The sequence below is a fragment of the Oryzias latipes genome, chromosome 16 (genome assembly GCF_002234675.1).
Source record: "Oryzias latipes chromosome 16, ASM223467v1".
In the NCBI taxonomy this organism is placed as follows: Eukaryota; Metazoa; Chordata; class Actinopteri; order Beloniformes; family Adrianichthyidae; genus Oryzias; species Oryzias latipes.
Genome location: NC_019874.2, coordinates 30,961,584 through 31,245,570, shown reverse-complemented (window position 1 = coordinate 31,245,570; position 283,987 = coordinate 30,961,584). Strand labels below are relative to the sequence as shown.

The window sequence follows — 283,987 nt, the reverse complement described above, 5'->3', positions numbered from 1 at the left end:
CAGAGACGTCTCTCGTTTGCTCTCCGTCGTTGGGATCTGGAGTCTCCTTCGGATGGTTCTGGAACATTCCTGAGATGAGAAGCCAAAGGTCCGCGAACATCTCCTGCTGTTCCAGTTTTTTTTTCAATGTTTTCTGCAGGGATTCAGCTTCTGAGAGAAGCGGGGAAGACCGCCGGAGGCCAGAGGAGCTCCGTCCTCGTGTTCTTCCCCTGATCCGGGCGTGAGCGCCACAGGTGATACGGTTACCTGGAGCTGTCGCCTCCAGTTCAGCAGGGCAAAGATGGAACAAAGAAAAGCTTAAACCTGAAGGAATAAAAAGTAGATGCAGGACAATTGAGTGAAAAAGGCTCCCTTAGCTCATATTTTTGATTATAGTGACACCTACTGGACTAAATCTGTCAAACAAAATGTTTTATTTTTTACCTTTTAGAAAAATCACTTTTTGAATGTTTTTGAGGCCTTAAATATAGCTTTAAAATATTGACATTGATTCAATTATAATGGAATTTTATTTTACTTTATACAAGAAAACATAAAAGTGACTTTCAAAATAAAAGAAGCCCCTATGTTAAAAAAAAGATCCTGCTGATTTACTTAAACATGCAAGAAAGTCAAACATGTTTTCTGTCATTTATGGCTTTGGTTTGTCATCATTATTTTACTTATTTGGAATTTTTTTTAGAAAAATGTTGCCTCTAAACAACAACTGCATTCTGTGGTGCTTTCAGTTTATTCTAAAGACAAAGATTCCAACCACAGACCCTGTGGGGCACAGCAGCTGAATGCAGCTTCTCCATGTTTGGACTCTAGGAACCCACAACTGACCGGGTCCAGATCAGCAGAGAGTTCTGGTTGGTACATTCTGGGTCAGGAGGTCAATCGTGTCTTTTGGTGCTAAACCATTCAAAGCTTTGGGGGAGGGGCCTCTGCTGTCCATGTGTTCTGTATCTGTGCATCATCTGCTAACTAATAAATATAAATATAAATTCAGATGTTTTTGTTTTTTATGTATTTAAATTTTCTCCATTTGTAGTGTATTATGACATTTCACATCAATGTATGGTAAAAATATTTCACTGTAAGGTTATTTATAAAGTATAAAACACAACAAATCACAGATTATCTGCAGATCAAATACAAAAACTTCAGTCTGGATCAGTAGTTTTTCTCTAACGTTACAGAAGTTTTAAACAAAGTTCTATTTGAGAAATCAACAAAAATGAAAATATACAAAATAAGTCAAATATAACTATAGTATTTTATAAGCTATAATTAAAGATTTAATAAATATTTAAAATTCAATTATATTTATTTACTTATTTATAAAAACAATAAATAAAGGAATACTAAATCGGACGAACGAACGGATGGACAGACAAATCTATTTTGTTATCACTGATCCACTGACATTTAAAGTGGCCTTTAGATTTCTGCAATGTTTATAAAATAAAATAAATAAAATACACAATAAAAAATCATAAAAATACAACTTGAAAACAGTTTATTCCATCAAAACCAAAGTATAAGTTGTTTCTGTTGGTTCTGTTCTATTAGAAGGTCTGAAAAAGGTTCTGATTGGACGGTTCAGAGTAACCTAATATCTTTTCAACCCGATGGTAGAAAGTTTCTTCCAGGAACGGCGTCCTGTGGCGTCCTGTGGCGTCCTGTGGCGTCCTCGCTCTGTGCTTCTTCTGTAACTCCGGGGTTATTGGTGCTGGCAGATGCTTCAAAGCCGCCCGCTGCCCTAGACGAAAACCAGAGCCCAGCCGTCAACGGCGCCGCCACCTGCACTGCTGAGAGTGAGACCAGAACCAGGTCTGCTGCTTCAGGTCCGGCTTTACGACTCGACACAGACTCTGCTGTAACTGTGAAACTTTCACAGACTGACGGGACACCTGGAATCTGAAGCTTTATCCCAACAGCTTCATCCCAACAGCAGCTTCATCCCAGCAGCTTCATCCCAGCAGCTTCATCCCAGCAGCAGCTTCATCCCAGCAGCTTCATCCCAGCAGCTTCATCCCAACAGCAGCTTCATCCCAGCAGCAGCTTCATCCCAACAGCTTCATCCCAGCAGCTTCATCCCAACAGCAGCTTCATCCCAACAGCTTCATCCCAGCAGCTTCATCCCAGCAGCAGCTTCATCCCAACAGCTTCATCCCAGCAGCTTCATCCCAGCAGCAGCTTCATCCCAACAGCTTCATCCCAACAGCAGCTTCATCCCAACAGCTTCATCCCAGCAGCTTCATCCCAGCAGCTTCATCCCAGCAGCTTCATCCCAGCAGCAGCTTCATCCCAACAGCTTCATCCCAACAGCAGCTTCATCCCAACAGCTTCATCCCAGCAGCAGCTTCATCCCAGCAGCAGCTTCATCCCAACAGCTTCATCCCAACAGCTTCATCCCAGCAGCTTCATCCCAGCAGCAGCTTCATCCCAACAGCTTCATCCCAACAGCTTCATCCCAACAGCAGCTTCATCCCAACAGCTTCATCCCAGCAGCTTCATCCCAGCAGCAGCTTCATCCCAACAGCTTCATCCCAACAGCAGCTTCATCCCAACAGCTTCATCCCAGCAGCTTCATCCCAGCAGCTTCATCCCAGCAGCTTCATCCCAGCAGCAGCTTCATCCCAGCAGCTTCATCCCAGCAGCTTCATCCCAACAGCAGCTTCATCCCAGCAGCAGCTTCATCCCAACAGCTTCATCCCAGCAGCTTCATCCCAACAGCAGCTTCATCCCAGCAGCAGCTTCATCCCAACAGCTTCATCCCAGCAGCAGCTTCATCCCAGCAGCAGCTTCATCCCAGCAGCTTCATCCCAACAGCAGCTTCATCCCAACAGCTTCATCCCAGCAGCAGCTTCATCCCAACAGCTTCATCCCAACAGCAGCTTCATCCCAGCAGCTTCATCCCAGCAGCTTCATCCCAACAGCAGCTTCATCCCAGCAGCAGCTTCATCCCAACAGCTTCATCCCAGCAGCTTCATCCCAACAGCAGCTTCATCCCAGCAGCAGCTTCATCCCAACAGCTTCATCCCAGCAGCAGCTTCATCCCAGCAGCAGCTTCATCCCAACAGCAGCTTCATCCCAACAGCTTCATCCCAGCAGCAGCTTCATCCCAACAGCTTCATCCCAACAGCTTCATCCCAACAGCAGCTTCATCCCAACAGCTTCATCCCAACAGCAGCTTCATCCCAACAGCAGCTTCATCCCAGCAGCTTCATCCCAGCAGCTTCATCCCAACAGCTTCATCCCAGCAGCAGCTTCATCCCAACAGCTTCATCCCAACAGTTTCATCCCAACAGCTTCATCCCAACAGCTTCATCCCAACAGCAGCTTCATCCCAGCAGCTTCATCCCAACAGCTTCATCCCAACAGCAGCTTCATCCCAACAGCAGCTTCATCCCAGCAGCTTCATCCCAACAGCTTCATCCCAGCAGCAGCTTCATCCCAACAGCTTCATCCCAACAGCAGCTTCATCCCAGCAGCAGCTTCATCCCAACAGCTTCATCCCAACAGCTTCATCCCAACAGCAGCGTCATCCCAACAGCAGCTTCATCCCAACAGTTTCATCCCAACAGTTTCATCCCAACAGCTTCATCCCAGCAGCAGCTTCATCCCAACAGCAGCTTCATCCCAACAGCAGCTTCATCCCAACAGCAGCTTCATCCCAACAGCTTCATCCCAGCAGCTTCATCCCAGCAGCAGCTTCATCCCAACAGCAGCGTCATCCCAACAGCAGCTTCATCCCAACAGCTTCATCCCAGCAGCAGCTTCATCCCAACAGCAGCGTCATCCCAACAGCAGCTTCATCCCAACAGTTTCATCCCAACAGTTTCATCCCAACAGCTTCATCCCAACAGCAGCTTCATCCCAACAGCTTCATCCCAGCAGCTTCATCCCAGCAGCAGCTTCATCCCAACAGCTTCATCCCAACAGCAGCTTCATCCCAACAGTTTCATCCCAACAGCTTCATCCCAACAGCAGCTTCATCCCAACAGCTTCATCCCAAAGCTTCATCCCAGCAGCAGCTTCATCCCAGCAACAGCTTCATCCCAACAGCTTCATCCCAGCAGCAGCTTCATCCCAACAGCAGCTTCATCCCAACAGTTTCATCCCAGCATCTTCATCCCAACAGCAGCTTCATCCCAACAGCTTATGAGGTGAGGACAGACCAACACAGCCGAAAAAACCCAGCAGGTTCTGCAAAGAAGCTCGGAGATTTCCATTTTTGTCTCTTCAACATCTGTGGACAGCAGCGCCATCTGCAGGACACCTGAACTGAAGCAGGACCAGCCTCACCACTGAAGATGTTAAGATGTCCTTCAAGAAGCATTTGATAACGAGAAGAATCAGAAAAGCAGAGGGACCTTCAGGCTGACACCTGACCGTCTGTCTGCATGTTCAGGTTTGTTTCCTGGCGGCAGACGGTAAGAAGGAAAATGTACCAAAAAGCCATCAGACTGACAACAAGCAAACACTGTCTGTCAACAGGAGCAACCAGGATGAAAGATGAAGCATTACAATAACTGTTACAAGTTAAAAAAAAACTCACTAAACGTGTAATCTAAGATTTTATTTTATTTTAAATCCAACAAAATGTTTATTCCATTTAAAAAAACTGCATCTTGATCTCCCGTCCTTCAATGAACATTAGCGCGATGTGGCACATTACCAGTAGGGGGCGCTGCAGGCTGGGAGCTTTCTGGCTTCTTGTTTTCCAGATTTTTGTGTATTTATTCACCAGAATCCGATTTAAACGAGAAATCAGATTAATTTTTATGATGGATTAGGAATAAAAAAAAATAAATATAAAGGATTTCTGAATCAAATAAAAGTAATAAAAGTGAAAATGAAGTCTGGCAGAAAATAGTCTGTCTGAACATATTTATCAGCCTAAGTTTCCATTATTCTTAATCACACTAGTTTACAACCAATTATCATAATCGCATTTCTGTTGCCATTTATTCTGACATCAGAAACTGTTATTAAACTGTTAGACATGGAAAGAATAGCAGTGGGTTCAGATAAGCAGCTGCAGCGAAGACAAAAGGACATTTTCCCATCAATAATCACTCATGAGGCGTTCACTGACTCTGTGAAAGCAGCACCTTGTGAAAATGCCACGAGGCGTTCACAGTCCTGCTCAAACACTAGAAAATTTAGTTTAATAAAACAGAAGTTTGTAGAAATATCAATAAAATGAAATATGAAGTTGAGTCACAGTAACTTCAATGAAATGTTTCGCTGCTGACAACTTCAAGATGAATGAGACCTTCACTGACATCATGTTAGATTTTTAAAACCTTCACATTAAGAAATAGTGAAGAAAAAATGACTTTTTAGAGCAAATAAAACTGAAAGACGTGGATTTAAACTTTTTAGAGAGTGAGCCGACTGGAAGAAACGAGTCCAGTTTGTGGGTTTGACCTCAAAAACTCTTTTAATTAATTTAACTCTGACTTTCTGTGAAGAAACTTAGATCACAAAACAAATTAAAGGGTCCAGAACTAAAAACAGTCAAAGAAACTTTTTATTTTTTCAGTATTAAGACACAGCTGAGTCACTTTACATTAAAGTCTTTAGACCGCAGTGATTTATGACTCTTTGCATTAATTGCTTTAATTATTTAAGCTGGAAAAACAGGCATCAGAAAACACTGAGAATCATTCACCACATCAACAAAACAAGAAAACATTCCTGCAAAAAATACAAAATAAAAGCCCACAGCGCTTTTTGATGTTCTCATTAAAATAAAAGAAACTCTGAAGGAAACATAAACTTACTATAAATTAGTTCACTTCAGGAGTTTTTTTTTAAATAAAAAAGCTGCCTAATATTTTAATTTGAATACAACCTTTTATTTCAGATTTCTTGTCTTCCACTTTAAAGGCATATTAGCACGAATAATTAAAAAACAGTTTTATGGAGAGATCCTTTATTTAAAAATTAATTTTCGGTCAGTGCATCATTCTTTTATTAAAAACGAGAATTTACCACAAAATAATTTATGACAAAAGAGATAAAAAGTGCCTCATCAAGTCAATAAAAACAAGAAGTTACAACAAATTTATTTATAGCTAAATAAAAATGGCTTTGGTCATTAAAAAACACAATCTACAGTCAATAGGAATTTTAAAAAGGTTAAAACCAGAATAAATAACAATAAATATGTCTTATTTTGAAAAGTTCTCAAAGGGAATCCAGAAATAAGCTACTGTGGGTTTTTTGTTTTTTCACTGTTTTCTTTTGTTGAATAATTAACTTTTTAACTCTGCATATAATTACTTCACAGAAGAAAGTGACATTTCACTTAAATCATGTTTGAAAACCTTAAACATGAAATATGTCAGGTATCATTTTATTTCTTTACATTCAAACTTTTCTCAAATATTAAACGCTTTTGCTCTGAGATGCTGAACACGAGAAACTGACGACAGGAACCAACAAGTTGGAGACTTTCTGATGTTAAGTGACCTCAACAGCAGAATCCAGCAGATCTTTAACGTCAGGATTTGATTTTCTTCATCTGTTTGGTCCCTCGTTCTGCTCCTGGAGGCCAAACGATTTCCAGATTTCTCCACGTCTGATCTGCTCCACAGGCCTTCAGAGATTCTGCCGGCGGGACGCTCGCATGCCTCGCTGACTGCTTCGTCTGCTGAGGCCGTTCGGGAGGACCGGCCCCGGGGCCCACGGCGGTCCGGCCCCGGGGCCCACGGCGGTCCGGCCCCGGGGCCCACGGCGGTCCGGCCCCGGGGCCCACGGCGGTCCGGTGGGGAACCACAGCTGTAGGTTAGCTCCTGAGTCAATCAGCAAGATTTAATGTAATTTCTTTAAATTCTGCAGTGTTATTTAAAGCTATTACTAAAACTCGCACACAAAAATGCAAATTAACAAGAACTTAACTTGGATTCATTTAAAAATTGTATATTTTAAAAAATTAAATGAGACAATCTCACATCTGGAATGTCAGATTCTCTGTTTTTGTCTCAGTTCCTGACAAATTTCTCATTTCCTAAATATTTTGGAGCCACTTTGACTTTTGTCACAACTGTTTGCAGCAAGAGCAGCATTTTAAAGGCAGCAGCTGATGAGAGGAAGACTCCTCTCTCAGTCAAAGGAAGAGCGGCAGGGCGGTCCACGCCATGCAGCTCCGCAGCAGCCGGAGCTGCAAGCAGCGGGTTTCAAACCTGCAAAGTTGGGCCCCACAGCTCACCACCAACCAGATGGTTGGAGATAATCCTGCATGGAATATCTTGAAAAGTTCAAGGATTTGAAGGACCAACAGTCAGAGCTGGAAAAACTGAATTTGAATAGTTGAATGGTTAAAATAGCTGAATAATTGTAGAAGTGGCAAAAACAAAAAATGCCAGAAGATAGTACAATAAAGAAAAAGGAGAAACAGGAATACGTTATAGCATTTCCTGCGTGTCAAAAGGCCTGAGCTGCTCATGACATCCCAGTTTTGACGCTGATCCTGTGTGTTAAACTCAGAAATGTATTTCTACCCACAAGCAACAAACTTTATTGGTGTAAAAACATTGAATGAAAACCTTGTTGGTATTATCAAATCATTTTAAAGTAGTTTATGAGGGAAACTAGAAAGCGTATTTGACATCAAAAAACACCTTTTATTTACATTTTTCTTAAGATCATAAATAAATACGACATTTTACAATCAGACAATCAACCAGGAAATATCTCAAAACATATTTAAAAAAAAGATTTAAAAAAATGAGAAAAACCTGCACAGAAAATTTAAATTTGACATTTTTACTAAATAAATTTAATTCTGATTTCAAACCTGCTTATTGTTTTATAACAGCATTTTAAATATTCTTTTTATCATCACGTTGATCATTATTATTATGGTTTTATGTCTTTTTTTTTTTTTTGCAGAGCCCCATTTTCAAAGCATTTTCCAAAGTATTTGTTTTTTATTTCACATTATTAGTATTCAGAAGGACTTATTTATGTCTGTCAATCAAACCAGAAAAGGCCGAGACTCTTTTGTGATTGGCTACTCCTTTATCAGGAAGAAGCGAATCGCAGCCAAAAGTTGTGAAAACATAAACTTAAAACTGAAAAATTGGTGTTTAAATTCAAAATAAAGAAAAACAAAAACAGACTTTGAAAAAGTGAAAGATTTTCTCTTCATACGTTTTTTTTTCTTCAACTTTTTGGCTCCTTTCTGGTGTGTGGGGGCGGAGCTTAGATAAAGGACATTGAGAAAGATGAGGCAGGGAGCTTCAGCCTTGATGCATTCACTGACAGTGGGAATTTGGATAATTAATACCAGAAAATTAAAACACTAACTATTCAAGCGGTCGTTGTGAACAAATAGACACATATTCACCCTTTAAAAGTCATTCAAACTGTGTTATTCAATAGTAAATGACCACATCTTTAAATTAGTCTGGATTTGTGTCTGAAAGTGTCTAAAATCAAGTTCCTTGGAGTAATTCTGGACGATAAAATAAGCTGGAAACCACAAATAAAGTGGGACAGAGCTAAAATTGCTAAAAGGATAGCAATGTTGGGAAAAAACGCGCCATACTCTCACAGAGCACGTTTACTACTATATTCATCCTTAATACTACCATATAGATAGATAGACAACTTTATTTATCCATTTGGGAGGTTCCCGCATGGAAATTGACAAAATATTGTAATATAAAAATACTGTAAATATTGACATATTTACAGTACAGTGTAGACGTTTGCGGAAATACTTATAAAACAAACCTGCAGTGTTTATATATCTTACAAAAAAAAGCTGTTTGAATTGTTCATGGAGTGGATTATGGGTCACATACAAATATTCTATTTTTAAAGTCGGGTTTATTGAAAATATGGGATCTAGTGAAACTGAAAACAGCTCTTGTCATGTACAAAGAAAGATACAACTTACTTCCAATAAATTTACAGCAAACGTTCAAAGTTACAATCTAAGAAAACAACTGAATTTCAAAAAACAGTGCATTCCCACTACAAAAAAGAAAATGTGTTCATCTAACTGTGGTGTAGATTTATGGAATGGATTGGATGAAGGTTTAAAACAAACCAAAAGTCTACATGCATTCAAAGAAACCTACAAGAAGTCACTAATAGAACTGTATAAGGCCAGAAACGATTAATTAAACAAAAAAATGTCACTTTAGCACAGTTGCCATGCAGAATTGTGCCTTGAATGTTTTGTACCTATCTGAAAATAGCAATAAGCGTATCAGATACGTGCATCATCAGGTTTTGTAAAAAGGGGTGGGAGCAGACGAGATTTCTCTTCAAGCCACTCCTTTTCAAGCACACTGTATTATTTTATGTCTTTTTTAAACCACTGTGTGTTGACTTTTTCATTTGTTTTGTGTTTGAAATAAACTAAACTAACTCTTCTTAAAAACATCTTTTTTATTATCAAATAGCTGATCTAAACCATTGTCTGGGGTGTGTAGGGGGATCATTTTCAACATAACACCGAACTTTCCCTTTAAAAAATGTTCTAAAATTTTATTCATAAACAACATATTAAAAACTAAAGTGTAAAGGCCAAGTGGATTAAAAAAACGGACGTTCTTTTCTGGCTGTTTTTTATATGCCGCATGAAGGCGTGGCTATCTGGACTTCAAAGGGATTGGTCCCGCGTGAGCGGCTGGTCACGTGATCGACGCACCTGCTGCTAAATGTGATTGAATGCCGGTGTGTTGGTTTGGCTCAGGTCTCCGGGATCCAGCGGCGGATGTTCAGGTCAGTGGTTCTTCATTCTGCCAGGTTTGTTTGGGAAAATGTTGCTTTTAAACCAGAATTTGGAGTAAGATGTGATGTTTTATGGATCTGCTCTCCTGCTGTGCGGATGTTGGAGGTTCCTGAGCGAGACACACAGGAAGGTTTAGACCGAAGGCCCTTTTCTGTAGAGGAAACATAGTCACTTTTGCTCAAAACATTTCCATAGAAGTTTATTTTTTTCTTTTTAAATCGTTACTTAATGATTCCAATAATACACCTGTATATTTAGACATGTTGTAGCAATGTAAGTTACGTTTATTGTTACAGATTTATCCTCAATATTATTCTAAACAAAATTAAATTGTATTCAAATCTTTCAGTAGGGTGAGTTTTACTGTTTTTTTAAAGCATATTCTTAGTTTTTTTTCTCCTTTTTTTCAAATACAGAGCATTTGTTGGCCATAGTTACAAACAGATTCCTATGATGGGAAGGAAGTTAGGATTTTTCTTGCTGAAGCAGAGCTTAATTGTGACTGTATTCTGATTTCTTTCCCGGGATTCCTTGCTGAAAGTGCGGCACATGACCAGGGAAAGGAAAGTGGGCCTAAATCACATAAAGAACAGGACAAAGAAGTTTCTCTTATAGCACTACGTTCAGTCAGAAACCTGAAAGATGTCTGACCATGGAGGCTTCAGCTCTTCATAACTACTTAAAGATGATCTTCAACCTGTAAGTCCTTCATTTCTTGGTTTGGCTGCTGTGCTGATCTTCTTTTCTTACAGCTTGCAGGTGAGCTTCCACTGATTGGATGTTTGGTTTAGTGCAGCAGTAAATGCTCTGCCTTGTTTTGATGGGTCACTATGAGGTTAAAACTTATTGTTTTAGTGCCTTTTCAGCTGAAAGGTGCACTAACTTTTCCTCCTGCAGGTCTTCTAGATCAGGGACCTGTTTCAGAAAGGAGGTTAAGTGTAAACTCTGAGTGCGTTAACCCTGAAATCAGGGAAACCCTGGGTTTTCCGTTTCAGAATGGGAGGTTTGTTAAACCAGAGTAAACAGAGTAAGTCAAACCCGTTTCTGAAAGAGAGGTAACTTATACTCGGAGTCAGTGTCCATGGTTACTTATGCTGTGAACCTAACCTGGTCGGGAGCAGGTTTTATTCTCTAAACTCAAAGTTTCTGCCGGTCCCCTCCCCTTTTTAAAGCGGTATTTTTCGCTTTAACCTTCATTGCCCACATTTCTGTCACACAGAGACAAGTGACAAGAATGGCTTGTCCTTTTTTGGAGGACCCAATAGACGAGGAGGCTGCATTAATTCATAGAGAATTATATTTACGTCGTGCGAGGATTTTGAGACCTAGACTCGATTTCTTGTCATTTCTCCATACGTTTTTGTTTGAGCGTTAACGTTTTTCGTTGCAGTCAATTACATATATAGAGGAGGGTCTCGCCCGGGGAGTAATTCAGGGTAGAACCGCCACTGCTTTAGGTGAACAAAATTAGGTTTGGTTAGGTAATGCAACCACAAGGAGCACAGGCCAGTCCCAAGTCCGGGTAAATGCAGAGGGTTGTTGGTTATCCGACGTAAAACAGGAACCAAATCTAGTGTGGTCAGTTAGAAATGGTAAATGACTGCGGTGGTCCAGAAGCGACCACTTCATATCAGGATTTCTATTTTTAAATATGCAACAAAAGTTGTTAAAAGTGAAATCTAAACAAAAGCTTAAATCACGTTTAAAATACGTTTCAGAAGCCAGAGATGGAGAATTCCCATCCGCAGGTTGTTTTCCAAATGTTTGTCACCGTTAAAATCTAACTACAGCTTTCACTCTTTTGGTTTTTAACATAAAAGAGAAGAAGAAAAAAAGTTTGATCTTTCGGCCCAACAGGATCGCAGTCCTGGATCGGCCATCGCTTCCTCTCCAGGATCTGTTTACAGCTGCCATGTTTCAGCCTCATCGGTGTCAATAACTCGTTTTTACGCGTCTCTGAGCAAGTTTTTAGGTCAGTCTTCTGTCTTTATGTTCAAAACACACAGTGATCGCTTATTGATGGTTGAACCAGTTTTTATGGCTGGTATGGATGGCGTCCTTTTTAATTCACGCATGTTCCAACTATTTGAAAAGTGATCATGATGGAGAAATGAATAGTTTATGGCAGACTGGTTTCATGATGTCTTCCCTCTGCCTGGCCACGTCCCGCAGCTGAAGGCTTTATAGCGTTTAATCCATTAGTGACAGAAGTAAAACGTAGAAATGAGAAAACCAGCAAAGAGAAATGACTTCAGGAGAAAAAGGAAGAAAAGAATGAATCCTGTTTGTAAAGAAATCACCTCCAGAAAAGAGCAAAAAATAAACCAAAGTAAGGAGAGAATAAACTATTTAATGGTTAAATAATGAAAAGTGAAACAGCAAAGACGTTGAAGCTGCTACTGAACCTCCTGACGATGGAGGTTCACATCACATGTCCTAAATCCCCAAACCTTTCTTTGTACTTCAGTGTCTTTGGGGGAGAACAGAGCTAGTTGGAAGCAGCTGAGCGTTTGGGCCGAGGACTAACCCCCCCCCCACCCCCACCCCCCCGCTCCGGCAGCATCTCCATCACGCCGACAGGACCAGACCATGAAAACGCCGACGGGGTTGGGCTTCTCCTCCCAGCATCCATGTGCGGCGGCTCAGTCAGGCCCGCCGCCAGACGGCCCCTCCGTCCATAACGGACTGCGCCCACATGAGCATGGGAACACGGAGAACGCGTTCATCACGTTAAGCCCCGCCCCGCTCTGCTCTGCACAGCTTCTCCATTAGCTGACCTCCTTTTTCGTGGCGCTCTGTTCTTCAACGTTTCTGTGCTGCAGAGCAGATTTAGTTTGGAGCTTCACCAAAACTCATGTGGACCCAGTTTGCATCACTGGTTCTATAAGACGGGATAAAGTGAAGGGTTTGAGGCACAATTCTTTTATTTTTTTTAGGTTGTCTGGGTCTGTAGAGGGAGAGGAGTGGCTGCATTTTAACAGTTGCGTCTGCAGCTGCGCATACGGCCTCCTTAAGGGACGCCATGAGAATGAAAAGCCCCATTGTCGTTCATGTGGGAAGTGGATCATGAAGTTTCCAAAATTAAGGGCACTTAAATGTTTGGATTTAGTTGATCTTAGTAAAGGACTTTTTATGTTTAAAGTTAAACAATGTGTACTAAGGTAACACAGCAGTCAGAACTAATGCAATAAAGAATAGTATTTTTGTTCAGGGGGGTCAACATGTGGAATTTAATGTGACGATCTGATCAAAAATATCTTCTGGACTGAGAGACTCGGTACATAAGTGCCTGTTGGACACAAACTACACTCTGGTTGATTTCCTCCTTTCTAACAGTCGCGCTGCAGCGAGGAGCGTGCACGGATCACGTGAACTGCACTAACGGGCTCCTTGTTCAGTCTGCAGGATTGGGAGGGGTTGGAAAACATGAAAAACCTGTACGACCCGCCTGTGTGTCACCTACTTCATCGTACGCTACGACCTGTGGCCCTCTTTACGGTTCACCTGTGTGTCCCGTCCAGGGTGGACCATCTTTACCAGCCCGTCTCCACCCGTTGAGACAAAGTTATCACCACGGCTTTAAGTACAACATCAGTTGTTTCTGGGCCTTTTGGATGACTTTAACTGAAGCAGGTCTGCATTTTTTTGTCTTCAGTCGTCAAGTTTGTGAACTTTTCCCCGAAACTCTCCAGGCCAATCGGGTAAAAGAGGACGAACCTCACGGCTGTTTTTGAAAGAACCGCATAAAGCAACAGAAAAGCGGTCCATGTCCTCTCTGAAGGGGGTTTGCTGCTGCAGGACAGAACCTTAAGTCCACGTCTGATCAGCCTGTTGTCCCTTTAAAGCTTTCGGCGCTGCATAGCTGCATCTCATTGCGTCGGTGGACAGGAACGGCTACAGCACAGATCGGTCAGCCATGAACCCCTCCAGATGATGTAAAGACAAATGCAGGTCAGAGGGATTTAAAGTTCACCTTCAAATCCAGACGTTTTCCATTTTATTACATGTCCACTTTTTTAACTTCTCAACTCAGAAGCAACAATTCTAGAGGTGAAGACTTTCAAAATAAGAGCAGAATCCTGAAGTTCGGTTTGAACTGATGTCAAATGACCCGTTTATGATATAAAGTTATTTCAGTCCAGTTGGACTTCTAAAGATCCACTCTGATCCTATTTAGATCTATTTTGCTTAAGTTTGAATTATGATTACGCTATTTTTAGCCAAAATCCAAAAGCCTGTGTCCTTATAGGACAAATCACCCCCCTGCTCCCAAACTACTAAAAATCCATGGATATGTTGCTGGACAGTCTAGTGCCCTGGATTTTAAGGGATTCAGACTCAATGATCACTTTTGTTTTCTTTAAACGTTGAATATGACTGATGTAGTCGATGTGGTTGTTTAACTGCAAACCATCTCATAGGTGTTAGTATTTCTTTCCTATTTTTCTTTCCTATTTCCCATCATCTGTTTATGCTTTCCTGCTAGCTTACAGCCCCCCCCCCCCCAAGCTAACATTAGCAGTGCTAAAAAGATCTTCAACAATTTCGGAATTCAAAGACGTGCATGAATCTATTTGTCTGCAGGTGGATGCATCAGAATGGAGCAGAGCGGGGAGGTTTTGGCCCCGCCCAGCGGATGTTTTGCGTCCCAAATATGATCCTTTTCATTTTTTTCATCTGCTCCTGATTCACAACAAATAAAGAAATACTCAGAAATGCTGTTTTGATCCTGATGTTTTTACAAATGTCCATCAGAACACCCCTTTCCTCAGAGTGGTCCTCCACGTTCCTTCACGGCTGCCCTGAAACCGTTCAGGCGGGACAGGAAGCGCCTCTCCGTCCCCCCGCCAGTTCCTACATCCGCTTCCTCCCCCGGATTCAAACAAACCTCAAACCCAACCGCGGACCTGCCATCTCTGTGGTCTGATGTCTTGATTTGCTCCATAAGTTGCGCTCTGCGCCGCTCGCCGCTCTTTCAGCGGCGCCCGGAGGCGGATCCACTCAGCAGCTGGAGGACACTCCTGGACCTTTTCACCAAAATGATTCATGAGACCCAATCATTCACAGCGCTCCCCAACTTCCTGTCTGTACAAACGCAGGCCCCCTCCTCAGCTTTGTACCGTCACGTCCCGTCTGTGGAATTAAGTGCATCCGTCTTGTCCGCACACGTGTTTCCCAGCGGGAACCGATGTTCCGTTTGACCGTCCTCCTTCAGATTGGACAGCTTTTTCACTTTTTTATGCGCACACTCACTGCGTGTTCTTTCATATTTCCTTATTCTGGCAGAGACGGAGGCGTTCCTGCTGACAGATATACAGCGTCATGTAAGACTCTCAGGCTCCGAAGTTTAAGCCTTGGCCTGGAATCTGGCGTCGCTGTTTTTATTTTTTAACTGCCTTCTGAAAATGCTCTTGTCTGACACAGATGCAGAAAACGTCTGCAGCGGGATCCACTCTGAAACGACGAGACAACAAAGGACTCTTCCTCGCTCTACTGGAATTCATCGACACGCCGTTTCCAGAACCGACCCGGATGGCCTTTTAGCGGCCCTCCCAAAATGGGTGCTCAACCGCAACCTTCAGGTCACGAGCGCGGCTGTAAATCCTTCTGGTTTGCCGCTCTCTAACGTCTTCATCACGCCAGCCGTTTTGTCAGCACACGGTTGGGTGTAACAGAATACCAGACCGACCCACATTTAGGTCATTTCCTCCTCCACACAGCAGATATTGCTCTGCCGCAGAAGGTAGCCGTGTTGCCAGATTGGAGCTCTGGGTTTGCTAGATTGGGGACCCGGCTAATCTAATTAGAGAGTAAAGGAAAGAGGCCCGTGGGGCCCGCAGGGTCCGGGACCGTGGTGGAGCCAGGACCGGTTCCCCCTTTGGAGAAACTGCACACCGCAGAATACGATGTGGTGAGGTCTGCGGGCCTAATTCTTCCGGACGGGCGGGAAAGAACCGGACTCTGTGCTGCAGACGGCCACGTCGCTGGCTCCGGAGAGAGGAGGATGATTTACGTCCTGCTGTGCGAGCGCAGAAATAAATCCTCAGACCCAAAACAGATGGGGGTGGGGGGGCTAAAAAGAACTGGATCAATTCAGAACTGGTTTCCATTTTTAAAAAGCCAATAGCTTTGTTTCCTGTCATCAGGCCTTTTATGATGGTGCTGTGACTCCTGGTGTGTGTGTGTGGGGGGGGGGTCTTCTGGTCCCGACGTCTTTGGGTCTCCTGGGCTCGGCGGCGGTGCTGACGGCTGCGTGGGGGGCCCTTAGAAAGGCGCCTCTCTTTGAGTTGTGGATGTTATGGGGGGGTTTTAAAGCCGTGCGCCTCACCTCCAGCTCGCAGCGATGCGTGGACCCCCCCCCTTGTGGGTGTCGGGTTTTCCTGCACGAACACCCACACGTGCACCTCAGGGAGCCGCACATGGATTTCACACTCACTCTGCTGCCATCAGCTTTTACGAGGGAGGGGCGGGATCCGCTTTCCACCGCCCCGATGCTGACCAGTAAAACGATCGCCACGCTCAGGCGTGACCCTTGAACCCTGCCGCAGGTTGGACATCTGAGGAACCTTCACCGTGCCATGAAAGCATCACGCAGAAGTATGATTCTAGATCTGCAGGTTTTCTCTTCTATGCTGTAAAGAGACGACATGAAGAAAAGAGATCAAATATCCAGAAATAAAGGAGTTTGTTGCATTTATTGCAACTTTCTGATGCTTCTCAAAAACGACGTGGAGTTTAACTGTTCAAACATTTTAATAACAGGACGCAATAAAATACAGAAAAGCTAATCTTTTAATGTCAAAACAGTTGTTTTCTAGGACGTTGTTTCTGCAGAGAAGTTCACATCTGGTAAGCAGGACTGTTAAAGCAGAGCGAACCTGCCCCCCCCTTTCCTGTCACCATAACACTCTCTCCCTCTAGTTTACAGCCCCTCACACCCCAACCCAACCTTAGCGGTGCAGCAAAAATGGCAGCAACATCGTAGCCGTCCAGTTTAGATCCAGATTCCAGCTCAGAACGACGTTGATTCAAATGAATTCAATTTAATTTTATTTGTAAAGCCCAAAATCACAACAGTCGTCTCGATGGGCTTCGAAGTGAAACATGAACTCAAAAGGATCATGAATACAAAGAGTTCAATAGTAAAATACTAAAATGAACTAACAAACTGACTAAGCTATACTGGCATCTCTGCCCTTAGACCCCCCTTCGCGGTAAAGAAAAACTCCTAAAAAAACGGATTCTGGAAAAAACGAAGAAACCTCAGGGGTGTCCACATGAAGGAGGGATCCTCCCCCAGGACGGACAGGCGATTTACCAGGGGGGTATTCCAGGAAGCATATTTAAACTAGCCTGACTTTGAGCCTGAACTCTGGCTGAAATCCGCCTGAACTTGCTTACTCTGGGTATGTCGGTTCCAAAAGACCGGATATGAGTTGGCGTAATTACGCTCGACTTGGTAACCCTGGGTTAACGCACGGTACATAAAGACATTCTCAATAGATCGCCGATTTCTGGAGTCACCATGGAAACGCGTGGAGAAAAAAAAAGCGCGACACTTGAGACGGAAGTGAGACGGAGTCTGAGATTTTAATGACGGGGGATAGAAATTATAAGTCCATCAAAAAAGTAACACGGCTGAAAGATAATTTAGTTAAATTTATTCAAACTCAATAATTGTTTATACAACTCAAATTTACGTATTTATCTAACTAAATGTCACATTACTTCATCAATCTTTTTTCCATCTTAATTACTTATATTTCTTGAACTTTCATATGTCTAAGTTTGAGCCGGCAGATATGCTCTTTTTTATAACAATAAAAAGAACGGAAAAAAATGCACGGGGTGCAAAAGTTTATCACAGAATATTCCATCACTGTCATGACAGGTTTGGGTAGTAGAGGTGCTAAATAAACTCATCATCCTCTACTTTACTCTCACTCATGGTGCAGAGACGTAAGCATAGTAGGACAAAATAGCTCAGCCAAACACGGTGAAACACGGTAAAACGGCTAAACAACTAAACACATTTGGTCAAAAAGCCACACTTAAACCCAAATCCGTCCATACAGGCAAAGGGAATGATATCCCAGAATCCCTTGCGGTGCCGATCTAACAGCAGCATCAAAGTTACACCTACTTAATTGAATTAATTTGAATAAAAGGAAAATAATTGTCTGAAAACTAAGTGTTATTTTTAAGGTGACCTAACAAAAAAGAATTGATTTATCTTAACTGAAACAAATAATGAAGTTAGATCAAAGTAAAAAAGTTTATCTTTTCAACATCCATATGTGATCTTATCACCCTCTCACTGTGGAAAAAGTATCATCTGAGCTTCTTCATCCACTAAATCATCTTCAAATGGACACGCCATGCTGCTTCACCTCTCTGTAAACAAACTAATCTTCAACTAAACCTGCTCCAGACCAGGTTATGTTCAGAGCATGAGTTGCCATGGCAACTTGACCTACCCTGAAACATACCTCCATTTCTGGAACCGAAAGCTGAGGTTATCAACTTCCTTAGCCTCAAACTTATCGTGGGAGCTAGCATAACCTGCTTTCTGGAATACCCCCCAGAACTCTTAGAGAAGAGTTTACTTATCTAAATCTACAACTACATATTTAAAGTCCAGCAGACGAGCTTCATCCAGCCGTGGTTGGGGGGACAGTCAAAGGCGCGAGTCGAGCCGGAGACAGGAACCACAGCCAGGTGTAGGAGCAGGAGCAAAGGCGAGGTACTCGGTCAGGAACTGGAGCACGGATGAGCCAACTGGAGTCTGGAAGCACTCCCACTCCCCAGGAGGGGAGAGGAAAAGAGGGACAATACATGAATCACTGCACCAAACAGAGGCATGGAGAACTAAATGATGAATAATGATCAAGAATAAAGAAGAGAAGAAGGCTACAAGTAGATGAGAAAAGAGGACAGAACCCCAGAGCACCATAGTTACCCCAGCTTCAACTTCTAGCAGCCTTTTAAAACAAACAGTTATTATTAAGTTTAATTTAAACACATTAACATTAAGTTAATGTGTTTAAATTGATGGATCTGTTTGTCTGACAGAGGATGATCAGAATGGAGCAGAGCAGGGAGACCTTTTTTAATCTGCTCCTGATTTAAATTAAGAAATACTCAGAAATCCTCTTTCTATATGTCCTCCATTAGAAAACTTCCACAAGAACATGTTAAAAAATAAACCTAAAACATTTTTTTTATTCAACCTTTATTTAACCAGAAAGTCCCATTGAGATTTTTTTTTTGTCCCTCTGAGATTAAAAACCTCTTTTCCAAGGGAGTCCTGGCCCAGAGGCAGCACATTTCATTACAAAAAATACATAAAAACAAATATCATTAAAACCACATACTTCATAAAAAGCAGTTGCACATCATTGTTCATTCAGTCTCTGATGCTTTGAGCTTGTTCTTAAAACATTGAAAGATACCAGTTCAGTCAGTTTCCAGTCTTTCTGCAGCATTTTCCAAGCAAAAGCAGCAGAGTGGACAAAGCCCCCCCCCCCCCCCCCCCCAACTCTGTGCAGCGACTGGAACAGATGGTTTTCATGGGAGTGGGTCTTTAAAAAATAGACTTTCTCCCAAACTGCTCCAGTCAGTTACATCCGCTGACAGTCTGCGGATGGAAACCTTTAAGCCAGAAGTGCAGAAATCCGTTTCATTTTCCTTTTTATTCAAAAGAAATATTCAAAAAAAGAATGAAAAGGATCTGTATTTTGAGAATTCGTCCAAAGCCGGCATTAATTTTGCCTCTGAAGTTTAAAAATTAAAAGCTAAAAGAAAATGAGGATTTTTTTTTTAAAAAAACAGCAAATACATGAACCAAATAGTCAAGCAAAACAAGCTAAATACAAAGCTTTCTTTAACTTGTATTTGCTTTCAAATTAAGAATGGTGCTGAAACTAATACTAGCTAGAAAGACGCCTTGACTAGTAACATTTATAGGAGTAAAGCAAAAGAATCGCTTGTTTGTCAATAGACAAAGGTTCCATTATTTTTTTGCTCTCAAACAGAAAATTGGCAAAAAAAACTGAGCTGATATTTTAAATTGGAACAGAAAGCAACTTATTTAATTTTTCCTTGATTAATTGGAAAATGTAAGTATTAAACAGTTAAGGAAGTCAAACATTTGCCTAAAGAACTTTTGAATCGCATGTATATAGTTTTATGTCACCATAGGGTTAACTAACAGTCATGCAATCTTCTCACTAAATGCTTTGTTTACCCTAATTGTTAACACGACTCCGCCAATTATTTCCCCATATTCAGCATCTTTCATGTTTACGTTTCCCACCACGGAAAGAGAAACACATACACGTTTAAAAGCGTCTCACAAACACAACTGATGAATGGAACACAACTTTTTTTTTACATCTGAAAATCATAATCTATTCATCTGAGTTATAACTTCACCTTGAGCAGGCTGGAGCCAATCCTAGCCAGGCTGGAGGCGGGTAAATTCTGGACATTTATACCTGCAGACGGTGCAGAAATGTATGAATGTTTAGTTTACACTAAAGCAGAAGACCTTCACCACCTGCAAATGAATATAAATATTTAGTATTTTAACTTTAGTTTAAATAAATCCTTTTAGTGTGATTGGAAAACACAAAAGTACATTTAAATTTAAGATAAATGTTTTATTTCAACCAAATTTGCACTATTTGCTCCGCCCCTTTTTATTTACCATTGGATGATATAGTTGACTGTATTTAGGGTCAGGGTTAGGGTTAACCCTAACCCTTAGTTATTACTGTAATTTATTATCAGTATTCTTATAGTTGAATGATTTTGTTGTTTATTTTTCTACAACTTTGCACAGAGGTTTGAGAGGACGGTCATTAGGTTAAATATCAGTGCTACAGTGGCCCTGAAGGCACAATCGCAACTAATCACGTGACGTAAAAACATGTTAAAGATCATGATGAACATTTAAGAAAATCTAAACTCAAAATGAAAAAACGTCACAGAAATAAAAATTCCAAAAACCAAAATGTAACAAACTTTTTTTTTCATTTTCTTCTATGATGGCTTGATCTTTATATCTGAGTTTTACAGCCTTTAAATATCTGTCATCAAACTTCACCTGTCGGGTTATTTTTAGAACGTAGTGGGGGAACACTGTTCTGCACATTTGACAATAGATAAATCTTAGTCACCTGACTTTAAGGAGAAAACGTCGTTTTTATGGATCTGGGAAAGAACGACCCGTCCCGCCTTCTTTCTCTCTGGCATTGACTAATCAGGCAGGAGTCAGATTAAAGTGACCAGATGCAGAACCCAGTAAACCCGCCGCTTGGTTTCTGCGTCGCCTCTTTCTTGTGGAGAACGGCAGGAACGCCGGCCATGTTCCCATCAGCGCGGGACGCCTCAACAAGCTGACTTGAAAAGGCTGTTTACACTGAAACGTTACGCTGATGTGGGATAGATTTATTACTTATTTACTCTCCGGCTTGGCTCCACTGGCTGCTGGTTCCATTCCTGATCACTTTCGATGCCTGGTGCCAGACCGCGAAGTGATGGCGGCATGTAAACAGTGGGCGCCGCAGCCCTGGAATGTGTGTGTTTGTGTGGGTGTGAGAATAGAGCAGGAAAGCTCTGCAGTCACGCCCACGCGTGGACGCGTGTTTGCATCCACACGCAGTGGGTGATTCCGCGTGCACGTGCCCATCTGCAGGGTTTTACTTAGTATCTGTGCGTGTTTTTGCCTCCCACCCAGCTTTGTGTAATTACTTGTAAAATCAGCGCCTTATAAAAGATCAATCAGGTGGAAGATAAACACGCTCTGCTTGTGGGATACACTTCATTAGGAGGGAAAATGGGGCTGTGTGATCACAGAACGCCGTTTTCACACGGGCAGAATCTGACGCCATGTTAGTCCTCTGATTATCGCGGACTCCAGGTGGATTTACACATCCTCAGATATACTTTTATCTGGTTATAAGTGGAACTTTTGCTTTGCAGGTTGGCGGGAAAACCAACAGAAACATGAAAGGATGTGCAAACCAAGATTTAGTATGAATACATGACCTAGATCTGGATGCAAAACGATGATTCTTCCTGTAAAACATGAAGTTAAAGCAGGAAGTTGGTTTTGGAAACTGTCAGAGGTGTTTAGAGCAGCAATTCTAACTTTTTGATATGTGTGGTTTGTAACTTCTATAATACAGTGGAGTAACTAAGTATTTGATCCCTTGTTGATGTTGTAGGTTTGCCCACTAAAAAAAAGAAATGAACCACCTGTCATCCTAAAGGAAGGTTCATTTGAACAGTGAGAAATTAGAAAATAAAAACATCAACTTTAACGAAATTATGCAAATGGAAACTATTTGATGTCTGTCAGGTTTTGAGTGAACTGGACCCAAAGCAGATGGGGATTAGGTTGGAAGTAGTGCAGTTTATTAAACTTAGAAACGTGGAGGGCAGATCTCTGCTAACTCCCCGTTTACATTATTGTAACTCCCTCCTCTTTGGTCTCCCTCGAAAGACCCTCTATAAGCTTCAGTTGGTCCAGAACCCAGCGGCCCGCATCATCTCCAGAACCCCCCCCCCCCCATCAGTCACCCCAGTTCTCCACCGGCTGCACTGGTTCCCCAGAACCTCCAGAATTAAATTCAAACTCCTCCTTTTTACCTTTTAAGGCCCTCCATAACCTGGCTCCTCTGACTCTTTCCGACCTTCTTCAAATCAAAACCTCCTCTCCGGCCCAACCCGTCACCATGGGAACCAGAGCCTTCAGCTGCTCGACTCCCAAACTCTGGAATTCCTGACCTCCGTAACAGAGACTCTGTACAAACTTTCAAATCATAACTGAAAACTCATCTGTTTATTTCTGCCTACTCCTCTTGATTTTCTGTCCATTTCTACTTATTGTGCTTTAAATGATCATTTTTGATCTTTGTTTTGTTTTGTACAGAGTCCTTGGGTTCCTTGAAAGGTGCTTTTAAATAAAATGGGTTATTAGTAAATCTAGTAAAGTGCTCTCTTCCCCTCTGCCTGTAGAACGGCGGTGGCGAGGCCCTTCTGAAGAAGAGTCATCTAGATCCAGGTACTCTGGATAACTCTACACCTGCATCCAAATAACCGTTTATTATTGGGAAATGTGTCGTTATTCAGCCACAGGACAAACCAGAGAACAGACAGATGGTGGATGATCTTAAGCTTTAGACTCACAGAAACGTTGTGTTCTTGTGCTGCTGGAACCTAGTGACAAATTCCTAGTTTTGGCTTTTTTTCACTCCCCGTATTGCCGTTTTGGAGAGAAGACGTTGCAAAAGCACGTATCATACAACGATTTCAATATTGTCTGTGACTGGAAACACAAATTTGTTTAAAACTACACACGCCAAAAAACGGTTGTGGAACACCGCGGACCAAAGCTGTCGTGTGATGTCTGGTGTGTTTTTAAAAAGCCGTGGAGTCTTGTTCAAACTGGCTGTGGATACTTTTTTTTTGGGCCGGTTTGAGGAAAGGAAACAAACGGACGTCAACCAGACGTAATTATATGCAGATGTTGTTTGCATGCTTGGCAAGAGCCCAAAAATATGCAACGGAACATCAAAAATGACATTCAGTGAGCATTCTTTCTCTTTCTCAAAGCGGTGCAGAATGAAACGGAAAATGAAGAAGTAAATCAAAGGCCATTTGGGATTCCGGAGACAGTTTTCCCAAACTCCTTCCTGAGTGAGTCTGTTGCTGCAGACGGACAACATCTCTATTGTTTTCTGCAGAATGATGGACTGCAGCGGCACAAGTGCCAAACCCCAGGTGTTGCTCTCTGCTTCACGAAGCAAAGCCGGTTCACTTTGAACGGTTCCGTGTCCACATTTTTCACAACCGGCAACATCTTGTGTCAGAAAGCGACTGCAGACAGTTGTTGCAGTCGCTTGTCATCGCTGCTGACTAATGGATTTCTTCATTGTTGATGTTTTTGGCCCATTCCCTGCTTGGGGAGAAAGCAGAACCGAGATGCTTTCCAGTTGGCCCACAAGCTTTGTATAACCCAGTTGTCATGCCTGATAGTGACGGACATTGAAACGTGCGACGTGTGAGTGACTTTGGCTTCTCCAAGTTACCCAAAACATTTTGAAAGTAAAGTTCAACAAGCACAGCTCCAAATTCACCAGGAGCAAAGCGTTGCAGTGAAAGCTACGACTCCGGCTGTTTCCACAGTCAATGAAGAGTTTCAGAAGAGTTTAGTTCTGACGGAATCATCAAGGCACAACAATCTCATTTCAAGATGTCATCCTTAAAGCTGTGCTCTTATGTCTGTCATTGTTATCTAAGCGGGAGTCGGCGTTCACGGTAAAAAGATCTTTAAGACCTCTTGTTGGGATTCTAACGGCGGTCCACGTTGCTCCACCAGTGAACAACAGAGTGAATGTAAACGCCTCATCACAAAGCACTGCTATGACGGTTGTGTTTTCCAAGTACAAAATAAAACGGCGTGCAGCCCGGTGAACTGCGGGAGCTCGCTAAGCAAACAATAGCACGGACATGTAAACATGTAAACACGCCCGTCGAAATACTCCGCCCCGATCAGACTCAGTCAGGTCAAAATTTCTTTCCTATCAAGATAGGTGGGTTATGATGATTGTTGATCCGACCGTGGATCACTTCTGCCCTGGTTTTACGTCATGCATAGACGGTGTGGAGCGCTAACAGGACCGCCCGGCTGCCGGACTCGTAGCTTCATGTCTGCGAGCGGGGGAGGGGGCTTTGTTACGACGTACGCTCCAGAGGAGACTTCGCACCGCAGTCCGTGAGCGAGCTGCCAAACTCAGAAGCGTGCTTCCGAGCAGAGGAGCGGCTTTGTGACGGTGTGCGAACTGGCGGAGGCGGCTTTTCAGTGCAGAAATGGTGTTTCCTGAGAAACCGTGTAAGCAATCATGTGAATTTGTGTTACCAGTCATGTCCACACAATACAGGCTGATGTTATTCAGCCTGTAGATGCACAGATGCACATTGCAGCCTTGGCTGCATGGAATTAATCCACAGCTAAACTTTGTTGGCATGAAAGCCTTCCGCCGGCTCCATGCAGCCAAGAATTAAACACTGGCCGCACAGATTTAGAAAATTATCAGCGAACAGGCACTTAATGATGATCATGACAATATTAAAAACACCTTTAGAAAATCACAGAACTCCCTTGAGGTTCGTATGACCACCTGGAAGACACACCTGCCCTTCAGATGCTGCCGCTCCTCCATAGACTCACCTGTACAGGTGCATGTGACCAACATTTGTAGAAGACTGTGAAGAGGCGCCTGAAGAGATCAAGACATTTGCACCAGAAAACATCTGTTTTCATTTACTTCACCTGTTGGTCACTGTTTAAGTTATTGAGTTTATACCGGAGGTGAGTGTGAAAACACATGTAAGTTGTTTGTCTAATTGATCCTCCTGTTGATTAAAAGAGCTCCGAGCTAATAGGAGGTCATTGCTCATGATATGTCTCTCCACTGCATGAAGGAGAACAGCCAAATCCAGCATTTGGAGCTGCAGTCCTCGTGAAACGCTGCAGTTCCTGTGTGGTCATGGCCGCTCTGTTGCTCTCCAGCAGGAAGTTCCGCCTCCTCCTTTTGTTTTAATGAAACCCCTGGGATGCTCTGGAAAGCCCTGGAACCGAGCGCGCTCCATCCCGTCCAAGCCGTCGCCCCCTGCTTTCAGTCCCGGACCCTGCTCTGCCTCCTGCCGGCCCGTCCGGTCTCTGTGGGGACTGGACGGGGGTCCTGCTAGCAAACCGGTCTATGGTTTCAGCAGATGTGGCAGCAGAACAGGCTCCACTTTGGTCAGTTTGCAGCCTGACTGCATGGAAATATTGGGAGGGAAACACGTTTTATAGATTATAGCGGGGTTCCTTCATGCAGCCGCGGTTATCATACTTAAACGCTGGGATGACCTCAGCTGGCTTAAAAGTGTCACTAAATAAAATTCAGGAAATGGCCACTTTATGGTGTAACGGCATATGTCATCCCAGCAGTATGCAGCCCTTTATGGAAAAGCCTTTGTATCCTCCCATTGTCCTGCCCATGCGTCATGTCCACACGGCTGCGGCCAGCGGCTCTGCTCTCCTGATTGGCCTCCGCCTTGGGACTGTTCTGCGTCCCAGTCCAGGGAAAATGCTTGGGAACTCCACTCCCCAGCGTGAGAGGAGACAGAGAGCAGAACAGCTCCCGGGAGGCTCGGCCCGTGACCTCCGCCAGTGCAAAGTATGCGAGAGGTCAGTGGGTTTCTGCGGCGCGGGGGGGGGGCGTTGGGTCCATCTCACTGACAACCATAACCCCTGACTCCATAACTGCTGGTGAGACGGCGTTCATTTAGACTCAGACACACGGTTCTGTACCTTTGAGCAAAAAAAAACCTGCTGAAAACAGGTGGGAGGAGCAATTTCTGCTCCGCATGAGGAATGAAGAAGGAAATGTGCGTCTCATCGGTCTGCTGGGAAAGCTGATGAACAGTTTGCATGTCCACAGAGACCAGAACACAGAAAATCTGCACATTTTAGCATTTATGTCTTCAGTTCAGGCCAAATTATGCAAATGATATTCTGACCTCATACAGCAAGGATTATTTCATTTCTATGACAAACTGAGTTGTTTAAAGGCATTTTAACAATGATTCAAAAGAAAAGTGCTGCTGTAATAGTTTAATGATATTTTTAGGGAGGTTTAGACTCTGACGTTTGTTTGTTTTTTACCCTTTTTCCTTCTCTTTCTCAAGCGTTTTGTAAAAAAACAAAAAAGGAATATTGGTCGTAACCTGCCTGGATAAATAGATAAATAAAGGTTAAATAAGAACAATTCTAAAAACGTTTTCATAGATCCTGACTAAACTGCTTTCTGATCAGGTGCTGTTGCCCATTTTTGATTTTCGTTCCCACAGTCGCGGCTTCATCTTTAAGAGGAGCACAGCAGGTTTTCATTTGGCGGGTAGAAAGCGTGCCTCGAGTCTTCGGCGCCTCTGCTCTGGCGAACAAAAACTGCTGCAGCTAAACACTGACGAGGCGTCTCTGCAAACTAATCATTGGGTGTTTAGACACACATTCACAATCCTCTCTGAAAATCAGCAGAAGGTGCAAAGAGACGTTTGTGGAGAGAGCCGTGAGAGGAGGACGTCTGCTCAGGATTCCTGAGGAGTTTGTGTTTGGGAAGAACAAATGGAGGATGAGCACCAAACCTTTCACTGGTCCTAGATCAGACTGGAATATCTTGCAGAAGTATTTACCCACATTAAAATGATCAAAAAATCTTTAAAAGAACACGTGGGATACACCAGAGTAGATGCAAAACGTCCTTTAGCAGAAGTTTTTTCTTTCCTTTGGTAGAAAAAATTGATGCAAAGTAAAAAGTAAGAATGGGTTGTGTTGATGTTGGCAACAACAACTGATTGGAGAAGGTTTGTTTCATTTTAGACACATTGGAGAGTTTAACGCTCTAACAGAGGAACTGTAGTGACTCTTCAGCCGTTTGAGTGATCGACGTGAATCAGCTGACTGTCGCAGAGCAAAACAGTGATGTGCTGCATGTCGGTGAAAAGCTGCCTTTCTTCCCGTCAGAATCAGCGGATTTACGCTGATTGCTCAAACAAAGGATTATAATTTGTCAAAGAGTTTGTGTTTTTAGGTCATCGGCAACATTGTCCGGTGTAACAGGGTTAAAGGTCGAGTAGAAAAAGCTTCCCCTGATCACATTATAAAATGGGACTAAAACAGAAACGTTAGTTTGTCGCTTGGATCCTTGTTCTGTCCAGAGCTCAGATGTTCTTTGGCCTGAGGCATGGACTGTATCTGAAAACTGGACTGAGTGACTCCTCCCCCTGGCGTTCCAACAGGAAGTGGCTCCAAGAAGCCAAAATCACAGACTTCCATAGAGAAATAAACAGCTGTTATTCTTTTGGTCAAAATAAACATTCTGGCTCCGATACCTGTTTGTTTTTTATTAAACATCTTCTTGATAATCCTCTTTTTTTTCTTTTTTTCTTTATAACAAGTTATCTAAGTTATAAACTGACCAATCAGATGCCTCAGTAAAAGCATGTGGTTCCCACTAGCCCCCACCTGAAACGTTTAAAAAGTTCTTTTACGAGCCCGCTTTCAGTGGAAGGGGGTGTGGCCTTTGAACAAGCTCACTCCTGATTGGTGACAGCAGTCGCCATAGAAACGTTGACACGGACGATTCTGACCAATCACGGTCGTCTGGCTCCAACATGGCTGCGCCCGTATCACGGAAAAACAGCGAATGGATCGGCCTCATTTTGCTGAGGCACTTTCTAAGGGTGACGTCACAGCCGCTTTGTCCAGTTCTATATACAGTCAACAAACGGATGGAGGACATTCTCCTTCAGGACGGTCTGGTACAGTTCCACATTTTTGGTTAAATTAATTCAAACTTTACCTTCTAATCCAGTCCAACCCAATCCGATCTGTTAAATTTCTAAGTCACAAAGCAACCCCACACCAACATACTACTGCCTCCATGCTTGGTTCTTGTTATCTTTTCCTGTTTGACTTGGGGAAACTTCTTTTGAGAAAGCGATTCTTCTGATCTCTCAGAATGTTTTGACTAAAAATGTTTTTTTCCAATTTTGTGTTTTTTCTAAAATATTCTGACTGAAACCAGGAAGGAGGGAAATCCTCTGTTCACACAACAAAGTAAGGATTTTGCCTTTTGCCTTTTCTTCTGTTAACTCCAGCAGCTGTTTAAAACTACTCATCTGCAGCGTTTTTATTGCTTTGACTCCCGAATCTCTCAGATTCAGTAGCTGAGACTAAAATCCCTTCTAGTCCCTTTTAGGGTGAAGCTTTAAGCAGAACATGTTACCGTGGGCTTTTTTTCTGTAAAAAGATGAGTAGATGATTCCTAATGGAAGGAACGGCTCTGACCAGCAGGTTGCTGTGTTCTGGAGCCACATGTGGGGAGAAGCACAGCATCTTCCTCTGGAGGGCGCTGTTCTCCTGGACTCAGGGTCTCTTCAGGTCGCTGGGTCACAGTGTGGACACTGCAGAAAAAGCAGGGCGGATGCTGAGTGCAGGAGAAACAGAAGCAAACCCTCCACAAAAACTGTTTCACAAACCTAAATATTTATTAATTTGATCAGTTTTCACCAAATAAATCTGAAAAATGTTCAATACATTCTTTCAGTTTTGGTTTAAATCATCGATGTTCGTCTCTGCCGGTGACATAGAATAACATTTTTTTGTTCCCCCTTATCAGACATTTTAAAATAAAAAATACATTTAATACGTTTACATTAAACATTGTAAGGAAGACGGGTACATCCAGGTAAAGAAATGAAAGACAAAACACAAATATTTAATCACAAATGACTTTTATTTTGAAAGGCCGTTCATGCGTTTTATTAACGTCCAAATATCAAAACAAAAACCTTTTGCTCTTTTTTTTTGGTGTTTCACTGCCAGATTTTCTTCATTGTTGCATCATTACATCCAGATTTTAAGATAACTGACTTTAAAATATAAATGTAGTCATTTTAATACAAACACCAAAAAATTAACAGCTGCTCAGACGGGCGAGAAGAGGTGTGGAGATTTTAATTCACCTCGACATTTCCCATCACGTGTTCTCTGGATGAACATCCGTGTATTTCTACACACCTTCGCTTTTCTTCTTCTGTTTGGTCTGCTGGACGGTTCAATGGCTGAGGTCGCTCTCACGCCAAGATGATGCCTTCGTGGTCACAGCTTCATGCTGGGTGCTAACGTAGCTAACAGCAACGCACGCAGTTTGTCTGAACTCACTCACGCATTTGGTTTATGACCGTGGGAAATGGTGCAATCACCCTCCTATTTCCTTAACGCCCCCCCTTTCTCCCTTTTCTGTTACCCCCCCCCCTCCCCTCTTCGTCCGGTCCAACAAAAAACTGATACAAACATAATCAATATATACATAGTTTAGCCTTTACAAAAGGGGTTAATTCAAATATACACCTTGCGTGTCAGAAGATCCAGAACCGCCTGTGTCAACACGAGAGGCCTTCAGTTCTCATCGGTTTGCTCAGCTGTTGGACAGAACAAGTTATAAAATAGTTTTAAAAAGTGAGCGTTTGTCTGAACTTCATTAATGACCCTCTTTGGTGTTTTCAACGTGTTCTTGTAGCATTTCTCTGAGGATTAGGAGTAGGGTTGGGGGGTTTCTCTATTCAGCTTGTTGTGAATCAGAAGCATATTCACCACAACTCTGAGGTGAATTTCTGATAAACTCCTGGCGCTCTGCAGAAACTATGTCCTAGAAAACGGCACAGATTTGAAAACAGATCAAAGGATGATGGGAGTGGGACATGAGGTGACCAGATCATCCGACCATCCAAACTATGTGCAGAACCAGACTCAGGTGCAGACCACTTCCTGTCAATCAGCAAAATACTGAGAGACAACTTCAGTTCTGATCGGAGCCAAAAACAACAAGCAGACATTTGGTTTGCATCAGAGATGTTCATTTGCAGCTCAAATGCTGACTCTGCAAAAGTTTAGGCCTACATTTTGTCAGCTGTTGTGATGTCGTTCTGTTTTTGTTTTTCATTTTTTATGTCAATTATTTACATATTTATAGTTTATATATTGATGTACGTGACTTTAGCCTGAACCAGATGTTCTCGGGACTAATCTAAAGTTGCACAGTTTCATATTTTTTTGATGAACCGTCTCCCGACAGATCGATTCTCTACGTTTTAGGAGCTCCTAACGTGTATTTTCTGATTATGTTAATGAAAACCGTTTCCTTTGGGAGCCTCAGGAAGTACGGCTGCATTGAGGTTGTTGCTAGGAGACGGCGTATAATGATGTAAGAAAGCAGAAATGCCCCTGATGGCAGGGAGTCAAATTAGGTGCTAATGAGATTCACCAGTCGGAGAACAGGCTGATCGCCGTTTACCAACCCCAGTGGAACAAATGCTTTGGAAGTTCTCCAGAACTCCCCAGGAACCAAAAGAGATGGAAGCGTGGAGGATGAAACGTTGACTTCATTTTCTTATTGGAACAGCATGTGGAAGCTGAGCCTGCACCGGACTGATGCAGCGTGGCGGGGCTCTTCGCCGCGACTCGCAGGGCAGGAAGCTGAGGCTTTTGGTTGGGAGGTGGGCCATTCCGAGCCAACAAATAAAAGGCACTAATGGTCTGGAGCTGGTCTCCGCCTGGCACCTTTCCCCAGCCGCTTGATGGAGCCGAGGAGGACGAAGGAGGGCCTGGGAGGCAACCAGCCTCCGTGGAGTCGCTGCTGCTGTCGGGTTTTTTTTGGACCGACTCCAGACTCAAACGGAGGTTTGAGCGCGGCGACCCCGGGCTGTTTGAGGTGCGGTCTGTGTGTGCGAGGGCCCTGCACAGCTTCACGCACGTCTACGAGGACTGGCGCTCTCGGGCCGAGAACCAAAGCCCCAAGCAGGTCCAACCGCCCCCCCATTATAGATGATGACATCACCTCAGCCGTCTGCGGCTTTTACGCGACTATAAGCAGCAAGTGTGCCTAGTAACACCTTTCAAACAGCAAAACAGAGTCAGGAGACGCTCGCCTTCATCACTCAACTGAGTTTTAGATATCTGACACATAAATAATATATTTCTATAAATGTATCTTATAATTGAAATTGGACTTTTGCGTTCGGAAGATTTAGGCTTTTTTTTTTTTTTTGCGGAAATAAATAAAAATTACATTTTATCTTCTGCCATAAATTCTGGCAGCAGAAAAATCTTTGTAGTTTAAGCATAAATAGAAAAAAAATCTCTTAAAGGTTTTAGAGCAGTTTGGTTTTGGTGAAATGGGAGGTTTGAAGAGAATGTTTAAATGAATTTAAAATGAGAATAAAGAGAGTTAAAAATATATGCAATAACATTAATATAAGGTTTGTTTAAAAATGGATTTTGAATTTCCTAAGACTGTAAGCATCAGTGATTACAGTATTTTATTTTATTTTTATTCAAAGTAGGAACACATATTCTGTTTGAGGCCAGGACATGAATGTATTTTCACTGCGGAGAGTTTTGTGATCCACACAGACGCTCTAGACGCTCTGAAGGCGGTTTGTTGTGGACCGCCGTGTGAAGAGCCCGCCTCTGCATGGAGCGCATTTTTCCGTCCACGTCATCCATCACTGCCGCTCGCCTCTTCATCTGCTGCTCAACAGGAAGCGAGGAGGAGAAGCGGCGGCGGCGTCGTCACCCCAGAGTCATCCTCAAAGCTGAAAATCCTCCAATGTTTTAGACGAGCATCAGTCTGGAATCTCATCAGTTTTGTTTTTAACAGGCAGAAATACAGTTGCTCAGTTTGTTTCATCCAGTTAAGGACGTTTCAGCTTCATAGCTGCTCCAGAATGAACCGATTCTTTTTGAACTAAAGGATGTACTATAGGAGTAAACCTAGAACGGCGTACGCTCTGAGTGTTTCCAGAGGGAGAAAACTTCTTATGTTCCAAAAAACTGCATCAAAGACTTTTTAAAAATCTTTTTAGTAAATTATAATGTTAATTCCTCACCCCCAAAGTGGTTTTTTAATCTGTTCATGTATTTCTGAGGATTCCTCTAAAAATATCCTGTGAGCACCAGCCCCTCCCAATCCACAGAAGGACGTGGGTTCTCACATTGTGATGTCACAAAGTGGGGAACCGCCCCTTTGAGGGGTTCCATTTCTGAGCCCGGTGTCCACGCAGCATTAGACCTATTCAATTTAAAGTCCTACATATAGGACACGTTTCTCCAAATCCAGAAAAATCAATCAAACAAAATGTCAAATGTACCCAAAGGGAGAGGACGAGTGCGACAAGTGTCGGAGCTCGCCGTGTCATCGCAGTCCATTTACCCTGAGGGGAAGAATTGTTGGTCTGGTTACTGGTTTATCCATTTGTTGCGGCTGATCGCCATCCAGTGTTTCCTCGTTTATCGCGTGAGTTACGTTCTAAAAAGATCCCGCGATAAGTGAAATCTGCAGTCTTGGTCTTTTATTTATTTATTTATTTATTTATTTGTTTACAATAATCCTAGATGTTTGAAGGCAGTAAAACTCCTCACTTCACACTTTTTGCACTCTCAAAGTTCGTAGAATGTCAACAGAGACCTGATCCCGATCAAAGATTTATGCCGGATCAAGAGAATTCAGTACAGGAGACGCAACACAGAGGAGACTGACTGACAATCAACAGCCAATCAAAACACAGAACACAACGGGCTGCAAAAAACGATCCGTGAGTGGGTGAGGGTCTACCTGACCCTCACGAAAGGACTTGATTCACATTATTTTTCTGGAAGACTCTGAAATCTCTCGCTCTACTTCTCAGACGTTCAGAGATTTCACGTTGCTTCTAAAGCCTTAACGCAGCGGTTCCCACCCTTTTTAACGCCACGGACCGGTATGACATCACAACACTTTCACGGACCGGTCTTTCAATTGTTGGCGGATGATTATTAAAGCAATATTACGATAAAGGAGGAACAGAGGCGTGGCTAGACGACCCCTAAGCTTTGTTTTTGACACGCGTGACATCATACATGACACAGGTGTGATCATCCTCTCCCCTTCCCTCACTCATGGTGCTAAAAAAACGTACCGTCTATTAAATGTAGCTTTCTTTATTTAGGAGTGGAAGGCTCCTCTTCTGTCTCCTGGCTGGGCCAAAGAAACTTTCCAAAGACCTTTGTTTTCTACTCATTTTGCTAGCTCCTGGGTTTTATTTTAGCGGTGTCCTATCACGTGACAGAGAAGAACGTCTTGGCCTGCGTCAAGAGTGACAGATGGATGGAGCAGAGAAACGGGCAATTTTTCAAAATTAGTCATGTAAGTTAATTTTTCTGTCTGTGCGGCCCGGTACCAAATACCAACGGGGGTTGGGGACCGCTGTTCTAAATGATACGTTAAGCACAAATGTTACAACAAAATCAATTTTTTATTCATTTTTTTATTCATTGTTCTTCAAGTGTGCGTTTAGGACTTTTGCATCGCCAGTATCTATGGCCCTAATGTTGACGACTCTTCCTTCTTTCACAGATTCTTCACCTCACTCTCAGTTCACTCTGACTCCACAATCATTATAGGAGGAGACTTCAACCTTGTTTTGGACCCTGAACTTGACAGACTCAGCACAGCAGCAAATCAGCGTACATGGCGGTCTGCAAGTATTCTAAAGCAGTACATGAATGATCTGGGTCTCTGCGACGCTTGGCGCTCATGTCATCCAAGCACTAAGGGGTTCACCTTTTTTTCTCCAGTTCACCATTCACAATCTCGTTTAGATTATTTATTAGTCAGTAACTCCCTTTTGAAAGAAATTAAAAGTTCCAACATTCATCCAATTATTATCAGTGACCATGCACCAGTTTCTGTTACTATTTCAAGGGAAGTACCCAGACCCTCGGGTTCAACCTGGAGGTTTAATACATCTCTGTTAAAAGACCAGGAATTTATTGAATTCTTTAAAAAAGAGTGGGCAACCTTCTTAGAATTCAACAATACTTCTGAAATAACTCTTTGCATTGCTAAAAAAACTATTTTAATAAATTGGAAAAGCAAAAAAAATATAAATATAAGTCAACACAGAAATCTGCTGCTTGATCATATCAGCTTGGAAAAAATGTCAGCCCAAAGTTCAAGTAACTTCGAAAGAATTCGGTCTCTCTGGTCTCCTATAGCTAACTCCGTGACTTAGGGGGTGGGGGGGGCCTGGTCGTCGCTGCTCCTTGCCCTTCTGCCGTGGGCCGGGGTGGGGGTCGGGGCCTCCGGTGCCTGGCGGGGGTTGTTGGGGGCTCCGTTGGTCGGGGGATCGGGTCCGGCGCCTGGGTGGGGCGGGCTGGGGCGCTGCGTGGTCCTTTGGGCTTGGGTGTGGGGGTGCGTGGTGGGGGGGTGGGGTGGTGGTCTGGCCTGGCTTGGGGGGGTGGTCCCTTTGCCTGTGCTGGGGGGGGTCGGCGGGGGGCGCTGCTCGGGGGGGGGGGGCCCAGCGGCGCTGGATGGGCTTCCCATCTACGCCTGGGGCTGGGATCGGCCCTTCCCTGGCTCTGGGGCGGGACGGGACAACCCTCTTGGGGCCCCCGGTCGCTCTGGGTGTCCTCCGCTTCGGCTGCGGGGTCTGGGGTGGGGGTGGGGTGGGGGGTCTTGTCGGCCCTGACCTGTGGGGGGGCATTCTGGGGGAGGGGGGGGGGTCCACTATTGGTACGGGGCAGGGGGGGTTGACGGGTCGGGGTCTCCGCTGAGGCCATCGGCGGTTTCCCCGGCCGGTTGGCTGCCTCGGTCCCGTCGAGGCCTGACCAGAGCTCTTCTAGGGCCGGCGTTTGGGGGTGGGGGCCTGGGCTTGCTCCGGGGGGGGCCGGCGCTTTCTGGCTCCTCTCTCTCTGTGTGGGGGGGGGTGGTGCTGGGCCTGGGGTGTCGGCGCCTCCGGGGGTGGGGCCCCTGGGCTGGGTGGGCCTGGCCCCCTTGCTGGGGGGGGGGGGGGGGGACAGCTGTTTGACCACCGGGGGACAGTCTATCAGCTGTCCCCAACTTACCCCCTTCCTCATATAACCTCATAATAGGGTGAGGGGGTGGGGGGCTTAGCCTGCGATGAGCCTTGGGGGGGGGTTTACTAGGCAGTGGCCCCCCTCCTATGGTTGCCGTATGGAGTGGGCCCCCCCTCTTTCGGTTTTATTTGCACCTTAGACATGTAGGGCCCTTGGTAGGGGGGGTGCTTGGACATCACTGCCAGCAAGCAGCGGATGTCCTCCTAGCACCCTACCCGCCAATTTTAACCGCACCTTAGACATTTAGGTCCCCTTGGTGGGGAGGGTGAGGGGACGTCACTGTGAGTAATCAGGAGATGTCCCCTTAGTGCCCTACCCGCCAATTTTAACTGCACCCCCCTTAGTACACACACCCCTCCCCCCTCAATATATACATCCCAACATAAACACACACACATGCACACACACACCATCTCAAACACACATACACGCACACACAATTTGCAAGGAAGGTGGGACCTGGGTCCATCTGTCCCCTGCCTCTTCCCTGGTGGGGGGTGCGGGCCCCCCTTTGCAACGGCGGCCGTGTCCCCGGGGTGCCGGCTTCCTGGGCCCGGCGGTGCTCTCTCCGCGCGGTGGGGGAGTTCACATTACATCTGAGCCGGGGGTGTCTGGTCCCTGGGGGGTGGGTTCTGGTCCTTGCTCCTGAGTGCTGGGCCCCGCCAAATTTCCAACTGTGGCCGAGCCTGGTCGGGCCATATTTATAACACCCCTTGTGGGCCCTCTTTTTTTTCCCCGGGGTTCCCCCCTCCTGGGCGGGGGCGGCGGGCCCCCTGCCTCGCTCCTCCCTGGACCAACCGTGGGCCGGGCGGATGGCTGCCTGGAGTGCGGAGCGGGTCTCCCTTGGGGGGTCCTGGCTCGTACCTGGGGTTGGGGCGGGGGGATGCCCGGAACTCCTGGGTGGTGGTGGGGTGCTCGTTTGGGGCTGTGGGCGTCCTTCTCCGGTGGGGCTCTGCGTTGGGTTCTCCCGGCGCGGCGGGGGGGGCTGCTCTCCTGGTTGGGCTGGGGCGGCGCTCTCTTTCCCTCCGTGCTTCCCTGCTCTCTGGCTCTGGGGGCCTTGCGGCGGCCCTGCTGGCCCTGGCCTGGGTGGCGGGCTTGGTCGCCCGGGCGGCGGCTGTTCCCTGCCGGTTCCCGTGTGGCGTTGGGGGGATTCCGGCTGCCGCTGCGGTGGGGGTCTTGGGGTGGGGATGGCTGGGCACTCTCCCTCCTTCTTTTCACGTTCCACCATCCATTTTAGAAGAACATAAAACCTTACCTGAGCACTGGTGTTAGCTCACCTTTGCACTAATAGCTTGCATGACTGAATGACTGAAATATTTCACACTAGTTGGTTTAAAGGCATAAGTATGCGTGTGAACACTATCTGTTTTGTGTACATGTCGACAGGTGGACATTTTTGCAGCTAGCAGGTGTGTTTATAACATTTGAGTGTGTGTGTGGACGGGCCCCGCCCTTTTTGTACTGCATTTGAACCTTACCGTAATGATTAACAACCAGTAAACTTGTTGCTGTATGCTGCTTCATGGTCTTATCCCCCTTCCCCTCCTGTTATCACCCCCTACCCCCCCCTCTCTCTAGCGTCCCTCTCTCTTCTTCCCCTCTTTCCTTTTCCGTCCGGTCCAACACCAAAGATTTTCAGACATGATTGAAATTAATAAAGTTTGGCCTCAATTACAAAAGGGGTTTATTCAGACATACCTTTGGTTTGTCAGAAGATTAATAACCCCTCTTGTTAAAGCAAAATATGTCCAACACAAGAGGCCCTCAGCTCTCGTCTGTCTGCCCAGCTGTTGGACAGGACAAGTTAAAAAAAAAAAGTGTGCGTTTGTGCCAGATGACGTGGGTTTGATCATCATTTGTCGATGATGTTTTTGTTCTCCATTGTTGGATGTTTTTCCTTGAGAAAGGGGTGGGGCTTCTGTTGTTTGAGTTGATTGGTTTTTGTCTAATATCTTTGTCTATTCATATATCTATACATCATACATATGTTATTTTAGAAAAAACAGACAACAGAAAAATGTATCTTTACCTTCGATCATTGAACAATATTTGTCAATAACAAAGTTAAAAAAAAGTCTTATTTTATGGTTCGTTTCCCTCACATATTTAGGTTAAATAAACTTTTATGTGTTTATTTTAAAACACCGACAGTTGAACTGAAGCTCCGTTTTCTTAGAAGGGTCTGCAGAGCTGCCGCACGCCGCGCTCGCCGCCACCCCTCCCACCCGTGTGAGTGACAGCCACAGGTTTTAGCAGCAGGTCCACCTATAAGGTCATCATCACATGCCCTCCTTCACCTCCCCTGTGCTCCGGTCCTTACCCCCGTGGCCCCCTGTGTCATTTCACGTGTCGTCACGCGAGGAGCTGGAAAAACAAATGGCGTCGGGGGCCATCGGGGGTCGTCTGACGGTTGTGTCGCTGCAGTCGAAGCCACTTTTCAAAGAATGCATTGAGGTGATTTCAAAGAGTAAAACCTGGTGGACGTGTCCACGTTCACACGCCGAAACCTTTCAGGCTTTGGTGCAGCGTCTGTAAGGCGGGTGCAGCCCACAGCCCGGACGGATTGAAAACACGTGTGCGGCCATACCTGCTCAGTCCAGGCAGATATACGACCCGCACTAACCCGCTAATAGCCTTTATTTGTAAGATAAACAGTAGAAGAGTTTGACGCTCACTCAGTGAAGGTGCCTTTCCTCCGCTGCCTTCAGAAGGCCTGGGGGGGCGCGGGGAGCAGAGTTACCGCCTGTCTCCGCTGAGCTATCTGTTAAAGTCATTTTCTCTCAAAGAGGAATTAATTTCCTTTCTCAGGCTGTGGGCCGGCCAAGTCCTTCCCCAGAGCGGGCAGTTATTGTGAGCGCTCCCCCCGTAAAACGTCTCGGAGCTGCGAGTTCTCTGAAACCGCCATCAATTTTATTTGTTTTCTATCTATTCTTTGAGGCTAATCTGTAAAGTAAATGCCTTTGATTTACGCAGAGCGCTGAGAGGAAGGGCGGAGAGTTTGGTTCACAGGAAGGATTTTTCTGTTTCTGTCATTTCTGATCCAACGGCAGCTCCGGTTGGTTTCTGTTCTGCCCGGACTTTCAGGACAAAACTAACGTCTCACAAAGTTTTATTTTTTTTATTTCTCAAAGAATTGACAACAGTAGTTCTGAGAAGGAACTTTAATTTTCCAAAAGCTAACACGACTTTTAATAAAAACAAACAAAGCCATATTTAGAATTGGTCTGGTTCATTGTTTTCCCTCCTTGTCTTCTTCTTTGGAAGTCAAAAACATTATTAAGTCAAACGTTTTTGACTTAAAAATGCCTAAAACGGCTTTATGAGCAGCAGATCCTTAGCGAAGTCTTTTACTAAAAGATATTTTTATTAAAATATTTGGAAAAATGTCAGCAGCAGAAGATGTAAAAATTATTTGAGAAAAACAGTCCCCCCCCCCCAACTGGGTTTGTTAAAGACATCATAAAGGCAGAACAAACATTCAAACTATTAACATTTACAAATTTGGTTTTATTTATTAAACCATAATAGGCGTTTCATAAGAAAAACAGGGAAAACTCAACAGCATCGAGTCGTTTTTTTGAATACAACCACAAAAAAAGAACCAACTAGAAAACAAAAACCACGGAAATGTTTCGGGACATTTTGGAACCAACAGCATGGCATTACAGGAGCGTTGAGGAGTCTAAAGTCTGAATTCAGTTTTTCTATGAACCACCTCTGTGATTTCTGACTCTGGGTCGTCCGAGACGCAGCACTTCAGTCTGAAATTTAAAAAAACAAAAACCGAAGTGAGTTAAGCGTTTTCTAACGTTCTCCATGGATAAACGCTGATGTGGAGCACAGATTGACGTCGAAAGTAATAAAAGAATAACACCCGTTTCTCCATATGGTTTTCTATAAATTTAATTTAAAAGATTGGAAATTTACAGCTTTGTTTTCATAAAAGTAACTGAAGGGCAGGGGAAGATAGAAGATAAAAATATATCTCAGCATCATCTGCATATGTGGACTTTTTCTTTTTGTTATTTTGAAATGTTAATAAAACAGTGAAACCGGAAGAGGACCTGCATCCGGATTGTTGAGGCGCACCACAGGTCACGGATGCTGACCTGAAACAGGTCCATGCTTAGAAACAGGGATCCATCTGTCAGATAAGTCCTCAGCCGGGTTTAAGGGTGGCGCTTTGCGTACAGACGCCCCACCCCGGCTGGTAGACAGGACTTTGGCGACTTTGCTTTATGAAAAGCAGCTGTGAGGAAACGGCTGGTTCGAGTCCGGAGTCAACAGTCAGAGAGGCCGCTCTAAATCCAGATTCAGTCCTGTCAGATTCACCCCTGAACTTTTTGAATCTGTTTTGTTTCTAACGGAAAACTCCCAGACTGAACTCTCAAGAGATTTCAATAAAAGTGGTACTTCAAGACTTTTAGTTTGTAAAAGCTCAAGATAAATTCATGCACTGGAAAAAATGTTCTTCTAGAAAGAAACTAGAAAACTTTGTTCTTAGTAGGTTGGGTTGTTCTGCCTTAGAGACTACATTAGGCCTGAAATGATCTATAAACACTAAATTTGATGTGTTGTCTTTGTTATGAGAGCAAAATACATTTTAAGCTAACTTTGTCTTGACAAATGTGTGTTTTATGAGTCAAATGAGACTTTCCAGTTTTCTTTAAATCAAGCAAATAGTAAAAACTTAATTTCATTAGATATGTTTTCTGGAGACTCAAGATATTCGGGTTTTATTGTATTTAAATAAATTGTTACAGGAAAGTTACTAGTTAGTTAGTTTTGTCTTGAATTGAGCGTACACTAAACTTAAAGCCGTGTTTTGTGGTTTTGCTGTAGTTCGTGGAGTTTTTGTGCTGCTGTTCTGACCGGGACCGACCCATTTTCCTCCCCGGGTCGGGATGCAGCAGACGTGGATGTCGGGGGTTTGATCCAAAGCAGAAGTTCTGAATGTTTTTGAAACATACTTCATCTCAAAAACTTTTTTTTTTTTTAATCAAAGCCGAACTTTTCTGGTGTTTCAGGTGCAGCAGGTCATGACTTAAATGTTGCAGCTTCCTTTCGGGACGGCGCTGGACGTGTTTGGCACGCCAGGCCCGCTCCGGACTCCATCGTCCCTCAGAACAATGCTCGCAGGAAGCGGCTAATGGAGACAACAAGCATCTCCGCCAGCATCCACACAGTTCTTTTTTAAAGAGGTCAAACCTGACAAACAGAGGGGGGCGGGGCAAATTAACCCTTGACACCTCCCAACCTCTGCATGGTGTCCCACTTTCCCCCCGTGTGACCTCCTGCCAGCTCCGCCCACGAACCATCAGGATCTCAAAGAACGCCGAGAGGCCAGCGGAGGTCAGGTCCAAAGTGAAGCGCCGTCTTTCCGTCCTCGGCCGCTTTAACGCCACACGTTTATTGTGCTTTGCGTTTTGGAGGGTGATGGCGTGTATGTGGTCAGGAGCGCGTTTGCAGTCTAGGACCCAGCCTCCCTCTCACGTTACACCCTATTTATAACATCCCCTCAGCCGGCTCCCCTCGTTCTGCAGTTCCTCCGAACCTCCTCGTGCTTCCAGGCTGGAGCTCCAGCCCCCTGCTCCTCCTGACATCTGAGAGGCTCAGCTGCAGCCCGTCCCGGGATAACTGTTTACCCTGTGAAGCCTGGCAAGCGGCCGCACGCTCCGGATTACCGCAGGACGCCACATTTCAGAGCTTTGACTGCAGGAGAAGTTTGGGGAGAGTACGGGGAAAAGGAGCAGCATCTGGGATTTACGTTTGTTTTTCCTCTGGCTGGTTGAGCTCCTTCACGTCCAACCCCCCTCTGTCTCCTCTGGTGGGGCGCCATGGATCACGCTCTGTTCAGCTGCCTGCGGAGCCCCCACGCCCCGCCGCAGGCCCTCCATTCCGCCTTCACCCAGTCTCCCCTGACTCTGCACGGACGCTCGGACCACATCTCCTACCCCGACCTGGCCTCCTCGTCTTCCTCCTCCTCCACCTCCTCACCTTCGCCGTGCGTCATCTCCAGCTACCCGGCCGACGACGGCCTATTTCACGGGCAGCACCCCCACCACCCCCACCGTGGCCACCTGACCCCCCAGCAGCAGCATCACCCCCCGCCTCAGCACCACACCTCGTGGCACGTCCCGCCGATGCCGTCGCCTGGCGGCGGCGCGCGCCACGGCCTCTGCCACCCGCATTCACACGCACCCCACGACAGCGGGCCCGCGCCCTCTGACCTGGGCCATCCGGGTGCGCCCAGTTTGTGCGCCAGCACCCCCAGTTTGGGTGGCGGCAGCACCCCCTCGGGGGCCTCCTGTGCGCCGGCGGACTTTGGCAGGCAGACTCTGTCGCCCGCCGAGGCGGAGAAGAGGAACGGCAAGAGGAAGAGTGACAGTTCAGGTAAGACGAGACTGTTCCGGCAAAAGCCTCCGTCCTGGAAAAATAAGCCTCTGAGTGGAAAAACCTGGAGCCGAATTCTCCGCAGGTCCGTCTGCTAAACACGTTCTGCTCAAATAAACAGGCAGAGCCAAGAGCCACATCTGCACTCGTCACCTCCAAAGGGCCGTCAGCTGACGCGGCGCCCGGCTGCAAGCGTGAAGCAGACGGCCACATGATAACAATGAGGGCTCATCTGACTGCCGGCGTGATCGAAAACCCCATCCCAGGAATGACTTCCTGTCACGGACCGTAAACAGGAAACGCCCCCAAAAAAACCTGAAAACAACTGAAGGAGAGATTTCAAAATAATGAACTGAGGTTTGGGATAAATTTAAGAGATGACTAAATATTAGATATTAAATAAATAAAAATTATATTTTCAAAAAGTTCACTCTGAATTATTTCAGGCTAAAAATCATTTTTAATTAAAACATTAAAAAAAATTTGTTTTTTTTAACTAAAAACTACTTCAGACTAATTTCTTCTTTGCAACTCAAAATGAGTATATAAGATAATTAGGATAAAATATAAAGATTACTTTGTGATCAACCAAAAAATAAACAAGAGAAATGTTTAACTCCTGAATTTGTGGGTCAGAGCTTCGTCTCTTTGGGCTCAGAGAACCTCTGTGGGGATCAGCTGAGCGGTTCCGCTGTAGTCGCAGACAGAACCGGAGCGGATTCATGTCAGGGTGTTTAGGGATGTTTTTTCCGCTGGTCTTCGTGGTCCTGAAGCTTTGCAGACGACACGTTTCTTTGATTCTTTCAACCTTCATTGGTCACTACAAAGGTTCTGATTTTCTGTGAGCATCCAGACTGAAACCACTGGACATTTCATCCAGAAGAGTATAATCAAAGCTTTTCACTGTGCCTGCTGTCAAAGAGGCTTTTTAAAGACAAATCCATGGATCTCCTGTAACCACTTTATTTTTTATTGACACCGTAAATGTTTGTGACTGAGATCTTTGTTCCTGAATGTAGTAGAAGTTAACTCACAACTGTTGACAGCAGTGGAAGTAATCTGGTTTCTATCCTATACCATCATTTATTCTGCAGGAAGTCCAGATGAAAGTCAGAAGGAGCCGGCATGACAGTTTTTTTGTGTTTAGTCTTCAATCGCTTTGAGTGTTGCGATCCCGTTTATGGGTCGGCCTTCCTGATCCCTTTTCCAGTTCTACGGGCTCTGAATCCCACCGCCGCGCTTCTCCCCACGCCGATGGTCAGAGCGGGCTGCTGACTCAGGCAGCTGTCTAAATATCAGAACCCTTCGCACGAGACCCTGCTCACATCGGGTTTCACCGTCCGGGCCAGAAACCGGAGTGAAACCTGAATTTAGATGCAGCAGAACCTGAGAAGTCCCTTCACGTTGAACCCATTTCACCCGTTTGTTGGTGTTTCCTGCCGTGAAGCGGCGGCGTGAGCGGATGAGTCGGTGGTATTTAGTTTCAGGGAAACTGCCCCTCTTTCCCCCTTTTTTTGGGGGGGGGGGCTCGGGCCTCGCAGAGGGAGGGCAGCTCAGCCAAGTTTATGGAGCTGTCAAGGGAGTGGTGGCGCTTTTAAAAAGTTACCAGATTTTTTTGTGGAACAATAAAAGGTGCTTGAAGTCTTACTTTGCGGAGGCATCGTCGTAAAAGAGCAGCAGGAAAGTGTCCGATGCCTGAAAAAACAAGTCTGAGAAGAAAAGCCGTTTGTCCTGGAAAAAGCAGGAGAAAAGCTCGGAGTCGTGTGTGAAGAGCTTCCCTCACGTCCCCAAACGGCATGCCCCGTCTGGGTTTCCTATGTTTTTCTCAAATTATTCCGGCTTTTTTTGTGGCAAGATGAAAGTTGGAGCAGGGACCTAATTGCTGTGGTGTAGCGGCTGCGCCATAAAAACCTTCTGCTGGTTGTAACTCCAGCCCTGCTCGGCGGCTGCGTTACGCTCCGGATTTTCCTTATTTTTTTTTTTTTTTGGTCTTTTGAGGTGGTGTCTGAGGGAATCGGGGAGAGCAGAAGTTTCAGAGATGGAGTCAAGGTCAAAGGTCACCAGAATGCCAGCGGCAGGCCGGGAAGTCACGTGTCTAGTGTCGGAACATCTCAGGAGGAGGACTGCATCTCAGAGACAGCAGAGAAGCTGCAGGTCCGACGGCAGGAGTAACGCACAGAACCGGACCGCAGATGAATTAGCCGGCAGTTGCTGCTGCCATCCACCACCGTCTGCACTTGAAGCTCATCCAGCAGACAAACCGCAGCTCACAACTGGAAGGTTCTGGAAGCCAAACGTGTTTTCTTTGGAAAGTTGTGGGAAATATCCACAACACAAAGCGTTTCTGCAGAGCTGGAGGGACCGCGACTCTCCAGCCTGAGTTGTGCACTTTTGTTGTTTGAAACGATTCCGCCTCCTGAAGGAGGATTTTCCTGACAACCAGTGAGTTTAATGAAATGAAAGCTGCAGATTCTTCAAATCAAATCCCTGTTGGGAGTGAGGGCCCGCCTGCAGCCGGGGGCCTCGCCGCAGGCCGCCGCCGCATGTGCTGCTGTCGCCCAGCCGCTGAAAGAATTCGGAAACACTGACAGGCCGCTCTCCCCGGTGCTTTTAGTTTGCCCCACTGTCCTGCACCTGCCCCCCAGCTCTGTAAATCTGCTCCCATACCAACTCGACCCTTTTCTGCTTTCAGAGTCCCAGGACGGGAACTACAAGTCTGACGGCAGCGGCAAACCCAGGAAGGAGCGGACGGCCTTCACCAAGGAGCAGATCCGCGAGCTGGAGGCCGAGTTCGCCCACCACAACTACCTAACCAGACTAAGGCGCTACGAGATCGCCGTCAACCTGGACCTGACTGAGAGACAAGTAAGTCGCAGCTTGGTCCCCCCGGGTTTCCCTCCATTAGCACATTAATGCCGTGTTGTGAAAACAGAGCTGGCCTCAGGACGACGACTGGCTCTCTGTAGCTCCGTCTGGGGGCTCCAGATGTGGCCACGGGACGGGGGCTCTCATGTTCCAGATGTTCCCTCGGGCGGAGGGAAGTTCTGTGGAGCTCGCACTTCCCAACACCAGAGCAGCAGACAATCGCTTCAGGGAAGGAAGCGGCCCACTACCTGTTGTTGTCGGGAAACCTTCTGCAGGAAAGGCAGAGGAAAATCCACTGCTCCCCAAAATATCACTTGAGCTTTTTTATGCTGCTTTTCAAATCCCAACCACTTTTGTGTTTTTATCCGATTTACTCTTAAAACATCCACAAAGAAAATGTCCCAAAATGGACTTAATTTGTGTTCTTAGATGTTTCTAACCTTTTTCTTCTCCTCTTTGTTGGCAGCAAACAAACATCAGAGACATTTTTCCTCCAAAGTAGATCCTTGAATCAAATTCTTCTATCGTTCCCAAAACTGCAGTTAACAGTCAAAACAAGCAGGTTGTGATGATTTTATCGGCATTTGTTTCCTGGAAACGGATCCAAGTCGACGCCGTTCTGACGGGTCTGTTATTTATGAATCTTTAGCTTCATTCATCAGAAACGCTTTAAGGATTATTTGAAGAATGAAGGTAAATTTGAGCTTTATATGATTTGAGATCATTTACACTTTTTAAAATTTCTCTTCTGGGTGAAATAACCCAGTGATTTTACTGAAAAATGTTGAATATTTTTATAAAATAAATTCAACTTAATGTTTTAAATATTTGATATTTTCACTCAGACCAGACGTCCGTCTTCTAAACCCAAACAAACAACATTAAACGACAATGAGCTTTATTTCTATGTGTAGAGTAGTCGGATTACTTACAAACATATTTAAGTACAAAACATTTAACCAACTTTATTAACACCTAGTAGTCTAGAATCTGTTTTAGATTTTATTTCTACTTTACAATTTGCTCTAATAGTAATCTTTAAAACTGTTTTTTTTTATCGATCTACAGTTTTTTAAAATATATTTTTGATTATATTAAACAATATTTCTTCAATTAACCTAATAATGGCCAAATAACAATTTTCAAATGTTACATTTCTCTCTTTTTTTTAACTGCAAAAATGACTCAATTAAGATCAAACCCCTTTTGTGTAAATCTAAAGACAAAACAGTCAAAAAATGAGGAAAATGTCTAAATAAAACAGATGAAGTTTCACAAAACTGTGTCCAATGTTCCAAAGAGGATCAGTATTTTGTGTCATAACTTTTGGTCTGTTTGTTTTCAACCACAACTTTACAAACTAAAAACATCCTGAAGCGTCACATAAAATTTTGAATGAAAGCTGCACTCAATGGGGGGGGGTCAAAGTCATTCCTGCATCAATGTAAAGTGACAAAGGGATCAGAAAACTCAGCAGTGAGTTCAGAGACACATCCAAAGAAATCCTTTAACACTGCAGACTCCTGCTAAACTCTTCTTCATGACATGTAAAAATGTAAAGAAACATATATGTATATATATATAGCAAACTTAATGTTCATAAAGAGCCACAGAGTTTGAGCTGAAACAGGTTTGATATTCTCCCTCAGAGTGAACTGGAACACTTTTGGTTCACATTTCTGAGGAAAACCTGCCGCCTCGTTTTTGAAAAGAGTGGAGAAATGTTCAGACCGCCTTAAAGAGATTCAGATGTTCGTTTGAAAAAAAGGCCCACAGGTGTGCTTTCAAAGTAACGCAGCTCCTCGGCCTGAAAGCACCTGTAAACCACGGCTTGAAACATGTCAAACGCTCCATAAAGCCTCTGAGTGCAGCTCCGCCTTTTGGTTTCAATTACAGACGTGCACATGGCCACCAAGAGCACCGTCTGCCACCTTAAATCTACTCACAGACTCCAATCAATCTCTCTGCGGCCTCAGCGTGTGCGTAAAGGGCCGGCGGCTCCGGCGGCGCACACGTGTGACCTCGGTTTGTCAGCAAAAATATACAGCAGGCTATTGTGAGGTAAATATTGCCCACATCACGTCTGGCAGCGGTGGAGGATGTGTGAGCAGCAGAAGAAACGGCAGGGGGGCAGAAACCTCTCCTGTTCAGGGTTTAAACTGGTTCAAAGGGAAACGCTGGTTTATGTCTCTGAAGCATTTATGTCTGAGGAACAGTGAAGGTTTAGGAGGTCAAATCTGCATAAATGGTCTGAAATCCAGAATCATTTAGAAATGTATTTAAAAACATCAGAATGGGATTTTTTTTTCATCTGCTCCTGATTCAAAATGAACTAGGAGCTGCTTTTCCAGAAGAAAATGCAGGGTTGAAGGTTGTATTGCTGAATGAAAATGAAACTTAAAGGAGAATAATTGGCACACACAAAAAAAGAAATGATCAAAGTGGACCATAAATAAAGTGAAAACAGCACAATAACAAAAAAGATATGTTTGTGAAAAATACCAGCGAGTTTCTGCACCAAGGATTCCCCATTTATTTAAATGGAGGCAGAAATCCTGGAATATCTAGAAAAGTTCACGGATTTGAAGGACCAAAAGTCAGAGCTGGAAAAAGCTGAAAGAGCTGAACATTTGAATAGTTGAATGGTTGAAATAGATGAACCATTGTTGAAGGAGTTAAGCTGCAAAAAAATGGTGGAAGATCCTCGAATAACCCTTGTGCTATCCTAGGCACTTTAACATTGGGAGTGGGGTCATCTGGACCCCACAAGACAATGCGGCGAACAAGCTACCAGCTGTCATGCCGGGTCTAGATGACCCCACTCCCAGCGTTAACGTGCCTCTAAGCCACGTCAACGTAGGGAGTTGGGTCATTTAGACCCACTAGACAGTGCTCTGAACCTTTTTTCTTCAATGATTTGTGATCTTCACTGGTGTCCATGGATTACATGATATCTTTCCACCTTTATCCACCTTTGTCATGGTAGGGAGAACACCTCAATGGAAGGGGGGGGGGGTCATCTGGACCCCATAGGATAGCACAAGGGTTAAAGAAAGAAAAACAGGAAATGCTTTATAGCATTCAATCCATAAATACTCAAATGCAATTTTAATCTTAATTTTCTTTGCATGTGTCCTTCATCTTCACAAAACTGCCACAATTATGTTAGAAACACCATTTTCATGGGCTTGTGTCTTTATGGACCTCAGGAGTTTAAACTGAAGCTTTTATTTCTTTAGATTCTGTTTTTTAGACCGTTTGCATTTTCCTTTTGAAGCCTCAGTTTAAGGTGGTGGTGGTGGTGGTGGTGGGGGGGGTCAAACAGAAACCTGTTTGGGTTGAAAATCAGCTCCAGAACATTTCACTTCATGGGTCTCAGAATGACACCCTCCCAAAATAACGCCCCCCCCCCCTATTAGAGGGTCTCTGCTGCCACTTGAGACGGACTAACCGCTCGATCATCAGTCCGAGGCGTTACTGAATCTGTTGAGTCGACATGCATGGGGGGTCAGGTTCCAGATGTGGCAGCACCTTTCCAAACGTGTCTCTGCTTGTTTGACCCCCCCACAGGTGAAGGTGTGGTTCCAGAACCGGAGGATGAAGTGGAAGAGGGTGAAGGGCGGCCAGCAGGGGGCGGCAGCGCGCGAGAAGGAACTGGTGAACGTGAAAAAGGGGACCCTGCTGCCGTCGGAGTTCTCTGGCATCGCGGCGCTGCACCACTCCACGGACTCCTTAGCCAACGAGGACAGTCAGGACAGCGACCAGAGCTCCGAACACGCCCACTTATGATGCACTCACCCCACCCCAACCAGGAGAGGACCCTCCTCACCAGGGCTGCTGTTTGCTGCCATCGTCGCACAGCGATGCTAAACAAGTGTACAGTCGAGAACATTGACAAAAGAAAAAAGCTTGTCGTAAATACTAACGTGTCAAATGCATTATGGGTAATCCTGTTAACATTCCATGCTGTGTTTGGAGAAGCAGCTTTGATTTGCACTGTTGACCCACAGTCTGCAGCTCCGATGGCTTTCTGCTGTACAAAGGGTCAAATATTAGCGGGATAGACGGAATCGAACCCGCCCCTTCAATGGTAGCGATCTGTACATATTTCTCAGCCTTACGTTGGTGATTCGATGCCTTCCTGTTTGGTTCCTGCATCAATAAACGGCGACAGCTCTTCGGCTGACACCTTTCTGCCCCCTGAAAGCTGGACTCTCTTCGGTCCTACAGAGCCGCTGCAGACCGAGGGGACCGGCTCTCGGTGGGAAACACCTGCAGATCCAGGTCGTAAAGGCGTCCCGCTCAGCCTGGTGCTGAAGTGGAAGGGGACCGGGGGGAGCCAACAAAGGATTCATTTACAACAGCCGGTAAAAAAAATCCTCTGGCGGTTTGACCTTCCTCTGCCGTGCGATGGGCTCTGTGCACGTATTGCTTCTGCGTCGGACGGCAGGTTTGGATGGTGTTTACATGAAAATGTCATTGTTCCCCAGATGTCTGTCAAAATCTGGCTCCTCGGGTGGACTTATCAGTGTCAAGGACATATTTGTTGCTGCAGTGTTTCCGTCAGCCACTGTGACAGAACCAAACGTGTCTAGACTCCAACAACAGACAGCAACGCTGCATCTTGTAGCAGCTGTAACTTATTAAATACCGTCTTGAAAAGCTCAGCATCTCTGTAAAGGCACACATTATGTACTTAACTGTGTTTCGGTTGCATGGCTCCGTTGGTGTAGGACTGGCACGTGGCGAACCAGGGTCCGATTCCCAGCGTGGGTCCTTCGCGGCACTGCCTTACTATGTAGCCACAATGGGGTCCGGGTCTTGGTCTCCCTGTGCCGGTCCACAGACCAGATAAAATACAGGGTTGTATCAGGAAGGTCATCCGGCGTAGAACCGTCTGCCATACCACCTGTGGCGACCCCCCCCCCCCCCCCCCCCGACATGCTGAAAGGCGAACAACAATGTACCTAATTACTGCGATTCTCACACCTAGACTGTTTTCTGCTCATCTTTGCCATTAGCGCTTAGCATTAGCACAGTGTGCTAATGCTAAGCGCTAATGATTTGTGTTTCTGTATAATGAAACATTATAGCTAACCTTGTATTAAACCTGATGACATCATCAGAGTGGTCTTAATTTACCTGGAGATACGGTTCCGTGCACAGAGCCCATTTGTGCATTTTTAATTGGTCGAGGCGGCTCCTCAGTCCTCACTGCTCCCCCAGAGGTGAGGAAAACAACTGCAACCCACTGCAATACAGCCACTACACAGTCATTCCTTAACCCTTGTGCTATCCTATGGGGTCAAGATGACCATTGACGTGTTCTCCCCACCATGACAAATGTGGATAAAGGTGGAAAGATTTCATGTAATCCATGGACACCAGTGAAGATCACAAATCATTGAAGAAAAAGGTTCAGAGCACTGTCTAGTGGGTCTAGATGACCCAACTCCCAATGTTAAAGTGCCTAGGATAGAACAAGGGTTAAACCTGAGCATAGAAGACCCGTATCGTTTGCAGAAGCTTTCCAGAAACAACTGGAAAGGTTTTGTTTCTTCAAAGGTCACCGTGTCAGAGCACGCCGTCCGTTGGCATAAAAGCTAAGAGCACGAGTTTGATTCTGAATAATAGCTTTTAACTTTGGCCTGGAAATTTCTTTTTACTCATATAATTGAGTGACAAATAATTTTTTTCTGTAGAAAACCCAAACTTAAATTTCTTGATATTTTTGATTGAGAAAGTTAAAGAAAAATTTATTAAAATTGTTTGACTTTTAGAAATGGCGGCTCCGCCAAAATAAAGCGTAATTTTAGCTTTAATGTGAGTAAAGTATTTGGTTCTTCGGTTATACTTTTAACTTGAAGTTGGTCTCACAAATAGGGTTGAAAATCCCTCTTCAGAGACGAGATGTTCGGTTACCCATAAGTCACTTTGAAGGTTGGATCTAAATGAAAATTGTGTTTGGTAACTTTTTAACCGACCATAATGAAAACAACAGATGTGATGCACACTGGAGGGTCACATGACCTTGCGTGTGAATCTACAGTTGTCAGGCTCATCTTTAGGCTGAATGTAACTTTGCGTGTCGGACGCTCCCCCCGTGGCATCAGCAGGGAGCCCACAAAGAAACAGATTGAATCTTGAACCCGACGAGGTCGAGTCGGGCCTTTAAGCTGCACAGAGGGGAAATTCCCCACATGTAACAGCAGGACAGTACAGACAGTACACTGGCAAAACACACACTCTACGGTGTAACCCTTGTGCTATCTTATGGGGTCCAAATGACCCGATCCTTACTTTGACGTGTTCTCCCTACCATGACAAAGGTGGATAAAGGTGAAGAGGATTTCATGTAATCCATGGACACCAGTGAAGATCACAAATCATTGAAGAAAAAAGGTTCAGAGCACTGTCTAGTGGGTCTAGATGACCCAACTCCCAATGTTAAAGTGCCTAGGATAGCACAAGGGTTACACATCATTGTGGAGGGAGATGACATTCTGGAAATATTGATGTAAAGTTCACAGAAGTCGGTAAAAGACGCCCAATTCCAAGAATCTGAAACCTGAATGACTTAATATGAGAGCGACAGGTAAATGTTTAAAGGACGCAAGGTGTGAACAACCAGAAAACCTACAACCAACGGAAACATGTGAAACATCCAAGTCAAACATTTAACCGTATACTGTATTTGTAGATTTGCCTGAAAGTTTGAGAACTTTAAATGGTTTAACAGCGTAACTTGAGAGATTAGTCACAAGAAAAGTCTATCTTATCCGATTTTAGGGGGGGAGGGGGGTCAGTTATAAACTAAAAATGTAAATCCTATAACTGAGAATATTTAAACGACATACATTAAAATGTTTTTCAGAGTGATCATAGTTATAAAGGATCCAAATTGAACTTTTTCTGCCGTGTTCCTGCATATAATGCCCTAAAGGTCTGCATTCATTCATTATGAAGGAAAGTATTGAAGACTTTGAACTTCACACATAGGATCCTTAAAGAATTAACAAACTACAACATGAGGCTAAAGGTCAGGTTAACAGTATTCCCTGTGTCGTCAAGTTAGATAAGCAAAAATAGAGCGACTCTTGAGTTTAGCCATTAAATTTAGGCCTGAAGCCAAAAGACAGTTAGTTAGGAGGCCAGAGGAGACAGCTGTTTGACATTTGCACTTGGATTACGACACCAACCGGGCCTTCCAGGTAAAAAAAAACAGAAGCTTGAGGGCAAAGATTGGGTCTTATGTAACTGCAGATATTCCAGGCAATCTAATGAAATAAAAAAAAATAGGAAACTGAAAAATAAGTGCACTGAGCAATGTAAAATGTCTGCAGCAGTGTAAAAATGCATGCAAAAAATCACAAAACCACAGCAAAATTGCAATATTTTAGATATTTACAATCCAGCACAACATGCAGAACATTCGTCAAATGTACACAATGATCTAGAATGCAGCTGAAAACACCTTCAAGGGATTTAAAAAAGTAGTTCTGTATTTATTTGCAATATTTTATTTTTACTAAAGTGCACTAAAGTTAAAAATTCGGCACAAAAACTGTCATAAGTTTATCATCTTTGCTTAAAGTTGAGTATGGTCTTTTCAAGGTTATTTATCCAGTAAAAATCTTTACCAATCAATTTTTTGCATTACAGTTCATTTTTACTGCCCCTGTTTAAGTAAAAAAAAACATTATGTGGGAGTTTTTTTATTACACGAAATGCATCAAAACTGAGGCCAAACATGTGAAAATAACCCAGCTTTTTATCAGCCTTCACTTATGAAGATACAAACAAACCACAAGATCTCGCGAGATAAAACGGGACCTTGGCGCCGTGGTCAAAGGTAAACTGTCGTCCTGAAGCTCAGGAATGGTTGAAGTAAATGTTCGCAGTGTGGAGCCCATGTGGACGCTTTCAGTCGAGACCAATTGGCTTTTCTGCTCGTCACGAGTTTGCTCATCTGCTGAGTCACGCTCCGCCTCGCAGCTGACCTACTTTCCCGACAAAATAAAACTCCGGGACTTTGAAAAGTTGGCAGAACACTCGGCTCGCCCGCTCCACTTCCCGCCACCACAGGAGAGCCCACAACACCTGCGCAGGTCGAGCGGCGGACACCGAGGTGCTGACTGCAGACATGGGGTCCCGTTCGGTGTCTGTTGGCCTCCGAGCCATGTTTTCAATGCTAACACCAAACGAGTCGTCGTTTGAGAGAGTGGAAGAAGTCCCGCCGTACGTGCAACAGGTGCGAGCCTCCTTTCATTAACGTCTATTGGTACGCTCCGTGAGGTATGGAAAGCCGTTTGTGCCAAAAAAAAAATACAAAACAGACATGAAGAATAACCTTTCCTGCAAAAACAAATTATGGCATATTATACATTAAACACTGCTATAAACAGTTTAAAAAGTTAAATATAAGCTACTTAAAGTAAAAGTCAGATATTAATTGTAAAATATTATTTAACAAGTCTGCTAAAATGACATGTATTGCTGTCGAATCCTTAGCAAGTCTGCTAATAATATTGAAGTGTAGTAATAAGAACACAAAAGGGAGAAATAAGTTAAATTCATCCTGATGGTCAGAAAACAGAACTATTAAACAGATGTTAATAAATGAGTGTATTCTTAATTGGTAAAGCAATTTTCTTAGCTCATAAATAGGGGAATAAATAAAAACAAAAACATAATTGGAACAGAGTCAAATGCTTGAAAAACAACTTCTGATATCAAGAAGAATAGAAAGTTGAAGAGTTTGCAAATATGAATGGTTCACAATAGAATGTGAAGACTTTCAAAGCACCCCCCCCCCCCCCCAAAAAAAAAAAAATTGAATAAAATATAAAATGTAGTTTGGCTTCCAAAACAACTTTTACTTTAGCAAAATACATTTCCAAAATAAATTATTTATATTTATGTGCTTTGCCCAATACGTAGAGCTATATGGGTGTTTTATACCAAAATGGTTTTGATATCATCTGGAAGAACATGCTGAACATGTGTTTGTAAATACATTCATGTTTTTTAGGAATTGTGGAAATCAGTTTGTACATATGTTGAACTAAATGTATGTGTTTCTTACATAAACTTTAAACAATTTTGCATTTCAGAAATACCGTTTTGTGTCAGTGATGCACACAATAACACATTTGTTTATTAGTTCTTGGTTCTTCCAATGCTGCATTTTCTTAAAGAACAAATTAAATGACTTGATTGACCCGATAGAAGCAAAAGCAGTTTTTCTCAGTGTGAAAAACTTGATAACAGTTTATATTGACCGTAGATGAGTTGAACCCGAGCAGGGAAATGTCTGCCATCTCTTTGCTTATGTATCCGAGTAAAGTCCCGACTTTAAATCTGGAAATTCAGAATTCTCCTGACTGTTGTGGATGAGGTTTTTCTGGATCAAAGCGGTCTAAAGCTCTCACTTAGTGTCAACTGATAAATCCTTTCATTTTCAGTTAAAGCGTCTGCGGTGGAGGCAGTGGAAGCTAATTGATACACCGTATCCATGAAGTTTTGCTTTTTAGAGTTTTTTTTTGTGCTTATCCCTTATTAAATAATTCATGCATTTTTTTTCACTTTTTCCGCTCTTTGAACTGCCGGGACTCCATTTAAGCAACATCATTTCAACAGATTCTGACGCGAAGAAAAGCAGCTCTGCGCCGTTATGCCACTCTTTCGGTTAGTGTACATTCATTACGTAACCGCTTCCCCACTGCAAAGTGCTGTTTGTCAGCACCAAGCTGCTCTCCTCCTCTTCAGATCATTTTAGAATGACGTAAATTGCGTAAACGATTAATATGGCAATGGAAAGTAGCTAAACAGAAGCTAAAGCTGGAGTGTTAAAAGGGTAAACGACCTGAGGCCCCCCGTTGGGCCCTCTGGAGCTTTCACTCTCTGGCCCCCTATGCCTCCCTGCTCTCTGGCATGGGGGGGGGGCATGTGGTGGTTTAAATTTAAACGACTTTCTTCCAAAATGAACATGATGATGAGTAATCATGACTCTCTCATATCAAAGTAACCATTTATTCTTTTTGGTAGTTTTTGAGACAGGTTTCTTTTTTTTTTTCTTGGAATCCCTTTTTTGTGGAGCTTGCACTTTGTAGACGGTCCCTTGGCTGCGGTCTCACTTCCGCTTCTCTTTTGGCAGCACAGACAGCTCATTCGCTTTAAGAGCGAGAAAAAAATGCCATCTTTTTTCCTTTGACATGAATTTGTAGGTCGCTGTTTGCATTAAGACACTTTTAAACATTTCTATGAAGAGTTCTTGATCCTGGAAGTCTGAATCTGTGAATATCTTGTTAACTGTGTCGTACTCTGCCGCCCTTTACGATAGTAAAACATCGCCATGCAGTCATGCAATGCAGACCTGTAGAAGAGGATTTATATGTAATAACGGGGTGTTGAGATATACTGCTGATCATAATAATGAGAATAAAACAAATATCCGAACCCTGATTGCGATGAAAATTTCAACGGGGTCTGAAACGGCGGGATGGGCTGGATTTCTGATCACATGGTCGGAGGGGGCTGCAGAAAAACGTTTGTTTCATTGGCATGAATGATGGTGACGAGCTTTAGGTTTAGGGAAAACTCTGATGTGACGCTGATGGTGCAGTCCACCTGCTGATTGAACGTACTTCAGTTTAAATCACTGCTCATAGAAGCCCCCCCCCCCCTAACAGCTGTCCCTTTCCAGTGTCTCAATTACATTTTATTACAGCAGATGTCTGCAGCAGGTTTACCCACACGTGTTTGTTATGAGCTTTTATGGCACTTGGGGAGAGAAAACCAGTTGCCCCCCCAGCAGGCGTCCATGTCATCCAGCAGCAGTCGCCACCAAGTCAATTAGTTTTTGCCGCCGGCTGGTTGGCGGTGAAAGTTTGGGCGTGCCTGAGTGGCTTAGTGACTCTGCTGTGTTTACAGTTTGTTGGTAGTTCTGCGCTGCTGCCGTTCTCCAACCCACTTGTGTTTCTTTTTGGAAAAACCAGAACTTTTGAACCTGTCAGGAACCGTTCGGGACTTCTGGGTTTTTCCCCGGATCTCTCATCCATCGATTAAAAACAGAGTTTTTTTTTCCTCAGACGGCAGTGATAAAAGTGAGCTGTCGGCCTACACTTTCAGCCAACATCAGTCATCTGTGACCTTATAAAGAAGAAGCTGCTTGGGAAAACATCTGCGCTGCAAATGTCATGCTCCATGTGTGGCTGAGTTCTGGGATAAATAAAATGCTGTTTTGGAGCACCGGCGCATTGGAAGGCTTTAGCTTCAGCAGACGAAGGCTCAGAAATCAGAACGAGGCGTCTGAGTGAACGTGAGGGACGACCACAGGTCAGGGGTCCCCAAACAACGGCCCGCGGGCCGCACCCGGCCCGCCCACCCATTTGACCCGGCCCCCTGAACGATACCAGAGGGGGGTCTAAGGGCAGGGATGCCAGTTTAGCTTAGTCAGTTTGTTAGTTAATTTTAGTATTTTCCAATTGAACTCTTTGTATTCATGATCCTTTTGAGTTCATGTTTCACTTCGAAGCCCATCGAGACGACTGTTGTTGTGATTTTGGGCTATACAAATAAAATTGAATAAAATTGAATTGAATTGAATTGAGAGACCCTTTTTTTTCTGCATTATTACGGGGGAGGAGTCAGACCTGAAACTGGATGGTATTGTGTACTTAGGCTACGTTTACACTGCAGGGCTTAGTGCTCGATTCCGATTTTCTTTGAAAAAATCCGATTCTTTTTTTTTTTTTTACAACGCCGTTCACATTTCCAATTAAATGTGAACTTTTATGATCTCCTGTGTGACCGTGAAATGACCCAGAAGTGACCTGCATGCGCAGAAGAGTACCCACTGGTGAACGACGTCACTGTTGTTTGTGGAAGTAGCTAACGTTAACAATGGATGTCAACAACAGTGTTGTCAACAGCGGAGCTCTTTTTGCATTATTACATTTATTTTCTCAAAGGAGCAGCACAATTACAATCTTCTCATTTTAAGAAGGCATTGAAGCCAGGGTCGTCTGGACCCACTGTTGTGGAATGGGGATGTTTATGTGCTGCAGCCGCGAGCGCGTGTGTGTAAGAGAGAGAAGATGGGGGGGGGGGGGGGGGGGGGGGGGGGGGCAGTGGGAGTGTGCATATTGTGTGTTACGGAGGAAGGAGTACGATAATAAAAGAAGGTTTACCCCAGAATAAATGCTATTGACTCTTTATTAACCCGCTCTGGAGAATCTGAGGGTCCGAACTGGGAAGTGAATCCCAGAGGAGGATCCGCCTTCGGTCCCCCGCGCTTCTGACCACGGTGGGAAAGGGGAAAAAAGTAATAGTGGGAAAGGTTCAACACCACGCTCGGACATTTAGCTGGAAATATTTTCAAAAACCGCCCGGTTGCGATCAGAGCCCTGGAGTTTGGCCTGAATAGAGCTGTCACCCCAAATATGAATCCAATCTGTGACCTCACTTCCCTTCCACTGACTGGTCTCAGCAGCATCGTCCACCATGGTTGATGTTTATGTTCTAGTTCCCGCCTATTTCAACGCAGAATGATGACTTTTGTAGCGTATCGATGACGTACGGGTCGGATTCATGTGGCCTGGCCGTTTAGACGGAGGTCGCATTTGAAAAGATCGGATACGTATCGGATTCAGGACCACATACCCAAGTGGCCTGGCCTGGGAACAGATCAGATCTGTGTCGTCCAGACTGTCATGAAAAGATCAGATACAGGTCGCACAGGGGCAAAAAAATCGGAATTGGGTCGTGTCAGCCTGCGGCGTGAACGTAGCCTTAGCCTACATGGGAACAGATCAGATCTGTGTCGTCCAGACTGTCATGAAAAGATCAGATACAGGTCGCACAGGGGCAAAAAAATCGGAATTGGGTCGTGTCAGCCTGCGGCGTGAACGTAGCCTTAGCCTACATTGTTTCGGGTCGTTAGGAGTCCTTTGTCCTCAGGTGGGGTTGGGGAGCCAGTGACTCCCTCCCCAACCTGGTCATCTCGTTCAGCTGCTAACCACCTAGGTGGAACTGGTTCGGTTCGTTTGGGTTTCAGAACACTGCTGTAGATGCAGTTTCAGGTCTGACTCCTCCTTCATAGACAAAGCTAATTTGAATTGAAATGTGAGCCAAGCTAAAATGTTGCTACTGCAACCTCACTTTGCCCCTGTCACAGAAACGTGAACGTGTCCCGCCCCGCCATCAGAATGGAAAAGTGACAAAAAGGTTAGGTAAGGGAAACATTGATCCAGCATGCAGGTATTGATCAGAGAGAAAACAGTGGCGTCTATAGGTCAGCCTCCTGAAAACCTCCAAACCTGGATTATAAGGAAAGAAGACAAAAGCCTAACCCAACCCTAACCCTAACCCTAACCCAGAGACTGTGAGTCATTCAAGAGATTCTGCTCTACAACTGAAGTTGAACATCTACCTAAGAGTGTGCATGGACAACAGAAGCTTTATTTCTGTGAACAACCCACAGAGAGTTATGTGGTTATTTAAAGGCTCTTATTATATATATTTTTTGGTGAAGAACCCAGAGAGGATTATTTGATATCAGATTGGGTTTTTAATATTCGTTTATGTGTGGCTTTTAGTTTACATTTCGGCCTCCCTGCGATCGTCACACTTTTTCTGTTTCAAACTGACCCTGGCCCCCCATCACAGAATGGAAACGTCATGTGGCCCTCACTGGGAAAAGCTTGGGGACTCCTGCCATAGGTGCTCGGGCCCCGTTCAATAACTTTGTTCCCAGCTGTGGCGCCGGGGCTGCAGAGAGGAGGAAGAAAAGGAGGGAAAGTTTCAGCCTCACAACCCCCCCCCCCCCCCCCCCCTCTCCCTCTGCGGGTTTGGAGGAGGCCTCCAGATGTTGGACGGTTGCGTGTGATGGCGGGTCTTTGGAGCCGCTAACGCCTCTGCTTGCACACACACCTGTACATTCATTCACAGGGGGATATGCGCTTGCATGCATGCATGCACCCCCCCCCCCCCATCCACTCCCACCACCTGGACATGTGCTCCTCTGCGGTCTCAGCTGGCGGGGGCCGGGCGTCCCACGCCGTTCTTTGGTTAAGAGAACCGGCGGTGCTGCCACGCTGCCTAAAGTCGCAGTTGTGACCCCTTTGGCTGACCCCCCTCCCTCACTAATTAGTTCCATGTTTGACAGACCCGTTAAGAGGTTATTAGGCATTTCCAGAACGCTCAGGAGTAAAGGCCCGTCAGTGACCGCTGGCGTTTCGCCCCCATTCGCTTTGTCAGAACTGGTTAGCAGAAGAAATCTGTCAGTTTTTCAGTCGTTCCTGCAAAAGCTCAACGTTTGAACACGTATTATGTACCTTTAAAGTCCCACTCCCATCATCTTTTCATCTATTTTCAAGGCGTTCCCAGGGGTCTTTTCATTATGAGGATGCCATTTCTTAGAAATTCACTTCTAAGTTGTGGGCAGGACTGTCGTAGCTACCCACCGTCCAGTTCTGATCCGGATTCCAGCTCAGACGAGGAAAACAAAAACGTTCATGGATCTGTCTGTCTGTCAGTGGACGCATCAGAATGAAGCAGAGCAGGGAGACGTACTTTCAACGTCGATCTTTTTCAAACTGCCTTTGTGCAGTTTTTCATCTGCTCCTGGTTCACAACAATTTGAATAAAGAAATACTCAGAAATTCAATCTTAAGCGTAATTTTCTTCATAAATGTTGGACAAGAACGTGTTAAAAAACCCAAAACACCATTTTCATTGACCTTTTCTACACTAGTTGCTGTAATAAGTGTTTGGTTTCCGAAATCAGAAAAGTAATCTTTGGGATCCTCCTTAAACTGAACCTGCTGACGTGGCACAAACCCAAGTTTACGTTTCTGAATCTGACAGGAAACGTTTCCATACATTTGTTTGCCTCTTGAGTTTTGCTCAAATAAACAATATGCTTTTCCTGGCGATCATTTACTGGACGCCGTCGTCTTCAGTTGATGTGTTCAAAGATGTGAAATGAGAGAAAATGAAGAAAAGCAACTTTTGAACTTTTACAGAGGACAAAAAGTAAATAATCTTTACAATATTTGTCTTTGTAGACTTGTTTTATGAATAAGAATTGGAATAATCCTTGGTGAGCTGCTCTGATCTGAGGAACCGAAAGGGAGTGGCGTCCTCAGGTGGAGCGATCTGGAATCTAATGCTGTCTCACGGGAATCGAACCGTGTTCTGCTTTCAAATACAGACGAACACAGACCCCCAACATTCAGCCTCCGGAGGCAGGGAGCGCTTTTCCGGTCACACCGATGTCCCGTTTCACATCCACTAATGTCGCTTCCTGAAGCAGACATGCTTGAGTAAACGTGCCCGATGGATCATCTTTGCCGGAATAATGAAATAATCCGGAAAAACCACGAGTCCTTCCAAAGAAATGGGAACAAACGTAAAATGGGATCTGAACAGCTGTGATAAAGAAAGTCCTTCGGTTCAGTCTGATGTTTGTTTTTGGTGTCATCAGAGACGGGCGGCGGCTGTGGATCAAATCTCAAACGCCCGATAGCCGTAGTCGAACCCTTGCTGTGAAAAGCAGCTTTGTGCTCAAATACAGCACTTCACGGTAGTAAAGTGCTCCCATTTCACTGTAGGCGCGTGTGATGTGTTTAGTGACAATAAAGGCATTCTATTCTATTCTATTCTAAAATGTTTCAAAAATAACTGAAACTTCATGTTCCTGAAAGACCCGAACGCGCCCGTCCTCCCTGACCTGAACGTGACCCGGTCGGGCCCCCAACTCTTGACGAATGTGCAGAAACGAGGCGGGTCGGTGTCTTCTTCCTTTCTCTGTGAGGCAGCTGACCTCGACATCGTCGGCACACCTCACTACTCAGGTGCTGACAGCGCCTTTAAGCCCTTCAGACGGGAGACCTGAACCTTCCTGAAGGTCACAGGAGGGACCCCTGGTTTCATCACGGTGACGGATTAGGTCAGGCTTGCACACCGGCTCCAGTGTCTGTGGTTCATCCGGTCTGGAGAGCAAAGCCAGAAGGCTTTGAAGGCATTCCGCCTTCAATTTTGAACCTGGAAGTCTGAGGTGATGGATTCAGTTTGTTATTGAGTTCCAATTTGAAATATGCATGACGACTTAGGATGCTTAAGTTCAGAGTTTGTCTATTTTTAAATGACACTAACAACAACAAAAGAATAGAAAGTGATTTTTGTGAAGCCTTACAATAAAAGACCCAGACTTGTCTGCAAATTTGTAACCAAATAAATTTAAATCGATCACTTTATTAATACAATTGATTAAAAAACAATAAGCAAAATATTGTAAAAGGATAAAAAAAAATTGATTTACAACATTTGTTTTTGCTAAAACAAAAAATGTTCAACCATCTGTTTATGGCAATTAAAACATGTCACTAAAAGAAGGTCTAAAATGCATCATGTGCAGTTTAAAGTCATGTTATTAAATTGTGTGTATTTCTCATGGCTACGAATAAATGATACCAATCTGTTCCAAAGAACTATCAGGACAAAAGTCGCTCATTAGCCTGAAAGATAGATAGATAGATAGATAGATAGATATTTAAAGTCATTTTTTGTCATGAAATAAATGTGAAACCCAAAGTTGCCAGATTTGGTCTGAAATTCCCTTAATGTTGACTTAAGTGTGGGGTTGCCATTTCTTCCAAATACAAACTCTAGAAGGTTTCCTGATGAATCTGAAAAGCTGCTAGTCTCACGCCTGTTCTCATTTAGGCAGCTTTCCGTTTCCAGGTAAAGCGCCCCGGTTGCCCTTGTCGCTGTGCGCTGAGGTCATTTCCGTCCGCGCTGTTCAAGCAAACATTTGTGTTTTCCAATCTGCCAAATCTCTGGCCTGGTATGCCGACGCAAACGTCAAGGACCACTAAACATGAAAGTCCTGCAAACCCTCAGCTCATCTGCCAAAGCAAACGTGCAACAAGCCCGGCGAGGAGGAGGAGGAGGCGCTGCAGCGCGGGCATGACACTGTCACGGTTTTTTGTGTCTGCAGGCCACGCCTTTCTTTGTGGGGCTGATGGTGCTGGAGCTGGCGGTGGGCCTTCTGAAGACGGGGCGCTCTGTGGTCACCATCAGTGACGGAGTCACCTCCATAGCAGCTGGAATGGTTTCCAGACTCCCACTGTGAGTCAGGACTCTGCATGCTTTCACTCTCCTGGAGGCAGAAAACATTTAGCTAACCAAAAACTGCAGCAATTCTGCCGTTTCAGCGACAAACCTCCAGTTTCTGGAAGAAAGACACTGAAATCAATGTTTTTATGTGCATCAGGTAGTTTGTTCCTATGTGACTCGGTTACCTTTAGCTAATCTTTATGAACATCTGGTGTTTTAACAGCCCTGTTTGTGTTTATGAGCCTCAAATGACAGCAGTGAAGAACTTACCTGTGTGACACACCTGTCATGTACCACACATCCAGCAGAGACTCCTGTGATTCAGAACATTACAGAAATGATGAGATAGATGATATAAAGATCACTTCAGACACAAACTTTGGATCTTAAATTGAAAAATGTGCAAAAACTGCCTGAAACTTGGTGAAAAACGACGTTTCCCCCTTTATTAAAGTAGATTATCTTGATTTCTGGATCTAGATCTGAGAGCTGTCAGGTCTGGGAAATCCAGAAATCTCCCGTTTCATGAAGTGAAGAAGCTGGCTGGATTTCAAGGAAATTTAAAAACAGACCAGGAACAAAGTATTTGACGTGTTTCCATCTGAGAGGATCACAAAGACGTTCCTGCAGTTCTTAGACTCCAGAGAACCTCATAGAGATCTACCTCTCACACATGGAGAACAAACATCTGGGACTGTGACATACGAGTCCACTACCAGGAGTCATCCAGGACGCCGTCAGAGGAGCAGGTTATGGATGAGAAGGTCCGACCTCACTGGACTCAGTTCAGGCCAGAAAGAAACCTTTGGACAAACGTGAAGCCATGGAGAGTTCCAGGAGAAAGACGCTCCTGAGAAGCTAGAACATCTGGATGATCCACTAAACGTCTGGACTGATGTTCTGAAGAGCAAAAAGGAGAGTAAAGCACGGCGGAAGTGCTTTTAGCAAAGGGAGCTCAGTCTTCCATCAGATCCTGACATCGCTCTCTAAATGACAAAAATGATCTAAACACAGTAAATCCAAATGGATCAGAGGAGAAACATGGCGGTTAGGAGTCAGAACCGGGACGTGAATCTGATGTAGATGGTCTTTGATGGCTTCTGATGAAAAGGATGCTACGTCACTGCCAAATCCTTATTGGTCAAAGTTCAAACTGGTTTTTAATTGCTGTGCATTCTGAAAAAGGACTTGGAAGCCCGATACTCATATACATGCACTTAAAAGTGGGTGGAGCCTGCTGGCCCCCACATCAGTGGCGGTTTTTGATATGGGCGATGTGGGCGGTCGCCCAGGGCGGCACTTAATGGGGGGCGGCATTTGCCGTGCCTGAGGCGTTGCACCTAATGTGCTACATACTATATTCAAAGAGGAAGCTTGGAGCTTTTAATTTGAAATTGCTTCAGCAGCCGACACTTAATGCTTTTAGTTTGACACATCAGACTGTTAAGAATGTCTTCCTCCTATTTCCTCTTCACACTTATGGTGCAAAAAAAAAAAAAAAAAAAAAAAAAAAAAAAAAAGAATACCTCAGAGTGAAACAACGTAAAACAGGCACATGAAAAGGAATTAGGCAGAACAAACATCCGTGCTCAACCCAATTTCGAAAAAAGCAGGCAATGGAGATTATTTCCCACAATTCTTTGCTCCGACACAGCAGACCCGATGCGCACGTGACCACCGCCCTCTGCTGCAAGACGCTTGCGGCCACACCTCTTTGCGGTAGTCTTTGGAACATAAGTCAAAAAACTCGAGAGGGGAGCGCAACTCGCCGGTGGCTGGCTGAATCACACTAACAGGTGATTGGGAGTCTTTTTCTATCTGACAATCAACTCTGAGCCGCAGCTGCGCCTCCCGTCATAGAGACGGAGCCGCGTGTGTGAGAGGGAAGGGGAGGGGGGGGGGGGGTGGTGGGCGCAGACCATTTTATTAGGATTGAGTTTTTTTGGAGGATTTCTACTGTTGGTGTTGCACAAATTTAGGGAAATGCCAAATATTTTTGGAGTAATCCCACAGATGAGTTCTAAGATTTAGTCTTAAATGTTTTATAAGACCTAAACATATTAATCACAATAAGTTTTTTTTAGATCTAATCCCTCTGATACGTTTCACAAAGACACACACAGGACGTCACACATTAAGAAATTATTGCTAAAAATGAAGCAGGAGTCCAGCTCTAAAAAAAATGCTCTAAAAAATGATGAAAGAGCAAAAAAATGGAATTATTTGATATGTAATTTCTTATTAATATTTCCAGGCTTTCTTTGCTTTTTGTCCTGCAGCATGTTCATATTTGTATAATTTTGACAGAATATATTTATATGGAGAACAAAATATTACAACTTATTTAAGGTTTAACTTGTGTTCCTGTTTTTATTCATATTTATGTTCAAAAAGTTCAGTTTAAAAGGTTTAAAAGTTTAGCTTTAGTGTGTTCAGTAAACATTTATCTTCTTCGGCCCAAAAGCGTGTTTTTAACTTAGGCCCCTGTGTGACTGAGTTTGACCCCCCTGTAATACAAGTCTAGAAAATTAATGCATTTTTTGAGTAAAATGGCTAAATAGAAGATAGGGAACACAGCAGGATGTTGTCAAATTTTGTATGTGTGTGTGTGTGGGGGGGGGGGGGGGGGGCGCTGGTGGGGTTACTCGCCCAGGGAGTAAGTTAGTGTAGAACCGCCACTGCCCCACATCCAATGTTCAAAACGTTTGAAAGATTTCTTGTAGCCTGCTTTCAAATGCTAGGGGTGTGGCCTTCAAACAAGTTCACTCCTGATTGGCCAGAGTGGTTGGGTTGTTAAAATCACTGATCAATTTTCAATCCATAAAAGTAGAGATTGATCTTTTTTATTGTTCCTCTTGCAGTGACCTAACACATAACAGCAGTAAAGCGAAAGTCCGCTAGCTTGATGCTAATGTATAATGGAATTTTTCATAGGACGGCTAATGCTAACACTTGGTAGACCTAAACACACATGGCTAACTAAATGTACAGCTTTATATCCTCACAGGCAGGAATTCTCCAAACTCTTTTACGGACTTTTATTTTTAAAGTAGCTATTTGTGTCTAAAGCAAAGTTTTTTACTCTAATCTTCTGGAATAAAGTGTGATGTTGTAGCTTGAGCGCCACCTAGTGGCCAAACTGAAACGCCTCCTAGAGAGGCAGAACGAAATGATCTGTACATTTTTGTTGGAGCTTCTGGTTACATAACACTGTATGGAAATAACAATCTCACTGGTTTATTTCACTAATAATTTTTACAATACGTGACCGGTATCAGAGTAATATGAATGTCTTCAGCACATAAATAGGTTATTGTTGTATTTCTATACAAATATGTCTAAATGCTCGTAAAAACAATCGAATTGACACGATCAAAAGAATTAAAAAAAATCGTGAAATTAATCGTTTCTGGAAATCATTGGTAATAAACCCCGCCCTGCTTACTGACCATGTTTGGCTCCAACATGGCAGCCTCTGTATCGTGAAAATATGGCGATAAAATTGACTTTTTTCGGCTGGAGCCGGAAATAAAGCCTTTCCTATGGGTGAAGTCACACTCACTCGGTCCAGTCCTCACATACAGTCGCTGGTCAGAACACAAGTTGGTCTGGAGACCAACGAGACTGAGGGTCTGTGAATGCATCAAATGTCGGTGCAGCCTGCTTCATTGCTAAGGGATCATGTTGAAAGGTTGTTGCACCCTGTGAGCTGAACCCTGGTTGTGTTCTTCAGGCTGCTGCTGAGAGGCTGCGAGCTGTCCGCCTACATGTACGTCTGGGAGCATTTCCGCCTGCTGGAGCTGCCCTGGGACTCTGCCTGGACCTGGTGGTTCACCCTCATCGGGGTCGACTTTGGCTACTACTGGGTCCACCGCTTTGCTCATGGTACGGACGCTCCTAAGTTACTGCATGAAGACCAGAAACGTTCAAACCCTAAACACTCTTATGAGGCAGTTCAGCACATTTAAAACTGTTGGTCCTTTTCTTCAAGGACGTGTGTGTGTTGCCAATAACAGCCAGCCACCCGCCTGCATCAAACCAGCCATCTTCAGCGTGCAACAGTACAAACAGAGACTACAAAGTTAGCCGATGATAAATGACTCTGAAATGTTGATTTAGTTTCCGTCCCTGCTGGGCGGAGTTGTGAACATGGCACTCACATCATGTTTTCCTGGACACTGCAGAGGAAGCAATTATTTTTGAGTTACATCCAGCTGCTTTGGAGCCGTGCAGATGTGAGGGGCCTCGCTCTGCGGAGGGCTGTGGTCTAAGCTCGCCGCTGCCACGGCAACGGCCGCTACACACCAGAGCTGCTGCAGCATCTCTGACCGAGAGGGGCGGGCTGGTGGGGGGACGGTCTCCGTCTGTTTTGGTTCAGTGATGGACCTTCCGAGGTGTTTGTCTGCAGAGATGTTTATTTGTGTCAGGGGCAACCCCCCCCCCCCCCCCCCCCCCGCTTCCATAGCTCTGGATTAAAGTCCACTCCGCTGTGTTGATGTTAGAATTTAACTAAACAGAAGCTGAGCCCCAGCTTTGGAGGTGAGAACATCTCTGTGGAATGCAGTTGGACATTTTTACCTTCACTTTGATTTCAAAGTAAAAGCTCTGCAGTCTTTTTTTTTTTTTTTTGCTCACTCACCTGCACAGTGGATGACTAAGGCTTTCACACCCGGCTGTTTGGATCACACTAGGTTGGTACAAAAAAAAAAGTCATCTGAACTTTGGTCCAAACAAGCAAACTGTAGTCCATCTGAAAAGAGGGGGTCTCTGTGAACGCAGACAAACTATAGAAAAGACAGAACAGTGGGGAAAAACAAACGGCGTTGTGCATAAGAGAAAAAAGTGAGGATGTAGTGAGAAGGTGAGGAAGCTTGCTGATGTTCAGCAGTCCAAATATGACAGGAATGGCCAGTTTTCTTCACTTGTTGCACTTTCTTTTTTTACTTCCTGCTCAGCGCTCACATCTGTGTGATGTGTTCCAGTGGTCTGCTTCAGTTTTTAACACTGAAAATAGTAATTGTTCCCCCTTTGTGAAGCATTTAAACTGCTGAGAACAGAACCATAATATTACAAATAAAATGGTGGCTTTTTACACTGAAACTGTTGGAGTCATTAAAAAATTGGAGAACATCTTTTTGTTTGAGATAAAGAAACTTAGGTTTACGCTAGCTATCCGCAGCTTCTGCTACGCATCACTATGTGGTTATTTGTGTTTATCTCTGGTCTAAAGTTATTTTAGAGCAATATTTTCCCAACACCAAACCCTCCCGACATGCTTGTTTGACAAGTTCTGAGTCGCCTTTCTTCAACAGACTTCTGACCAGTTTCCTTATTTCAGGGACAGCTTTGTGCAGAATGCAACTTCCTACTAAAAGGAGCTGAAACAATCAAACCTTTGCAGCCATTTGCTAAAAAAATTAATAATAATACTAACAGAAGAACTTGAAGTAACACAAACTGAATAAATCATCTAAAGAATTAATTAGAAACACATTAGAATGAATTTTGTTGCAATGGCGACTCAGCAGAGACCCCATATTAACATTGTGGCAACCAGCCCTCCTCTGCCCCCTAGTGGCCTGCTTGGCTTGTCCCTGATGGAGATTTTGTGCCATCAGAGGCTCTTAATGACCACTGGGAGAAATGTGGCAAATGGAAACAAGGTTATATTAGGAGCATGGGTTAAGCAGAAACTGATGTTATGCTCATAAAATTCTAACAGTTTGACTTAAACCAGTAGCCCTTTAACACCTGAGCTGTCAGCGGCGACGGCAAAATAACACACGCCCTTTAAATGTACGTAACTCTCAAAGTGTTTACGCAATTGACGTAATTCCAACGGATTCCACCGTGGAGAAATGCGTCTTTGTGCCAATATGCAACGCATTATGCTAGTTGTGCTAGTTACTCCGATGTGCTGACGTAAAGTGTTGCAAATTGTCCCAAATCGACGGTTGAGTTGCGGTAAATCAAAGAACGTCAACACTGGAGCTGAAGCTCTGGTGTTAAAGGGTTAAATCGTTTTGTTGCTATCCTAACATGTAAGATTGAACCTGATTGGTTCAGTTTCATCTTAGGCTTCGCGTCATGAATCCTAATGTTGTACGAGAAGATCGATGCTTTGAGGCTGCGGTTCATTTCTGCCACATCTGCTTAGACACATGGATAATGTGAGAAAAATCCCAAACATACGATAAATCAGTGAAGGGACTACAGTTTGTAATGTCTTTTAATCTATTGCTATTACTTTTACGTTATTTGGGGAAATTCAAACGGAAAAAAACGTTCCTGTTGGGTTCATTTGAACATGACCGACCTGCAGGTGGCGCAGACCTCTCCTTCATGGGTGCGTCACCCCAGCGTGTGACGATGCCCGGAGTTTCTGCCCGCAGGCGTCCGTCCACGAAGTTCGGTTATGTCTGATGTCGGACAAAACTTTCCATTTTTCTGAGCTTCCTCCTCTCCGAAGCTTAGTGGGATCGTCATTGGAACATAGTGGGGTCGTGGATAGTCTTGTAAAGCCAAGCAGCCCCCACCCCCACCCCCACCCCCCCCATATTGGACGCCACCGCACAGTCCTCTCCTCTTACTCTGGTTGGCTTCAACCAGCCAACCTCATCCAGAGGAAGGATGTGAAGGATGCTTTTGGGCCTCAAAACAGAAGGAACATTCAGTCTGGACTTTTATTTTTCTTTACAATAATAGAGCAATAAATCTTATTATTAGCAGCGAGGGAAGGATTAGAACATAAAAGTCGGAGAAGAGGCAGCAAATGATTTTCTGCTGGGGAAATATGAGGCGGCATTACCTCAGCATAAAATACCATTTTCAGTTTAACCGGTTTTACGGCCATTTTCATAGTTTCCCTCTCATTATTTCTACATGAAAAGACAGCTCAGGCATAATTAAGCGGAAAGTTCTTGGCAGTGGCCCCCCCCTGATGACATCTCCACCAAGGAGACAAAGCTGCTCCTGCTGCCAGGAGCGGATCTATGCGATAGCACTAGTTAGGAGGAAGGAAAAAAACAACCCAGTCTGGGGGGGGTTAATTCAGCACGGAGGATTTTCAGCCCCCCCCCCTCCCTCATGTGGCTGAGGCCTGCAGCTTCAAATCGCCTGTATGCCCAACTCCTCTGCTGTTTGTTTACATTCTATGTAACATATTTCCCAGAATTCCTTTGAAGCTTTATTTAAAACAAACCATCAACAACAACTGGGTTCAGCTACTCTGACACTGAATCTGCTCAGAACCTGGTTCTGGCTGAGCGGGAGGCGGACTCCCTCCCGGTGCGGCCATGTTGTTGACAGCCCCGTTGATTCTGTTTATTGTGACCTCATATCGCCAGCGCCACTAATAGCAGCTCTGCTGGCGAGCGGCGTCTAAATCCAGGCCCGGCAGCCAGCGAGAAGCCATTAATCAGCCGGTCAGCTGTCTGTGCGCTGATTATACGTGAGGTAATGGAGGCACGCTGCCGTCGTCTCACCGCATTCGCTGCTGCGCCGGCCTTCACTTTCCGCCCAGAAGCAGCCGAGCGCCGCTCAGAAATGCTGTCGTTACATCCGCTCAGTCAAATAATTTGAGAGAAAGGTAAAAGCTGAAATGAGGAAAGCAAAAGTGAACATTTTTGTGGTTGGGTTTGTGTTTTCTGGCAGCCGCTGTGCTGTTTTCAGTGTAAGCCAGAGAAAGCACAGATATTTGGTCTTTTTTTTAGGATCATAAAAAGGTTTTGGTTAAGCGGATTAACAAACTGAAATCTGTTGTTAAGGAAGAAAGCATAAAAACAAGCTATGCTGCTGTTTGTTTGTTTGTTTGTTTGTTTGTTTGTTTGTTTGTTTGTTTATAAAGAAACAAACAGGGATGTCCCGATCAGACTCAGTCATTTGATTTAAAGAATCTGCAGATCAGGGGGGTATTCCAGAAAGCAGGTTATGCTAGCTCTCACGGTAAGTTTGAGGCTAAGGAAGTTGATCACCTCAGCTTTCGGTTCCAGAAATGGAGGAATGTTTCAGGGTTTGTCAAGTTGCCATGGCAACTCGTGCTCTGAACATAACCTGGTCCGGACCAGGTTTAGTTGAAGGTTAGTTTGTTTTCAGAGAGGTGAAGCAGCATGGTGTGTCCATTTGTAGATGATTTAGTGGATGAAGAAGCTCAGATAATACTTTTTACACCATGAGAGGGTGATAAGACCACATATGGATGTTGGGAAAGATAATTTTTTACTTTGATCTAACTTAATTATTTGTTTCAGTTAAGATAAATCTTTTTTTTTGTAAGTCAGTTTAAAAATTACACGTAGTTTTCAGACAGTTATTTTAATTTCATTCAAATTAATTCAATTAAGTAGGGGGCAAAGGATTGTGGGATATCATTCCCTTTGCCTGTCTGGACGGATTTGGGTTTAAGTGTGGGTTTTTGACCAAATGTGTTTAGTTGTTTCGCTGTTTTACTGTGTTTCGCCGAGTTATTTTGCCCTACTGATCTTACGTCTCTGCACCATGAGTGAGAGTGGAGGAGAGAATGATTAGTTTATATAGCACCCCTACGGTTTGAAGTTGCCCTTTTTTTTCACAGTTTGGCAAGGGGTGCGACTTATACTCCGCAACGACTTATATTAGATATAAATTGAAATAAATACATTGTTAACCCTCCTGTTATGTTCATTTATGAGGAACAGAGATGATGTTCCTGGGTCAATTTGATGTATGAGGTATGTTAAGTGTTAAGAGTATGTTAAGTGACTCAGAGAATCAGCAAACCTTTTTTTACAGTAAGATCTTGAAGGCTAACAACATAATATTCTATTTTCCAATGATTTCATAGATTCAGAAATGCAATAAAAATGACAACTGTTTCTACAAATACAGGATGAAAACAGAGTATTAGTTGGCCAATGATGCTTCATGAAAGGAATAAATAACTAAGTATGAGAAAGAATTACTGTGAAATTATGAGATAAACAGTCTGCTATGATTGTGTCATATAAGGTTGTGCAAGTTATTAGTTCTTGGTCTCAGATTTTGTCAAATAAATTTCCTGTCAAAATGCGACTTATAGTCCAGTGCGACTTATCTGTGTTTTTTTTCTACTTTATAATGCATTTTTGGGCTGGTGCGACTTATAGTCCGGAAAATACGGTAATTCTTGCAAAGAGAATTTACAATAAGTCATTATTTCTTCTTGTAGGTTGTTGTCTGCGTTAAGACAAACCAAAGAGACCCTTGTTGTCAGCTTTAAACGTTTATTAAAAGTTGCTGATCCTGGACGTCTGAATCTCTGAATATCTCGCTAACCTTTCCAAACTGTTTTTGAGCTCCTGCTGCGATTTACGGCAGTAAAGTGTCGGGATCCATTCATGCTTTAGCGTTAAAAAATAAACCTGACATGGCGCTGATCACAAGGATGAGAATAAAATAAATACCCGATCCCCGATTGGGAGGAATCTGTTTCCGATCGAGTCTGAAGCAACGTGATTGGGCCGGTTTCTGATCACGTGATCAGATCAGTATATTTCTAGTAACCAACATGATGAAGGTTCAAAAACCCCTCATACAAAGCATTTAACCAGAAATAAACAAGAATGTTGACGTCAGTATAGTTACAGTGAAAAACTAAAAATTAGAAAAGTTAAGAAAATGCGAAAGACGAAGTTTCTTTCTTTGTTTCTTGCACCAAAGTTGGTTTCCTGGAGTAGTCCAGTTCACTTGACAGGTGTAACGCTTACCTGAAGCAAACAACAACAAAATAGTTCACGGTGCAAATCCATGGGAGGACAAATCCCAGCAGGCTGTAGAACCTCTACTGTGATGTAGGGAGGAGTGTGTCCGAACAGCAAAGCACAAATAAGTCACGGTTCTCTTCTTCTTTACTTCAAGCAACATGACAACAATGAGTCACTTTAAGAACAACATGACTGTAGTGCAGTGGAAACTTTACAACAAAAGGAAAGGAGGTCCTGTTTCGTCGCTGCTTGGCTCCGCCCCTTCATCAAAACAACCTCATCACTAATCAGGCTGAGCTAAACAAAACATTCAAATGTATTTTAGCTGAAACAAGTGGACCACAAAATACCCCCCAATGTACAGCAATTGCAAAACGAGAAGAAAGCATTTTAAATTTAAAACCCAATCAGTTGCTGATCCAGGAAGTAAACAGGAAAACCACTGAGAGCATCAGGTGACAACAAAAACACAACAAACCCACTGACACTGTAACAAACAAACCCCCCCTCAGACCCCCCCCCACCACCACACACACACACTCACTGACAGACTGGGGCTCTCCAACCGGAGGAGGAGCAGGAGTTTTGACCTTTGACCTTTAACCTCATGCGATTGTCTCCTGGTCAGGGTTGATTTTAGGCGGGATATGACCTTTCCGGACCACTGAAGACCCCTGTGGAAAGCAAACTGTGAAAGGTTGAGATAAGGGTGGACCCTCCGCTTCCTGAAAGTTGCGGGTGGAGTGTGTTTGCTGGGCCCGGGCCCCCTGGGGTCCGTGTCCACTGGGCCGACACCCTTCCTCGCCACTCCGGCCTGCTGACGAGCAGCAGCTGTGCTGACAAACAGATGAGCTCAGCACTCCGTGTCCTCCGTGCTGTTGGAGACACGGCCCATGTGGATGTTATTGTTTGAAAGGGAGCTGCTCCGCGCCCCCCCCCCCCCTCAGTAAACAGCTCTCTAAAACCCCCCCAAGTTCCTGGATGGGTGCAGGTTGCACGGCTGACAGAAATCCAGGCCCCCGCTCAGTTTGCTGGCGGTGTCGGTGTGCCGCATCAGGATGGGCGGTGGGGGGGTCAGGTCAGGTCCCACACGTGCCGTCCGCCGCTGAAAGAGAGGACAGGAATGTCATTTTAGGGATTACCGAACTGCTGAACCTCAACATCGCAGAGATGATGTCCTCAAGATGTAGATGTAGTGGTCCTCAAACTTTTTCTCCTGTTCCCCCCTTTGGAGGGAAAAAAAATGCCCCCCCCCCCCCCCCCCCACACACACACACACCGAGAAAAAACTGACAAAATAATCCAACATGTTCAACTTTAATGCCACATGAACATCTTAAACGTTCCTGCTGCTAAAGACTACAAAACATTAAATAAAGGAGCATTCACTTTATTACAACAATAACATTGAACCTGTGTGCAAAAAGAAACACAAAGTTGTGTTCATGGCTGCAATGTGTCTGCTTTGTGCTACACATCTGTTCAAAACCAGGTTGCAGGTTTGTTGCTGCAACTCTCAAGTCCCTCTCAGTGTTGAGCCTATAGCTCTGTTCTTTGATTTCAAAGTGGCAACAGCAGAAAATCTCACTAAGAGAGGACGGAGAATGGAAGCAGAATGCCCCCAGCCTTCTGCCCCATGGGGGGATGCCCCCTCTCCTACCCCAGCAGAATTCAGGGGGAGTTTGTGCTGTGAACCTCATCCTGATGTGATTTCAATGGACTGATCCTCCTCAGCAGCTCCAACCAGCTGCTGCTGCTGCATTCATGGATCTGTCAGCCAGTCGTACTGAGCTCTGCTGTCTGGGAAATATTTGAGACAGAATCCTGCAGGAAGACGTGAACAAAGTGAAAGATCCTTCATAAAAGTATAAATCAATGAGATAAAGGATCATTCACTTTGTATGTTCTCAGACTGGGGGGGCGTTGAGGCTTTACATCCATTCTACATGCTTTTCTCCATTCTTCAACCAATCTGATCACAGTTGCAGACAAAGGCAGCTGTAGGTATCCAATCCTCACCGGTTGCATGTGTGAAATGCATCAACGTCCATTACCGTTCTTTGAAGACGTTAAAACCAACAATAATTACTACCTGAGTGGAACCTTTGATCCTATAGACCAGTGTTTTTCAACCTTTTTTGAACCACGGCACACTTTAACCTTGACAAAAATCCCGCGGCACACCAGCATCCAAAAAATTAGATAAATTAAAAAAAAAGAAAAAGCTCAGTCTGTATTGATCTACAGCCGCTCTGCAATCTCACATGAATTTTTGTGATAATTGTTGCAGAAAACGCTGATAGCTGCAGCTGTTTTTTCTAAAAGATGTATTAAAAATTAAGTCAAAAGATTCAAAAACTGTTTGATGTGTGTTCGTTGTTTTAAGACGTTAAGAGGAGAGACTCATTGTGCGCTAAGACAGTCACTACTGCATCATGGGAGATGTAGTGCCCGTAATCCGCCGACCGCAGAAAGACCAGCGTCTTTGAGCTTCATTGTTTTGTTCACTTGTTCCAGTCTGATACCAGATTCTGTGGAAAGCTACACCGCTAAAGACGAGCTTTAGCTGGTATTTCTGTTAGAACAGAGAGACTTTTTTGCGCTAAATCGAAACAAGGAAGTGAATACTTTAACCACTTCTGATTGGTCAGACTGATGACATGTGATTAAGCCTTCAAGAATGATTGGTGGAGACAATTAAAGGGGCGGGACTTTTCCTTACACAGTTATAGCTGCAGCTAAATCGCGGTATCCCATTATTCTTATCAAAATGTCTTTAATAGAATCATATAAACACAAAGAAAAAATAATTTTATGATATTTCATATTCTTAAATTCTCAGTGTTTTATCAGGGCCTGTTTGGATGAACAAAGAGCTGATTTCCTGGAGATGGTAATTGCTTTTAGATCAGTTAATGAGGGCAATTTCTCACGGCACACTTGACCATCTCCCACGGCACACTAGTGTGCCGCGGCACACTGGTTGAAAAACACTGCTATAGACCATGAACTCCTCTCCACAGGCTGGAGTGTGGCTGGGATAATCAAGTTCAGTTCTTATCTTGGGAGGGTGGTTATCTCATTTCCACCGGTGCTCATAAATCTGAGAGTCTCCTATTAGGGTGGGATTCTTGGACCTTCAGTCTTACATGCTCCCTCCAGGTCTGATTATAAACTCTGAAGTCCTTCCAACTTCACTTATGAAGCTCTTCACAATTTCTGCAAACCCAAATGTGATGTACAGTTACATAGAATGAAAGAAGTATTAGTGATGGTGTTTAAATTAAACGTTACTACGTGCTATTCTTGCAAAACTCTGAAAACCAGACGGCCAGTCACCGCTTCACTGGCCTAGAAAGCTGGTAAATAAAAGTTGGCAAGTCGGCCACGGGGTCTGTAGGTTTTGGCTAACGTTTTATCGTCGGTTGTTTGTTTTCTGTGCGGATGTGTGTGCTCGCCGGTGACCTCGCTGTCTGACTTTAGCCAACTTTAGTCAGACATTTAAAAAGGGCTTCAGTGTAAACACAAGAAATCTGGTTACGTTTCAGATGCTCAACAGCTCTTTGGTGGAGAGTTGCAGGTTTTTTTCATTGTCTGCAGTGTCAGAAATCAAATCAAATCAAACTTTATTTGTAGAGCACATTTCTCACTGATGACTCCAAGTGCTTCATTTTTCACAATAGTTTTTTTAATTTAAAAACCCAAAAGCAAGAAAAAAAACCGAAAGATTCTGATACAAATCCAAACCCAAGGCGTGTGAGAGAGAAATGGGCGGTTCTGTTTTCAAGACGATGAACGGTGGAATGAACGGTATGTCAGACGCTGACTGAAGCGTTTCTGTTCCTCGGCCGCTGCTGTTCGTGCCTCCAAACTGTGTTTATGGTATCTGTAAGTGAGCCTGACGATGGCTGAGTGTGTTTAGGTTAGAGTTGTGTGGAAATTGTGAAATATGGCAGCCGGATTGGTCGACTGTCCCACCAAGTCCAGCGTTGGCTGTTTGGGTTGGCAAACTCTCCGACAGCCCTCCAATCCAAACAGTTGGGGGGGGGGGGGGGTCTTCACAGGCTGTTACTCCTGTGACGGACAGGGCGACCCGCCACTCACAGATGCCACATCCCTGCCGCTGGGGTGCAGGACGCCGAGTGACGGGACGGTCGGGGCATTTTTGAGGTTTGGGTGACGTTCGATCTCATTGAGCTGAGATGTTTTTGTCTGATTGTCTTTTATAGTGCCTGCGTTTCCGATTGGCCCTCTGGAGCCTGACTTTATACGACTCTGGTTATATAAGTGTCACGGGGTCGAGTGTGGTCTAATGTCAAAGTCTAACTGAGCAGCAATACATGTCTAAAGGTGGCCTTTGGCGTGTGTCATAACACCGTTAAATGAGTCGCTACGTTGCATCATTTTACTGCAAAACTGTTCCTTAAACTGGTCCAGCTCTTCTAAAACGATCAGATAAACTTATCCTAAAAAAGGAAAAAGTATGAAAGTATGTCGCTCTTAAAAGGATCAAACTTGATCGTCTCAGCTGCCTTTTTCCCACAAAACTGGATTTATGTGAAACTTCCTGCACTTTTTTTTATTTTCTTTTCTTTAATGGCAGTCCTTCAGCGCATCTTGATGTTTTAATACAGTCAGCATCACTTTACTGTGTTTTGTTTTCTAAAGTGGCAATAAAAATGTTCCCTGTACCACAGATCATGATGCTGTAAATGATCCCACGGCACCGGTGCTGTTTGTTTTAACCGGACTCTGTTCATGAAAACCACACAATTCAGGGCTTTTTAAAGCTCGTCTGAGTCCACCTGAACTGAAAAGGCAAACAAATCGCTGCTGATGCGTTTGTCCTCTGCAAGATTAAAAACAATATAGCAAACATCCAGTGTAGTGAATTATGGCAACTGCAGTATAGAGAAGGATAACTAAATCAGCAACAATAACCCAACTAAAGCTTTAGCCGTGGTTCACCGGTTTGCCTAAATATCAGGCTGCAACTAGGAGCGCGCACGTCCCACGTGAACGGCACTGACGGGCTCCTGGTGCCGTTTGGAAGGGGTTGAAAAATGAGAAATGGTTCGACACGCAAGCAGCCTGCCATCTTCTTGTTCTTAGAGTTTTAAAACTGTTAAAGACTTTTTTTGGAGACTTTTAAGAGTCAGAATCCCATTTTGCGTAGGCGTGGCGTTACAGATGTCTGTCACGTGATCAGCATGCACTGGTCCTTTTCATTCCTGAGAAATGAAGAGTTAGAGCTCACTGGAGACCCGCTGGAAGCAGCGTCTTCAGCATTTTTGCGCTCTTGCTGGGAATGCGCGCTCTGTGGCATTGGTTCTCACCATTAACAGGACTTCCCTCCTGAATAGCCCCTGCCAAACTATGCGACGTCCTGCTGAGTCCAGAGATGAGGACATGGGCTTGCAGTCAAGCTTAGCGGTTCAGACTTCCTATCAGTGACAACAAGCATCAATCTTGAAGGCCCTTCATCCTGGACGCTGGCGAGCATGACTCCTGCAAGCGGGACAAAAAAAGGAAAACGCCTCAGGCCGCTGGAATAAAACAAAGGCTGGATTATCCTCCCGGTGTGTCCCATAGCGGGACAATTCATCTCTGAATCCCCCATGATTCCTAGCGGAAGACCTGCAGTCATTTTCCTGTTTTTTCTGCTGCTGTAGATGCAGTAAGTCTCACACTCTGACATTATTAAATGCTGCCGCTCTCTCGGAGAAAAGCAATAAATAAAATCCAACCTTCCTGCGTCTATTTGGATTTGGTAAAAAAAAAAAAATATGCCTTTAACTTTGAGAGGCTTCACTGTCACACAAACCCTCCCCAGACGACCAGCAAGACTTAAAGACATTGGCGGGGAGCTCACCTTTGTTTTTTAGCGGTGTGTTTGTTCAGGTGCAGCGGAAAGGAGACGTTTGGTTTTATGCCGGCCGGCTGCAAAGAAATTCAGAGAAGAGGCCGCTTCTCTTGAAGTTGTCCTTCAGTGTGCGGGTGGGGGGGGGGGGGGGTGATCAACTCCAAGAGTTCAGTCAGAAACTGCATTCATTTTTCGGCGCTGAATCGTCTGTGAAGACCGTGTCATGCAGCCACTACCTACACTTTGTGCATATTTCACGGATGAAAATTGTTCGAAGGTGAAAATACGTGGAAAAAGTGAGAAAAGTTGTGGTTTTTACGTGACGTTTTCACAGATGCATCACAAATGAAACACGTTAAAACCACAGAAGTACGAATAAACCACACAAAGAACACGTAAACCAACGTAGAATATGAATCATGTGGGATTATTGTGCTGTTCCTATGCAATTATTTATTGATTTGTGCATCAATTATGTCATTTGAACGTGACGTGTGTGCCGTATACGGAACATAAAAGTTAAACATCGGTGGATCATAAAAGTCCATTAGACTTACGTGGAACGGTCGTGGAAAGACACAAATTTGTTTATGCATCTCACAAAAATCATGGACAGTTGCGTAAAATGTACGTAATAATTGGATATAAACTACGTAAAACGTGCGTAAACTGTTTAATTCTCAACTGACCAAAACCTTTGAACAGCTCAAAACCGAATTTGCGTAAAGATCCGTTGACCAAAATCCTTGACGGAGATCTGCGCACATCAATGAAGGACAAACGCAAGAAACACTCATGAATGTCGTAAATCCCAGATGTATAATGAAAGACCGAAGTGGCATACGTGAAAAATGTACAAAAGTGAGTGACACTGTCTAGAAGCACTGAGGGAAAAATCTAGCATAAATAAAATTCAGACTCATCACAAGAAGTATTAAGATAAGAACTGAAAAGGGGAAGCTGCTGAAAGAAACTTGATGCTGTCATCTGAAGAACGTCAGGAACACACGAGAAGACCTCTGAGTGCATTTAAAGTCTTTGGGACTCCAGAAAATCACTTGGAACAGTAGAGAACCTTCCAGGAGTTTGACTGACCAAACTCAACCAGGAGGTTATCAGAGGAGCAGAAGACACTGTTGAGCAACAAGGACACAGAGGAACATCTGGATGAACAGTTTCTATCCAACTGCCATAAACATCTTAAACCTGGACCTCTTCTTATTATATTAGTTTGGGAACTTTATTTTTTTGTTATAAAGATTTCTCTGGTTTTATCCATTTTTATACATATTGAAGCGCTTTTGATGTAGTTGTATATATTATTGTAGCAGGAAGTTGTTTATTTATATAAATGTAGAAATGTTGCACTTTTAATTTCATTGTACGTATGACAATGACAATAAAGATGGATAAGTAAAGTCGATCGATTGATCTTTGTCATCCATCCATTCTTCTGGACTAATGTTCTGATGAGACACGGGGAACTTTCTGGAAGGAGAACGTCTCCAAACATCTGGACTCTTGGCGGATTGTCAGAGCAACTGTCAGACACGGTAGTGGTTGTGTAGTAGTTTGGGGCGTTGCAGTCTGGATCTGTGGAAGCGTGGTTGTGATTTGATGAAACCATGTCGTCTCATGTCCTCCGACTATTCCTGACCTCACGCTCAAGAGACTCGCTCGCCCGAGCAATCCGCCTCTGAGTGGAGGAAAATGTCTCCAAATGTTTAGTTTATTTTTATTTTCTATGCTGGACATGAATGTGATTTTGATTCTGTGCGATGACCTTAAACGGTCATTCATGGAAGAAAATCCTCCAGAGTGTCAGAATCCTAAATGTAGAGAGTGAAGCAGAATTCCTCTGCAGACGTAAAACAGCCTCTTTAGCAGCTTTGGAAAGACACATGTACTTTTTGAATCCCGCGGGGGAGATTCTTGCTACAGCTGCAAATACAATACAGAGTTACGCCCAGAGAGGAGAAGGAGCAGATGCTAGCAGTTGGTGCTGCATCTTCCTTTTCTTTCAGCTTTCCCCTTCAGGAATCGCCACAGCGAACCAGCTTCCTGTTGGTGCTTCAGAGGGGGGCAAAACATTTGTTTGGAGGGGCTATTTTTTTCAGTGGGTGAAGCCAGATCATTATTTTCCCCATTGAAAATGTTCTCAAAACTGCCTTGAAGTTGAGTCAGAGCAGCTTCTTCCTTGAAACGTTTCGCCGCTCTGAAAGCTTCAAGACTCCACCTGGACAAATGGGAAACTTCACCAACATGTCGCTACCCTTTTTTATTTGGGGGGGGGGGGGGGGGGGGGGCTGCAAAGATTTCAAAACCTGCTTTTTTTTAATCGCAATACTGATCTCTGATATGACATATCGCAAGTTTTCCTCACATCGTGCAGCACTAGCGGAGGAATTAGGCGAACAGCAGCTCTGGGACGGGCTGGATGCTGACCAGCGTGCCCCCCCCCCAACACGCACACACACCTTCCACCAATGAACTTTTATTTTGAAAGTGTGTGTTTCCTCCACAGCTGGCAGGAACAAACCTTTCTCCTGGAGATGTAAATGTCCTGATGAACTCTCTCTTGCAGAAGTGGCGGTCCTCTGGGCCGCCCACCAGGTCCACCACAGTTCTGAGTACTACAACCTGACCACGGCCCTCCGACAGTCCGCCGCCCAGCAGTTTGCCTCCTGGGTAAGCTCTTCGCCCCCTTCAAGTGCAGCTCAGCGCGTCCGGCTAATTAAAGAGGCTGATTAATGGTTCTGACCCGCAAACAAAGAGACGAGCGAAGCCACTTGGGTTTCTGTTGCGTGCCGCGGGACGCCACGTCGTCCAACAGCCATTAAAAAGGCATCACTGACTCATGGCGTTGAACGCAGTGATCAGCGTTTTGTTTGAGCTCCACCATCATGCAGCCGTAGAGCCTCACTGCAGCCCCCATCTGGAAAGGCTTCTGCTTCCGTTTGATTAAAACAAGTTTTAGTGACATTTATTAAAACGTCCAAACTGATGAAGGCAAGAAAAAAAAAACATCTCAAATTCTATAAATCTGTGGTAAAAGTTTTAGGGTAGTAAAGAAATGGTTTTGGAAAACCCTTTTCTACGTTTGAATTATTGCTTTTAAAGCTGAGACTGGAGTCATTTTTAGGGCTGCTGGGAATCTGTGGAACAAAAACAGGAAACCGAAAGGCAAACGAGCCATTTTTGTCACATTTGACCTCAGTTAGACAGACGTTTCACCAGTTAATTGCAAATACAAGTATAAATGTTAGCTAATGTTCATCCTTCCCTGCAGATTGTGAGCCGCGTTTTGGTAATAATGGAATAAATCTCCATCAGCTGCTATTGTTGCTCAAATTTAGTTCACAAAATGTAGAAAAAAAAACAAACTTTTTCTGGTATTCATCATTCATTATCGGGTTCTTTAAACCGGTTTCAAACTACTTTTGAGCTAGTTTATGTGTTTCCAGTGTGATCTGTGAAACTAAAATGAGACACAGAGCAACTTTTCCATCAAACGCTGAACTGACAGGAAAGCTAAGTCCAACTTTTCTGGGAAACGTTGCAGCTCAGCATCAATAAACGACCTTCTGTGGTTCAGATCATGAACCGTCTTTGTTGCTGTTTTTCTTTAAAGAGCGGTTCTTCTTCTGTTCTCTTTTCTTCAGGTGTTTTACCTGCCTTTGGCTCTGGCTGTGCCTCCGTCCATCTTCGCGGTTCACATCCAGCTCAATCTGCTTTACCAGTTCTGGATCCACACGGAGGTGAGCACCGCCTCTTTTATTCCCGCTTTCTGAATTGTTTCTGCATCGGCACACAAACATGCAGTCATGCATCTCCTGCAACAGATGGGGGTAGCCCCTCCCTGCACTAAAGCAGGCTTTTCTCTATAATATTTTATTTATTTCTATAATAATGTAAATATTATTAGAAAATGGTGTACATTTTGACTATTAAAGAACCCATATTATGCAAAATGAACTTTTTGGGGCTTCTAAGTGTATTATAAGGTTAATTCTTCACAATAAAAAAAACCCAAAGTGAAATTTTAATCCATCTATTTCTCACTAGTCCTTTAAAAACCTGCGCTCTGAGAAGAAGCCCCTCCCAATCCACGAAAACAGGTGGTCCTCACCAATAGCTACCGGAATCATCTTCGATTCCATCTACTCTATTCGATTCAAACGTTTTCATTTACACAGTTGACACATTTAGACATATTTGTATTGACATAAAGCAAGGATCTAAGTATGTTTTGAAGATATTCAGAATATTCTGTAAAGATTCTTAGTGAAACAATAAACCAGTGAGAATGTTAACACCACACAGTGTTACGTGATTTCTCTAAAGGAAAAAATGTCAGATCATCATGGCCTGCCTCTCCTGGAGGTAAAAATCCTGGAATATCTGGAAAAGTTCAAGGATTTGAAGGACAGAAAGTCAGAGCTGGAAAAAGCTGAAAGAGCTGAACATTTGAATAGTTGAATGGTTGAAATAGATGAAAGATTGTAGGAGGAGTTGAGCAGCAAAACATGGTGGAAGATACTAGAATAAAGAAAGAAAACAGGAAACAATGATTTAAAGCATTCAGCCAATAAGAAGGATTCCCATGTCCTGACAAACAAACAAAAAGACAGAACAGAATGAGATGCTTTAAAGTCACAGTGTCCAGTTTTCAGCAGAATGCCAAAGACACGGTGCAGCTCTGAGTCTGCCTGGATTTCCTCTACAGAGAACATAAATCAGGTTCTCCAAAGAAACGTCTGAGCTAATCCATCAGATAGGTGGGGCTTTTGAGGGTGGAACCTGTGTTCAATAAAAAATAATGAGATTTTATGAAACAGAAGCATAACCGCTCTGTCTGCCTTTAAAGTGACTGAATATCACTTTTACAATCGTTACAGGCAATGAATGGATTTGGAGCGCCTTCCATCTTTTAGTGCACTATTAGGGAAAGCGCTCGTAATAGTCACCGTTTTCTGAGGGCTGTAATTTATGCCTCCTTTATGGTCATTTTTTTTTTTGATGTCGTGTAATTTGCTGGCGTGCTATTGGCTGCAGCTTCAGAGCTGGGGGAGAAGTGCTGGAGACCCCTTTGATGGCAGATAAAACTCTCACGCTCGCCTGCCAGACGCACTCATTACATGAAGTAATGAATGGCAGGAGGGAAAAACGTGCGGCGCTCGGACACGCTGATGTGAACCGCCGCCGAGGAGGAGGGGGAGGAGGAGGAGGACGGGACCCTTCAGCGGGAACATCTCCATAAACCTCCTGGATCTGAGCGGGACACAACAAGATGTCTGTTCAGATCAGACGTTAGAGAGCTTTTAACTCGATTTCAAGAAAAGTATTCAACCGTTGATGACTCGATATATAAACTGATCCATAACGTTGCAGTCCGAGACGACGTCATCAGTTCATCTGCTCTGACATGTCATTAGCAGGTGGATGGTCTGAAACCCACCAAAGGTGGGTGCTAAAGCTTTGTAGTCCCAGCTGCCCTCGTAGGGGTGGATACGGCTCTCTGCACGTCATTCTGCGGTCGAAATGAACAAATGAATAATGAATAATAATAATAATAATGATAATAATAATAATGAACAAATGAACAAACGAATAGAAACCAACATCTGACATGACATCTGTTAAAGGACGGACGCAGCTTCTAGGAAAATCTGAGCTGAACCAAACCCTGACGAAAAACCGTCACGACGACATTTTCAGGTGGACTTGTTCTTGAGTTGTGTTTGATCGCTTGTGTGTTTCAGCTGATCAGAGACCTGGGACCTCTGGAGTGGGTCTTCAACACCCCCAAACACCACAGGGTTCATCACGGTGAGAGAAGTTTCACAATAAAAGTCTCAACTGTTTGCTGAGTGTCACCCAGCCTTTTATGCACATTTTGTGCATTTTCCACGTATGACTCTTTCGTGATCCATGCGTGAAATACTTCATTCTTGGGTGTTTCTTTTGCAGTTGTGCGTGATTTTTTGCGTGACGCATTTGCATCTTTCCACCACCGTTCTACGTATGTCTAGCAGACTTTTCAGATTGCGTATACGACGCACACATCACGTCCAATTTGACGTAATTGACGCACAAATCACTAATGAATTGCATACAAACAGCGCAATAATCACACACGGTTTCTGGTCCACGTTGGTTTACGTGTCCTTTGCCTGGTTTTTTTGGTACTTCTTCCGTGTTTTTAATGTGTTCATTCCTGAAACATCTGTGATTTTCCGATAACGTTGTCGTCATTTGAACAGGAAGGAACCTTTATTGCATCGACAAAAACTACGGAGGGATCCTGATCATCTGGGACCGATTTTTCGGTAAGTAAAGAAATCTGGATTTTTCCTTTGATCCTCTCAAAGAAATTAGGAGATTGTGTTTACTTATTATGTTTTCTTTCTTGCTGTGCTTTTATTCATTTCAATTTGATTTCTATAGCCCAATATCACAACAATAGTCACCCAAATGGCCTTTAAACCGCTAGTTGTGTAATAAACATGAATCAGAAAGAACAGAAAGTCATAAACTAAACAGACTGAACTAAACAGTAGAGCCTCCTTCTCAGTATTGAAAATGAACCTTCTCGTGTTACGATAATCGCTCTCAGAGCAGATATTTTTCTGTGTGAAGCAGTTTAAAGCGAGCCGTCATTTGTAACCGTCTTAAACTTGTTTTGTGTGTCGTGGAAGTTTTGGGCTCCTGGTTTTCACAGCTGGCAGAGTCTGTTATTGTTTCAGTGGAAAGTTGAAGGATCCTCCATTACTGCAGCGATGAAAACACAACCAAAGGAAACAGAGACTCTGCAGGCGCGTTCGCCTGCAGCCTCTGGAGCGCCAAATGCTTATGCAACGCTGCCTTTCAGCGCCGCGTTACTCAGAGATTCCTTCAGCAGAGATTCAAAAGTCTGCCGTTTTCCTTTGAGGCTTCTCTTAGGACTCCTGATTGAATCCGATCGTCTTTTATTTCAGCTTGAAATCCTCCATGTTTGCATTTTCCTCTGATAAATTCTCACTGTGATGTTTTGTTTTTTTCTCTCCGTCAGAGGTCAAAAGGGAAACTGTTTTTTTGTTGTTTCCCTTCAGGAACCTTTGCTCCAGAGGAGGACAAAGTCATCTACGGCCTGGTGTTTCCCATCAGGAGATACGAATCCCTTTTTGTGCAGGTCGGTTCCTCATTATAGCTGGTCTGATGAGATGAAACATGAGCTGGCGTTTGCCAGAGGTCTCTTTCTAACCATAACATTATTGCAGCAGCAGCAGGTGGATGTTTGTGTGCTTTCTGCTGCCGTCATGACCAAAGCTTCTGCACAGGCAGACACAAACCCGGCTGCTTCACGTTTCATGTTCCAGAAACTGTCCTGAGGCGGATCGGCCCCCCCCGTTTGAACGGCAGATTCTATTTTATTCAGAAAAACTCGACTATTGAAGTAAAAAAAGTACAGATTGGGTTAGGGATCAATTCTGTTCTGATGGTTTTCCCAATTCTTCTTTCTTACAAAACACTAAACCCAAGTTCATTTTTAATATTTGTCTTTTCAAAAAGTGTTTCAAAGGGTAAACTATATCTGCATATATAATATTTTACCTTTGGCCCAATAAAGAATGACATTTTGAGTAAATATTAGTTAATTTTCCTACCCAGAAGTGAGACGACTCGATCTCTGAGGCTCCGCCTCTCTCTCCTTTTGGGTCCCGCACGTTTCATGACCTTTAAGAGTCGGCCTCAGCAGCGTGTCTGCGTTTCATCTGAACTTTAGCAATGATGGATGTACATATTGTTCATTGAAATGAAAGCGGTTAGCCGATCACCACTAGCTCCATGGAGAAAGTGGGCGTGTCTGTTAGCCTGGGGGCGGGGCTGGCAGCACAGACTCTTCCTGGAAGGGGCGGTTCCTCACTTTGTGACATCACAATGTGAGGACCCACTTGTTTTCCTGGGTTTGGAGGGGTTGGTGTTTTTAGAGGAATACTCAGAAATGCATGAAAGGATCAAAATACTATTTCTAGTGAGGAAAAAACATTATAAGGCCCTTAAAAACTCTAAAATATTTCCAGTTTAGCTGATATGTGTGTTTTTATGCTGCTAAACTGATTCCTTCTGTGTTGGTTTGATATAGAAATGAATACAGAAAAAGAAAAAGACTTTACGCTAAATCTAGGTTTAGTTGCAAATGAATGTCTGAACTTGTTTGTTCCGTTCCTTTTTCAGCTGCACTACTACAGATACTTGTGGAAAAAGTCCAAAGCTTACAAAACCTTCAGCGACAAAGTGTCCACCTTCCTGAAAGGACCCAGCTGGAAGCCCGGCAAACCTCGGCTCGGCGACCACGTCGACAATCCAAAGGTTTGCATCCCGTCTCTTCCTCCAAAACGAGCTGCAGCATTCCTGCCGGGAGAACCCGTATATTCGAGGAGCTTTACGAGAAAGTGCCACATGAAAACGGAGCAGCAAAGCCTTTGTTGGGACATCACAACGAGCCGGGCCTTTGTGTCTTCCAGCGGCGGGCGGCTGTGAGACTGAAACCGCACGCCGTTAAGTGTGAATGTGCGCGCTGAGCCGTCCAGACTCCAGCGCTGCGGTTTGCTTTGAAACTGTCACACTTTTAGCCCTCCTGCTAAAAAAAGGAGAAATGCTTTGGTGACTAAAGCCCGTGCTCCATGCCAGCAGGGTGATTCTGCTGGTGGAAAACAGAAATCTGAGAGTTTGGGCTTCTTCTTCTTGATATCTGCCGCTGAGGAAGGACTGAAGAAAGTCAGAGCCTTTTGGCAGAGCTGCAGGTTTCAAATGAGATGTGGAGGGAACCCGAATGTGCTGAACCGGGTTCCAGGAAGTACACATGTTCCTACGTTTGCATACAGGTGTCCAAGAGGCGGTCCTAAGGAAGCCACCTTCAGCCTCTCACGACACAAAGTGAGTCACAGCATTCTTACTGAAGGACTCATTTATTCCCGGGTGTTTGGGGGAAACCGCAGCACCCCATAAATCCAGGGCAGCTTTGTAGATGGAACACAACAAGCTCATTTTCACCACGTTTGAAACTCGGCCTGAAGGAGACCGAAGGTCTTAAAACAAATATGAGCCCCTTTGGTGTCAAACATTCGGCTGGAGAAATGCTTCCTCCTTTATTCACTCTCTTTTTTAAAATCTTTTTTCTGTTCAGGAGGTGTTGGGGATCTTTGTTTTCTAGCAACGAACTTATCGATTCTGCTCAAACTTTGGTTTCAGTGCTTGATGAAGGCAAGGCAAGTTTAATAGTATGATTTTGTACACAGAGTAATTCAAAATGCTTCACTAAACAGGAAAATGCATTAAATTAACAACACATAACAGTGCAAACATTAAAAACCTACATTATAAAATGAAAGGAAAGAGAAAAGAAAATGAAAAGAGGCGCCAATAAAGGAGCCTTCAGTGATAAACAGTGTTAATTGTGCAGAAAGAAAAGGTAAATCCTTAAAGATCTGCTCCTGTGAAAACTGTGTTTTTGGTGTTTTGGACACCTTCTTGTGGCTTTTCTGACGATAAACGACAGTATAGGAGTATTTCTTGATTCAAATCGTTGTGAATCAGGAGCAGACGGAAAAATGCAGTTTGAATTTGTGACAGAAAAGCTTGTGGGCTCCTCTCCGTTCTGATGCATCACCTTTTCCACCAACGTCTTTGTTTTCCTCGTCTGAGTTGGAGTCTGGACCTAAACCGTTAGACTGGAACCTAAAGTCAAATCTGAAGTAACTCCTGCCGCTCTGCAGAAACTATGTCCACAGTTTTTTAGGTTTTGGCTAAAAATGGCTTCATCGTGATTAAAAGACCACTGGGAACACTTTGAAAACAGATCAGAAGATGATTGGAGAGGAACTTTTAGAACGAAATGAGACCAAAAGCAGAGAAACAAATGTCAGTAAGTAAAAACAAACCAAAACCTGCAGAAGCACAAATTTTAAATATTTTATTCAAACATAATAAATGCAGTTTGCAAAAACACATTTTACTAATAGTTCATCGCATCTGATCTTTTTTATAATGGCTCTCTTGCATTTATTATATAGATTGTTTTTCTTCATTGTGATTTGTCATATTTCGTTCTCCATAGTCATGTTTATGACACTATTTTCTGTCCTTTTAACCAAGTAAAGATCATTGAAACTCCTTGATCTTTCTAAGCTCCTTTATCCCATCTTCTAACTCCTGGAATTTGTGCTTGACTGACCGTTTTAGAGCAGAAATGGACGTATTTGCACAGCTGTTTAATAAGGTGTCCGGTTGCAGGCTCCTCGCTGATCCCTAACTTAACGGCCTTTCCTGCAGGACACCTGAACGTGAGGCGACGTGGTTGGAGCACAGCTGTCCAGAGGATGCTGATGGAGTATTGGAGGGTTTGGGGTATTAAAGGTGTTTGTTTTGCCTGGGCAGGTTACCGGGAGGGAAGTGCCCCACCGTCCCAGCTGGTCGCTGCCCCTGCAGGCTTACGTGGCCGTCCATTTCCTGCTGTTGCTGTGGACTTACCACGAGTTATTTCAAAACAAAATGGTGAGTAGGGGGGCCAGACTGATGATTGGAAACCTGTTTGGAGGTGTTATTTTCTTTCTTCTCATTGGCCCGGTGGTCCGGACTTTTCCATGTTTGTTTGCCAACATTATTTCGGCCAATTACGGCGGTTTGTTGTGGCTCCTTCGTGCCACAGTGGAGTCCTCTACTTATCCGGCCGTAAAAGACTACCTCTGTCTAAGATCATGACAGGATGACGGATCGGCGCTCCCCTTTAAAACAACCTTTGTCTATTATTTTCCACTCAACAGGCCAAGAGACCCCCTTCTTCCTCCGTCAGAAAAAAAGGAAAGGGTCTCCTCAGCAGTTATCTTTGGACGGCTTTTTTTCCCCGCGGGCATAGTTTTGGTTAGCCAGAAAGTGCCGTCACGCCCATCCTCTTCAAATTCCCAAATAAAGTTTCCCGTCTTTTTTTTCCTCCTCCTCCTCCTCCTCCTCTTCCTCCTGATGGCTGCCTCCACCACCTCCTTCGCTGCTGCTCCTCTCTCCGTGAACGAAATGCCAGCTGGTGGTCCAGCAGCGAACACAAACGGCTTAATTGCCGAGTCAACCATTTCCCAACCCAAATAGCCTTCAGGATGCAGCAATCAGGACTTGGAGGGAAAATAACAAAGCCAGCGGTCCGGCCCGACGATCAATCATGTCACTCTTGTGTATTTATACCCACGCGTTTGCAAGCCTGACAATCGGGGATACACTGCAGGACGATTTATGGTTTTTGAGTGAAGCTGAAGTCATGAAAAGCTTTCAAACAATTCTGAAATGACTTTAGATCAGCGCACATATTTTATTAAATGGATGCTATTAGAGGCAGAGGAGGAAATTGAGCATGACAAGACTTTTTATCTGCAGAGTGAGCCTCTATTAGTGCTTTCATGTTAGCTCAAGTTATGCAAACGATCATGGACGTCAGAATGTAAAGCGCTACAGAGAGATGCGTCTGGTTTTGACAGACCGAGTGTTTCCCACGCCAAAGCACCGAAAGGTCGTTTTTTTCCTGAAGGTTTTGTTCACCTTTGCAGGTGATTTGAAATCCATCTTTTAGCCTTGAGCTGCGTTCACACCGAACACGGTCCTGCGGTGCGTTTTGGGCGTCAGGCGCGGCGGTGTGTTTGTGCGTTGCAGTGGGGCGTGACATTTTAGGAAATGTATCAACCAATGAGGAACTGATCTTTGTCCCCGTTAGGTGTTGATGACGTCATCAGTGGGTGGATGCAGGAGGGTGTGTTCGTTCTCGTCCTAAACTTCAGGATATTTTTCTTATTTGTATGGAGACGGTAACGAAAAGACCCTCTCATTTTATTCTTATTTGAATTTTTATTCCTTCTCGGGATAATGCGGGACAGCGAGTCGTCAAACTGGGTCACAGAGAGAGGAAAGTGCCGCTCATTCAGACGCCGCTGCTGCAGCAGACGGTGACGCTTCTCCCTGAATGAACCCAGACATGGAGACGGGAATACGAGACCTGATCTCCACGTCATCCGTGTCCTCCGTGTCCTCCGTGCGTTGACTGGATATGAGATAAACAGACAGTCGATGTTTCCATGAGGCGACGAGGCGGAAAACTTTTGGACAGTAGCTCCTCCCACTTTTTTGGACAAGCGCCGAGCAGCAAATGTAATATACGAATCGCGTTCTTTGTGAACACAGCTTTGGTCGCGTGGACCCGTGCGGGTTCTGCGGGGTTTTTTGGGTCGTCCGGGTCTGTGGAGGGAGGTAGAGAGGAGCGGCTGCGTCTGAAGGGGAGCGCAGGTGTGTCTCCCACATCCCCTAAAGCTCATACGTCAAGGGACGTCATGAAAATGGAACGTACCATTGTCATTCGTGTGATAAGTACTTGTAAGGAATGGATGTTCCACCCACTCATGACGTACGGGGGATGCTTTGGTATAGTGTCCTTAAACCACTCTAGTCGTTGGTAAGGTGGGAGTACTGGCTGAAACCAAATGCTACACGTATCACCTGAACAGGTGTGCAGTCTGCAGGAAAATCTGTCGGACACGCCTGCATCTCCCCTACTCCTCCCTTATGTGCTGCAGAAGCGTGCATGGCGGTACGACAACAAACATTGTTTTCTCCATAGCTGATATTTCACGCGGGTTTGACCATTTTTCCCCTGCAGACAGCCCCGAATCCACCTGCATAGGCGGTACATTTCGGTTGTTTTGCACGTTTCAATACGGCTTGATGAACATTTTGGATGGAACAAACGTCCCTCCTCCATCGATGACATGTAAGGTTATCAAAGCAGACTTTGGCAGCTCTGCTGGCTTTTGTCGGTTTTCGCGTGTCCTAGTTTTCCCAAACTGATTCGTATTTATTTTTTTCATCTGTCCAGCTCTCCTGGAGCTCCACCGTGACGTCTGAAATAATCGTCCGAATAATGAGTTAATCCGCCGGCTCCCCGGGGACGGCAGGAAAACAGGCCGGGCCTTCTGCTCACGGCACAGCGCCGCCACCAGATGTTACCTTTTCCCTCTTCTGCCTGCCGCACATTAGAACTAACTGGATTTATTTAGCTGTGTTTATTTTTTAAGAAAGTGTTACAAATGGAATTTGACTCCGCCGGATGACACTGAAGGATTTCATCTGACCGCCAACAGTGAGCGAAAACTGAAAAAATCAACACATCTGGCGCTCCCCCCCCCCTCGAGATTATCAACCAGATAAGTTCACGTAACCATTTTTGGCAAAATAATTCTTCTCTCATTACACTTCCTGTCATAAAAAACTTCCAGAACCCCTAAACTCCAGAGATGGGAACGTTTTCACCCTAATAGACTTTGACAGATGGGAGGGGGGGACTTTTTTCTGATTTGGTTTGATTAAAACTCTTTAAAACGAAGGAATAACTGTCATCTCGGTCTTTTAGGGGGAAAATCCTTCAGAATGATTGTTTGGTTTCCTCCTGTCGGTGGCTCCACTGCAGCCGGTGTCTCTTTGGCGTCTAGCAGCAGGGAGATTTGGCCGCTGGGGTTCGTATTGAGTGTCGGAGAAATGCAAACGCGAGCTGACAGCCCTCTGCATCCTCAGGAGGCGCTTGGCTTCCAGCTGCTGCCCTCAGCCAAGGCCTTAGGTTAGAGAACACAAATTACCTCCGCGCTGTGGGTCCCAAATAGCTCTGAGAGGGTCAGTGAGAATCAGCGTGGAACCGCTGCTCCCATGTTGGTTGTTTTGGCTCGTTTTTAGGGAATTCAAACATCCGTCTCCTCGTTTGTGGTCCAGTGCTCCGCTTGTATCCATCTGGGACGACTGTAACGTCAGCCGAAGCTGTCAGAGCGCGGCGGAGGCGGAGTCCATCTGCTGCAGCGCTCTGTACGTGCCAGTGCACTCGCCGCTCAAGGTCGGGCGTGTTTTGGCGTGCTCTGCCAACTGAACCTTTGTGGTCGGTGGGCGCTCTCCCTGGAAGTTCTCCCAGGATGACAACCAGACCGTCCCCCGTACTGATGAATGCTTTTCTTCCTGACCACAAGTCTCCTGCTTTCCTAGATGCTGTCGCAGTCGACCCTCCTGGGAATGATCTGCTACATCCTGCTCACCCTCACCTCGCTGGGATTCATCATCGAGCAGAGGTGAGGTCTGTTTGTGGGCGGAGACTCTTTTGAGCGGCAGCTATGAATTACACTGCCGGTGCAACAGAACTCTTACCTGGCCGGACTCAGGCGCACGCACCGATCACTTTCACCACGCACGAGTGTGAACTGCAGGCTCACACTTCAGCGGATGGGTTTCCACTCGCTGACGTGCGCCGACAGCTGCTCCACAAACGGAGGACACGCCCACTCCAAAGTGTTCCCAAACACACAACATTCAGCAAGACTAACAACAATATCACAGCTTTTTTTTAGCGTGTTGCTTTGCTTTCCAGAGTACCAAATCTTTGGATGTGATTTGCAAACCAGCACGTGATTTTGAACAAATGAAACCCAAATGAACAACAAATGAAGGGAAAATGAGCAGTTATGCGCCAGATTTGGCCGTATTAATAATAGTTTGGTTTGAAAACCGTCCTGGTGTAGATGTGTGTGTTGTGTGTACCTACGCATCATTGTATATGTGTGTCTATAACATCTGTGTAGATCAGCCGAATTAGTTCTAAAACTTGGATCCACTAAACTTTTATATTATATGAAATAAAATTGAATTCTGTTTTGATTTTGATGATGATGCTTTCAGATCGTTAGAGCCTCTGAACATTAGAAAGTCTGTTTTTCCTCCTTGAGGCTCCAGCAATTTATTTATTTATTTACAATATTCAAGTTTTTCAGATGCTGAATTTTTGAAGATTACAAGAGATTAAGGTTCAAAATATTGATTGGTAACACATCACAATAAGGCCCATTAAATTAACGTTAGTTAATAAATATTAAGCATTAATCAATTATTAAATAAAGGCCTAACAGCTAATATTCCTACATCACTCAATAAATGCATATTTTTAGTTAAATTATTGTTGTTTACACTTACAACAAAGTTCAAAGCATTACTTAACCTCATTAACTAAGGTTAAGTAATGCTTATGAGGACAGTCGCCTTTTTTAAGGGTTAGATTAGGATAAAAACAGTCAAATGTTGCTAACATTTTGCTTCCTAAGGTCAAAACCAAACCATAGTAAAGTGAAAGCTTTGCTGTTTTTTCTGATGTTCTTTTCTTCATAACAGGCCAAACTCTGGGTTCTTGGAGACGTTTCGTTGTGTCGTCATGGTGATGATGCAGCGGTACAACTGCCTGACCCCCCCACTGCCTTTTCTCACTGTCCCTACGGAGGTAAGATGAGTTTTAAATCTGCTTCAACTTTACCCTGAGAACCAGAATTGTTGTTGTTTTGACTTCTTTATTTTTGTCGATTTCATTTGTTTCACCGTATTTAATGTGATTTTAGTGAATCATTTTTCTTTTTTACCTGTAAAGATCGCTCTAAGGATCCCAAACCATCACAGTTTGAAACATTTTTTGTGTTTTTTTTAACATGTTCCTGTGGCGTTTTTCTGACTGTAATGTAGAAAATACACTGGGCGGAGCCACAAGCTCCCTGCTCCGCCCCATTCTGTGGCGTCCCCTGTCAGATCCATGAACGTCTTTGTTTTCCTCGACTGAGCTGAAATCTGGATCAGAAATGTACTTGGTTATGGGTGATGGGGAGGGGGGCGGGGTTACCCCACGCCCACAACTCAGAGGCAAATTTCTGATGAAACACTGCCGCTCTGCAGGAACTATGTCCTAGAAAAGGACAGCCTTTTTTTCCTAAACATCAAAGTGGGACTTCAGCTTCAGTGTTTTTTATCTTTTGACGCCCGAAATTCTTTGACGTAACATCAAAGGATTCTGACGCGAAGACGATCATTTCTGTGGTGATATGCAACACTTCATGTAATGTTGGTTATTTAGGTACTTTGATAAATATTTGTAGCCGTGACCACCATGAACCTGCTAACAGTGTTTATCCACGTGTTAAAAAAAAACCATAATACAATGTTAGCAGAGGTTTAAGATCTAAAATGCTCTTTAAGCTTTTATTTAAGCAATATTTTTATTTTATTCCTCATTGCACCAATAATGGATTGATTTAGAAAAACAAACCAAAAAAAACCCAAAGTATGTGATGTTATTTAAACTTTAGGTCTTCTCCTGAACTGAAGATGCTCAGGGCGGCAGCGGGGGGGTAACGTCCGACCTCCAAAGGAGCAGACAACACAAACCTGTGTTGTGTTCGGCTGACAAACTGTTCACTGCGAAGCCAAAGTGAAGCGTGTGTGGAGTCTGAGTCTGTGAAACGCTAACGTCATCACGAAGGCTGTGTGCAGCCAGCCGGCTGTGGCTGTGTGGTCCGTTCGCTGTGTGTGAAACCCGTCAGGCGCTAAGTCCTGCCCTGCAGCTCTGTGATCTACCAGTCCAGATGCGTGCTGCAATTGACCATAAAATTGGCGTTCCTTTCTGGCTCCGGCGGCTCAACGGTAGATGGCGGCTGACCTCTCATTACTTGGCCTCCCTCACTTCACATCACCTTTTCTTTTTTTTGGTCACTCGTTCGTTCTGCTTCTTACCTCCTCTGAGTGAGAGCAGCACTTCTGGATCCAATTAGCGACGTCCAGGCTGATCAAATTTGCCTGAGAGATTGGAAATTGCCCCTTTTATGTCCTCCGGCTCCACATCTGTTCTGCTCAGGTGTTAAAATGACAACTCGAGGCTTTCCCACCTTCACTTTTCTCCATAAAACAGAGAAGGAAACAATTAGAATGACTTAAAAAAAGACGTATGTCGAAGTGAGAGCGTTTGGTTTCATGCACAGGGTTCCTAAAGCAAATCACGTTTAGCCAATAGAGCTGTGATGCCTTCAGGTGTGGCTCGATAAAAATCCTCTCAATTCATTTTAAATGGTTCCTGACACGTTTGCCAGCTCCACACCCCCCAACCTTAAGCCTGTATGATATATAGGCCTGATGCGTGGGGGGAAAGAGCACGGCGTTTTGAAGTTCGGCCGAAGAAAGGAAGGGGGGAAGCTGGCATTTAATTGTGTTCAGGCTGACTGTACATTTGGGAAGGAAAGGGGAGGGGGCACAGAACGCAGAAACTACAAAAACCCCGTCGGTTTGTGGTCCTTGAAACCCAGCGTTGTGATATACTGCACCCTCAAAGCTCGCAGCGGTATTTATAGTGGCTCTGGAGATTTCCCTTGTAAAGCTGCAGGCTTGACCCGTAAACCGGGGCTGCGCCGCCGCAGCCGCCCAAACCCGCCCGCGTCTGCGCAGCTCACATGAAAGCCTCGCAGCTTCACGCAGGCCGCGCTGCTGACGGGGAGAGCTGACCAGTGGGTGTGTGCGGTTGGCGGCGGCGGCTGAAAAAGCAGATGTTTCGATTGAATTTTCAAATAAAAATGCGTTTTGTACTGGAAGTGATCAAAGACCTTAAGACGTTTATTTCTTATTTATTTTATTTTTGTTAGACATCGTGAAGACTTCATAACTAATATCCAGATGATTGTTTTCCTGTTTCTCTTCATTTCTTCTATATTTACTTCCTGGTTAAAGTACCAAATGTTCTTCCTTAAGTAGAACGGAGACGATATTTGTTGTTGTTTATTCAACCTAGACCACCTGTCAATCAAAAAGAAGTTTTTATTACTAGTGACATCAGAAACATGTTGATCAGGAAAAGTCCAAATCTGATTGAATAGTTGTTGCCTCCTAACCTGTCATCTCGCCTCCCCACCAGCAGCCTACGCTCCATAAGCTCCGCCCCCCTGAAGCTTCATTTGCCTTTTATTACGGTTTCCGCTGAAACAGGCCCGATAACTCGAGTGTCTCCTTCGCTGCTCTGAGACGGCCTCTTTCTGACTGATGGCTCTTCTGAGGCTAAGGTGTCGGTCTTATTGCCTCTCATACTTTTACCAACTGGGAGTTATCCCCCCCCCCTGTGATTTTAGCTGTAAATGCGTGGAAGGACGTTCCAGCTGTCCTTCTTTCCCCGCCTGGGTTTGGGTTTCCTCCGTGACATGCAGCCCGGTCTTTGCATGGTCGTGGTTGGACGAGAAGCCGGAGACGTGGCTGGTTAGCGAGGGAACGGCGCATCCGTCTGCTGAGTCCCATCACGGAGAGGGGATCGGCTCCGTTTGAGGATGGAGACTGCTGGGGGTGTGACTAAATCCTGGATGTAGGCTTGAAGCTGTCTGTGATGGTTTTGGACGTCAGCGGGACAATAAAGTTGTTCAGTTATTCCAGGTTCAGCTGCAGTAAAATCCACAGGTTTTCAAGCCGACAGAATAAAATGGGTTTTGGTTAACCGGAGCGGACGTGTGGGCCCGCTTTCATTTTTGTTTTACGACAAATCCCGACACAATCTCTGATTTAGTGACATGTGTGCTTCAACTGTGCAGTCAGCGTGACGATACCGGCCTTTATAATACTATCACCGACCCTTTAACCCTGGAGCTTCTGCATTTTCTAGTTTTCTGTTTGTTCAGGTGAAAATAGAAACACAAACAGCCTGAGGATGCCAGTGCAAACAAACCTGCACCCTGATCCAGGTCTGGACCCGACTCGCATCCAAACGGGTTTCATAAAATCATTTTACTGAATTCAGACTCGAGTGATGATGAAGCTGCTTTTTAACGAAGATCTGCAGAACCGAATTCATGAAATCTTTAGGATTTTCTATTATCTTTCATTTGTTTTAAGCCTTTTTTTAACGACAGTATCTTCTCTAGACATTGACTTTGGAAATGTTTGTTGTATTTTTAACAGCCAAGCATTTTTATGACGATGGTTTTGCATTAGTTATTACCAAAAAATGTTCACATTTTTACTGAAATGGTGTTCTGTCAATCATTATAGCAATGATAATAACATATAGTTCTGTTTCAGTAATACTGACAAAAAAACATATTTAATAATGTATTTAAACTAAAAAGATGGAAAATCTCTATTCCAAAACGAGTGTCATAAGTAAAACTCATAAAACTTGTTTTCTTGGAGCAGTTTCTGCTAAAGTGAAGATAGAAAAAAAAAAAAGAGTGAAATTCCACTTTCGATTTGCTCCAGATTCTATTTCAGGTCTCAGGGCTAAAATATTTAAACCAAATATTGTAAATCTGGCAATTACATGCAAATTATTCCTGCCTCCGACGTGTTGTTTTTGCCTGTTTTTTTTTTTTGGGGGGGGGGGGGGGGTCCAAGCCTAAGTGGGGGTCAAACTCTGTAAGACTATCTGTGGTTTCTCCTGCAGCTTTCTGCATGTGTGTGTTTTTCTGGTGGGAGTATTTCTACGCTTTCCCCCCTCAGGTCATCAGAGGAATGACCCCCCCCCATCCACTTTTATGTCCTTCAGTTCATAAAAAGTCATCAGTTTTATATAAAAATAGATGCTGGAAGAACTTCAAAGGAATTTGTTTTTAGAAACACTTCAAAGCTTTGTGCTTTAATTTGACCTAATATATATATATATATATATATATATATATATATATATATATATATATATATATATATAGGCAAGGCAAGGCAAGGCAAGTTTATTTGTATAGCACAATTCATACACAAAGTAATTCAAGGTGCTTCACAAAACAGAAGAATGCATTAAAATCACAATACATCATAGAATAATCAACATAAAATTTACTTTAAAAGAAAAGGAAAAAAAAAGAAAAATTGAAAACTGATTTAAAAATAAAGGAAGGAAAGGAAAGAAAAGTGCAGATAGGACCTTTCAGTCATATACACGGCTAAACAGAAATGTTTTAAGTCTAGATTTGAACATGAACACAGAAGAGGCCTGTCTTACGCCTTCAGGGAGGCTGTTCCAGATTTTAGCTGCAGAATATTGAAACGCTGATTCCCCTTGTTTAGTTCTGACTCTGGGAATCAACAGGAGGCCGGTCCCTGAGGTCCTCAGAGTACGAGATGGTTCATATGGCACTAACATGTCAGAGATGTACTTTGGTGCTCGGCCATGGAGAGACTTGTACACAAGCAGAGCTGCTTTGAAGTCTATTCTTTGAGGTACAGGGAGCCAGTGCAGAGACCTGAGCACAGGACTAATGTGATCATACGTCCTGGTTCTGGTCAGGACTCGAGCAGCAGCATTCTGGATGTACTGAAGCTGTTTTACAGCTCGTTTGGAGAGGCCGGTGAGCAGGCCGTTACAGTAGTCTAACCTACTGGAGACAAATGCATGAATAAGTATCTCTAGGTCTGGCTTTGACACTATATTTTTTATTTTGGCAATGTTTTTCAGATGGTAAAATGCCGCTGATGTTACTGACTTGATATGGCTGTTAAAGTTCAGGTCAGAGTCCATGATTACCCCTAGATTTCTGACTTGATTTGAGGGTTTAAGAGACAGAGAATGAAGGTAGCTGCTGAGACTTTCTCTTTGTTTCTATGGGCCAAAAATAATAACTTCGGTCTTGTCTGAGTTTAGCTGGAGAAAGTTGTTCTGCATCCACGCACTGATCTGTTGGAGGCAGTGGCTGAGTGAATCCACCGGCCCATATTCACCTGTTGTCAGTGACACATAGATCTGAGTATCATCTGCATAGTTGTGATAAGATATGTTATTACTGCGTATTAACTGCCCTAGTGGCAGCATGTAGAGGTTGAACAGAAGGGGTCCCAGGATCGATCCCTGGGGCACACAACAAGTCAAGGCCATGTAGTCTGAGACACAACTCCCAATTTCAACAAAATATTTCCTGTCTTCCAGATAAGACTTGAGCCAACTTAGGGCAGATCCAGAGATGCCAACCCAGTCTTGGAGTCTGTGCAAAAGGATCCCATGATCAACAGTATCAAAGGCAGCACTCAGGTCTAGCAGGATTAAGACAGAGACTTTGCCATCATCAGTGTTCAGGCGGATGTCGTTGGTTACCTTGATAAGAGCAGTTTCTGTGCTATGATGGGGTCTAAAACCTGACTGGAAAACATCAAATGAATTGTTTAATAAGAGAAAGTCAGTGAGCTGTTGGTAGACAACTTTTTCAAGGACTTTTCCTAAAAATGGCAGATTAGAGATAGGTCTGTAATTATTCAGTACAGTGGGATCAAGACCGTTTTTCTTCAGGAGAGGTTTAATGACTGCAGTTTTTAAGGCCTCTGGAAATATTCCAGATTGAAGAGACATGTTAACTATTTGAGTAATTGATGGCAACACACTGTTCAGGACAGACTTTAGAAATCTAGTGGGTAACACATCAAGGCAGCATGTAGACGAGCTCAGACGGGTGATGGTCTCTTGGACAGTTTGGTCAGTGACAGGTACAAAGTGAGTCAGCTTAGAGTGAGTAGGTGGCCGTTCGATAGTTATATGTGTTGTGGAGTTGATGGCTTTTTTAATGCCCTGAACCTTGTCATTAAAAAATACAGCAAACTCATTACATTTAGGTGTGCAAACCAGTTCTATTGGTAGCTGGGTTGGAGGGTTAGTTAATCTGTTTACTGTTGTGAACAGGACACGAGAGTTGCTGCTGCAACTTACAATGATTGCAGAGAAGTACCTTTCCCTTGTTCTGCATAAGATCTGGTTGTAAGCGTACAACTCCCCCTTATACATTTCATAATGAACCTGGAGTTTTGACTTGCGCCACTTTCGCTCAGCTCTGCGGCACTGTTGTTTCTGTGCCCTGACTAGATCATCATTCCTCCAGGGAGCTTTCTGTCTATGTTTTCTCAATTTAACCTTCATAGGGGCAATGGCATCCAGAACATTCAAGATGCTAAAAGTAACAGAATTCAGAATTTCATCAACATTGGCACCAGAGGCGTTTTCAGGGTTTATCATTTCTACAAACTGGGCCCTAGTGCTCTCATTTATTTGTCTCCCCTGGACAACTGCAGGGCCAGGCGGTGGTTTGGGAGCAACAGACAGGTCAAAGAATACACAGAAATGATCAGAGAGGGCGACATCAACCACACTGACATTGTAAATATTAACCCCCTTTGTGATGAGCAGGTCCAGAGTGTGCCCTCTGCTGTGGGTGGGGCAACTTACATGCTGAATTAGATCAAAGGTTTCAAGGACAGCATTGAGCTCTTTTGCATTTCTGTCATTGACATTATCAACATGAACATTAAAATCACCTGTAATGACTAGACCATCAAAGTCTGTGCACACAACTGAGAGCATTTCAGTGAAATCATCAATGAAACTTTGGCTGTGCTGAGGAGGTTTGTACATAACTATGCAGAGTAAGGGAGGAGTTTGTTTTAACTCAATCTTAAAGGACACATACTCAAATGATGAAAACACACCAAATGATAGTCTGCGGGTTGCAATATTATCTCTAAACAGTGCAGAAACGCCTCCACCCTTTTTATTTTCTCGTATTTCTGATACATGTTTGTAGTTGGGGGGAGTTGATTCGACTAGAACTATGTTTCCTGTGTTTTTGTCAAGCCATGTTTCAGTTAAAAACATAAAATCAAGATTAAAAGAAGAGATAAGATTATTGATTAAAAATGATTTGTTGCATAAACATCTGACATTGAGTGCAGCAAGTTTGAGATTAGTTTCCTTGGGACTGGTCGAAACCTTCTTGCTGGGGATATGAACTAGATTTCTTTGATTGGACGGTCTAACTGCCCTTTTTTGCATTCTACGTGGTGCAACTACAGGTATAGCACCAGAAGGAAGCTGTTCATCACAGGGCCCCAGTTTGACATAACCTTTCCTAGGACACTGGGGGCCCGTTTCATCCTAGCTCTGGGGGATAGCACGTCTAGAGGCGCGCAGGGGAGGTCGAGTTGAGGGTAGTTTGGGTGTTGGACCAGGAGGAGCGGGAGCTGGACGGGATTTGGGTGAACGATGGAGGGGGCGCGTTGGAGGGGCTTTGGATGAAGGATGTGTTGGAGGGACTTTGGGTGAAGGAAAAGGAGGGAGTGCTGGAGGGGTAGGAGAGCTCCTGTGTGGTGTGAGGCTCACAGGTGTTAGGGGAGCCATCTTAATTCCTGACTTAATGAGGCTATCAAAATGGCTAGGTAGGGCCATGGGTGAAAGTGGGGGGGACGAAAAGGAAAGTGAGTCTTCACTGGGAGTAGATGTAGCAGGGGGCGCCCACAGCTGGTCAGACGGTGGTATTTCTGGGGCCAAATCTGGTGGTTGTTGTTGTGGTTCTGCGGTTGGGTCCTTAGCTGGAGGTGGTTGTGGTGCTGGTGCTGCCGGATCCAAGTCTTTGACCGATGGTGGTGGTGGAGGTAGTTGTTGTTGTTGTTGCCGTTGTGCTGTGGTTCCTGGGACACTGGCTCGGTCCTTCCTTACTGCCTTTTCAGGGCCTTGGCCTCTATGCCCCAGAGCGTGGAGGAGGTTCTTCACTAACTCTCTTGCTCCACCTCTGTTCAGGTGTGGGCCTCTTCCCATGAATAGGTCCTTTCGTTTCCAGAATGTATTGAAGTTCTCAATGTAATGCAATCCTCTGGAAGCACACTCTCTGGAGAGCCAATTGTTCAGCTGAAACAGACGGCTGAACTTGAGTGACACCCCATCGATGTTAGGAAGAGGTCCACTGATGAATGCTTCAACCTCTACTTTGTCAATCTCTTCAAATAACTTGATGAAGTCTTTTTTCAAACGTTCAGATTGTTCTTTTCTGATATCGACAGCACCTACATGGATGATTATTCGTTTGACTCCTTGGTACAAGACTTTAGATAAGAGTCCTGTAATCACTGGAACAGTAGAACTTGGGCAACATAAAGTTTGCATTCTTCTGTGGCTGACTCCACTGATAGCGCCATCTCCAAGCAGCAGCGTATCTCTGACCTTGACGTTTGGCACAGATTTTCTTTCCGCCTGTGCTTTGTTTCCAACATTATAACTCCTATTCTGTGGTCCAATTTCACTTTGTTCTTTAACATCACATTGTGTTATGGGTAAAAATCTGTTTGTGAGCTTTATTTCGGATGTTCTGTCATCTTTACGCTTTGGCTTAACACAGAGTTCCTCCACACAAAGTTTCGGAAAGGACACAACATCACTCAGGTCTATGTCACTGTTATTCTTCTCATTTGTAGTAAGAGTGGGCTTCTTACCACCCGATGTTACTGGAAGGGTCTTGTGAAGTCCATTTTCAGTTTCCAAAGTAAATATCCGTGTTTGTAGCTCTTTTATTTCTTGTTGGTAGATCCGACAGCGTTCACAGTGGGAGTTTGTTTTTCTTCCTCTTCCGGACATGTCGCTGGCTTGTCAGACGTAAAAATATTGATTTGTATAGGTAGAAGTCACAAAAAAGGATGACCAGTCTGATATTCCAGGAGTTGTGGATGAAGTAAAATAATTAAAAATGATTAATTAAATGATTAAAAAGCAAATAAAGCAGGAAGCGGCAGGAGCAGGGGAAAAAGCGTCTGCACTCTTTTGCAGGGGGAGGAGCAAAAGAGTGCAGATATATATATATATATATATATATATATATATATATATATATATATATATATATATATATATATATATATATATATATATATATATATATATATATATATATATATATATATATATATATATATATATATATATATATATATATATATAGCCGCTGTGTTGCATCATCTTTTGGTGCAAAAAGACAATTTAGAAAAAAAAGTCTAGATCTGTTTTAGAATAATTTGTGAACTTTAACAATTTAAAGAAAAAGAAGCTAAAATGTTGAAATAGAATTAAAAAACAAAAATCGGGATTCTACATTTAAGTAAAATGGGATTCAATGAAAAAAGGACAAATCTAGATATATGTGAAGCCCTGTTGTGTTTTCTGTCCTTCCGGGCCTTTCTGACCCTGTTTCCCAGACTTCAAAGAGCGTTTTCTCTGAGGGGATGTGGCCAAACGTAGAGGTGGCGGCGTTTTTCAGTCTGCGTCAAACGCCGTGGCACCTGAACATCTGTCCGACAGGACAAATCCCGCCCTCTTTCCCAGCATTCCTGCCAACAGAAGTCCGTTAGAGGTCAGAGGTTTGCGTTATCTGAGGCTCTCTTTTTCTGAGCGGGAACGTGTGGCAGCCAGAGGCAGCGCCGAGCTTGGAGCGTAGCGGTGGAGGCTGGCCGGGCATGACATCATCTGGGAGCTGACAGGAATGGAAATCTCCTCCCAGGGAGAAAACGGAGGGATTTGAAAAAGAAACACTGGTTAGGACTGCTCCGATGGAGCAAACAGCGGGTGGTCGCGAACGCACACTGTGTGAAATATTATCACTCAGAGCGCAGGGGATGGCGTCCGTCAAAGGGTAACCGCTTGGTTTATGTTGTCACACTTGTTGCCAGGTAGAGCTTTGGAAATCCTGCAGCAAGTGGTCCTGAGAGAGTTTTCCTGCAAAGTTTGGTTTGGCAAAGCGAGCTTCGGTCTGAACGTTCTCTTAAATGTATCGACTCGTTTTATGCCTAAATTTAGGTTTTAGCTTTGAAATCCATCAAAACAGGGTTGGATGAAGACTGAACGCACGTGTTACATCACCTGCAAGCCTTTGTCTTTGTTTAATCACCAGCATCTCATGTTGTAGTGAAAAAACAAACTGTTTACAGTCCATCTTTCCTGAGGAATTGTCACGAAAAAAAGACGTCCAAACTGTCTGGAGACAAAAAGCTGAATTTGGATAATAATAAATTTAGAATCTGAGGCTTCATGAAAGTATTTTGTATGTAAATTTATTAAAGTTCCACCAGATTCGTTTCCACCATAGTGAAAAGGCCAGATGAGGAATGGGGTGACTCCGCCCCCCTGGTGTTCCAAACAGGAAGTACACGCTGGCTCCAAGAAGCCAAAATCCCACAGACTTCTTGTTACTCAGTCGTTATGTTGGTCAGAATAACCATTCTTGCTCTGATACCTTTTATTAACATGTTCTTGACAATCCGGATAATATTTAGTTGACTCCCATAAATCCTTCAACCGATAGTTTTCCTGTTTCTCTTACTTCATTTTAGTATCTTCCTCCATTTTTCGCTGAACTCCTTCTACACTTTTCATCTATTTCAACCGTTCAACTATTCAAATGTTCAGCTCTTTCAGCTTCTTCCAGCTGTGACTTTTGGTCCTTCAAATCCTTGAACTGTTCCAGATATTCCAGGATTATATGGATTATATGTCCTGTCCACTGTATCTGGTTGGTGGCGTAACGCCATCACACGTGAGCTGTAGTGCACAACTTCACCGGTTATTCAAGTCGTAACCTGCTTACTGACGACGTTTGGCTCCAACGTGGTTAAGACATCAAACGCTTTGCTTCCCAACGTTTTCTTCTGCTGGACCTCACATCGTACAGTTTTTCCTGACATGAATGCTGACTTTGAGATCTCTCATGGTGACAGAGGTCTTCCTCTGAGCTCCTTCAGCTCTTCTCTAAGTCAGTCAAATGGCCCAAACAGTCCAGCAGCTTCTCTTTCAGTCTTTTTCGTCGTTGACGTTAGTTTGCTTCAGGTTTTCTACTTTTTCAAAAATCCTCTCCTGATTTTCTTGTTCCTCGTCCAAACCAAAAACTCAGATTCAGGCTGACAGAGGAGGACTTTTCTCCTGATTGTTGAGCCGCTTGTCCTTGATTAGTGCCTCTTTGGATTACCCAGAAATCCACGGTTGTGTCGGGGGGGCAGAATGGCTTCAGCAAGAGCGGGGATGAAGCACAGACTCATTTCTCTAAGTATCAGTGGGCGGATTGAAGGAGTTGGGGTAGATAGTCTTCCAACAGGTCCTCGGAGACGCATTGATCTGAAGGAATTTAACACCCAGACGTCTCCTTTCTGCTCCATTTAAATACAAGCACGGCTTCACCTTTCAGGAGCATTTCTGACTTCCTGTCCGTTGAAAATTCGCCGTTTGGCTTCGATTGTCAGTTGTTAACTTCTGCAGAAATCCTCGACATCCCCCCCCTCGTATGTTCTTTACCACCACTTTGGCCACCAGGGGAACTGTGGGTAATGATGAGGAAATGACCTGTGCTGTTCAGGCCCGTGTGTTTTTACAAAGGAGAGAACAGAAAGTGACTGGAAATGGCGTGTTTTAGGGATCTGATGGGGTGGATATTCACTCAGAAGTTTACTTGGACTTCTAGATCTTCGCATCGCCATTGGCTCTTTGTGCTTCTCAGAGCTGCAAAACACGGCGGCGTGTTTCGTCCGGCAGCGCGTGGGAGTGTAACGGAGATATTTCTCATGGCAGCCTTACAATAGCTGCGGCGGCGGCGGGTCTCTGCTGGGACCTGCGTCTGCAGCGCCGAGGCTGTATATCTGCTCACGATGACCAGACAGGAAGTCCTCGCTGTGTGGGCGTGAACGCCGCTGACAGAAAGTTTTCCTCCTCCTGCGTCAGATTTTAAAAAGCTTTTGAATTTCATCGACACCCTCAAAAAGCTCAACTAAAAGAGCAAGTTTTTTTAACCAGAAATGTTGATTTGAATCATTGCTTTGAGCAATCACACGACTTTCATCCACTTGTTGATAACTGGATTTGTTCAGCACTTCTATGCAGCAGTTGACATAAAAGTGCTGAACACAAGAAAGACAAGAAAACAAACACTAAAACATGTTTAAACACAAGATTACATATAAGGAGATTAAGCAACAAAAACACCCTAAAGGTAACAGATACAGAGAGAACAAAAGTGGCCCTAAAACCGGTCCTTGAGGAACCCCATAAGAAACCTGAGCTGTGGTGAATTTAAAACCACCCAAGCTGACACACATGGTTCTTTCTGCCGGGTAAGACTTAAACCAGTCCAGTGCAGAACCTCGGATCCCCACCAAGTTCTGGAGCCTAGACGTTCAGATACTGGGGTTTACTGTGTGCTATGCTGCTGTTAGATCCAGCAGAACCAGGACGACATCGTCTCCAGCATCGTTAGCCAGTAGAATGTCGTTGCTGACTCTTAGTAATGCCGATCTGTACTGCGCAAAGATCTAAAACCAGACTGGAAGACTTCAAGAATTTGATCTGGTTTAATAAATCCAGAAAAGATGGAAAATAGTCTTTAAGCACATTTGAAGGCCAAAACTCTTCTTCCTTCTTCCTTACGCCACACCGGAACGGTCCGGATCAGCCTCAGGAAGGTCAGACCCGCTGATCTTGTGCAAACACAAGTTTTGTGAAACATCTACCCAGCTCTGCCAGTAATAGATTACAGTTTAGAAGTACGTTTTAATACACTTTCTTTTACAACTTTTTATTTACCAAACACTAGAATTTACCAAATATTTTTGAGGAAAAGTAAAAAAACTGAAAAGGAAATTCTGAGAATATACAGGATTGTAGCTGAACATAGTTTCATATGTATAATCATATGTAAAAGTACCAGACATCCTGGATGTTTCACTTTCCAACTACTTTCACCATAAAAATCCTCCCAGTTGTCCCCGACCCCCAGACCACAGACCAATACCGCCCGCGGGTCACTTGGTACCGCTAGGATTAAATAAATGAAAAGTTACATACTTTTATTTTTTCGTATACTTCTCTGATTGTGAAAGACGTTTTATTTTGTAAAGTTACCAGATTCTCTTCTCTACGTCCGTCTGACCAAGTCGCTCGCCTCGGTCATGTGACCTCAATACGTTTGATAACTTCTTAAAGCTTCTGCTACGACTGCTTAACCGACTCTAGAATGTTACAAAGACGTTGCTGATAAAGTTGTGTAGTCGATGGATTAATGCTAGCTGTCATATTTAGAAAAAAACACAGTTTTTGTGACGGTGTCATCATTTTGTTTGTATTAATTATCCTCTACAAGTCGGACAAACGTCTGTTTTTCTTTTTTCAGCTTAAACTTTCAAGGTGAAAGTGAAATGTACGCCACATTTAAGGCTGTCCTGCTGGAAATCTAGAAAACAAAGAAAGTCTAAACCCACTGCAGACGTTTTACAGAGAATTGAGATTCTATAAAACACATTTCTGCTTTGTTAAAGTTTTCATTCTTAAAACATGTAAAGAAAACAGGGAGATTTAGAGCAAAACTAAATGTAAAAACATTAGCATAGAAAATAAATTTAAAGAGAAATACACAACAGGTGAAGATAAAAACAACAACATTAAACTAGGAATTAATGCTTTTGCTCTGAAGGATAAACCTGATTTGATTTGAAGTGTTAAAAAGTCAATTTATAAAAAATAAAAAACAACTTTGAGTTTTTTACAAATCCAAAAAATCTTTTGTTCATCTTCTGGAAAGTATCTGCAGACGTCTTTTTACTTTGGACTTAACTGTGGAGCGTTGTGATGAGAAGAATAGTTTTTACTGAAAAGAGCGGCTCTAAAAGGTTTTGGGTCGGCTGAACCAGAACAGAACTTTCACGTTTTTCCCTCCAGCTTCAAGCCTCCTGATGTTTTTATTCCCACAAATATCTGGAGCTTTTTTTTTTCCTTCTCTCTGTGTTTGAACACAAAAAGCTGTGAATTATTATTTTCCGATGCATTTGGTTGTGGCGGGCTGTATGCAGCCATGTGGAGGGGGGGAGGGGGGGTCTCTGGAAACATCCCTCTGCTCGTCGTATATCACGCCGCTGACAGCAGCCATTTTGCCTTGTTTTCATTTTAATCACGAGTGCAGCTGTGCTGCAGAGCGGCGCGTTAGCCCGCCGGGGGCTGGAGGGCCGTTACCGGGCCACGAGGAGCCCCCCAGGAGGGGTAATGTCCAGGCTTCACGTCCATCAGCAGCACCCACAGCCCGTACAGTGTGGGAGCATGGGAAATTAAAGCTTTATCTGAAGATATAAGAGTCAATTAAGTTTATTTTTAAATCATTTATGGCCTATTTGTGTAAAAAAATGTCTGCTAATGTAGAAACATTGAGTCTTTTGCTCTAAGCAGCCATGAAACACTAAAAGAAAACTTTAAGCACGGACTCACATCTTCCTGAAGTCACATTAACACAGTTTTAAAACCATAGAAATAATAAATAAATGGTGTTTCTTCTGACTGACGTTTCAAAGTTATTGAAAAATAAAAATGACATTGCCCCCCCCCCAGACATCAGACAAATGTTTAAAAGAGCAGCTGTAGTGAATCAGACCTGCAGCATTGACGTTTAAGAAATGACACAGTAGCGTACGTTTGTACTTTCAGTCTTTTTGAAGCTTTTTTTCTCTGCTAACTGTTGTCCGTAAAACACAGTAGAGACCGGCGCTCATTTCAGGCCACATTTTCTGAAATCATGACTTAATAAACTCTGCAGCTTCCTCAGCTTTTCTGGTGTTCACCTCCGAGCTGAGAAATGCACAGAAAGTCAGACGGAGCTGCCGGATCTCCCAGGAAGTCGGAGACGCCAGGAGATGAGTTTGTTCTGCAGACTCTGCGTCGAGCCTTTTGAATCCCATGCAGGCGCTCCTCCTGCATTTTATTCAAATAAAAGAGACGTCTGTAGATTCTGCAGTTTGAGATTAAAGCACGTTTTGTTCTCAGCTTTAAAATAAATAACAAATTTCTGCTTATAAGGCTCAACTGTCAAGCGAAGCTGTCAAAAAAGCGACAAAGCTCTCCGTTTATTGAATCTTTAGTCCAACCTGTTGTTGGTTTCAGGACGGTCACACGCTGCAGAACCTGAGGTGGAATGTGGGGAAAGGAAACAGCATTTCCTGGAGATCAGAGCAGAAAATGATCAAACGTTGTTGAATCCAAAACTCTGCTTTTCACTTCCGGTTTAATACGGAATTGATTTTAAAATCTTCATCTTTTGTACATACATTACTGACCTTTAATCCACTCTTCATCAGCGCGATCCTTCGGGTCTAAAAAGCTCAGCTCTGGTCTCTCAGACTGTCGCTCCTCGTCTTCCTCTGTCGCTGCGTCAGATCAACTCTAAACTCTCCGATGTTTCTGTTCCGAAGCGCTTTCGGTCGATCTGATGGGGATTTAAACGTTTCTCCAGTTCTGCCAGCGTTGAGGTTTTAAAAACACTTTGTGATTGGATTCTATGGAAAGGCTTAATCAATAAAGATTTACTCACCATCTGCCAAAAATCAAGATGAAAGTTTATTTTTATGAAGATTTTTATCCCAAGAGAACGTTTGCTTTTTACACAACCATCTTCAAAGATTCTAGTAAAATGTGTTTTTAAATAACAAACAAATATTTTTGGATCAATAATTAAAAACTTTGCAACAAATTTAGAAACTTTAGCTTTTTTCTGACTAAAATTTCAGACTTTTGATGGAAAGATTCTGTGAAAAACAGCTTTTTTTTGGCTTTCCTTTCTACGTTTTCAGCCTTTGGCCTCCAGCTTTAGGGATTTAAACGTCAACCTTTGCTCAGTTTGAGTTTCATGACGGTTCTATGATTTAATGCAGTTTGGATGTAAAGTGAACTGAAAATGACAGAAAAATGGCTCAAACTCTGATGCTCTTTAACCGCCTGCGACAGCTTTCAGACCGGATTCTTTTTCTGAAAATGTGTCTGCTTGGTGACGAAGAGGAAAAGGTTCGATACCCCGGAGTCGTCTTTAGTGTTTTGCATCACTTGTGTTGTGAGGAACTCTGCGCACGCCAGTCTCCCCGGGTCACAGATGCCTCCAAAGCGCCGTTTGCCCAGAACCAAGAGAGTGTGGGGCGCTCTGCTGAAAACAGCTTCTTCTCTGTAATCCGTCCCACATGGATCTCCACGCCGTCCATGAAAGCGCGGCGTGGAGGCAGGCGGGATGGATGAGGAGTGGGTGCCGTCCCGGTTGGCCTTTGATGGAAACCCTTGTCATGTTTCTGGTCTGGAGTCTGAGTGGGACTTGATTTGCGAGGTTCTGCCAAGCCCGCTCTGCGGCGGAGGCTGACGCTTCCCGCCGTCCTGATCTCCCATCTGCTTCGACTTTGGGGAGTTCTGTCTGTCAGGCGTCATGTTTGAACTGTGCGAGCCGGGAAACGGCTTCATCCAGTGGTTCTCAATGGAAGCCACCTGACGGCGGCGCTTCAGCGGCGAGGCTGAAGCGCCGCCGCCGCCGCCTCGCAAAAAACCCAGACGGCAGGAAAAAGCTGCAGCAGCCTAGAGATAGAAAGATCTGGAAAATCAAGTTACAACTAAAGAATAAAGATGATTTTCCTTGTTATAAATCAAAACAAATCTGCCAATAAAACAGATATTTGTAGATTTGTCATCTTCTTCTCATTTGAGACCAAAGAAAACCTTGAAATTAGTAATAAAAAGTAAACATAATAAGAATTTTATTGTTAGAAATCAGCTTAATGTGTTTAAAGCAGAAACATTTATATGCATATTTATACTTTTCCTGTTTTAGGCGCTTCAACAGTCCAGTCTTTAGTTGTTTCTACATCGTTAAACAGAAAACTAGAATAAGACATTTTCAATAAAACTGTTGAAATTCCATCTTTTGGTACGTAAAGATGATATTTTCATGATATTTAAGATTTAATGTTTTTTAAAAAAGTTGTTGCATTTTCACTGAAAAGTTACTAGTGGTTATTTTTGTCTCATTTTAAGAGAATTAAAAATTTAAACTAGACAAAAAAACTTTCGATTTGTAGGCCTTAATGTTCTGAAAGCACATCCGTGTTTTGTTTAGCCAAACTCTAAAAAGACAAGCTCTTCCTGTGAAACTGACCTGATCTTGAAATCTTTCATCCTTTATGGAACGAGGAATAAACTCAGTTTATTATTTTGTTAAAATTGAATAAATTAGAGCAACAATTCTCCTGCAAATTAAATAGGATTTCTTGTATTTGAGCTGAAATAAGAAATTCAATGCCTCTGTGTTCCGGTTGAATCAATAACTTTCATTAATGATCAGGTTTTTTGGGTTGTTTTTGCAGATTATGAGTGTAAATTTAGTTTGGAGGATTCCAGAAATTAATTTCATAAAGACTAAATTCATCTTTAAAGAAAAAAAAGAAAGAAAAAAGTCAAGTTTCCAAATCTATATTATAGGCAAGGCAAGTTTATTTGTATAGCACAATTCGTACACAAAGTAATTCAAGGTGCTTCACAAAACAGAAAAATGCATTAAAATCACAATACATCATAGAATAATCAACATAAAATTTACTTTAAAAGAAAAGAAAGAAAAAAAAAAATTGAAAACTGATTTAAAAATAAAGGAAGGAAAGGAAAGAAAAGTGCAGATAGGACCTTTCAGTCATATACACGGCTAAACATAAATGTTTTAAGTCTAGATTTGAACATGAACACAGAAGAGGCCTGTCTTACGCCTTCAGGGAGGCTGTTCCAGATTTTAGCTGCAGAATATTGAAACGCTGATTCCCCTTGTTTAGTTCTGACTCTGGGAATCAACAGGAGGCCGGCCCCTGAGGTCCTCAGAGTACGAGATGGTTCATATGGCACTAACATGTCAGAGATGTACTTTGGTGCGTGGCCATGGAGAGACTTGTACACAAGCAGAGCTGCTTTGAAGTCTATTCTTTGAGGTACAGGGAGCCAGTGCAAAGACCTGAGCACAGGACTAATGTGATCATACGTCCTGGTTTTGGTCAGGACTCGAGCAGCAGCATTCTGGATGTACTGAAGCTGTTTTACAGCTCATTTGGAGAGGCCGGTGAGCAGGCCGTTACAGTAGTCTAACCTACTGGAGACAAATGCATGAATGAGTATCTCCATGTCTGGCTTTGACACTATGTTTTTGATTTTGGCAATGTTTTTCAGATGATAAAATGCTGCTGATGTTACTGACTTGATATGGCTGTTAAAGTTCAGGTCAGAGTCCATGATTACCCCTAGATTTCTTTTTTTTTTTTTTTTTTTTTTTTTTTTCTTTTAACTTGTCCTGTCCAACAGCTAGGCAAACAGATGAGAGCTGAGGGCCTCTTGTGTTGGACATATTTTATTCTAACAAGAGGGGTTATTCATCTTCAGACAAACCAAAGGTATGTCTGAATAAACCCCTTTTGTAATTGAGGCCAAACTTTATTAATTTCAATCATGTTTGAAAATCTTTGGTGTTGGACCGGACGGAAAAGGAAAGAGGGGAACAAGAGAGAGGGACGTTAGAGAGAGGGGGGGGTAGGAGGGTGATAATAGGAGGGGAAGGGGGGTAAGACCATGAAGCAGCATAGAGCAGACAGGTTTACTGGTTGTTTATCGTTACGGTACGGTTCAAATGTAGTACAAAAAGGGCGGGGCCTGTTCACACACACTCAAATATTATCAACACACCTGCTAGCCGCAGAAATGTCCACATGTCAACATGCACACAAAACAGATAGTGTTCACGAACGCATACTTATGCCTTTAAACCAACTAGTGTGAAATCTTTCATTCATTCAATCATGCAAACTATTAGTGCAAAGGTGAGCTAACACCTGTGCTCAGGTGAGTGTTTATGTTCTTCTAAAATGGATGGTGGAATGTGAAAAGAAGGAGGAGGAGCGCCCAGCCACCCCCACACCCATACCCCCGCCGCAGCAGCAGCGGCAGCCGGAATTCCCCCAGCGCCACACGGGAACAGGCAGGGAACAACCGCCCCCCGGGCGACCAAGACCGCCACCCAGGCCAGGGCCAGCAGGACCGCCGCGAGGCCCCCAGAGCCAGAGAGCAGGGAGGCGCAGAGGGAAAGAGAGCGCCGCCCCAGCCCAGCCAGGAAAGCAGCCCCCCGCCGCGCCGGAAGAGCCCAACGCAGGGCCCCACCGGAGAGGGACGCCCACAGCCCCAGACGAGCACCCCACCACCACCCAGGAGTTCCGGGCATCCCCCCGCCCCGACCCCAGGTACGAGCCAGGACCCCCCAAGGGAGACCCGCTCCGCACTCCAGGCAGCCACCCACCCGGCCCACGGTTGGTCCAGGCAGGAGCAAGGCAGGGGCCCGCCGCCCCCGCCCAGGAGGGGGGAACCCCGGGGAAAAAAGGGCGGCCCATAAGGGATGTTATAAATATGGCCCGACCAGGCTCGGCCATGTTGGAAGTTTGGCGGGGCCCAGCGCCCAGGGGCAAGGACCAGGACCCACCCCCCAGGGACACGAACACCCCCGGCTCAGGTGTAATATGAACCCCCCCACCGTGCGGAGAGAGCACCGCCGGGCCCAGGGAGCCGGCACCCAAGGGACACGGCCGCCATCGCCAAGGGGCCCACACCCCCCACCAGGGACGGGGTAGGGGACAGATGGACCCAGGTCCCACCTTCCTTGTAAAATGTGTGTGCGTGTATGGGTGTTTGAGAGGGTGTTTGTGTGCATGTGTGTGTGTTTATGTTTGAATGTATATATTGAAGGGGGAGGGGTGTGTGTACTAAGGGGGGTGCAGTTAAAATTGGCGAGTAGGGCACTAAGGGGACATCTCCTGATTACTCACAGTGATGTCCCCTCACCCTCCACACCAAGGGGCCCTAAATGTCTAAGGTGCGGTTAAAATTGGCGGGTAGGGTGCCAGGAGGACATCTGCTGCTTGCTGGCAGTGATGTCCAAGCACCCCCCCTACCAAGGACCCTATGTGTCTAAGGTGCAAATAAAACCGAAAGAGGGGGGGCCCACTCCATACGGCAACCATAGGAGGGGGGCCACTCCCAAGTAGCCCCCCCCCAAGGCGCATCGCAGGCTAAACCCCCCACCCCCTCACCCTAATATGAGGTTATATAAGGAATGGGGTAAGTTGGGGACAGCTGGTAGACTGTCCCCCGGTGGTCAAACAGCCGTCCCCCAGCCCACCCCCAGCAAAGGGGCCAGGGCCACCCAGCCCAGGGGCCCACCCCCGGAGGCGCCGACACCCCAGGCCCGGCACCACCCACCCCACACAGAGAGAGAGGAGCCAGAAAGCGTCGCCCCCCCCCGGAGCAAGCCCAGGCCCCCACCCCCAGACGCCGGCCCTAGAAGAGCTCTGGTCAGGCCTCGACGGGACCGAGGAGGCCAACCGGCCGAGGCAACCACTGATTGCCTCAGCGGAGACCCCGACCCGCTAGCCCCCCCGACCCGTACTAATAATGGGCCCCCCCTCCCCCCCAGAACGCCCCCCCACAGGACAGGGCCGACAAGCCCCCCACCCCACCCCACCCCAGACCCCGCAGCCGAAGCGGGTGACACCCAGAGCGACCGGGGGCCCCGAGAGGGTTGTCCCGTCCCGTCCCAGAGCCAGGGAAGGGCCGATCCCAGCCCCAGGTGCAGATGGGCAGCCCATCCGGCGCCGCTGGGCCCCCCCCACCCGAGCAGGGCCCCCCGCCAACCCCCCCCAGCACAGGCAAAGGGACCACCCCCCAAGCCAAGCCAGACCACCACCCCACCCCCCCACCACCATTACCCCTAGATTTCTGACTTGATTTGAGGGTTTAAGAGACAGAGAATGAAGGTAGCTGCTGACACTTTCTCTTTGTTTCTGTGGGCCAAAAATAATAACTTCGGTCTTGTTTGAGTTTAGCTGGAGAAAGTTGTTCTGCATCCACGCACTGATCTGTTGGAGGCAGTGGTTGAGAGAATCCACCGGCCCATATTCACCTGTTGTCAGTGACACATAGATCTGAGTATCATCTGCATAGTTGTGATAAGATATGTTATTACTGCGTATTAACTGCCCTAGTGGCAGCATGTAGAGGTTGAACAGAAGGGGTCCCAGGATCGATCCCTGGGGCACACCACAATTCAAGCCCATGTAGTCTGAGACACAACTCCCAATTTCAACAAAGTATTTCCTGTCTTCCAGATAAGACTTGAGCCAACTTAGGGCAGATCCAGAGATGCCAACCCAGTTTTGGAGTCTGTGCAAAAGGATCCCATGATCAACAGTATCAAAGGCAGCACTCAGGTCTAGCAGGATTAAGACAGAGACTTTGCCATCATCAGTGTTCAGGCGGATGTCGTTGGTTACCTTGATAAGAGCAGTTTCTGTGCTATGATGGGGTCTAAAACCTGACTGGAAAACATCAAATGAATTGTTTAATAAGAGAAAATCAGTGAGCTGTTGGTGGACAACTTTTTCAAGGACTTTTCCTAAAAATGGCAGATTAGAGATAGGTCTGTAATTATTCAGTACAGTGGGATCAAGACCGCTCTTTTTCAGGAGAGGTTTAATGACTGCAGTTTTTAAGGCCTCTGCATTATAGTTAAAATGATCAAATCAAGTCAGGAAATATTTGTACAATTAAAATTTGGTTTTAACACCTTATCATTTTAAAAGCTTTGCCTTTAGATGTTTCATCTTTAGCTTCATCACATGTTAATATGAAGAGCAGAACTCAGAGACCGTCTGGGTTCTGGTTCGGACCGGTTCTGGGTTCTGGTTCGGACCGGTCGGTCGTGCCTTTCTCTGTCCGGTCTGAGCAGAGATGCTGCTGCGTCAGGATCTGCGTTCTGCCTTTGACCTGCGCACTTTATGGCGCGGAGCGCGACGGGGGTGGGGGGTGTGGAGGACCGGGCCTCCCGCCTCCTGCTGCTGTGACCTCTGACCCCGTGACGGGACCTGCTCCTTAACCCCTGAGCCGACTCCCCGCCTGGTCCTGAGAGCAGCAGCCTCTCTGGTTCCCCTCAAAGTCCTAAATCCAGGAGAGCTGCTGGATTTCCTTAAACATGTGTGATGTTTGTGTTTGATGTTGATGGGAAAAGCAAACATATTGAATTGTTTTATTTTATGTTAGTCGGGTCTTTAAAATGAAGCAAAACTGGAATATTTCTTCATGCATTTGACTTTAAAAATGCTGATTTGTGGAGAAATTTGCAGAGGTGGAGGCAGAAGCCTTTGGGTCGGGTCTGGTGGTTCTGAGCGGTTCTGTGTGCTCTCTTGCAGGCCTTTGTCTCCCTCTCCCTGCTCTTCTGGGCTCTGCAGAGCTTCTCCCAGGTTCTCAGCATCAAGAGGAAGTCGGACTGAGGAGCGGGAAACGCTGGAGCACAGAGGGAGGACAGAATTCCACACTAACGGGCTTTTCTGAGGATCCAGAACGACGTTCTTAAATGTTTTGTAGAAGCAAAAACAGAGAAAAGGTTGCAGCTTCTTCCTGATTATTTGTAGCTTTTTTGAAGCTTTTAACACCTTCAGCTTTTGGTGCTTTAGATTCATTTCAAAACCTTAAACTTTCTACACTAGAGGTGCTACTCAAATGTTGATTTTTATCTTTGACTTGCAATAAAACCTTTTTATTTCACCTCACTTGTCGTCCTTTAAGATCCAAAGACCTGGTTCTGGTTTTTTCCTCTTAAGGAGGTTATGGAGTAATATTTACGCACACAAAACTTTCTAAGCTGCAAATTTAAATATTTGCTTTCAAATACTTTTTTCTTTTAGTCATTCATCTTCTTGCGGGTGAAGGCTGGGGACGCCCATAAGTGGACAGGTCGCCCGTCTGCTGCAGGGACACAATCGCACACAATCACACACGCATGCACACTCACACCTAGGGACAATTTAGAGTTTTTGGACGGTAGGAGGAAGCCAGAGAAAACCCACCATGCACGGTGAGAACACGCTAACTCCACACGAACTGAAACTTATAAACGCAACATCAAAGATAAGGAAAAAGCGAGTGTTTGTGTTGAAATTGCAAAAATTGTTTTTGAAAACAAAAAAAAAGTTTTTAAAAAGAAAATAAAAATTTTGAAAGCAAGAAAAAATTGAAAGAATTTTTTTTTTTTTTGAAAAAGAATAAGTTTTCCCTGTGTTCCCTGGGCCCGGCAGTCCTCTCTCCACGCAGGGAGGGGGATCCCTGAGCTTTCTGGCAATGCTAAGAGCCGGGGATCACATCTGAGCCTGGGGGTGTCCGTGTCCCTGTGATGGGGGGTCTGGTCCTTGCCCCTGAGTGCTGGGCATCGCCAAATTTTCCTGGTGGGGCCATGTTTATAACACCTCTTGTGGACCCCCTCTTCCCATAGGTGTCCTCCTCCTGGGCGGGGGCGGCTGGCCCCTGCTTTGCTCCTTCCTGGTCTGGAACAACCGTGGGCCGGGTGGGTGGCTGCCTGGAGCGCGCGGCGGGTCTCCCTTGGGGGGTCCTGGCTCGTACCTAGGGTTGGGGTGGGGGGAGGCCCATGACTCCTGAGTGATGGTGGGGTGCTCGTCTGGGGCTGTGGGCACTCTTCTGGGGCGGGGTCCTGCGTTGGGCTGCTCTTGTGGTTGAGCCAGAACTGCACTCTCTGTCCCCCCCATGCCTCCCTGCTTTTTGGCTCTGGGGCCCCCGTGGCGGTCCTGCTGGCCCTGGCCTGGGTGGCGGATGTGGTCGCCCCCGGGGGCGGTTGTTCTCTGTCTGCTGCCGTACAAGCGTTGGGGGGGTTCTAGCTGCCACTGCTGCTGCGGCGGAGGTCTTGGTGTGGGGGTGGCTGGGCACTCCCCCTCCTTCTTTCCACATTCCATCATCCATTTTAGAAGAACATAAACACTCACCTGGGCACTAATAGTTTGTGTGACTGAATGAAATATTTCACATTCTCTATTGGACCTGCAGAACAGCAGGTCTATGCTGGTCAGAAATCTATCTGATAATCAAGTGATCAAATAATTATTTGTCACAGTAATGTACAAATAAATTGTTTAAAAAAAATTGTACAAGGTGATTTCTGAATGTTTCTTCAGATTCTGTCTCTCACTGTGGAAATGCACCTATGATAAAAATTTTAGACCCCTCCTTGTTTTCTAAGTGATCAAATACTTATCGACCTCACTGTATGCATTCAGACCAACTATCTTTGGAGGGAGCTGAAATTCCGAGTTGCTCAGCGAGACCCCCGAACCCTGACAGATCTAGAGAAGATCTGTATGGAGGAGTGGGCCAAAATCCCTGCTGCAGTGTGTAGAAACCGAGTGAAGAACTACAGGAACCGTTTGACCTCTGTGATTGTTAATAAGGGCTTCTGTACCAAATATTAAAGTTGTTTAACTCAAGTGACGTGTATTTCATCTGAACTTCACCTGTAATGATTGTAACCATCCAGAAAGTTGTTGCTTTATGCTGCTTCATGGTTTTACACCCCCCCCCCCCCATAATCACCCTTCTACCCCCCCTCTAATATCCCTCTTTCTTCCTCCCCCCTTTCCTTTTCCGTCCGGTCCAACACAAAAGATTTTCAAAATGATTCAAATGAATAAAGTTTTGTCTCGAAGGGGTTTATTCAGACATACTTCTGGTTTGTCAGAAGATTTATAATCCCTGTTGTTAAAATAAAATAACACAAGAGAGAGAATTTCAATGTCTGCGGGAGTCTCTGGAATTCAGCCAGCAGCAGGTGCGGGAGCTCGCAGCGGAGAACCAGGCCCTCAGAGAGACCGTGAAGACCCTGAGCAATGACACCGCCCGTCTCTCCGAGGAGAACCGATCCATAAAGGAAACCCTCCTGGATCTTCAGTCGAGGAGCATGAGGGACAATCTAGTGGTCGCGGGGGTTCCAGAGGAGGTAGGAGAAGACCCCGAGGCCACCGTCAGATCCTTTTTTCAGGTCCACCTGAAGCTCCCCAAGGAGGAGGTGCAGAAGATCTCTTTCCACAGGGTTCACCGCCTCAGAGGGAGAAGGTCCGACCACCAGCGCCCGCGTCCTATTGTGGCTAAATTCGAACATTTCAAACAGAAGGAGTTGGTGAAGGGCCGCGGACGGGAACTGAGAGGCACGCATTACAGCGTGAATGACCAGTTCCCGGCAGAAATCCTCCGTAGAAGGAAGATCCTGTTCCCGCTGAGGAGGAAGCATCTTGCTGCTGGTTCGAGAGCGATTGTGGCCGTTGACAAACTTTACGTGGAGGGCCGGCTGTTCCGGGACCCGGAGATCACCCCCTGGCTGTGCTGAAGGCTTTCAGGTCCGCGCTGAGAACATCTGCGCTGCCCAGAAGAAACCCGCTAAACTTACTTCAATGAATGGAAAACCGGATCATCAATGATCCACACCTCGATCGCAGGAAAACAGTCTTTTTTTACTTCTTCACCTCAGTCCTACTCATGTTTCTATTGTTGTTTTGTTGTTGTTTTCGTTTTCCCTTCTATCTCTTTTTTCTTTCCTTTACTCTCCCCCCCCCTCTCCCCCCTCATCATATGTAAATCACCTGGAAGCAACTCATCCTCGGTAAGTATTTATTTATGCACGGAACGGGCGCGCGCGCACACAAGCGCACACAGGGGCGTGCACATGCGATCCCGCACACACACGCCGACATACTGCAATCACCTCACACAGGCTCTCATAGGACGCACGCGACACGCAGCTCACATAGCCAGAAAACGTTCACGCGCACAGCGCTTCTCAATGCGGGCACGTGCACACGGACTGGTACACAAGCACTACTTAGCTTTACACCTTTTCAGTCAGAGCAGTTATGAACAGTCTTAACATCGTTAGCTGGAATGTGCGTGGACTTGGCTCTGAGCCAAAGAGACTGAAAGTGTTAAATCACCTGGATGGTCTAAAAGCAGATATAGCTCTACTGCAGGAGACCCATTTATCAAATTCTTTGGATCACCTTATGTGCTGCTTACAATTTCCAGTTATATACTCTGCCAGTTACAACTCCAAACAACGAGGAGTTGCTGTTTTAATTAATAAAAATCTTAATTTTACTCATAAGGATACAGTTGCTGACCCAGAAGGCAGATTTGTAATCATTAATATATCCATTCAGAATAAGGACTATTGTATAGTGAGTGTTTATGGTCCTAATGTTGACGACCCTTCCTTCTTCCACAGACTCTTCACCTCACTCTCAGTCCACTCTGACTCCACAATCATTATAGGAGGAGACTTCAACCTTGTTTTGGACCCTGAACTTGACAGACTCAGCACAGCAGCAAACCAGCGTACATGGCAGTCTGCAAGTATTCTAAAGCAGTACATGAATGATCTGGGTCTCTGCGACGCGTGGCGCTCATGTCACCCAAGCACTAAAGGGTTCACCTTTTTTTCTCCAGTTCACTATTCACACTCCCGTTTAGACTATTTATTAATCAGTAACTCTCTTTTAAAAAATATTCAAAGCTCCAATATCCATCCAATTATTATCAGTGATCATGCACCAGTCTCTGTAAACATTTCTAGGGAAAAATCCACACCCTCTGGTACAACCTGGAGGTTTAATACGTCTCTGTTAAAGGACCAGGAATTTCTTGAATTCTTTAAAAAAGAGTGGGCAACCTTCTTAGACTTCAACAATACTCCAGACATCCCACCGTGCGTTCTTTGGGAAACAGCAAAGGCAGTCATGAGAGGGAAAATCATTTCTTATTCAACGCACAAAAAACGCAAAGAGAAAGCAGATTTATTAGAATTAGAAAATAAAATCAAAACCCTGGAGACTGCTTATGCTGCTTCTGCACAGGAACACATTCTGAGAGATCTGAAAAATTTAAAGCTGCAGTTAAATGACATCATTAATAAACAAACACAATTTCAAATACAAAGGCTACGACTTGAAAGATTTGAAAACTCTAATAAATCTGGCAAATTTCTGGCTAATCAGCTTAAAATTAACAGAGAAAAATCATCAATCACCTCTATTATGGACCAAACAGGAAATGTCACCCATGACCCGGTCAAAATTAATAACGCATTTGAAAACTTTTATAAAAACCTGTACACACCGCAGATCAATCCGTCAGAGCAAAGTATTGACTCATTTCTTAATAATGTAAACCTACCCAGGCTAAATGAGGATCAAATCACAAACTTGGATTCTCCGCTCTCGCCGTCTGAACTTCATGAAGCTCTGTTACTTATGCCTAATGGTAAAGCATCAGGACCTGACGGCTTTCCTGCTGAGTTTTATAAAGAATTCTGGGAACAACTGACACCAACATTTTATAAAACTGTCACATCTATTAATGAGAGCCAATCAATGCCACCTAACATGAACTCAGCCAACATAATTCTTCTTCTAAAACCAGACAAAGATCCCACTAGTCCTTCAAGCTATCGCCCTATTTCTCTAATCAATGCAGATGTAAAAATTATCTGCAAAGCACTAGCACAGAGAATAGAAAAAATCACTCCTCACATAATTCACTTCGACCAGACTGGATTCATCAAAGGCAGACACTCGGATGATAATGTCCGTAGACTAGTTAATATAATAGACTTTGCCACCATTAAAAACCAGGAAATGACGGTACTATCGCTGGATGCTGAAAAAGCCTTTGACAGAGTTAATTGGAAGTTCCTTATTGCTGCCCTCCAGAAGTTTGGTTTTGGAGAAGCATTCATCAATTGGATCAAAATATTATATCACAACCCCAATGCATCAGTTAGAACTAATAAACAGACTTCAAACAGGTTTTTTCTTGGAAGAGGAACCAGACAGGGCTGCCCACTCTCTCCTTCTCTTTTTGCTATATTCATTGAGCCTTTAGCTGCAGCAATAAGACAGAATGAGAGCATTATAAGAATAAAAACCAAACACAGCCATCATAAAATTAGTCTTTATGCGGATGACATATTACTGTTTTTAAGGAATTTACATTCTGTAAATGAAACAGCAATGATCATAAATGAATTCTCCTCCATATCAGACTATTCCATTAACTGGAATAAGTCTGTTTTATTACCACTCAACAGGAATATGGAACAAAGACTCACAATTCCAGTTAAAACAGGAAATATCAAATATCTGGGTATCTACTTTTCCCCCAAACTATCAGAACTGGTGCAGCTAAACCACACCCCATTACTGAAAAGCATACAGGACGATCTAACACGCTGGACCAACCTGCCTTTGTCCCTTATGGGCAAGGTAGCCACGGTTAAAATGAAAATCTTACCCAAGGTTAATTATCTCTTCTCAATGATTCCCACACAACCGCCATTAAAATGGTTCAAAACATTAGACTCATCCATATCAAGCTTTCTATGGAACAACAAACCTGCAAGAATTAGTCTAAAAACTTTAAAATCTGCAAAAAACTGTGGAGGATTAGAATTACCTAACTTCCACAAATACTTTCTTGCAAATAGATTACAATACATCTTAAAATGGTTAAAAAATAATCCAGAAACCAACTCATGGTTAGACTTGGAACAGGCGTTATGTGGAAAGATCAACCTGTCACAGCTACCATTTATTAGCCAAACAGTTAAAAAACAGGATTGTTTCAAAAGCATTAATATAAATGCCACCTTAACAGCCTGGTGGGAATTTCTCAAAATATCAAAATCATCAATTCAACCGTGCAAAATGACACCCATCTGGAACAACCCGGACATCCTTATTAACAAAAAAATGATTCACTTCCCAGCTTGGCAAGCAGGGGGCATAAAACAACTAGAGCACGTAATTATTGATAGAAGATTCATAACCCCCCAGGAACTTCAAGACAAACATGGAATAAATAACTTCTTGGAATATCAGCAACTTAAATCAAGTATTACTAAAAAGTATAAAATTAAAGACGACGATTTAAAGCTACCAGATGTAGTTACCACTCTGATTAATTTTTCAATGAATAGAACTCTCTCCAAAATATACAAACTTTTATGTAATTTAGATAACAATATTGCCCTTCCAACAAAAAAATGGGATGCAGATTTGAGCATCAGCACAGATGAAAGCTTCTGGTCAGAACTTTGTCTAAACACCTTTAAACTGACAAAAAGTCCAAATCTGCAGCTAATCCATCTCAAAACTCTTCACAGAATTTACTACACTGGACAGAGGATGTTCAAGATGGGTCTCAGTAACTCAGACATTTGCGAGCACTGTGATAATAATCTACCCGACAGCTACATGCACGCACTGTGGTTCTGCGCTCCTGTCCAGGCTCTCTGGCAGCAGGTATGTGCCGATTTATCAGTCTGGCTTAAGGTTTCAATCACGGCCTCACCGTCACTTTGTGTGCTTGGTGACATGAGTGCCATCGATATAGAAGAAGGATTAGCATCTATCATTTTCATAACTCTTTGTATTGCCAAAAAAACTATTTTAATAAATTGGAAAAACAAGAAAAATATAAACATAAGTCAACACAGAAATCTGCTGTTTGATCATATCAGCTTGGAAAAAATGTCAGCCCAAAGCTCAAGTAACTTTGAAAGAATTCAGTCTCTCTGGTCTCCTGTGGTTGACTCCATGACTTAGGGGGTGGGGGGCTTGGTCGTCGCTGCTCCTTGCCCTTCTGCCGTGGTATGGGGTGGGGGTCGGGGCTTCCGGTGCCTGGCGGGGGCGGTGGGGGGCTCCGTTGGTCGGGGGGTCGGGTCCGGTGCCTGGGTGGGGCGGGCTGGGGCGCTGCGTGGTCCTCTGGGCTTGGGTGTGGGGGTGCGTGGTGGGGGGGTGGGGGGGTGGTCTGGCTTGGCTTGGGGGGGTGGTCCCTTTGCCTGTGCTGGGGGGGGTTGGCGGGGGGCCCTGCTCGGGTGGGGGGGGCCCAGCGGCGCCGGATGGGCTGCCCATCTGCACCTGGGGCTGGGATCGGCCCTTCCCTGGCTCTGGGGCGGGACGGGACAACCCTCTCGGGGCCCCCGGTCGCTCTGGGTGTCACCCGCTTCGGCTGCGGGGTCTGGGGTGGGGTGGGGTGGGGGGCTTGTCGGCCCTGTCCTGTGGGGGGGCGTTCTGGGGGGGAGGGGGGGCCCATTATTAGTACGGGTCGGGGGGGCTAGCGGGTCGGGGTCTCCGCTGAGGCAATCAGTGGTTGCCTCGGCCGGTTGGCCTCCTCGGTCCCGTCGAGGCCTGACCAGAGCTCTTCTAGGGCCGGCGTCTGGGGGTGGGGGCCTGGGCTTGCTCCGGGGGGGGGGCGACGCTTTCTGGCTCCTCTCTCTCTGTGTGGGGTGGGTGGTGCCGGGCCTGGGGTGTCGGCGCCTCCGGGGGTGGGCCCCTGGGCTGGGTGGCCCTGGCCCCTTTGCTGGGGGTGGGCTGGGGGACGGCTGTTTGACCACCGGGGGACAGTCTACCAGCTGTCCCCAACTTACCCCCTTCCTTATATAACCTCATATTAGGGTGAGGGGGTGGGGGGTCTAGCCTGCGATGCGCCTTGGGGGGGGGCTACTTGGGAATGGCCCCCCTCCTATGGTTGCCGTATGGAGTGGGCCCCCCCTCTTTCGGTTTTATTTGCACCTTAGACATGTAGGGTCCTTGGTAGGGGGGGTGCTTGGACATCACTGCAAGCAAGCAGCAGATGTCCTCCTGGCACCCTACCCGCCAATTTTAACCGCACCTTAGACATTTAGGGCCCCTTGGTGTGGAGGGTGAGAGGACATCACTGTGAGTAATCAGGAGATGTCCCCTTAGTGCCCTACTCGCCAATTTTAACTGCACCCCCCTTAGTACACACACCCCTCCCCCTTCAATATATACATTCAAACATAAACACACACACATGCACACAAACACCCTCTCAAACACCCATACACGCACACACATTTTACAAGGAAGGTGGGACCTGGGTCCATCTGTCCCCTACCCCTTCCCTGGTGGGGGGTGCGGGCCCCTTGGCGATGGCGGCCGTGTCTCTTGGGTGCCGGCTCCCTGGGCCCGGCGGTGCTCTCTCCGCACGGTGGGGGGGTTCATATTACACCTGAGCCGGGGGTGTTCGTGTCCCTGGGGGGTGGGTCCTGGTCCTTGCCCCTGGGCGCTGGGCCCCGCCAAACTTCCAACATGGCCGAGCCTGGTCGGGCCATATTTATAACATCCCTTGTGGGCCGCCCTTTTTTCCCCGGGGTTCCCCCCTCCTGGGCGGGGGCGGCGGGCCCCTGCCTTGCTGCTACCTGGACCAACCGTGGGCCGGGTGGGTGGCTGCCTGGAGTGCGGAGCGGGTCTCCCTTGGGGGGTCCTGGCTCGTACCTGGGGTCGGGGCGGGGGGATGCCCGGAACTCCTGGGTGGTGGTGGGGTGCTCGTCTGGGGCTGTGGGCGTCCCTCTCCGGTGGGGCCCTGCGTTGGGCTCTTCCGGCGCGGCGGGGGGCTGCTTTCCTGGCTGGGCTGGGGCGGCGCTCTCTTTCCCTCTGCGCCTCCCTGCTCTCTGGCTCTGGGGGCCTCGCGGCGGTCCGGCTGGCCCTGGCCTGGGTGGCGGTCTTGGTCGCCCAGGGGGCGGTTGTTCCCTGCCTGTTCCTGTGTGGCGTAGGGGGAATTCCGGCTGCCGCTGCTGCTGCGGCGGGGGTATGGGTGTGGGGGTGGCTGGGCGCTCCTCCTCCTTCTTTTCACATTCCACCATCCATTTTAGAAGAACATAAACACTCACCTGAGCACAGGTGTTAGCTCACCTTTGCACTAATAGTTTGCATGATTGAATGAATGAAAGATTTCACACTAGTTGGTTTAAAGGCATAGGTATGCGTTCGTGAACACTATCTGTTTTGTGTGCATGTTGACATGTGGACATTTTTGCGGCTAGCAGGTGTGTTGATAATATTTGAGTGTGTGTGAACAGGCCCCGCCCTTTTTGTACTACATTTGAACCGTACCGTAACGATAAACAACCAGTAAACCTGTCTGCTCTATGCTGCTTCATGGTCTTACCCCCCTTCCCCTCCTATTATCACCCTCCTACCCCCCCCTCTCTCTAACGTCCCTCTCTCTTCTTCCCCTCTTTCCTTTTCCGTCCGGTCCAACACCAAAGATTTTCAAACATGATTGAAATTAATAAATTTTGGCCTCAATTACAAAAGGGGTTTATTCAGACATACCTTTGGTTTGTCTGAAGATGAATAACCCCTCTTGTTAAAATAAAATATGTCCAACACAAGAGGCCCTCAGCTCTCATCTGTTTGCCTAGCTGTTGGACAGGACAAGTTAAAAAAAAATAAATAAATAAAAAAAATAAATAAAATAAAATAAAATAACACAAGAGGTCTTCAGCTCTCATCTGTTTGCCCAGCTAATGAACAGGACAAGTTAAAAAAAAAGGATTTGAAAGTAAAAATAAAAATTTGAAAGCAAAAAAATAATTGAAAGCAAAGAAAAAGTATTTGAAAGCTGGTATTTAATAATTTCATTTGCAACTTAGAAAGTTTTGTTTGCAATGCGGTGGCGTAAATATCACTCCATAGGAAGTCTGCTGATGGAAGGAAGCTGGAGATCTGCCCCCCCCCCCTCCAGATCCTGAGTGGGAGTGAGGAACGCCTCGCAGCAGATGGAGCCACTGATGGACTCTGGATCCTCCTGTTGAATGTTTGGTTCTCCAAGACGTTCAAGTCCCAGCAGAGATGCTGCAGGGTCTGATAAAGGCTCTGAATTATTTAAGGAAAGATGGAACACAGTTGAAATATTTTATGCTTTCTCTTTACAGAAAAAAACATAAAAAATGAAATTGCTGTTGAAAGTTTTCTCTCCCTTTTTTTATTAATCCAAAGGCTTCAGTTGATCAAAAGTTTAACTCTGAATATTGATTTTATGTATTATTAGAAAAAAAAAATCCCATTTCCTTGTAAATAAAAAAAAGACAAAAATGTGAGGCAATAAAAGTGTATTTACTCAGGTTTTGAAATGATGCATACAATACACACTTAGGTCAGATTACATTAAATATAATGGTTAGTAACTAAAATCAAGTTTGACTATTTGCATAAAATGAGTGGGAAGAAGAGAATCTTTAAAACTCCACCTCTACTGAGAGATATCGATTAATCTGGAATCTGCAATTTCATGCATCACCACGAGGAGGCAGTGCATTAAAAATTGTGTTTAGTTTAACTCGGGGGGGTCAAATTCATTTTCACTGAGGGCCACATCAGCATAGCGGCTGTCCTCAAAGGGCCAGATATAACTTATACATGTAACTAAATGTAATGAAAAATAAGTGTAGCTACTCCTTAATGTTAAATAACTCGTTATTTAGTCATTATAATTTTTTAAAGTGATAATTACAGTTGCATAGAAAACATATGTTTGCTTGTTACTTTAGCATAAATCCTTTTACATTTGATTCTGTCAGGTTAGGTTATATGGACAGTGTTTAAGTCTTAATTTATAGTCGCCCAATCAGATATTTCAAGTCCGGACGCATGTGGTTCACCTGTATGTCTCAGAGGAAACTTGGTGCTTCTTGAGTGTCAAATGAGCAACAGTAAATATACTTAAATGTATAAATTACTTTTATTTTGTTACGTTTAATGATCAAATGTACAAATTTAGACTTTGATTTCCTCTTTAGTCTCTTTGGTTTAGTTATTGTTCCTTTAATCTGAAATTCTAAATTAAAAAACAAAAGAAACTTAGATTTATTCTAGATTTCTTTAATCCTTTAATATAATCTCATAAATGCAAATTTTAGAAATTTATACTGATTTTCTTTGAAGTTGTGTTTTAAATTTTTCAATAAATGATTCCCGGATTTGAAGAGACTTTTTGGGGATTTTCTTAAATGCAGGTACCACTCCGCGCCTCCAGGGGGCGCTCGTCAGCCGACAGACGCTTTATTGTCGTTTCTCCGCGCTGAGGCGTTAGCTTAGTTAGCTTCTTTTATTTCTAAAAACATTTGTAGCGAAGATAAAATGTGTAGTTTAACAGTTTTTTCCATGAAAATGTCGAAGACACAGAAAAGAAGAAAGACTCACATTTTAGTGGATGAGTCGAGACTTCATGTAAAGGTAAAAATTGTCAATTATTTTCGTATTTTTATCAATTAAACCAAATGTTCGACGAACTCAAAAACCTCATTCAGCTTTAGAAAGTACAACATTAACTTTAAGGGATTTTTTCCCCCTAAGGGAACATCTGTTATTAAAATTAATTAAAGCTTAATGTAAAGAAAAAAATACGCTAAAGTCATAATTAAAATGTTGTTTAATGTTTAATTTTTTTTAAATAAATAAATGTTTTGGTAATTTAGGACGTAAAGAACGAGGAAGACATTTGCTTTGTTTTCTGTCTCCACTTTAAAAATGTTTAAAAATGTGTTATTTAATGATTGTGCACGTGAAAGATACAGTGAGAGCCAGGATGACTATGCTAGTTTTTTTAAATTAACTTTATTGACAATAAACACATTTACAGAATAAATGGAATGCATCCAAAACGAGGCAACCACCATCCTTTTTGTTTGATTACTCAAAATAATTAAAGCAGAGGGGACATGGTTCTAATAATTCATGTATCCTCGAATTAATAGGACCATGTCCAAATTACTGAACCATGTCCAAATTTCCTCACTATTCCCGAATGCCTTAAAGAATTCAGTGCAGGACTTTAAGGTTTTAAGGTATTTTAAACACACGCTCGCCACTTTTTGTTTTCATTCTTTGTTTGATGGCAAAAATAATGCCACCCATTTGCTGAAATAAAAGCCTAATATATACAAACATAAAATATATTTATATACATTTTCTCCAAATGAGAATTAATTCAAATGCAATGCATTGTGGTCTATATTTGCCAATCTAGTAAAAATCATAAATGAACACTGGTTTTTCGCAGAGACTTGTGGGAAAAATTCCAGACCACGGGATTATGGAATTGAAGATTCCGACACCCCAAAGAAATAAGGAACGCTCAGTATAGTGAACTAAGTTCGGAGGAAATAATTTGGACACCTGATTTATTTATTTTTGTTACAAACTGTTGAACGGACCGTTAAAACAACATTTTTTGAGGCTAAATTTGAAATTAAAAGTTAAATAAATAAAACCACAACATTAAATGTAAAACCACACATAGAAGCTACTTTGTAAAGAGACGGAGGCAAATTCTGCTCTCAGGCTCAGATGATTGAATTTTTCTTGGTTTACTGCAGATCATTTTCAGTGTCTTTGCGTTCCTGTTTGTCGTACTCATCTGTGATGTGAATCATTTTGCTTCTCCTGTTTTCTGTCTTGAGACTGTAATAGATAATAGTTGTTTTTTGCCAGTACTGTAAGGGGCGACTCCTTCACAGCACAGCAGGCGTCTGGAGCCAGCTTTGTGGTTGTCATGGTAACAGCAGAAATTGACAGCCAGCTTGTTTTACCATTTCACTCAGAGGATGTGGACGAGCAGAAAACCCTTTCACATATTGCAAAATCTGTGAACTTGATTGTTAGGCTAAACATCTTGTTATAATGAAGCTGATGCTGATCAGACTCTCATCCAGCTTTACAGCCAAACATTCCCCTCTTGCTGATTGGGTAAGGAGGGTTTGTTGTGGGCCAATCAGAGGCAGACGACAAACATCCAGTGAAGGCAAATCTGGTGTCCACCAATGACAAGAACAAGACAAGAAATTAACCGTAGTAATGTTTCTGTTGCTAAAGAGTTTGTATTCTCATCAAACATCTTTTATTTAGGAAGACGGCTTTGTTGGCGACTCATTACTGTCAAAACTGCTAAATCCTTAAATTGAAACCATTAGATGTTCCTTTGTTTTTTTCCTTCTGTTTAAGTCTCTAACGTTCCTTCAGGAATCAGCAGCAGGCGTCTTTTCTGTGCATTTTCTTTTTCTCCGTTTGGGCCGATGGGAAGAAGGACGGAGTGTGATGTGTCACCGCGGAGCCACAGCATGACCGTGTGACTCATCCACAGATAATATACTTCAGTGCTCTGCGTGCAGCAGAATGAAAAGTGCCTCTGAACAAAACCGTGCATTCAACAACAAGCAATCAGCGCACATCTTTGTTTGTCTGAAGCCTCATAAACTGTAGAAATGCAGGAGCTGGATTGACCATATATAGAATTATGTTACTGGGATTAGATAAGACTTAATTTTTTTTTTTTATTATTTGTGCGATCAATCTACATGTTTCCTCTCTGATTTCCCTTACAATGCTTTCAGTTCCTATGCAGCACCAGCAGAGGGCAGTATGCGCTGGAGTTTCCTACATTATCAGTACGCTAGAGCGGATTAGCCGCCTTTAGATCAGCCTTTTATTAGCATTTTGGTGGCATGTGCACAGATGTGAAAGCAGCATCTCTGCAGATCCACATCAAAGCTCTAAGAAACAGGAGATCCTGCTCCACGAAAGGAGGTCCCTGGAGCTGAAGACTGACTCAAGTCTGCAACCTAAACTCCTAGCTACCACCTGAACTTTCTTTGGGTCTCCTCTTGTCATGAATCTCCAGAGCAGATCATCTTCCTCTACCTGACCCTGTCCTCTGCATCCTCTTCTGGCATTTACCATCTTCATTTCCTCCTTAAATAAATCTTCTTCTTCCTGTCTGACATCTGCAATCTTAGAATTACGGATATGTTTTTATCTCCAGCTGCTCCTCTGGTTTTATCTCAGGAAGATTTAATGGGAGAAGTTCCTTTCATCTGTCCTGTTTCTGACCCCATCCATCTCCACTCCACAAAGAAAACCCCCCTCTTCCTCAGTCACGCCCAGTTCTGCGGCCCGTGGTCAGAAAATACAGTAATACATAAATATTGAAATTATTTTGACAATAATTCAAATGTTTTGACTAACCAATAGGCTCAGACTGAAGTGAAGCTTCTTAAAGTGTCTTAAAGTAAAGGATGTGAGCGTGGCTGCAGGGCGAGGCTATTTTAGTGCCTTCAGATCTTTCTCTGATCTCAGTGTAGTAAAAGCCCCCAAAATAGAAAGTAGAGTGTGAAGCCCTGATGTGTGGACGCCCCCCCCCCCGTGACCTTATATAATGGGCCCACTCTGATGCTGCAGGCTTCACACACTCAGGCTGCTATTTATAGCTCGCAGGGCTAAAAGTGGGCTAGCATTGATGTGTGAGCTGTGGACAGTGGGGGGGTGGTGGGGGGTGGGGGGTTTGGCGCTTTTCTTTGACTGCCAGGAAACGTTCAAATGTCTCAGACTGTTGACGCTCTGCAGCCGTCTGCATCGAGCCGTGAATGCAAACTTCATTATTTTATACAAAAATAGACTTTTATTGGATAAACCAGAACTAAGAAACACTTATTTTATTTTTACTGTGTTGATATCAAGCTACGTTTGTCTTTGTTTTAACGAGGTGTTTAGGCTTGTTTAACACAAATGCAAATACTCTGTGAATGTTTCATCCAAACTATGGCCAAACAAAGAAACGTTTACTTGGGATAATCCACAAAAATGTAATTATTTGATCATAAATAATTTATTTGTCAGAAAATGTTTTGGGAGGAATACTCAGAAATGGGTCAGAATACCACTCTGGGGTTTCTTTTTGTGAGGAATGAACATGATAATACTCTTAAAAGCTCAAAAAAATGATTTTGCATGGTAAGGGCCCTTAAAGAAAAGTCAGGATTGTCGTCACTTTTCACCCACCAGACAAACCCAGTGGGGTGGAGTTTTGTAGCGGCCAGAGTCTATGTTAATGAGAAACTGAAATTTACGCGACAAATCTGATTTAACTTGTGGAGTTATTTTCCCCGTAATATCTAACATCAGAAACAAACATCATGACTGAATCTGTGTGTTTGTTGTTTTTACAGCCCGCTGAGCTAGCAGCTAGCTACTAACAGAAGGAGGTTCATTACGACCCTCGTCGTAAACGATTCCTGTAATTCAGTCGGGTTTCGATACGGGTTGTTAATCTTTTAACTAGCACACGTTAGCCCATTTCTTTCATTTTAGGAAGCTTTCTGACCAACACAACCTGCAGATTCGGTTTGATTAGTCTGACTTTCACACCTATATTTACTCTGTTATCACACAGACTTTCTGAAGGACATAAATCTAGAAACTTGCCGCTTAGGGACCGAAAAGATGACCGTAGTTATGATCACGGCCATCAGTGGTATTACTACCTGTTGCTTTAAATAATCCGTTTTTTTCTTTTTAAGCTGGAGCTCTTTTGTCAAGTTGTTTCTTTGTCCCCATCTTTTCTTTGTATTGTGTTGCTTGTTTTTGATGTTGTTGTTTTTTAAAAACTTTTTATTTAACTGGAAATACCACACACTCTTTAAACTATCGGTAGTCTTTAACTGTTGACACAGTCGATGTAGTTCCAATGGATTCTGAGGCCGAGAAGACCAGCGCTGCTCCGATATTTATCACTTTATTGTAGTGAGGTTTGTTAGCAACACAATTTACTGGAGAGAAAGTAGGAGACTACCACCCGAGCACTGAACCCGGGAGGCGTTGACTGAGAGTGTGAGGTGATGAGGACGGACAAGGCCGCGCCGATCTTCCTCATAGATGTTACCATGACCTCCGGATCACAAAAGATGATTCTCAAATCCACAAATACCCCAAAGCAGGAGACACGTCTGTGCTGACAGAATAGTTCAGATGATTGTTGTGTATGACAGTCAGAAGCACATCGTTTGACTCGTAGTGTCTTCATGACCAGGTCCATTTAGGTGGTAAACATATGCACCGTTCTTGACTGGAAGCAATAAGTCATGTTGGAGATGTGTTTTTTCTTTATTTCATAAGAAATTGAAGACTTCTCCTGTACTTTGAAAGCTTTTGTGTTTGCTGTTCTACTTATAGAGCCCCTCCTGGGGGCCATAAGTGCCAATTAACAACCACAGGCTGGGCAGACGACCAAAATTCCCCTCCCACACATTAACATTTCATCAACAGAACATCCTGAGGAGAACCAAACTCCTGCAGGGGGCTACTGTGGGACATCAGAATTAGAAAAATGTGCCCCCCCCATAAACATGTTCAGGGGTCCAGCTACACTGAAGGTTCAGCTGGTCTATAACAATTACACGACTAAGCGGCCAAACAGCGACACTCCTGAAAGACAAGCAGCCGTTCGTCTGAAAGGATGAGTTTAACCAGATTAGCAGCTACATTTCTGATGATTACATCCGTGTGATCAAGTCCAGTCGTCTCTCCTCTTACGTCGTCTGCTGAATGGCTCGTTTTAACACAGACTGGAAGGTTTTCCCCCCCAAACTGATCCAGAAAGGGAAGTAGGCTTCCACATCCTACTGCTTCGTAAAATCCCAAATGTTGATCATGCTTCCCTTTAGGGGAGCTCTTAATCTCAAACACATGGTGTGGACAATTACAGTCAATCTTGTTCTATTTCTATGAAGGAGATGAGATTTAAATATAGATTAATTTGTACATTTGGTCCAGTTAGTCTGACCTGTTTGTGTAATGATCTCATGACGATGGAGCTCTGACGCACTCTACCGACACGTGACGTCGTTACTCGGTGTCATACTCCCAAACAAATCACCTTTCATTTTTCCATTTGGGGTTATGTTTGGATGGATGGAGACACTTCAAAGTACCCCACCCCATCACAATGCCTCTACCATAGTTGAGTGTTCTTAAAACATTTGTCCCTGAAAGTCTGTTAGTTTGAGTCCAGATACCGGAGACTCTCCTTCTTCCTTTTCCGTCTCATCAGAACATTAGTCCAGAACTTTTGTGGTTCTTCTGTGTTCATGTTTCTCAGTGGCGTAGCGATAGATAGCGACACTGGCCTGATCAGACTCATGCAGATCAAAATTTCTTTCCGATGGAGATAGTTGGGTTATGCTGATTGTTGATCCGAACGTGTTGCATATAAACAGTTTATTCCTAACCCTGCTTCTTCCGTGTTCGTTCGGCAAAGAATGAAGCGCTGGCCGCACTGATTAAAAAAGCTATGGGCCAACCAACAGGCACTCAAGAATAACCATTAAAAATAAGAAAAGCATATTTAGAAGATCATCTCACTCTATGCCGCAGCTTTGTTTGTTTACAACGGAACTTACTATTTCTTCTTCTATAGTCTTTTCCGGAGAGTTCTGCGCATGCCCAAATGAGTTATTACGATCGAAATTGTGGCGTATGTAAACGTTTGTTATAATCGGATAAAGTTTTCTGCGCCCATGTACACAGTTCAATTCTTATCCGATCTTTGTTTGGATCAAAAATCGGATGAGACATAGCAACTGTGGCGGGATGAATGCAGGCTCATTAACTCAACGTTTAACCCAAATACATCACCTGTCCGGAACACTTATCAGCGTACCTTCATAGCCAACGCCTTCTTAGTAACCGCCTTGCAGCATGCCTTCGCCGTACCAGAGTAGCAAGTAGAAGGGTTGTACCTGACGTTGACAAAGAAATAGAAAGTTTATTCTGGCAAGGGTTGCAAAACGGAGGACTTCCATCATTCTTTCTCTCGTTACTTTGCCCCGACGTTGTAATTCTGGACTGAAGAAGTGTTTAGTCGTGTGTTTTTGTTGACAAGCTTTAGTTCAAATCAGAAAGGTCAGGTAGATGGTAGTCTGAATACAGACCATGAGCGAAGTTCAGGACTCGATCCAGACCAAATTAGAAGGACTCTGTTCGGACAAACAAACCTCTTCATTCTGAATAAACCCTAAGTGCTCTTTCAAAAGTATGCCAATGGACAGAAGAACAGTTCAGCAACACTGTTGACAGCACAGTAAACAAGAACAATCCAAAAATACATCAGCTTTCCAAGAAAAGGTAATTAATTCAGCAGAAATATTCACATTACACTGAAACCGTCAACACCACGATTCCTGAAGACGAGCAAAGCTACTCCTCTGCAGTAGATAAATGTCAAAGATACAGTAGAGTGAAAGGTCCATTGATGCCCTGCAGGTACCCTCTGCCAGCAACATGTGAGGGAGCTGTCAATACTGGAGCAGAACCCCCGCATGACCCACTCAGAGAGCCTGGAGGCAGCACTAAAACACAAGTGTTATTGGTAAACTGGTCAGCTACCACCTCAACACGTCAGCCACGTTTGGATCACTGTTCACTGATCTTTCCTGAAACTCGATTCATGCTGAGGCTTGTTGCTCTCATTAATAGTTTCTTCCCATGGGGTGGAAGGCCACACAGAAAGTGCCGGCAATGCAAAGGTTATCTAAAGGTTGGCTGGGATTAAATCCGGTGTTTGTATTTTCCAGGAACAAGTGCAGGTCTTTTTTCTTCCTTTAGGTTGATCAAAGAGTAAAATAGTTAGATACCTTCTTTATGACTTTTGCAGGGAGTTTTGGTTGTAAACCTTTAAACCTGCAGCACAAATGCAGTAAAAAAGAAAAACTTTTTATGCCCACTGACTAAATTCCATGCAGTTCTTCCGTCTTAATAAAACAAATGATCTTTTTAGCTTGAATCACATGTCTGATGCTGCTAACTGAATTAGATGGTCCAGAAATGTCCATGCTTACGTACAAGTAATGCTGGGGGTGAGGTCAACAATTTGTAAAGAAAAACCTGAGTCCTGGACATGGACTGATTTCTAAACATCTCATTCTTCTCTTCTGCCAAACTTGGACAGAAAAGCTCTTGTTCGGATCCGGAGTTTCAAACCTCTGGGAGCATAACTGCTGACTGAGGCCTCATTTAGCCCCACTCTACATCGCTGCCAATGAAATATTCAAAGAGTCAGAAGTGAATTGACTCTTATTGATGAAAGAAGAGCACACTTTACTCGTCAGCTTGAATTTAAAGAAACAGTTGAAAAACTAAAAGGCAGCATTTTTTTTTTGTCGTGTGCTATTTTGGTTCTATCCACCCATCCAACATCCCACCCATCCATCCATCCATTCATTCACCCGTTCGTCCGTCTGTCTGTCCATCCTTCCATCCATCCATCCATCCAGCAAGTTTTCATCTTAAGAACACATTGGAATCACAAATAGTCTTCGTAAAATGTTCATATTTATTTGGTTATGACTTCAGCAAATGGGTGACGTCATATTTGACGTCTAAAAAATAAAGTACTGAGCATGTGACTGCATTGAAATCCAGAGAATTGGATAGTCCTGTACTACATGGTCATTTAGTGAGCGTATCTAGTCAGAGTCCACAGTGTGAATTGCTGACTAAGGTATTCATCCTTGTTTTTCATTCAGTATTTTTCTTCCTCTTAGTCTAATTTCTGTTTAAACGGCTTACTTCTGCCGTCGTGTGTGAGTGACGTTGCACTCTTGGAAATGGCTTGAAAGAGGAGAGTTAAATCTGGGGGGAGTAGGACCTCAGGCTGCGTAGATGTGGGAGGGGACGACGAACTCCGGAGCAGCAGAGGGGAGGGATGGAGGGATGTGACGTGAGAGAGCGGGAGTATGGAAACTGATGTCTGCAGGCTGAACCGCGTTGGATAATCCTCCCTCTCCTCTCCCTCTGTGTCAGCACCTCACATTCCCGGTGATGCCGCTCTGAGCAGACGCCGCCGGAGGAGAAGCAGCGGAAAGCTGCAGCCCATCACAAACACCCGCCTGCCCCGCAGCCGGGGGAAGATTCAGCGACGGACACGACGGAAATGTAAGAGATCTGCAAACATCTGCCTGGACGACTCCTCCCTCATCGCTCCTGGTGTTTATCTCCATCGCTGCAGCAGGTGAGCAGCATGTTAATGTGTGTGCTCATTTACTCACCATGCAGCCACCACCTACTGTCATGGATGCGCACGTAACCCACGGTTTGCGTCCTCGCTGCATCGCTGGGGAGGATGTGGTGACATTTGCAGAGCTGCATGCAGGGTGTTTGTGAGGATGCACTGCAGTCATTTGAGCGCACAGCAGGTATACAGCTCACCTGCTGCAGGCTGCTATAGTTTGGAAATCCCTCTTTTTTGCTTTGGGGCACATCAGAGTTTGATTCCCTCATACTCATCGCTCAAGGGGCAGATCATAGTGTTTGTTGTTGCTCCAAATATTTCTAAAGATTTGTGTCACTGTGTGCAAGAATGAAAACGTCACAGTTCTTGTTGTCATGAGTTGTAATTCTGGGCTGTGAGTGGGTTGAAGAAATCGACAAAGAAAATGTAGCATCAGAAAAAAACAAACAATTTTTTTTTTTTTTTTAACTTGTCCTGTCCAACAGCTGGGCAGACAGATGAGAGCTGAGGGCCTCTTGTGTTGGACATATTTTACTTTAACAAGAGGGGTTATTAATCTTCAGACAAACCAAAGGTATGTCTGAATAAACCCCTTTTGGAATCAAGGCCAAACTTTATTCATTTTAATCATATTTGAAAATCTTTTGTGTTGGACCGGGCAGAAAAAGAAAGGAGGGAAGAAAAGAGAGGGATGTTAGAGAGAGGGGGATAGGAGGGTGATCATAGGAGGAGGGGGGGGTTGTCAAACCATGAAGCACCATAAAGCAACAGGTTTCTGGATGGTTATCCTCATTACAGTGAGGTTCAGATGTAATACAGGTCTATAAGGGCGGGGCCTGTCCACACACTCAAATGTTATAAACATACATGTTGGGTCCAAAAAATATTCCCATGTCATCATGTAAACAATACAAATAATATTCACACAGGCATACTTATGCATTCAGACCAACTAGTGTGAGATATTTCATTCAACCACGCAGAGTATTAGTGCAAAGGTGAGTTAACACCTGTGTTCAGGTGAGTGTTTATGTTCTTCTAAAATGGATGATGGAATGTAAAAAGGAGGGAGAGTGTCCAGCCATCCCCACACCAAGACCCCCGCCACAGCAGCTAGAACCCCCCAACGCCACACGGCAGCAGGTAGAGAACAACCGCCCCCCGGGCGATCACATCCGCCACTCAGGCCAGGGCCAGCAGGACCGCCACGGGGCCGCCAGAACCAGAGATCAGGGAGGCATGGGGGGGGGGACACAGAGTGCAGCTCCGGCCCAACTACCAAGTTGTTTTAATGCAGTCGTTTTTTTTCCTTCTCAATGTAAAATGCAAAAGAAAAGGCCAAGAAAAATCATTTAATCCACACTCTAAATTTAAGACTGTATTCCAAAAATATCCAGAGTTAAGAGCAAACAGATGCTAAATAATAATTTTTCTGCACACTCCAATGTAATGATGGGGAAGGGGGACAGTAAAGACGGTAACTTCCTTCTCTGCTCAACTTTGAGAGTAGGATAGTCTGGTGGATTTGTTTGGGTTTGGGTTCCTTCAGTCAGTCTGGTTTACGTTCACATTAGTTCACCAGACTTGGTTTGACTGAATTGGAAATGCATTACGACGCACGCGGGGCTGGTTTGATGCTGCTGAAGTTATTCAAGCTATAAACTGACCAATAAGGTGCCTCTATAAAAGTGGGTGGAAACCCGCTGGCTCGTATCACAGTAACACTAAAGTCTGGGTATAAATGGGCTTCAGAGGACAAACCAAAACCGAACAGACAAAACACGAGGTGAAGTAGATCCACGGTTAGATTTTCTAACAAAGTGCTTTTGTAGAAAGGCTGGTGTGCAAACAAAGCAAAACCCTTCTTTGGTTGCTACTTATGTAAATGGTAAATGGTGTATACTTATATCGCGCTTTTCTACCCTGCTTTAAAGCCCAAAGCCTCAAATCTCTGGATTTTTCTTCCACTCAACTTGACGTACTGCGTTAGTGCTGCTTCCCCGCTTTAGCTTGTCCTGTTAAAAGTCCATGTTGTTTCACGCTGTTGCAGAAACACACCAGGGTTCACTTGCATGTGGACCTAGCCTTCATATTTAAGGTGGACCTGACTGCATTTGTTTAACCCTTTAACACCCAAACATCACACGATCTTTGACTTACCGTACTGTAAATCCTCAGTAATTTACACGATCAACCTAAATCAGCTGATTCTGACTTTACTCGTGTGAAGCGTTGCATATCAGGAGCTCTGTGAAATCCTAGACACTGTGGCACATAGCGACCTCAAAGGGGTGTCCTTTTGTTAGAAGACCATCCTTGTTACTGAGGCACTTTATTTTGAATATCTAGCTGATTCTTTCAGACCAAAAAGGAGGTTTATGGATGAAGGACGACATGAAGGTAGCTGGAGTTGGAGGAGAGGATGCAGGAGACGGGGTTAGACGGAGGAAGCTGATTCGCTGTGGCGACCCCTGAAGGGAAAAGAGAAAAGGAAATTCTTTCGGGTTAAGAACCTGCAGGTTTTGTTCCCTCAAAGTCTGAGGATCTGCTTCAGTTTATGTTTTGTCTGGTCTGTCGTGGATTTGCTGAAGAGTTTTAAATCAAAGTTGTCCTCTGAAGCCCATTTTACTTAATCCCCAGATTTATGTGGAGGAGTTTTTCCCCCACCAGGGCTGAGCACTAAACCTACGTTTTCTCTTGATAGGATTTCTTTTAACACCAAAGTTTATCTTCATGATGTTTTTCTAACTGTGCACAAATGAATTTCCCTATTTTACAAGCTGACTGGGATGTGGAGATTCTTCTAGCAGCCATGCTGGCAAAGACCTTCAGGTTGATAGTCGTGCATGAATGTAAATATTTTTGTCCTTAGTTGACCACCGTATTTTCCGAACTATAGGATTTACGGATTATGAAGCACACCATCCATGAATGGTCTATTCTCATATTTAGGTCCTATTATATAAGGCATATTGAACCTTAAGTGAGACAAAAGAGTCAGAGAAAAGAATGTCAGACTTGAATAATATTGATCCCAGTAATTCCAGAACTTGTTTGTGACAGGCCAGCTACGTTAGCTTCGTTAGCTACGTTAGCTGCACTACTAGCACTAGAAAAACGTTACTGTGACCACGCTAACTGTCAGCCTTGTCAGGAACACTGTTAAAAACACAGTCTGACATCCATACATGTTAGCAGCGTTTTCACAATGACACCCAAACTGGTTTGCAACTTCTAACAAAATAAAAAACAGACTGACATTTTGACGGAGCGCCGTGTGCCTCTAAAGATCGCCTTGACAAATACATATGAAGGCAGTCTGGATTATAATTATAAAACTGTTGTTTTTTTAACAAAAAAAAAATGAAGGCTCCTTCGATTAATGGGTTTTTGTGAAGCTACATTTGCTTAAAAAGGATTATTGTTGAATAGAGATGATTTTCTATAGATTTAAAACACACTGCAGAAACATGTTTGTCTTTTAGGATGATTTTTATTTTAATTAAACACTGCTTGTACACATTTGTTTTCTTTTTTTTTAATGAATAACTTTCAGCTTTTAATATGTTTATTTTTTAATTATAAACAATTAGATATTTCTTAACTCTATACCTTTTAAAAAACAAAAAATCAGAGATATATCTCGTTTAGTGTTCACCCGAATGCGGTTGAGTTTATTTCTCATAGGTTTGTTGACTTCTTTGTTATTCCTGCTGTTGCTGTTCATGCATAACTTTTTTTTGACATGAAATAAACGTCCACTTGTTGATCCAGGCTTTTAGTCTCCTGTAATTGAGTCTAATGCGTCACTGGGCAGAGGACACACACGTAAACACAATTGCACACATAAACACAACCACACGGATGTGCCTGGGTTGAAGCTGCTCCAACATACCATTAATTCTTCTCTTCACAACAAAAGGAAAACAAGCTCTTCTACATTTTATCAGCAGAAATGCCTCCTGGGAGCTGCTGTGCTCCTCTGCAGGACCCCTCAGTGTGTTTGCATTGACCTGATAATTGGTGCTTTTATCAAATGACAAGGATGGGATGCAGTTAGGATGCAAATGACGGCAGACGTTTTTGTGTTTGCAGAAGTGCATTGTCCTTCCGTAAATGTCCTGCAGCCTCTACAGTTGTTTCATTAAGTAAAAGCTACTTCAGTTCAAAAGTACAAATGCAAAAAGAACAAACATTAGGAGGTTGGACTCGACAAAGGACATCATCGTTTTCTCAACATGGTATCGTCTCCAGTTCTTTTTTCTTGGCGCAGCACTGATGGCGCCTTTAATGTGACTCCTTTCTCAAGTCATAAAGGGGGCCTCCACTTTAGTTTTAGTGATGCTTCTCCCTAAACGGATACGCTGCTGTTCTGAAGACATTTTCTGAGGACTCCATCAGCCGTAAAATTTCTGTTTTTTAGACGGATTTAGTCGGATCATTTGTCCAGTTTGTGCTGTACTCTTGTGAGCAGAAGCTCTCTTCGTAAATCCACATGCAGCTCCATGCTGCAAACATGTTTTCTAATTTCCCCGCCGACGCAGCAACAGTTTTCACGCGGCGCACGTCCCCCTAACCCTTATCCTTTGGATTCATGCTCTAAAAAAACTGTTTGTTTTATGGGTGAATGACTGATGGATTACTAATATTACAACACAAATGTGGCTGCGTCAGTGACACGGTGCACTATTTGAATAATAAATGGGCTTTAGAAAGAGGAAAGGATGCTAAAAGCTGCTAGATGGAGGATATGAAGTGGATTCTTTGAACTTCTTTTCAAACTGGATTTATAACAAGTTTTTAGGAGTTTTTAAAATGTATTCAGTCCTTTTATTTCTTTTGTTTATTAACATTTTACACTTAATTTAAAATGTTAGCAGCGCTCAGAGTTTCTAAAGCTTTCTTTTGTTTTTGTTTTTAAGTAAAGACCCGCTCCGCAGAAAATATGTCCTAGAAAACAACAGTTTTTTAAAAAGTTTACACTAAAAACTGTATTATTATAGCTAAAAGACAGAAGCGGAAAATAAAGCTTTTGCTTAAGCAACCACCACCAAAGTTGTGTTGACCTTTGACCTCGGGAAGAGTCCGCCATCCTGAATAAAAACAAAATCATCTTTAGTACCAGAAACTAATTTAACCTTCTCCTGGGGATTTTAACCTATTGCCCTCTGACTCCTGGAGCATCGGTGGGAAAGAAATGCTGGAATCAGAAGTTTGTAGATTTTAAACAACATTGGCTCAGTCTAGGGTTGGGCGATGTCCCCTAAATTGGCCGTTGACGATGTTTGCCGTCAACCATCGGGATGGACGATGACATCGTCGGGGGGGGTTATTTTTACATTTTTCCTTCTTATATAACTGCTATTCGTTATTTTGCTTTTTTCATTTTATTTCCCAACTAATGGTTAATCCGCGATGATCCAGTATAAACTGAGGGAAGTGACTTTAACAAAAAAAGTAACAAACAAAATATAAAGAAGTAGTCCGCTCCCGCACTTAACTAGCGAAGTGGACCGGCGGAGTGCGGATTTACAGCTTTGTGTTTGAGGGGGAGGGGGGGGGGTACATGAGCGGTATGTGTGGGAGATTTAGGACTGCGATCCGTCCCGCAGCTCTAGGGGTACAAGCAACCGAACTCAGAACCGGGTCTAAAAGTGTGTCTGAGCACAGCTCGGATCGTCAGCAGACACACAGCGGTTTGAGCTTCAAAGCAGAAATGTCGCTCAGTCCTTAGAAAACATTCAAACAATCACGTGGATTTGTGTTCCCAGTCGTGTCCCGACTAAATAAAGGCTGATGTTGTTCACAGCATGCAGCGCCACCCAAAGCTAATGTTGTTAGCCCGTGTGTTAGCATACTGCTAATCCTGGCTACGTTCAGAAAAAGCACTGACCACACGGATTAAAATTCAAATGATGAGCAAAGAGGTGTTTCATAATAACCGTAACATTATTAAAAGCACGTTTAGAAGATCGTCTCGTATTTTACCGAGCTGACATGTCAATATATATAGCCGCTCGGCGCTGTTATCGTTTTGTATTGAATTGTCATATTCAATAAAGTTGGGGGAAAAAAGCCGCTCGGCGGAAGTTGTATCCCTTTCCGGTTTTCAAACTGCGCATGTGCGAATACTGCGCGTGTGCGAATGATTTATTCCGACCGAAATTGTGACCTTAGTGAACGTTTTTATATTCTGAAAACATTTTTCTGGGCCCATCTACACGGTTGGATTCTAATCCGGCCATTGATCCCATCAAGATATTTTGTACATGTAACCGCGGCTTATGGTGTCGACGCGCAACGTGGCGGGGGCGTGGCATCACGATGGTGGTCTCTCCATCGGGATGTCAGTCACCCATCACGATGGACGATGATCCATCGGCACAACCCTAGCTCAGTCTGAACAAAAAATATAACTTATGAAATGAACGTATTAGAAATGTGGCTAACGAAAAACCTTAGTTGCCAAAGAAATACAGAATTTACTTTCCTGATACTTCTAAAAATTACGGAGACCCCCAGACGATCAGAACATCAAACAGTTGCTATGGAGATAAAACCAACAGAAAAACTGCCATTTTGGTTTCTTTATTAATATTATTTGTCTTGTGCTGACCGGGGTGGCAGGGGCAGAGGGGGACAGTCGCTCAGTCACTGGGGGCAGTATCCACATTTTTTCTAAAATCTTGAAGCTTTTTCTTTCTCCCAGACTCCATCTGAACCAGCTGAATGAGAGGAAATCCTTTCAAAAATTCAAATTCTTTGTACTTTTCCTCTGAAACTGCTCAGCGACTGCCTGCCCAGTCCAATGAATCAATCTTCCAATTGACTGGTCAGCAGGAAAGCCTGTGTGGAGACTTTTTCTTCCAGCAGCAGATAAAAAAAAAACACAGACGTTCTGAGACTAATGAGGCTCTGCCAATGAATGAATGAAAGCCATGGACTGGCTGGAGTTTAATAACCCACCGGATCATCTCGGAATTTGTTTTGGACTTTTATTTGTTCTACAAGTTCAAAGAGATTAAAGAGACATGACACATAGACATCATTATATAGAATTCATAAGTAAGAGTCATTAACAGCATTGCTAATACTTGTGAGTTTTCTGCAGTCGTCAGAAAAACCGAAATGAGTTTTTTAATGTGACTGTAATGGTATTGAAATGACTCCCTTTGGTTTGTTTTTTAAGAAACTTGTTAACTTTTAAAATGGTCATCAAGAAAAGAGAAACACTGGAGCAAAATCAGGAGATGTACTTAAAAAAGAGACTAAAATGTTTGTTTCCGTCCTGTTCTTGTTGTGTGTCACGATTACAGCAGCTTTGCTGCCACAATTAGACAAAACAAACCCTAACGGCGTCTCCAGCTCCATGTTTTCTATCACACCTTTCTCTTCTTTTGCTCTAAAAGCCTAAAAGAACAAAGTCGATGTTGCTAATGGAGCTTGTTTTCTGGTGTTTTCAGTGTAGGCGCCCCCTCCCACCACCGCCGCCAACCTTACACGTGTGGGTGTCCAGAGAGTGCCGAGAGGACCCGGAGACGCCATGAACAGCCAGGACAAGTGGGTCACGCTGACCCCTGCTGAATTCGCTTTGCTGCAGGAGTACACTCAGTGTGAGTCAGGAGGGTCTCTCTGCCTTATTATCTTCTGTTCCTCTAACAGGATCATTTGGGTTGTTTTTTTTTTTCACAAGAAAAGATTCAAACCAAACAACTTTGTTTATGAGCTTCATACATTCTGCACAAGAAACTGTATGAAAGGACAAAAGCAGGTGATGGACAAATAAGAAAAGCTCCTTCAATCAGACCAGCTACTGCAACAAAACAAACAAAAAAAATCATTTCATTTCATATTAGCCCAGGTTTTATAATACTTATAAGGTAAGAGATTATTTTCAGACCAGTAAAAGTATAATATGCAAATATAAACCAGCTTTATTTCAATGAAATGATTCCACAAAATAATATTTCTATGGTAACAGAAAAATACAAAGAAAAAAGACACAAATAAAAATACTAAGATAAAACTGATTAAACTGATTTAAGATATTCAGTCATAAATGGATTGGAAATTGAAGAAAACAAACCAAAAAAAGATGTAATTTCCCTGACATTGTAATGATAAAACAGGAATGGAGTTATTCTCAAGAAATACACTACTCACATTAAATTTAGGATGTTGTTCTTTTCATATTTGTTTCACCAAATGTTGACATTGATGAAACATTGAAAAGGTTCTTCTTTTAGAATTTTGGGGTTTTGGCTCCAATATGTAAAACACCTTCTACACATTGAGACCATGTGGAAAACACAAAATGAAATGTGTTCGTCACCCCAATACAACCCCCTCCCAAAGACAATCCCTAACTTATCACATATATTCATTTGAAGATATCACAAAAGGACGTTTTCTGAAGCTTTGCTCTGGTGATTTTGGTCTAAAGAACGAACAGCTTCAGTGCCTTTAATTATCCTACATGTTACCACAAAGCAAACACTCACAGACAGTCTCTGTGCAACACGAACCAATGAAATTACTCTTAGCTAGCATCAAACACTCAAGCCAGCAATGACAAATAGGGCAGTGTAAACCTCAGCCGGGCTTCAACAATAACTTTGTCTTCTCCTAAAGCAGTTCCTCTGCGCTCCGGACCGCACGACTTCCAGTTTACGGGTGATGTGTTTACCAGAATGTGCTCTGGATGCCCAGAGTTTACGTTACGCCTGGAGATGTTGAAACAATCCATCACCTGAAATGGTTGCTGGAATGGAAAAGATGACGCTACCTGGGAAAGGAACTTTTCACAACCCACACACACTCAATTAGACTGAAAGAAAAAGCAAAAATAAAATCAACAATTTCTTGGCAGAAAAGGGGTTTTTTATTCAACATTTAACTATCGGCGAGCTGCTCTTCTGTCACTAAAAGGCAGCTGGATATATGTCACATCTATTTAAGAGCTATTTTAGTCACTACCTCCGTTATTGCTATTCAGAGCAGAGACTATAATTCTCAATAATTAATGCCTTGGATCTCGTGGAGCCATGTTTCTCTTGGACAAGCCTTTTCTTTTTCTTTTTTCTCTCTAATTGCTCTAAATCTTTCCTAACATTGAGCTTTACTTTTTCTTTTACGGAGCCCCCCTCCTCTATTTGCCTTCTGCATGTGATGTCTTGCACATGAAGGCACTCTGCAGACACTTTTTGGTATCATTTCTGCCGCCGCGGGTCATTAAAGCTGCTGCTCCCTGAGCTGTAACAAGGAACACCTAATCACCTCGGCTGGCATGGACTCACTGCATCGCTCTCCTCTTTCTCATTAACAGAAACATTCATAACGTTTTAATAGCTTTTGCAGGAGAACATCTAACCGCGCTTTTACAGCTCCTCTGATATGTCTGTGGGGAGCAGAGGCGTCCTTTATCTTTAAAGGTAAAGAGGATCATTTGGCAAAGAAATGTGGTGATGGGGAGCACTTAAGAACACAAAAATGACCACAAACTGTATGATAACAACAAAATCTGGCAACAAGCAAAGGGAGGCAGAGGGAACAGATGCTTAGTTACAAAACCTCTCTATCCAAGTTGATTGTTACGCCTGAGAAATTAACTACAAATTCTGAAATCAGGGACTGCACGGTGGTGTAGTGGAAGATCCAGAATCACACCACAGCGTGTTACATGTTCTCTTCATACATGTGTGGGTTTTCTCCAGCTGTCTTCCACCGTCCAGTTAACCTTCATGGGTCTTATACGTCTCCTGCATATTTTTTAACTTTGACTTTGACTGTTTGGACACTTAAAAAAAACATAGTTATCCTAACCTTTCTGTATAACATCATTATAATTTGGCATTGCACACATTTGCACACAATAAAAAGGTTACTACTACTATTTCTAAACATTTTTGGTTTCACCACATGCTGTGTCTGATTCTCTCCATGCACTAATGATCAACCACTCTTTTAAATCAGATTCTAGTTTTTATCTCAAATCAGTCTGTTTAGTTTCAGTTTTAGTCTTGGTTTAGTCTCAAAATAGTCTGGGTTTTGTCTCAGTTTAGTCTTTGATTAATCTTGGTTTAGTCTCAAAATAGTCTGGGTTTTGTTTCAGTTTAGTCATGGATTAGTCTTGGTTTAGTCTCAAAATAGTGTGGAGTTTGTCTAAATTTAGTCTTAGATTAATCTTGGTTTAGTCTCAAAATAGTGTGGGTTTTGTCTCAGTTTAGTCTTGGATTAGTCTTAGTTTAGTCTCAAAATAGTCTGGGTTTCTTCTCGGTTTTTTCTTGGATTAGTCTTCGTTTAGTCTCAAAATAGTCTGGGTTTCTTCTCGGTTTAATCTTGGATTAACCTTGGTTTAGTCTCAAAATAGTGTGGGTTTTGTCTCAGTTTAGTCTTGGATTAGTCTTGGTTTAGTCTCAAAATAGTCTGGGTTTCTTCTCAGTTTATTCTTGGATTAGTCTTGGTTTAGTCTCAAAATAGTCTGGGTTTCTTCTCAGTTTATTCTTGGATTAGTCTTCGTTTAGTCTCAAAATAGTGTGGGGTTTATCTCAGTTTAATCTTGGATTAACCTTGGTTTAGTCTCAAAATAGTGTGGGTTTTGTCTCAGTTTAGTCTTGGATTAGTCTTGGTTTAGTCTCAAAATAGTCTGGGTTTCTTCTCGGTTTATTCTTCAAATCAAATCAAATCAACCTTTATTTATATAGCACTTTTTCGACAACAGATGTCACTCAAAGTGCTGTGCATAAAATACAATAAAATTTTAAAACAAGATGACAAGACAAACCGTGCGACAACCCCCTCCCCCCCCCCGCAAAAACACACACACACATCAATAAATAAATAAATAAATAAATAAATAGAAGAGTGATAGAATGATAGAATGTAGAGACCTGGCTTTGTCCTGAGGTGGGAAAACGATAGTTTGGGGACATGTCCACACCAGCGACCCCCCAACCCAAGTTCACGGAGTACACCACCACAGAACCCCCCAGATCCGATCAAAAGAGTCAGACCCAGGAGATCCCACTGCAGCGACCCCGCTCACTGAGAAGGGTCAGTCACCGATGTGGAGGATCCCTCAGAGGAAAACACTGGAGTGTAATAAAATGTAAAAGGAATAAAATTAAAATGTATATAAAACATAGACAAAAAACAAATAATTACATAAACCTTAATAGGCATATGAAATAGTAAGAGCGACTTAAAAATTAATAGAATAAATAAATAAATGTATTTACATACACATATAAAACTAGTTAAAAGAAAAATAAATTAATAATTAAAATATTTAAAAATAATAATAATAATAAATTAAAAAAAAATAATAATAAAAAATAAAAATAAACAAATGAAAATAAATAAATAAATAAAACAATTAAAAATCCTAAAATTCAACTAAAAGCTAAATTAAAAAGGTAGGTCTTAAGCCTTCCTTTAAAAACATGAACAGTCTCTGCGGCCCTGAGGCTCTCTGGGAGGCTGTTCCACAGGCGAGGTCCGTAAAAACTGAATGAGGCCTCGCCGTACGTTTTTGTTCTAACTTTTGGGATAACCAAAAGGCCTGTATCAGAGGACCTCAGGGTCCGCGAGGGCTCATACTTTAAAATCATGTCAGATAAATATGAAGGCCCGAGACCATAAAAACATTTGTAAACCAATACTTGGATTAGTCTTCGTTTAGTCTCAAAATAGTCTGGTTTTCTTCTCGGTTTATTCTTGGATTATTCTTCGTTTAGTCCCAAAATAGTCTGGGTTTCTTCTCGGTTTATTCTTGGATTAGTCTTCGTTTAGTCTCAAAATAGTCTGGGTTTCTTCTCGGTTTATTCTTGGATTATTCTTCGTTTAGTCTCAAAATAGTCTGGGTTTCTTCTCGGTTTATTCTTGGATTAGTCTTCGTTTAGTCCCAAAATAGTCTGGGTTTCTTCTCGGTTTATTCTTGGATTAGTCTTCGTTTAGTCCCAAAATAGCCTGGTTTTGTCTCGGTTTATTCTTGGATTATTCTTCGTTTAGTCCCAAAATAGTCTGGGTTTCTTCTCGGTTTATTCTTGGATTAGTCTTCGTTTAGTCCCAAAATAGTCTGGGTTTCTTCTCGGTTTATTCTTGGATTAGTCTTCGTTTAGTCCCAAAATAGCCTGGTTTTGTCTCGGTTTATTCTTGGATTATTCTTCGTTTAGTCCCAAAATAGTCTGGGTTTCTTCTCGGTTTATTCTTGGATTAGTCTTCGTTTAGTCTCAAAATAGTCTGGGTTTCTTCTCAGTTTATTCTTGGATTAGTCTTCGTTTAGTCCCAAAATAGTCTGGGTTTCTTCTCGGTTTATTCTTGGATTATTCTTCGTTTAGTTCCAAAATAGTCTGGGTTTCTTCTCGGTTTATTCTTGGATTAGTCTTCGTTTAGTCCCAAAATAGTCTGGGTTTCTTCTCGGTTTATTCTTGGATTAGTCTTCGTTTAGTCCCAAAATAGCCTGGTTTTGTCTCGGTTTAGTCTTGGATTACTCTTGGTTTAGTCCCAAAATAGTCTGGGTTTGGTCTCAGTTTAGTCTCCAAATGTTCTCCGGTTTTTCTGTTTCTGTTCAAGAGGTTCCAAACAAGAACCCTCCAAATCCTCACTAGTGTCTCCACTGCCCTTCACCTATTGGTGGTGGACAGTGGAGACATAAATCTGCAAAGTGATCACAAAGCCACCTTTGACTCTCCAACAGACATGACCCGAACCTTCATCTCACAGTTTTCTCCGGATGTCTTCTGAGTTTTGAGCACCTGGAAACCCCTCTTCTCATCAGTTTACCTTTGTCAATCACTTTAGCTTGGTAGGAAACCAACTCTTAAAAAAGTTCTCCTATATTTTCTTAACTATCTGATCTGCTTTTACAAATTCAGGAATTGTTCATTTTTTTTAGGTGAAACCTTTCAACCTTAAAAGCAAATCTGGCCTTTTTTTTAAGGCAGAACTAGGAAAACTTTGGCTGATTTTCACAAACATCATAGGAAATTCTCACAACAGCTGCATCTTTATTACATCCTTTTATCACAGATCAATTACCTGTCAAACCTAATGGTGATTGATCAGAGACAACAGCGACTGAATGTGGGTAGAATCCAGACCATGTTTGGCCCCGTTCTGCCTTCACTGATAATAATATTATTTCTATTCATTAGGATTTTCCTTCCTTAACCAGCCTGGATTGCTCATTTCAGAGATAACAGGTGTTTGGTTCTGCCTGAGAAAAGGAACCAGCAGATCCATAATGGTGCTCCTGTGTGTAGAAATAGACCGCTAATAAAGATGATTAGCAGCGGTGACACACTCTCCACTGTCTGGCTGTTATTTGAAAAACGGATTCAGAGAAAATCAAAGATTCAGATCCATTAGAGCAGGAGGAAGAGGAGGAGGAGGAGGAGGAGGAGGAGGAGGAGGAGGAGGAGGAGTGCTTTTGATGATGCACAGAAAGTCTGCTGTGATCAAAATCTGCCTGGAATTGGGACTTCAGTGACGGGAAAGCGTGAAGCTGGTGGAACACAGAGACAAACATGTTTTCATTGCAAAAAACATAAATAAATGACAGCTATGGCTCATAAATGGATCCAAAGGTCTTTTTATTCCTTAGTAGTATCATTTTTTCAGACAATGTCAGTGTTTGCCTCTCCTTACCTCTCAGTCCAGGTTTGACCGGAGAAATGAATAAACCTGATTATCATAAACCTCCGCTGAGAATCAGATGAATGGATCTGAATGAACTTTAATTGGTTCAGCTAATTAAATGTGTAATTAAATGTGTTCAGATTTGGATTCTCAAAAGAAGATGATTTAATCCAGTATGAATTAGTTCAACAGTTGCTTCTCTTTTATTATAACTTTAAACCCAAAGTTTGTGTGTCTTAGTTAAAGAAAAACATTCATTGAACTTTTATTGAAAGGCTGGGTTTAAAAACAAATTCATTCATTCAGTTTTACCCCAAATTGATTCACAAATTCATTTGTTTTCAGATTATTTTCCTATCATATGAAAACCAATGTATTTTTCCTAATTTTCAAAGTCTTATCAATTACATTTGATCAATTAGACTATACATACCAAATCTGAGCTCTGGCTTTGTTTGCCTAAGAAAACTGTTTACAAGAAAACAAGTTTTTTGTGTTTGTTTCAAGTTAAATTCAGTCAAAAATCTGAATTTGGCAGCCCTGCTTGTTTTCCAGAACCAACATTTTTTTTTCTGGTTTCTATCTTTTTCTCCATCAGACCTAAGACATTTTACTTTTTACACAAATTTAAGAAAAGATAAGACGAACGACCGTAATGTTCATGGAGATTATTAAAGAGGATCCTTAAAGAAATGACTAAACACTTTAGTTTATACTTTAATAGGATTAACAATGTTTAAAGTAAAAGAGTAACATGAGCTTTGTCCGGATTTCACTGTAGAACTTAACACATAACTAGATTTTCCATCATTTGAGCAGAAATAATAGCCACGTTGCATGTAGACCTGTCTCTTTAGGTGAAAATGAATCATCTCTCACTGTTTCTTCAGATTCAACCAAAAAGCTGAAGGATGTGCTGCAGGAGTTTCATGGAGATGGAATTCTGGCCAAATACAACCCAGAGGAGGTGCGTTCTGAGCTAACAACAAAAAAAGAAGCTTACCCTCCCATGCATGAACGCTTGTGTTCCAAACAAAGCCAGAACAGAGAGCTCTCCTCCAGCAGAAGTGATGCTCACCGTGTTTTCTTCCTCTTTTCATGCTCCCGGCTCCAGAAACAAGAAATACTCAACCAGGTGACTGCTTTGTTCTTCTTTGCTGGTTTGACATTGAGGCTAAAATATTCACAAATACATTATATTTCAAAGCACAATATTGAATAACGTGACAAAAAACTAGCTGTTCACGTGAGGATTTTACTCGGGCTATTAGTAAAGTTGTTGGCGTGTGACAAAGCAAAGACAGACTGTTTACTGCGATTTCCTCCACAAGCTGTTAGTTCTGATTTGGTGTCATCTGCAATAAAGTGCAGATTTACTTCCTGTCCGTTTGTACTGTTTCGGTTCAGGACAGTCAGGAGTTCAGAAAAACCATCAAATCTGAAAACCACAAACACAGACATTAGATTAGCAGCAGCTCCTCCAGAAAAACCCGGACGAGCTCATGAAATCATTTATAGCCACATTTAACTATGTGTGTTCTGAGTTGAGGGGAAAAAAAACACCTGAAAGGTAAATCCAAGAGTCATACGTTTGCTCATTTTTCCAAAGTTTCTTTTCAAACTAATCAAAAATGTTTTTAAGAATCCCAAATTGACAATGGCTGCACGGTGGAGCAGTGGTTAGCGCTGTTGCCATTGTGGCCCCCGGTTCAAGTCCCGGCTGGGGGACCTGCAACAGAACATCATGTCCTCCCCGTGCATGCGTGGGTTTTCTCCGGGGTCTCCGGCTTCCTCCCACCGTCCAAAAACATGCTTCAGAGGTCAATTGGAAACTCTAAATTGTCCCTAGGTGTGAATGTGAGAGTCAATGGGTGTGTGATTGTGGCCCTGCGACAGACTGGCGACCTGTCCGGGACGTCCCCGGCCTTCGCCCATAAGTGGCCGGGATAGGCTCCAGCAGCCCCGTGACCCCGAAAGGGACAGAACGGTAGAAGATGAATGAATTTGACAATTGTCAAAAATCAGAAGGTTGTTGGAAATTAACCCAACGCTGATTTTTCTTCAACTGTAAGCAGTTGTATTCCTCCGTTTTCTCTTTTTGCTGTGTCTGAAAGTGTTGCAGTAGAAAAAATAAAGCAGTTTTACCTATTCGGAGATTACATTTCGACATCATTTCACTTTGAACTTGTCAACTTTAGTCCTCAAAGTACTTTTTTTTTGTCAAACATTATTCATTTGTATTGCAATCTGAGATGGATTTTATGGAAGTGTTTCTGTTGCATAGTTAAAAATAAAAGTCAGTTCCAGAAATGCTTTTTCATTTTCTAAATGAAGCTGCGTTTGACTCAAAAAGAAAATGAAAAATTAATTCTTGCAAAATTCAATTCCAGTCAGCATTTTCAGGAGGGAGGCGGGGCGTTGTGAAAACTAAAATGCAATCCCCTATTTTATTTTTGTTTTAATTATGTCACAGAATATGAGGTGTTGAAGCAGAAAATGAAAAACCATCTTGGAGGATTGATTTTTAGTTTTGACTCATTTGATGCAGTTCCATTTTGATAACGAAAAAGCATTTATGGTTTTGAATTTTATTTTTAATTATGCTACAGAAACGCTTCCATAGAATTTCTGTGCATGCTAAATGATGAGGTGTACCACGTTTTTAATGCAATTAATGTTTGATTGTCACTCTAGAAAATAACTGGACACTTTTATGTTACACCATGTTAAATTCTTGTCAAATCTATTCATTCAATTATCTTCTTTCACTGTCATAATGAATAACAATTAAGACAGAATCTGTTTGGCCTGAGGAAAAGTTTTTTAAATGCTGAAGTAATCTGATCGACACAAAGTCGATTGGGAACCAGACCTACAGAAAAACGTCTGCAGGGTTAAATTTGTTTAGACAGAATCCCGCCGACTGCTGGCGTTCTAACAGACAAACGACACGTCTACGTTTCAGGAGATCGACTACAAAGGCTTTAGGGTCTTCATGCAAACCTTCCTGGAGAGTGAACTCCCCGAGGAATTCTGCCAGCACCTCTTCTTGTCGTTTAGCAACAAGGGACCCAAACCCAGTCCTTCATCTCTGGACAAGCCTCGAGTCTCTGGTAAGTGTTGAGAGTCAGACGGCGCCTGTGTTTGTGACCCCGGCGTGTTTCATGGTTACGGACAGGAGCCCTCTGCAGCCGCCGTTGCTATAGAGACGTCAGACGTTGTTTGAAACTCTTTTCTGCTTCTGAAGCTTCAGCTCTTTCCATTTGAAGCTGAGGGAAGACGCCTGCCAGCCGCCTTGGCAGACACATTGTTTGTTTGGACCATTAACGGCGATATCTCATTGTTGTGGGAAAAATACCAAAGAGACTTAAAAAAAAAAACACATTAGAACTGAAACCCCATGCGCCACTAAACTCATTCCTGGCTTTAATATTCACTCCAGTTCTTGGAAAATACACAAATATTTATATAATAATATAATATATGTATATGTATCTAAATCAGCTTTGAAGAAGACCCCCCACCCTCAAATATCCTTTCAAACAGAAGTAAACGAGAAGGAGACAGATGCTTTCAGGTGTTTGTTAAATGCAGTTTCTGCTTCTTCAAGCTTTGATCTTTAAAACGATGAGGTGAGGCTCTGCTGGCGTTTGCCTCCAGGTGCCCCCCCCCCAGCTGATCGATGGCGGCTGCAGTCTGCCGCCCAAATGCCGTCTGACCTTTCAATTGGTTTGTCCCTGCAGGACTGAAGCTGATCAAAGCCAACTCCACCCCTCTGAAGACCCCGACCCTCCCCAGGCCTGTGGACTCGGTGCAGCTTAAGGACATCGTGTTTTACCTGTCACTGTTGGAGGGGGGGCGTCCTGAGGACAAACTGGAGTGTGAGTCTTTTAGCCCTGATCAGGAATTGCTGTCAAATGAGCTGGAAAATATTATTTCCTACAAACCTGAAGTAAATAAACAAAATCAGATGGAGGGGGGGTTACCGATCAATTTAAATTGAATTATATTTGCACAAATAAACGTAAACTCGATATTTATATTCTAAATATTGCATTTGACATCAAAATGATAAGAAACATATATTTTTCTCTGTGGTTTAAAGTCCAGCAGACCTGTTGTTGTTTTGGGTGGTCGTCTTGTTGCAGCTCCGTCCTCATATCGGTTTTGGGTTCTGTGTTTCTTCTTTGTCTGTTTTTCCCCCAAAAATGTTTCACAAACATTTGCTTCCAGGTTTAACAGGAGTCTGTTTAAAGTTCTGCTTCTCTGCTGTCGGTCGGTCAGAGATTTGCAGAGCAGATCGGCTGTTTTTGTCGCCTCTGTGTGAACGAGTTCAGCTGTGGCAGTGGCTCCCCCTGCTGGTCATTATTCAGATAATCAACTATCCTGTACTTTTATCTTTCTTACTTATTTGCCAAACTATAAAGGTTCACATTTAAAAAACCAAATAGTAATGCTATAATTGATTACTAACCAGCTTTACATGCAATAAAACTATTTAAGGAAAAGATGTCAAACCTCCTCCAGCTTAGAGTAAAGATGTTTCTGCTCCTTGGAACCTGTTCTGCAGTGTGATGGTTGTTATTTTTTACTAAGATAATGGTCATGAAACCGAAAATTATTATTAGTTATCAAGACTTTGACTGGAAGACTGGAGTTTTGCTTCTGTCTCATCAGCCAAAATATATTTTTTCCAAAAGTTTGAGAAGAAATCCAGATGTTTTTGTTGGACGGGTTTTGGGGTGTTTTTGCTGTGCTGGGTCATAGAGTGAGGCCCGCACTTCCATCCGTCTTTTTCTGCTTCTCTTGAGGACCTCCTGCAGGAGTCCTGCTGGTGTTCTTGGACTCATTTTGGTGGGTCAGTCCTTGCTGTGTGTCACCGTTCTTGTCTCATTCCCAAAGCTGCAGAGAGGTCTCCATGACTTCCAGACTAAAACATGTCGTGACTGTTTTTTTTCCTCAAACCCGTTGGACTTTATCAGCAGCTTCTTTAGGATTCTGGATTTGGAAAAAAGGAAGGTAAGTTTGAGGGGCAAATAGTGTTTAACAGCACTGGGAGAAACCTGCATCTAGTTTGTCTTTGTAACCCTTGTTCTGTCCTAGGCACGTTAACGTTGGGAGTTGGGTCATCTAGACCAGTGGTCCCCAACCACCGGGCCGCGGACCGGTACCGGGCCGCGGGACACTTGGCACCGGGCCGCGGGAAATTTTGGCACCGGGACGCACAGAAAGAAAAAATAATTTCCATTTTATTGTTTTTTCCGAAAAAAAGTTTTATTTTGAAAAGTGACCGTATTCTCTCTGTTACATCCGTCACACTTAACGCACGTCAAAGTCACGACACCAAACATCACGTGACACACACCTTGCGTTGCACCTGGGAATAGTTCTTTTCCCACCCCCCACCCCCCCCCGTTATGTATCAACTCAAAAGAATCAAGTCTGCACCTGCAGGTGTGGGGATGTTAGGTCACACACACACAGACATGCTTTACACTGCTAGAACAGCCTGGGGTCAAATTGACCCCAGATGAACAGCAATGCATGCAATATGTGTTCAGCACATCGTAAACAAAAATATCATCATGATAACTTAATCAGTTCTCCTCATCAAATTAGGAAAAAGTCATGAAATAGGAAGCAAATATTTTTGAGTTCTAAACACTGAATGGGGTCAAATTGACCCCAAGGATAATAGGAGGGTTAAGCAAAATTATCATATCAATTATATCATATAATTAAGCAGTTAAATTATTTTTTATCAGACACTGGGTTTGTTTTGTGTAAAACCTACAAACCCTGGTAGGTTTGAACTGCTTTAGGTTCTGTTTTTGCTCACAGAAGCTCTGTTTTCCTCTGCAGTCATGTTTCGCCTCTACGACACCGACGGAAACGGCTCTCTGGACAGCTCGGTAACAATCTTTGTTCCCACTTCAGCACGTTTTATGGGGTGGGGTGGGGTGGGGGGGGGGGGGGCTTTTGTAAGTCCTCAAAGACCCAATCTGATGAAAATGGTTTTTTTTTTGGCATTTCTCTGACAAATATAAAGAAAATCCAGCTAAAAATTGCATATCTGAGTCAGGAGCAGATTTTTTTTTTTAAAAGGAAAGGGGGGCGGGGTTACTCCATGCCATTGGCCCCGCCCACAACTCAGAGGTGAATGTCTGATGAACTCCCCAGCATAATCATGATGAAAAGACCACTGGGGACACTTTGAAAAAGATCAGAAGATGATTGGAGTGGACCTCTGAGTGGATTTTGTTTTTTATTAAAAAAAAGGGCGGATTATTGTGAAGCATTTTTGCTGCAAAAAGAAAATCACAAGTAAAGGATTTCTGAACGAAGACCAGAAACGTAGACGTTCTGGAGAAACCTGGATTTCCTTCTCTACTGACATTGACAGAAAACAGCAACCCCCCCCCCCCCCAATATAAGCAGCCATTGTAATTACTGCTTCAGCCTCCGAGCTGTTTCCCATCATGCCTCTGTGTTCCTCCGTTCACCCTCACAACCAGCGATTGCTGGCTGCTGATGGGTGGACTGGGCCTGGGGGAAAGCTAAAGACTGTTTGAGGCGTTTCATGGCTGTCTGCTCTGGCGGCAGGAGCTGGAGCACATCATCTCCCAGATGATGCGGGTGGCAGAGTACCTGGAGTGGGACGTGACCGAACTCAAACCTGTAAGAGCAACGCCGTAGTCCCTGAGGAGAAGTGAGACGTGTCGCCGACTGAAGAGTCTCCTCTGAATTATTCGTAGATCCTCCAGGAAATGATGCAGGAGATCGACTACGACCAGGACGGCACGGTGTCGCTGGAGGAGTGGATCCAGGGGGGGCTGACCACCATCCCGCTGCTCGTCCTGCTGGGCCTGGAGACGGTGAGTCCGAGCAGAAAGCACCACAAACCCAAACCTGCAGGTGACCAGATGAGAAATGAAAGAAGAGTTTAGAGAAAAGAAAACAACAACACTGAAAAAACGATAAAAAAATTAACGTTACAGAAAGGAAAGGATCCGCAGTGCAAGAAACGACAAGAAAGACATTCATAAAAATAAAAAATGGAAGGAGGAAAATGTTCAGATGTTACGTTTTATGTTCATTTCTAACAAAGTTTTAGGATTTCTCAAATAAAGTGAAGAAAAACAAAAGTTAATTCTCACTATTCTCACTTTATTGCATTAAACGTGTGAAAACAATGAAAAGAAATCGTTCAAACGTTGCAGGATCGTTATTAAGGTGTTGATCCCATTCCTGAATCCAGATCAACGTTTCACACGTCAAACCACTATTCTTGCTATACAGGAGATCAAAATCAACAAAACATAACAGATAAAAGCACAAAGATTTAGAAAGAAGGGAATATTATTCATCACTTCCTAATTTGCATAAACGTCTCTGTTGTTTTGAATCCTTTTAGGATAAATCCAGAAAATGTTCAAAGATTTTCTGACTACAGTAGATCCATGACTAGAAGACAATAAATGAAGACGCAGCAACACCAACGTAGAAAGGGAACAACTAGAACAGACTCTCAGTCCTTTCCTCTGAGTTTCCAACAGAAAACATGTTTTACAAACCGACTTTTTTTCATCTTTAGTGAAAAAATAAAAAAATAAAAAACTCCCAAACTTCAGATGAACATTTTACAGACGTGTTCCGGTACGACTTCTCCACCACGCTAGCAGACGGTCACATGATGTCACACCGTTGATCACAAGATTTTCATAATTATATTATTAATAATATTATTATTTTATATTTATGTTTTTTTATTCCAATAGTGTATTAAATTTTAATTTTATTAAATGTAAAACGAATGTATTTATTTAATTTATAACTTATTTAAATAACCTGAACTTTATTCTTATTTTTCATCTGCAAAACTTGATACTTTTACTTTGAAAATATCTTCATTTCCAGTGACAGTGGTGCATTTGCTTTGTGTAGATAATATAAATAACTTTAACATTGTTTTTAGAGCAAGAATAAAATTATCTGGATTTTATATTTACCACACTCTACTATATTTATAAACATCTGTCATTTCAGAAATAAAACGTGTTCTATTTTTTTTTCTGGAACAAATACTCGCCTGTTTGGATTTTTACAGCCTGAGTCTATCAATCCAGATGGATCCATTTGAGGTGTTTTTTTTTATCATTTAAAGTTTCTTTTGATCTTCCAGGTTTGACTAGAAAAAGAGGAGCTCAAGATCCACTAAACTGATGGTTTCTTCGTCTCCAGGTTCCTTATGACTCTGAACATCCTCTGAAGACGACTGTATTCAATAAAAGATCCCATAATTCCCTTCAGCCACGTTGCTCCAAACGGGGTGTTTAATTCTAACACGATTAACACTAAAGCCCTCAGTCCAGGCCTTCAGATTCCTGCGATAGTGCGGACGAGCAGCTGTTCTCGTGGGGACGACCTTTTCTCCAACCAGAGCTGCAGTGCAGCAGCCTGTTGCACCCTGTGTTTCTGTGGTTACCATGGAAACAGCTGAACCTAAGCGATAACCTGAGAAGTGTCTGAAATTTTGGACAAAAAAAGCAGAGAAGAAAAACACATCTGTGAATCTGACCCTTTTTTTTAATGTCCAGACACATTTCAATAAGGAGAGACATTAGTAACACGAGTAAAGATTAGTTTGTTATAGAAAAATGTGAATAAATTAAGTCCATAACCTGCAGTGGAGGTTAAAGGGCGGGCCGTTCCAGGTGGAGGCGGACCTGCAAACTGCCTTTACATTCATGAATGTAAAGGCAAAACTACGATTCTGATTGGCTGAAAAGAAAGGTGGCCTGTTTAGCTTCTGGTTCATAGTGAAGGTGTAGAGTGACGTAACGACGCACCGTACCTGTGAGTGAGGTGAGGCAGATCCTTCTTATTTAATGCGCCAAAGATTCACTAAACTGTTTTTAGCTTCAGTTCACATCTACAGCTTATTATAAAAGTTTATGATTACTTTCCATCATTTTCAAAAAAACCACAAAAAATGTATTCATATTGATCTTTTTCATTTTACTGAACAGTGTTTTTTGATTCTCTTTGCCGCTAAAAAACTGTTTTTTGTGTGCAAATAAATAATTTAGGAAATCTGCTGTAGTTTTAAACAAAACCCAATAGACCTTTTTCACACTTCCGCATTTTTCGACCGGAAATACGTCAATGACGTGTAAAACAACTTCCTGTTAGCGTAGCAGCAGATATGAAGAATGGCAGAGTCGAAGAGTTGCAGTCTCTGTTGCGTTCCAGGCTGTTCGTCTTCCTACCAAAAACAGCCTTACTTTTCATTTCATTATTTTCCTGTGGATCCAAACCTGAAACCCAAATGGATATAGGCGATGCGAAGAGATGAAGGGCATAGTTTTAATGTAAACACAGGTAGCACCCTCTGCTGCCGGCACTTACTAACTTCGCTCCGGATGGGGTGCGGCTGCGTCGTTCGTCGCCTGAAGAGTGGTGTCGTCCGGAGTATTTTCCCTTGGAAAAACTTTACTGCTCCTTTGAGAAGGGAGTCAGTATATGACAGAACCTCAAACGTCAGTCTATGCAGCTATGCTGTGAAGATACTAGCATACGGTGGCTAAGCTAAGGCAGTAAAGATGGATCAGGACTACGTGACACAGGTAAGGTTGTTCATAATGTGTTTGGTTTACGTTAGTCAACTATGTGTACCGTTATTGGATAAATGCATTTCTACCTGAAAAAATTAATATTTATAATAAAAGATGTTCATGCTCTCACCTATTTTAATTACATGTATTTAATCACTTTTGAGCATTTTGTCATTTTGTAATTTCCTTAACAAAAATAAATTAAATGTATTTGTAATTAAATACTTAACATACTTTTCAAAACATGATTACTGTGTTGTGTTGAAAGGTAGCATAAATATATTAAGACTGATTTTTAATTTCTTTATCTTCACATGTGCTCTGGATGAGGCTTTGGATTACATCCATGACTTAGAAGCCAAGTTCCTTTGCTGGACCCAGGAGACGATGTCATGGCGGACAAAAGTTCCTCGTTCAAGACCTCCTTACTGACATTGGATCTAAGATCATCATTCCACCTTTTAAGCTTTCAGCTCAATTCAGCAAGGAGGAAAATGAACAAATCCAAGCCATCACCCGCCTCAGAATTATGGTGGAAAGAGTGATCAGTAGGATAAAGTCCTTCCACATCAGGGACTCTCCCGTGCCGCTCACACTGATGGGCGGTGTGAATCAGATCTGGCTTAACCGCCGTGTTTTGGCAAATTATCAAGGACTTTTTTGTTTTGAAGAGTGAATTAATGTTTGGTATGTAAATAATGTATAATGTTCAAATAGTATGGAAAAATTTAGTGTTTCCACATATTCTTAAAATCTAATTAAATATAAATGTTATATTCGTAATATTTTTCTGTTGAAATGTGACTGACTACACAAAAAATTAGATGAACTAATAAAACAATTTTGGTCAAAATTGTGCCTCATTTAATTTTTTGGTATGCAAATAACATCAAACATTTACAATAAAAAATAACATTACAGATCAACAGTAAGACAGAAGGCTGAACTGATTGTTAAAGACAAGATAAGTGTAATTTAAGGTATGCATTCATGCATTTGCCACAATATATATCCAAGTTCTCTTTCATTCCATCTCAGAAACCCATCCAACACAGCCATGAGAGGTTGGGGCTGCACCTGGCATAATCTGCTTCCAGATGCCATCAGATATGGATCTGGCTGTGGTCCTACACAAGGGAAACACAACACACAAAAGTTAGACATAAACTGTCAACCAGGACAAAACTGAAGTTTTAATCATCGGTTCTGAAGACAAGAGAGAGATGATTTTACCACATCTTCATAATTTTAAACCTTCTCCATGTGTGAGAAACCTGGGCGTACTTTTTGACTCTGAGCTAAATTTTATCCCACACATTAAAAATGTCGTTAAGACAGGATTTTATCATCTCAAAAACATTGCCAGAGTCGCCCGTTCCTCTCTCTTGCCAGCACAGAGGTACTAATGCATGCTTTTATTTTCAGTCGTTTAGATTATTGTAATGCCCTTCTCTCTGGTTTACCCAAAAAGTCTCTTTCAAACTTACAACTTCTACAGAACTCAGCCGCACGAGTTCTGACGAGGACCAGAGGGCGGGAACACATTACACCGGTTTTAAAATCGCTGCATTGGCTCCCTGTGCGTTTCAGGATTGATTTTAAAGTTCTTTTAATGGTTTATAAATGTTTTTATGGTCTTGGGCCTTCTTATTTAAATGATATTCTTTTAAAATATGAGCCCTCGCGGACCCTGAGGTCCTCCGGTGCTGGCCTCTTAGTTGTTCCCAAGGTGAGGACCAAAACTTATGGTGAGGCTTCGTTCTGCCATTATGGTCCTGGCCTGTGGAACGGCCTGCCGGAGAACCTCAGGGCCGCAGAGACAGTAGAGGTTTGTAAGAAGAGGCTCAAGACTCACCTTTTTAATTTAGCTTTTAGTTGATTTTAACTGCTAATTTATTCTATTAGTTTTAATATATGCTATTTTATGTATTTATTTTAATTTTATGCATCTTATTCTCAATTTTATGTATTTTTTTTTCTTCTTTTTTATGTTTTTAATTTTAGCATCTTATGATTTTAGCCCCAGTGTTTCTTGAGGGGATCTTTTCCTCCAGGGATTGCCGGCTTGGTCAGCGGTTGTTGCTGCAGTTGTTGCCCTTGCTGGGGCGGCTGGGGTCTAATTTTACAGCTTTTGGGTGTGAGGGGGACCCCGGTGTTGTCCCGGTCTGGGTGGGCGCTGTGGCGATGTTCCGGTGGCCGGGCTGGCTCCTGGTATGAAAGGATTCCCAGATACTGTTTCCTCACAACAGAGCCAAGCCATGCTTGTTTGTTTGTTTATTTATTTATTTATTTATTTATTCTTTTACAGTTACATAGTCATATTTCATTGTACGTGGGAGCCATGGGTCATGTGCTTTAATGGAGGGGAGTGGGAAGGGTGAAGGGTGGGTTGGGGTTTTTATTGTAATGTTGTGTGTTTACTGTTTTTAGTGTTAAAGCGCTTCGAGCTGCAATAAAGTGCATGAGAAGCGCTATTTTATAAATAAAGTTTGATTTGATTTGATAAGTGCATAACTACATTTCAATTTAATTCATTATATCTGCTGTAACCATAATTTGGTTAGTCATAAGATTAGAAAAAAAACAAACTTAACTTGCTCACAAAGCAACAAAAAGTGAATCACCTGTAAATGCCTTGTACAGTGTGGACCTCAGACCGTCTTAGCCAACTGTTTTGGGCTTTTGCACCATCAGCTCACTAACCGGTTCAGGATGGATTCCCTTATAAGTAAAAGGCAAAAAGCAATTACAGTCTGTAGTCACTACTTGGGGTGTTTTTATAATAATTTAGAGTTGTTCTGGATACACATCCGTTCTTAAAAAATAATGACAATATGATCACAAACCCACCTGTGCTCTTGGTCTGTGCCATCTTTGCAAGCCACTCGTGCAGGCCGGGGGGGTGGAGCAGCCTGCAGACCCAGCTGTGAATAATGTGCGCTCTGGAACAGGATGGCAACTATGTGATTGCAAAATCCTTTAGCAGCCACACAACTGCAGAAGAAAGCTTTCAGGTTGGCACATTCTGCATCCAGTGATATCTAGACACAATAAATTAAATAGGTTGAAATTAAGACATACTTATGTTGCTACATCAATGTAAAATGAAACTATAACTTTCAGTAGGGTGACCAGATTTGAGTTTGTAAAAAACAGGAGTGAAGTGAGTTTGTGAGATATTTCATCGAGAGTAATTGGTGTTCAGAGCTGCATAAATGAAGCAAATATAATTACATTTCATCTATGTTCAATGTTATTTTATTATATAAGTATCAAAAGAGAGGACATGTCCAGGAAAAGAGGACTTCTGCTCACCATACTTTCAGAAAAATAATACTAGTAAGTGAAGAAAGTGCCGCAACCGCAGCAAAAAGAATGAAGACGCATTTGGGCAACTTAACATTTCTTATTTACAGCTTCACCAAATTTTTGGGTGTTATGTTAATCTCATGCCTTTTCACTTAAACATACACACAACATATTCACTGCGATGCCTTATATTACAAATTAATAACACCAGGATTTACAGTTGACGTAAACAAAGAGTTAGCGGTGATGCGGCTATGGCTAAAGCTAGCTGAAGCTTACCTTGGTAATGGTGGATAAACTCTTCGTGGACGAATTTATATCCCTTGTCCAATTTGTTTCCTTTAGTGGACGAATGCATCTTTACACTCCTCATCACATCGGTGCTGGTGAACTTCGGAACACAACTCAGGCTCTTCGAAAACACTCTAGGCTCTGCCATTCCTCCGCAAGCGAAGCACAAACCGGAACTAGGTTTACACGTTGATGACGTACTTCCGGTTTTTGCGAAAAAGGTCTATTCATTATTAAAACAAAATGACAGTTCATATTTTATCCTCTAGGTGTCAGTATTTGACCAACTTTGATCGTTTTGGGGGGCAGCTGCAGCTTTTTATGGATCATTTTGTCAGATGAATTCATTTCTGCAGATTTCCAGACTTAAAAGAAAAATCACAACAGCAGAATAAATAATAATTCACACTGTAAAACACACAAACAAATGTGTCGACGATAAACAACTAAATAAAAAGGAAAACCATCGGATCAGACCTTTTAGCAAACAGTAGTCAGTTTAAGTGTCTTATACTGAAAGTCAGGTGGTATACCTGAAGTTTATTTGGTTTAAATCTTAAAATGTTCCAAGTTAGTCTAAAGAAGTATTCAGTCAGAATACTTACTCAACTACACGTCTATAGTAAACTTGCTGTACTTATACTCATGTACACTTTAGTAAATTCAACTTCAAGTGTACAACTTTTTGTTATGATCAAATTCAAATGCAATGCATTGTGGTCTATATTATATTTTATCTAGTGAGCATATAATGCACTCTGGGAATTTACAAATGGAATTCATTGGAATTTATGAAAGGCCTAAATAGTGCAGTAAGTAGTGAGCAGTGAAGGAATCTGAACAAAGCCCAGCTCTCCTTCTGGAGTCAACCCTGCGTATGTACGTTCATACAAACTTCTCTCTGAGATCTGAGGGCTTCAGCTCTACGGAACAGATCTCAACGCCGGATCTGGCTTTAAATCTCTGCAGGAAAATCCTGAATAAGCTGGTTTGGTGAGTCTGACCAGGATTGTTCCTGCGGGCTGCAGGTGTGTCGTTCACCTGCCGCCCGTTCACCTGCGTTGCTGCTTAGACTCAAACATGGAAGATGTAAGGCTTTGTTTTAAACCCAAAGCAAACAATTGAATTGTATTTAATCTTAAGTCTTTAAGTCCATTTTCATATACTGATAGCTGGAATGAAAACAAAAATATGATTGTAAATCCTGAAAACCTGTGAAGACGCTTGGATCCGACGTCTGGAGGAATGAAGCTGTCTGTTCACTTCTTCTGTCTGTTTCTATGCATTTGTCTTCTCGCGCTCCTGATCGTGTCTTCATGTAAATGACGAGCTTTACATCCTGACAGAATGTGCTGAAGCGGCTGCTGAACCCCATAAACATGATGGATCCTCACCTGTCCGTCTGCTCATACTCTGGAGAGATGGAGGAGCATCCTAACATCCATCTCTTCCCTCCTTCACCTTCAAAGCTCATCTACTGGTCTTCCGTCTCCTGAGAAGCTGCTTGTGTACATCTAACAGCTTCTTCTGGCTTATTAATTCCATCTACAGCCTTTGTCATGTTTGCTTCAGGTGTTCAGCACTCTGCGGCTAAAATAGGTTTAATCAGCCGTTACGGCGCCGTAGCATCAAAGCTATGAGCCAGGCGGTGCTTTACTTCATATTTGTGTCTTATGATCGTGATTAGAGTTTTAAAAAAACTCATCTTTTCTCAGGCTTTTAACTCCAGTAAGCGGATCTAGTGGACCAGCTTATTCATTTTATTGTTTCTTTATTGTATCATATTGTTTCTGATTTTATGTTGAGCACTTTGGTTGCCTCTGCTATACAAATGATTGATTGATTGATTGATTGATTGATTGATTGATTGATTAGAAGCACCGTGTCCTTCTCCACTCTCGTAAATCGCTTCCTCAGTCGTCCCTAAAACGTTCAAACTCTGCGTTTGGTTTGTTGTCAGGTGACACTCGATTCGTTCACAGCCAAGACGGAATGTTCCTGATCGGGGAAGAAGTTTGCAACAGGATCAGAAAAACGATTGTGATTGTGATGGTAGAAGTGAAAAATGCAGCAAAGGAATCTTTTATTTTGGAAACAGTCATTCAAAGGAGAATTGATCACACGTCATTTCAGTCCACGTTGGAGCCAGATGTCGTCAGAAACCACGATGGATCCGAGTCGGTCTGAGTTTCCATAGAAACCACTCGGGCCAATCAAGAGGGAACTTGTTGGAAGGCCACACCTCCACCTGCCAATCTAACATTTTGAATGTAGTATCCACCCACTTTTAATGTGGCATTTGATAGGTCAGTTTATAACTTGAACACTTTAACTACTGAAATAATATCATGAGATTATCAAGAAGATTTTAAAAAAGGTGTCAGATCCAGAACGGTTCTTCTGACCAATAGAATGACTAACAGCTGTTTATTTCTCTATAGAAGTCTGTGGGATTTTGGCTTCTTGGAGCCACTTCCTGTTTGGAACGCCAGGGGGGCGGAGCCACTCAGTCCTGTTCACTGGTTTAGAGCTCTGGTCTTTCTGCAGAACGTCAAAGACGACGGGCAGCACGTGTGGAGACTGAAGCACTTCAACAAACCGGCCTACTGCAACCTGTGTCTCAACATGCTGATCGGTCTGGGCAAGCAGGGACTCTGCTGCTCCTGTGAGGCGGCATCTTCATGTTTTAGAGTTAAAAAACCCCAAAAAACAAAACAAAGACGATAAAGTCTGCCACTGTCCTTTTCTCAGTCTGCAAGTACACCGTCCACGAGCGCTGCGTTGGCCGAGCTCCTCATTCCTGCATCAAAACGTACGTGAAGTCAAAGAAAAACACAGAGGTGAGTCTCCTCGCGTCACCTTTTCCTGTCATGGGCTCATTTTAAAGATGGCGGCAAACGCGGCGCCACGTTTATGCTTTTGGCACTTCACACTGACGAGAAACCTGATAAAAAGTATATGAAAAAATGACGCAACTTTCAGCTCTGAATGCGATAAAACTCACCAAATCTGACATGCAACCAACATCTGAAAAATACATGTTTGGCTCCGCCCACTGCATGATGTCACCATGACAACAGCACAAAATCGGAACATTCACACAAATTACTCTGTGAATATTTCCAAAATCTAAGAGCTATTGCAGAGAAGATGGCCTCTAACCTTTGAACAGTGCGCCATCTTGAATGTGACATGCAGGTGACGGCGTGTTTACCTGGGCTTTGGGGTTTTTTCTTACCTGGACCTAGATTTTTATTTTTTTTTCCAGATGTGGGAACCAAACGTTCTCAAACCCGTTTGAAATGACCGCAACAGTTTTTCTGATGCCGAGATGGTGGCGAAAAATGTCCAATCGACGCAGAACTTTAGAAGATAAATGCCCGACTCGCTGCAAACGCAATACTGTATGAATGACTATGACCTCATTACCGCGTGGGCGTGGCTAAAGTGGTTGGAGAATAGAGAATTTTCATTTGAAATTGAGCCACGAAAAATGGTAAAGGGAGTTAACTGTCTGAAACACACAAAAAATCCTTTTTTTGTGTGTTTTGTCTGGTTTTTGTGCTTTTCCGTCTCCCTGGCTTCGCCTCACAGTGTGTCGCCTCGCCTTCCCTCCACAGATCATGCATCATTTCTGGGTGGAGGGGAACTGCCCCACCAAGTGTGACAAGTGTCACAAAACCATTAAGTGTTACCAAGGCCTGACTGGGCTCCACTGTGTGTGGTGTCAAATAACGGTAAGATGCCACCCGAGGAGAAGCAGCCTTTTCCTCATTATATTCCCACTGCTTCTTGTTGTTTAGGATTCGCTTTTTTGCACCTTTGATACCTCACAAGTCATTGCACCAATTTACACTCAGAAAACACTTGTTTGCAGCCGCGAAATGATAGAAAATAAAGCAACAGCAACAACACGTGTGATGCAAATAAAAGCACGAAAATACACTGCAGAAAATCATGCGGCCGTTGATTCCCTCCTCTGCCTCCTCCAGCTCCATAACAAGTGTGCCTCCCACGTCAAACCCGAGTGTGACTGCGGACCCCTGAAGGATCACATCCTGCCCCCCAACTCCATCTGCCCCATCGTCTTGGTAAGAACGCCCTCCCCGGCCGGTCAGCGGTGCCGCGGCTGAGCCAAGTCGAGCTCGTTTGAGAGTGTGAGCCGAGGATCCAATCATCGGCCCGTGTGCCCCCACTGAGCTCCCAAACAGCCAGGCTTTATTTTGAAAGGCTGTTTCCCAAACTGAGCAGTCTGGCTTTTTTAAGGGTGGAAAGTGTTCCTGCGCTGTTAAAGCTCCGACCAGCAGCAACACAAACTTCTGCGCTAAAAGTCGAGGCAGAAAATCCGGATAAACGCTAACTAAACACTAAACAAAATACACTTTCATTTTCTCTGTTTCATTGAGTCGTTTTATTTTTAACTTTACACAGCTGAATAAATAGGAAATCTGTTTAATTTCAGAAGTTTTATTGCTTTTTAAAACCCAGTGGGGAGGGGGGGGTACGTTTGACTCAAAACGTAGCTCCGCCCACCTGGTCATTCAGCCGCAAATCATCAGTCTTCTCACTCTGACGCCATTATGTTTGTAAAATGCCGTTTCAGTCAACAACGAAACCCAAAATCTGTCCCGCCTGGATAAATAAGATAAACATTTGAGGAAAAATACATAAATATTTAAATAAAATAATATCAAAGCATTCTACTTCCTAGACACTTGTTTTTTTGTTTTAAATATAATGACTTTGAAAATAAAGGAGTTTGGTCAAAATATTCACAGACTGAAAGTTAAAGTCATGTTGTGTATTTTCCTTATTTGTTGTAAATTAGTTAGGAGTTTGATTTTCCCCCTCAAATAATAAGTAAAAATCATGTTTTATTAAGCAGAGTTTAAAGATTAATTTATTTTTATTATTGTTTTAAGTTTTCTCAAAACCTAATTTTTACTTTAAATAAATGTGTTTTGCAGTTTCTGCTTTGGACCAGCAGGGGGCGGTGTATCCTCTTCTGCTTCTTCGCCACATTAACCAGATTTTATGATTTTATTTTATTTTTCTCTCGTTTTTTCAAGATCTCAGTAAAAAAGAAAAATCTCCTGTAAATATTTATCTCGCTTTGATATTCATTCAGTCAAAATCTGCATAAGATAACAAAAAAAGGTGGACCAAATCATGAAAAACTCTTTATTTTTCAAATTTAATGTTTTTTGTACTTCTGCACGTTTTTATGCACAGAAAATACTTAAGCCTTAATGCAAATTCAGAAGAAGAAACAGGTTAATGGAAAACTGCGTTTTTAAATGCATGAATGATAAACTAAAATAAGAAAGAATAAAACCATGTGGAGGGTTGGTTTGGTTTGGTCTGGCCTGGTTTGGTTTGGCCTGGTTTGGTTTGGTCTGGTTTGGTTTGGCCTGGTTTGGTCTGACAGAAACTGATTTCTGGAGCTTTATGTGGAAACATAAAATAATGCAACTAATGCAGCAGGGCAGAAGGTCAAACAGACCCGGACCGATGAGAACAACACATAAGTGATGCTGCTGGAGCATTGAAGGCCTCACGGATCCTCTGACCCTTTGACCTCTGGCTTCAGGAACGGCAGTCCACTCTGAGGAAGGACTCCCGATCCAGTCAGTCGGGGCGAGGAAAGATGCAGCGGGCCAACTCGGTCACGGTGGACGGACAAGGACTGCAGGTCAGAACACCCGACGTCGGTCAAACACAAATGCATTTTCACAGTTTTACAACTCGGAGTCATTTCCCCCAAATGAAGCCATGAAACCTGTTCTCTAAAACTCACCGTCGACGTTTCTTCATCGTCAAACATCAGGTTTATAGGGAAACACCCGCAGAAGGTGTCGTCTGCTTAGACGCACCAATGATGGTGCGGCAGAGCTCAGTCCGGACATTCGTCAGGCGGCGTGGAAACCTGTCGCCGTCCGCAGCGACCGCTCGTCTCCTGACAGGAATGTGACGGATCACACGGCGGACACATCCATCCGTGCCTCTCGCTGCTAACCAGCGTAATATTCAAGATTATTATTTATAATTACAGGAAGTAATGGATCACTGCGGACCGGACGGGAGCTCGTTAATTCCCCCTCGGCCTGCTGGGATTGCAGACGGGGGGAGGGGGGGTTAAGTGCTTCATCTGTGTCAGGCAGGACGGTTCGGCCGACGCCTGCCGGGTCGGAGACGATCAGAAACACTGAAGCAGGAGCGATGACGTCATCAGGATCGAAGGCCTCAGCCGAAACCTTCAATCCGTCATCTCCATTCAGTCAATGACATGAAAACCACTTTTGGAAACCTTTACGTTTTCTCACCTCTGACCGATTTGAACGACGAGACGAGCTTCACGGTGAAACGGTAAAAGATGCAGCAGATCACAGATTACGCTGGGATTACGTCTCACCAAAGAGCAAAACAACAAAAACTGTTGTAAATACTTAAAAGATAAAAAAGTCACTAAAAAATATCAGTTAGAATAAATAATGGTTGTTCAAAGTGCAACGTGATGACAAAACGGCAGACAGATTTTCACCTCAAAAATCCAACAGAAGTTAGGAAATACTTCCACAGAACCACAATTCAGGTATTTGTAAATTATAAATATTTCCCAGTTTTAAAGGATAAACTAATCTGTGGTTGATTTTATAAGTAAACTTCATGAAAATAAAGTTTTAGGTTGAATTATAAAGACGTTTCTGTGTGATGTTCATCACATCTCTTTGAATTTATCAGGTAATGTTTGATAGTATTTGTGAAAACATGTTTAAAGCTAAACTATAACATTTTGTTTTCCAAAAAAGGATCATTTTTTTCTGTTTAAAATGATGACTTTTTAAGGCAGTAATTGACAGCTTCATTCTTGTAAAATTTTGACTTTTTTCTTATATATATATATATATTTTTTACGCTGGTCATAATACTTCGTCGTAGACGGGCTCCAAATCGACCTTTTTCTGTCCAGTAGACAAATAATAAAGAAATACTTGGATCAGAACCATTTTATTTATATCAAACAACAAAAACTATAAATCTCTCAGCCTATTTTAAATCAAGGAGTTTAGTAATTGGAAAAATAATTTTTTCTAAACTTTGGTTTGTTTTTTCTGATTTAAAAAAATCTTTTAAATGAAAGAAGAATAACAAATGTGCTTATTTGTGACCTGCATTCCACTTCAGCTCCTTATTCTCATGTTTTTTCCGTCTTTCTTCGCCTAAAACCTGCAGTTTCTTTTTGCGTCTCTATGGAAATGATGCTGAGTTCTTGGTCCAACTCCGCCCACTCATAACCAGGAAGCTGTTTGAACAAAACGTTGTTTTTTCTTCTTAGTTTCACTTCTCGTTTCATCCTTTTCTTGCACTGATATCAGCCTTTTACTCCACTGTTAAGTTTTCTTCTTTTCTTTCCCCCGTTTCGCTCTGATATCCGGCTTTTACTCCCCTAGAAAACAGCGTTTAACACACAGTAATGTTTTTGTTTTTCTGAAAACTGTCTAAGGGAATCTGGTTGGTGTCAGTTAAAAAGTCTTAGTTCTGGACATAAAATCTCAGGCAGGAGGACAAACAGGACAAAAATATTCAACAAACGGTTTATTTTTTTATCTACCTAATAGTAGGAAGTATGGAGCAGAGACGTTTTTCTCTAAAGTAAATGGAGTTGATATTACCACCCACATCTGGACTTTACTGACCCGCAGCAGCAGTTTGTGACGTTATGAAGATCTAAAGTTGCTTTTAAAAATCTATAATGTTTCAAAAGGCCGACACTTTTAGACAGTTAAAGACTTTCCCAAATAAACGTTTCCCAAACTGACTTTCAAATGATTTGTTATTCTTCAAGTTATAAACTGACCAATCAGGGACTTCAAAGCCCAATGGCTCCCCCACCTTGAACATTTGATTGACAGGTTCTCCCTGAGCCCGTTTTCTTTTTTCGTGGAAGAGGGGACTTTGAACAAGCTCACTCCTGATGGGGCAACAGTAGTTTCCATGGAAACGTTGACTCGGACCAATCACTGTTCACTTGCGTCGTCTGGCTCCAACATGGCGACTGGACTGACTTCATTTGGCTGGAGCCAGACGTAAAGCAGCATCCATGGGTGACGTGTGACGCCACCCATGGATGCTGGTCCAGTTCTTTGTTCTATTTAAATTAACCCTTTAACGCTCTGCTCTTAAAGACGCTGATGAGCACAGAGTGTGTCGGAAAAGCTACATTTGTTTAAAAAAATTGATGATAAAACAGAATCCATGTTTACAATGATGGTTTTTTCTAACTTGTCCTGTCCATCAGCTGAGCAGCTGGGGTTGGACAGGTTTTACTGTTATCATAGGGGGGTATGGATCTCCTGATGCACGAGGGGTATATTTGTATAAACCCCTGCTGTGTTTGAGGCTAAACTTGATCTATATTAACTATGTCTGCATCTCCAGCTGGACGGGACGGAGAAAAAAGATCTTTGTCATTTTCTTAGTATCAACCCAAAGCTGCAGCTCCTTTTTCAGGAGCCACTTTCGGCCCTCGCTAGTTCACAGATTCCAGGAGTTTGAGTCAAACCCAGGTGAGAGCTTTTCCTCAGGTGGAGGAAGAGCGAGCGCTCGGCCGGCTGACAGGAAGGCGCTGCAGATGGTTCGCTGCAAAAACCTGATAGAAGGGCTTGAAAGCGAATTCCTGTGAAGCTTCCTGCAGTCTCCAAACACCAAGCGTTTGTTTTGACATCTTCCACACAGATCACAACAATAGAGGGCACTCATCCTCTGCTGGTGTTTGTCAATCCGAAGAGCGGGGGGAAGCAGGGGGAGAGGTAAGAACACAACCTGTCTCCACAAGAGGCCTGTGAAGCCCCGACAGCCGCGCTCAGAGGGGGGGCGCCGCGGCCGGGACGGCCAGAGTTTGGAGCTTCTCGGGCTAAAACAACATTTACTTCACATAACACACACGTTTACTCACACACGCGTGCACGCTCACATGCACGCACACACACATTTATTTATGAACACCCACACACGCATGCCCACACACACACGCATGCACGCTCACATGCACGCACACAAACATTTATGTATGAACACTCACACTGGCATGCACACTCACATACACACACATGCACGTTCACACACACATTTATTAAAGGATACTCACACACGCAAACACACGCAGGTTCGGTCACTTGCATGCGCACACACACAAACATTTATTTATGAACACACACACACGCATGTGCACGCTCACATACACACGCACACACACAAACATTTATGTATGAACACTCACTGGCATGCACACTCACATACACACACACGCATGCACGCTCACACACACTTATTTAAGGACACTCACACACGCAGGTTCGGTCACATGCATGAGCACACACAAACATTTATGTATGAACACTCACACACGGATGCACACTCACATACAGACAGGCACACAAACGCATGCATGCACACGCACACGCACAAACATTTATTTATGAACACACACGCAAGTGCACGCTCACATGCATGCGCACACACACAAACATTTATTCACATTCGCACATGTGCACACTTGCACATACAAACACATGCACATGCTTGTTTAAATGCTACATGCTCACACACGCATGTATGTATGGAAACACAACAATGTTCAAGAGTTCACACACATATGCTATCTGACATGCACACACACTCAAACACACACAAAAATGTATGCATGTGCACAAACACATGTCCACGAGGTCACACATTCTCAAATGCACACACACCAGCACCAAGGCATGCACACACACCCAAAAAAGCATGTACAAACGTATGCATGTTCTCATACACACAAAGCACAACTAGCACACATGCGCACGCGCGTGCACACACACTCACCCTCTGCGGTTGCTGACACGTCGCTGCCTCATCCTGGGCTTTAACCCAGGGCTAATTGGGTTATTACTGAAACATATTCATTCACTTCTTATTATGCCGACTCTCATTTGTTTAAATTATGAGATCAAAATACGACTTCAGCCAGTTGGTATAATGAAATTGAAATTAGAATGAATTAGTCTTTCTAATGGTTTGTCCTCAGGGGGCCGTGGGCCCGTCCCGCCGTGCTGTCCGGGCCTCCGCCGCCTCGCTTCGCCTCGCCTCGCTCTGATTTGAGTTAGGCGTTAACCTGAGCGGCTGCTCTTCACTCACCGCTCTTCTCTTCTTCTTCAGGATTTACAGGAAGTTCCAGTATCTGCTGAACCCGAGACAAGTGTACAACCTGGCCAAGAACGGACCCATGCCGGGGTAAGAGGGCTCCTCCCACAGTCCAAAGCCAGGCTTAGAAAATCCTCCTCAAACCCAGAAGATCTAAAGCCGTTCATGTTTCCCATCAAACCCCTTTCTTTCACCTAAAGGGATTTTATTTGATTTCAGGCAAAAAACTGTTTATTCTGTCAACGTTTCACCTTTTCTAGTTTCATCCACTTAAAGTACAACAAGTTTTTCAGGAGCAAAAAAATGTATTTAAATAGCAAATAAAAAATAAATCAAAACAAGTTTTGAACTCTTGAATTGAAATTAAATCAGTTCAGTTTTGTGGCAGAGAGGCTCTATACTTAAACATTTTCATGTCATTTAGAGTAAATAGAAATGCAGTTTTTTCCAAAGAAAGAATGAGTAATTCCATCCCAGATGATTAAAATTATTTATTAGGCAGGCTCAGACAGAAAACCTTAAAGTGTGTGAGGTTATAATCTTCTTGGTCAGAAGTGACCTCATGTTGGAAGAATATAAAATTCTAACAGATTAGTTTGGTTGGGATTCATTCCTGAAGCGTTTCCATCAAACCAGCTGAGATGTTTTCCTTTGATATTTAGACACAAATGCTTTGTGTTCAGTGTTTCAACCTGGTAAAAAATATAAAACCTTATTGCCTTTTTTGATTAGATCAACATCAGTGCATTAGTATTGAACGACAGAATAAAGGTAACAGATGAACTCTTATCTCAAACCTAAAGCTGCTAGTCTGTTCATCTTCACCAGTTCAGCTTTAAAAATGCTGTATATTTGTATTTAAATGTATTTTAATGTTGCTTCATGGGTAAAAAAAAGGAAAAATCCGGACGAAAAAGAAAGTTCTTCAACGCTGCTGTTGCTAATCTAGTGTTTAGATTTCTAATGCTGCGTCTGGCGTAATAACCACGATCAGATGCAGGCGTCGCCTTGGCATTAGTCACTTCCTGCTCCGAGGACGGCCTCAAATGAGGCGAGTTCAGACATAACAAACGCTGGGGATGACGGCATCAACCCTCACGCCAGCGGACGGTTGTGTGACGGATGAGACGGGTGACTCTCTCCCAACGCCACGTGTGATCGCGCATACCGCCGGCTCAGGCAGCCGCCGCCGCCGCCCGCGGGCCCTCCACAGTTCACACCTGTCATTAGGAGGAGGAGTGGATCATTACATGCATGCATGCTTCCTCACAGGAATGCTGCGGCGCCGTGCCGCCTCCTTGTTTGGCTTTGATTAAGTGGCATCTTTGTGGTCCTAAATAAACAGCAGCATGGAGCTCGCCGACGCCGCCGTTTCAGGGACCCTCAGCCGTTTTCTAAAGCTTCTCCATCAAGCTGGCGGGGTCCCAGGTGACCCTGGCCTGCTGGTTAATGTTGAGTCAAGCGTGTTCACCGCAGCACGCATTAGCAGGGCGGACGGTCGCCGTCGGACACTGCAGGCCGAGGCCGCCGCGCACTGCTGACAATTAGCTGCCTCTGTAATGCAATTAGAGCAAATGAAGTGTTTGTTTCTTGGTATTTAAACATCTCCAAAGTTGCCTTTCATGTTCTCGGCCGTCTGTTTTGCTTCTAATAAGGTTTGTAGCCCCAGTTGGAGAGTAATTGAGCGAATCATTTACCCGCCATACGAGGCTGGGAGGCTGGCTCATTCAGTTAGGGATTTGTTATTGTGAAGGAACGGAAGAAGTTGGTCTGAACATTGCCTGTCATGATCCAATTAGTCCCTTAACAGGCAGGCGAGCTCCCTGAATGAATAATATCAATGCAACATGTGCTGTTCTGTGGGGCGAGTGGGCTTTGCAGCGTTGACAGCGGTGGCTGTGCGCCTTGTGACATGTGAAAGACCGGTCCTTCAGTGCACGTGACTGTGTTTGCTGCAGGCTGAACTTCTTCAGGGACCTTCCTGACTGCAGGGTGTTGGCGTGTGGAGGAGACGGCACCGTGGGATGGATCCTGGACTTTATCGGTACTTTTTATTTTAATCCTGTTTCTGTCTTTATTTATTAGTTTTTATATCCAAAGCAACGTCCGTTAAGTGAAGTCCTGTTCCAGCTCCTGGGTTCCTAACCGTGGACTGTATCAGAAAGCTGGACTGAGTCACGTGACCCACAGAACAGGATTTTACCTTGCCCATTCGGGCGCCCCCATGTTGGAGCCAGACGTCGCCACTCGGCGTTGATTGGTCCAAATCGGCTCGAATTTCTATGTCAGGCAAAATCACCAATCGGGAGGAAGCGTCGGCGGGCCGCACCCCCACCACTTGAAAGCGGGCTGCACCAAATCTGTCAAACATTTTTAACGTTCCAAGTAGGCTCCACCTACCTTCATTGAGGCTTCCTATTGGTCAGTTTATAACTTCAATAATCTTGAACCACAGAAGGAAAATGAGGATTACCAAGAAGATGTAACAAAAATGTGTCAGAGAAAGAATGGTTATTCAGAGTAACAGCTGTTTATTTCTCTATAGAAGTCTATGGGACTTTGGCTCCTTGGAACCTGCAGGTACTTCCTGTTTGGAACGCCGGGGGGGAGGGGTCACTCCGTCCAGTTCTCATATAGAGCGGTCAATGGTTTTATAACACTCTGGGATGTATAAAAGGTGCAAAAGGAGCAGTTTTGGCTTGGAACAACCTTTCTCCCAGCCGCCCTTGCAGGTGGATACGGGAGACCGTCTGTGGGTGAAAAATGGTCAAACCTGGACACACAGGTGACCCGCACAGGTGTCAGGCTGGTAGACGCTCAGCGAACCCGTAGAGAAGAAAAAATGTTCATGCACATTGTTTTCTGCAGGCATGTTGCAGCGACAGGTGAACATTTCGACAACACGTGGGGGGGGGGGGGGGGGTCGGCGCGACACACACATGTCATACAGATTTTTCCTTTTATGGATTTTTCAGTTTAGAAGAGAGCAAATAAGACCATCAGGATATCTAATGTACGGATCAGGTGCTGGCGAGCCACTGAGAAACGTACAAACCCAACATATTTACCCACAACTGATTATGTTTCATATCAGCATAACACAGGTTCATGTGCACAGCGGTTGAGTATGCCCCCCCCCCTCAAAGAAACCCACTACAGATGGAGGATACACACCCTCACACACAGACACAACCTACACACTAGTCTACCTTTACTTGTGTCCTTCTGGGTAAAAATCTCTGTGACAATGGCGTCAAAGGCGTCCTAATCGTCTTTAAGTTTCATAAGTCCGTTGGTCTGGAGCAGGACCTGTCGGTCCGGCATTGATCGTCCATTATTTATTACTTTACGCTTTGATTAAAAGTCCAACTCTGAGACATTTTCTAGTGAGATTACATCCGCCATTTTTGCAGTCAGAGCAAAACATAAAATAATGGACTCCTATTAAACTTTATTAGCAACCACAGAAGAACAAACGTGAGCTCAAAGGCGCCCTCCACCTTCTGTCTTTACTGCGTAGCTCTGTGTCAGATTCAAACACTAAATAAATGAGGACAAACGGGAAATACTATAGAAAGTGAGGATGACAGCCTCACTCGCTGTTCAGAGACAGTCTATACGTCATACAGCTTTTTTCCTGTACATTTTACAGTTGTTTTTTTTTCTTTGCTCTGTTCCCTTTCTGTTTTGGGAAAAATGCACTATTTTTAAAAGTATTCCTTCCTCTTATTGTTCATCCCATGAGTCACCTTTCTGGGTTAAAAATAAACACTTTCATTACCTCCAAGCCTGCGCACTTAGAGCTGCTCAAATAAGATGATTGCCTGAGTAAGAAAATGACATATTAGTCGTCATTTGGAGGAAGGAAAACTCACCTGTGTGGTCCTGAAGACTTGTTTTCATGCCATCAAAAATTGCTTCAATTTTTTATCAATCAAAACAAAGACAGGTAATCACCATCAGGCAAAATGTGTTTTTGAAATAGAAGGTGGATCTGGAAATTTTCCGCTTGTCTTTGGGTTTGACAGGCAGACTCACAAAATGGGTTTTTCTTTTGTGCGTCGCTCATATTTGGTTTTATTTAGCAGCTTGTTGTTGATCATTGTCCCTCAATTCTAGATAAGGCCAACATGGACAAGAACCCACCTGTGTGCATCCTTCCTCTTGGCACGGGCAACGACCTGGCCAGGTGTCTGCGATGGGGAGGAGGTACTGATGCCACAGCATTAGCAGTCTGCTAAAATATGAAATAAACCTGTTTATTCATCTGATAGGGACAATAAATGTATTGTAATTGTTGTTTTCTGCAACAAAAGTGTAAATTTGGAAACGTTTGATAAAAGAAAAATGACATTTGAAAGTAGTTTGAAAGGCTAAAATAAAATACACATTGTAAGTTTGAAAGAAATATTTTAAATTTAAAAATAAATTTTAAGCAAACAGAAAACTTGAGTTTAAAGTCCCACTCCAACTCTATTTTTTTCTTTTGTAAAATCCTTCCCGTATTTTCTGCAGCGCAGTAGGAGATCGTTAAAATCTCATCTGGGTTGCTACGTTGGTATCCCAGCATGCCTTTCTCTACACTCTCTCCCGTTAGCTTATAGCTCCTCACAACGCCAAGCTAACATTAGCAAATAAAAACGGCGAGCAGGTTTTGGCCCACCCACGGCAGTGGCTGCGTCAAAAACCCGAACTTTTTTAAACCGCGAGTTTTTATCTGCTCCTGATTCATCACAATTCAAATATTTAAAATTAAATTCAAATAAAGAAAAACTCAGAATGCAGTTTCATTCTGTAATTCTTTTCTATATGGAGAAAAATGTTAAAAGAACATTTGGTACGTCGGAAATGACGCCGCCAAAACCAAATGTCAACCAAAGGGCTCAAAGCTCCGCCCACATTTAATGTTAACGCAAAAAGTCTGAACTAAAATTGTAAACTGAGACTAAAAGCAAAAAGGGAATGACAATTGTGTAAAAATAAAACTGAAAATGTTACTATTAAACATTATTTTTGTTTGGTTACAGTATACTTATTTTTTACACTTTTTTTTTACAATTTTATTTTTTGTCAAATTATTTTTTTTATTGAAAAAAATATATATTATTAGTGTAATTTTTAAATATATATTTCTTTATTTTCAACGACTTTTTCAAATTTACAGTCTGTTTTTTAATTTACTGTAAGCTGATTCTGATCGACTCCAAAGAATTCCTGTAGTTTTAAAAACCGCTCATATTCTGCAGGTTTTTTGTCTTCCCGCCTCTGATAAACTCTTGATGCGCCTGTAGAGCGTCTCCTCCGGCGCTGCGCGTGTTTTAGAGTCTGCTTCCTGTTTCTCTGAGGTTACGAGGGCGAGAGCCTCTTCAAGATCCTGCGGGACATCGAGAACAGCACCCAGGTGATGCTGGACCGCTGGAAGATCGACGTGACGCCTGCTGACAAAGAGGAGCGCGGCGACCCGGTGCCCTACAGCATCATCAACAACTACTTCTCCATCGGAGTGGTGAGTCTGCCACAAACATGGACACAAAAAGAGCTGCAGACACAAAGGTCACAAAGTGTTGGACTGACGCCGACAGCGTCACAGAAGCTGAGCTGAAGAGCTCCAGACGCAACATTTTACACCAAACACTAATACATAAATCATCTTTGCTGGAGGTTTTAATTGTAACCACATCTGCAGAGCGGTAATTGACAGCTGATTGCACGTTGCCTAGCAACTGCATGATGCTTCTCTGACTGGGCTGCGCTCAGTCTCACATTTAAAGTGTCAAAAGAGACCGGCTCCCATGCTGAGAACAAACGGCGAGATCAACCGCAACACAAACGCCACACGACCAACCGCCTGAGTGACTCACACCTTCATCATCAATACAACGAGAAAAGAGGAGAAGTTTTCAGGAAAAACACCTTGAAGTGAAGGAAAAAAACACAAAAACAGCAGCTGTAACACTAAAAATGATTAAAATAACAATCCTCTCCATGCAACAAATATTTAATGAAGATGTACGTCCATAAAAAAAAGAGAAAAAGAATAAACTCCACAACTCCATGTTTCTGTTTTATTAATATATATATATATAGATATAGATATAGATAGAAAGATAATATTTATTTATTTAGCTTCCAGTTTAATTTTTACAGCTAGAGTTTATCTTCATAAACACAAAACTGCCAAAGTGTTTCCTCTTTTCTGCTAAAAGAAACTTTCCAAATAAGTTTTTTTTTGTTAACTTTGCTAACTTGAGGGTTTTTAGTTGCTGTGTAGCTGCTTCAAGAAAGGAGCGGATGGATTTTAGTCACATAATGCGGTGGACAGAATCCAGTAGTTTTCCAAAGTAAAACCTCCTTCAGAATAAGATTACAAAGAAAACGGAAAAAATTGTGGGGCGTGTTTTTTTTTTCTCCTGTGACTTGGTACAAAACTATCCACAGCCCAGCGGTTGAGGACCATCGTTTGTAGAGTTTGACAACTGTATTTAAAAAAAAAAACGGTTGGTAAAGGTGTAAACTGAGTCAACATGCGCTCGTCTGTTGGCCTGTGAGCGGCGGCCAGAGGAGCTCAGGCCTCACCTTAAAAATATCTCTCTGGAGGAATAAATGGCTCGGCTGTTAAAACGTTGTCTTGAAGTTTGTGCCTCACATTTGTGGAAAATCCTTGAAAAACAAAAACTAATAATAATAATAAAACAAAAATTTCAGGAAACTCATCAATTCCTGTTGAGAAAAACAGGATCTGAAAGATCAGAAAACTTATCAGGTTTTAATCAAACTTTTGGTTGGTTAATGTTAATCACTGAGAACAAAAGGTTTGTTTTTGAGCAGAACAGAGACGTTCCTCCTCTCAACACATCCATGCAAACACACCTGTAATGAGATCACCTGTGAGCGCCGTTAGGAGAGTTTCAGCACGCCGAGCGCTGACGGCAGACGAGGAGAGATCACACATGGCGGCGACGCGTCTCAATCGTCAAGGCGTTTAGAAGATAATAGGACGAGTTTTGCCAGCTAAACCTTTGGAGTCGGTTAGCTGCCAGTGCTGTGAAGACGTGAGAACTTCTGAGAGGAAAAAACTTGGTTTTGGTCGACCAGCTTTTCTCACACCCATTTCAGATTTAGAGTAGAAATACAGAAAGGTCATTTGACATGTTGCTGGTTAAATGTCTAAAAATAAGTCTATCTCACGTTCTCACAGCTGCGGAAGATTCGGCAGATTTCTTCACGGGTTTCACGGCAACCTTATTTTGATGTCACAGTGGCAGTCATGTCACGTGGGGAGTGTTTTCGGGTTGTCCGAGTCGGTGGAGGGTCATCTTAAGGGGAGCGCTGGTGTGTCTTAGAGTTTGAGGCTCATACGACCACCTCAACACGTCCTGAACATATAAACGTACCATTGTCATGTGAAAGTGTATCATTGAGTTCGTCAGGTGAATAGAAGTTCCTCGCACTTACAATGTACAGGTGATGCTGACGAAAGGCGTCCTTACACTCTAGTTAAAGTCCCATAATCTGTCATGTCTGTGTGAAATTTGTTCTCTGCATTTCACCCTTCCCCTCGGGAACCCCCCCAATCCAACCCCTTAATGATGAGTGTCAAGCAGGGAGGCATTGGCTCCCGTTTTTAGAGTCTTTGGTATGACTCGGCCTGGATTTAAAACCCACAACCTTCCAGTCACAGGGTGGACACTCTACCACAAGGCCACTGAACTGGTAGTCATTAAGCTACATTTACAACGCCCTCGGCAACGCGCTTTCAAGCGAACACTTTCAATGTAAAGTCTATGTCAACGCTCGCATGTGTGCGATTTGAGCGTCCGCCCTCAAAAATGTCGCATCACTACGGAAGTTTCTAGGGACTGTTTTAGGGCTCTACCTGGAAAACATTAAACAAGTGCAGGTTGAACTTTGACCAATTGGGTCTTGAACTTCACACTGATGTATGAATGGCGTCCCTTTTTATTTGCAAAAAGTGCCAACAGTTTGTAAGTTGATCATGAAGGAGAATTCAGTCGTTGCGGTTTGTGTCCAGCCGGAACTCCTCAGCATCTTTCATATATCGGAACAGAGCCGCGAAAGAAAAGACATGAGCTAGTAAACAGTAGTAGAAGAAGAAGAAGCCCCTCCCTGTTCGTCCAGTGTGAACTAAAGGTGCGTTCCAGAACGTGTGCCACCTGCCTGGTGTAAACATTAGTAAGGTGCGAGTACTGGCCCCTCACTGACCACGCATGATATATAAGTGCCCATAGGACACCTGTGCCTGTCTTACTTCCTCATTTCTAACAGTCAGGCTGTAGCAAAGAGCGCGGGCACAGCACTAACGAGATCCCAGCGCAGTCCACAGCTTTTGGGTGGGTTTGCAAAAAGGAAAAATCTGTGCGACACGCCTGCGTCTCACCTACTTTACCCTTAGGTGTTGTACAAGTGACCTGTAGAGTAAAAGAACCTTTTTCTTTCTATGGGTTCACTGAGCGGTCTACGACCCTGAAACGGTCACCCGTACAGGTTCGGCCCTTCACCTGTAGACGGCCCGCATCCGCCAGGACCGTTGGGACTGCAAATTCAGTGAAGCGGACGGCCTGAGGAGCGAGCAAACATAACGTTTCCTTGGCCGTAATTGCTCCTCTTTTCTCAAAGGTTTGAGGTGGTAGATGCTGGAGCACCTGCCAGAGCGGCGTAATCAGTCCATTTATTTGTCCTGATCAAATTGTAGTTAGGCCTTTATTGAGATGTGCTCAAGCTCTAACCATCCCTGATCCATAAACAAGCCCGGTTGTGCGTCTGCATGGAGTTACGCGGCCCCCATCACCTCGCCTCTCCATCTCCGACATAATGACACTGATTTCACGTTGCTCATGTGGGCCATTACTGATAAATGTCAGGGGGAAATATGGTAATTGACATTTGCAGGTGGCAGAGGAGGCGGCCACTGGGGGCCGTGGGGTTTGAGTGGACTGTGACGGGGGCGTAAGTGATGCATGGCCTCACAAATGTTAGTTGAATAACACCTCCAGCCTGGGCCCCTAATGACCATGTTTGAGGATATTAGCAGACAGGTCTTGTTAACATTGTGATAGACGAGAACAATGTGTGTAATCGGCCTATAGGGCAAACATATGGCGAGGAGGACGGGGGGGGGGGGGGGGGGGGGGGGGGGTCATTGCATCCATTTGTGAACCCTAAAGAAGAGTCGCAGCTTCGTTTGAACGGCGGCATTGAGACAGACCCGGCTGTGCAGAACCACCTTAAGACAAGGCAGAATGCAAACCGGAACAAGTCTGTTGAAGCTCTAAAAAAACAACAACACATCAGTTATTTATGGTAAACAATTCAAAATAAACAAAATGTATTAGGAAAATCTAGAAGGTGCTTTGTTTCCAGAATATTGAAGTGGTCCCTCGCTATACTGCGATTCATCTTTCGCAGACTTTTTTCTGTGCAAATATTTAACGCTTCTTTTTTTACAGTGTGCCGCCTGATTGGCGGTTGACCTTGTCAATCAATTTCCTCAGTACCATGTCAGGTGTACAGGATGCGTTCAGTTGGCCGCATTTACATAAATCTTTACTCACGAACAGATCATTGTTTGCATTCTACAATCCTCATTTTCTACAAAGCTTTCTCGATAAAGTTTAGACATGAGGGACAAGTCTAAAAAAAAGTGGATAAAGTGTGTAGTGTGTCATCTTTAGAACGATAAGCCACCGTACAGACAGAGAGTGTGTGGAGTCCCTCAGAGTCCTAGGGTCCCTTCAGACTGGAAACTCCTTTGTTCCGGATCGAGTCCAGAACCTGGCGTTTGGTCCGTATTCAGACTGGCATCAAGCGGATCATTCTGTACGGGCCAAAGCTAGTAAACACATGACGAAAGATCTCGTCAGTCATTGGCCAGGAGCTACGGGTCAAAGCAACAAGAGAAAGACGGCCGTGCTGCGCTTTACAGTCCTAATCGGTACAGTTAACTTATGGGTTGAATGTTATAAAGTATCGTTTTCCTGTTTTTTTCTTTATTATTGTATCTTCCTGCCGCTTATCTCCTCCTACAATCTTTCATCTATTTCAACCATTAAACTATTCAAATGTTCAGCTCTTTCAGCTTTTTCCAGCTCTGACTTTTGGTCCTTCAAATCCTTGAACTTTTCAAGATATTTCAGGATTTCCAGGATTTTTGCCTCCATTGAAATACATGGGGAATCCTTGAAAACCTTTGCTTTTTTTCAACCATTATATTTTTAGATAGAGACACCATTCAAACTACAAGACTTTAAAGTGTTTCCAGTTCTTTCAGATTTTCAAAATGTATTTTAGTTTTTGAAATAGAAACCTTTAAACTTTGTGATAATTTCAGCTTTATAATGGGTTTCAATGGGAGAGGCATCCGGTATTTTCACCAAAGTTCCCGCTGTTTGGGAGCTTCTTATTTCGGCATTCTTTCAGCTGGAGACACCATTAAAACGTCAAAATGCTCACAAGGCTTTGGACTACAACATATTTTAATCTAGTGATTATGCAATGGACAGTCTTTTTACAAATGGACTTCAAACTTTGATAACTTTGCAACAATCTCCCCTGATCTGGCTGGCGTGACATCACACGCTGTGCCGGTCGACGGACGAAAAACGCCTTCAACTTTAACAAACAAAGCTCCCTCACATCTAGAATGTCAAATCAATCCCAATAAAAAATCAATAAAAACGTAGACATTTTTGTTGTCTTTTCAAAAATGGATTTGGTGTCAAGATGTTAGTTTTACTTTTCTTTTAAATCATTGCGTATCTCAGAGTTGCTGCAATGCTTAATGATCAAAGACAGCTGTAATAAGTCCCGCCCACTGTACCTGGTTGATGACATCATGGCACGACACGTCAGCTTTGGTGCTCAACTTTGCTGGTTCAATTCTTGGCACCTGCACTTTTCACAAACATCTTTTTTGTTATTGTGCTGTTTTCTCTTCATGATCAACTTTGATCATTTCTTTTTGCCAATTATTGCCCTTTACGATTCATTTTCATCCAGCAAGTCTGGATCACTTTGAGGGGAGCAAATGTTTGCAGTCTGGATCCAGCCTGAGTTTGGGCTCCCTACATTTGATCTTTGTGCTTTTATTTGGTGTTTTCCATCACAAAGATCGTGAGCATTTTGCCATTTTAAATTACTTCATGCTGATGATGGTTTTAACTGTTTAACTTCATTTATTTTGGAAATTGGACAAAAAAATTCTTTGATTTTTGTTTTCAGTGTTTTTAAAAATACGTTTAAAACATTTTGTTTAGTTTAAACGTTTTTTTTTTCTTTTTTCCATCCTTATTGATTGAAAGTTTTTTTTTTTAATGTTCTTGAACTTTTTCCCCCGTAATGAAATGAAAAACCCGTTTTTTTATTGTCTTCGTCTTTTTCTGCAGTTCTTGTGAATGAAACGGCTTATGGAGCATAAATCCCTGTTTTTATGCTAAACCTGTAATTTACTGTTTGCAGTTATAAAAAACTGATGCTACTTTCAATTAATAGCTTTGTTTTTCAGCTGAGAAAATGAGTCCAACTTTACATTCTGGTGGGTTTTTGTTTTTTGGTAATGATTATAAATTGAGAGCGTTTTCTGCACAGTCGGCGTTCTCCGAGCAGAACCTGAGCCGGGTCGGTGCTGCCGCTGCAGCAGATGAAGTCGTTTGTGGGGATTAGGAAGACGCTGGGGGGTTTGGGTGTGATGGAATATTTACTCGGCAGAGAATCAATGTGGAGATTAGGTGACGGCTCAATCCTGTAATTACCTCTAAGATTATGCAGATTTCTGCAGCGTGCGCCGAGTTCTCTCCTCCTTCCTCGAAAAGGCGGCCCTCCTTCTTGTAAGGGTGGATTCAAATGGTGGGGCGGGGCGTGGCGGGGAGGGGCGGGGCCCGGCTGCAGGGAGGATTAATGGCGCCGTCCCTTTGGGAGGATGTGGAAGTGACGTGAAGTGTAATGATCTCAATCAGAGTGGGGGTGAGAGACAGAACTAATCACTGAGCGCGCTCCGCTGCCATAATGCAGTCAGTCTCCTGCATTATGGCAGCGGAGCGCGCTCAGTGACCCCGGCCCCCCCTGTCAAAGCCATTACTCTCCCCCCCCCCCACTGTCAAACCGCTGGGGCCGCCTCGTAATTGGACTAAACTTTGAGATATGAGGGAACATTACACACGGCCCATATTAATTTCTACATTGTTAATTATTTGGGGGGGGGGGGGGGTGTTGTTGTTAAAATATTCAAAGTGACATTTTTTCACTTTTTATGTATTCATTTACAAAAATGATCCTAATAAATAAAAAAATTCAGTTAATCAAACCTCACAGGAAGTTTATCATCAATGAATACGAATCAAATTAACTTTATTGTTCCTCCGTTAAAACAACAAACTGAAAGCAAAACATCAAGTTTGCAGGTTTGTTTCAAGAGTTTAAACTCCTTCGGTGTGAAAACAGAAAGTCCCACGTAATGATGTTTTTAAAGAATTTATTTAAATTAACTGATAACCAAATATTATGAAACTGAACTGAATTAATATTTAAATGTACAAAAAAAGTAAAAGCAGCTCTTAGATCAGTAAACAATTGTTTGATTGTGAAAACTGTGAGAACAAATAACAGAATGAAAAACAAATATTTACTAAAAAAAATTAAAAGAAAATTGTGAAATATATTTTATTAAATACTGACAGACGTTATCTTTTCCACAGGATTATTGTAATGTATTAACCTTTTTAATTACTTCAAAAAGGAATATTTTATAAAAATGTCTGATTTAATAAGCAGAGTGTAGGGATTAAACATACTCTTTAGCTTTTTTGTGAGAAAAAAAAAGTCATCAAATTGTCTCCATATTTTGATCATTAGTTTGCATTTAGGGGCAAATAGACTTTTAGTTCTTTCATTTATCTGACTGTTTCTGTGAAATTCTGTTTTATGAACTCAGTTAAACCATTTTGAGACATTTTCGTTTCCCTTTTACTTTAATCTGAACCCCAAAAGCCTCAACCTGAGGTCTGGAAGCAGCGGCCGGCCGGCCGGGCAGATGAACGTTGAAGTGAATTTGTGTAGAAATGGGTCAGACGTGCGGCGCCGAACTTTCTTCCGATCGGGTTCTGCATCTCTGACGCTCCTCTGAGTTGTTGCGGGACGACAAAGGGCTTCATCCTCTGCTTGAAACGGCTGTGTAGTTCTGCTCCACTTGTACAGATCTCAGATAATAGAGCTCAAACCAAAGGGGAGACAACCTCTCCTCGCTTTGGCTCTCTTGTCTGCTGCTATTGTCCTGTTTGTAGGAAAATCGAGTTACAATCTCTCAGAAACATCCATCACCTCACCCTTCTGGCTCCCGTTGGACGCTGCGAGGCGAGTCTGCGGGGATCTTGAAGAAAAGCGTTTGGTCTGCAGCTTACAGCGTCTTCAAGAGACATCAAGAGAAGGCCCATTGATTTTTCTCTTTGGCTTCTCCTGAACGTCTGTACTGAGAGCCGGCATGGGGTCCTCTCTGTAGGTGCCGTTTCAATAGTGCCACTCAAACCGGAGCGGCTCAAAACACTTTGGGGGGAAGGGGAACAAGCCCGAAAAGTTTCACGGCAACTTTTCATCCCGCTCTCCTGAGGTGTTGTTCAGAGCAGGATGGGCTCCTCAAAGGCCGCTTCAGCGTTCGTCTGCTGCCTCCTTTCATTCCTCCGCGTTCCCGTCATTAGCTTTGCTTTCAGGGCCTCACTTTGTCACCAGAAAAAACACATTTACAAACTTTCTGAGGCTTTTTGGGGTCAAAAGGAGCTGGAGGACGTCTGGAGAGGATCCACACCCACTAAAAGAATTTCCTTTAAACACTTCATCCATGGGATAACACAGAAAATTAGTTTTAGTTTCACTCCACACAAACCCAAACCTAAAGGTTTTCCTGTTTCTGCTCTGAAAGGTCGGCTTTCTAATGCGCTTTATTTTGAAAAGCTGTTGAAATGCACGTGCTTCCCTCAACGTGAGGGTCTGGAAACATCCTGAGGGGAACGTTTGGCTTTTGTTTCGGATTTTTTGGTTGGAATGGATCAATATTTCTCAATAAAATCTGAGATGTTTTGTACAAACTTTAGAAAAGATTAAACAATTTTAGTCCGTTTTAGAAGAAAGGTTTGGTTCCATTTACCATATTTTCCGGACTATAAGTCGCTCCGGAGTAGAAGTCGCACCAGCCCAAAAATGCATTATAAAGTAGAAAAACACACAGATAAGTCGCACTGGACTATAAGTCGCATTTTGAAGGGAAATTTATTCGACAAAATCTGAGACCAAGATACAATAACTTTCACAACCTCATATGACACAATCATAGCAGACTGTTTATCTAATAATTTCACAGTAATTCTTTCTCAAACTTATTTATTTATTCCTTTCATGAAGCATCATTGGCCAACTAATACTCTGTTTTCATCCTGTAGTTGTAGAAACAGTTGTCATTTTTATTGCATTTCTGAATCTATGAAATCATTGGAAGATAGAATATTATGTTGTTAGCCTTCAAGATCTTACTGTAAAAAAAGGTTTGCTGATTCTCTGAGTCACTTAACATCCTCTTAACACTTAACATACCTCATACATCAAATTGACCCAGGAACATCATCTCTGTTCCTCATAAATGAACATAACAGGAGGATTAACAATGGATTTATTTCAATTTATTTCTAATATAAGTCGCACCCCTTGCCAAACTATGAAAAAAAGGGGGACTTATAGTCCAGAAAATACAGTAGTAAAAGACTTTTTAATCGTTTGTCTAATAGTATTTTGATTTTTCTTAAATTCTGGAGACCTTTTGACTAAAAGTTTTCATCGTTATCCGCAAAAAAAAAACTTTAATCGTTAAAATTTGGAAGATTCTTATAAAAATGTATTTCTTTATTTTTTGGTATTTACTAGGAAATAAGACTTTATTCATGAGTTTTAATGGACAAACTTTTTTCTTTACATTTATGTGAAATGACTTCACATAAATGTAAAGAATTTTTTTTTTTACTAAAAAAAAATAAATAAAATAAAATAAAAATTATTCTCCCACCGTCCAAAAACATGCTTCATAGGTTAATTGGCAACTCTAGATTGTCCATAAGTGTGAGTGTGAGAGTGAATGGATGTGTGATTGCGGACATTCTACCCTGGGACAGACTGGCGATGTGTCCAGGGCGTCCTCTGCCTTCACCCACAAGTGGCAAGGATAGGCTCCAGCATCCCTGTGACCTGGAAAGGGACTAAACGGAATAGAAAATGAATGAATGAAAAATAATTTCCGGCTTTAGTTTTTTGTGTTAGAATTAGAAAATTGTTTCAAATTAACCCTTGTGCTATCTTACATGACCCCCCCCCCCCCTTACATTGACATGTTCTCCCTACCATGACAAAGGTGGATAAAGGTGGAAAGATTTCATGTAATCCATGGACACCAGTGAAGATCACAAATCATTGAAGAAAAAAGGTTCAGCGCACTGTCTAGTGCAGGGGTCGGGAACCTATGGCTCGCGAGCCATATATGGCTCTTTTGATGGTCACATGTGGCTCGCAGACAAATCTTTAATTATACTTTTTTTTTCATTAGACCAGTCCTTCTCGGGAGCGATGCGATGCCAGAGGCGCGCAGTAGTAGCGGTGCTTGGAGAGAAAAATTCAGCGCCAGCACTGTCAGTTTACTATTATCTATTATTTCACAGAGTTTGTACCAGCCGGAAACCTGTGAATTGCCGTGCCTAAAACTGCGCGCTCCCGTCTCTGAGAAAGAGCGCGCAGTTGCGGGGACGGGATGTGTGGGGAAGAAAGCAGAGGGTGGGGGGTTGTGGAGACAGCAGGTGAATCGCGCAGGGATTGTAAAAACGTAAAACCCACTACCTGTCACTCACTGCAGCGTGTGAGTGTGTGTTTGGCTCCATGTCTGTCTCACATCTACAGAACATTCAGACCTACGAAGTCTCAACGCCTGCATGAAGCAGAAACTCACCACGTATCAACCAGACTAGACCATCAGCAAAACTACTACGAGAAATACTCATCATTTATTAGCAACAGCATAACAATGTTATTAAAAGAATCCACAGACTTATTGTACTTTAAAAGTGTTGAAATTACATCAAATACACATATTCACTTGTATATTTAGTTTTAAACATATTGTAGCGGACTGAGTTTAACTTGGCTGTTGGGCCGTCTTATAAGTTCTGGAGTTCATTGAACGCATCGATCAAGCAGAGATCTGATTGGCTCTCAGTTCTGTCGCTCAGCCTGTTGTTAGGTAATTTGGACCAATGGGGTTCAGCTATGGGCCGAATAAGGGAAAGGGGAGGGCTGGAGCAGGACGGGGGAATATAAAGTTGGGAGAAGCGCTCTCATCTCGTCTCGGCGGGAGAGATTCAGGAGTTGCTGAATTAATTGTTGGGCGTTTGTTGTGGTCTGCAGTAACCAGAATAAAGAACCTGAAAAGAGGTTAAGTCTCCGTGCCTCAGTGTGGGAAAGGGACACTACATTTTTGTATGGCTCTTTCGAAATTACATTTAAAAATATGTGGCGTTTATGGCTCTCTCGGCAAAAAAGGTTCCCGACCCCTGGTCTAGTGGGTCTAGATGACCCAACTCCCAATGGTAAAGTGCCTAGGATAGCACAAGGGTTACAATAAAAAAAAGGACAAAAAGTTGCAGGAAATGACTTCACTACCTTTATCTGCTAAATTCAATTCAATTTTATTTATATAGCCCAAATTCACAACAACAGTTGTCTCAGTGGGCTTCGTACGGTAATTGTAAGGTAAACATACAATCAAAAGGATCATAAATGCATAGAATTCAATAGCACAAGGGTTAAGTTAAGTAATCTCTGAATACTAACTAGTCTGACAATAATCCTGTCCACAGAGGAATGTTTTCAGTCTAGCTTTGAATGTAGAAACTGAGTCGGCCTCTTTTACATGAGCTGGGAGTTTATTCCATAAAACAGGGGCTTGGTGGCTAAACGCTCTACCTCCAACCGTACTTTTACTAATTCTAGGAACCACAAGCAGTCCTGCATTTAGTGAGTGAAGTGTTCTGATTGGTTGGTAAGGGACTATGAGGTCAAATCTGTTGCACAATTTGTGTTGCACATTAAAATGAGTTTAGCCAATCAAAAAAGCGAATAAAGGGCGTCGGTTTCATCTTGCCGCCGCGATTCCTCCCATTTTGGGATTGAAGGATTTGACTGGAAATGATGAGCTGCTTATCAGTGTCTCTGTCTGTCCTCCACACGGACGTTTCACGCAGCAGAACAGTTTGTAGCGGGCGAGCCACAAAGAAAAGAGAAAAAACGCGACCCACGTTTATTTCTAACCAGGTTCTGAAGGAGATTTTATTTTGGAAAACCCCCGGATTCTCTCCACCAACTCGACTCGTTCATGACGCTTGTCAAATTGGTCGGTTGAAAAATTCACCAGCAATTTTTCTAAAAGTGGCTGCTCCGACAGCTAATCTAAGCTAGCAGAGTAAACAAAATCAAAAAGTTTCTTTTGGCAGAAAAGAGGAAGAAGACTTCAAAATAAAAGTTGTGCTTAACAGTCAAAAACCAGGAGTCTTTACTCCAAGCATAGATTTATTGTAACAGTCACATTAATTTACTAATAATGCAGAATATTCAGCAATATTATGTTACAAGGATGCTGCTAATAAAGTTGTTGAAACAGTCAATGCATGGTTTTTATTATATTTAGAAATGCCTGTTTTGGTGAAAGTGTTTATTTCTTGTTTTGCATTAACTCGTTGAAGTTATTAGAATTTTAATGGTTCCCAAACATTTAGTTTCCAAATAGAGTTCAAACCAGCTGCAGATATTTTACAGAAAAAGGAAAACGTGGGGGGCCAACTTTAGCTTCGTACGGTCTGTAGAAATATAATCTGACATTAAAACGGAAATGGTTGAAGACCACTGATGTAATGGATGCAAAGCTTTGAGGGAACTCTTCACAGAAGTCCATCTAAGATCTGGAAGATGGGCTCCAACAGAATCGATTTCCATCAATAATAAACTGGATTTCTTTTTCGTAGGACGCCTCAATCGCACATCGGTTCCACGTCATGAGGGAGAAGCATCCGGAGAAGTTTAACAGCAGGTATGTGTGCGCCCTTCATTCACAGGAAAAACCACACTGAAGTCCCCTTTACCCATAACTCACTGACTCCTTTAGCAGCATCGTATCTCACTTCATGTTTTACGCGATATAAAAGTTAGACGTTGGTTGTTCGTGCGTGACAAGTCCGTTAGACATACGTGGAGCGGTCGTGGAAAACCGCTAATTTGTGTATGCATCTTGCAAAAATCACACACAATTGTGTAAGATTTACGTCCTGATTGGGTATAAACTCTCGACGGACATCTGCGCACATCAACGAACACAAGAAACGCTTATGAATGACGTATATCACGCATCTATCACCAAAGACCGATACTTCATACATGCAAAATGTGCGTAGCGGCTGTTGGACACAGCCTGCAAATCAGCTCCACTGAGGATGTTGTTGCATCATTTGGCCACCAGATGTCCTCATTCTGAAGCCTCGACACTTCAATGGTTTTTAGGTCCTAAATTAAAATTTCAGAGATTTTATATTTTATATATTTTTTTGTCACAGTTGTCCTCCAAAAACACAAACTGTTGTTTTTGTTGGCTTTACCAGCAAGCCCAATCTTCGTCTGTGGTTCTGCGAAAAGTCGTACAGATTCTGTTGCGTTTTATTGAAGAGCCACATCGTCATAAGAGTACAAATATGTATATATTTTTGTAAACATGCTTTTGTTTAGTACAGAGAAACTCAGTTTTCTTCTCACTCTAAAAAGGAAACTTTTGTCATCGACGAGCCTCCAGAAATATTTTATATTTAAACATTTTTACAGTAAAGATTTGTCAAAGGCGCGTCTTTTTTTCGCTTCGTCTGTTTTCTCGTTACGGTTTCTGTTCATGAAAAAGTGGCAGCTGCATATTTGGCGTCTGTGATTACCGTCAGGAGATTTGCTCACCTTTGGAGACGAACAAATGTGGCATCTCTGTTTGCATCAATATTTAACGTCTTCCATGCATCTCCACTAGTGCCAATGGGAGTAATTGCAGGCCTAATTGAATTTGCTTGGCTGGTTTGACATCATGGATCAGTCAGACTGACACACACACTCCTAATAATCTCATTTGTACTCATTATCATATTTTACTTCAGTTTTCCTTCCCGTCTGCAGAGCTGCAGCTCAAACATGAGGACGAAGTTTCAAAAACACAGCAAAGTCTTCCTCATCGGCGATGGAGGACAAACAGGCTGCATCTGTGTTGTCTGACAGCATCCTTATTATCTGAAAAATGATTGAGATATTTTAAGAAAATCATTCTGTCTGTTATTTGAATTCAATTAATAATTCAAGCAGGGGAATGAGTTTAGGATCTCTCTATTACACACTATCTTTGCCGACTTAATAATGCATGATTATAGTTCTTCAAGGTAGCACAGATTTGTTGGATTTGTCCAAAGGGCTCAGACGCATTGGAAGAATATTGCAACTTATCAGCGAGTCATTTCCCTGCAGCTGGAAGCTCTTTCTCTGTGATCTGTGTGACGGTTAGAGGAAAGTGCGGTTTGTCCAGGAGCTAAGGTTTGATTTGACGGTCGTCAAAACCTTGTTTAGGAGGTTTTTTTAGGGGCTGCAGGAGGAACGGGTCGTTCTTCATGCTTTAGTTTCATTAAAAGATTGTGATGGTTTTGACGGGTAAATCTACATTTAAATATGGTGAAAAAGTTCTTCGTTTATGCCGCTTATATCAGAAGAGGATTATTTTATTTTTTCCCCAATTATTATCCTTTAAGGTTAATTTCCATACAGGGACACAGCATTCAACGCTGCAGTTTCTTCTGGAAATGCAGCTCCTTCTAGTTTAAACTGTAATATTTTATGTCGTTTTCATGATTACAAGTGCAAAAAACCTTTAAAAATCCTTAGAAAATCAGAATGAAATGTCCGAGTCTGGTGGTGTCACACCTGAATCCTTTAACCCTTGTGCTATCTTAGATGACCCCCCCCCCCTTCCATTGACGTGTTCTCCCTACCATGACAAAGGTGGATAAAGGTGGAAAGATTTTATGTAATCCATGGACACCAGTGAAGATCACAAATCATTGAAGAAAAAAGGTTCAGAGCACTGTCTAGTGGGTCTAGATGACCCAACTCCCAATGTTAAAGTGCCTAGGATAGAACAAGGGTTAAACAGCCGCAAAGGTTTCCTGAGTCTGGAAAAGACTGCTGACATGAAGACAGTCACCAACACCCTTCATCACGAGGGACAGGCTCAAGAGGTCAACGCTGAACGAGCTGATAGTTCAGAGCGCTGTGTCCAAGCATCATGGTCGAAAGGCAAAACTGCTCTGAGAAGATCTTCCAGAGAAATCCACTTAGGAATGTGGTGGATGGTCACAAGGAAGTGAAGTGAGGCTGGAGATGAGCCTCCACATGCAGAAGAAGAAAGACCTCCGATGAAAATGGTGTTTTTAACACGTTATTGTGGCATTTTTCTGATAATGGAGGACATAGATAAAGAAAATAAGCTTAACTTTGTGTTTCTGAGTATTTCCTAATTCAAATCAGACGGAAAAATGCTGTTTCAACCAGGTCGTATTTGTGACGTAGAAGACAAACAGGAGGTCACCATTGGTCTTTTCATTATGACCATGCCGTTCTTAGACCACGTCGTTTTCTAGGACATAGTTCTGAAGAGCGGCAGGAGTTGACTAGAAATTCCCTTCTGAGTTGTGGGCGGGACCCCATGACCAGTCACCCATCAAACTCCAGGCCTGGAGGCCCCGCCTCCTGCTGGTTTTTCTAGAAACCCGGCCTCGTCTGCTGCTGACGCCATCGCTCAGATTCCAGCTCAGACCAGGAAAACAAAGACGTTCTGGTTTCTGTTTATACAATAGGAAATGTCAAGACACACTTACGCCCCAAGCTATAGTTGAATAAAAATAATAATATTAACAAAGTTGATTCTGTGTATCCTGGTGGAAAAAAATGAATAAAAGGGAATTCTGCAAAAAAACAAAACAAAAAAAAAATATTTATAAAACTGTAGGAACTAATAGGATCCATTGATAGTTGGGCGGCAGTTTAGCTCAGGCGGTAGAGCAGGTCGTCCAACAACCGAAGGGTTGGCGGATTGATCCCCGCTCTCCCAAGCCAGCTGTTGCCTCCCGAGCACGGCTAGTCTGCAGCTCACTGTCCCCCCCCAGGGGATGGGGGGGGGTTAAAAATGCATAGAAGAATTTCCCAATTGTGGGATAAATAAAGTATCAATTATTACTATTATTATTTAGTTCAGGAAAATCAGAGTGAGGGTGCTTTCATCCAACAGCTCTGACGCCTCACATAAACACAAATCTACACACTAGAGTTCTCTGACCTTCAGAACAGAGAACATTTAATCAGCTTTAGGCACCAAACAGAAACTGGAACTCGGCGGCGGCCATACTGTCTGTCCTCTCCTTTCTTTCCTCTCATCCATCCATCTTCTGGATTTGCACCTTGGGGTGATTACCAGGGTTAAGGTGTGAAGATTTGACACTCGGCAGATAGATTCATTTACTACCACTGCCGGACCTGGAGGTGATAATGAGGTCGAGGATTAAAAGTAGACAATCAGTCGGCCTGTGATGAGGCCTGCAACACCTCCTCCCCCCTCGCTGCCTTGTTAACGTATACTGGCCTCCTTTTTTCTGCTTTTCTGCTGATCTCTCATATAATTACATGCTAATCGGTTACTCTGAGGAGTTGGAGAAAGACATCAGCTGAAAGGAAACTTTTCCATTTGCTTTACTTATTCTTTGATATGAGAGAATGTTTTATTATACTTTTGTCACAGATTACAATCCAAAGATTCTTTAAAAATATTTGTTTTTCCTGCTGGTTGAAATCTAAATGCCTCATCGAGGTGTTGAACTCAGAGCTTCTGGTTTCAATCCATCAGAATGTGGATTTCGCTATAAAACACAAACCTTTTAGCTGTTGAAGCGGAAACCAAAGCAGAAACAAACTTAGCATTTTAGCTAACACACATCTTTTGTTTTTTGTGTATTAATTTCACCTCAGTTGTTATAAAACAGGATAGGACGCAGCTCTGTGTGTTTGTCTTTCTCTAAGGCTGTAGTAGAGCCTCTGCTGTAAAATCACACCAGGATAGTCTCTGCTCTGCTTTTTCGGTGTTAATCTAGCCAAGGTTTTCATTTTTGTTTGGTTCAGTCTCATACTAAAATTTGTAAACTAAAGCGTATGTGTGCCAATCAATGCACCCGTAAAAACTTGGGTTTAATCTCAACATTTCGACTTTTTTCTCAAAACTTAATTTCTCGACATCTCGGCTTTAACCTTGAAATTTCTACGTTTTTCTAAACTTAATTTCGACTTTAATCTCAACATCTCGGCTTTATTTTCGACATTTCAACTTTATTCTCGACATTTCAACTTTATTCTCGACATTTCAACTTTATTCTCGACATCTCGACTTGTTCCTCAAAACTTAGTTTCGACTTTGACATTTCAACTTTTTTTTCGTAAATTAATTTTGACTTTAATCTCCATATCTCGCCTTTATTCTGCACATCTTGACTTTTCTCAACATCTCAACTTTACTCTCGTCATTTCAACTTTATTTTCGACATTTTAACTTTATTCTCAACATCTCAACTTTATTCTCGACATCTTGACTTTTTTTCGGAAGTTAAATTCGACTTTAACCTCCATATCTCGCCTTTGTTCTCCACATCTTGACTTTCTCAACATCTCGTCTATATTCTCAAATTATATTATATTATTTCACTTTATTCTTGACATCTCGAATTTATTCCTGATATCTCGACTTAAATCTCGAAATTATGACTTTATTCTTGCCATGTCGACTTTTCTTTAAAAACTTAATTTCGACTTTAATCTCAATATCTCGACTTTAGTCTCGACACGTCGACTTTAATCTCGACATTTCAACTTTTTTTCCTCTAACTGAGGAACAAAAAGAATTATCCATCAGGATTTTTTCCTCTCCTTGGCCCTAAAACTCCGTCTGCATTTAACCATGGAAGGAGTTCTTACGTTTCCATCTGCCGCAGAAGCTGTGAAATCTCCAAAAACAAACAGCCGTCTCCGGTGTACACGTGTAATGTGGTTTCCCTCTTGATCCAGGTTCTTCTCACTTCTCCCTGTTTCCCGTCTTTGTTTTGGAAACAAAATCTGCAGCCTCTTTTGCGTTTATCACACAACATGGGATCTGTGAGGGAAAACATCTGATTGGAGTGTTTACTCCGCGGCGCACGCCGCCGCACCTTGATGCTCTCCTGATATTTGCTCTTCATACCCGGCTCTATTTTTGGTCCTGAGACATCTAACGGCGCCAGCGAGCTCCACGCCAGCCTCCGCGCGCCCACAGGCTCCGGCTGTGCTGTAGAACTATCCCGAGTTAACCTTTCCCGAAGGCGCAGGGAAGCCCAGGATGGAGCGCTCTTTAGCATAATGAGCGCGTTCATCAAAGCCCTGCCATGTGCTGCGCGGCGCCGCCAGACGCATCAACACAGCCGTGTGAGAGCACACCTGTCTGCGTGTGCCGCTCCCGCTGAGCCGGGATCAGAACCGCAGGCCACTGCTAACACACACGCACGTGCACGCACACACACACGCATGCAGGGTGGACCTCGGTGACGGACGCCCTCAGACCTCATTTGAGGATGAAATCGTTTGTGTAGCCAGAGTGTCATCTATAATTAATGACTACTCGTGTGTAATTTAGAGGGTCTCACCTGTGGCCCTGTCCCCAGCTCAGTGGGCACACACACTTACACACACACCTGTAGGAATACAACACATGTAAAAAGTTTCAGAATAAACAGTCAATTTTGTTTTATAAGAGTTTCCAACCTGAAATTTTTGAATACTTCCACTTTTTACATTTTTAGTCCAATAAAAATCTAGAGGTTATTTTCATTTGCCAACAAGAAAAAACAATATTAACATTTGTTTTGCTAATTTATCCCACAATTTTACAAACTGTCAACACAACAATATAACTGCAGATATAAAAACATCACTGGTTGACCTTTTGACCACAGACCTCCTAATGAGTCACATGGTGACTAACCTGAACGGTTGATGGTTATTGTGTAGAAAACAGCCAGAGTCCCAGAAACATCCAAGTTCTGTGGGTTCTTTAACCCTCGTGCTATCCTAGGCACTTTAACATTGGGAGTTGGGTCATCTAGACCCACTAGACAGTGCTCTGAACCTTTTTTCTACAATGATTTGTGATCTTCACTGGTGTCCATGGATTACATGAAATCTTTCCACCTTTGTCCACCTTTGTCATGGTAGGGAGAACACGTCAATGTAAGGGGGGGGGATCATCAAAGATAGCACAAGGGTTACGTAAAACTTTCTTTTTTATGGACTTTAATCACAGTTTCATGTTAGGATCAAAGAGGGTGCTGAACTTTTCAGGTTTTTTTAAAAATACTTTCAGAAAACAAAGCTTCAGCAAATGAAACAGTTCTAGTAATGAGTTCTAATGCTGCTGTTTCTTAGTTTAGATGAATTTTACACTAAAACGCCTCAAGCCTACAAAATAAATCAGATCTTTGAACGTTTGGCATTAGTTGGTGCATCCTGGATTCATGTGGCATCACAGAAACAACACAACCGTTGGAGCAAATGAGGGAAATCCTCTGATGGAACTCAACCGTCTGACCAGAACCTGCAGAACTGATGCTGGATCACTGTTTTTTCAGCTAAAGACAGAGAAAATGTGGAGGAAACCACTCATTTGGACCGAACCAATTCACTTCTGGTTCGTGTCGCCATCCACTACAGGACAAACCTCCTTCAGTTCTGACTGATTTTTCTATCTTATTTTTAACCATTAAAGCCTCAGATTAACAGATGACTCATATAGAGGCTCCAGTCTGGATTTTTACTCTTCCTGGAAGGGGCGGTTCCTCACTTTGTGACATCACAATGTGAGAGCCCACTCTTTTTCATGGATTGGGAGGGGCTGGTGCTTAAAATATTTAAGTGCGGCATCAGGGAAGTCTCCAGATTAAAACTCAGTCTGTTCTTTGCCATAACTTCGTTAATATTTAATAAACATTCGATAAAAAGCTGGTTTGTTTATGTTAACCCTTGAGCTATCTTAGATGACCCCCCCCCTTACATTGAGGTGTTCTCCCTACCATGACAAAGGTGGATAAAGGTTGTAAGATTTCATGTAATCCATGGACACCAGTGAAGATCACAAATCATTGAAGAAAAAAGGTTCAGAGCACTGTCTAGTGGGTCTAGATCAGTGTTTTTCAACCAGTGTGCCGCGGGAGATGGCCAAGTGTGCCGTGGGAAATTGCCCTCATTAACTGATCTAAAAACATTTCCCATCTCCAGGATTTTAGCTCTCTGTTCATCCAAACATCCTGATAAAACACTGAGGAGTTAGGAATATAAAAGATCGTAAAATACCTTTTCTTTGCGTTTATTTTATTTTATTAAAGACATTTTAATAAGAATGACGTACCGCGATTCAGCTGCAGCTCCGGCTGTATATTGGAAAAGTCCCGTGTTGGGGGGGTTAATCACATGTCATCGGTCTGACCAATCAGAAGTGCTTAAAGTCTTCACTTCCTTGTCCCGATTTAGCTCGTAAAGTCGCTCAGTTCTAACAGAAATACCAGCTAAAGCTCGTCTTTAGCGGTGCAGCTTTCCACAGAATCCGGTATCAGACCGTGGAACAAGTGAACAAAACAATGAAGCTCCGAAAACCGATCTTCGGCCGTTTTATGCACTACATCTCCCATGATGCATTGGGTTGTGAGAGTGACAGGGCACAAGGAGATCTGTTGTTAAACGTCTTGAAACTAACGAACACACAAACTGTTTTTAAATCTTCTAACTTAACTTTTATTGCATCTTTTAGAAAAAAACAGCTGCAGTTTCCAGCTTTTTCTGTAACAATTATCTCAAAAATGCATGTGAGATTGTGGAGGGAGGGGCTGTAGATCAATACAGACTATGAGTTTTTCCTTTTTTTTTAATTTTTGGATGCTGGTGTGCCGCGGGATTTTTTTTAAGGTTAAAGTGTGCCGTGGCTCAGAAAAGGTTGAAAAACACTGGTCTAGATGACCCAACTCCCAATGTTAAAGTGCCTAGGATAGCACAAGGGATAAATGAGGAAACTTAAAATTTACCTGTAAGAAGAAATTATCCATGATAAAAACACATTCAGAGGATGTGTTTGCTCATTTTTGGTCTCTGAATCACCTTATTATAAATATTTCATTGACCTTCACAGTTCTAGTAAGTGCTTGAATTAGACCTTGAGGTGAAGACATTTACAAACCAAGACTTAGTTTTGGTTATCCAACCTTTAACAGACATATAAAAGCAGAATAAACTTCAGTGAAAACACCAGGAAGACTTTCTGTTGTGTTGATTAAAAACACTTTTTCGGTGCAAATGAGGAAAAGACATTTTTCAAGCTGCTCGCTGCGTCTCTTCAGGCAGAACGCCGCGGCTCGGATCATTCCTCAAACTGCCATTCCGGCGCCAGCGCTCAAGGCGCTGTCACGTTAAACAAAACCGTGCAATGATGCAACGCAGCAAGAGTTGCTTATGTCAACGCGATATTTATCACCTCTGATCAGGAAGAAATTAGTGTGAAAATAAGGTCGTAGATCACAGCAGGGGAGATTGTCAGAGGGAGTAGAGCGGGTCGATACCCGCTCGTCCTGCGTTGTGGTAGGTGGACGGCGCGTTTGAAGGGGCTGCAGGACGGCGGCGCTTCGCTGATCGCCTTTAATACGGTGGAGGTGCAGCGGCGGGTGGACGAACGCCGACTCCCTAAACTTTCCCGTGTTCACCTCTGTTTTTACAATCCTCTGAACCGCACGCTTCTCTTTTTCCATGTGTTTGTGCAAATGGTTGTGAGCGCGGCGGCGGGAACCCGAGCCGCTGTTGTGTTTGGAGCTGCGACTCCTGCCGCTGAAGTGACGGCTGCTTTGCATGGACAGTCTGCACAGACGATCAGGTTTACGAAAGGCAAATGACCGTTTCCTGGATAGACGCTCTCATAAACACAAATACACTCCACCTGTCAGCTGATTCACTGCAATCCGATCCAGCCCATCAGATGTTCCTAAGTACCCAATGAAGCAGTGATTTGTCGCCATGGCAACCTTGTTAGGTTAAGTGGTGAGAATCGACAGGAAGTGATCTCTGACTGAATCTGAGTTTAACAGTCATTTTAATGCCAATCATCTCATTTGACTGATTTACAGAATCATATTTTTTCTGTCTTTGTTTCCTCTTAAAGTTCAGAAAAAAAGTCCAGTTTGACTGAATGGAAACAAACATAAAAGATTTCTGTGGGTTTGGTTAAACTGTCCGCGTTCTGCACAGGAGATGCGGCAACAAGGAGATTGATTGACATCAGTTTACAGCCAATCAGAACACAGGACACAATGCGCTGTAAAAAACGAAACAAAAAAGGATTCAAACTCCAGAAAAAACAGCGTAACGACAAGACTGCCAAAGGTGAACCATGAAATAGTGAGGGAACATTTTAAAAAACACTGGAAAGAACACTTTTCTGAAGAAGAAAGGGATTTAAACGCTCCAGTTTAACCATGAATGAGAAGGTCACAGGTCATTTCATCGTCATTCTCTTGTTGTTGCCGCGTCCATTTCAGTCTTAGGTGGGCGTTAAAACCCGTCTGGGAAGCTTTGAGGAGCTTACAGGTCATTTAAAGATACTGACGTGCTCCAGAACCGGACCTGAGACGTCAGAACCAGCGTCAGAACATGACGTCTGGATCTGCAAACAGCAGCAGAATCCATTTGAGTCTGTGGTTTACAGGCCCATGATGAAGGTGATGATGAAGGTGAGGAGATGCAGGAATGCGATGCCCTGTCAACCCCCCCTCCCCTCCTCCATCTTTCGATTGGCCGCGTTGCACCTTATAAATCAGCCTGGAGAAGCTGCAAGTCTCCTAATGAAAGCTCATCTGTAAAGTGGCTAAATGGTCCTGACAAAAGTCCTAATGAGGAAATCAATAATTGGGTGGTTGGAGCTCTGCTTATACTAATACGCCGCTTCCAGGGCGCCACGATTCCGGCCAGGACACGGCCATTCTTTACTGCACGCCGTTCTGCACGTCAGCAACTTCTAGAGGATTTCTTTCTTTTCTCTTCCAGATGAAAGATGACTTTCTGTCGCAGAAACATCAGAATTCATCTGTGGGAAGAACAAACCTGACGGGTCTCTAAGATCAAAGACGGTTTTGGCGTTCCTCTCTTTGGCGTTACGGCTCTCTCCTCTAGATCATTGTTGTTCAACCAGTGTGCCGTGGGAAATTGCCCTCATTAACTGATCTAAAAACATTAACCATCTCCAGGATTTCAGCTCTTTGTTCATCCAAACAGGCCCTGATAAAACACTGAGGAGTTAGGAATATGAAAGATCATAAAATACTTTTTTCTTTGTGTTTATTTGATTCTATTAAAGACACTTTGATAAGAATGACGGTACCGTGATCTAGCTGCAACTATAACTGTATTTAGAAAAGTCCCGCCCCTTTAACTGTCTCCACCAATCATTCTTGGAGGCTTAATCACACGTCAGCAGTCTGACCAATCAGAAGTGGTTAAAGTCTTCACTTCTTTGTTCTTAATTCTGCTCATAAAGTCTCTCAGTTCCAACAGAAATACCAGCTAAAGCTCGTCTTTAGCGGTGCAGCTTTCCACAGAATCCGGTGTCAGACCGTGGAACAAGTGAACAAAACCATGAAGCTCAGAGAAGAGTCTCTGACATCACTTCATCTCCCATGATGCATTGGGTTAAAGTGACAGTGTCTCAGCGCACAATGAGTCGTCCTTGTTAAACGTCTTGAAACCACAACGAACACACATCAAACAGTTTTTAAATCTTCTAACTTAACTTTTATTTACATATTTGCTTCCAGCTTTTTCTGCCACAATTATCACAAAAATGTATGTGAGATTGCAGAGGAGCTGTAGATCAATACAGACTAGGAGTTTCTCCTTTTTTTTAAATTTTGGATGCTGGTGTGCCGCAGGATTTTAGTCAAGGTTAAAGTGTGCCATGGCTCCAAAAAGGTTGAAAAACACTGGTGTAGAGGGCGCCACACAGAATCGTCTCTGTGATCAATTTGGGTTTGGTTTTACTAAACCCTTTCCATTTTATCCAGACTTGGGGCATGACAGTTCTGGATTGTGCCCCCTTGTGGTAACATTTGGAAACTTTTTGTGAAGATATTTCAACTTTTTTTCTATTATTTTTATTCATAGGTACTTTAACACTGGGATTTGGGTCATCTAGACCCACTAGACGGTGCACTGAACCTTTTCACTGGTGTCCAGGACTACATGAAATCCTCTCCACCTTTATCAGGGGCCCCTGCAGTCAGTTTACTGGGGGCCCCTGCAGTCAGTTTACTGGGGGCCCCTGCAGTCAGTTTACTGGGGGCCCCACAGAGTGTTTCAATCATGGAGGATCAGCATTAAAACGCTTTTAGGCCGTTTTCTGGTTCTGACCCGCTCTGATCTTTTCCAAGGTTTTCCGTCTGCATGAACGGTAACGTGTTCGATTCCGTGTGTCGTGACAACGGTACCGGACGGTTTGCAGACAGATGGCGGCTCACCGCTACCAGCTCATTGATCATCAACATTGGTAATGGGGGGGGTGTCCCAACCCTCAGTTAATTGCTGGGGCAGCTGCATTTCCCTCCTCTTAAGGAAACCACTGCACCCCCCTGCAGCGTCTTCAGCTTCACCGCGACGCCTCCATAGGTGATTGATGAGCGGCGTTATGCATTCTGTAGACTAATGACCATTTTCTGCGAGGCTGTTCCTCCGGCGCAGAAGTTTCTTTTTAGCTGGGAATCGAACCGTTTCTGTGAGGATCTCCTGAAGGGCAGACGAGCGTTTTAAGGTGAAGATAACTCCCCCGTTTCCTTCCTTCTCGGCCCCGTTGCAGCTCCCGGTGTTTTGTTTGTTTTCCAGAACAAAGAACAAGCTGTGGTACTTTGAGTTCGGCACGTCGGAAACCTTTTCGGCCACATGTAAGAAGCTCCACGACTTTCTGGAGGTTGAGGTAAAGCCGGAGTGTTGTCTGTGAAACATCAAAAGCTTGACACTTTCCTTTTTCCTCTGCTTTGCTGTGTCAGGACGGTTCTTTTCATTCCTCTCCTCTGGTTTCTGGTCCATAAAAAGCTCCGTTTCACGTTAGCTTCACGCTCTGACAGAGTGTTGACGAGTGAAGGCCGTCCGAGCGCCTCGCCGCCCGCGCTCATTGCTCCTCCGCTCAGCGGCGGGGTAATTAGCCCTTCATGACCCCGCAGTGTGTGATATTGAGTGATAATGAAGCCGGCGTGACCCGACGGTCAGGAGGAGGAACAAAAAGGTCTTTTCAACTGTTGATTCAAAAATGACAAAACACTCAGTGATGAACTGTTGGGTCAGAACAGAGTTTCATGTCATTAATGCATGAAAAATTACATTTATTTTTACTTTAAGAGTGCAGCAAATCAATCAATCCTTCATTTTTACAACATTTCTGTTTTGTTTTTTTTAATAATCAATGCATTTCTAAGCTCCTGTTACGTTTAAATTTACTGGTTAAATTATTGTTTCCTTATGAAACAAAATTGTTTGGGAAGTTTTTTAAAAAAATAAGAAAAAACAATTCCTATTGATTATATCAGTTCACCTTTAAAACGAGATGAAACTGATCTGCAGCTCGGGTCACTGGCTCAAATGTTTCAGTGAATCCAGAAACGTGTTTCAAGAATACAGGGTGGTGCAGCGGTTAGCGCTCCCCCCCTCGGTTCAAGTCCCCACCCAGAACACCAATGAGGGACCTTTCCGTGTGGAGTTGGCGTGTTCTCAGCGTGCATGCGTGGGTTTTCCCCGGCTTCCTCCCACCGTCCCAAACATGCTTCATAGTTTCATTGGTTACTCTACATTGTCCATTGTGGCCCTGCCACAGACTGGCGACCTGTCCGGGACGTCCCCCGCCTTCACCCACAGGATAGGCTCCAGCAGCCCCGTGAAAGAGATAAAACGATTAGAAGATAAATGTGTTTGTAGAATACGTAACGTCTGTATGAAGCGAGGGAGTGAGGGCCTCAGATCAAGATGTTTGTTTTTTGTTCGTATGAATGATTTTCTCATTTCAGACAGAATTTGTTTCTGATCTGATAACTTCAGGAAATATTTTGGTCCCTATTAACTTCCATTTCCTCCCTCTTCTCCTCTCTGCCACTCACAAGTGTGACGGCGTTATTCTGGACCTGAGCAGCATCTCCTTAGAAGGAATCGCCATTCTCAACATTCCCAGCATGCACGGGGGCTCCAACCTTTGGGGCGAGAGCAAGAAGAGGAGGGGTCACCGCAAAGGTGGAAAGAAGAGCCAAGAGAAGAGGACGCCGGTGCTCGATCCCAAAGAGCTCATGTTCGCCGTTCAAGGTACGCGGCCGCCGGTCAGAGTCCTGGACCTCCTGACGTCGACGTGATACAGGAAGTACCTCTGACTTTCTGTATTTTCTGTTGTGTTTATGAATAGAAATACATTTTTTTTAGGATCTTAAGGTGCTCTCCATGAAAACCTGAGAGGCTCTAAGGGGTTCACAGCTCTGTGGAGGTCAAGGTTCAAACTTTGGACGTGACCTGAGGCGAGAAATATTGGGAAGAAGTCCACATGCTTTTATATTCTAGTGGACAGACTCTTAAAGTCACTGGTTTAGACAAACTCCTGTGGGCTTTGCCCACACCCTAACCAGAATCTAGATTTACCTGGGCCGGATCAGGAGAACGCAGAGCCGTAACATAACCGAGCTTTAATATTTGATTCCATTTATGGACACCAATATGCATCCGTAAATGAAAATATCCACTTTTTCTTCCACAAAGGTCTGAATGAAAGAAAACGACCATTTACTGACCTGTACTCTGGAGAAAAGAATTGCCTCCATCAGGGTAATAAATGATTCTGTCCTTGCTCCAATCAGATGCACTAAAGTTTCAGCCAAACTTTGCAGAAGCCCATGAATATTTCAGTGATGACAAGGTGAATCACAGCCAGCAGGTTTTGTTTGCACAGAGGAGGAACAGTGATGTCACGGCGTGGAACTGTCACTGGGGTATTAGTGGTTGTTTAGGCTCCGGTGGACAGGCTGGGTTAATAGGAGCGGACTGAGGGGGCCGTCGGGCTTACCCCTGAATCCATTTACGTCAAAAGGAAGCCCATCAAGAGGAGTGTGTGAATGAACAGAACTGAATGAGTCAGCGCCTCTGCGCTACAGAGGAAAATGACTTGAACCAATGAAGAAGCAGCAGCCGTTGTAGATCCTTTGGTACATCCATGAGGCGGTTTGGAGCTGGAAGCCTAAAGCACCGTCAGGACTCCCCGTACGGCGGGTATGGGCTGTCTGCGGGTCAGAAATGCTCGTGCCTGGGATGGGACATTCCATTTTCATGACGACCCTTGAGGTGGCCGTACTAGCCTTCAAAGGTTAACCCTAGGGTAACCCTGACCCCAAACCCTAACCACTGAAAAAAAAAGATGCAGCCGCTCCTCTCTACAGCCCTCTCTGGACCGGGACAACCCAAAAACAGAACCCGTACGGGTCAGCATCCACGTACGACTGCTTAAGACGAAACAACTACACCAACAGGGCAAAAATGAAAATATGGAGCATAGGGCAGGAATTCTGTGGCTTCTTTTATCCGTTTTCTTCAGTAACGCACAGAAAGCTGTTGGAGCTGCAGAAGGACCTTAGTGTGTTTTGGATGAGAACACTCAGCACATCTCTAACATGTCAAAGTGAACCTGGAGCGTGGATCTCTGATGAGACTTCACGGGTCAGAACACGACAAGCAGAGAAGCACAAAAGGGTTTCTTGTCCATGGATTACATGAAATCTTTTCACCTTTGTCCACCTTTGTCATGGTAGGGAGAACACGTCAATGGAAGGGGGGGGGTCAGATAGCACAAGGGTTAATCCGAGTTTAGACTCGGTGAGCAGCTTCCTGTTTGGTTGAAGTCCATCTCAGCTCCATCTCTTCTTCTCAACAGCAGCATCTTCATCTCATGAGCTTAACATCCACAACAGTTTGTTGGATGACAGTTGACTCAGGGATGATGGGTTCAGAGTCCAGCCGTACGCTGATGACAGCTCCATTAGTCCTCCACCAAAGGAAAATCAATCATCTCAGTGTTCAGGACTGCAGAAGCGGCGCGGCCCGAACCGGGGAAGGCTCTTAGTGAAGAACATGTCCTCGGCCTTTATTGACGTGCAAATGTAAACAATAAACGTCCTTGGGAGAGGTGCCCTCAAGGTCCAATTTGTTCAATCCTAGGCGGCGTATGAACAGGTAAACACGGCAGCACTTTCACCCCTGGGGGCGCCGCTGAGCATCATGTCTGTTAGAGAGGGTTTTAGTGTGTGCAGGTGAATGGCTGAGGGGGGAAAAAAAGCCGTGACCTTTCGGGAGCTGTTAAATCGTCCCGCTGGTGACACCAGGAGACAAGCCCCTCAGGTGGAAGGGAATGGCTGCAGAGTGAATTATTTAGAATGGGACTGAGGTTTGGTGAGAGCTGGGGGGGGGGGTCACACGTGGGCGGATGGGTTGATGCCAAGGACTGTTCCCGCGTGACAAACCCCATGAAGTTTCTGTTGGATGATCGGCCTCTGCGCCCCCCCAACCCCCTCTGCTCTCAGCTGATTGGCTGCTGGTCCCGCTCCACGCTGTCACTGCCTGTTCGCACCCCCCCCCCCCCAGCCCGTCGCTCCACATGTGTCAGTGCCGCGCAGCCCGACAGCTCCTTGTTTGTCTGTTTCTAAGCACAAAGGAGTGAGGCTGGCTGCAGAAACTTCTCAGAGTTTGTCTCCTTCAGCAGCGTCACACGTCAGGATCACAAAGTTTCTGTTTACTACAGAGAAAATACTGGATGTCAGTCATATTTAAAGCTCCACTCTGATGGAAATGATGTTTTTGTGGCTTATTCTGATGAAGGGGGGCAAATATGAAGAACATTGGGATTAAAAATACATTTCTGGGTATTTCTTTATGGATTTTCATCTATTTCCACCATTCAACTTTTCAAATGTTCAGATATTTCAGCTTTTACCAGCTGTGACTTCTGGTCCTTCAAATCCGTGAACTTTTCCAGATATTCCAAGATTTCCAGGAGTTTTGCCTCCATTGAAATACATGGAGAATCCTTGGTGCAGAAGCTCGCTGGTTCGATACCCGGCTCTGGCAAACACATCTTTTTTGTCAATGTGCTGTTTTCACTTTAAATGGTCAACTTTGATCATTTCTTTTTTTCTTTTTCTTTATTTTGCCTATCATTACCCTTTAAGTTTCCTTTTCATTCAGCAATATAGCATCAACCCTGCAGTTTCTTCTGGTTAAACTTCTTGTGAATTAGGAGCTGGAAAAAATGCTGGGCGGGGCCACAGGCTCCCTGCTCCGCCCCTTTCTGATGGATCCACCTGCAGACAAATAGGTTGGGGGTGTGAGGGGCTGTAAGCTAGCGGGAGAGAGTGTAAACAAAGGGATGATGGGAAATCTGCTCAGGCTTACTCCATGCAAATGGTCCCACCTTCACCTGTTTGTGATGAACTCCTGCTGCTGTCCTATCAGAGTAGGACTTTAAGACTGGACTTGTGGAACTTGTAGACCTGTCACCTGGTGTGTGATTGTGCGTTTGTCTACGTGAAGAATCGTCTTTGTGTTTGAGGAGCCATAGCCGTTGTTGTTGGTGTACAAAGACCATCTCAGTCGTGGACAGACGAGTGTTTTTGCACACTGACTGAACCGAGTTGTGGGTTTGTTTCCACGGAGACTTACATGTCAGCACAGGTGTGTGTTTGTGTGTTCACATCAATGTGAGAAGGTGCCGTGGCAGCTTTAAAGCCCAGAGTCAGGGGGTCAACCTGCTGTGGACCCCGTCCACTCCCCCCCGTGACCCTGGAAAGCTCCCCACTCACAGCCCGGCGCGTCGATCGGGTCAGACGCGTGTCCATCACGGCGGTGACAGCTGGACAGCACAACTCGACAACACGTTCTCAGCACAGCGGCAGCCAGGCTCCGACAGGAAACCGCCGACATGACGGCAGCGAGGAGACTTCGGAGACGGCGAGCTCTCACGCGGCAACAGCCTAAAAATGGCTCTTAGTTTCAATTAGGGTTGGAAAACTCCCAGCAGAGCGGCAGCAGCTTCTTAATTTGTGGAGGGACGAGTCGATGGAGAGTCGGAGGCAGAGCGGCGGCTGGAGCAGATGGGCTCTGCGTGACACGGGGCTTCCAGCGGCGCCGAAATCAATGCTCATAACGGAAAAACACAGCAGAAAATAATAATTACACCATCATAAGATTGCTCTGCATTGCCGGTGCAATCTAATTAATTGATGCTTTGTTTGTGTCTTTCTTTTTTTTTACGGAGAAAATCAAACATCTCTGAGGAGAAGAACCTCACAGTTCTACACCTGCTTCCCACTTTACTCTTTCTGCGGTTTTACGAGCCTCTTCCGCTTGTTGTGCCGTAGATTTGTCCGACCAGCTTCTGGAGGTGGTGGGGCTGGAAGGCGCCATGGAGATGGGTCAGATCTACACGGGCCTGAAGAGTGCAGGGAGACGCCTGGCCCAGTGCTCCTCAGTGACCATCAGGTCTGTTGTCATCCCAACGCCACACTCGCGTTCCACCCCATCCCTCATCGCTGAAACGCGTCTTTCTTTCTCAGGACGAGTAAATCTCTTCCCATGCAGATTGACGGAGAGCCTTGGATGCAGACTCCCTGCACGGTAAGACACGCCTTCGATGCTTGACCCATTCACCCCTGGAGCCGTCGCCGGCGACAGCAGAACAACAAAATCAGGCCCGGTTTGTACTCTGCAGAGATTTGAAATCGCTCGGACTGAATTGGTCACAAGGCCGCCGGAAGGGAACCGCCCCCTAAACATGACACAAGCTGATGACATCATTTGGCAACCGCGTGCGAATCACGCCCTTTAACCTGAACTTATTGAGCAACAGGAAGACACGACGGCAGAGTAAACTCCATCCACAAAATCCTTGTTTCCATGTTCCAGGATTTCTATTAATGCATTCTAAAGGCAGCATTTAGAATTTCCTTCTGAATCAGTAAAAAAAACACACATTTCAAAGCATTTTTACGTTTTAACGCAACTATGACTTCAGATTTATTCCATTCAGCAGCAGGCGGCAAACTATTTCAGATGTGGTTACCGTATTCTCCGTAGTAGAAGTCGCACTTTGAAGGGCAACAAATCCAACAAGCGATGCTGTAACGCTGCCTCCACCCTGAACGCCAGTCGCACGCCAAATTAGTGTCCACTGCCACTTTTGACGGCAAATGTGACGCTCAAGGCGTGTCCAGATATGTTTTCATAAACTAGACGCTCCGGTTGCGTGTGGGAGGAGCTATCGTTTTCAGCCTCGACTGTTAATCTCATTTCCAATGCACGGAAAACACGGATGTATGGATGGATATTTCTGCCACCACGTTGCACACAAAAGGTTCTAAGTCGCAAATGAAAATAGGAAATATTTGCTTTTTGATTATTTTTTTATTTTGCTTTCAATTTTCTTTTTTAATAATAATAATAATGGATTGGATTTTTCTGCCCTTTTCCAGATGCTCAAAGCACTTACAGTGTCTCCATTATTCATTTACTCCTCATTCATTCTTGGTGATGGTAGCTACGGTTGTAGCCACAGCTGCCCCGGGGCAGACTGACAGAGGCATGGCGTTCGCGCCTACCATCTCTGACCATCACCGGGATCATTCATACATTCATTCATACATTTTGTGCTTTCAAAAACGTGTTTTGCATTAGCAAAACACGTTTTGGCATGCGTTGTGTGTCATCTGACTTTTTTCTTATCTTTGATTTTGCTGACATTAGTTTCAGTTTGACATGACAAAGCTGCCATCAAACAGCTGCTGATTGGTCCAGATTTTAACCAATCAGGTGTCTCTGTCTCATATTGACGGTGCTTGGAGGCAGACATGGACTTTGGCCTTTGTGTCGGTGCTGTTCTAAACAGGGTTCTGCCGTTTTCAACCATTCTGGCCCGTTTCTCTCAAAGTAAAACCCAGAAGGAGCAGCAAAGCAGCTACAATAAAACAGAGTTTAGTATTTATTAATGTCAGTGTAGGGACCAACGTGTTTAACCCTTGTGCTATCTTAGATGACCCCCCCCCTTCCATTGACGTGTTCTCCCTACCATGACAAAGGTGGATAAAGGTGGAAAGATTTCATGTAATCCATGGACACCAGTGAAGATCACAAATCATTGAAGAAAAAAGGTTCAGAGCTCTGTCTAGTGGGTCTAGATGACCCAACTCCCAATGGTAAAGTTACTAGGATAGAACAAGGGTTAAAATGTCTGCAGCAGAAAAAAATGTCCGAGCTCCAGCAGGAAGTAACACTTTTTAAGATTTGTATCTGAACTATTGTTTTATTTTAATCAATAAATGTTGAAATATTACGAGAAAATAGCATTTTTTCACGAGTATTTTTACTTTGGACAAACACGAGTTTTAAAACATGAGACACTAAAAATGAACATAAAAGTTCAAAATGCTTCTTCTGTTAATTACATTGAGGTTCCTTTGGTGAGCCGTCATTCTTTAGCTTATCATTGCTGCTCATCTAAGCCCAAACAGTTGTGCAGCATGAAATAATATGTGCTTTGAATCTTTTATTGTTTTGTTTTAACAAACAGATCTTAAAGAAAATCAAACTTTTTACCAACAATTTGCTCTGCAGGATTCAAAGATCACAGACAGATCTGTTGATTTATTGTCAGCAGATAAACTTTACAGTTTCAGGATATCGTCAGCCATAAATTCACAAATCTGACTTAATAAAAATTAACCAATGTGCTAAAAAAGAAAGAAAGTATGAATTATTGTTAAAATTGTAAAATAAATTGAAAAAGTCTTCATGCAAACAGACAAATTTGAGGGTAATAAGAAAAAGAGCTGGTTCAGCCTCTGAGCCTCGGTAGCAGACACCATGTTAGATAAATACAGCCGTTTGATTGGTTAGAACCTGGACCAATCAGCAGCTGTTTGATGGCAGCTTTGTCATGTCAAACTGATACTAATGTCAGCAAAATCAAAGATAAGAAAAAAGTCAGATGACACACAACGCATGAGAGAACTTTTTTGGCTGTGACACTTATATCACGCTAAGTCGCGCTCAGAGTGGTCAACAAAATCACAAATTGACACAACGCACACGAAAACATGTTTTGCAAACGCAAGAAAGTTTTCGAAAGCAAAAAAAAATTTTCTACAGCAAAATAAAAACTAATTGAAAAACAAATATTTTATACTTTCACTTGCGACTTAGAAAGTTTTTGTGTTTAACGTGGTGGCAGAAATATCCCTCCATACGCATGAGTTCTACCAAAGCATCTGTAATGGAGCCTCCATGTCTGGGTTCATGACATCATTCAGTCTTTTCTTTACCTTCTGGGATCTGCGTCTGAACGACGGCGCTTTCAGCGGTACTTCCGTCTCTGTAAGCCAGTTTGATGACTTGCTGTCATCCAACAAGAACCAAAAAGTCTCACTGCAAGGACAAAAAAGGAGAACACTGTTTGTTTTGAAAGGCTCTTCTTCTGGCAACCGGTTGTTGGTGGGAAAATAAAAAAAAATGTGAGCCTAAAAAATCACAAATAAGTTGTTCCCCTTTACCCATCTATGAAAGAAAAACCTGGACTTATACTCTGGTAGTTTATTAACGTCATCCGTGTCTTCTAGGTGTTGACTGGATTTGGCTTAAACAGTCAGTGCTTCAGTGGAGCAACGCGGTTAAAGCTCCTCCCACCCGTGACGACTTTATAACGACATTTTTGGACAAGCGCGGAACAGCGAATTCAACGCAGGTTTCACATTCAGTGTTAAAGTCGTCTGTTCTGATGTAAAGTGTGTCAGAAAGCGGTTCGGTAACAGGTGGAAGTCTCTGCACCGCCACACGGCGTCTGTTGGAACATCGTGACTGAAGTAGCTTTCTGTGCTGAAATGAGTTTTTACTGTTATCGACTCACTAAGATTTTAGGTTTCATTAATTATCCAAACATATGCTAATGCAGCCCCCTTTCCCAGCATGCATATCAATGACATCATTAGCATTTTGTTGCAACAAACAAGAACGTCTTCTGAAACTGTGTCTGCTGCTTTAAACAGGTTCAAATGTGACGTTTCTATGATTTATTAAAATGTTCTTTCAGGGAAAAACAGATGCTAAATCTTCAGAACGGCGCTTAATTAACTTCCACACGTCTTCCCAGGATTCCCTTAGATCTGCTCCTTCCTCTGAGCGGGAAAGGTCAGGATGTGACGAGGTCCATCCCACTCGTTAGCATCTCTGACTTCACCTGAAGGTGATTGGCAGCAAGTCAAAGAGCAACGGCAGGAAATGGCCGTTTTCCTTTGAAAGCAGGTGGAGCGATGCTCCTCCCATCCTCCCTTTAGGTTTTAGCTAAAACCGACGGATAGGAGTTACACATTTAGTCTGAAGGATGCACTTAAAGAATAAAGATGATACGGTGGTGTAGTGGTTAGCCTCACAGCGAGAGGGTCCTGGTTGAAATCCCAGCTGGGCCCTCATGTAGGCCTCTAACGAGTATCCAGATTCTCCGTTTTCCACAATCTGTTCCTGGAAATAAAATAGAATTAGAAAGTTTTTATGCCGGCTGCCCTTCCTGACACAATCCTGTACTTTTAAGGCAGATATTCTAACCTAAGTGGACATTTTAACAAGACCTGGGAGGTAAACCCAGGTTCCCTGCATGTCGGTCCTGCACCCAGTCAACAGAGGTATCTAACCGCTCAAAGGAAAAGAAAATACACTTCAGGTGATGTCATTTCTGCTCTAAAATTCAGAATAATGTTGGATTTTATAAACTAAGCAAACCAAATGTGCGTCACCAGAGGTTTGGGTCAAATGGCCTAGAAATTAAATCTCATATCTTCAAACTAAATTGGATTTCCAATTTTAATCATTTTTTTATTTTTGGTCCCTTCTTTCATTTCTTAACCAAAAATTACAAATGACAGTAGAATATCTCCTTTGGGAGATATTCTCTATCTATAATAGATATTTTATATATCTCCTCTGACAGCGGCATATTTAAGCTCCTTTCAAACTAAAATAATCTGTAAACATCCTGATGCAGCTGCAGTTCTGTCATGAACAGAAACTACTGTATAAGAAGGCGTGTTCTAAACGTGTTCTTATAAAAAAAAAAACACGTCCTCAGTCGTGTGACGTGTAGCACAAACCTTCTTCAGTTAGTGTCGTGTCAGGTGTCAGTTTAGAATTTACAAAAAGAAATTGAAAAAATGACAAAATTTAAATAAAACTGACCCCCCCTCCCCAATATATTCTTTAAGGGGGGGGGGGGGGGGGGATTCCAACTTTTACTAGAAGTTGGTTTCAAATTTAGAGTTCATGTTGGATCACAAATAATTTTTTACTTAAATTTCCCCTTACAGGTTAATAGAAAACAAAAGCTAAGAGATGTTTTTCTTACTTTAAACCAGCATGTGGTCTAAAAACGGTCGGGGGCCACAGGACAGGGGGCTTTTAACCATAAAAGAACCAACCTGAAGTCCACTCCTCCACATGGAAGTCTGGAGAAAGTAGAGAAATCTTTCATCTGGAGGTGATAACTAGTCAAAAACCGTCAGAGCCTCCAGGAAAACTTCTAAACTGAACGTTTCTCCCAAATGTCAGATTGAGATCGTCCACAAGAACCAGGCCCCCATGCTGATAGGACCACCTCAGAGCCGGAGCTTCTTCTCCTCCGTCCTCAGACGAAGACGCGCCGACAGCAAAGACTGAAGGCCTCCGAGATCCCTCACCTGTTCCTCTGACGTGCCCTCAGAGCGGCTCAGATACAGCCGGCGTGGGAAACGGCGAAGGAGGAGGAGCCGGTCTACTGCATGTAATGTCCTTTCTACTGTAAGACTTTCTAGAAGTGCTTTTAAGTTGTCGTGCTCCGTGACGTGGAGAGAAGCCACAGATGAACGTGTCGGTGATTACTGTATATTTCAATAGAAATTGTATTTATTTTTGCACATTTGGTTGTTATTTATGTTTTCTAAAGTTTTGCTGGTTTCCATGCATGAAGGGAGACTCGACTGTGATTTCTAAGGACCGAATGTCGTTTTTTTCTTCCACTTTTTAAAGACGGAACTTTGGTGAAGCGTCTGATGCTTCACCAACACATTTATAGTTGAATCCAAACCTCTGCTCTGCTCACGGATGCAGAAAAGCTCCGTTCATAAGGCCTTTCTCTGAGTCCAGACGACATTTTGATGCTTTATTCTCCAAACACGAACATGAATCCTTTCTCCCTCCTGCAGGCGTCGGTTTGGTTTACAGATAAATCCTGAATGTTAACAGTCTGAGGATCATAACTGACTGGATTTGACATTTATCTCATTAAAGTAGATTTTCTATTCTGACGGTTTGTTGAAAGCAGAGTCCTGCATGTTTTTTTCACGTTTCTTAGAGGCTGGATCGTCCGGTAAAGTGCCACTAAAAGTCTGTTTCTTTGTACAGCCAGCTTGTATTTTTGTTCATTATTCTGGAACTCACACCCTGTTCAAAAAAGAAGTTGGGCCCGCTGACGAAACCTAAGATGGAAACCATTAAAGAGGGAAAAAGATGGTGGTTTTTACTGTTGGTGTTTGATTGTTGATCTGCTGAAAACGTCGAGTGCGTTAGTGAGTCCACAACAGACCAGCTCCTGTGATTAAACAATGGGAACAGTGTTGGTGACGGCTAAAGACATTTCCCGCTCCTCCTGCTGTTGATGACCTATGGGGTCAATTTAGGATCAGCTTAAAGTGAATTAAGTTGTTTTTTATTTAGTTACATTATAACCTTTTAAATACAGTGTACCATCACCGTTTCACGGTTCACCTTTCACTGATTTATATTTTTTTATTTAGTGTATTGTGTTCTGTGTCCCGATTGGCTGTTGGACCTTGTCAATCAGTCTCCTGTGCAGAATGGGTCCGGTTTTACCAAATTGATGTAAATTCTATAAACCTGGCCGTGTTTTTCTATGAAGGTTTGAACTAAAAAGGAGAGAAAAGTGTGAAAATGTTCACGTCTATCTGAGAAAATGTAGAAAGTGTGTAGTGAGGAGTTTTACCGCCTTAAAAAATCAAGAATTATTGTCAGAAAAATGACGACTACTGGGCAGATTATTTTTGGAACCTGACTCCCGCTACAAACCAGAGACCACCGTCTTGGAAATTACAACAATGGGGGAGCGTTATCGTGACTGAACCCACACCAGAGGAGGGGCGACAGAGACAGATGCTGTTCTGGAGAGGAAATGATGTCATCATAACCCGGTAGCCAATAGGATCAAAGCCCCGCCTCCACAAGTGATAGTTTTAGTTTTTTATTAATGTATTGTAAACATTTTATTATATTCCAAGTTTAAAATAGTTTTGAAATATTCAATCTGGTTTTTAACAGCAGGAAAGTCCAGTCTGAGCTGCAGGAAACCAAAGCTTTGAGTTTAGAGTAAAGATATTCTAAACGTTTGTTTTTTTACAAACAAAAACCTCAGAGGTATCATTTATGTATTTGTACCTGCAGGAGTACTGCAGTAAACTCTTTCCTTTTTACATTCGTAACTTCACTTTCAATTGTTGCAGAAAAACCTGGTGGGGGGAAATTGACCCGACAGCTTTTCAGGTTTCTGGAAACATCTGGAGCAGCTGTGATTCTCCAGATGTTTGTGAAAACACTCAAACTCACGTCGGTCGGGCGTTCCCCTGGTTCCGGCGTGTGGGCGGCGGCGTTTGACCTGCGTTCAGCATGAGTGGCACGGCGCCTCTCTTCACATCACCTTCACCTGACCGGAGCCGACTCCCACCTGGATCCAAGGTGACACCAGCGTGACCACGGCGGACTTCTGATGCGCCCGCCTTTCTGTCAGCGTGACGTTCCCATCAGAGAATCGCCTCGTTCTGGAACACAAGTTATAAAAAGTACTTCTATTGACAAGAACAAAGATTTCAGGTAGCAGTTTGGTTCTCTTAGGTGTGGACAAAGCAGAACTCTGATTTATAACTTCAAAAATAAAACATCAAAGTATATTTAAAGGAGAGAGAACATCCACAGATGTCCGTCATCGCGTTCCTTCTGGTGCCCAGGAAGGAATTACTTAGAGAACAAAACACCTTTTAAAAAAGAAAAGAGTGAAAGTTGTTTATCTATTCTTTTTCTGAGGGAAATCCTACAGAAAACTCCCATCATAACAAAAAAACTCTCTTTACTACATTTCTGTACAGGGAGGTGTTGTGAGCTTTGCAGGTCTTCAAAGAAACTGAGGTGCAACAACCCAAAATGGAAGAGTTATGACCCCTGGAGCACACTTTCCCAATGTGTGCAGCGATTACAGCTTTAAATATATTTGTAAAGAGTACTGATACAAATACAAAAGATTGTTACTAGATAAACAAAATCTTTCCAAAAATGATACATTTCTCAGGAACTCTCAGTTCAGTGATGCATTCATCGAGTACAATTTTCTTTATTTTCTCCAAGTTTCATTCTTTGCTAAAACTTCCACTTGCTTGTCCATTTCTCTGCAGCCTAACCTAGTTTGTATTTTGAGTGGTAGGGGTGTGGCCTATGGCGTTTCATGGCTGCCATTAATTGAACGAGGGCAAAGATAACTGAGCGGGTGGATTCAGGAAGTGAGTGAGGAACCCTTACAACCGCGCAATGCTAACCGTTGCAATCCTGACGCTCCTCCTGAGCGCTCGCTGGGTTTGCCAGTGGTGTTCAAGGGGGTGTGTTTCTCACTTGGGGGGTAACCTTTCTAGTTGATCTGATTGGCCGAAATTTGCAGGTCAAATCTGGCAAGGCAGCGGGGCGGGACTTTCATTCTTTTAGAGGCTATAAATGGGAAAAAAACGGCGGATGTGACGTGGATTAAAATGTTAACAGCCAAGACCAAGGTAGGAAAGAGCAGATTCATTTGATGCTACATGGGTGAGATGCTGCTCCGTTGTTAGCATTTGTTAGCCACATGCTAATAGACGCTTCCTGTACTTTGAGTTGTGCAGCAGCTCTGTCTCGCGCTAACTAAAGTGTACATGTATTTTTACGTAGTAAAGGGATTTTCACATGAGAAAAACTTACAGCACAAAAATACCCGCTGCACTTTCTTACCGTGTTCTTGGCCGTTCGTTAATGTTGAAAAATGAAAGCCCCGCCCCGCTGCCTCGCTGGATTTGACCTGCATATTTCGGCCAATCAGATCCACCAGAAAGGTTACCGCCCCCAAGTGACAAACCCCCCCCCCCTGAACACTGCTTGCAAACCCAGTCAGAGCTTTATGCTCACTCAGTTCCTGAACACAGTCGCTCGGTTTGTTTCTGTGCTCGTTCAGTTAATGGCAGCCATGAAACGCCATATTGACCTTCCAAAAAGGTCAATCCTGATTGGTGGGAGTGGTTGCCATAGAAACACGGCTTACTGACTCAATTTGGTTGGAGCCGGAAGTAAATATTTTTCTGAGAGTGACGTCACACTCACTCGCTCCAGTTCTCAGATCCAGTCAGTGGGTCTGACTGTTGGTGTGATCGTTTCCAAAAGTCTAAATGTGACAAACATTCAGTCATAGTTTCCTCATCTGCTGCCGTCTGCAGAAATGTTGCTTCTCTTGCTGGTTTAGGTAAAAGCAGCAGATGAATGTTTTTGTCTGAGCTCCAGACTCTCTTCCGGGTCCGCCCGTCCTGCGCTCCCGCCTCCCTCAGTACAGTTTCCTCCACTGTGTCAATTAAAAAAAAAGTTTTTTTATTTTATTTAATACTTTCATGTCCCTTTAGGGGTTCCGTAGTGGAGAGAGCTGGCGCGCGCGCAGCTTCCCCTGGATTTCAAAACACCGTTTCTATGGTCACAAACTTCCGGGGGGGGGGGGGTTAAAAAAAATTGGCGCTGATTAGCAGAAGCGCAGTTCGTATTGCAAGGCGCGTGACTGACCGTCAGAAACCTGATCCCGCGTTCCGCTGAAGGCGGAGCCCCCCCCTCACAGGAGGCGCGCCTCTCGGAAGCGGCGCGCAGGCGGCAGCCGGACTGCGCACACCCCCGGCCGCAGCCGCTCTGTGGCTGAGAGCGGAGCGGCACAGACAGGTAAGCGCGTGCGGCTCCCATCACGGCGCGAGGAGGACGCGTCCCCGCGCGCGCTCGTTCATATCACGCACGGCGCGTAAATGCGAAGTTACTGTTGTTCAGCCGTTTCTGCGCGAACTCCGACCCAAAGTTCCCGGATTCTTTTTTCATCCGTTTTTCTGCGCGCGCGCTCACTTTGCGCAGCAGGATGGACGCGTTTCAGGACCAGCAGGTGCCAAACTCCAAAGTGAGTAAAACAAACAGCAGAGTGCAGCAGCGGGACTGGAGTTCAGGGGGTCAGGCTTCTGGTCTGACGCGTCTTTCCTTCCTCCAGAAGCAGCGAGAGGAGACGGGAGGCTGCCAGAGACCCGCCGACGACAGGAGGAGGAGGAGGAGGAAGAGGAGAGTCATTGACCTGGCCCTGGACTCTGAAGGTGAGGAGGAGTTCATTTCACGGCTCCTAAACATTTAGCAAAATTCAATGGGTCTGTCTGATGACAGCCGGTGATGATTCCCACAATGCCTTGCACGTCAGTCAGGACTTCCTGGTGCTTGTCTCCCTCCTCAGAGCTCTTCCAGGACCTCCGTCAGCTGCAGGAGACCTGGCTGGCAGAAGGTGAGTGTCACAAAAGAAAAGGAGGAGAAGTGGGTTCAAATGGGAGGGGGGGGGGGTGCCTAGCGTTGCAGTCCAATTAAAAGGCTGTGTGGAAGAGGCACCTCGTGTGTCATGCATACATTAGAGAGCGGGGGTCTTGAGGGACGCCGAGGAGGCTCTACCCAGAGAGTGTCATCACAAATTACCAGGAGAAGCTCTCCGACGCTCACTGTCTCTCCTGCTTTTGGCAGCAGCTGAGGCGCCGCACGCCAGCCTCCACCTCCACCACCACATCTCTGCTGCACCCCCCTCCTCCACCTCTCTCCCTTCCTCTCTCATCCACACCCCCCCCCTCTTCTTCCCTGCCTCCTCTCAGAGCTCCTCTCTTCATCTTCTCCAGCTGTACTCTGCCATCTCTTCCTCAGTTTCACTTCTTGGCGGCAAAAAGAAAATAATGGATCTATAATCCCTTTTTTTTTTTCTTGCAAACTTTTTCCAGGTAGTCTTTCAGACTTTTTCTTCTTCTTTTATACATCCTCCCTTCTTCTGTATTTTTTTTTTCCTCTAATGGCAAGACTTGCTCTTCGTGGTGTAACTAAGACGTGATGCTTCAGGATTTAAGCGCCAGCGTCCTTTTTCCGCCGTGTCTCCAGCACCGAACTTTTGGTTAGTGCGGGAAAAAGAACCCGGTCTGTGTTGTGTCTTTGTGTGCATGCTGATGTTCTGACACCTGGAAGTTTCTGACGACCCGAGTACGAGAAGAACTGACGGAAATTGTTTTTTTAAAAGCAGCGTTAAGGCGGGAAGTTTTTAAACTTTAATTTGGTGTAAAACGTTATAAATTATTTTTTTTAAAAGGGTTTCAGTCAGAGTGAGACTTTATGTCAGTTATTTAGTGTTTAATGTTATTCAGCAATAAAAAAAATGTCACTTCCTAAATTCACATTTTTCCATAATCATGTAGAAACTTCTGATTAAATTTGAATTCAAATCAAAAATGTTCCAAAATTTACTTTTTAATTATTTACGCCTTCATTACTTTAATTTTGCTGCAACATTTTTGTTTTTGAGTCGCAGAAACAGCAAATATTTGATTGATTGGCGGCTTTTCCTTTCCTCTAAAGTGACCTCCAGCTGTGGAAAGTGACTTGAACGACTGTAAAAGCGGTAAATCTGCAGCCAGGCTCGATCATTGATGTCAGAGAAGGTTGGCAGCCCCAATCCCAAGCTTTTAAAAATGAGAAATATTCTCTAAAACAGCCGAGCGAGTCGGAAAGGCGAGGCGGCGCGCTGGACGGCGAAGGGGGGGGGGGAGAAAAAAAGGCAGGATTGAAATATTTCAGGATCTGAAGTGAGAGGAGAGTCTGCTGTGGTTAAGGGTCACAGTTCTGCCCGTCACGGATCGATGTGATGATGGACGGCTCCAGCTTGGAGGTTTAATAAATGACTTCCTGTCCATTAAGATAAAAAGGAATACCTTCCCATTTGTAAGATTTATTAGCTCAGGTAATTGGAACAAGAGGAGGAATTATGAGCGGCCGACTGAATTTCCGACTTGTAGAAGTTGATGGTTTTTCAAATGACATCTGGCTGGAATTTAGGAGGATTTTGTTCCCTTTTCCAGAGAAAATAGTGTAAACGGGACGATCTTTTACCCCTGCATTTGCTCTAAACGCCCTCGACCGGCGTGAAGACGTCTCACCGCTGCGGTTTTCCGGTTGGCCCCCCGCCTTTTTTCTGTTTTGTGAATGGCGGCGGCTCTGTTTGGTGCAGGGATCAGCTGGTCCGTGCACAGTCTGAGGCCGTGACTCATCCGTCCTGTACTTCCTCTCACACGCAAACACCGACGGCCCTCCGTCCTGCCGTCCAAGTCACGAAGCGTCCGCTCCGTCAAAGCGCGGCGTTGGCTCCCTGGACCTTCAGAAAATGCTCTTCTGCTCGCAGCCCTACAACCAAAACCGCATCTTCTCCCTTTTACTTTCCATCTGTTAAGTGTTCACACCTCGGGTGAGAGGAGAAAGGCCGCTCCTGACCATCTGCAGAGGCGCAGAGCTACCAAACCGTCCGTTTTTGATTTCCGTTGCAGAGCCCAGACATGTCGTGGCAGGATACCGATGCTGCGATAATGAGGATCCACCTCTCTGTGTGCAGAAATAGACGTGCTAATGACACTTTTGATTTTTTTTCCCCTTTCCTCGTTTTGCCAGAGAGTCAAACTTGAGGGACTGTCACAAAGTGTAAATATGTGTGATATCAATATTTGCGTGGCTAATTGGAGGGAGGCGGGCTTCATTATTTTAGCATTAGCCCAGGCAGGCGCAGGTGAGGCGTCGGAGGATTTGGATGGGGACCCAGCTCTGCAGGTACAGGTGGATTCAGCAGTAGGGAACAAGCCAATTAGATACTGTTAACAATGGGTGTTGGGCTGCTGGCGAGGACCGAGGCGGCAGCGTCCAGCCAGCGAGGAGCTCAGGAAGTGGAGTTAGGAGGGAGACGGACGGCTCTCCCTGTCAGGCGGGGCGTGTTTGCAAATGTGCAGGTATTTTCTGCTGAGGTCTCGTAGATTTCAATAAAAGGATCTAGAGACGATCAATAGAGAGAAAAAGATTGGTTGACTATCTGAGAAGAGAGATATAATCTGTTCCAAAAAGTCCTAGAGCGTTGCAGAAAACGGTTTAGGATTTATTGGAGGGGAGGGAAATGATTTTATAAAATTGGTCCCTAAAGGAGCAGAAGCGTCTTCTCATTTTTAAATATCGTAACGACTGGCTCAGATTTCCTGTGAAACAAATCCGTGGCGTTTGCGAGGTTTGCCGGCAGCAGACGGGCGCCGCATCAGTGACGACCCTTCTCTTCTTCTCGTCTTCAGCTCAGGTTCCCGACAACGATGAGCAGTTTGTTCCAGACTTCCAGACCGAAAACTGTGAGTAAAAGACCCCGCTCTGCCTTTCCGTTCCGTCTTTGTGTCGCCGCCTCTTTTTTCCTGATGCTTCTATTATTTATTTGTATTTTTTTGTGGAAAGCCCCCCCCCCCCCCCCCCCCCCATGCTCAGGTGAACCAGGTGGGGGTCATCCTATTCCTGCTAGTTATTATTACAGCCACATATTTGCATCAGGAAAACCAGAATCGTGGATGTTTTTGGTGGTTTAAAGGATCAAGCTGCTAGAAAATAAATCAATATTTGTTTAATTCTCCTTTTTGCAAAATTCATTTTGGTTTATTACCGTTTTTTCCCCACAGACTTTATAAAACACATTTTAATTTTCTCTTCAACTTGACCTTTTTTTATGTTGTCCCTCAAAAATGAATTTTTATTTCTAAAACTATGGTAGCTCTTCTCCTCCTGTGCCTGACAAAAGCCAGCCTCGTCCCGTGCAGATGAGGCCGTTAGTCAAACGCGGCCTGATTGCGAACGCCGATTTGCACGCCGCGGCTGATGACTTGGCACGGCCCGCCTCTGGAAGGAGCGGTGCCAAGGTGGGGGACAGAAATTGAGCGAGTGGAGCTCAGTGGGACCCGGAGTGAGCACATGTCTTTCTGATGAGCCAAAAGGCGCATGAAACTGTGAGAAAAACCCACCAAAGTGTGTGTCCGCACCCTGCGTCCCCCCCACCCTCCCTCCCTCGCCCTCCACGCCCTTTCACCTTGAGAGCTGAACAAAAGCGAGAACTGTTCTGCAGGAATCTGGGCTCCCTTTACTGCAGAGCGAACCCAAAATGTCTGTTTTTATCAGCTCTAAAGAGTTGAACTCTTTATAATCCACCTTAAAACCACAGCTGCCCCTGTAGATTTGAACATAATTCATCAAATATTTGCTTTTTTCCCCCTCTGACCTCATTTTTCACCGCTGAAAACCCCCGTAAGTAAAGAAGTGAGAGTTTGGGTGCGGCCTGTGAAGGTGAGGCAGCGTGGGGAGCAGCAGTGGAGCAGAGGTCACCGCTCCCGTCCCGTCGTCCTTCAGAGGGGCAGCCGGGGTGGTGGGTGGCCGCCATGGCAGGAGACTGCTGACCATATGAATTGTCCTGTTGGCAAAGCCGCGGCAGACCGGAGAGGCACTGACAGATGGCAGGAGCGCGAGGGCACCGTGGCGGGGGCGCTTGAAGCAGGCGTCCCAGCCGGCGCCGCTCCCATATGGGTCTCATCAGCCCCAGAGACGGAGGGGACGCTCGGTTTGGTACCGAGAGAGAAACAGGTGTAGGTGAGGCGTCTAAACAGACGGAGAACGTGAGGAGAAATGACCCCAGAACCTCGTCAGGTCAAAGAAAAGTCCTACTTCTGTTGGAGGAGCGTTTTCTTTACGGCATCACCTCAAATCCATCCAGAAAATACGGTCCACAAAGACCAAACTGGTTCTATACATACATTTGATTCATTATCAGAACCTAATCTATTTTTTTATGCAGTTTGTTCCGTTAAACATTCGATCCTTTTTAACAGTTTGTGGAAAAATTGTAAATTTGTTGACTTTGGACCAAAAATATCAACATTTTTAGCAAAAATCTGGACGAAACTGCTTGAAATAAATTTTTAGGAACATTTAAAAAAAAATTACATTTAAATCAGAAATACATGTAGACTAATAGTAAACAATTAGTTTACAAAGCTGTTTTTGTGATTTTAGCTAGCTAACATGCTAGAAGAATTAGCGACATATTTATGTGGAAAAACAAGGTTTTAATAAATATGAATGAAGATTTGATTCATATTTAAAACTTTCATAAAAATGATTTAATATTTCATTTATGTTCCTTGTTTAGGATATAATTCAATCAAAACTTTATTGTCATCAGTTAGTTTTATATAAACTGCTTTGTTGTGGATTCAACAAGATTTAAATGAAATTAAACATTTTTTTATTGTAGTTCAACTGAATTTGATAATTCTTTTCAATGACTTTTGCTTACAATGTTCAAAATGCTTGTCTAAATAAGTTTAAATTTTATAATTTATTCAGATAAAAATGATAATAAAAATGTCAGTACAGAATATTTATTTCCTATATTTAATTTCCATTATGAATTTTACGGTTTTTACCTGTAAAACATTTTCTTAAGTGTTTTTAAAAAAAAAAAGCTAAACTCAACGCTTGGGAATATTTCAGTGGTTTGTCGTCGTGCGCTCTGGCGGTTCCTCTCAAAGTCAGCTTCACACTTTGCAGTGAAAGCAGCATGTGAGCGCCTCCGAGCTAAAGCGTCCCGAGGCTAACGGAGGAGAAGAAGGAGAATTTTCTTTGTCTCAAACTCCTCCACAGATGCTTAGCATTAGCATAACTTAGCGGGGAATGAAGGAGCAGAGGAGGTGTAAAATGAGGCCACACTTTACCAGCAGATCTCAGCCTCCATCATTTGACAGCAAAGGCGAGCACCTACGGCAGGTGAAAATGGAACGGAGGCTTTTTTCGCTGTTGCCAAAAGACCTGAATTTTTTTTATGAATGGACTGGAGAAAGATCTGCCAAACGTCGCTCTCTGCCAAAACTCTCGTTTGAGGGGCCAAGTCGTTCTGTTTTACAGCTACAATTAAGTGTTTTCTGATTGTATAACACAAGAAAAATGATTTTCTTTCCACTTTGTGAGACAATATTTGAACCAAAAAGACGTTTTTAGGTCGACGGAAGAGAAAAAACCCCAAACATTTGCATTGGAAGTAGAGCCAGTAATTGTCTTAACTGCTGCTTCTCCTAAACTGCCTCCCATCTTGATGAATCGATATGTAGATAATGAGAGCAATCAGGCAGGGATAGGCATGACATTCTGGACTAAAAAGGAAGTCTCTGTTGTAGTCAGACGCGATGCCCTCGCTATCGATTTGTGTACCTTGGCACCCCACTGACCAAATCCATTGTGACATTTCAATCTCCAGCGTAAGACGGAGCGCGGCGGCTCCCCAGAAGCTGCTGTTTTCACAGACCCGGACGCTGCAGCGGAAAAGATGGAGAGTGCGTCAGCAAAAGCTTTAATCCTGCCAGACCAACGCCGGCTTTTGTTTGGACTACCAGCCTCTGCCGCGCTGCGCCCGCCAGCCGGCCGGCAAAGGTCTCCCCTCAGGAAGTGTCTTTCTGACCTTTGATCGATGACCTGGAAAGGTCAGGCCCCCGGTGAAGGCTGCCAACAACCCCCTAAGCTCCGTCACGCCGGGCCGTGTGGCCCCAGGGGCTCGGCTGAGGGGGGGGGGCAGATCGACCCCTGCTCACGCGGCAGCTGCCAGCCAGGCGTTTGAAAACTCCCCAAAACATCTCCTCCTCGCATCCGCAGTGAAGCCCCCTTCATCCCATTCACACGGCTGAGCCGCGATGCGGGGAGCGGCCGGCCTCTCAGGGGTTTGGTCGTAGCGCCGTACAGAGACCCCCCCTCCCCCCCTCCTGCCGCCTGTGTTGGGTGGCGAGACGGCGAGGAAACCCGATCCCGACTTCATTCTAACTGACTGGGTTTTCGTCAGAGACGCAGCCAATTGGGTTAGCGTTGATCATGACTCAAGACGATGGCGTGTTAATCTGGACTGATCAGGCACTTAACGGCCTCTCAGATGCACCGTGGGGGCCGTAGGTATACCCCCCCCCCCCATCTCTTTTCAGATCAATGAGCCCCATTGTTGTCGTCAGGAGCGTATTGACAGCAGCTGAAAGCATTTACAGGAGCTCGCCACACACTCACTTTTATGATTGTCATATTTCACTACCAGACCCCCCCACCCCCGGCAGGAAAAAGCCCAACAAATGAGATTTGAAGCCAGTCAACTGCATAAGTGATGGCCTGAGACGTCAGATCTGCCTAAAGGGGGGTGGGGTGGGGGTGGGGGGTGGGCTGCAACAACCCTCATTTCGTCTCGCCGGGTCGTGGCGCTTAGAAACGCGTGGCAGGGACGCCGTGAAGGAGAGATGCTCCCCACAGGAGAACCAACCGCTTCCTCTGCTTTCCCCTTTAGTGGCGTTCCACGGACTGCAGCTGAAGATCAAGCGGGAGCTGCACAGCCCCTGCTCCGAGCTGAGCTCCGCCTGCAGTCAGGAGCGGCCCTTCAAGCTCCAGTATGGAGAGAAGGGCCCCTACAGCATCAGGTGGGGGCCCCGCCGTTCCTGCCATGAAGGCACAAAAAATCTTTGGTCTCCGCTTTTGACAGATGGACTCGACTGACGCGCCAAAAGAAGGAAAAATGGGAAAAACAGGACAGACCTGAAGAACCCGCTTTAAGGAGTGAAAGATGTGGAATTATAGAGAAATAAATCAATAAAATTTACTCTAATCAGTCAATTAAACTTAGAATTTATCAAACAAAACATGAAAACTGGCCTCACAAATAACAAGAATTCAAGTTCTCAGATTAAAAAAGAGAAGATAAAAGACTGAAAATTAAACAAAAATGCAGAAGTGATTGTAGTACATTGCAGTAAAAGTATTCCTGTTAATGAAAAACGTCTTCTCCCTCCTTCCTGGACGATTCTGCGGCTCTAAAAGGGTTTTTCACAGTTTTTAGGTAAAAGGTGATAAATCTATAGCTATAGTTGATGAGCTCAAACGTCAAGTATGTTATTTTAGGTGTTTTAAATACCTTTTATATTTTTGAAAAAATGAAATAATAATTATATATATTTTTGACTAAATCCCACAAAGAAATACAAATTAAATGCTTTAAATATTACCAAATTTTTTTTCCCATAGTTGATAATTCTATGATGTCATTTGACAGTGATGTAGTAAAATTAACAGGATTTGATGTTTGTCTTTTTGCAGCAATTTCATATGGTTCATCTGCTTTTTATTGGCATAGACAGATTTTAGGTCCATAAAAGTGCTCTTTGGTTAGCGGATCATTTATTAATAAAAAAAAAGAAAATATGAAAAATAAACAGAATTCATTTAATCATTTAATCTCAACAATTCATTTAATCATTAAAAAAAAAGAAAAGAAAAAAAAATACTTCACAACCCTATAAATTCAAAATGCATCATTTTGTTATTAAAAGAAGAAAATTCAACTAAATAAACTACAACTTCTAAAAGGTCAATGAAAATAAATAAAAATACTATTACTAAAGTATTAAAATAGAGTAAAAATGAGCGAGAAATTCTTGAAAAACATAAACATAAACTTTATTTTGAAAAGCTGTTTTTTGTGAAATATTTGGAACTTAAAAGAGGATCAGAAAGTCAGTCGTTAAAGAGTGAAATTTAATTCAGTTTCCTTTATTATTATTAATATTATTACTATTTGCGCTCTAGCCCCCCACATACATTCAGGTTATTTGACATTTAAAGCGGGTCAACACGAGCGCATATTGCAAATATGTGTATGGAAATTCAATTCCCACAGAGTTAAATGAAACACAAATGACACCATGAACTCCAACCAGCAACATTGCAGCACATTTGACTGCAGCCTCTGTCGCTTCCGCAGTGCCTATGAGCAGAAGCAGCTTGCAGGAATGAAGCCTTCCAGCCCGGTGACGCCTCCCAGCAGCAACCCCGTGTCCCCCATCCACCATGGCTCGCCGACGGCGGCGCCGACCCCTAAACCGGAGCGAACGTTCGGCCACATGGCGCCCTCGCAGCCGCTGCCGGACGGCGCCTACTCTCTGGACCACAGGTACCGCAGCCGCTGACATTTACATCCCGTTTACATGCAGGTCCAAAAGCTGCAGACTGAGCGAACCCGGACGACTGACCATCACACTACAGCCTGTTAACGTGTTCAAATTTATCAATCAACTCAATGAATCAAGCAGCTGTGTTTAAACATGGGTGTCTATTTTAATTAAATACAAATCCTGTTTTAAAGGTTGTTATATCTGTTGGTTGGTTTTCATATCTAAAATAATTTTTATGTTTTGACAAATATCACACGGCCAAATGCATTAAAAATAAAAAGGAAATAACTGTGGTAATTGTTATCTTTTGCATTTGGCATCATATCTTCTGAAGCTTTGACCATGTTGTCAGACCTCCAACTGCGTATCTTCCCCCCCAGGTTTCGCCGGCAGCTCTCCGAGCCGTGCCACTCTTTCCCCTCCCCGCCGTCGATGGCCCGGGACAGCCGGCCCATCTACCACCGGCAGATGTCGGAGCCCAACATCCCCTTCCCTCCGCAGGGCTTCAAGCAGGAGTACCCCGACCCCCTCTTTGAGCACCCCGCCATGATGGGAGCGCCGCTCCCCCACGGATACCCCGCCGGCATGATGATCAAGCAGGAGCCCAGGGACTTCACCTACGACTCAGGTGAGAGGCTGCTGAGTGTCAAACACGACAGAGGCGGATTCTCTGCATTATGGTGTAAGGAATGAGAGATGACAGGCATTTATTGAGTTTGCTCATTATTGGGGCAGGGGCTCTGGTTTGGATGGGTGTCTGCGCCGCTGACCATTTCCTGTGAAGCTCTAATAGGCCAGAGGGGGGGTCTGGTGGCGGTCCAGAATGGGTCCTCCCACGCCTGCGCGCTTCCTTTGGGTTAGACAGTAATCATTTGGCCCTGCAGAGCCCGAGGCTGCACCGGGACATGAATGAACGCTCGCCGGGTTCATTCACGAGGCCACGCAGAGCTGAGAGGAGCCGCCTCGTGGCAGCGAGCCCAAGAAAAACCGCTCCAGCCAATTTGACGTCTCTTCTACTGCATGTTACATCAATCAATCTTGATTTGTAGAGCGCTTTAACATCTACCAGAGATCCAAAGGGCTGCACAGGCATAAATATGATAAGTACAAGTAAAATGATCAAACGATAACAGTCAAATCAACGTTAATAGAAACAGTAACAGAGCTGGCCTGATGGTCATCCACTCTGGTGTTAAAAGCCAACGTAAAAAGAGGAGTTTTTAAAGATTTAAACTGATATAAGGATCTGGCTGACCTCTAAGAACAAGAGTTTAGTGGCAGCCACTGAAAAAGCTCCGTCACCCTTAGTCACAAGTCGAGTCCTGGGAACCACTGAGAGCGTCTGATCTGCAGATCGCAAAACTCTACGAGGGCGACGATTCTACAGGAGCTCAGTAAGACAGAGCAGTTCTAGACCATTAAAAGTCAAGAGTAAAATGTTAAAATCGATTCTAAAAGAAACAGGCAACCAGTGGAGAGAGCGTAGTGTTGGGGTAATGTGATGACATGTTCGATACGTCTGCCTCACAGTCGTTTCTGTTGTAAAAACGAGGACCTTCAGCCTTTCCTTCTGCGTTTTCTCGCTTTGCGTCTGCAGTTCTTTACAGCTGGGAGCACCTAAACGCCAATTAGCACCTCTTGGATGCTTCCAGAGGAGAAAAAAAACAACAACACACAAACAGAAATAAATCTTACTTCCACTACAAACTCACATTCCAGTTCCTGCAGAGCCAGGAGAGCACAACAGAAACCCACACCAAGCCTGGATGTTGCCATCATTTACAGAGGAATCTAAGATGAAGGATGCCCAACCGTCGACATGTCAAGAGGTCGTGTGTTTGCGCTCCTGCTGTGCTGTAGCGAACGCGCAGGACGGAGAATGGCGGCGAATTTATTAGCAGCCAGAACGGAGCATGTTGACTGGAGCAGGCCTGTCGGAAAGGATGGGTGGGAGGAGCTGGTAATTCCATTAGCGCCAATTTCCTCTACCAGCCCATTACTTTGATGAAGCTCAGAGAAATGTTTACGGGCCTAAATGAAAGGCCGCAGTGTGTTTATTGAATATTCACTTTGTAACCTGTTTGGCCAGTTTTTGATGTCAGCATCACGTCTGCAGGAATTCACAGATTGAACACAATTTCACGTGAGAAAAGTAATGTTTTATATGTAAGTGTGTCATTTTTTTAATCAAACAGACGGTACTATATGAAAACGGGGATTTTGGCGCTTCATTTCAGACATGTCAGTCACTTCTATTCAATTCAGTTTTGCCGTACCATTCTAGCCAATCATTCAACCCTATATAAGAATGGGTGTGGCTGTGAGGGTGGGCGGAGCTTCAGTCAAAATGCCAAAAGCGAAATAAGCAAAGGTTTGGCTTTAATTCACACCAAAAAGATTTTAATTCATCAACCTGATGGGTTGGCCTCATGTGCGCAACGCTCCAAAAAGAAAACAAGACCGTTGCTGTGGTGATGAGCGGGGAAATTTGTGGTTACGTCAGAGAACATGAAATAAAGCATCTTGGGAACATTTGAGTGCTCTTCTTCATCCTGTGAGGCCGCTTCATCACACTTAAAGGCTTTTGGGGGAAAAATTGGTGTGTTTTTCATTTTAGAAGCACTGATTGGAGCACCTGAACCGGTTCAAAGGTACTGGTTCGGCACAGGAAAAAATCCCTGTCATAGCGCCTGTATTTATATTGAATTAAGTAAAGAACAGATGTTCAACTTTATCATAAAGAATGACAGAAAAACATTTAAACCTAAAAATGTACGTTAGCTAGCAATCTAAAACCTAAGATGAGAAAATGAAAATCCTGCAATCATGGAAAAAAAAAGATGAGACTCGACTTTGTGTGTAGTTTGAATTAAATCTGGGGGGAAAGGCATAATTTTAGGACATTATGAAAAACTTACGTCATGTCACTCTTTTTTCCTATTTGATGGAAGATCTTCCTCTAGGTAGAAAGACTAGCGGTGTGTGTTAGCGGAGTGAAGCAGCTCGCGCCGCTAATGCCGGAGGGGATACTGTTTCATCAGAGCTCGCAGTTCATTGAGGCTTCATCTGCAGCCTCTGGTAGTTCCCATCATGCTGCCTCCGGGCCCTTTAACACCAACTCTCCTTCTTGCCTTGGTTTCTGCAGAAGTGCCTAGCTGCCATTCTGTCTATTTACGTCAAGACGGCTACCTGGCTCACTCTAACAGGACTGAAGGTACCAGCGACGGCACCTCCGCAATAGTCAACCTAGTTTTATAGAGTATTATATGAAATGTATGTTTTTCGTCCTATATTTCAGGGTGCATGTTTGACAAAGTGGCGAGGCATTTCTATGACGACACCTGCGTGGTGCCCGAGAAGGTGGAAGGTGAGTCCCTGGTAAAAGGTCGTCCCGAAGCGTTCTGTGTGCCGCCGTCTTCTTTTCCTGAACCACAACTGTGATGGAGTCCAGCAGGCGACATCAAGCAGGAGTCGGGCCTGTTCCGGGAGGGCCCGTCGTACCAGCGCAGAGGCTCCCTGCAGCTCTGGCAGTTCCTGGTGGCTCTTCTGGACGATCCGTCAAACTCCCACTTCATCGCTTGGACCGGTCGCGGCATGGAGTTCAAACTCATTGAGCCGGAGGAGGTGAGAAGTTTGATGCCTTCATGAAAAAAACAAAAACCCAAATAGTGGCTTGGGGAGGAGCCATTGACCTCCAATTGCTTATGTGTTACACGTGGTTTCTGCTAACATATTTGTCCAATCTGATTGGTTACCTGAGTTACCGCCCACTTTAAAATTTAAAATGGTGAACATTTCTGGGTGAGCTTTACAGCAGCATCAAACAGTCAGAGACACAGAATTAACTTGTTGTATTTAAGTAAACTCCTCCTTGGAGACACAACAGTTTACATTAAACTACAAAAGCCAATTTTTTTGTAGCTAAAATGAGGGATTTTGACAAATATACAGGATTCTCACATGTTGTGGCAAATTAAACCAGAAGAGTTAAATAAATTACAAAAGAGTACGATCGTGGCAACAGCCTGAATTTAATACGATGCTGATATTTTGTTTTCTCAAAGTGTTTTAGTTTGTTACACCCAATTTAGAAATGTCGCCTGGTGGAAGGAATGTAGCATTCCTGAAAACTGAGGGATATGGGCGAGTATGTGGCGGAGGTCCATGCAGCCTGGTGGTGGAGGCAGATGTGCATAAAAAAGGGGGGTCCATTCACGCCGTGAGGGCACCAATCGCCTTAAGACTAACATTACAACAACTACAACTGCTGCAAAATTCAGCAGCACGCATACTGACGAGGACTGGGGGGCGGGAACACATTACACCGATTTAAAAATGGCTGCATTGGCTCCCTGTGCGCTTCAGGATTGATTTCAAAGTTCTTTTATTGGTTTCTAATTGTTTTTATGGTCTCGGGCCTTCATATTTATCTGATATGATTTTAAAGGATGAGCCCTGGCGGACCCTCAGGTCCTCTGATTCAGGCCTTTTGGTTATCCCAAAAGCTAGAACTAAAACATACGGCGAGGCCTCATACAGTTATTATGGGTCTGTGGAACAAACTCCCAGCATGCCTGTTCAGGTTTTTAAAGGAAGGCTTAAGACCTACCTTTTTAATTTAGCTTTTAGTTGAGTTTTAGGAATTTATTTGATATTTTAATTGTTTATGTTCTCTTTTTACTAGTTTTATATGTGTATGTATTTAAATTTATTTATTTATTTGTATTTATTCATTTTTTAATTTTTTGTCACACTTACCATTGTATATGTCTATTAAGGTTTATGTAATTATTTGTTTTTTGTTCTTGTTTTAAATATATTTCAATTTTAATGTTATTCCTTTTACATTTTGTTTGTAACTCCAGTGTTTCCCTCTGAGGGATCCTCCACATCAGTGACTGACCCTTCTCAGGGAACGGCATCACTGCAATGGGATCTCCCGGGTCTGACTATCTTGATCGGATCTGGGGGGTCCTGTGGTAGTGTACTCCGTGAACTTGGGGGGGGGGGGGGGGGGGGGGGTGTCCACTGATGTGGACATGTCCCCAAAATATCGTTTCCCCACTTCAGGACAAAGCCAGGTCTCTACATTCTATCATTTTATGACTCTTTTTATCATAGTGTATGGATGTATGTGTGAGTGGGGGGGGGGGTTGTCTGCATTGTTTGTCATGTCATTTTGTTTTTAAATTTGATTATATTTTATGTAAGGCACTTTGAGTGACATGTGTTGGAAAAGTGCTTTATAAATAAAGGTTGATTTGATTTGATTAGCTGACACCTCCTGGAGTGTGGGGTATGGGTACAGAGAAGAAGAAATGATCCTCTGTTAGGGAAAAGAAATGGTGGCAGAGTGGAAAAACTCCAAAGGAGAAGCTATAAGAAGCGCCGTGTTTGGACAGCGAGGACGGATGGTGGGTGGTCTGGTAGACAGGTGCTGCAACATCTGCTGCCTCCACTGCTGGGTGTCTGACAAGCTCCTAATGAACACATTCCTGGTCCAGTCTGCTCTGGCTGGACGCGCCTTCATTACTGTTATTACAAACATACTAATTATTAAGTTTGTCCAACACTTGTGCTGTAATTGTCCTCGTGTTAAACTAACTGTGCTGCTTTTGTTTTGCCCGTTTCGACAAAGGTCGCTCGCCGCTGGGGCATCCAGAAGAATCGTCCAGCGATGAATTATGACAAACTCAGCAGATCGTTGCGTTACTACTATGAGAAAGGAATCATGCAAAAGGTAAAAAAAAAAAGCAACCTTCTTCTCAGCAGAGAATCAGATCAGGAACCGTTTCTACGTTTGAAACCTGAACAGGCTCCTTTTTTAAAAGAACAATTCATTTAAGTTTAAAAATGTAAGCTTAAGCTTCACGGCAAACATCAACAGACAAAAGACTGGGGGCATCAAAATTAAAAAAGTTAACATACTAAAAATGTTATCTTTTTTTGCTTACTTTTCTATATTTTTGTTTATTTTGACAGATGATTAAAAATATTCACTGTAAAATTTGTGCTTTTAGTTTGTTCCATTTACATTTTGCATTTACCATGAAGAAGTATTCACCTAAGATTTTATTTAATCTTTTTTTTTATTCTTCCATCCCATAATGTGTCTTATATATTTACTCTTCTAACTACCACTTTGAGAAAAAATTAGTTGGGAATATTATACATAAACCGCAACAAAATAGGACTAAAATAATAACTTTTTCAGTCACATTTTCCATTAAATTAATGCAAAAATGTAGATAAATTGGTTTCTGGTTTTCATTTCTGATATTAAACTATGGGGGACAAAAGTAATTGATGTGTAACGTAAAGGAAAGGAATGTGTCCATCGCCCTGCAGGTGGCTGGTGAAAGATACGTCTACAAGTTCGTGTGCGACCCCGAGGCCTTGTTCTCCATGGCGTTCCCCGACAATCAGCGGCCGGTGCTGAAGACAGACGTGGAGCGGCAAATCAATGAGGAGGACACCGTGCCGCTGTCGCACTTCGATGAAAACATGGCGTACGTGCAGGAGGGGCCCTACTGCCAGCCACACCCCTACAGCGAAGGCTACGTTTATTAACGTCAGCGTTCAAACCCAAACCTCCACTCTGACTCATTTAACTGAACACTCCCCTCACAAGCACAGAGGCACGCCCCCTTTTCGTCAGTATGCTAAACATTAGCGCAACCTTTCTTCTGTTCTCCTTACGGACGTTCAAGCTGCACAGCAGGGTGGAGAGTGCACTTTATGGACAGGAATCGGACTGGACTTGGCTTTTGATCGTTGTTAATGTTCGTCCATGAACGTGGAAATCATTCTGTTTTGGGTTCTTTTTGTTTAAAATTCTCTTTTGAGCATGTGATGAAGAAAAGAACCGATGGATGGAGTTTCTTTTTTTTCCCCTTTTCAGTCGGCCGCCTCAGCATCATCTCACCATGGAACTTTTGTGAATAAAAGACATTGTTAAAAGATTTGGAGAAAGAACTATGAAAGAAACGGAAACACTTCCCCTTGTCTGATAAGACTGTAGGTTCTGCTGTATCTGGGTCATTCACTCATAAGCTAACAAACCCCACGAGATCCCGAGGGCCTTTGAGAAGCCGGAAGCGTGTTGAGAACTCTCTGCATCACATGTGAATGGCCTGTGTTTGGGAAAATCAGCAAAGCTCCAGGCTGCTGTAAAATAACTCTCACTGTTCAAATTATTTTAAGTTTGTTTTTTGGTAATCTTTACGTGCAATTCCAGGGGGTACCGCAATCAATCAGAGAAAATGTTCACCCGTAAATTTTTTCTTTTTTTCAGGATTAATGCAAGAAAATCTAAAAGATCCACCGGTTTTATTGTTTGTTTAAAGCATTTTGTTCCATAAGAACGTCAGGTGTACACTTTGTTTCAATGTTGTTGCTTTTCATTAATGGGTTTCTTTTTGGTCCAACAAGAAGAACTATTTAAAGTTTAATAATGTGGTGAATAAAAAAAAAACAAGTCCTATATTAATAATCCACTGTATAATTAGGCAAATTCACATTTTTGTAGCTGCTTTCTGTTGTGTTTTTTTAAGGCTGAAGAAAAAGTCTTTGGCTGCAGTTCTGCGTTTTTGTTTTTTTATTTCCTTTTTCTTTGGTTTAAGCATTAAAGAAGAAGTCGGGTCTGTGGAGCGTCTCGTCTTTGAAGTTCATGTGTTCGGGATGGGATGGAAAAAGAAAAAACATTCTGTAATAAAACAAATCTGAAAAACTGAAAACCCACTTTACAGGATTTGTGCAGCGGACAGTCAAACGATGGTCCGTCTTGTCTGTCATGATTGTAACCCTTGTTCTATCCTAGGCACTTTAACATTGGGAGTTGGGTCATCTAGACCCACTAGACAGTGCTCTGAACCTTTTTTCTTCAATGATTTGTGATCTTCACTGGTGTCCATGGATTACATGAAATCTTTCCACCTTTATCCACCTTTGTCATGGTAGGGAGAACACCTCAATGGAAGGGGAGGGGTCATCTAAGATAGCACAAGGGTTAAATTAGATAAAGCGATTCATTTTTGTACCTTTTCTTGACAGACACAAAATTTGAATTTGAAATTTGCTAAATGGAAGAAACTCTTGGGTTGGATGGATAGATAGATAATAGACTATTCCCAAGTTGGAGGGAAGTTTCCCAACCACAAGGCGTTTAACCAAAGTGACACCTGAGCAAAAATCAATGACTAATTTAAGCCAGCGCCTTCTTCATGTAGGTGAATTGTTTCTGTTCTTTTGTTTCTGCCTCTCATCCATGGCTGGCAGTAATGAAAAAAGCAGCAACACCCCCATAAAGTTATTATTTCCTTCTTTAAGGAGTCACTATGGCTAAAAATCAATGACTAATTTAAGGAAGCGTTGTTTAATTGCTTTCACTGATGGGAAAAATGAAAACGGATGTGTAAGTAATGAAAAAACACTCGTTGCCTTAATTTGTCAAAGCAGGATTACATGGCAACCCTATACAGTTGGAGTTATTTATTGATCGTATGTAGTGTAGGGAATTGGTCTTAACTTTAAACACCTGATTGTTTCCCTGAGGATATTTAACAAGATCTAATCCAACATCTACAAAGCTAAAATCAGAAGCATGCGTGACAAATGGCACATCCAAGAGTTTTCCTTCACAACCAGAAAAAATCCAGAATAATAAGGAAAATGCTCATATTTTACAGCAGCACTGTAGGCCTTCCCTCTTAACACAAAAATGAGGCTTTTATGAAGATGTTTCATTTTTCACTTTAACTTGAAGGATAGGTGATGATAAATATAAAAAGTCACTGTCTTGTCACCATCAGTCTTGTGAGTCCAAACTTTTGACTGGCGGTGTATTTCCTCAAGTATATCCTCCGATTTTAAGAATATCAGAACAGCATGATGCCAGGCGTGGACATTTATTTATTTTTTAGGGTCCTGGGCACAAAGCAGCTGAAATTTTAAACCACAGTTGAGTCAAATTAGGTCACATCATTTCTCACATTTTTAAGAAATGCAAGATAACTTTGTGAGGAGTTTATGATCCATTAAAAAGCTGTGACTGTTGGACGACAAAGATAAGAATTGTCTATGATGTCAGTTAAAGAAAACTCTTTCGTTTGAATCGATTCCAAATTACAAGATCCAATATCATTAAATAATTTCAGTAATTGCTTCTCCTCTGATTTTATTCTTCAAATTTTTGGTGCTGAAAACTCCTTTGTTGTTTGCTGCGATTGTGGGATTAGAGTTAAATATTTCAAGTTTGACATTGTTCAGTTTAAAACATTGATTACCTGAAAACCTTTTCCTAAACAAGCAAAATACATTGGTATTCTTTGGACAACAGGGCAAAACACTAGTATAATGGTGCAAATGGCACACTTCCATGGTTAGAAAGACATTCTAACCGTATAAACAATTATAAACCCTTGTCCTATCTTAGATGAACCCCCCCTTCCATTGACGTGTTCTCCCTGGATAAAGGTGGAAAGATTTCTTGTAATCCATGGACACCAGTGAAGATCACAAATCATTGAAGAAAAAAGGTTCAGAGCACTGTCTAGTGGGTCTAGATGACCCAACTCCCAATGTTAAAGTGCTTAGGATAGCATAAGGGTTACCCACCTTTTGTTATGGTAGGGAGAACACGTCAGTGTAAGGGTGGGGTCATAGGATAGCACAAGGGTTAAGGGGATCATAATAATCTTGAATTCCCTATTAGCCCAAATCTTACCAGGAATTTGTGGTGTTTGTTTAAAACCATTTTTCCAAATTGAAAGTTAGTGCCATTTTTTATTTATTTTCATGCTTAAACACAGTAATCAGTTGTTGTACAAATACAGCCTCGTTGGGCTTCACATCTAAAGTTTTATCAACATTTGATGTGAAGCCAAGATAAGGTTTGATTGATAATGATTTTCAATATTTTCTCTTTTTTCTTGATTAAATTTACATAACCTTTATTTTTTAAGTTAAAGCTCTGCTTAGTAAACTATACAAAACGTTAATATTGTTAATAACGTTAATTTCCTAATTTGAACATTTACTCTACCTTTGGCTTCCATGTTGTGTCGGTAAAAATGTCCACAACTTGAAAGATTGTTTTAATTTTCTCAACTCCTAAAGGAATTTCTTAGGCACCATTTTGAACATTCAAAATGTGTTTGTGTAAACATGACTAAAACAGGTTGGTGAACACAAAGAAGAGTTTTTGTTGTTAGTTGGAGTGTGTCCTAAAACTGATATCATTATTTCAAACCAGAGTTCGACTCGGGAGTAGAACCTGCCAGCCTCAGAGCCTGTGGTCTGACTTTTGTTCAAATGAATTTCACGGTGACCGACCAGACACAAATGACTGTGGTCTATTCAAACTCCCATCATTAAAATCCCATGCAAATCTCTCGATGCTTCACATCTGCGGTGACTTTCCCACAGCTGACGGGACTCGGGGAAAAGATCCTGAAGGTCACCTGCAGGAGACAAGTCTTACACCTTTCAAAAGGCGCCTTGTCTGCGGATCAGAGCCGCTCAGATCTGACCCCGGTTATCAGCGTGTTTACCGTTTATGGACATATGCTTTACATCCTGTGCTGCCAGCCAGAGCCTCCCCTCTTCTTCTGCTCTACTGGCTACTATTCTGTGTATCTGGGCTGTGAATTGTGGTCCTCCCCCACTGTAACAAACAGATGGCCACTCGATCTTGAGTCATCACAAACCCATTACCAGAGTGACTTGTCCTCAGCCAGGCCCGCCTTGATTCGTGCCCGAGGGCTCTCGCCAGTGTTTGTCCAGGCTCTTAAGTTATCCTCCGGCTTCGTGACACGCCGTGTTTGCTCAGGTTAAATGGCCTCTGTGGCCCCTGATTGGCTGTGACACTGCAGTGTTTGACAAGTGAAATGACACCAAGTGGTCCAGCGTCGTAGCAAATGTGTTTGGCTCTTTGAAACAAGTTGGTTTTTCATACCCGGTGTTTACACACCAAAAAGCTCTAAGTGGGTTTCTGTCTGTGTTGCTAGGGTCTATCAGCGGCCACACCAGTGAGCATAAATCATTCAGAGGTAATTCGGAGAAACAACAGGGGGTTTAACAGGAAAAAGCAGGGAAATTATAAAGCCTCTGCTGCCGCCATTCTACTTTAAAACGGCCTCATGAACACTTTATTATCTAGACGCCTCTGTTTAAGGCCACCGATGCGTCTGTCCAGAATCACCACATCTACAGACAATTTTCAGCTGTAATCAAAATCTTTTCCATGCATCCTCCTTTCCATCAGAGGATGCTAAAATTCAAAGCAGGAATTTTCTTTTATTGTCAATTACTGATCCAGGTCATAATTTATATTTCAGCGGTCTGTTTGCGTTCACATCAAAAGTCAGGGGGAAGCTGCTGACTGCAGAAACAAGCCTGGCAGTAGTCTAATTAAATAGTGTCTGCCGTGTCTTTAAGAAGGTTTAGGGCAACGCCACAGGTTCCTCACTCATTACCCTTTGCTCTCTTGTTGTTCGTCTTCCTGCTTTCGAGACGATGAAACAAACGGCGCCTCGCCCCCTTCTCCTCAACACAAAGCTGTGACAGTAATAAATAGTCTCTGTGATCCAAGTTTAGAAAGCTGTGAAATTGGATATTAAGATGCTCTCTGGAGCCGCAGGTCGGGAGTACTTTCAGACTAGACGGTGGGAAATGGTCTAATCAAATCCTTGGGAAAGTAAGACGGGCTGATCGCCCAACGGGTCGGGTCTCATTCACCCGCATGGATCTGGAAGTGGAACGCTGTCTTAATAAGGAATTCTTTTTAAACTCTCTTTAAACCATAAAACCTCGAAAAATGTGTCGGTGTCTTCCAAAGTGTAAAACAAAAGAGAAATCCCATCCATTTTATGCTACTTTCACAGCATGAAAGTAGAGCAATGCTTTGACCAGCACAAAAAGGAAAGATGTTCCACCGAGACAGCCAGGCAAGATGCTTTCCTTTTTGCGACTTTAGAATGACAATTCACGCTAACCACTGAAAGCGCTGTGTAAAATATTGGGCTGTTATATAAACACACTGTCTTGGTGCTTGCTGTTCCATAAAAAAAGCTTAGATGTTAACCACACTTTATATTTGCAGCTCTATTAACTCTTGCTGCTTTGACAATTTTATTTAAATGTCACTATTTATCTATTTTAGTCAAATTAAAGAGCATGGAATAATTGGTAAGCTGAAGCGTTCTGTTTATTTTACAACAGCAACCACACACCATAACCCTCCCTCCACCAAACCTCTGCATGCGAGACCTTTACACCTCAGCATTCTATATTTTTACCTACACATCTCTGCATTTGATAATGTGTATTGCACCTGCTGTTGTTGGGTTTGAAGGCAGCTGTTCTGGTATGAAAATCCATTTCAAGAAGCTCTCTGTGTTGTTTTTGAACCAACCTAAAGGCCGTATGACATTCTGAACCCCACAGTGACCAATTCTAAACAAAAAAGTTGGTGTTTTTGTGTGTGTCCCCCTTGCTGGCTGAGTTGTAATAGTTTGCTTTGTTACATTAACGTTGACTGTTTACTCCTGAGAGAGTCCAGATCTTTCACTAATGTTTGTAGAAACAGTGTTAGAAACAGTGTGGATGTCTCGAGGGTCCTATGGACTGGCCACCATGACAGTGATTGGAGTACCTAAATGAAAAGTGAGAGAAAACTCCTGACAATGTAACGTAATTAACTATGCCTCACTGTACTCCCTCCAAAGACCCCATACTGAACTGTTGAAGAAGGCAGTTACTCTGAACATTGCCTCTGAACCACCTGAAGAGGTAAGAACAGTGCTGTTCCATAGACTACTAGTATTTTTTGAAAAAGACGTAGCAGCATCTGGGTTTTATGATATGTCTAAAAACTTTGAAGTAATGCCTGTGGGTAAATACAGCACTACAGTGAAGCCTGCTCAGCATTAACAAACAATCCTTATTCTGTGATGGAATGGAGGGTCAACTGTGTTTCGTTTCCCACTTTGGTCCAAAACCAACAGGCAGCACAGTGTCTGATTGGTAAGATTGGTAAGTTCTCTTAAAGTTCCCATACATTCTGCATCAACAGACATAGTTTTAGGCATATTGTCCTGTTACTATCCAGAAACTACATTTTAAACACAATCCCTGGATGTAAACCATTGTCAGCCTCAAACAGACATTGTGGCCACAGCCACCCAGCAGGATAGCCAGCCATCTGTCACCGTGGCCCCCAAGTCCTTAGGTAGAAGAGGGCTCGACTCCACCTCCCTCCTGGGACCTATTAGCTCTCCCTAATGCACCCAGCGCAGCTCCAGGAGGGGGCCCTAACAGGCACAAAATGGGCCGATACTTATCCGCTTTAACTCCCAAATGAGTTCTTTTTCGCAAATACATAATTCATGTCTTGAAGTCTGTTGCTCTGAGCCGTTTTGCAGATACGCATGTTTTGTACAACTCTGAGATGTGTAAAGGTGGTTGCATCTGCTGTAAACTGTATGAAGAGGAAAATATGGAAATAAAAAGCAAATTAGTGTGGAGTCAGTCATCCAAAAAGATTTAAATAGAAAGCAGGGAGCCTGGAAAAGTATACTAATGTAGTTAGATGAAGACAGATTTCATGGGGGGTAAATTTAGACCACCTCACATTCATAATACCTAATGCCCTTTAAATAGGCCTAAAAGGAGGACTAGAAATAGGCTCTAATAATGAATTACTCCCAGTAGATTTGCTTCTTCTTGCTTTCTTTTCCACGGGTATATTCATTCTTTCTCAGTGAATTTGTGGCAGCCTGGTCAAATCTACTAAATAATGCACTTCTTTCAATATACCTTTATTTCTGTGAGGAGGAATCTGCAGTGGATTCTGTTTTAAGAAGATTAGAACAAGCTTTTTTTTACTTTCATGCATAATGTGAGGGGAAAAAAAGTGGATCTGGATGTGATAAGCAGCTCGCCTTGACCCCTAAATTAGCACAGCAAACACGCCCGAACTAAAATAAGCGATTGTCAACACCAAGGAGGCTGAAAAAACAAACACTGTCATATTTATGAGCTAAATCTCCAAACATGTGTCATAAATAGGAGTAGCAAAGATATCTCTGGCTGTCGCATAACCTGCAAAACACACAGCACAAGTGCGCCCTTCTTCCTGCAAGCCGCATGACAAACAAAAGACTAGTGTAATGGTGCAAATGGCTGGCTTCCAGGACCCCCTCCACATGGCTGACGGTGGCGAGGCGAGCGAGCGAGCACGCTGCTGCTGCTGCTGCAGCCGCGGAGGGCCTGCGAGTTCAGACACAAAGGCTCCAGGCGGAGCTGACCGTTACCCGGCCACCAGGGCGAGGAGAGGTTCTGCTCCGGACCCCCGTCGCCGTGTTTTGGCAACGGAGGCCAGAGGGAACGCGAGCTGAGCCAGGACAATATGTTTTTTCAAACACCCTTCGGCCAATATTTATTTAGCTACAAGCTGGCATGTCTGAGGAGCCCGACGCAGCCAAGACGAGCGCGCAGGCGTGACTTCCAAGATGTCACCAACATCAGGCTTCAGTGTGATCCTCACCTTACTAATATCAAATAAATTACAAATGAGTTTTTTTGTGTAACTGCTGCAGCCCAGTTCTGATGATGATTATGAGTTGGAAGCCAAAGCAAGAAACAAATCAAGAATTCTTTTTACCAGGAAAATTGATGAAATGAAATACTTCTCTGAAATGAGAAATTGCTTAGTTTTTCATTTTGAAACAATTTGAAAGGCCACTGAAGGCAGCACAGATTGCATGCAGTCAGCAGTAATTTTGGGACTAGCTGTAGATTGTAAATGGTGTGTAGAGAGGCGCAGGATGATAGCAAAGCTTCATGTTGAAGACTTATGACAAAAGTGGTGCTAGAGGGAGCAGGAAAGGACCACAGAAGGAAAAGAGGGGCTCCTTCTTATTTCTTTCTAGCTTTCAAAACAGATGGTTCCTCGTGTGCTGAGCGGAAGTGTCTGTTAACTCGGTTGGCTCGCTATTGGTGGCTGCCGGCCAATGACAACAACGGGATCTGGGAGTGTGAGCAACAGTGCCGTTAGCTTTCTTCAGACTCTCTGCGAACAGAAGGATGGCAGCCTGCAGATACTGTTGCTCGGCCACTCAAACACGGCCGTGCCAGCGCCGCCACCCGCTCCGCCGCGTTGCCGCGAGCGTGGATTACAGGGCAGACTGGCCAGAAATGTCATAAAATCTAGAAAATGTAAAAAAAAAAAAAGGTTGTCCTATTTTCTTTAAATATTTGATATAACAAAATGTTTAGAGGGGAGGGGCTTGAGATGCCTGTAATGACTGACTCCAAATCTCAAATCTAATCTTTTTTTTTAATTAACTTGTCGAAAACTAACTAGAATGACCAAACGATTGAACATTTCTATCATTCAATTGATAGAAATAAAGCAATATTTGTAAAAATAGGAACATGAGATGAAAAACTGAAACTCATCAATTTTTATGAAGTAAATCCCTTAAGTAAACTTTGTCAATTCTGAATTGACAAAGCCTTTTGGATAAGAGGTGAAACGTCTTCCATCTTTAAAAACTAAGTCCAGATGACAGCCCCTAAACCTACTACTACGATGGAATCAACCTGGATGAATGAGTCTTCATCGACATGTCCCTAAAATAAAGTTTTATATCCACCTTTAAACCTTTTGTGGCTAAAAGTAATCAGTCTCTTCAAAGGATCGTTAAGATAGTCAGAAACAGTCTAAGAGAGGAAAATGTTAGAAAGTTCACACAACAGAGCAAACATTACACGTTTACAACAGTTGAGGGTTTAGAGGCCAAAACTAACTTCGATCAGCTTAAATAAAAATCAATTATAAAAACGAGAACAGGTGAGTCCAGACAGACATAAAAAGGAGGAAATGCTGTGGCTAAAATTTGACCAGGTACTGTATAGAAGACATAAAATATTTAAAAGACCAATAAATACACTAATTTATAAATAAATTGATTAAATGAGTTACTTAAAAGTTAAGTTAAAGAGATGGGTCTTTAAATTTACAAATCTCTACAGAAGCAGAAATTCCTAGATCTTCAGATAAGTTGTTCCGCAAATGAGGACCAGTGGACTGAAAGCAGGCCTCGCCATGAGTCCTGGTTCTCCTAGTGCGTAGAGATACAGTGAACATACATAGATTTCACATGAACAGCACTAACGGGCCCTTGCACAGTCTGCAGGATTTGAGGGGGTTGAAAAAATGCCCGTCTCACCTTACCCTTACGTGTTCACTACAACCTGTCGCCCGCAGCACACCTGTAGAAAAAAGTTTTTTTCTCTACCAGTTCACTGAGATGTCAACAATCTTGACATTTCCTGTAGGCGACCTGTGTGACCTGTACAGGTTTAACCCCTTTTTCCCCCACAGACGGCCCTTATCCACCCTTAAGGGTAGTTCAGGTGATCTTTCACACCTACCAAACAGAATTGCCAATCTGGAAGCTTAAAAGATTTTTTATAAGGTACACACCATCAAGAACATGTACATGTGTAACCCTTGTGCTATCCTAGGCACTTTAACATTAGGAGGTGGGTCATCTAGACCCACTAGACAGTGCGCTGAACCTTTTTTCTTCAATGATTTGTGAACTTCACTGGTGTCCATGGATTACATGAAATCTTTCCACCTTTATCCACCTTTGTCATGGTAGGGAGAACACGTCAATGTAAGGGTGGGGGTCATCTAAGATAACACAAGGGATATACGGTAAGTTTTACGTTTGTGAGTGGAATAATTGGAAGATGAGGAATTATTTTTGATATAATGCAGACTAAAATAATAGCATGAAGCCAAATGCTGCAGTTTCTCCCTGACATCTAGTGTTTTGAAATGTTTCAGTAGAAATAATAACCTTAAAAAGTGTAGATTTGCTTTGTATAAGATCAAGAGCCACACACACACATGTGAAGTCTTCCCACCAAGTAGTCTAGGAGGCATAATCAGTCTATAGGAAATTTGTCTAATTAGCCAACTGATGAATCACTATGCTAATGAAGCTATATTGATACAGTTCCACTCGCCTGATTTGGGTCTGTTGTGTAATGAGATCGAATCAGAGCAGTGGGACAGTTGTTAAAATGATACAGAGGCTGTCAGGCAATATGTTCTTCCACACAGAGGTACAAAAACAAACACACACACACAAACACGTCTCTGTCGATCCATATGGTTGAATTTGTAGGGCATCTGGTTCGGCATATACAGTTACCGATCTATATCTCCAGTTGTATTCGCACCTCGAGATGCCATGCGCAAAGTGAAAATTAAAGACACAAGGATTGTGTGACGGGATTAATTAGACGGAGGCCAAGTGAAGTCACACTCCTCGTGGCAAACACGCTCCAACCCTCAATTACTCACAGTGAACAAGGCAATTAAAAGGTCTGTCCTACGGAGTTACCCAGGACTGGATTGTGAGCTGTCTATCGTGAAAGCCCCAGGGGCCAAGAGGGCTCCGCTAGCTAGGTCCACAGGTAGGTAATTACTATTGATCAACTGGCATTAGAGCATGTGAAACAACATTGTTATTTTTGCCAGCGATCTATTTCAGGTGTGCACTTCAGCAGCACGGTTGTTTAGCTCCTGGTGTGCTCATGTGTGAGACTCAAATAAATGGATTTATGCAAACCCAAATTAGCAGCACCGATGAGGCTCTTCCCTCCAATCCACGGCTGGTTATTGCATTACAAACTCAGGGCACCTCACAAAGATTGAAATGCATGTTTCGTCCTCAACAATGCATAATACTATTCAACCATGACAAGAATGTGCAGTAATTTCAGTGAGGAAGAAGAGTAACCTGAGCACTGATGTCTTAATTATATGAACTCAAAATTGGCACATTCTAACATTTAAAAGCCAGAGAAGGAGGTTTGTACCATATCAAACTGTTCGTAACAGTACTTGTGTCTATTTTACATGAAAAAGTCTAATAAATGTGATATTAAATGCTATAGTTGACATTATGAGACTGAACAGTTCAACAGCCTTGATTTAGTTCCAATAACAGAAGCTACAAGTGGTTTCCATATTCTGGCCAAAGAGAACGCAATAGTGTTCCTTCGCCATTTCGCGGTTCAACTTTCGTAGTCTCGCTGCTTTGTGGATTTATTTCAACACAATTTTTTTTTTTTTTCAAAGCAAACTATGTTCTCCGTCCTGATTGGCTGTGGACCCTGTCAACCAATCTCCTCCATGCCATGTCGCTGACATGGCATAAGTATAGACAAACTTTATCTCACTTCCCCTTTGGCCTTTTGACTTAAGCTCCACCCACCCACACAGCCACACCCATTCTTATATGAGCCTGCCCACATTGCTGGAAAAGTAAAATAATTAGCTAGTGTTGTACAGCAAAGTCATTGACATGTTCGGAACAAAGCACCGAAATGAAGCATTTTAATCTGTGTTGTTACACGGTATCGGTGGTACCATATAAGTCAGTACCGGTACCAATTTTGCGCAGAGTTTTGGTATTCATCCCTACCAACAACAAGTACAACGTAAAGCCCGGAAGTGAATGAAACACTAAAACGAGAACCACTGCAGTGCAACATATTATTTTCGTTATTTTGATGGAGTTTGTTCTGCGTTTGTGTAAAGAAGAAAGGCAGCATGCGTTTGAAGAATAATTTTAAATATTTTAAGTTTTTTTCTGTTCCTTGGTTTACAATGTTAATTTCATTTAATAATTGTGTTTCTGTAAGGTTCCGTTTCCCCACCCCTTTGCGCTGCCAGTAAATATCTCAGCATTTTTAATAAATGTTTGAGTTTTAGCCATGAAGTCTGTACTGACTTCTTTTTAAAGATGCACTAATTTAGTATGCAGTTTTTCGGGACACTGTATAAAAAAAAACAACTGGGCATATTAATAATACGTTGTGGTAATGCAATTCTACCTCAACTCCAAGCCTCAGTGGAAACTAAAAAAAAATTTCTATCACAGTCACAGTACTCTGTGTAAGGCACTATATGATTAACCTTTAAAGACCAACTTCAATGAAAATTCTGTTTTTGGTGTTTTTAACGTGTTCTTGTTACATTTTCTCATAATGGAGGATATTTAAGATTAAAGCTGCATTTCCGAGTATTTCTTAGATTGCATTGGATCAGGAGTAGATGAAAACCAGGTGTTTGAATCAGTATCATTTATTGTCATTGTACATGGTGATACAATGAAATTGTAGCAGCCTTGGAGTGGTGAAGATAAAATAAAAATTCTGTAACTCACATGTCTAATCAAAAAATGTACACTATGTAAAGAAACAATTAAAAACTGAATATGTATGAACAAAATAGAATGGAATAAGTTGAGTTGCCATGAGCGCAGCATAATAGTATGTTATTGCACAGAGACCCGGTTATTCCACAGAAGTCAGAAATTTAGACTTTTGACCCAACTACTGCGGTGGGCAACAATTTTCAACCCTCCACTTGCAGTTAATAGATCTATGTACGTTTTCATTTTCCTCGTCTGAGCTGGTATTTGGCTCTAAACTACGCAGCTGGATACCTCTGGCGTTGCTAGCTGTTTTTTGTTACGCCAACATTAGCTTGAGATTGTGAGGCGCTTGTCACTAGTAGGAGAGAGTGTAAACAAAGGCATGCTGGGAAATTAGCTAAGCTAACTTTCGCGCCAATAGTCCCACCGACAACCCAAAAGCGAATGTCTATGAGCTCTTGGAGCTCTGCAAAAAATGTCTAAAAAATGACACGGCATTTTGGACTTTAGCTAAAAACGGCATAATCATAATTAAAAGATCACTGAGAACAACTTGACAATAGAAAAAATATATAGTTGAAAGTTGACCTTTAGCTTGAGCTCCAGTGTTGACACTCCTCCGACAATCTTAACGCTTTAAAAATGTACACAATTAGCGTAATTCTTGTTAATTCTGAAGCTGAGAATTGCAGGTTTGTGCTGATATGCAACATTTTACACAATCAACGTAAATCTGTCGTGAAGCAAAGTGCCTTTGCGCTGTTATGCAACGTAAAGTGTAGCATAATGTCGGAAAGCCAGCATTGACAAGCTGCTTTCCTGATTCAATGTGAATGTGTGAATGGTCGCAGAGTTACAGTACGTCAAGGAGAGTGTGTTATTCAGGTGCAGCTGGCAGGATTCCCAATGTTAAAGAATTAACAAATCTGCAAATCCAAACGTCCACGTTCGACACAAATCTGAGCCACGCCACCACGGAAACAAACGCAGTTCTCCTCCCAGCCAGTTTGCCGATAAGAGATTATGCAAGTGGATTTCCGAACTAAGATGGACTTCCTATCTTCGGCTCACCCTTCATTCCACTCTCTTACCATTTGTATAAAGCTGGCTGTCCTTGAATGGACCGATTTGTCCTGTTTAGCAAACAGACCCACCTTTTGTACACAATGCTCTTTTCTGAACTAAACCGTATCCTCCTGCTGAATGGACTCATTCAAAGTCAGATATATGCTCATGCATGTGAGGCCAGGCCAGTGACCTCGGAGCAGAGTACACCCTGTCACCATACTGATGCCACCCACCCCTCTGCGCACACACCGCCCCACACTTGATTGACTCAGATTGATCGTCCCTGTGTCGTGTTTAGTCGGGAGCCAGATCGAGTCCCTGCCCACCCGTGCTGATGATGTTTACTTCATTTGACTCCTTGACAGAGCCTTTGTCCTATTCAAACTCCCGCTTGACTTTTTCCTCTGTCAGACCTTCTCTATTTTTACTCGCCTTCATTTTCTCCTTGCCTTTCGTCTTTCCTCAGCTTCACTCACTTCTCCTGAAGCTATTTTTGGCTGGGAGCTATGTGCGGTTGCTCTCCGCACCAAAAAACAGAAAACCTTGAGGGTGCAGTGATTGGAGAACAGATTTTTTACCTCAAAAATCAAGAGAAAATGTTCAGACACCAAAATGCCATCTGTAACCCTTGTGCTATCTTAGGCACTTTACCCTTGGGAGTTGGGTCATCTAGACCCACTAGACAGTGCTCTGAACCTTTTTTCTTCAATGATTTGTGATCTTCACTGGTGTCCATGGATTACATGAAATCTTTCCACCTTTATCCACCTTTGTCATGGTAGGGGGAACACGTCAATGGAAGGGGGGGGGTCATCTAAGATAGCACAAGGGTTAAAAGTGCTGGTAGCGATGGCCCTTGAAGGCTTTACCAAGATTATAGGGATGTACCTGAGCCGATAAAGAGTTTCCCAATATATATCTCCTCAGGATCAAACAAACCAATGTTTTATTCTTCTTTTGAAAAAGTATTTTCCACACACCTTGGTTGTAAATCAGGACCTTGAAGAATCTCTGTTTAAACCATTTTCCAACAAGATTTTCTCTGAAAACAAAATCTAAGAGTTATTCTTGTAAGTAAAACACAGAAAAAATTAGTTTCTCTCAGAAGAAGATCAATAACCTTTCCATTCCCTCTCAGTTTTAACATCGTATTGAACCGGTAACTTTTGGTGATTATCTGCTGCACAAACTACACTTAAGTTGCAAAAGTGGGAAATGTTGATGTGGTTAAGTGAAGAGAAACGGTTATTACGAGTAAAAGCTGGTCAGCTTCTTCTGATTATCCTTGAATTCTATTAAAAATTACGGTTAAATAAAGCAAGTAAGTTTCTACCTTTTTTTAAAAGTTCTGGTATAGATTTTAAAAAACTAGAGGGAAAAAAAATAAAATTTAAGCAACATAAATTTAATTACACAAAAAAAAACACAATAATATTTCAGACAATATTTCCAAAACTTGACATGCTGTTGTGAAAAAAAAAGGTCTATCTGACATAAACAGCATTTATTTAAATCTCTCTCTACTTCACATCAGCTTAGGTCATAGTAAAAAAAAAGAAAGTCTGGTGCACTAAATGGTTAACTTCTTAAGACCAAGCTCTTGTTAGAGATAACCCTATACACAGTCGTCACAGGGCTCTAGTTAAAGTACTACTCCAAATTTCTTTTGCCTATTTCCAAAGCATTTCCAGCAGGTCTTTTAATCACAATTATGCTGTTTTTAGCCAAAACACCTGTCGTTTTCTAGGACATAGTTTTCTGCAGAGTGGCAGGAAATCATTAGAAATGCATCTCTAAGCTTTGGGCGGAATGTTGGTGCAGAAATTAGCCATAGAGTTAGCCTCGGCTAAATTCCCATCAACCCTTTGTTTACACCTTGTCCCGCCAGCTTGGACTCGCGTATCGGCCCGGGCCTCAATAAACACACACCCACACCCCTACACACCCACCCCCACACCCCCACACCCCCACACACCCACACACACACACACACACACACACACCCCGAGGGTCAGAGTGGTACTCCGATGGTGATTTGCTGACGATTAAAAAAAAAGAAAAAAAATCATTTTATTTGATCTACCGTCACATCCTTTGTGATTGACCGGCCGATCGCGATCGACGTAATGAGCAACCCTGATTTAGAGGGTTTTTCTGTCTGGAGGAAAGGAACAGGTTGTCACAACCAAGCCAACAGGGTTCAAGTTGGATCAGGTGCGGTGTTTCCATGGTCATTGTGGCCATAAAGTCAAGCCAAACCGTGTGACAGAGTCTACCATTAATGTCGCTTTAGGTGACTTTTCTTTGACTTTACCGTTTGTCCAAAACAGCTGGAGAATTATAGAAAATAGAGTGTGCCACCGTTCTCAGTCAAAGTCTCCATGGGTGGTTGTTGTATAAATGAACTGAAGTAATTTGGAATACGATTCAACTGGATTCAGCAGCTAATGATGAACTTTGAGACTAAATATACAAGAATGTCTCTGGGTTACACAAAAAACTCTGAATGTCTGAAAAATTCTACCTTGACAAGAAATAACTGTGACCAAAAGTTGGTCTTGGTAAACAAATGTCCTACCTTAATCGTCTTTTGATCTATTTTCAAAGTGTTTCTATTGGTCTTTAATTATGATTTTGCCGGATTTATCCAAATATCAAAAACCAGTGTCATATTTTAGGACTTAGCTTCTGCAGGGTGGCAGAAGTTCATTAGAAATTCACCTCTGAATTGTGGATGGGACTGTTGGCACAGACCAACGCCACCCCCACTTCCCCACCCCATTGCAGAGCAGGGAGCTTGTAGCCAATCCACTATATTTTCAACATCATGCTCCTGATTAACAACGATTTGAATAAAGAAATACTCAGAAATGCAGATTTGAATTTAAATCTCTTCATACATGCCCTCAATCATCAAAAAGAACATGTTAAAAACAGGAAAAACACAATTTTCATCAGAGTGGGTCTTTAAAGATCCTTCAAAATGTTTATTTAGTAGAAACATCATGTTCATATTAAAGCTTAAGAGTCCCCCCTAAAGAAAACCCAAGACTTTGACGGATTGTATTGTTTGCACTTTCATAAATGAAATTATTTAAAACAAGTTTGATCCACCAACGATAAGTATTTCGATTTTTTCCAAGAAAACTGCATGAAATTGAAAAACAGAAGAACAGAGCGCACCCACACCCATAAACAGACGGTTATGTTCATGTTTAAAGGTTGGATTGGCAAAAATATCACTGACAGCATGACAGTAATATGTTTTTCTATATTTATTGAAAACATTAATCACAATATTGGTGTGATGAACCAAAGCTGCTGCTCTCAGGCGCTCTGCATATGCACTCCCCATTAACTGCAGCCATTATTTATTTATTCTGACCTTCAGACTGCAATTATTATCCAAAGCAACATGAAATGACTTCAAAAAAATGGCCCAATAATTTTAGCAAGTATGTAATGAAAACAGAAACGTCAATGACTCTCTGACAACTCCAGTTATTATACAGGCAGTTTAGTTACTATAATCTTTAAATAAATAATTTTAAAGTCCTGACTCAACTTTTTTCATGCTTTTTAAAATTTCCAAAATTTAAAGGGCCTATATTGTGCAAAATCCAACTTTTTGAGCTTTTATAATGTTTATTTCTCAGGAAAAGAAACCCCAAAGTTGTTCACGCAAGTATTCCTCTTAAAACCTGCTCGCAGTCCAAACAAACAAGTGGGTTTCTACATTGTGACATCACAAAGTGAGAAACCGCCCCTTCCAGGAAGAGTCGGTGCTGTCAGTTCTGCCCCCAGGCTAACAGAAACACCCACTTTTTCTGTAGAGCTAGCGGGCTTTCATTTTTTAATGCACAATATTCACATCCATCTTTGCAAAAGTTCGGATGCTGTTTGTTTTTGTGGAAGAACCGCAGACACGCTGCTGAGCCCGACTCAAGGAGGACGTCATGAAATGGGCGGCACCCACATGGACAGAAAGGCGGAGCCTCAGAGATCAAATCGTCTTACTTGCCAATGGTAATATAGTTATATACATGGATATTCTTTACTATAAAAGGCTTAAGAATAGCATAGTACAGGTCTTGCCCCCCACCCCCCGTCCATTATCTACAAAAATTTGACTTTTAGACCTAATTCTCTTCTGTATATGCCCTCATTTATCAGAAAAATGCCCCAAGAACATGTTAGAAACACCAAATACTCCATTTCCTTTGGAGTGGGGCTCTAACATGAAAATATATCTGGAAAAGAAAAAAAGTACAAAACTTAAATCTGAGGATTAATGCTGTTAATCACAGTTTTCATGTCATCTACTGGTGGTATTGATGTTTTAAACAAAAACATATAGCCAAGAAATACTGGACTAGTTTCTTTTAGCCAAGATTACTTCATAAATATAAAAGCTGTGCCAACAGCAACAGTTGGTGCAAAGTTGTTTGTTTTTCATATTTCATATGTCTTTTCAGTTCTTGATTTCATCAGTCAGCAAAATGCTTATTATCTGAACACACTTTGAAAACCAGAGATAAATAACCTGCGAGGTTAATGAGAATATGTTCCAGGCGAATGCCGGTGTTGGAAAACATTTACACGGCTCCTTTCCTGTTCGGCAGCAACGCATCAATCAGGGATCAGAAATTAATTTCTTGAATATCAGATGGACTCAGAAACAGCTCTGCTTCTGTTCTGCTGCTCCCCATGCAACGACACGGCTAACCAAATCAGACCCCCCCAGGAAAGACAAACAGGCTCAACTTCGGCAATCCTTGACTTAATTCTCATTGAAGTCCCAAATTGACATGTCTCCCTTATGATCTTGACATATTATTAAGATTTAATGGTGGAATTATGACCATTAAAACAACATGACTGATACAGGGGGGTAGATGATGAGCTATTCATTTAACCTACTCTTCCTGTAATAATATTGAAACAGACAGTCTGCCAGTTATTAGATCATAATTAGCTGGTGCAATCTGTACGGAATCCGAGGAAATGACAGCAAGTTAGAAAGCCGTGTGCTGATCGCACGCCATTTAGCCCGAAAGAGACGAGCAGATGACAGCAGAGGGGTTGAATGTTCTCTGTCCTTTTCAATAAAATGCTGCTGGTGGAACATAATGGGCCAGATGGTTTTTTTTATCAAAGCAACAACTAATATTAGTGGTGGTGCTGCCACCCAAATATTTGCTTTGTTTGTTTTATTTGAGTATTTTTAGCAAAGGAAAACATTTAATTTGTCATTAATTGGGTTAAATGTAAAAATTAAACTCCAAGCTTCTTGTTTTACGGCCAACACCCCCCCATTCTGGCGGGGGGTTTTCTGCATCTACATCCACTGTGCCAGTTTAGCAATGACAAATCTGCAGCCTCAGCTGTTTTATCTTTTACTTGGAGAGACCGCTCTCCCCCCCCCCCCCCCCCCCCCCCCGCTGCCCCCTCAGGCATTTCTCCAGGTAGCGTTCCACAAAAGTTACCCTATTAATAAGCAACATATTTGGTTTTCTATGTGAAATGTATTATCCCAGGCATCTACGTGGAGACGAGAGGCGTATGGTCGGGGCAAAATTATTCAAAAGAGTGTGGGAGAGGTGTCGTGTCGCCCTGGGGCGCTCAACATGCTAGGGGTGGGTGAGAACGTGGAGCTGAGAACATGGATCTCACCACCTCAGATGCTCCAGGTGATCAGAGATGTGAGAGTGCCAAATCTTCCTGTTATAGTTCTTTTTGTTAGAAAGTGGATTGTTTACCTCACGTAGGGCAGCCCACAAATGCTTAGATGGGTATTACGAAAAAGATTTAGTTTATGTGCAAAACGTATAAAAGTGCCTAAACGTATAAATGTCATTCATTTTCTCATAATTCTTTAACTTTTTCCATAAAGTTTTCATTTTTGTTGTGTCGCGGTTGTAACGTTACAAAAAAATGTGTTAAAGCTAAAGCTTAAGGCATCCTGGGTTTGATTAATTGATTGAGAAGTTTGTTTATTTCAAGCAACTTTAGGAACAAAAAATTAAAATATATAAATATTTAAAATCTATTAGATATTCATTTATAAGTGTATTTGAAAATAAACTAGAAGGAGCAGCATTTCCAGAAGAAAATGCAGAGATGAATGTTGTATTGCTGAATGAAAATGAAACTTGGGTGATAATTGGCACAAAAAAAAAACAAAGAAAGAAATGATTAAACCAGCGAGCTTCTGCACCAAGGATTCCCAGTGTATTTCAATGGAGGCAAAAATCCTGGAATACTGTATCTGGAAAAGTTCAAGGATTTGAAGGACCAAAAGTCACAGCTGGGAAAAGCTGAACATTTGGATAGTTGAATGGTTGAGATAGCTGGAAAACTATAGGAGTTAAGCAAAAAATGGTGGAAGATACTAGAATAAAGAAAGAGAAACAGGAAAACAATGGGTTGAAAGATTTATAGAATTAAACCATTTAAATAAAAAGATGCTTTCTTCTTGACATGATTCAATACAAAATCCATATTTATAACTGCTGACGTTTTAGAAAAAGTGTCATTTTATTCTTTTGTTCTTTATATGACACAATGTAAAAAGGAAATTTAGAGCTTAACATTTTAAATTATTTTAAAGTGTTGTTTTAACAATATTTATTTATGCACTTTATAAATGTGAAACAGAAGACGTATATGGATATATAAAACATCTTAAAACGTTTGTGCTCATTTTTTTATCCTATTTGTTTATCTTATAGAGTCAAACCTTTGTCTGCTTATTCTCTATGATAAATACCCTGGACTCCTGTAAATTTATCTGTTTAAATGTTGCACATATCTTTATATTTTTGATATTTATTCTTTTCACCAATTTAAGCTGTGTGTTGTCTGTGTACATGAGAGCATAAAGTCCTATTCCTTGCATGTGCACACGTACTTGGCCTATCAAGCGGGTTCTGGTTCTGGTTCTGATATCTGTGTATTTTGTATTTGTCATTAATAGGATCAATGAGCGTTCCTTTGGTCTTTCAGTAGGTTGCATGCTCCATCACTGTTCTGTTACGTTTTGCTGTAAATCAAACCGTTTGTAGTTAAGCTCAACTTTCTAAGACATTGTATTGAGTTGATAGAGAAAACTGTAATAAAACACAAAACTTGCTGTGCAAATCTGGCCTTCAAATGTGTTTATTCTTCTATTTACCCCCCCAAATTTTTACATTCAATTGGCATTAACAAGATTCTTTTTTGATCTGACTTAACAGACTTTGTATGCTTTGCTCAGCTTCAGATCGAAGGCCAAGAACAGCCATCAGAGGACACAAAACCTACTTGTTTACATTTCGTAAATGTTGTAGTATTGTTTGTAGTAATGTAGTATTGCAATGTAGTATTGCGATGGCTTTTAATCTCATAGTACCTGTGGACAGGGACCATAAAGACATTCCATTCTATAATATAATTTTTTTTTAAATGATTTAACTCCCACATTTTTTGCTTATTTCGTAAAAACAACTTTAGAACGCCACAATAAAATATTAAGTGCTATGACAAATATTGTAAATTTTCTTTAAGTGGATTATAATGAGCTTTTGAATTATGTTTTTTTTTTTTTTTTTTTTTTTTTTTTTTTTTTTCCTTTTTTTTAACTTGTCCTGTCCAACAGCTAGGCAGACAGATGAGAGCTGAGGGCCTCTTGGGTTGGACATATTTTACTTTAACAAGAATTATGGGTTTTAATACCAAATTGTTTTAAAGCACTTTATGTGTACAATAATAAATATTAATCCAGCCCAAAGCTGATTGCTAAACGTGCAGATTTATGTCAGCCTTACATGTAATTCGCTTTTTTAATGCAATTTTTTAACCTCCAGATATTTAGTATTTCAAGTCTACACAAGAAAAGATGCAAATAAAAACTATGTATTATTCAAATCATAGACTTAGAATCAAACAATTTAAAAATATTAAAAAGGAGTCCTGTATCAGCACTGGTGCTCCACAGATGTTTTTTTTTTTATTTAACTGGGGGGAAAAACTTTAAAAAGTATATCATAAAAGTAAGATTGTGGACATTACTCATTAAAAGACTGAAGATTATCCAGGTTCTTATTTCGTGTCTTATTTATGAACCATTTTATGAGGCATTGTGTTGTGTGCGTGGGGGTTTGTGTGTTACCAATTTTGTGCGCCTTTGTCTTGTTTTTAATATGTAAAGCAATTTGAGTTGCAAATGTTTTAAAATTACCTTATAAATAACATTTTATTTAAGAAGAGAATTTCCTTTGATGATTTTTTTCGGAGGTTTACTCTCTCTTTTCTCTTCTTTTGAAAAAGATGTTTTTTGATATGTACGTGTTTTTTTCCCCTCTTCTTTTGTGATGTAGACGGTGACCTTTCAACGTTTGTCCTTTTTTCCCGTGGATGTGCTTAGGTTGAAGTTTCCTGTTAATGTCTCCATAAAAAAAGTATATGTCGAGACGGTAAGGTGAGCAGCACGTCTTCAATGGAGGAAGTTATGAGACAAAACAATAAGATGAGACGAGAACCTGCTGTTCAGGCCGATGCTGCCCTTGGTTAGGGAGTGGTGAGCAGCGGTGACTGTGTCCTGTGCTGATTACAGTACTGATGGGCCTCCGTTTGTCACTGCTCCTGCTAGCTCCAGCGCAGACCAGCAGGGTTCCTTGATTACTTAATTGCTTGTAAGAGCTCATTAAAGCTTCCTATCCATCATAAGTCGTATGGCGAGTATCAATTTCAGAGCGAGGAGTGAAGGGAGAAAGAGACAGCAAGATGCTAAGATCTCTGATGAGCAATTAGTGGCGAGGAACGCCTTGGAATTGTTAGTTTAATTTTTTATGAAATATGTTGAATTCATTACATGGATGGATGCTGCTGCGCTACCAAATAAAAAAAAAAAACATGCCTGTTTCAAAGTTTTAGCGCAAAGAAAAAAGTGAGCTTTTCTTTCAAATAGATTTTCTAAAAAAAAATGTTATTTTCCTGTTTGAATTAAACAAATACTTGTTTCTGCTATTTGTGGCACAGCTAAACAGACGTATTTATGTCATGCAGTGGGATTTTGTTGCTGTAGGCGAAGAATGTTACCCCCTCAGCTAAATTCTGTTTTCATCCTCTGAAGCACAAACACCTTTCTGGCTAAACTGTCGTCTTCGTGGTTTCCAGCGATGTTGGTCTAGATGGGTTATGGACTTCCGCCATCATTTTTTTTCTCCCCCCCCCCTCCATCTTTGACTCCAAAAGGGAGAGGAAAAACATCCAGTAATTTAGATGGCTTACAAGAGCTTTACAAGACATTCACAATCTTACCAGGTGCAAAATTAGAATTGGATGCTGTTCGTATTAATTGGTGATCATTTGCAAAGCGGGTGGAAAAAAACGTCTTTTGCCAAAAGCAAGTCTTACAAGCCCCCAGCTGGGGTTGTCAGGGGCAGGCTTGTTGGCATTGTGGCAGCATATGTTTGGTGCCAAGAACACCATTGATTTGCATTTCTTTTATATGAATTTTACAAAGCAGAAATGCTCTTTTGTGTAGAAGTGATCCCAAAAGTAAGTGTTGCAATTAATCACAAGTGAAATTTATCGGCTGATGAAAAGCCATAATTCTACTTGCAATCTTTTTTTTTTTTTTCAAAGAAAAAGTGGCAGCATCTGCAGTGCAGTCGCTTTTTGATGAATGTGGCTTTAAAGCGGTGCAGTGTGGCTCCATTTAAAACTGGCTTGAAGGAAGAAATGCGATCTTTCAGATACTGCAAATGTCATAAGTCATGAAAATAGTTCTTCTGTCTGACAAAAACAAGCAGCGCATAATGTCGCAGAGTGACGCAAACTTGGAAAAAAAAAGTGCTTGCATGATTGAAGTGCGACTGCAGCGAGAGCCGATGAATATTATTTTTAGAGGCTGAACTACGACTGGAAATACAAATGGCACACACATTTAACCATCTCGATGCACCTACCGCACATCAACAGCACCAATTGGGACATTTAATTGATCCAATTAAGCAATTAATTCTTTGGTAGGATTAGACACGATCAGCTTTGTATGTGCAGAAAAGAAAAGGTCCCTGCCAGGAGATGGACAAGCTCCAGGTTTTCCCCCTCATCTCCAAGATGGCTCCAGATGGGTTGGGGGCTTGAGATTTATCTTCGGCCAACTGGTCCAAACCTCATGCTGAGAGTAGCCTACAGTATCACAGAAAAGGCTCCCTAAACATATGAAACATATTCCCCGCATCTACTTGTCAGTATTAACACAAAATCCTAATTAAATAATCTATTTTCCCTTCAGACCAGTCTCCTCTGAGCTTTACCGATTTCCATGGAGCCCTGTTGAACAAAATCTGTTCAATCTTATGTCTATCTTAAGGTCGGAAAAACCTTTATTATCAAGACTCTTCCCATAGAAAAAAATATATAAACATGTAGCCATGCACCGACTAATTGGACAGAATCTAAAACAACCATATTTATGATCGTCGCATATTTATAAGTTTAACCAGTTTTTGTCTGTGTTAATATTTATGGATCAATGAATTTGTTTGTAAATTGTTTAAAAAGGCTGCACGTCACATGCAGCAAAACAGACAGTAAGATTATTGACATGCACACAAATCAACCAAAAGAAAAACAACCAACGATAAAACAGATAAAGCTTATCGTAAATGTTGCTAAAGTTAGACCCCATAATCTACAGACCTCAGGAGACTTTAGTTCACTTTGACATAAAGGGTTATGCAGCGCATTGTGCCCTGGGTCCTGATTGGCTGTTGACCTTGTCAATCAATCTTCATGCGCCGTCTCTCTCCGTGACAAATCCCCATATATCTTCAATTGCAAGCAGATTTTTGTTTTAGTTTAATAAAATTAGACTTGTTTTTCTGCAAGGGTTCAAATTTTAAAGAGTTTAAACTAAAGAGAAAAGTGTGAAAATGTTTATGTCTGTCTGAGAAAACCGTATCATACATGTAGTAAATTAAAAAAAATAAAACTGACTCCTTCATGGATTTTAGAATACAGCATGTAAAGACAATTTGCAATTTTTTTCTTTAAGGTTGAAGGTTCTTCTTCTGTTTCTTTCAAAAGACATTTGTTTTGGGTTAGCTTAGCTAGTTTAGTAGTTTTAGTTCAACAGTAATGTCTTGTATGTTTATGGCAGGAGTGGCCACTTTAACTGAGAGGCGTCCCAGACAGATGGGGAGAAGAGAATCTGGTAATTTTACAAAACAAAATTATTGTTCAGAATTAGATGGTAAATAAAATTGAAAAAAGTAAGTTATGTGTTCTTGCCATGTGGCACTGGTACCACTTGGCCCACAGACTGATGGCGGTTCACAGCCCCAGCATTTGGAACGGGCCCTACCTCTGTGCCTCCCCAACAAAGGTAATTCTACAGTCTAAAGACCAATTTTAGTCCCAGTCCACGTTAAATTAAGACAGCTGTCCTTAATACAAATGTCTAACATACAGCTTAGCAGTTCTAGCAAAGCATCACCTCAATGCCAGTCAACAGCATATCTGTAATAAAGTTAAAAGATTTTCATTATGTGGAGAAAATCTGAAGTTATTGGTTTAAAGATCTTAAAAATTGCAAAAATGCTAAGCTTTTCCAGAAAAAATACATAAAAACCAGATAAGAGTTTGTCAATGTGTCATTGGATTACATGTGTCTGCACAAATATTATTTAATGGTAAAATTTCTTTAGAGACAAGTTCTTCAGGACTGAGCCTAAGACATCTCCTTAATGAGGTATGCCACAGTTATCAATTTAAAACTGAACCAAATGTTACACCTTTGTACCGAATTGTGGGGAAAGTGAATCGTTCATTTCATTTATTTGCAGTAAGGAATCATTGTATCCCTGTTACAAACGTTTTCATGAAAATTGTCAAACATGTGTAGTGCTAAATTTAAATTTAATATTTTTTATCAACCTGAAAGGGTTTTCTTTATTAATGACTGCTTATTAGCATTTTAAAAAGAGGATTTAATAATTCGTAATACACAAATCCTATTTCGAAGCAAAACAGAACCATGACCCAAATATCAAGGTATGAAACGAATTGTGTTCAAAGTGAATCGTTGCATCCTTGGTATCCATCCCTTCAAATCAAACTGCATTTGTGACACTTTAGAGAAAAGTAAACCAGTTCAACAAAGTTTCCCAGCCTCTACACCTTGTTTGTGCCCTCCAAGAGATCCCTGATGATCAATATTAAAGACAGGAAGGACTGAGTTCCACCAAGGGCTTCGTGGATGAAACTGCACCCATCCTCCTAACTGGAGTCACTCTGAAAGCCTTGAGATATATTCCTGTAATTAACGAAATATCCACACTGGCTCTGTTCCACTAAAAGCTCCAGCACGAGTCCCTGTTGTATCTCGACAATCATCCCCACAGATAAGACGCAATCACAAAAAGAAGGAAAAAAAATAAAAGATGCATCAAAACAAACTTTAAGCAATGACCCTGCTTCCTCTGTGCAACTTTTTTCCCCTTATGCCCAGCGTTTGTCTTCTGTCATGAGCATAAGGGCCAACACGGCGCGTCCCTTTTTTCCTCTTCTAAGGATAATGATTTACAAAATGCCTTTCATCAAAGAATTCATTAACAACGAACGTTAATTAAAAAATAAATGAGTAAACATCAATATCAAATCTCAGCACTGTGGAAGGGAATAGATTATGCAGAGTAATGATGTTTGATAGGGGCTTTAGCACCTCTGTGGGACTCTTTTAAACCCCTTACCTCTTAGGCAGTTGCTTATTTTGCAACCCTTTGTTGTTTAACAACAAAGAGAATGGGCTCTCATAATGTTATATTAATCAGCGGATTAATATTTCAATTTGATTTGCTTTATAGTTGAGGTGCTGTTGGCATTTCCATTTTTCCTCCATATGTGCAGCGATGTTAAGTGGTATCATTACCATTTTCTACCTGGGGGTTTGGGGAGATAACAGGCACCAGTGATAGCTCTATTCTGTGGAGAGAGAGGGAGACTTTTTGGGGGTGAGGGGGGGCATTCATGCATTTTTAAAGGTCCTTGTTTGGTGTGTCTTCACATCCATTATTCTCAAATGTTGCATGCAAACAGCTGAGTCACAGCCTTTCTGATCGCCACAGGACAACAAGAAACCGTAACTATCCAAAAGCCTGATTTGACGGTGACCTTTAAAAAGATGCTATTCACTTATGATGCGCGTTCGGTCCTAATTTTGTTGAAAACTTTTGCTTCTGGCGGATGAGGGCAAAGGAGATATGTTAGCAATATTCAAGAATGATATTTATATTTATGATTCAGTCAACTGGTTACTCAACGTTTATAAAAGTGTACATTTTTCTTAAATAGTTAAGAAAAGGACATAGAGCTTGAAAGATAAAGCACAACTTTGACAGGAATGTAATGTGTTTTTGCACTAAAGTCTCTAAAGGTGCATTCATTACTTAAATGGGGGAGTCCATGTGTCTAAATTGGGGTGAATATGTATTTGCAAATAAGAGCTTTTTGACTGTAGGACAGACCAGCAGGCGAGCAGAAAAAAATCTTACTTGGTACTGAACTATCAAAATATCTTGGAAACACTAGCCGCGGTTACGTGTGCAAAATATCTTGATCGGATCAATGGTCGGGATAGAATTCAACCGTGTACACGGGCCCAGAAAACCTTTTTCCGATTAGAACAAACGTTTACATGCGCAGCACTTTCAGTCGGAATAAATCATTTGCACATGCGCCTTCTGTATAGAATACCGGAAGAGGAAACGAGTCCGAGTTGCCACACACATATACGTAGCAGCTCCGTAATATAAAAGATGATCTTCTAAACGTGCTTTTATTATTGTTATGTCATGATTTTTATTTTTTTATCTGTGTGGTCAGTGCTTTCTTTGTGGCATAACGAAGCCGGACGAAGGGTTAGGTGAAGGCTAACATGCGCTAACAACATTTAGCCTGGATGAACATAAAAGCAATGAGGGAAATGCCACAACTTGGCTGCACATAAATATGTGGGAATAACATCAGTCTTTATTTTGTCGGGACACGACTGGAAACACAAATCTATGTGAATGTTTGAGCGGTTTCTAAGGACTGAGCGACATTTCTGCTTTGAAAAGCTCATACACCGCCCTAAAGCCGTAGTTTGAGCCGGCGGCCTAAGCTCTGGCCGGAGACGGGACACACGGTTCTCCTGAATTCGGCTGCTCGTTCACCCAGAGCTGCGGGACGGATGGCAGTCCGAGGCCTCCCACACGTAACAAAGCATCCTCCCCTCACCTCCAACACAAAACTTTAAGTCCGGCTGCTCTGCTCAGAGACACAGTTCGCTCCGTCCACCGGCAACCATGCCCGGACCGCGCAGGGTCCAGACGTCAGGGGGCACGAAGCGCTTCCCCCGGCGCCCCTCGCGAGGGGTGTCGGAAAAGATAGGAAGGGGGGGGGGGGGGGGGGGCAAGGGGCAAGGGCGGAGCGCAGAGTAGGCCTGGGTGAAAAATCGTTTGAATTAATTCATTTGATTTTTTTTTTACAGCCGATTTCAAAAGTAACTAAATCGAGTTTTTGTGTAATGGCGCATTATTGGCTCCAGAAAGTTTCCGTAGCGTTAGTTTCACACGGCGGTATGGCAAACGACAAACAACAACATCATAGCACACACGAAACAGCAAGCGACAGCATGGCTACCGGTGAGAGTGGGAAGTTTGGATTAGGATTTTGTGTTCAGAGGCGGAGGCAGCGGCGGCGGCAGGGAGGGGCTTGACCGCGACTCCTGCTGCTTCATCATCTTCTCTGTGGAGAAGACAGGGTTTCTTAAAACCTTAGGCCCCAGATATGTATTGTTAGTCCTTTAGAAAATGGTGCTACTCTCAAGGTGAATGTTTGTCTCCTTTTAGTCTAGACTACAAAGTGTGACTTAAAACGCAGCTGGGACTTTAAGTAAGTAACCTTTTTATTTTGGACAAGTGAAAACAAGTGTAAAATAACATCTTCTTTCACTTTCGGCTTCTCCCATCAGGGGTCGCCACGAAACAACCGTCCCTCGAGGATGAGTCGCATGGTTAACTTGGCAATGTTTTACGCCGAATGCCCTTCCTGACGCAACCCTCTCAATCCAACCGGGCTTGGGACCGGCACAGCAGCAGAGAAGGGAATAGGGAGCAGCCCGGAATCGAACCCAGGTTTAACGGACGGAAGGCGCCGCAGACCAGCACGAGCTAAACCGGCCCCCCAAGTGTAGAATCACATAATAAATAAAAATTATATACAACAAGAAAATTATATAAAACAAAATTATACAAACAACACAAGTCCAAAAGGGAGTGAGAAGAAGAAAAATCCTATACTTAACTTTGATTCCAAGAGTGTGTTGATTTATTTATTATTCATCCCAGAAATGGGGGTTACATTTGTCTTGCATTTGAATAAATAAAAGCAAAATGTACTTTAAGTTGTCTGCCGTTTGTACTTATTGCTTTCCTTAAGTGGGGGGGGGGAGGGGTTAGGCCATATCGCCTCTTCAGTTTACTTTCAGCATTTTTTGGATGCATTTACAATGAAGTGCATCTCACCAGGGTTCATTTGCAAGTAAACCTAGACCTGCTTTTTCAAACCATCCTTGTTGAGTTCATGGCAGAGTTCAGGTGGGCTTTCACACTTGATGAGCAGAGTTGAAAACTTGAGGAAATGAACTTTACCAATGACAAAACAAACGTGCATGGATGAACCCAAAGTGCTCCAAAGGGCAACGGCTATACATTAACCAGACAAAAAGCTTTTGCAGAAGCTAAAGATAACCTGCATCACAAGTTCCAACTTCTCTTAACACATTAGTCTAAGCTAATCACATCTTATCAGGAGTACACACCTTAAAGTAAACAGATAAGCAATTAGAACATGGCTTATTTGTCTGAACATCATCCACTACCATGCAAATGCAACATAATTGCCCAGTCGACCTTGAGTGACAAGTCATTAAATGATTGTTCACTACGGTTGATTATGATATGACAGGCGTTTCGCAGTGGATACATAACTAAAGTAAAGTGTGGATCACGTTATCGTGCTTCTGTTTGTCATAAAAACCTTTATGAAAGGCAGCCTTGCCGCAGTACAAATATTGATGTTGTACTTTCACAGCTGCAGAGGCTTCGGAGAGAACAGGAAGTGGAGAATGAGCAAATTCTGTGCATTTTTCAAAAAGGAAACAACATAAAATCAACAACGTGCTTATTTTAAGCGGTTCAGTATGTTACATTCATAAAAACAAATGTTAAGGCTAAACGTCATCATTGAAATGACTAAACTGAAGACCGTCAACCCTCCAACAGTGACTGAAGTAAAAAGTAAGTAAGTATGAAACCCTAGTACTTTTTATTCATTCCTCACATTCCATTACGATCAGCTCCAAACTATGGAGCAAACCTTGTAGTAGATGATGTTGCAGTACCTCCAAAGGACCAGTGGAGGCTGGCTTCAGAACAAAGCTATTCCCAATTAACTCCTTTGTTAATAAATCAGACTTTACACCAAATGTAAACTACGTACAGCACTGTGTCAAAATCCTTTTGCAATGCTGATCTGTTCATAAGAACTAGGCTGGGGAGTGTTTTTTAACTATCATATTTTCACAGCCATAGGGCGCACTTAAAAGTCCTAAATTTTCTCCAAAATGTACGGAGCGCCCGATGGTGCAGTCCCCCTAACGTGATGTTGCGGGGTTTTCGGTAAAGAGGACGTAGGAGAGGACAGCATGAGGTCAAGGGGGAAGAGAGGACGTGAAAGAAGCCACCCCCCTGAGTAGTACTAAAGTGCAGGTATGTGCATTATGCAGAACCACATCATTTTGGAAACTCAATGAAGCACAGTTTAAACTGCAAGCTATCAGCTACGTGGAGGAACATGGGAATAGAGTAGCTGTGAGAGACTTCAAGATGAATGAATCCATGGTTGGCAAGCGGAGGAAGCAGGAAAACGAACTCCGACAAGTCGAGAAGACGCAGCTGAGTTTCCGCGGAAACAAAGCGATGTGCCCCGAGTTGCAAGACCGACTGGACCGATGGACTAACGATCAGAGAACAGCTGGGAGAAGCGTCTCTACAGTCATCATTCCACTGAAGAGACACGATGGATGACGGATGGCGAACACACTTTAACTAAACGTGGGAGGCAGCGCCGGCAGAGTTACGTCACAATTTGTGAATGAATCGTAGATGCTTGGGCTAGAGCAGGGGTGGGCAATTCCAGGCCTCGAGGGCCGGTGTGTCTGCATGATTTCCAGATAGTCTTGCCCTACTCATGGCTGATTACCTGGTTCAGGTGTGTCCAGCCAATAATCTTGCCCTACTCATGGCTGATTACCTGGTTCAGGTGTGTCCAGCCAATTAGAACATGCCAGAGCAGGGTATGCTGGAAAACATGCAGGAATGCGGCCCTCGGTGCCCACCTCTGGGCTAGAGTGTCTCCTCGCACTGTTCTTGGAACTTTAGCAAAAGCCGGCGTCATTCATGAGGAGCCGCACGGCAAAGAGGCGAACTCTGACGATGACGAAAGGGAACCTGGCGTGTTTGATAGAAACTTAGCCCAGCTGCTCATTTCAGAAACAGAAGATGAGGAGTTTGATGGATTTTTGGATCCTGATTGATGACTGAAAAAATTAAAAATAAATCACAACCAACTCAGTTTTGCTCCCGCTGCCTTTTTTTAAAACACACACTGGTGTGCATGTTTTACCAGTATGTGTCAATACCCGTGCACTGAAACCCGGTGCGCTTTTTGTATGTGTTAAATATCAAAAAGCATCCATAACTGAAACTGAGCCCTGTAATCCAGTGCGCCCTATGGTCGTGAAAATACGGTAGCTTTTTTATTAGATCTTAAAAATTAAAGGCATTTCTTTATGTTAGGGGGTGCACAAGATAAAAATTAGTGTTCCCTTGTTTGTGACAGTAGTTACATTCTAAAAAACATGCAATATGCAAAATATAATTATGTTTATTTTTTACAAAATTTCTCAATGTTTTTTAAGGATGTTAAACTCCTCACTACACACTTTACCCTTTTTATAAGACAGACATGAACATTTTCACACATTTCCTTTAACTATAGAAGTTTAAACCTTATTAGTTTCTCTTCCATGATCAATTTATAAATAGTTGTCACTTCTGTGAATTAAAAAGGTCACCATCCATACGTCACTACCACATCCTCGTCCCTAATTGGTCAAAGTTCAACCTAGTTTAGCTTGCAAAGTGCATTCAATGTCCCCCTATTTTGTATGTAGAACCCAAAAACAGTTGTAGAAACCTGTGTAGCAACGTGTGAACGAGAGAGTTTCAAACATGGAAACCCGAAACGTACATATGGGCATGTTTACAAAGACTTTTCATTGGAAATGGTCGCTTGAATGCGTGTGCAGAGGGCAGTGTGAACCTGGCTTCACACGCAAAACTGCACACAAAAAAATCAGCAATACTGCAAAACCGCAAAAGGTCAACGACTTTATAATAACGAAGGTCCCACCCTAATGTTCTACTCTGGTATCAACTGAGTTGAAGTTACACTTAAGGTAATATGGAGCAAGCCCGTTCATTCTTGAACACACACGAATACACACAAGAATTTGAAAATAACTGAGACTTTGACCTCCATCCATCAATTTTCTTAACCCGCTGTATCCCTTTCAAGGTCACAAAGTTGCCGGACCCAGTCCTGGCTACTGTTGGGCAAAGGCGGGGTACACCCTGGACGGGTCACATGATCACTCCCACACATATTCACACATCCACACCTAGAGGAACGTATGAAGCAGGTTTTTGGACAGTGGGAGGAAGCCAGAGAGCCCAGAGAAAACCCACGCAAGAGCATGCAAACTGCAGACCCAGACCTGTGATTTGGATTTCAATATCTGATTGGTGTGTACATTTATTACTGATTTTCTAATAGAAAATGTTCCTACATGCACTTCTTCAGGTTAACCCACCTTGTCATGGTCAAATGAAGTCATTATTCCTCCTAATTACCCCGATGACCCTTTGTCTCCATCTGTCTGCATGGGTGTTCAAGTATTTGCGTCTATGAGCACGTGCACCACTGCCCTTCATAATCAGGGGTCTAAAAGCCCCCCCCCCAACGCTCTTGCAGTGAATTGCTCACAGCTGTGGGCCCCTTGTGGCGTTGGCAGCCTCTGCCCCGTCATCAAGCGTCCGTCGATCTGACCTGCTAATTTGGAGCATATGTAAGTGCTCTTAAAGTGGCGGGCCTTTTGACACTGCGCAAACAGCAGCTGCGGCAGCTGCCCCCAAGGAAAGCTTTATTTAATTCAATTACGTCTTTTGGAGATATGTAAACGAGGAGGTGTGGGAGGGGGCCCTGTTCAAGAATGGAGGCTATCGCTGCCTTTAACTCCTTCAGATCCAATAAGATCCCCCCCAATCTTGTTTGATCGCCTCTTTTCCAAACAAAAAAAAAGTCCATGCCCAGGTGGCTCAATGGGCTTGGCTTCAACCCCTCCACACTTCTTCTAACTGTCTCTGTGGTGGAGGGCGTCTGAGGGGGTGGGTAATCAGGGTCAGGATCCTCTGCCACACTGATCAGTGCATCTCAACCCCCGGGCAGCCCTGCAATTAATGCGCTGTTGAAAAGGAGCAAAGATATTCACCATCTGGCAATTAGTGCTCATCGGCTCCTCTCCGTTGCCTCTCTGAGCTCTAAACACAATTGTGATCTTGTTCTTATTCCAGCATCAGCGCCTCACACTGACTGGCCCAAGGCCCATTTGCCGCTCAGAGGGTCTATATAGGAATGAACGAGTGCAGGATCGCAATCCAGGGCAATTCAGAAAGCCCTCTCGTTCTCGAAATGGAGCCGTAATAACAAGTCTTTTAGTTGTTTTTTTTTTTTTTTAGTCCCCCTCCCCTTCACCGCTCAGGATTCATCCCATTGCTTCCAGCCCCAGCTGCTGCTGGCCTGAAAAGGGGCTTTGGAGAGACTGGTGTCATCAAATTAACTCTTTCTCTCTGGATGGGAGCAAAGGTTGCCGCCATCGCCCGTCACCACTCTTTTTTTTTTTACCACATCAATGATGTTATGATTAGTCATTTTGCTGCCAACAATGGCCACCAAATGCGTGTGAATGCCCTTTCCCGTCAAAGAGGATGGGGGAGCTGCTGAAAGACATTGATTTGGATAGAAGTGAGAGATGTTTCCAGGGTGTTTTTTTTCTCCCCCCCTCACACGCTCATTGTGAAATTCAAATCTGGCGATGACAAACAGAGTGATTACGTTTGAAATTGATCTGGTGAGGTTTGAGCTGCAAAGGCTTAACCTCCTCATTTGGCTTGAGTGAATCCAAGTCAATGGTACAAAGGAGAGGCAAATATGAGGAAGTGGAGGGTTTGGAGAAACAAAAGCACGGCACAACCAACATTTGGCCACAAGTTCCTGCTGCAAAGATTAGAGTGAGAAGATGCTGAAGTTGCATCACCTGTAGAGGTCATCGACTCGAGAGGAAACCTCACGTCTCCCCTTGATCCGCTGACCCCCCATCTCTCTCATCTTTAATTGCTACCACCACCCCTACAGCAAGCCGCCGCTATTGTGCTTTCCTGTAAAGTGATAATTACACACATTGAATTATTAACAGTCATTATCAAAGCTTGTGCTTAACTTGTTTTGTTGTAGAGGGGGTTCCTGTGATCTTGGGCAGTCATTACTTATTAACAAACTGGATGCTTTTCCCCCCAGTCGCTGCGTGTCGATGCGTGGCGTTAATGACACTCTCATCCTGTTTGCCCTCGTTTCAGCTCCAGATAAATGGGAAAAATAATATTGGGGTTATGACTGAAGGAGGAAGGCGACGCAAAAATTGCTATTTATTGGCCTCAGATGAAGTCATTATCATAAAGGGAAATTAATTAAATCAGTATTTTCAGTTGACTGTTTACATAGCCAAGAAGTGTCTTCTTAATATTGGTTTGGCTGAAATAAATTCTGTTTGTTTGGGAGATGTGCAGTAATAAATAAATATATTAATGATCAATCAATGCAACAACTTCCAGTTAATGCTCTAGATGAATGTTGACACATGATAGGAGGGCTTTCTTGGGCTGGAAACAAAGGTTACTAAAGCTTTACTCTGCATCTGTACAGGGGTTGACCCATATAAGGGGATGCAGGTTTTTGGGTTGTCCGAGTCCGTGGGGGGTGGTAGAGAGGACCAGCCGGATCTAAAGGGGGGCGCAGGTGTGTCTTCCAGTTCTCTTGAGACTCGACCGGCCCACCTCAAGGAAAATGGGATTTACGTGTGATAAGTGTACTATGAAGTATTCATAAAGCTAATGGAAGTTCCACGCACTTATGACATAAAGCTAATGCTGTCGTATAATGTTCGTACGCCACACTCTGGTTGCTATGCAATTCCTTCTGTTGTGACACCATTGATAAGAAGTTCATTCTGCATGCTGACCCAAAAACATGAATCGAAGAACAACCTCAGGACAGTAGAATAAGATGCTGAACACGGAATCATGGAGTCTTCAGACCTTGAGCTGCATGGAACGTCTTTGGGTTGAACTGGACAGAAGACTGAAGAACTTCTGCAGGAGACTTGAAAAGGACTTTCTCAAGAATATTTCCATCTATATTGCAGAAAAAAACTGCAAAAGTGTTCAGCTGTTTTTTATGTAAAGGAGCAAGTGTCAAAAGTTTAGCATAGTTTGGCATTTAAATCAATTCCAGGACATTGTTTTTCAATTGAAAAACAGGAAACATGATTATCAAACGTTTGGCAAATCAGTTCAAACTTTTAGGTGTAATAGATGTGTTTTCATTTGACTCGCAGCCTCCGTCATACAACACAAACGCTAAACCTGCCCAAAGTCTGGGCCTTGAGTGAACGTTTGTGGTCGACTTGTTCTGAAATATCCTCCGTGACCTTCAAAAAGCAACCATCTGCCTCTAAACTTGGCTTTACCCAAATGGAGTGAGCGTATGGAAATAGAAAGACAAACACTGAGGGCAGAAACCGTGTCAGACAACTGTGACCAGGGTACCATTTCCAACCCCTCCCTGCACAGGGGACGTCTGCTGGGGACTAGCGGGGGCCTAAAGGACACAGGTATCAAAGATGAAAACAAGTCTGAGGAGCCCTTAAACAAATCTCAAACAGGCTGACCGCACTCATTGAAGAGAGGTGGGTAGGGAGGGGGGCGCACATGCAAATGTGGCGTTTGTGTGAGTGGCGTGACGAACCGCAGCCAGACAGAGACATAGAGTCGCAGCGACTCCTCACCTGCAGGACTTCCTCTCAACCAGAACCCCAACATTCATCCGCCTTTCTCTCCTTTTATGCCTCTTTCCGCTCTTTTGTTTTGCCTTTGTTAGCAGCTTTAGTTCAGACATAGGTCACCAGTGTACATTCACTCAAACAGACATCGCCGTGTGTCAGGTTTCATGTTTCCTAGAGAAAATGAAAGCATTCCTGTCAAAACTGATGCTTACAAGTCCCTTTTTCTAAGTCCGGTACAGTACCAGTACCAGTCAAGATAACTTGAAACCACACCTGAGTGTTCAATTCATTTCTAATTTTCCATTCAAAACCAATTTTCTTTGGTTCCAAGCTGTGTTCACATTACTAATGATGTAAACTGAACAAAAGGGGGGCTTTAATTACTTAAGTTAAGGAGTCTTGTATCTAAAACTAAGAGAAAGACACTTTTTCTCATTAAAAAAAAAAAATCACAGAAATCACAAGCAATTTTCTATTTTGCAAGTCAGAAAGTGCAACAAATGTTGGCCAAATTAGTGTGGCATCGTCAGACTTGTAACTGGAGAAAACAGAATCCAACATCTAGTTGACGTTTTCAGAACTACCTGAATATCAGAATATTTTAACCCCAAATTTCATCAAAAGTTTGTGTATGGTTTTGTAGAAACTTTTCTATTAAACTGTGGCTTTTGTAATAATAACAATCAAGGAAAGGTGAAAACATGACTGGAAAACGTTCATGAAAATGTTTGTTTTTTTCCTCTAAAGACAAAAAAGTCGGTTTGTAAGACGTATTCTCTGCTAGTTTAGATGAAAGGACTGTGAGTCTGTTCTAGTTGTTCTGTTTCTATTGAGGTGTTTTTTTTTGTTTTTTTTGTTTCTATTGAGGTGTTGAGCATCTTAATTTATTGTCTTCTAGTCATGGATCTACTGGAACTAATCTTTGAGGATGGAAAACTGTGGAGAACATTTTCGAGATTTGTTGTTTAATGATCCAAAACAGCAGAGATGTTGATGTTTTTATTTCCTGCTGAAGTCAACCAGGAAGTTGACAGAAAATATTAAGAGTGTGACGTTGCTTAAATTCATAAATAACATATCCTTCTTTCTAAATCTTTGTGTTTTTATCTGTTTTGTTGGTTCTGATCTCCGGTTGTAATAAAGGTTGGAATGACGCTGATTGAGTCCACTTTAATTTTCACACATCCAGGTTTGCTCAGTGAATTGTTGATCTTGATTGATGAATCGGATCGCAGTTTTAATGAGGGAGGTGTTGCTTTGTCAGGTGAGTAATCATGTTTAAATCAACAAAAATCTTCATTGTTTCATGTCTTCTAGCTGCCCCCCCCCCCCATTCTCTTCTTTCTCTACATTGAACAAATGGGTAACAAGCGCCACTTTGTACCTCTCTTCTCCCTTAGATCCAGAGTGAGGAGTCTGATTAAATAATCATCGGAGGAGTGGCGTGCGTGCGGCTTTCCCCCTACTCCTCACCTTGGGGACATATTGTCCCCTGTCACTGAAACCTCGGGGACAGAAGGCTCCGCCGTGGGGAGGCTCGACGGGGGAGCAGAGAGCTGATGAAACGAAGATCGGGTAATGAAGGCATGGCCCGTGGCTTCCGCGGCTCCGCCATATGTTTCACCAAATGCAAATTGCCCCCCAATTCAAACAACTTTTTCATCTTGATATATGCAAATGTGTTTATAAACGCTGCCTTATAAATATAGCATTACAGTTTATCCCGAGCGAGCTTTGCATCAGTCCCTCCCTCGCTCGGGTGAAGTGGCGGCGCAGTGTGACGAGCGTTAACAAACAGGCGGCGAAGCTGGAAGTGCTTAACGGAGTCCTGGGGGACAGGAAGTACGATGGTCAAATTGGGAGAGGACCGCCGCCTGACCTGTGAGCCAATGAGAGCAGCTCCCGCAAACGCATCATCCAATTGGCAGGCATCACTCAAAGCCACCAATGACGATGCAGCAGGCGCACGTGAGGTGGTCACTAACTTGAACTTTTGACATTCTCGTTTTGTTTTCCATCTGAACGTGCAAAAGTCGATCACAGAAAAACAAATGCATCTCAATAGTTAAAGCCGCTTGTGTGTGTTTGTGTTCGTTTGTGTGTTTTGTGCTCACAGCAACAAATCCCAAACATCCACATCAAAGCTCCAAAATGTTAAATAATGACTGCAATCTAATTAACGTGATTGAGCTAGCCAAGAGCTAAACAGCGTTCTGATCTGACCTGGAAAAAGTTTGTGACACGTCTTCATCACAAAAGGGGGGGGGGGGGCGTAGTTGTTTTTTTGTTTGATTTTCATGAACGAGTTCCATCGCCGCTGTTCAGGCCTCTGGGGGTGTGGTCAGGTGTCAGTCGCTGTGGAGATGATCAGATTGTCACAGCCTCGCTGGTCCCCTCAGAGACAGAACCTGAGGGGACGCCTTTGCCAATGTCTTCATCGTCGCCCACGGCAACAGCAGCTGGCAGCTCTGGACCGAACGGTGGGCGACACGGGCCAAGTGGGTCAAACCTCACAGAGCCGAAGAGGCATATGGCGTGCTGATGTCGTTGCACGGAACAGCGCATTATAGGAAGAGTGGGAAGGACTTAAAAAGTTTCAGCGAAGTTAAACCACAACACGATTGTTGTAAAAGAATATAACAACTGCACAGAAATAAAGTAGATCTTTTCTTGAACTAACATTACAGAGCGTTTGATTATTTTTGGCTCTATGAAAAACCTCTAAATTTCAAAAGTTCAAATGTTTCATCAGTTATAATTTCAGAAACTGCTTTAAAAGTTCTTTTTGGATTAGTTTTCATTACAATCCAAACATTGGCAGACTTTATCTTCCGTTTTAAGTTTTAAGTTTTAAAGAAATAAAAAAGAATCTTTTATCAAAAGATGGGGTTTAATTTATCCTTCACCCTGAGAACACACCAAAAAAATTCAAAATCCAAATCTGTTGATTTAAATCTGTATTTTAAAGCTGGAATTGACGAAGAATCCACACGTTCTTATCCCAAGATGGCACTATATTGATGATCTATATTGATGATTGATGATGAATGGAGGGGGGGGTCCAGTACCAACATGCTCATGAAGTTTGAAAAATAAACAGAAAAAGTTGTTTATATTCCCCGGCAGCAGTGGATGCAGTTTATTTCTCACAGAGAAGCAGCTTTGGAAAAAAAAAACTTACAATGAAGCTTAATATGCCGTACAGGTCTTTAAACTGGTGAGTGTTTGACCGCCTCCAGCATTTGGGCTAAAAGACTTGTGTTTGTGTTTGTGTGTGGCTGTGCGTGTGTCGCATTTGTGTGTGCAGCAAACAGCGTTCACATGGGCCTGTATGGAGTAACGTCGGGCAGGCAGCTCTACTTGAACACGGGTCTGCAGTAGATTGAAGATCACAGATTAACAGTGATCTTCAATCTACTGCAGACCCGTGTTCAATTGATCCCAGACGAACTGAAAGTGATGTGAAAGAGAAGCTGCAGTTATGTGTATTCTGAAAAACAAATGTTTTATGAATGATTCCACCTCTAAACAATAAGTCCTGGTGGGTTTGGTCAAAAACACTTAAATTAACCAATCAGAAGAGACCTGATTAGTAGTAGGGGTATCACCTATAAATTCTAAGGAAAAGTGTAAATATTGGTGCTTATAAGAAAACCTAAAGTGAATGCTGCCATAAAGGTTCATCTGATATGATTGAAACAGTTTCTGCTTTAGCATCAACATTTCCTTTTAAAACATTCTGTAGTTGGGATGAGTCTAGTGAACCCTGAGGGGCGGCTTTAGTGCTGGAGGGGTCTTTTCAAGTATCACAGACTTAAATGTGAAATTAATATAATTGCGTGTTTTATTTATTGCAGTTCCAAGCGCTATTTATTGCAGTTGCGTGTTCGATTTATTGCAGTTTATTGCAGTTACGATCTCTATTTATTGCAGTTGCCTGTTGATTTTAGCACACTTGTTTTCTCAATTTGAACCAGTTTGGACTAAAACAGATCTCAATCTACATTAATTGAATCTATTCATATTTTTCTACAGTTTTTTTTATAGTGTAAACTACCTAAATTAAAGTAATTAAAATGGACAAAATCTCGTCTAACCAGATTACCAGGTTTGTTACCAGGAAAATCCTTCAATTAAAAAAATAATTACATTTTTTGCTCAAAATGAAATTTATTGGAGTTTATTTTAGGATTTGAAGCATTTTAGCCTCAACTGAAGCTAATGACTAGTTAGCAGCTACAAATCTTTACAGCCAAAGAACAGAAAGCAAAAACCAGTCACCCAGTCTAACAACACCGCACCAGCCAACTATCCAGGCCTTGATGGATGAGCTGGTTAACCTCCAAGTTCGCCGTCGGCTCATTAGCCCGAGTGCTCTTCTGCTAATTCAGAGGGGTTATGAACTGGATGCTAATTAATCACAGACAGAGATGAGCTGACACGCAACAGCAGACAAAGCAGCGGTAATGCTCAGGTGTAGTTAGTGAGCAAATGCAGCGCTGCGAGGGCCGCCGCGTACGCCGATGTGCAAAAAAAACACGAGTAAGCAAAGAACGCAGCGAAGCAACTGTGTGATCACAGGGAGTTTGAAGCGGTCTACACAGAACGGTGTGACTCAAGCTCTTAATTGATCCTGTAGGAGAACGTGATGCTGTGGAACAGACTGACAGAATTTGTTCAAACATCTGAATTTTGTCACTTTTGACAAAATCAGACAAAACCTTTTCTGTTTCACTTATTGTGAAAGATGGATCAATATGAAAACTTCACGGTTTCCTGATACATTTATTAATTTATTAGGCTTTTACTCTTCAAACCGTCTTTTCCTTCTGAAATTTAAAAATTCCTAATTCTGTGGAACCTTATTGTTTTCTCATTTATTCGTTTTAATGTGTAGTATTTTTTCAGACTTCAAGTAACTCCACAGTTCAGGAGGATTTTTGTGGCCTTGCTCACCTTAAATTAAAGGCTTTATTTATTCATTATATGTATTTATGATTTATAAAAGCTTTAATTTATTGTGATAATATATGGTATGTGTACACGACTTTTCTAGAAAGTTTTACTGCGAATAAAAAGAAAAAGAAAAACCTGAAGTAAAAACCACCAACAGCAGATTCATCAGTTAAACCTGAGACGAAAACAACAATTTTGACGACTTTTTATTCCCATTTATAGGATCATTTAGGGAATAACAGCTGACAGCTCATTCAATGCATGTCTGCTGAAATGTGTCTAGAGCTACAATGGCTCCCTCTAGAGGACTAAGGCGGGAAGGGAACGGAGGCAAAACTCATGAATTTAGTTTAACAGTGAGTAAAAGTTTATTTTTGTCGAACCATTGTTTTAGTTTCCCTAACTCTGTATTTACTATTTTTACTACTTCTCTGAGTATTTCGACTTTAGATACTATACTTGTGTCATCTGCATATAAAAAGTATTTGAGACCATATAGCAAACTCATAGAATAATAAAATTATAGAATATTTTATTGTTTCTCCTTTATTGTTTTAGGAATGGGCAAAACACCTTGTGCCTCATAAAAAAAATATGAATAAAATGATTAAGGCCTCACATGTTTACCGGCAAATATTTCTAATGAAATTCACAAAAACTGGAGTCTGAACAGAAAGTCATGAAAGTAAACTCGACATTGTTGGGAAGCACTGTCTCAGGGCAAAGAGCCTCCACAGCAAAAACACATTTTAATCGCCTTTGGACTTCAGTCAATTCCATCTAAAGATTGTATGTGCATTTCATCTTTGTGTGACCGAGAGAATAAACAAAAATCATCCTAAACAAAAGGGTAACCGCTGTGCTCTGTGGTCAATCTGCTGTGTCTTCATATCCAAACGTTCAAAAACCCAAACAAGCACAGAAACATGGATGCTCCACTGTCCTCTATCATTGAAAAGCCCATTTTAAATAAGATCTGGATTATTTACCTCAAGACATCACACCCTGATTCCCTTTCCATCATTTCTTTTGCATAAAATGTTTTATGATGCCCCAAAAGCTGCTGTTAATGTTTGCTTTGTTCTGTGAGGAGTTTGACGAGACGACAAATACACTTTTAGGATAAAGCAAACACGTCTCACACAGTTGTCAAACGAAACATGCTGGGAGCAAAGGTAATGCACAGAAACCGGGCAGGTTGCAGCACTTGCCCACCAGAGGGCAGCAAAGGGCAATTTGGGTTTCTATGACATCCCTGTGGAGGTTTAGCATGACACACTTTTTCTTTAGAACAGACAACATTTCCTATTACCGAGATGTTGAAGACGTGAGGACCAGCAGGCTCTGCTGCTGTTTCTGCCTACAGCTCCAGTCAGCTTTGTTCTCTCTCTGCGGTAGCAAACATATTGTCTTCTTGACCACATTCAGTACAGTTTCTCTGACATCAGCAGAACTTCGGAGGGCACCCGCCCTCCAGCCCGCTTTTTACTTGCATATTAGACACTCTGATTCATCTAGGGCCTTGTGGAGAGGGTCTGGTGGAGGGGGGCACGGTGAAACATCCGTGCTCACCTTTCGCTGCCCCCCCCCACAATTTTAACTGCATGCTAGCAGCACACACACAGCAAATGCACACCACTCACAGAGGGACCCCGGAGTGGGGGGCTCTGCAGCTTGGCAGCGGTGGGGCACCCCACACTGGAGACCTCCTATTTTACCTGCAGCACACACACAGCACTCCCACACCTCCATACATGGGTGGGGTCGGGGGGGGGGCGGCCGGTCTTCACCCGCCTGGTCCTCTCCGGGCGGCCGGGCTTGTGGGTGGCCTGTCGGCTGCGGGAATGGTCGGGCATACGGCTGGGGGGGGGGGGTTCCTGCGTGGCGGCGGGGGGTGGGGAGGGTAACCAGATGATTGTGAATATGTGTGCGTGAGTGCATGGGTGGGACGGACCTGGGGGCTGGCTCGATGGGCTTTCCCTCCCCATCACAGAGAGGGGAGGGCACTGAGAGGGTTGGGGAGGGGGGCTCAGATATTTTGGCGGGGGGGGGGGGGGGGGGGGTTGTTGTAGTGTGTAGGGTTGTAGGGTTATGGGGGGGTGGCTGTGGGTGCGTGGTGGCTCCTGGGTTGCTCGGGTCGCGTGCCTGGGCTGGCTTGCGGAGACGGGGCGCCGGTCGGGTGGTGGGCGGCTCATGGGTTCTGGAACTTCGGAGGTCTTAACTTTAGGTCTTAACTTCCTGTAACTTCCTCCGGGAAACAAAAAGACCGATATGCAGCAATCAGAGCAGAGACACGTCTGACCTGGTGGGTTATCAGGTCTGTCAAATCCAAACAGCTAGCAGCTTTCATCCTCACCTTACTTTATCTTATTTTTTTGGATGCTGTAGTATCACGAGACCCGATGAGACGTGTGTAGTAAGATAACTTGGCGGCGCGTAAATTGTGAACAAACATTTGCCATATTAAAATAATCCAGAAAGTTAACTAAATCTGACAATTTTGTTAAGCATTTGTCAGCCTGGAGGATTCGGAGAATTACATCGACAAGTGTTTTGATACCTGCGTCATGGAGAAATCCAGCGCCACCGCTCCTTCCTCCAAACGTGGCCGTCCCGAAGATTCTCCCGGGGCGGCCTCCTCTCCAGGCAGCAACATGAGGAATAGATAAAAGGCTCTACAGCCTCGATTGCCGTTTAAACTTGCTGGAGATCCTTCACAGAGAATTCCATGGCCTGCGAGAGTCTTTGGAGTTCAGCCAGCAGCAGGTTCAGGAGCTCGCAGCGGAGAACCAGGCCCTCAGAGAGACCGTCAAGACTCAGAACAGCGTCACCGCTAGTCTTTCTGAGGAGAACCGCTCCACATCAAGGAAACCCTCCTGGATCTTCAGGCAAGGAGCATGAGGGACAATCTGGTGATCTCTGGGATTCCAGAGGAGGCAGGAGAAGACCTTCATAGAAGCCCAGCTGAAGCCCCCCAAGGAGGAGGTGCAAAAGATCAGTTTCCATAGAGTTCACCGGCTCGGAGGAAAGAGGCCAGACAACCAGCGTCCGCGTCCAATTGTGGCTAAAAGGGCCAAACTATCCAGCCTCTTTGGTCACCTTAATGTACACATTCCTGAAGCGGTCGGCAGCTCCAGAGAAGGCTGCAGCATCTTCACCTCGACACCCCAACAAGCCCTTTTCTGTTTGCTGAAACCGTCATTAAATAAGTGTCCTTCCTGAGGTGTGACATGGAGGACAAAAGGACAAAACTAAGGAGGAGTAGTTCAGATACATTACATTAGAATAAGAACTCTAGACTTGAAGACGTTGAGAAAACGTTTAAGCTTATTTCAAGAAGGCAAAAAAAGGGAATTTTTTTATTTCATTAAATACTTATTTTGGGTGTTGATGGGCAGTAAACTTAAATGTTCAAAGTACAAAGAACTAAACTGCTAACTGTGTTTGTGAGTAATAAATCTATTTTATGTAACACACTTTTCAGGGTCAAAAGCTCAACTTCTCCAAAAATTATCCCCAAACAAAAACCAGAAAAACACAAATGCCCTCCAATGGTGATAAAACCAACATGCAGATGTTTCTGCTGGTTTACGTGGAGTCCAGCAGATACTCCACCTGTGCTCCTGACCAGGTACAGCCGTTCCTCACAATCTGCATGAATTCCCATGGGCTTTGCTTCAACAAAGGCTATGTGTGGGTCAAGGGTACGAATGACATTCCAGCGTACTCTGTCACGTTTTACACTCACAGCAAACATCTACAGCCAAAGCCAGTGTTCTGAGCTCCAGAATAAAATGCTTTCATTCACAGCAACCAAACAAACCGTCCTGGGGGGAGGGTTTCTATATTCTATAGCACAGAATGCAATGAATGCGTTAGGGAGGCGCTAACACTATCTCAGGCTAGTGATAGCTGGCTGTGTATATGTACACACAGACAATTAAGCAGCCTTAGTCCCTTTTTACTTAAAGCTAGGTCTTGTAAAAAATTAAAAAATAAATAAAGTAGTGTTCCGTTATTAGGGCTGTCACGAGTTTCTAAAAACTTTCGAGATCTGTTCCCAAAAAATTGAGAACAAATATTTGTGATGCTCAAGATGTTGATATCAATTTTCGTAAAAACAGAGTTTAGTAAAAAATCACTACAAGCAATGTAAATATTGCTCTAAAATCCAGAACAATGCTGGATTTTAAGTTTATTATCTAACAAGCCAAATGCACTACTTAGGGCCGCAACAAGTTCCAAATAATCGAACATCTGCGATCTATCCCAGAAAAAACTGGTACAAATATTTGTGACTTTTGGGATCGCTTATTCGTGATCTTCATAAACGCTGTAGTGTGTAGTAAAAGAACACTTCAGGTCTTGTAATTATTGCTCTAAAATGCTGAATAATGTTGAATTTTATGTTTCCATGACAAACATTAGAATTATTGCGGCGGAGGTTGTATTTTTGTGTCTCTGTTTTCTGCTGGAGTGGGAGGCTTCCTGTTTTTGTTTGCAGACTGGTGTCCAAATTGTCCGGAGCACCTGATTGGACCAGGACCTCCAGCTCATCTTTTAAATACTGTATCATCATCTGTTGGAAATGTGATCCAAAACAGGATATTTATGTCTTGTTTACTGCGTAGTGAACCAGGAAATGACAGAAAAACGTTTGAGTGTGACATTGTTTAAAGTGACGAATATTAGTGTTTTTAAATCTTTGTGTTTATTTGTTTTAATTCTGATCTCCTGTTCTAAATAACGGTATAAATGATGGGGATTAATACATATTATCCTAATTTTCAATACTTCCAGGAGAAAGACAAACACATAGCAACCATTCAATCATAAAATATTAAATAGTAAGAATCATGATTTGATCTGTGAATCGTTGATCTTGATTCAGGAATCGGATTAACAGCTAAATTAGGATCCCAATGGTTGCATAGTTTTAACGAGCGAGTGACCAATCCGTTAATCCAATTAAAACACAGAGGACTTAATTTAGCTGCTTTCCACAGAGGCTTAAAATCTCTGTGGCCGCAGGGAAATTCACCGCAGCTCTTAATTATGTGTGAGGTCACGACTTTCGAAAGAGCGCAGATTCATTTAGCCTAAAACAAATGATCTCCGTCTCTATATTTGCTGAGCTTTGAGGGCCTGAAGCTCGAAGCTCCACACGCCCAGCAAAGCTTCTTTCTGCTGCAACTCTCACCGGGATGAATGTCTTGATTATCCTGTGAGCTGGATTGCAGTTAGCCCATAAGCAATGAAAACACTCGCGGAGACACTCTGCTTCTCGCCATCCTCTCATGAAGAGAAATCCCTCCAGACACTCGTTCATTAAACAACCAGAGAACTGATGTTTGCTCGGGCTGTAATTGCAGAATTATAAATTCCTAAACTCTGGTGTTGACTTTAGCATCTCTGATCCCCGAGTGGATTCTTCTCACACGGCTGTTTGGTGAAGAAAAATGTTTTAAACAAACCGCACTTTCGAACGAGTCCTGCAGCCCTGCTGTGGTGAAAGGAACACACGGTGTAATTGGGTCCTTTTACACGGCGATAAATTATGCATGAGTGTAATGGTCGGGGACTGTGGCCCCCGCTGACATGGAAACTGCAGGGGAACGAGACTCTTCAGGGAGGCAGCAGAAAAACTATAAAGTGCAATTGCTTAAGTGCAGACTCATTTAAGTTATTTGTGGTTTCTTTACGACGTTCTCATGAGGTCCAGATGAAAAAAAAAATAATAATAATAAAAGCAGCTTCCATTCATTTCTAAGAAGTCAAGCGCTGATGCATTTATGCGAGTTCACACATGAACATCAGCCGGAAGTTTAAGTTGTGTTTTAGCTCGTAGGCAAACCCTATAATCAGAATGAAGTGATTCCTGATTGAGATTTAGGGAAAAACGTTTCAGCCAGATCCCTTCAGAGTTACGTTTTTTAACTGAGTGCGACCCGATTCATTTTACTCTTTTCCTGTTTAATGTATGAATGAATAAAAGGGCTTAAACTAAAGACGATGTGCAGACACACAGATTTACTCACTTTGTTTCATTATACAAATAAATGCTTATAATAAACAATAGGTAAGATCATAAAAATTCTCCCAGTTTTGTAAAGTTTAAAAGCAGAGGAATCCAGCAATATAAATTTTATTTGTCTAAGTCAGTATGTGAAGTCAACCAGACAGGTGAAAACTAATCTCCACTGCTGAACTAAGAATCCCTTTCAAACCAATGTCTTGGCGGCAAATTTTACTTCCTTTAAACAAATGTTCATGGGATTTTATGAAACTAGAAGCAAATATCTAGAATTTGGTTAAAAAATCCCGACTCTGTGGGAACCGGTGTAGGAGTTATGGCGGTTTGTCAGGGGGGTAAGCACGGTCTGTGTACCCGTGATCACTTCTTTCATATAAAAACTGCAATTATCCGGGATAAGACGTTAAAAAAAAACTGATGTCTGGGTTTAAAAAGCTGAGGCTGCTCCCACGTTCCTGCCTAACCTGAGTGGCTCACTCATCTCAAAAGATTCGCAGGAATTATTTGTCATCACATTATTTGTGCATTTTTGAACAGCAGTTGTGGGTGGTGCTGGGTGTGTTTATTTGTGGTTGAAACAGGTTTGGACTTGAAAACAGTGTTGAAAGCTCTAATTTACACAGAAGAAATGGTCATGTCAAGAAATGTGGATTTACACCAGTAGATTTGACTCTCAAACAAAGGAGCTTCAAAAGATCAAATGTTCTGTTAATCCAAATCCTTTTCTCTCACTGACACTGAACACAGCTTGTTAAGTAACAGGACAAAAGGTCAGGAACTTATAATGACGATGAAGGCAACTGCAAACTCATCCAGCCAGCCTCAGATATTCAACAGTCTGCAACTGGATGTGCAGGACAGTCATGAAAAGATGTAGAAGGCTGCAATCTCACCATAAACATTTAAGCAAATCCAAACATTTGCCCCAGATATTCACTAAACGATATTCACGACCTGTTTCAGGATGAACCCCACCTTCACCCAACAGGAGCTGGGTTGGCTCCAGCTACCCTGTGACCCCAAAAAGGATTCGACTGGTTTAAAGAAAAAAGGACAGATCCTGGTAGTGAACAAATGCAAATAGGACTCAATTTCACCTGCTGCTCTCAGTCTTTGAGATACATTTGAGAAGTTCAAATTTCACATATTAAAGTGATCAAATACATTAAAGCAAACGTATTCACTTGTGTTTAACTGACTCGACATGTCGGAAGATTAGGTTCGATTACTTGACAGGTAAAAATACAGAAGTGGATTTGCGGCAGTACTCGTACAGAAATATTCATTCTTAAATGTTAAAATATACCTTCTGCCAGTATACCTGGTATCACTGGTGGGAAATACACTCTGCAGCTCTTTGCCCTCAGCATCCGTGCAGATGTCCTTTCCTGTCCTTTCAGAATGTCGGGGAAACTGCAGAGCAATAGATTCAAGTTTGAACATATTTTGTAAAAACAAAAAGTTTAGGTTAAGCGACAAATGAAAATATCTTTAGGTGTTTGTCTGTTTTTTCGGTTTAATTAGGTTAAATAGTGTAATAATTAGGTTAAAAATAGTGTTAGGATAATTTTCATAAAACACTGATGCTGAGCCTGAGATGACACCTGAAACCTTACAGGAGAAATTTTAGAAATAGTTTGCAACTTGAAGATTTAATGCAGTGCAGGTGCTGCACATTCTCTCCTTTTTTAGTTATTTTATACAATTTTCAGTTTTTTGGTTGAGAAAATCGAAGCAAGATTCCTAGTTTGGGAGTAAATTTATGTTTTTTTCCTTTGATTTAAGCAAATAATAGCTGTGAGGGTTTAATGTATTTCCCTTTGAAAAATGGCTATTATCACATTTAATTACAAAAATCTTTTTTTTTAAAAGACAGATTTTACAGATATGTTTAAAGCACTTTCTTTGCTTTAGACTCAAATTTTCCAAATGCATAATTAATGTATTTACCAACATTATTTCTTTATTTCTTCTAAGACCATTGGTATTTAAATTTAAAGGATTTTTTTTTCATTTTTACAGACTTAGTAACTTTATAGATCTAATGGAAACAAGTTAGTCTAATTGAGATACTTGACAAACAAAATGCTAATAAAATTACATTTAAATATTCATTTATTCATAAATACCTGCTTCGTGGATCCAAATTATCATTGTAAATGACGATTAGTTCTTAATTAACGTGCATGGGTTTTAAGAAAGTTAGTTAAATGAATCCATAACACCACTGCTCAACACTGAAAAGATTTGTTCAATGTTATTTCTCGTTAGACCTCATAACCAGTCATCACGGCATGATTGTACAACCCGCTGCTAGCATATGGTTAGCATAAAATTAGCTAACTATAGTTCAAATATTAGGCAATACACAACCGAACAAATATACAAAAAAATTCCAGCAAAACATGACAATTTTAATTAGTTTTAGACAAACGTACCTAAAGATGTCTTTAGACGAGACTTTTTTGACCGCTGACTGCCGGTAAGATACCTGCGTTTCCGGTTCGCGGGCTTACTACTTCCGGAAATACAGGAAGTAAGACAACAAAATCATGAAATGTTTGTTTGTTTTCTTAATTTTTAATTTCTATATATCTATACATCACCACAGTTAGTTTTTTTTACAGTTTATTTAACCTAAACAGTTTTTCATTATTTTACATTTTTTTGTATTTTGATTTAAATTTGATTTGAAATATTTTATTTCAAGAAATCAAAGCAAGAATAATGCACACAACAGATACAATCAGCAGTTATACATTCAGAGAACGTATTAAACTTCGGATAGTTAGACATAAATTATAATTTGAACTAGAATTATATTCTAATTATAATTATAATTATAATCAGAATTAGAATTATTAATTTTTATCTAATCAGAATTAGAATTATTATTAGACATTTTTTTTTATTTTGTTTGTTTGTTTGTTTTTTGCTGCCATTTTAATTTTATTTCTCACTTGTCAGAAATAATGTAAATCTAAGACTTGACTTACACTTCTACAATTTGCGAAAAAGATGCAATGGTTTACTACATTATTTTAATCTCAATTTAGTACTTTTAAAATTTAGCAAATAGTTTTAAGTTTAACAAAATTCTCTTTCTTGATTAAAAACAAATTTTGCATTTTAACCCAACTTATACCTCCTAAAATTGGGGAATGAAGCTCATTATAAATAACATCCCTATCTGACACTTTCAGTTTATATCAACACACGAGAAAAAGTTCTTACTGATAGAGGCCAAAATGAAATATAAACATGAAATCATCTTTAGTCAAAACTAAAGCAACTATAACTGATTTTTCCAGACGAAAGGAGCTTGTCTTTGTTAGTCCTATTCAAGTTGATGCATAAGTAATTAATTTAGGGAAAAATATGGAGTGGATTTATCTTCAATCTTTTTTATGAGTGTGAATCTTTTTATAAATGTTTTTTAAATTTAAGTATATATAACATTTGCTGCAGTCTTTTGAGATTATTTCAAAAGTGTTCCCTTAGTTGGGTGTTGGGTCATCACATCCTGCAAGAACGAAGCAGGTCTTATGCTTTCCAACCTGTGAGCCACCTTAACCCACTGTATATCAAAAGTGTATTTTATCTTTACTGGTCAGCCACATAGAGTAAGTAAGTAAGTAAGTAAGTAAGTAATCTTTATTTATATAGCACTTCTCACAGAGAACGACTCACAAAGTGCTTCACAAAGAAAAAAAAACAATATAAAATCAGTAGCGATACACAATAAA

At 42.9% G+C, this 283,987-nt stretch overlaps 4 protein-coding genes and 2 long non-coding RNA genes across 18 annotated transcripts; 5 read left to right on the top strand and 1 right to left on the bottom strand.

Annotated features, from left to right (window-relative positions):
* The first annotated feature begins 11,210 nt into the window (after nt 1-11,210).
* On the top strand, nt 11,211-14,461 carry LOC110016728. The gene is made up of 2 exons (XR_002292065.2): nt 11,211-13,696; nt 14,330-14,461. It is a non-coding gene; the product is annotated as an uncharacterized LOC110016728 (long non-coding RNA).
* A 24,257-nt stretch (nt 14,462-38,718) lies between these two features.
* meox2 (mesenchyme homeobox 2) lies at nt 38,719-49,183 on the top strand. The gene is made up of 3 exons (XM_023964334.1): nt 38,719-41,651; nt 44,344-44,516; nt 48,087-49,183. The coding sequence occupies exons 1-3, from the start codon at nt 41,096-41,098 to the stop codon at nt 48,303-48,305; spliced, it is 948 nt and encodes a 315-aa protein (XP_023820102.1). The 5' UTR covers nt 38,719-41,095; the 3' UTR covers nt 48,306-49,183.
* A 3,145-nt stretch (nt 49,184-52,328) lies between these two features.
* agmo (alkylglycerol monooxygenase) lies at nt 52,329-115,252 on the top strand. Its single transcript, XM_004078408.4, has 13 exons — nt 52,329-52,767; nt 61,519-61,649; nt 65,371-65,522; nt 79,804-79,907; nt 80,882-80,977; nt 82,982-83,048; nt 83,483-83,548; nt 84,311-84,390; nt 85,437-85,571; nt 87,639-87,755; nt 91,263-91,345; nt 92,436-92,541; nt 114,894-115,252. The coding sequence occupies exons 1-13, from the start codon at nt 52,660-52,662 to the stop codon at nt 114,972-114,974; spliced, it is 1,326 nt and encodes a 441-aa protein (XP_004078456.1). The 5' UTR covers nt 52,329-52,659; the 3' UTR covers nt 114,975-115,252.
* Nucleotides 115,253-126,448: 11,196 nt separating this feature from the next.
* Nucleotides 126,449-214,023, top strand: dgkb (diacylglycerol kinase beta). 3 transcript variants are annotated; one of them, XM_011485842.3, is made up of 26 exons: nt 126,449-126,575; nt 134,973-135,180; nt 142,644-142,793; nt 149,709-149,785; nt 149,933-149,953; nt 151,784-151,931; nt 152,562-152,699; nt 154,681-154,730; nt 155,422-155,496; nt 155,574-155,693; nt 164,580-164,697; nt 164,784-164,872; nt 165,653-165,769; nt 166,025-166,123; nt 167,623-167,724; nt 170,769-170,842; nt 172,233-172,307; nt 174,176-174,261; nt 176,337-176,426; nt 177,563-177,723; nt 190,277-190,341; nt 202,305-202,395; nt 203,573-203,768; nt 207,857-207,977; nt 208,052-208,112; nt 213,084-214,023. In XM_011485842.3, the coding sequence occupies exons 3-26, from the start codon at nt 142,724-142,726 to the stop codon at nt 213,189-213,191; spliced, it is 2,352 nt and encodes a 783-aa protein (XP_011484144.1). In that variant the 5' UTR covers nt 126,449-126,575; nt 134,973-135,180; nt 142,644-142,723; the 3' UTR covers nt 213,192-214,023. The 3 variants fall into 3 exon arrangements, 2 of the variants coding, with proteins under 2 accessions (XP_011484144.1, XP_023820457.1); XR_002875030.1 differs by lacking the exon at nt 126,449-126,575 and adding an exon at nt 212,891-213,012 and having other exon boundaries at nt 134,824-135,180; nt 213,084-213,174; XM_023964689.1 differs by lacking the exon at nt 126,449-126,575 and having other exon boundaries at nt 134,826-135,180.
* On the bottom strand, nt 211,515-282,912 carry LOC105356055. Of its 4 annotated transcripts, XR_002292064.1 has the most exons (7): nt 282,680-282,912; nt 281,563-281,654; nt 215,130-215,341; nt 212,881-212,980; nt 212,088-212,175; nt 211,916-212,003; nt 211,515-211,826 (listed from the first exon to the last, which is right to left on the bottom strand). It is a non-coding gene; the product is annotated as an uncharacterized LOC105356055 (long non-coding RNA). The 4 variants fall into 4 exon arrangements; XR_002292061.2 differs by lacking the exon at nt 212,881-212,980; XR_910335.3 differs by lacking the exon at nt 212,881-212,980 and having other exon boundaries at nt 212,088-212,168; nt 282,680-282,911.
* Nucleotides 217,306-234,405, top strand: etv1 (ETS variant 1). Of its 8 annotated transcripts, XM_023964690.1 has the most exons (13): nt 217,308-217,514; nt 217,701-217,740; nt 217,828-217,927; nt 218,062-218,109; nt 220,958-221,011; nt 225,013-225,142; nt 226,480-226,668; nt 227,050-227,297; nt 229,815-229,883; nt 229,968-230,036; nt 230,121-230,293; nt 232,308-232,409; nt 233,018-234,405. In XM_023964690.1, the coding sequence occupies exons 2-13, from the start codon at nt 217,702-217,704 to the stop codon at nt 233,237-233,239; spliced, it is 1,443 nt and encodes a 480-aa protein (XP_023820458.1). In that variant the 5' UTR covers nt 217,308-217,514; nt 217,701; the 3' UTR covers nt 233,240-234,405. The 8 variants fall into 8 exon arrangements, with proteins under 8 accessions (XP_023820460.1, XP_023820458.1, XP_023820459.1 ...); XM_023964692.1 differs by having other exon boundaries at nt 217,306-217,740; nt 230,124-230,293; XM_023964691.1 differs by having other exon boundaries at nt 217,308-217,740; nt 217,831-217,927.
* Nucleotides 282,913-283,987: the final 1,075 nt, after the last annotated feature.

What these genes read in the sequence shown, in the direction of transcription:
- etv1 (XM_023964690.1), top strand. Translation starts at nt 217,702, where the DNA reads ATGGACGCGTTTCAGGACCAGCAGGTGCCAAACTCCAAA. An exon ending in GCCTACTCTCTGGACCACAG is followed by an intron (nt 226,669 to 227,049) that starts GTACCGCAGCCG and finishes CTTCCCCCCCAG; the next exon opens with GTTTCGCCGGCAGCTCTCCG. An exon ending in TCACTCTAACAGGACTGAAG is followed by an intron (nt 229,884 to 229,967) that starts GTACCAGCGACG and finishes CCTATATTTCAG; the next exon opens with GGTGCATGTTTGACAAAGTG.
- meox2 (XM_023964334.1), top strand. Translation starts at nt 41,096, where the DNA reads ATGGATCACGCTCTGTTCAGCTGCCTGCGGAGCCCCCACGCCCCGCCG. An exon ending in GAGGAAGAGTGACAGTTCAG is followed by an intron (nt 41,652 to 44,343) that starts GTAAGACGAGAC and finishes TTCTGCTTTCAG; the next exon opens with AGTCCCAGGACGGGAACTAC. An exon ending in TGGACCTGACTGAGAGACAA is followed by an intron (nt 44,517 to 48,086) that starts GTAAGTCGCAGC and finishes ACCCCCCCACAG; the next exon opens with GTGAAGGTGTGGTTCCAGAA.
- agmo (XM_004078408.4), top strand. Translation starts at nt 52,660, where the DNA reads ATGGGGTCCCGTTCGGTGTCTGTTGGCCTCCGAGCCATGTTTTCAATG. An exon ending in GGTCCACCGCTTTGCTCATG is followed by an intron (nt 65,523 to 79,803) that starts GTACGGACGCTC and finishes TCTCTCTTGCAG; the next exon opens with AAGTGGCGGTCCTCTGGGCC. An exon ending in CCCAGCAGTTTGCCTCCTGG is followed by an intron (nt 79,908 to 80,881) that starts GTAAGCTCTTCG and finishes TCTTTTCTTCAG; the next exon opens with GTGTTTTACCTGCCTTTGGC.
- dgkb (XM_011485842.3), top strand. Translation starts at nt 142,724, where the DNA reads ATGAACAGCCAGGACAAGTGGGTCACGCTGACCCCTGCTGAATTCGCT. An exon ending in TCCTGCTGGGCCTGGAGACG is followed by an intron (nt 155,694 to 164,579) that starts GTGAGTCCGAGC and finishes GTCTTTCTGCAG; the next exon opens with AACGTCAAAGACGACGGGCA. An exon ending in ACGACTTTCTGGAGGTTGAG is followed by an intron (nt 202,396 to 203,572) that starts GTAAAGCCGGAG and finishes GCCACTCACAAG; the next exon opens with TGTGACGGCGTTATTCTGGA.